Source organism: Indicator indicator, chromosome 14, assembly GCF_027791375.1.
Source record: "Indicator indicator isolate 239-I01 chromosome 14, UM_Iind_1.1, whole genome shotgun sequence".
Lineage (NCBI taxonomy): Eukaryota > Metazoa > Chordata > Aves > Piciformes > Indicatoridae > Indicator > Indicator indicator.
The window spans coordinates 23,803,119-24,074,481 of record NC_072023.1 but is presented as its reverse complement, the minus strand read 5'-3'; the positions used below and the strand labels follow the sequence as shown (position 1 = coordinate 24,074,481).

Genomic DNA, 271,363 nt, shown 5'->3' with positions numbered 1-271,363 from the left:
TTCTTTAGCATGGAAACACATAGCTAGTAATACAGCAATATAGAAGAAGTTTCTGTAATACAGAGGCTATTTCTGTAATACACAGTCAGTAGCATAGTAATAAATGCAAATGTAGTCATTCCTAACTGTTACACTGAACTTTATATGCTTATACTTTATGACCAGTAGTGAGCTAGAGCAAAGTACTCTGTCATACAAAGCACTACAAAACTGCAGTCTCTGGACCACCAATACTCCAGGTATCAGTTCAGACTAGGACATTTAGGGGGGAAATGTTTTTTGGTTAAATCAAGTAAAGCCACATTTTTGCCCATGTTTTGCTGATGTCTTGAGTTGGAGGATCCATAGACTCATAGAATGGTTTTGGTTGGAATGGCCCTCAAAGATCATCCAGTTCCAAACCCTCTGCAATGTCATGGGCTGAGTTGAACCTGCTGCTGTTATCCAACCATGCTGCAGTCATGCTAACTTCAAAAATGAAAGTGCAGTCTGGAGCAAAGTGTGATGGGGCTTGAAGTGCAGATTGCAACATGGGAGGCTTCCTTTTCTGTCTGCTGCTTCTGGGTTCCGGGTTCTTGGGTGCTGGCTCTTTCCTGCAAGCATGGCAGTGGAATGGGTTGGGAGCTGGGTAGCTCTGGGTTTGGGTTTCTGTTTTATGCTGTTTGTTTTTTCCATGTATTTCACTGTGCTGCTTCTGCAAAAGACTGAGCTAAGGTAATCAGGCATTGCATTATTAGATGAATTAGGTTATTAGCTAAGGTCATTGTGCATTGTGCTTCTGATATGTTACATTAAACTCTTACCTATCTCAGCCCTGAGCTGAGTGTGTCACTCTTCCCCTCACTTTTGTGTTAGGGGAGCAGGCAGGTTAGCCCTTGTGCTAAATGTTTACAGACACCTCCCACCAGCCCAGCTTGCTCAAGGCCTCATCCAGCCTGTCCCTGAGCACCTCCATGGAGTGGGTATCCGCAACCCCCCTGGGCAACCCATCCCAGCATCTCACCTGTCAAGAATTTCTTCCTAATCTCCAGGCTAAATTTGCCCTCCTCAAGCTTCAGTTGCCTCCATTCCCTCTTGTCCTGTCACTCCCAGCCCTTGTCAAAAGTCCTTCCCCAGCTCTCCTGTAGCCATCGTCGGGTGCTGAAAGGCTGCTCTAAGGTCTCCCCAGAGCCGCCTTTTCTCCAGGCTGAACAACCCCAACTCTCTCAGCCTGTCCCCACAGATGTTTCAAACCAGCAAGGACAAGTTTGGGACAAGCTGACACAGACTAGTAATGGGCAGCATTCCCACTGGAAATGCCTGTGCTTCCACGTTTTCTGGGAATAAGCAGAGCATTACTCAGCTATCATGTCTCTCAGGCTTTGCATGCAGAGCCAGGAATTTATTGTCCCCTTTGAGATTTGGAAAAGAGCAAGAAAATACAAATAGATTCAAGTCCAGCTCCAAACTCTTAGACTTGAAAGATTTGTAAGCATCTTGTGAAACACTGAATAAACTTACTGCATTCATGAAAAATAAGAGAAAGTAATACAAAGAGTTCCTTAGACTACTACAGTGTCTAACAAGACAAAGTTTTGAGTCAGAACCAACCTGGAACTTTTTATTTTGACCTTACCTTTAGTTGTGAAGTTCTTTTATAAGCCTCATTCTCTGAGTTGTTATTCTACCACATACCCACAATCCTCAATTCACACAGAAACTGGTGTATGTTCCTCAGGCTTTCAGCACACTTCCTAAACCCTCAGAACTCGGCTTAGGCTCAGCTCCCTGTTTCCAGATCTCCTCATGGTTTTTTGTGCCAATGGGGTTAAGCACCCAGCGCTGACACTAGAGTTTCCAGTCAGTCTTTTCCCACCATAGTTCTCATCACTCACTTTTTCCAGGTACCCCTAAGCACTGCTTCTGTTTCCTGCTGCGAACACCTGCTCCAGCCCTATGGCAGCAGTGAGAGGGAGCTGAGCGTTCTCACCACAGCACATCTGTAGTGCTGCTTGGCCGCATGGATTTTCAGATGCACCATGAGCGTCGAGCTCTTACGGAAGCACTTCCCACACTCACTGCAATCATAGGGCTTGGCTCCTGCATGGATCCTTAGGTGGGCACCAAGGGCTGAGCTGTGCCTGAATGTTTTCCCACACTCCTCACACTTGTAGGGTCTCTCCCTGCGGTGGATCCTGAGGTGCATGCTGAGCGCCGAACTCCGTTGGAAGCTGTCCCCACACTCCACACAGATGTGAGGCTGCTCCTCAGCATGCAGGCTCTGGTGCTTGGCCAGTGTGGAGTGGTCACTGCACCTCCGGCCATGCTCAGCACCCTGGTAGTGGCTGGGCAGGAGGCCACCATGGTAGGCAGGCAAGGTCTTTGCGCCGTGGGTCCGGCAATGCGTGGTGAGTGCCGAGCTCTGGCTGAAGCCCTTCCCGCAGACAGGGCACTTGTAGGGCTTCTCACCTGTGTGTGTCCGCATGTGGGTCACCAGCGAGGAGCTCTGCCGGAAGCGCTTCCCACATCGGCTGCAGGTGTAGGGCTTCTCTCCCGTGTGGATCCGCTGGTGCCGAATGATGGCGGAGCTGTCACGGAAACGCTTCCCACACTCCTGGCACTTGTAGGGCTTCTCTCCAGTGTGAACTCTCCGATGTATGATCAGGGATGAGTGGTCGCTGAAGCTTTTCTTACACCTAGGACAGCTGAAGGGCTTCTCCCCCTTGTGGCTTCGCTGGTGGACAATGAGATGAGAGTTCTGGCTGAAGCTCTTTCCACACTCACTGCAGTGGTAGTGTCTCTCTCCTGTATGGGTCCGCTGGTGCCTGATCACGTTGGACCTCTGGCTGAAGGTCTTCTGGCACTCGTTGCACTGGTAGGGCTTCTCACCTCTGTGGATCCGCTGGTGTTTGATGAGGTCTGAGTTGCGAGTGAAACTCTTCCCACACTCGGAGCAGTTGAAGGGCTTCTCTGCCAAGTGGATCCTCTGGTGCTGGCTCAGATATGAGCTCTGGCTGAAGCTCTTCCTGCACTTGGGACACTCGTAGGTTTTCTCTCCCATCTGCTGAATCCAAATGGCACTGTCCCTGTACACGGGTGGGTCTGGCTTATCTCCAGCAAAGAGAACCTTGCTGATGTGAGCTCTACCACTCTCCTCACACTCCCACACTTCCATCTCACAGGGAGTTACCATTCCCTGACTCTTTCCAAAAGATGTCTCCACTTCACTTTCTGTCTCCAGCTCCTGCTTGCAGTCCTGTCTTTGATCAGTGTCCTGGAGGGTGCTTCCTATGAGCTTTCCGGAGGGGAATAGATGCAGCTCAGCTCTCACAGGGCTTCCCTTTGTGTCACCCATGGTCCTGTCACCTTCCAGAGTGAACAGAAGAACTAACAATGAGCATGAGGTGAAGGCAGCATGATTAACCCCTCAGGTTTAGTTTCAGGTGATTGCAGGTTTCAGCAGAAACCACCACACCAAGTCCCAAAGTCACTGGTTTTTTTCCAAAACTCAGGGCTGAAAAACATTTGCAATATGTTTACAAATAAAGGTATAGCACTGGCCCAAGGCATGCACCTCAAGGCAGTGAAATAACCAATAAAACACTAGAAATAGTGTCAGGGTGAAAGGAACAAAAAGCCACACTTTGGCTGGTTATGCCTCCTAACCTTCTAAGTATAGTCTCTGTTGAAAAGTACAGAGGATTTGGTTTTCTTTTGGATAGGGTCTTTTGGAAAGGGTATTAGATACACTAGGAGTGTTTTTAATCTTTATAATACCCTGCATATGAATATTCCTGAAAGCAGAATCCATACAGAATGGGAACAGGAGGAAGGATGAGTGCAGGGGGTACAGCACAGTACACACCACATTTTCAGCATTCAGCTCTTCCCTTCCCAGACAGGCTCTACTAATTCTCTCACCCTGTGAGCAATCTTTCTACTGTCTTGCTGTTTAGCTGCTTCTGGACATAAAACTCTTTCTCTTCAACCAGGAGGTTAAAACCAAGTCAGGGACTGCAGCTCCTGATCAGAGGAAAGAAAACAGATGTAGTAAATACCCGTCGCAGTAGCAGTGCAACAGAGTGAGATTACAGGAGAATTATTTAGGACACAACCAAAACCTAGACCAAAGGAAAATGACACCCAGCAGCATGAGTCAGGCTCAGTCTGTTCTGACACACACACCGTGATACCACTGTTTGGCTTCAGCAATCATGGCCAGCTCATGGCGCAAAGGCAGGGTCAGCTGCATATGTGGTGGAGAGTATATCCCTCCTGCTGCACGCCCACACCAAAAATGATTTTTGTGTAAGAAAAATATCAATTCCTCAAACCATTTTCTCTCCCTCACCCCTCTTCCTATTGAACTAAATGGGAAAATGATGCAGTTAATGCAGTTCTGTTCTGCAGTCAGAGGAAAAATGCTACCTTCACAACTGGGCTGCTCTCTGCCTCTGTCTGGAGTCCTGTTTCTTGCCTTTACCAAAGGAGTATTGTGCTTGGTTGCTCTCAGTGACTCAGCCAGCCATGCATAGGTCTGGGTGAAAGAAGAGATTTTGGTCTGCTCATATACTGTTGACAGGAGCAGCCCAAGGAATTTCCTATCCTGTGTTCCAGATGGGTGTTTACAGGTGAGCAGCAGAAGCCAGCCATACAGACCTGTTTATGCATGAACACCAAGATGATTTAGCTTGGCCAATTCTGACAGCCAACGTGCAGTCCCCTTTCTCAAGGATCTCTTTTCAGAGCAGAAGTGTGCTGTGCAGGAGTGGGGATGAAAAACTAGGTCAGCCAGTTAGCTTTAGCACTGCGTTTGTGCAGTGGTATTTGTACAGAGGCTGAGATGCTGAATGCCTAGAAATGTACAGGTTACAGAAAGAAAAAGCTTAAGGCCTGCAGATGTGATGCCAGCTCTGCAGTTTACGGTGCTGCACTGTTTTGGTCAGATGGATTCCCACTGTGAGGGTAGGAACAACTGTACAACCACTCATGACTGGCTGTTCATAAGAAAAACAAATGTTAAGCCACTATCTCTTTCTTTCAAAATGAGAAACAAGCTGAGCTGGCTACTCAGTGGCACACCAGAGGAGAGTATCACAACAGAACTGGGTTACCAGGCCTTCCTGAGTGTAGAGGGAGAGGAAGATCTCCCCACCTGCCTAACACTATGGTGGTAAAAGAAGGCCCCTGATAAAATGGAGAGCTACGGTTTTGTTGGCTTTGACTCAGCCTAGAGTCAGGCTCCTTCCTGCTCCCCACCGCCTCCTCCACAGTGAATTCAGTGGGCATCCCCCCTGGGGAAAAGGCTGTTTCCACTCCTCAGGCAGCAGCTGCAGGCTCTGATCCCATGTAAGAGGCAGGAAGGCTGAGGTCTCAGTTCCAGTAAGGACCTCTCCTCCATCTATGAGGCAGGGCCACTCTGCAGGCAAGCCTGACCCTGCTGAACCACCCCTGCTGATTTTAGGAGGACACAAACCTTCTCTTGGCTCGGTCGCTTCCTGCTGTCATTCGAGAGGTGCTGCAAACAACACATACCATAAAATGGTGAGGGAGCACCAAGAGAAGGCAGAGAGCAGATGAGGAAGGCACCTGGAGCTGTGCAGAGCCACAGGCAGGTTGTGCAATATGGCAGAAAGACAGGGTGTGTGCTGGGTGGGCAACAGCTTTGCCTAAGCAAGATGGGAAAGCTGATCCCCCCTGAGCACCAAACAGGGATGAGACACTGGTTTCCAGAGCAGCCATGTGGACAAAGCCAAATCTTCAGGCAGTGTCCTGGCTGATGAGCTAACCCAGTCCTTACAAGGCCAAATGAGGAATGAAGGAAGTGACTTGTAGCATGGAAAAGCCACAGGCCACACCAAGCTCCTGTGACAACACAGACAGCAGCCCCAAGCAGACAACACAGATAGCAGCCCCAAAGGAGCTGCCCAGGAGCAGCTGAGCCATCACTGACACCACAGGTCTTGGGGAGACATGAGAGGCATGGAGAACAGAAAGCTCCCAAAACCAAACATCTTCCATGGAAGCTTTCTCTGAATTTGACCTGGTGGCACAGCAAGGAGGGCAGATGCCACCACCATAGGAAGTGAGCCATGGCCAAACTCAGGATCAGGAAGTTGGTTGCCACTGCTTTTCCCACCACAAAGCCAGTACCAGGGAGCATGTGGCCCAGTAGTGGGCAGGATGGGAGGCAGATGGAGGGATGGGTGCGAGGAAGAAAGAGGGGTGTCTGTGATACCACCAGCCATGTCACTTCTCCCAGCTATCCTGCATAGAGGGCCAAGAGGAAGAGACAAATAGATGGACAAAGCAGTGCAGGGGACACCCCTGGCAGCACAGGGGCTCAGGCTATCCCAGTTCCAGATTTGAATCTCCAGAGCTTTGGTGAAGGTCCTTCAGTCACATAGTCCCCAGCATGCTGCACACCTTGCAACATGGGCAGAGCAGGTTTTCCCCAGGTCTACATCCCCCCATCTTGAGACTGTTCCTGCATTTCCTATGGCAACAAAGATCTGGCTTCATCCCTCCAGCTTTTCTGAGTGTGATATCGTTAGCATTTCCTTCTTGCTTTGACTCCCTGCTTTTATTTTTCACCAGTGTTCCTCAGCTGGGGGTGCACAGCTGGCCTCAGAGCAGGAAGACACAGCAGCTGGGAATGCCACTCTCTGACCAGAGTCCCACCAGTTCCTCAAGTCCCTCTGAGCTGCCCACCCTGCCAGCACTGCCTGCCTGCCTGCCTTGGACCCTGTGTGGATGCCAGAACCCCCTGGTCCAGAGATTGGATGAGTATGAAAATCAAAGATTTATCCCTGAGGATAAAGCTGACCATGATTCCCAAAGGCAGGCTGATAGATGAGGTCCTGCACAGCTAGCTCTGGACCTGATCACTATGAGGAGACAGAGACTTAGGAGCTTGTAGGGAAGAGGAGGCCTAGTAGTCCCATGCTGAGAAGACACCGGCTCATGAGCATCCTCTCCAACACTTAGTTGTATCCAGATGTGTTCCTGGGACCAGCCTCCTCTCACGGCTTGGGTCATGGAGATAACCAAAAAGCAGTGGAGTTTCTCACTGCGGTTCTAGGAGGCACACAAGTAGCATGGAGGGATGTCAACTGACAGTGAGGTTATCGCTGAGGGCTAGTGGGACCCCAGCACTGGAGTTTATCACTGAGTCTGTGTCTTTATTTGCCTTTTCCTAGATCACATATGCTCTGCACTGCCAGGAACTCCATTATTCCCCAACTTCTGCACCTTTCCGTCATGGTACTAGGAAAAAGTGCTTCTTGAAGACCATGATGTACTCTGGGCAACAAGCACAAGGGAGACTCCTGAAAATGAGGAAGTGGGAAAACAGGAGGTCAAAACACAAGGAAGATAGTAAAGAGCCATGGGCAGCCCACCTTCCAGGGGCATTCAAACCACACTGACTAGGTTACATAGATCCACTTGGAAAAAAAGAGATTTAGTAAAAGGTATTCTTCAAGAAAATGAACCCTTGAGAACCACCTCAGCTCTTATCTCCAGCTTCCATTCCCAACCAAGTTGAGACAAGGTTACAGGAGGAGAAAGGATGATTCATGCAGGCTAGAAGAGAAGGAAAGTAAAGAGAAAGACAACTGTGAGTAACAAGAGACTTATTGGGAGACTTGATAAGGAAAGGAGAAGGCAGCTCCTGATGCCCACTGCCTCTACAGAAGGACATTTTCACTACAGAGGACTGCATGCTCAGGAGAGAGAAAAGTCAAGCTGAGCAGCAAAGAAGCCTTCAATGATGTGACCATGGGCAGTGATGGTGTGTTGTCCAACATCTTCAGTCTCCAGCCCCTTTTCCTCATGTCTCCCACAACTGCCCAGTCAGGCCACTCCAGCCCTGAAGTGGAAGTATCTGTGATAGCAACAGAGGTGACAGCCAGTGGCCAACAGCAAGGACAGCTGCCCATCAGTGACATCCAGGATCTCCTCTTGAGGCTACAAGATACTCCTGTGCAAAGTTTCCTGCAGACACTTCAGCAATTGTTGACAAAAGGTATGGCAGTAGGTGAGAAGACTTGCTGAAGCTGCTCTGAAGAATACAAGTGTGTCTCAGCAGGCAAGCAGCACTGATCCAGGGCACTGAAATGTGAGCAGCAATGGAGGATCAGCCATTGTGACTCTTCTACATGGTGCTGAGTCAGATACACTGTCTGAGAGGGGACACAGAAAGAGATGGGACAGAAAGAGAAGGGAACCTCCTTCCTAGGCCTGAGGCTTCAGCAAGGCTGGAAATGCTTTGCTAGGCCAGCAGTGTGAGAAACAAGGGGGAAACACATCTTTTCCAAGTGCATGGTAAAACCCAGGCATCTGAAATGGTAGTGCTCAGGATTCAAAGAGAAAGGTTTATCGTTTTGGAAAGATCTGTATCAAACAGCTACTGTCCTCTCCCAAGCACATTGTTCACCCACTGGTGTTTAGTCTGGGAGGTGGCTATTCGTAAACAAGGCAAGATGGGCAATCATCTTTCCATCTTGGAGCTGTGCTACCTCCACCACTTGTGTCCCCCTGGCAGAGAGATGGAGTCTGCCATGTCAGTAAATGAGTGTCAACATGAGAGCACTGGCCTTTCTTCATCAAATACTGGTGTTTCCACTCAGGAGCATTAAAGGAAAAGTCTTCTTTGGAAGTATGTGTGTGAATATACATACACACATATACCAGGGCTGCTCTCTAAATGCAGGAGGGCCTTACCCTGCTCTGCAGTTCTCCTTGTATTAGTGTTCACACAGTTGTCATCTACTTCTGAAATGATGGTGTGAAACATACAGGATATGAAGAACCTCATATTAAGAACCTCCTCGTCTCTCAGAAAATCAGAGACTCTGAAGTGCTGTTCCTTTTTTACTGGACTGCAAGCCCTGGAACAAGAGTGGTGGCTTGCTTTCATGAAGGACTGTCCAGTGCATAGTCCTTACTGAGTGGGATCCCTAACCAGACGCAACCTGCCCTGGCCTCACCCTTGCACACCATATCTCTCTCTTCTCCCTAGACAGCCCAAAGCTGCCAGATCCCTTCCGGTGGCACCAGGGCTTCAGGTCCCTCGCCGCTGCCTGGGCAATGACAGCTTATCCAGCCCCAGCGACAAGGCACCGCCAGGGCAGCTCTTGGGGCAGCTCTGCTTGTCGCGACTGCCCACCTGTGTCGGTACACGCCGGGGGCTGCCAGATTTGGCCTCAGCACATCAAACGGTTTTCCTCATCAGATCGCTCAGATCGGGCCCTCCACGATGCAACACCACCGTGCCGCGGCCCCTGGGCCATTCGTCGGCTGCTCTCCCTCCCACCGGATGGGTGGGGGCCGCGGGGACCGAAGGCGGCGGAGCCGCTCCCTCTCGCAGTGCCCGTTCGCTCCTCACTGGCTAGGCCCGCGTCCTAGGGCCGCAGTACGGAGGGCCGCAGTACGGACGGATGCCCAGCCCCTTTACTCCCCCAGCCCTACTCCGTCGGGCGCCTCAGCCATGCCGCTTGTGGCTCAGCAGAGCCCCGCACCACCAGCCCCTTACTTCGCGGAGCTCCGCTCGCCCGCCCCGGCCGCCTCCGCCCCGGCGCCGCCTCGCTGTTGTTGCGGCGGCCGCCAAGGAGCCGCGCTCTCCCCGGCCGACTTACCGGGCATGTGCGTGGCGGCGGGCAGAGGCCGAGGAGGGGGCAGCGGCGGCAGCGGCAGAGGGAGGCCGAGGCGGGGGCAGCTCTGGCGGCCGAGGGGAAGGGGTTGAGGGGCGGCGGTGCCATGGGGCTTGCTGTGCGGGGGCGGTGCGGAGCGCTCCGCTCGCTGCTGTTAACTCTTGGCTGCGCCTCTGCCGCAGCTGCGAGTGAGGTGGCTCCGCGCAGGGCCGCCCCCAGGAGGGAGAATTCACCGCCGGGCTTGAGGGCATCAGGGGAGCGGAGGAGATCTTCCTAAGCCAGGGGGTTTAGGGTCCCTGGCTGGGTAACCAGGTCACTGTCATCCGGGACGCCCCAGAGTCCTCCAGGAGGACCTAGGAAGACCTGCGAAGGGAGGTGGCTGAGCACAAGTGAAAAAGGGGCCACAGCGTAGCGGGTTTGAATCCTGTCAGGTGCAAGGGATGCAGTGAGAGCATCGAGAGCACCCGCGCTGAGAGCTCTGTTCACGTCTCGTACCGGTCTGGGCATTTCTCTCTAAGTCCTTCCCCTGCACTGTGAGTCACCTGTGGAAAAAAAATAAAGTGGAGTTTACCATCAGACAACAGAACGTGGCTTTTTTGAGCTGTATTAATTTCCCACTGCCATTATAACAAATAAAGTCTTACGATATTTTCTCTGAAACTGAGGGCAAGGGCAATTAACACCAGTTAAAGGTGTGTCACACATTGGCCTTCACTGATTATCTGTCTGCCTGAAGGTTAGTAGCAACAGCAACTGAATACATTATATAGCAAGGGGGAAAAAAGAGAAACATTACCCATTCAAATTTAAATGCCAAAGAAAGGATGAGAAACCTTTATTTTGCTCCTTTGTGATTGTACAAAAATGGCTGGATCGGTCTCCTCAGATCTAGCCGTAACAAGTCCTCACATTTCCTTTTTAATCTCAGTGGTAACAGGGTCACTACTTTCTAATTTCCTTGATGGCTGTGATCTTTGTCTTACATATCTTGAAGCATGTTCCTTCAAGTACTTAAAAATACCTTAGTTGTTAATTAAGAGGTGAAAAAGCCAAACCTACTGTATATTAGAAAAGAATAAATAACTCTGAAAACTCAAACATGAAACCAAAATCAACAATTCCCAATTTAGTGAATTCAATTAAATTTTCTTTCTTTGCCAGTATTCTGAAACAGCTGTTTGAGTTTTTCAAAGCAGACTAAAGCTGAGTCAATTATTCCATCTCTCTCTGAAATTACCTTTTTGGTTTTTTTTGGCTAAAGTTGTCTACTGTTGGATGGAAATCTAAGTTATTTGCTTGCCCATTAGGCACAGCCTTTCAGAGCAAACAAGATATGTTACTCAAATGATTTTCAGAAAACCAACAGATATGTGGAAGAAGCAACAAGAAACTTTTTTTTTGCAAGTAAATTTTGAAGCAAACAAAGCATTAAAACATCCTGAAATACACAGTAAAAAGGTTGCCAGAACAATGCTTTGAGGCCTGGAAGAAAGTCAGATTAATTTTCCCACAACCTTAAGCAAGCTTGTTTTTCCTGACTTGCAGTTGTATAACTGAGCAATCTCATTACTTTCACTAGCAATAGAATAGTAACTCCCTGACTTCTCCTATGAGGTGTTCATATTCCACTGCTCAGTGGCTGTGGATCCGTGATCATACAGGTTTCAGCAGCCAACTAGACAATAGTTCCTCTTAGCGAACACCTACACACATGGCTCTATTTGTCCCTCTAGTGCTGTGGTACAACACAGTGGCCACGGAGTTCATCTCTCAGGATTAGGAAAGGTACCTTTGAATGTATATCCCCAGAATACAGTGTGGTACAAATGGACGTAGTTCTTTTTTTTCTGTAGAGGTTCTGCAAAGTTAAGATCAGCCTCGCACTTTCTTGCCTCAACATCGCGTGAGCTGCTTTAGTGGTACGTGAAAACAGGTGCTAAAAACAAAGCCATCATTCAGACACGGCCAAAGAGAGACAGTGAAGTTAAGCTACGTTTAAATCTGCTCCCGGTGTGATAGTAAGCAGACTGTTTATTAGGACTTTTTTTACCTTACCACATAATTCAGTCCTTTTATTTTGCCAAGATGACAGACTTGCACTGGACACAATTCAGGCTCAGCTTCTACCTGCTCCTTCCAGAGCTTGACTATTCTCACTTGCTTCAGCACCGCCACTGCCGCCTCCTGACCACCCCCCCCCCCCCCCTGCAGGTGTCTTCTCTTCATGGGAGAGCTGCATTGGTCCTTTTAGATGCATAGGCAGAGAGATGGGAGTCTAGGGGAAGAAAGAGAAGCCACAGGAAGTGACATGGTTGATGACCTTCTGTGAGAAGATGAGCTGACTATTGGGTGAGAGAAAGGCTGTGGATATTGTCTACCTAGACTTTCCAAAAGCCTCCATACCAGAAGAATCTTTTTTAGATCCGGTGGCTTTTTAAACAAATCTCAGATATCTTAATAGCATTTTTCAGTAGACTTTGCAATACAGGATATCTGTGACTAGATGTTACCTGATGGATTCTCACCCATTAGCCCTTGAAAATGGTTGAAACTCCTATTCTTTGATCTACAGCTCAGTACTCAGCCCCCTTCTGTGGTTCTCTGCCTAGCAAATGCAGACACAAGGGGCATTACAAGATGCTCAATGTTAGATTCCCTAGAGCACAACCACAGGGAAATTCAGACAGTGATCCAACACTGCACTGTAACCTCTGCCAGAAAAGCAAAGCATGACTGTATATACTTACTTCAGATTATGGCTGCAGTGTGCATGAGTTCTATTCTTTACTAGGTTAATATTTTTAAGAAATAGTTCATTTAATGTTTTTTTTTCTTTATCTCTGAGTTCTTATGAAGCTGCTCCATGTACATAGCTTATGCTTGCCATTTACATTTTTCTATACCCATGTTGCTGAATTCTCCTAACGGTATCAGGTTTCAGTACACTTTGCACTGCTGTTGTTACCTCTCAAGACCAGGCCATTCTTTACTCCAGTTTGAATTGCTAATGTGAGCTTTGCTGTGTGATTCCCTGACTCCTTTACAGTGACAGCCCTAATGCCTCTCTATAATCTCTCAGCCTTTACTATGCCTCTGTAAATTTATTCCACATTTCTCATATTTATGTGCATTGTATTTCTGGCTTCCTTTATCTTATAGAAGTCATTATTTCAAACCTAATATTGGGTCTTTGTTTTCAGCAGCTATAAGAAACACAAAGAGTGTAAGACCAGGGCAAATATATATCTTTGTGCCTGTTGCTTGGACTTGCTCTCACAGTTCCTCTGAAAGAGGCAATGTCATCTTCTTTACAACCCTTCAGTTTCTTAGTCCCTGGAATGGGCAGGAAATTAAAGACCTTCAAAACTTCTTCCTCAGGCCCTCTGTATGCATATACATAAGTACAAATATAATTTTCATTTTTTTCCTGAAGATTCTTGTGTAAAACCACAGGATTTTAGACATAGAGGACCAAAGGAAAACATAAGGTCACACAAGAAAAAAAAAAAAAAAGGCATAAGCACTGCTTCTCTATCCCATCCCACCCCTGGACTCCCATCCCATCCCACCAGCTGATAATGCTGCCCCTTCCTTCAGGCAGGTCCTTCTGCAGCACATTACTTGACACAGGGAAAGGCTGGTCCCATCAGAGGCTTACCATGACTACATGGGCTGAAGAAGACCAATATGGGAACATGCAGGACAGGGGAGGTGCAGAGGCTGGATCTAGGTTATTTCATATAAACAACAGCTGTGAGTAGGGATTTATAACTGCACATTCAGATACTCCTTGTTTCATTATTACAATGTAGTAAGACATGAGGCAGGCACCTATGGTACCTTTCTATAAAGCAGCAGTATGAATGCTATGGAGGTCACCAGAGGCTGAGAGAAGCTCAGTCCTTGACTTGGCTGATGGAGAATGTGCTGTTCTCAAGACTGAAGCCACAGGGTTACATATCTTACATATTCTCATGTGGACTGCTTATAACACGGAAGACACCACACCACAGGGTTACAGGAAAATCTGTTTGAAAGGCCAGTGAAAATCCTTGACTTTGGGGTCATAGAATCACAGAATCATGGAATCATCCATCTGATCTCATCTGAGATCATCAAGTGCAGCCATTTCACCACTCCAAGTCCGTCACTGCAACATGTCCCCAGGCACCAGATCTAGATGGCTTTCAAACACGGCCAGGGGTGGTGATTTCACCACCTCCCTGGGCAGCTGTGCCTCACAACCCCTTCTGTGAATAAAATTTCCTAATGTCCATCCTAAACCTCCCCTGGCACAGCTTGAGGCCATTCCCTCTCCTTCTGTCATTAGTTACTTGCGAGAAGAGTCCAGAGCCTACCTCTCTGCAGCCTCCTTTCAGGTAGCTGTAGAGAGCAATGAGGTCTCCCTTCAGCCTCCCTTTTTGCAGACTAACCATCCCCAGCTCCCTCAGCCTCTCCTCTCAGACCTTGTTCTCCAGTCCCTCACCTTCTCTGCCCTTCTCTGTCCCAGCTCCAGCCCCTCGATGTCCTTCCTGTGCTAGCAGATCAACGCTCCCACCAAATTGCGTGTCATCAGCAAACTTACTGAGGGTGCCTTGATCCCCTCATCCAAGTCATTGATAAAGAAATTGACCAGGACTGGTGTCAATACTGAGCCATGGGGAATGCCACTTGAGAATGGCCTGCAGGTGGATTTAACTCCAGTGACCACTACTCTCTGGGCCTGGCCATCCAGCCAGTGCTTTACCCATCAGATCTGTGCCCATCTAAGCCATGAGCAGCCAGTTCTTTCATGAGGATGCCATAAGAAATCATGGCAAAGGCCTTATGGAAGTCATCTGTGGCTCCTTCCTCTTAGGTCACTGTCTAACCAGCCAGGGTCCAAGCTGAGCCATACCCACTGCTTGGGGTTGGGAGGCAGTATCCCAAGAATTGGTTTTCCTCAACCTTTATCTCAAAACCCCCAGTCATTCTATATAGCATTGCAGGTCTGATAGATATTTCACCTGTGCAACAAGTGACATTTGCAGCATAGGTATTATTACAGTTGGGTGCAAGATAGACTTAATGTCCTGGTTGTTACAAGGACTATACTAAAAGCACTTCCCATCCATCAGGATTTCTGTCAATGATATTTAAGATGATGCATGGTATTCTAAACCTGAACTCTCAGCAAGCTGAATGGTTGAACCACCAGTTAGGCTCTTACTCTTAAAATATTTAATTAAGTCTCATATAGAGCTTGGTGAGACATAAATTATTTCACTAGCCCACAAGTATAAGGAGTCCACAGTTATATTTGCTAAGACAACCTCTGTAAATTCCCAAGGAAAATTAACATGTTACATGTGTCTTATACACAGCATTGAGTCTGGACTGAACAGAGAACTAGAGGTGGAAATGCCCAGAGCACAGCACTAAATGTGCAAAGTCCACTGCACAAATGGAGTCAAAATCTGTGCTACAGTTTGATGTCTGTGATGCAGCCACTCCCTGGGAAACTGATGTCCCAGCTGTGTAATTAAAACCACTGCCACAGATTTTGCAAGTTTACAGCCAGCTTTTCCTTTCCATGCCAGCATCAGTTATGAAATCAGTCTTTTGTCCTTTGGTTTGGTATCTGGGATGCAATTTGACACACAAGCCCTGCTGGCACCCTGGTCCCACAATACATCCCCATTGCTGCATCTTTAGGATAAACTTTGGTGTTGTCGAACGCGAGGGAGACAGGCAGAAATCAATATGATTTACTGGTGAAACGCGAGGGAAGACGAGCGGCAATCAGTGTGATTGATAAGCAAGCTTCAACTTTATTGTTCAAATACACAGCTTATATAGAATCTCAGCAAAAATATGCACAGATGTCATTATTCTATTGGTACAGCTAAGGTGAATATGCACAAGTGTCATAAGATAATTGGTTTCAGGTTAAGAACTACATTATAATATCCAGCCTACTTGCAGTTAGGTCTACGTGCTATTTCACAGACTTCTTTCTAACTAGTTCTTTGTTTTGTAACCTTGCAAGACAGCTGCAAGCATAGTGACCTTGCAGCTTCAGCATATCTACTAACTGTGAGCAGTAAACAACAAGATGGAGTGCGGCCTACACATTTTGCTAAATTAATTGTTCAATAGACTCATTTGAATCAGACTGTGATTTGATTTAAGCCATTCTCCAACAATTTCCCCCTTTTTCTGTTGAACAATAAGGATTCTCTTAAGAGAACGATTGATTACGCCTAATAAACATTACAATATATAGGATAACAAAAGCGATAAAAAAAAGCAAAACAGCAAAAGCATAAATGATAGTTTTAGCAAGACTACGAAGCCAGACAGAAATGATTAAATGACCAAGACTGCAAAGTCCTCCTCTGATTCATGAGGGCAGAGCTGGCCAGGCTCTATCCCCACAAATAAGGAATATACCTGCAGGCAGACGATGAGGATGCAAATGCCTCTTCACTTCTATGAATTCAGTTCGATTGCACCATGCAGTATAATTTCTGTACCTCTTCCCTGCTGGAGTAACATCCTGAATATCTGTGGCCTTGTCTGATGTAGAATTAAACACAACACAGTAATCCATTCTTACCAATCCTAACATACTTATCTCTTGAAGCTAGTCAGATTTGTCTTTTAAAATCCTTTACACCCAAAACTATGAAAGCTTTTAAGTGTGCCAGGAAGCACATATAGAATGATCTTTTCAAGTTCAGTGGTTCAATTTTTTCAATGATGTCTTTTTACCCATTCACTGATATGCCCACCAGACAGGTGCTGAAGGGATTGGCAGGCGTTGATATGGAGAGGCAAAGCATGTCTCGTTCTGTGGCTTGGCAAGCGTGACCCACACATCCTGCTGTGGCCACCTCAGGATCTGCAAGGCTGCTGCTGCTGTCAGCATCCAAAGGATGATGAGAGCACTGGGACCCAATATGGCCCAAAACCTGTTGAGACACAAGCATATCCTCCACCCAAGGTTATTAATGCACTGGTGGTAGTCAAAGAATTGAAATGATGTATCATTGGGGTTTCCTGGGAATCATTAGGAAGCTGCAAAAATTTTGAATTTTACAAAAAATTTAAATTTTACAAAAAATTTAAATTTTAACAAGAGGCCCCTGCCATGCCATTCCCCCTCTTTAGTTTTTGCAAAAGTCACTTCAGTGTACTGTGTGAGGGAATAAACTTTCCAGTTGTGGGGTTCCGCCCAATAGTATCATTCATTCCACAATAATTGCCATACACCCAAAATTGCTCTCCTAAAGGACTATAGTCCAACTATCCAACTCAGCAGGAAGACTATGCCAGTCAGGTATGATCCCATCCTTAGAACTATGATACCCATTTCCAAACACAAAACATGTTTGAGTCCAGTTCCGTGATATATTTCCAACACTTGCTGAGCCCAAAAGTTGCAACTCTTGAGGATCCCAGGGTAAGGTAACATTCAAACCTTCGATAAGACCTGCGGCACAAACTGAAGTACTACTTGCCTCTAAACAATCATCATACGTGCTATAATTCCAAAACACTTGATCATCAAAATCAACAATTGCAAAACCAAATCAATTCCACTAGATAGGCAGGCTGGGCTAATTGTCTATTCCTGGGTAACTACTGTTTAACTATAACATTCTGGTGAGTTAACATATAAATCTACATAAACATATTCCCTAATTACATGACATTAAGGCATTGAAACATTCAGTCCTAAATGAGAGGTTTCCTCAGGGCACACTGATGTGATCAGCTTCAAATCTGTTGATTTTCAGATTAATGGGCATTGCTGTTTGTCCCATCCTTTGAGTCTGGGGTTCTGCCATGCTGGCATCAGAAATATAATCCTTATCTTAAAACCTTTATAAACACAAAGACCAAAACAGCATTCTATAACATTTCTAAAATAAAGTCTTAATAAACTGCTAATACCAAAAAAGACCTAAAAACTTAAAGAACTATGTGAAAATTAAATCCTCAAAGTAATGTGAAAGAAAACAACAAAAAGATGTTATATTTTGTAAAGTGCGCTTTTCAAAATGAAAACTTATTTGCCATATGTATATAGAGCTCTTTTTGAAATTGCCGGCACACTCAAAAAAAAAGAGATGTTCAAACCAGAAAAAAGGAAGGAAAAGCCTTAATCTATAAACTTATAAAACCAGTAGCACTTACACGGTGTATATGCTTAATGATTAGGAAAAATACTTTAACACAATGACTAAAAACTTACAAGCAAAAGTAATTTCTATAACACTCAATATACCTAATTACAAGTGCCAAATTTGTTTTTGGGTAGTCAATAATCATCACGCTTATTGTAAAAAATGCAACAATTGCAAACACTAAAATAATAAATTCCCAAATGCCTTAAAATCAGAAATAATGATAAAAGCAATATATAAATATCAGTTGCATTCATGAAATAGTAAAATACCTTTCTTAACAAAACTTAACACTGATACTTTAAAATCAGAACTCAGGTTTCTGCAGACCTTCAACAGCTGCGAAACAAGGGAGTGAGATAAAGAGGGAGTAGGAGGGGGGGGAGAGACAGAGGGAGGTGACAAACGGCAGTAGAGAAGACACTTTTTTCTTTCTTGTTTTTCATTGTTCACACGCTGTTGTCTTCAGAAATGTGCAGATTTTCAAGCTTTGAAGTGAAAGTTCTGACTGCATGAGCACTGCCTTCAGCTCCAAAGTTGCTTTTTCACTGATTTCTTGATGAAAAAACAGTGACATTTCTTTAAAGAATCAAGGGCTATAAATGCTACTGCTGATACACGAGAGCGATGGGAGCCGCAGCCGCGGCCTCCTCCACGGGACAAGCCAGAGCCAGCGCGGAGGTCGCTGCTTGGCTCCCTGCTGTGGCTGGCACCACCGCTCTGAGACTCGTGATGACCCAGCCAGGGGCCATCTCCTCCCGCTGCCCCATACTGCTGTCCGTGCTGTAACTGTCGGGATTTTTTCTTGCACCCACTCCAGTATTACTTTAAGATCATGGCCAGGAATAACTTTGCCATGCTTTTTGAGGAGTGCATTCATTAGTTCATATATGTCTCTCTCTGGGGACGACTCTTGATTCCCCATTTCAGTTTCCCACAGCTCACCTTGCTTCCTGGAGGGATGAGTTCTGCGCTGCAAGCCCTCAGAAGTCCATTGTGCTCCATACGCACCCAAAGAAATAGGTACCAAATATGTTTTAAAAGGTTCCACAGCAGACTGCAGACTTAAACAGAAATCCAAATTACTGGTTTGGTTAGCCCACGGGATCCACATATTAGTCCTTGGATCTATCGATGTAATTGTCAAACCCATCAGGGGCATCATCAAAAGCAAAGGAATCATCATTGTCCTGTGTCACTTGAGTAGGCAGACGCACCGGTCGAGTCCATTTGCTTGTAACCCACAAAGGACCAAACTGTATCAAACGTTCAGGATACTTCTTTAAATCCACATCCTCTGCTTTTCGTTTCTCAAGGAAACTTCTAAGTCTTTTTGTTTCTAAAGTTTCTCAAGGAAACTGCTGAGTAAACTAAGGGCTACTTTGCTCTCGAAAACCTATCTGACCAGATATATTACCTAGATATCAGTTCCTTAAGCAGCCTAAGACCTGCGGATATCTTTACCTTAGTGCAGCCTTGAACCTGAGAGCCGCAGCCCTTACCCGGATGGCGAGCCTTTCCCGAAAGTCTGGCCCAGGCACGGTACAAACTCCCTTCGCCAGCGATGAGTCGCACTTCTGCCCCTCAACCTCTGCTAATCGACACCTCCTTCCCGGGACTCACAGTGTCACCGGAACAGCCTGAAGGTCTCCGAGGGCCCCACGTTGGGTGCCATTTGTTGTCAAATGCAAGGGAGACAGGCAGAAATCAATATGATTTACTGGTGAAATGCGAGGGAAGACGAGCGGCAATCAGTGTGATTGATAAGCAAGCTTCAACTTTATTGTTCAAATACACAGCTTATATAGAATCTCAGCAAAAATATGCACAGATGTCATTATTCTACTGGTACATCTAAGGTAAATATGCACAAGTGTCATAAAATAATTGGTTTCAGGTTAAAAACTACATTATAATATCCAGCCTACTTGCAGATAGGCCTACGTGCTATTTCACAGACTTCTTTCTAACTAGCTCTTTGTTTTGTAACCTTGCAAGACAGCTGCAAGCATAGTGACCTTGCAGCTTCAGCATATCTACTAACTGTGAGCAGTAAACAACAAGATGGAGTGCGGCCTACACATTTTGCTAAATTAATTGTTCAATAGACTCATATCCCTGTGATTTGATTTAAGCCATTCTCCAACACTTTGGTATAAATGCCTCTGATAGTTACCAATCCTGACCCAGAGACCTTTCCAACTTATTGGGCACATCTCTGGTTTCTCACAGCAGTTTCTCATTTTAAACCACAAAACAGTGAGACATGGACTGAACAATAAACAATGCTGCAGAAGTGCAATGTTTCCATTCTTTGTGTACACCAGAGCATTCTTATTTTGTATTTGTAGTTTACTGCCTGCTGTGTAAAGGCTCCTTTCTAACCAATTTTACATTATTTTTCTCCATATTTACTCCTATCTTCCTTTACAGCCCTCTTAAACCAAACCCACTTTCACTCTGGCCTCAAATAGCCCTAATGGCTGTGCAAGGACAGATTCCTGAATTTCCTTCCTGGAATCCAAATTAGACTCTGCACTGTGTTAATTCTGGTTTCAAACAGGATAAGCCTACCCCCAGGTCCTCTTCCAATGCTAACAGCAGCTCTGTGCCCTGTGTTCTGTGTCATGCAAAGCACCGTTTTCCAGCAATGTCTTACCATGCTCAACACACACATCCCTACCCTGCCTTTGCACTGCACTGCACAAGAGTTGAAGACATCCATTTTAACCACTAAAAGGGACCATTGACAAGGGCCCAGACTGCTCTCATAAGAAGAAATCCCAGCTCTGAAAGAAATTCAGGCTCCTTTGTGCCAGATACTGTACAATGCTCATAAGGCTGCAAGTTCTCTGGGGAACAGATCATGGAACTGAGACCTAGCAATGAGGAAGCCAAATGCTTTAAACATTCAGCTTTCAAGCCTATGCTTTCCTTTCAATATACAGAAGATACTTGCACAGCCTTACTTCCCCAGCAATATCCTACATAACCAAGCTCCTTAGTCAAGGTGGGTAGGTACCTCCTTTTGCTCAACAGTGCATTGAGAAGCTTCCCTAACCTGGGCCCCATTACTCTGACCTGCTGCCTTGTCTTTGGCACACAAATTCAGACACACAAAGCAAGTTGTCATGCTGCAAGATCAGGCCTGGGACAGGCCAGACAGACCTAGACAGTCTCACATTGTTTTGAGGTGCAGCCATTATCAGCTCCTCATATCCAATATGTTTGATTGTAAAAGTATTTCTAGGAAGGGAAAGATACTGAGCTATCTGAAGTAGCTCCAACTACTATCAAAAATCCCTCCTGGATCATGGCAGTGTGCCATGGAAAACTCTCTTGTCTGTCTGCCAAAGAAACTTAGTTTAGCACCTTTGTTTCTCTGCCCCAGCACTAAGGTGTGCTCTCTCACCGGGTAACATTTTGGTTATCCAGATCCTTCATATGCCATTGGGTGGCCGTGACAGTTAGAAAGAGTCTTTTCAGACCAGAAGGCCAGGACTTCAAGGCAAATAATGGGTTTCAAGGGGCTAGAGTCTTCCAGTGGCAGCTGCAGCACAAAGAAAACAGCAAAGCTAATGGCAGCATATTTTACAATTGGTTTTTAATTCCTAGGGATAGCTTCCAAATGGTGAGCAAAGGCAAGAGGGATTGTAACACTCATTAAAAAGAGGAAAGAAAAAAAGTCAAAGATGGGACACTGGTGCAAATACATTTTGGTCATATTACTCACTACCTCTGGGGTTAAGTTTTCAAACAGTTTAGAAGTCTGTGCTATTGCTCTGTGAATTAAAAGTACTCTCTTACCCTATGCACGATAAGGGAGGAAGAAAAGGAAGCAGATGCAAGTGCCAAAGGATTTTCAGGGACATGATTGAGCATTGCCATTGTTAACCCCTCAGTTACACCACTCTCATGTCTCTGGTATGCTTCACAATGAAAGCTTTGCCCAGTGGTGTCAGATTTGTTTTCTGTTGGCTGGAAAGAAGGTGCCAGCACCCTCCATCTTTCTTAACTCTCTTTGAGGAACTTGCCCATTTTTCTAACATCCACTGAAGTGGATTGATGAAAAATAACATCACGGAGACTTGCAAACTTTGTGTGGGAGCTACAGAAGCCAGAATAACTCAGGTGCTCAACTGGTACCTCATGGAGTACCCCAGTGACTGCATGGAGTACCCCAGTGACTGCATCACCACTTTCTGACTGTAAGGATGACATCTGTGCATCACAGCTACTCCAAGATCACCTCCTTGGAATTTTCTGGGGGCACTGCCAATATTTTGCCCTGGGAAGAATAAGAGGGAAAATCAGTAATTTCAGCTTTAGTATTAAGTTTTAAGTGGATTTTCCCCAAGGACTAGGGCAATTTCCACATGACATGTCACCCCCATGGATAGCATCATGGGTGAGAGCCTTTCTGAAGAGCAGAACCTTGGGATACTAATTGTAGAAGTTCATCTGGAAAAAAGATGTCTTCAATTAGACAACAAATCAATTAGGAAAGATACTACATTCCTATTCTACTAGGCCAGACCTTGTTCATCATAACCCTACAAAACCCAAGCTCACTTTAGTTGTGTTTCAAGTTTCAACACTTTGCCTATCAGTCAGCTTTGCCCAGGCTAGAGCTTCAGACAGCTCTGTTTTTCATGTACTTGGAGAATAACTGTCTGTAAGGTGCCTAGAAAGCCCACAAAGGCATTGTGAACACAAGTGCATCCTTGAAGATTCAGTCAGCCAGGTCTGTTCATCTCTACAGAGAAGCAGTTGTATGCTTGACTATACAGTGAGCACTAGGTGCCAAATATTCAACGATGAGGGCAGCAGGGCCAGTGGAGCAGAGCACCATTATCACTGCATGTCTAGGTCTATGGAGAGCCACAGGCGACTGCACAATACCACACAGCACAGCTAGAACCAAAATTGGGGTAAAAAAATAGTTTGAGAAATGTAAGCAGAATCGTAGAGTGTTTTGGGTTGGAAAGGACCTTAAAGATCATAGAATCATAGGTTGGGGTTGGAAGGGACCTTTGAAGATCATCCAGTCCAACTGTCCTGCCAAAGCAAGATCACCCAGGGCAGGCCACAGGGGAACACATCCAGGAAGATTTTGGAAGGAGACTCCACAACTTCTCTGGGAAGCCTGTTCCAAGGCTCTGTCACCCTCACAGTAAAGAGGTTTTTCCTGAAAGATCATCTAGTTCCAACTCCCCAGCCTTGGCCAAGGGAGACCTTCCACTACATCAGGTTGCTGAAAGCTCCATCCAGCCTGGCCCTGAACAATTCCAGTGAGGGGGCATCCACAATTTCTCTGGGCAGCTTTTTCAGTGTCTCACCACCCTCATGGTTGAGAAACAAAAAATGATCATACAAGTTACCATTTGGAAAGGCAGAAAAATGAGAAACTATTCACATTTGAGAGGTACTCAGCACCAGTTATGTGGTTGTTAGGCAGTCACCTCCTGATGAAGTGGCAGAGAGCACCTCCAGTTCCTGCTCTGAAAGAAGTGCCTACTGCTAGCCAGCAAGGATTTGTTCAGTTCCTTGCCTTGTATCGGCTGTCCCAAGCTCACTTATGAGGCCAGGCACTTTGTTTGCTTTGTGTGTCCTGGCAGCTGCTGGACTGCTTAAGGGTTCATTGATGGGATGTAATTTTTGCCAATACTCCGTCTCCACTGATAGCTGTTAGGCGTGCTGAATTGTTTTGGCTTATTTTCTGCCTCTCTGAATTTTCCATTCTCTTTCTTGCCTGCCACACCATCATGAAAGAAAAGAAGGTTATCAGGAGTAGCCAACATGGATTTACTAAGGGGAAATCCTGCTGGACTAACCTGATATCCTTCTAGGAAGGTGTGACCAAAGGGGTAGATGCGGGGGGAGCAATGGATGGCACATGACTCCAGGAAGGCTTTTGACACAGTCTCTATAACATAACTCAGAAAGTGTGGGCTAGATGCTTGGGCTGTGATGTGGATTGCAAACTGGCTCGACAGCAGAGTTCAGAGGGTTGTGATCAGTGGCAGAGAGCCAGGTTGCAGGCCTGTGGCCAGCAGTGTATCCCAGGGATCAGTACTGGCTCCAGTTCTGTTCAGTATCTTCATTAATGACCTCGGTGAGGGGACAGAGTGGACCCTCAGCACGTTTCTGGGAGGGGTGGCTGACAGCCCTGGAGGTTGTGCTGCTATCCAATGAGACCTGGACAGGCTGAGAGCTGGGGGGAGGTGAACCTCATGAAGTTCAGCAGGGACGAGTGTAGAGTCCTGCACCCAGGAAGGAATAACAGCAGGCACCAGGGCAGGTATGGGCTTGTCCTGCTGAAAGCAGCTCCATGGAGAAAGACCTTGGAGTCCTAGTGGACAATAGGTTCTGCATGGGACAGCAAAATGCCCTTCTGACCAAGAGAGCCAATGGGATCCTGGGGTGCAGCAAGAACAGTGTGGCCAGCAGGACTAGGGAGGTTTTTCTCCTCCTCTGCTCTGCCCTGCTGAGGCCACACCTGCAATACTGTGTCCAGTTTGGGACTCCCCAGTTCAAGAGAGACAGAGACCTGCTGGAGAGAGTCCAATGGAGAACCATGAGGATGATTAGGGAACTTGAGCATCTCCCCTGTGAAGAGAGACTGAGAGCCCTGGGGCTGTTTTGTGTGGAGAAGAGAAGGCTGAGAGGGGATCTGATCAATGTCTGTGAATATCTGAGGGGGAGTTGTCAAGTAGAGGGGGCCAGGCTCTTTTCAGTGGTACCCAGTAATAGGACAAGGAATAATAGATACAAGCTGGAACCCAGGAAGTTCCACCTCAACATGAGGAGAAACTTCTTTGCTGTGAGGGTGACAGAGCCCTGGAACAGGCTGCCCAGAGAGGTGGTGGAGTCTCCTTCTCTGGAGACTTTCAGGGCCAGCCAGGATGTGCTCCTGTGTAACTTGCCCCAGGTGATCCTGCTTTGGCAGGGGGTTGGGATCCCATGATTCTGGAGGTTCTTTCCAACCCCTAACATTCTGTGATTCTGTGATCCTAAAGTTCTAGCTTATGCTGACACTAAAGCCCAAGTCAAAGTTTTAGGTTCATCAGTTAAAAATAATTTGGTTTAGTCAGGCAGCCGCTGACTTGTCGCTGAAAGACAAAGTGGCTGTTTCAATATGTTGGCTTACAAATAGACACAGGAATCCAGCTCAATATACACAGCCTTGAAAACCTGCCAGCCGTAACTGCTATTGCATAGCAGTGAGCCTGTGCTGGAGGATTCTCCAGGGAGCTATTGATTAGCCTCCTGTTCAGGGAAAATTTTGACTGATGGCCCATTTCTGACAGTATTTTCCTCTCCCCTGAATGTAAATAGTTATAACAGCTAAACTGTTATTCTCAGCTGTAATATGCAGACTTAGCTTTTTTTGGTGTGCTTTTATAAATAAGTTCTTGGAGGAAGATTGCTGTGGAATGCTCTAAGAGCTCCTTAGCACATCCTCTCTCTCTTCTCCTGTCTTTTCACTCCAAACTCAGAGCTGTCTGTTAAACTTTAGATTTGGTAGGTGGATGGTTTTGGTATTTACTTTTTGTTTATTTTTTAATGAAAAAAATATTCCTAGCATGTCACATTAACCTTAAAGTCTTTGTCTGGAAACATTACTTCTGTATTTGGTAACTGAAGGGTATTCTTGTTCAAGAGTTGGGGTAAAAATAGCTTATTTCCCTCTTAGGAGAGCTACAATGATCATGCACAGAGCCCTCATCTACACCCAGACAGAAGTTACATTGGACCTCTTCTCTCCAGCATTAGCTCTCACCACTGGTGTGATACAAGAGGATGAGGGTCTACACAGAACACCTCTTACTGAAAAACTTCCTTCAGAGCCATCACTCAACTGTGAAAATATTTGGAGCATACATACACCAGAATCACCCACAGGATTTCCAAAGCCTGTGGTGAATTTCCCCACCATACTTTGGCTACCAAGATACCTACCCAGGAGAAACGTATCTGTGTAACTAGTTTATAAGTTCTGTAATCACAGTAAATTAAACCTCAGTGGAGGCAGAATAAAGTGGGGTGAGGGAGGAAAAATAAAAAAAGCCCACATTGAAGATCTGGAAGAGAATGCTGAGAAGTAAAATCTTCCCAAGTCTGAGCTCCTTCAGCACACCCAATAAACCCTCTGCAAACCCTAGCTTTCAGGAGCTTTCCCCTGCTCCTTTCCTATTAATTCCCATTTACATTTTGGGCCAACAAGCTCCAGTTAATTCCTTTAGCTTTCAAGCTGCTGTCTGACACTTCCCTTTGATGTCCCTACTAGCCCCTTGCAAGACCTAGTGACAAAGCATTCCTTAGTCACCTTTCCCTGCTCTTCATAGCAGTTTATGAAGACATTGCACTTCTTGATTATCTTTTCCAACCTGTTTAGTCTGTTTGTTTTTTGCCTGTCGAGAGCTAGACCAACCTCTGGATGCCTTCTAAGCCTTTTTTTTCAGAATAACCATGTCCAGAAGGAAGAATAAATAAATCAAACACCCACACCACATAAAAACAACAAATGGGTTCCTCAGGTTTCTACAGCAAAGCATGTTTGCTTCTTCACCCTGTGCTGGTTTGGGGCCAGCCAGAACATCTCTTGCCCCGAAAGGGACAAAAGAATGACACACGCAAACGGATTGGAGAGTGATGGAAAGTTTAAATGGAAAAAGCAAATTGGTGAAGCTACAGAAAACTACAAACTACACAGCATAGTGGCAGAGAACATCCCAAAGCGTACAGAGCCCGTTACATAATTCCCAAAGCTTCCCAGTTCTTCCCTTCTTCCCACCTGAGGGTCTACCCAAACCCCCAGGGCTCTTCCTTCCCCCTCCCACTGCTAGGCAAGTCTCAGGCTGGCCAGGTCTGAGACTGCCCCCCCCCCCTCCATTCTCCTCCTGGCATTAGGCCTAGACAGGCCTAAGAGGCCTGAGATACCCCCCCCGGCATTACCCGATAAGAGAGGACATCTCCCATGGGAGCAGAGAGGGAAGAAAGAGGAAGAGAATGACTCTGCAGATGGCTTTATAGGGCGCAGGATTTATGGGTAGAAATACGCCGTTTCCTGTGTCCACCCCTGTGGGTGGGCACCCAGGACACCAGAGGTGTAATTTATGTGGCAGTAGGAGGGGGCACCCAGCCTAAACTGCCACACACCCCTTCAGACACTGGCACGTTAGTTTGTAGTTTTCATGGCTACAAATCTGCTCCAGTGACCCCACAATATTTCAGTGACAGTAGCTAAATTAAAGCCCATTACTTGTGTACATAAAGGCATAGGTGTTCTCCCTTCTGTCCCAAGACTTTGACACAGTGAAGGCAGAAACTGATTTTCTTTCTATATAAAAATGTTTATATACTATACATCTTGTACAGCAGCCAAGAAAGTTGGCACTTGACTTGCCATTTTAAACAGGTGCAGAAGTTACTTCCCTGCATCTTATCTCTGCTTCCTTTTCCCCTTTTCTCCCTTTCCCCTGCTATGTGAGGATATTACGGAGAGCTGCTTTACTGTAATCTTTACCGTGCCCTTCAGAGACAGAGAATCCAAGAGCACTCTTTGCTGCCCATGAATCCTGACTAGGAAGGAGCAGAGATAAACCCCCAAGGCTCTTCCACCTCCACTTCTGATGCACTTTCTGTGGATAAATGTGCACTTCAGTGATAAAAGCATTAAAAAAGAGAGACAGAGCTTTCTACACAGCCAGCCAGTTCTGCCCACGATTGAAGTCAGGTCAATGAAGTTAGTGGGAAATGGTTTTCCATCATTTAGTTGTGCTTTTATGGGTTTGGGTGGGGGTTTTGTTGGCACTTTGGGATTTTTTGGTTTTAGTTTTGTTTGGCTTTGGGGTTGGTTTGGATTTAGTTTTGTTTTTTACTGTTTCTGCCATTTCCCCAGTGTTGCTGGGCTTGTTGGAAGTTGGAATGACCTGATATCATTAGCAAGAGCAGTGGAAAGACATATATTTATCTGGCCAAAATGATTTGATCTCTTAAAAGCTTAACCTACATAGGCCAGATTTAAATATATATGTATTATTTAGAACCTGTTCCCATCAGCTGCATCCTTTATTCAGGCCCAGCACACAGGCTGTGACAAGCCTGCAGCAATTCTCAAAGTGTACTGGGTCACAAGCCAGTCCTGCCAGTTTAGTCTCAGAGACACAGCAGACTCAAGCTAGGCAGCATAGAAGAGTGAGCTGCCAGACCTTAGAGGAAAACAGACTTGTTTGCAAATCTGCTCTGAGCTGTGCCTTGAATCAATGCTTACAAAACAGATATACAGGTGGGTCAAGCACCTGAGCCAGCAGGCCTACCAACCTCAAATGCTCACTCATTAGTGGTGAAGAAACACACATATTTTTTTTTATTATGCTTAACCTTGTGCTCTTGGCAAGCATTATGAATCACTGTGCTTTTGTCTGCCAACTCTCTGGTTCTCCAGAAGCACAGAAGAGCAGACTTAGCCTGCAGTTGCATGCACACAGTGCAGTCAGATTCAACACTTGTTGCATTAATAGACCAAATCATCTTCCAACAATACTTGGAAGCATCTGAGTGGTTGTAGCATAGCAACACCCTGCAGAGCTGGTGGCACATCCCCTCCAGAACAGATTGCTTTTTAAAGCCATGAGCATCTTCCAATTGTCTGCCAGAGCCAGTGTCAGCTAGTAACTCAGGGGTACTGAAGCCTTTGCATCACTCTTCCTCCAACACACTCACAGGATCAGATGTGGAGAACTCTGTAAATGGTTAATAGGCAGAAGTAGGCACATCAGTAGGACAGGGCTGATTGCTGTGCTTTAAAAGCAGTTGACAGACTGCCTCACCTGAACCCACAGCTCTGGCTATGCTATGTGTGTGTGTAAGTGCTATGAGTTTAAGAACTACAGAGTACAGTCCTCCAGGGACTAGATAGCCCAGGAGGTGGACCAGAAAGTGTAATCTATGTTATTTCATTCCCAAAAGCCTGCAACCCCTTTATAAATGGTCATTTCTGAAAATTAAAAAAAAAAATTAAAAGGCAAGCCAATATCTCATTGAAGGATAGTAAAGGAGAGAGAGAACAGGTTAAGCAGCATACCCAAAAGATCAGGAAACCTGCAGCAGCAGTGTTAACAGACATCTGGCAACTCCACACAAGCCCACTGCTTCCAGATACAGCAGAGTCTTTCCTCTCTTGGCTCTGTGCACCAGCCTCCCTCACTGCCCCCTCCCTCTGCATGCACTTTCTTCCCAGGACAATATGCAGAGAGCTGTGTCCATTCGTACCAAGATGTTAGGAGAATCAAACTTGTTACCAGGCTCTATCCAGAGTTGCTCCTAAATTGAACCAGCTCCACCATCTTCTGCAAGCCACTCACTGCAGCCTCTGGCACACAACAGCACCACACAGTTCTGCACCACCCTGCATGCACCACCATGCATGCACACCTCAGCCATTAGCTGTGAGGGCAGCTTCAGTGGCTTCTCTGGGCTGAGGTCTGCAGTGCACTGCCACTTCTCTGCAGCATGCTCTGTTCAGCATCTGAGGCCAGGCACAGCATGCTCAGAGACTCAGGACCAGTCAGCATGGCCAAGCCCTTCCCACAATACAAAGGCAATCCTATGAGGGTCAGATACAGGAACTAATGACCACTGGTTCAGAGGCTCAGGACTTTGAACCTTTTGTACAAAGCCATGTGGAAAAGCTGTCTGCCATGCTAGAGCTTCCACCACAGGGTATGATTTATAGCTACAGAGCTGAACAATGCCCTACATGAACTGCCTGCCCTACAGGAAATCCATGAAAGCCATTACAGCCTTCAGTGGGTCAGTGGTCAGCAGCCAGCCACATCAGATCCAAGGATATGGATCTCCAGCCAGATCCCAGCTTGTATGTGAGGATGGCCTGGCCACCACACAAGTGATGACTTGTTTGGTTAACTGGCTTTAGTTTAGAAGAAAATTCTCCCTTAGTCAGCACCTGTACTAACATTTCTGTTAGGTCAGTGTGGAACTATGAATGACACAAGGGAGAAAGACCAGCAGCTGCAGCACAAAGTAGGAGAGTCCAAGTGGAGCATTATACAGAGCATAACAAGAAGTCTGATATCCAGGTTGGAGTCTGTTATAGACTACCTAATCAGGAAGAAGAGGTTGATTTAATTTTCTTCAAGCAGCTGGAGGCTGTCTCAAGATTGCTTCCCCTTGTTCTTGTGGGCGACTTCAACCTGCCAGACATCTGCTGGGAATTGAACACTGCAGAGAAGAGGCAGTCTAGAAGGTTCCTGGAGTGTATGGAGGATAGCTTCTTATCCCAGCTGGTACGTGAGCCTACCAGGGGTGCAGCCCTGCTCGACTTGCTGTTTACAACTAGAGAAGGGCTGGTGGGAGATGTGGTGGTGGGAGGCTGCCTGGGGTCCAGTGACCATGCGATAATTGAGTTTTCAATATATGGTGAAACCAGGAGGGGCAGCACCAAAACCTCCACCCTGGACTTCCGAAGGGCAGACTTTGGCTTATTCAAGGAACTAACTCGGAAAGTTCCTTGGGAAACAGCCCTTAAAAACAAAGGGGTCCAGGAGGGCTGCACCTACTTCAAGAAAGAACTCCTGAAGGCACAGGAACAGGCTGTGCCCATGTGCCCAAAGAAGAGCTGACGAGGGAGACAGCCTGGATGGGCAAGGAGTTTCTGAAGGGATTAAGGGAAAAAAAGAAGGGGTATCACCTTTGGAAAAAAGGGGAGGGATCCCAGGATGAGTTTAAGGATATTGCTAAGTCTTGTAGGAAAAAAATTAGAGAGGCAAAAGCCCATTTAGAACTTAGACTGGTCACAGCTGTAAAGGAGAATAAAAAATATTTCTACAAATATATTAATGGCAAAAGAAGAGGCAAGGACAACCTCCACTCCTTATTGGATGTGGGGGGAATATAGTAACAAAAGATGAGGATAAGGCAGAAGTACTTAACACCTTTGCCTCAGTCTTCAATAGTGGGACAGGCTGTCTGCTGGACAAGTGGCCTCCTGAACTGGCAGACGGAGTCAGGGACCAGTATAGTCCCCCTGTAATCCAGGAGGAAGCAGTAAGGAACCTGCTGACCCACCTGTATCCTCACAAGTCCATGGGACCTGATGGGATCCATCCTAGGGTGCTGAGAGAGCTGGCAGAGGAGCTGGCCAAGCCACTCTCCATCATTTATCAGCAGTCCTGGCTAACAGGTGAGGTCCCTGATGACTGGAAGCTGGCCAATGTGATGCCCATCCACAAAAAGGGCCTGAAGGAAGAACCAGGAAATTCCAGACCTGTCAGCCTGACCTCGGTGCCAGGCAAGGCTATGGAACAGGTCATCCTGAGTGCAATCACACAGAACCTACAGGATGGTCAGGGGATCAGGCCCAGCCAGCATGGATTCAGGAGGGGCAGGTCCTGCCTGACCAACCTGATCTACTTTTATGATCGGGTTACTGCCTGGTGAATGCAGGGCAGGCTGTGGATGTAGTCTGCCTGGACTTCAGCAAAGCCTTTGACACTGTCTGCCACAACAAGCTCCTGGCAAAGCTGGCAGCTCGTGGTTTGGACAGATTCACTCTGAAATGGGTCAAGAACTGGCTGGAGGACCAGGCCCAGATAGTGGTGGTGAATGGTGAATGGTGCCACATCCAGTTGGCAGCCAGTCACTAGTGGTGTCTCCCAGGGATCAGTGCTGGGCCCCATCCTATTCAATATCTTTATTGATGATCTGGATGAAGGAATTGAGTCCATCATCAGTAAGTTTGCAGATGACACCAAGTTAGGAGCAGGTGTTGATCTGTTGGAGGGTAGAAGGGCCCTGCAGAGGGACCTGGACAGGCTGGATGGGTGGGCAGAGGCCAATGGGATGAGATTGAACAAGGCTAAGTGCAGGGTTCTACACTTTGGCCACAACAACTCCAAGCAGCACTACAGGCTGGGGACAGAGTGGCTGGAGAGCAGCCAGGCAGAGAGGGACCTGGGGGTGCTGGTTGATAGTAGGCTGAACATGAGCCAGCAGTGTGCCCAGGTGGCCAGAGAGCCAATGGCATCCTGGCCTGGATCAGGAATAGTGTAGCCAGCAGGACAAGGGAGGTTATTCTTCCCTTGTACTCAGCACTGGTCAGGCCACACCTTGAGTCCTGTGTCCATTTCTGGGCTCCTCAATTCAAGAGAGATGTTGAGGTACTGGAATGTGTTCAGAGAAGGGCAACGAAGCTGGGGAGGGGCCTGGGACACAAATCCTATGAGGAGAGGCTGAGGGAGCTGGGGGTATTTAGCCTGGGGAAGAGGAGGCTCAAGGGTGACCTCATTGCTGTCTACAACTACCTGAGGGGAGGTTGTAGGCAGGTGGGGGTTGGTCTCTTCTCCCAGGCAACCAGCAGCAGAACAAGAGGACACAGTCTCAAGTTGTGCCAGGGGAGGTCTAGGCTGGATGTTGGGGGAAGTTCTTCACAGAGGGGGTGATTGCCCATTGGAATGTGCTGCCCAGGGAGGTGGTGGAGTCGCCATCGCTGGAGACATTCAAGAGGAGACTGGATGAGGCACTTAGTGCCATGGTCTGGTTGATTGCTTAGGGCTGGGTGATCGGTTGGACTGGATGATCTTGGAGGTCTCTTCCAACCTGGATGATTCTATGATTCTATGTATTTTAATTTCCTGCTCATAACTGCAGCACACTTTATTCAGAATACAGAAAACAGAATTAGATTTGTTCCTGCTAGCAGAAGCCCACCATTTTCTGCTGGCGGCAGCCAAGTAAGGTACAGGATGGGCAGAAACATAAAAACTCTGTTCAGGATTAGCTGTTTCCTCTTCCTCAAGGAATGCTGTGGGACAATCTGTGTTCACTAAACGGAGATTGACCTACTTGACGGTATGTGTGCACAGGCAGGGAAGGAGGAGGAATAAAGCTCTGGAAGACAAATGTTTTGCATCAGCAGTTTCCCAGTGCAACTATTTCTTTAGAATGACAAAGTAGTTTATTGAATGTGGAAAAGAGAGTTGAAGCTATCTGATGGCTCTTTGAAATCCCTCAAATCCCACCAGATTAAATAAACTGAAGAGGCAAATTTCTCCAATTGACAATGAAACTATGAAGACAAATTCGCCTTGACCTGAAGATCCTCAGTGGGAAATGGAGAGAGAGAGCTGGAGCAGGGAAGCAGTATGACAGTGCTGGGTTCATGTGAAACACCTCAAACAGCTTTATTCCCTTCATTTTTCTGCATTTTAAGAACAGAGGTCTCTTCTTTTGTAAGATACCCATCCCTTCCAGGTGATCAGTCCTTAGTGATGAGTAGATGTTACTCTCTAGCACTTCCTATGGAGAAATGTATCCTGCAGGCGTCTGGATGCTGTGGTCACTGTATTCACACACACACACTCAAGTTCAGTTCACAGCATTGCCTCAAACTATCCTGCCTGTCAAAATGTGGGGTTGTTAGGCATTTTCATAAGCAGGTGATTTTTACTAAGCATCTGTCCAAAGATTGTATTGAATTTGAGAGCCAGAAATATTTTTTCTGAGATTTGAGATTTCATTCTCAAGTGTCTGCTGAACCACCTAGCTGGGCTCCCATCTGCTTGGGAAATAAATTCAAAGCCAGGTCTGGGCAGAAGAATGAAATGTAAGATGGAAAAGTAATAGGCAAACAAGAAAAATCAGAAAAGTCACCTGCTTTTGTGATTCCCCAAGCAGACCCAGTGCACAGGGAAGAGGAAGGTGAGGTCTCTGTGCTGCTAGGCAGACAGTGGCCTCACAGCAGCCTCCTACCCCAGGAGGATGTCTCGCTGCGTAATGGCAGTGTTGGAGTCACAGCTCAGCATATTGAGATGGGGATGCGCTGCACTGGTTCTCATCCATCTCACCAGTGACCAGGACAAAGAAGGAACAAGCTGGCCTCTAAGTGCATCCTGAAAGTATATTGTAAAGGAGAGGGCAAAAATCCCAGGAGCAACGACCAAGCTCAAAATTGGTCATCAAAGGAAACAAATCATGAGGATCAAATTTCACCTCTATGCTTTCCAGCTGAGGGGATTGCTAGCATGGATGTAGACCTCCTGAGCCTAGAGTGAAGGCTAACTGCTTCATTGTGCAAACAACCCATTAAGGGTTTGCAGAAGAGTAGTGAGTCGCTTGTGCTTCCTTTTCCTTCTCTCCAGTAGGAGGAAGAGTCAGTGTGCTTTTTATAGACAGATCTATTGCTCAGCACCAAGAGAATAATAGGCTGAGGAGACTCAGTCATCTCTGTGGGTTTTTCAGACTTTTTACTTCTAGTAAGAAGAACCAGATATAAAACATCTATAAATCGAAAGTTATCTGAGTAAGCCCAGAGTTACTGATTTTCTTGCTCATTCCCCAACCTGTGCTACATACTGTTCATTTGACTTGCTGTCAGCAGTGTTTTAACTGTGCACATAGATCAGTTTTGAGAAACACTGTAGGGGCAAACGCACCAAAGCCAGCATTTCTGGTGGTATTGCTTGCTTTTTGCCTGTTCTTTTGACTCTCTCCGGGCTCTTTCATGGTCTCCTACTGTCACAGTCTAGGGTGAGGGTTTATTGGATCTGTATAATGACAGCAAACATATTGGAGCTACTTAGAGCCAGCCATACAGCTTCCTTATTCAGCAGTCACACTTCCCTTCGGGCTCCTCTCTAATTAGCCACTTAGTCCCAGGACTGCTGAGCAAGATCTTTGTTGTGGAGAGGGGGATTAGGGATGGAGGATGGTGATTATTAATTATGAATTATGAAAATATGAGTTATGAAAATTATCATTAATTATTATTATGAATATTTGATTAATCACTTTATATATATTGTTTTGGGTGCATGGTTGTAATAATATAGACCATAACTGATTTAGTATTTACAATTATAGCCAATTATAATATTTACAATCAATTTCTAATTAAGGGAACAAAAGGGTGCAGTTCTGCTGCTTGTCCACTAGATGGAGACTCGACAAGATGCTTGGCGGCTGCTAGCTAGGTATAGAGATATTTATGATGTTATCACGAGGCAGGTTAAGCTGGAAATATCACACGGCTATGTGTGGGCGCTTTGAATAGTAGGTTACTGAATGTTATACACATGAAAGATGCATTCCATCTTTCTTTCTAGTGAGGCAAGTTGCTGGGTTATGCTGGCTCACTGGTTATCTGTTTTCTGCCCGGGGCTGCTCATATCCAGGCGGTGACTTTCTTTCTCCCCCCAGCTCTGCGGGTATGGGCGGTTGGCTTTCTTTGTCCTCCCACGGTCTGTGGGGTCGGAGCGGCTCCTGGAATGGAGGATCGGCTCTCTGTGCGGTGGGGCCGGTTTCTCAGGGGTCGGCCCTCGCAATCGAGTGGTGGCTCCTGGTAGGCGGGTTTCAATGGGGGTGCAGCGAAGCTATGCTTTCGCCCTCAGCTTGGCTGGAAGTGAGCTGTCACTGCCGATTCTCTCGGTGACTGCTTTCCATTTAAATTATAATGCTGCAGTCGTTGCCTTTGACTTCAATGGAGAGGCTATCTTTTGCTCTCTCTTTCCTTCGGGGAAATCCCGGGTTCTTTGTCTTGACACAGGGCTGTGGAGCGGCTACAGTGGGTGGCTCCCTTTCTCTCCCGCAAAAGGTGGGGGCTACGCAAGATGCGTTTCTGCTTATTTGGCTGCTTATTGCTGCAGCAGATTCTGGACCGCCAGGCTTGGGCTTGGTCCTTCCCCTTCTGGATTTATGCTTACCCTCTCTTGGGGCTTCCCTCAGTCCTTTCAACTGGGGTTAAAGCTTGCCCTCTCTCGGGGCTTCCTCAGTCCTTTTGACCGGGTTTGATCTCACCCTCTCTTGGGCGTATGACGCTGAGATTCTGCTATCAGCGAAGGGGTCATCCTTTGCGGGTCCTTGAGTGTCTCGGTGGGCTGGCTTCCGTATTTGCAGAGGCTTCTGGTATGCTTGCATGTGAGAAGACTTACAGCTTACGCAGCACGAGTTACATAGCAAGTGAAGGCAAAAGGAGAGAGCAAAGTGGTAAACAAATGGAGTAATACTTATAGATTCTCGAGGCTGGAGCTGGCAAATGGGCACACTCGCCAACAACCTGCTTCCACCTATAGAAAAGGTGAAGCTAGAATTATGCCTTTAGATGGCAAGAGCATAGGGTGCATGCAGTTGTTTACCCCTTTAGGAGACAGGCTGGCGCCTGAGCCTTTTGTCCTCCTCTCCTGAAAGGAGGGTGGAAGGGGGGACTTAGCTGAACATGTTGGGACAATTTAGCTGGTATCTGGGGGCATGATTCTGGGCATGTGATGCCTTCACTACAATCTTCAAAACAAATGTGTTGCATCAGTTCTGGCCTTGCTTCAGCTCTTATGGCAGGTAGTCCAATTAACTTTAATGGATCTCCTACAAGCAAGACCAAACTGTTTCTGCCTCTGAAGTCAGTGATCATGGAGGAAGGGAGAAGGAAGGTTCAGCAGAGTACATGAAGATGTGAATATGATTTACAGGGCTCCAGAATGCCTGTGCCCCAGCCTGGAGGAGCGGGGGAGCACACAGCATGGAGGGAGGAGGATAAGTGGACAGGGGATGTGCTGGTCACACTCAGAGCTGCACTTAGTGGGTGGCTCTCAGCAGCCATGTGAAGTTGATGGAGGCCCTATCACACTGATATAGTCTTCAAGAAGCTTCAGACAGCAGTGGGGACAGGCATCCTCAGGCATCCCACAACATTTGAGCAGCCATTGGGGAGTAACTGGTGGAGGGCCACAGGTGTCTGCAAGGGAGCCAGTCAAACCTTCATCCCCCCACTTAAATACTCCTTCCCAATGGAAAGCATATTTCTTTTCAAGGGATTTAGTAAACATGCAACTAAATTGCCACCACAAAGCAGGGGAAAAAATGGAAGCAGTTTGCAAAGATCATGTATCAATGGCAAACCCAGGACAGTTCAAGCCTCTTATTTGATGTAAGACAAAGAGCACCAGCCCTTCATCACTTGACTCTGTTGTTTGGTTCACCCAGAAGCCTGTAAAGAGGCAGCCAAAATGCAGTTCAAATATCTTCACTTCTGAGCATCAGATTTCTTCTCACCATAAGATCAGGTACCAGGCTCTGCTAAAGTGACTCTGGTGTCTGGAAGCTGTTTGTTTAAAAAAAAAAAAAAAAAAAAAGGCTGGGGTATTACAAAATTATTTCATTTGGTCCAAGCAGGAGGAACATCTGGAAATACAGATTTGAAAAACAACAACAAACCAGAAGTTCTAACATTTATATCACTAAAGTTAAAAAATGTTATATTGATAAAACTGAAGAAGATTTAAAGGAATTTTTAAAAAATGGGAAAGCAATGCCTCGGGTTAGCAATTTTTCATTAATTAAATTCCATCAGAGTTAGTTCAGTTCATAAAGAATTCATATCCATTTCAGAATCAGGCACCCATCAACAACCACTCTTTCCCTCTGCCTTACTTTGAACAGTTGTCATCTTCAGTGACAGAGCAAAGCTGCTCTCGCTCTCACCCTTGGCAATGAGATGCAAACTGGAGGCCTAATTCAGCATCACAGGCTCGTGTACTCTGCTGGCTCTGCAGCAGGTCATGAGCCATGGCCCTCTGTCCAGCCCTGCACTATTAACTGGCTCTCTGTGAGAGAGCCTGGCCTTGGACCAGGACATGAGATCTGTGCCAAGGAGATGCACACTGAGTGCATCATGACAGGCAAGCCTTAAGGCTTCTGCAGAAGCCTTTACACTGCCCTTGCAGTGGTAGTGAGCATCATGTTACCAGACAGAACACATTTGAGCTATAAAAAATGCCTGTTTCTTCAGGGAATTCTAATTTCTGTTTGAAACAATTAGTGCAATTGTTTTGCTTCTTCTTCATCACCATAAACAGTAACAGTACAAGTGCAGCCCAGGTTAAATTCCACAGCAAAGTCTTCAAGCTACACCTGCAGAAGACAATTCACCAGGACTGAAAAACTTAACTATGGGCTGAAGAAAAGCCACATTTGGGCAGGTCTTCCCTTAGAGAGTGTGTCACATTTTGCTTCAAAAGAGTCTTTTGGCAATTTTGGCTCTCCTGTGCAGGGCTTCAGACAGGGTTGTAGAAGATGAAGCTGGCTTGAACTTTGCCTTAAGGCATTTCAATTGACATCTGGACTGCAAACCTCAATGCCTTGTACTTCTGAAGGGCCAATGTCCCATAGGAAGTGAGTTTCCAAGAGCTTCTGCAAGCAAGGAGACTTTCCATTTGTGGGTGTTGCTGTTAATCTGGACCACAAGTTCTCACACCAACAGAGCAGTGGCAACCCCAGGGACAGGTTTTCAGGAACCCCAGGGACAGGTCTGCAAGAACCCCAGGGATAGGTCTGCAGCAACCCCAGGGACAGGTCTGTAGGAACCCCAGGGACAGGTCTGTGTACCCTCCAGCAGCCCTAGCTTTCACACCAGCTTTCAATGTTGTAGCTAAGGCAGCAGGGGAGATGCTGCTGCTGCTCTGAACAGTGTAAATGGCAGCATGAGTGATCATGGGCTGGGGTGAGGTCTGCAGGATGCTTGCTGCACACAAGTTGCAAGGGGCAACAAAAATAAAGAGAGCTATTGGCATTGTACGTGGAAGCTGTTATCAGACAGCCCATGCACAATGAGAAGCAAATGCCTTCATATTGGGATAAGGAGTAGCTTGGAAAGGTTTGGCACTGCCTTGAGGGCAAGGCTAAGTGTAATGTTTACAGCATGCTCTCCACCTTCCTTTTACCCTCAGATCTGTGCTACTTTGAAAGGAGATCATTGCTGACAGACACCAAGCATTTCAGCAGTCACAGGCGCTTCACACAGGAGTTGGGGGTTGCTGTCTAGTTCATAATATACGCCCTTGTGCTGGTTTGAGGCCAGCCAGAACATCTCTTGCCCTGAAAGGGACAAAAGAATGACACACACAAACGGATTGGAGAGTGATGGAAAGTTTAAGTGGAAAAGTGATTGGTGAAACTACAGAAAAACTACAAAGCATAGTGGCAAAGAACATCCTAAAGCATACAGAGTCCCTTACATAATTCCCAGAGGCTTCCAATACTTCCCTCCTCCCACCTGAGAGTCTACCCAAACCCCCAGGGCTCTTTCTTCCCCCTCCTGCTGCTAGGCAAGTCTCAGGCTGGCCAGGTCTGAGATGCCCCCCCCCCCCCCCCCCTCCATTCTCCTCCTGGCTTTAGGCCTAGTCAGGCCTAAGGGGCCTAAGATACTCCCCCACCATTACCCGATAAGAGAGAGCATCTCCCATGGGGGCAGAGAGGGAAGAAAAAGAAAGATAATGGCTTTGCAGATGGATTTATAGGGAGCAGGATTTATGGGTAGAAATACGCCGTGTCCTGTGTCCACCCCTATTGGGTGGGCACCCAGGACACCAGAGGTGTATCTCATGCAGCAGTGGCAGGGGGCACCCAGCCTAAACTGCCACAGCCCTGAAAAGAACTAGTGACCTGGAAACCTTACAATTTACTGTCTTGCATGTCACAGATGTTTCTGGCAGGATCTTATTGAATTGTTCCCCTGAACACTTCTCAGTGCAGAAGTCTAAGTGCAGTTTCTCCTTTTATTGCCTTTACGACACACTTTGCTGGAGCTTTCAATGAGCCAGTGGCACTTGGGGTTCCGGGGATGCAAGCCAGGGTAATTAGCAGCATCAGCCTTCCCATCTTCCACCAATGCTGTGGCACTCCCACAGCTGAAGCTGGCAATAGTATATGAGAAAGGAGCCAGTTTAACAGATTCAATTCCACAGTAGTTTTAATAAAATCAAATCAACAACTTGATTTTTAAGGAAGCCAGGAACAATAAAGGTAATTGCTGTTTTAAGGGGGTCAGGAGGGGCCTTTCCACAGCATCAGTGAGGTTTCCTGCTTCAGAGTCCTTATGGACAGCCACAGAGGTGAGCTCACAGCCATGGTTAGCTTTGCTTGCATCAGAAATAAATGTAACAGTAACCCGGTCCAGCTGCTAGCACAGGGGCTGGGAGGACTTCCCTGTAGGATTTGGCTGAGGGAGACCAGGAGTTGGTGCCAAGGGTGGGCTGAGCATACATTTATTCAGGCAGATCTCACAGAGGCTCATGGGGCTAGATCCCATCAGGAAGGTCTTGTCTCACTCTGAGTGAAAGCCAAATGTTTTTCAGCACCTACCAAATATTTAGAGGCAGCACAGAGAAACTGTGGAGATGGGACTTCATCCAAAATAACTACATGAACAACCAAGTACTCCTAGAGGAGTACCTGCACGATGGAGGACTGACATTGCTACCGATACATTGCCATCACTCCAAATCTGGAGTGCAGAGGCAGCCACTGTCTGCAGGAGATATTTGTTCTCTGTGGTTCAGTACTAAGTGTGCCTTACAGAGGGACAACAGGCCACATCTCTTGGTCTCATCTGCACAGTTACCTAGAAACCTGAGTGTTTGTTGCACAATATAGCTAATTTTGAACCAAGGAAGAGCAAACTTTTTTGTCTCCAACTCATGTGACAGTTGCTGGCTATGCTCACACACTGGGAAGCTGCTGAGACATGCATCAGCTAAGCCAGGCTGAGCAGTTTGCTCTGCTGCCCAGAGCCTGCAGGAGTGAAATGTGGGAGATAAGGCAGAGGGGACAGAGAATTATTACAGTTGAAAGATATTTGTAAGACACACGTCACACTGCATTAGATGCCAGCACAAATATGAATGTGTGTCTCAGTCCCTCCTGCCCCACTCCATTCAGGTGCTCTCTCCAGCTCTTTAAATTCATAGTGCAAAATGTAAAAGGCTTCTCAAAAGCAGCTGTGTTTACTGCTCTTCTTGACAATCATGATAAGAAATTATATCCAGTAACTCTCACTCCTCCAAGGTACCCAGACTTACCAGTCAGCCTCCTTCCACTCAAACAGAGGGACAGATAGTCCTGGTTGCATCCAACTGGGTACTCTACCTCTAACTTGGCGAAGTGTATTAAGAGGATTTGGCCTTCAGCACTCTTATATTCCAGGTGCACAGACTAGAAGCAAGCAATAGTCAAGGTGAGGAGTCACCAGTGACTGCTTTCCTGCAGGCATGCACTGGAAGCTGACAACTGATGTCACCAGATCCATCCCTTAACTTTTATCACTTCCCATTTAATTTATCATTTCCTGTGCAGACTGTCCTGGGTGATCCTGCCTTTGGCAGGGGTTTGGACTTGATGATCTCTGGAGGTCCTTTCCAACCTCTAGTATTCTGTGATTCTGGGGAGAAAGTCACCAATAGCAGAGGATTGCTGTGAATTTGCTCAGCACTAGGTGAGGACTGATACTTCCTTACAGCAACTCTAGTTTTGTGTGGTGCAACAGACACACCAACAGCCCACTCCATCTCATTCCCCTGCCTCCCACAGGAGCTGAGAGGTCAGACCTAAGGATAACAGGGACAACAGGTCTCTAGCCAGCCACAGCCACTGTGGGAACATGGCTTATACAGAATCTCCACTACAAACAGATTTGTGCCTTCAGCCTTCCCTTGCAGTGTTATCCTGCCCAGCAAGTGTAGCTGGGGATTTGCATTGCAGGGAACACACAGCCAGTGCCATCTGGATACTGCTGAGAGTGGTGCCCAGGCCAGTGGTGGTCAGGGCTTCCAAGCCCTGGCAAACACTTCAGTGGGTACTCTGAGGAAAATTCAATGTTTGGGCTCCTACAGCCACAGTACAGTTATCTGTTGCCAGGGTAATGATCCTCTAGAGCTTAGCATCTAGAGGATCCTAATGCAACATGTGACAAATGCAGCCACTCTTGCCAAAGAGTGGGACACCTTCAGAACTGCACTCCCCTGGCACAGGGAGGGCTTGGCACGATAGCTCAGGAGAAAAAGGATTGTATGGGGTGTTGCAGTACAGGCATTGCTGGTCAAAGCACAGGCTATGGCACTCCAGTTGTTTCAGCCAGAAAGTGCTCGACATGCAGTTGAGAGAAGCCTCAGAGGGCAGCACACAATTTCTTTCCTAAAGCCATATTTAAAATCTCCAAATTTCCAGGAGCTCTCCCACCAGTGCAGTAGGCATTCATGCAGCTTGGCCACTCCAGGCTCTTTTTTAATGAAGCACCACTTTTATGTTGGGTCTCCCTTCATCTTCCACAGGCATTTACTCTGTGAGAATTCTGACAGCTCTCCTTAGCACAGGATAATGCATCCACTCTGCAGCCACATGGCTTCTCCTCTTTGGAGTCACTGCTCCCAGTTAAGAGACACCTTCTCGGCTGTAGACAGCCCTCCTTTGAAAGCATAATCATTAAGGATTCCTAGCAAAACCATGGCAGGTTGGGTATTAATACCAACACCTTGCCTTTGATGGCTATGACAGAAATAAACCCATCTCTTTAATAACTTCTATTATCCCTGCAATCATCTGTACAGAAAAATACAATTGCCCAACAGGGAGTCACCAGACCTGTGCCTAGTTAGAAAAAGCACATCTGATAAGCCAGTTAAACTATGGCATGCATACAGTGCCCCTCTCCCCGTGTGCAGCCAGAGCTGTGCTGCATGAGATCACCCCTGAGGAGATGATGCCATTTCAGGAGCACAACAGCAGCTCCCATCTCAAGCTTGCAAGCACTCAAAGCAGACATTTATTAGAGCAGGGCTGGTAAGCATTGCTCAAGGGACACGTTACCTGGCTGGAAGGGCTGCATTCAACCAGAAAGAGGGCATGCTCTGCTTTTCCTTCAGGGGCTGCAGGGGTCAGCCCTCCTGTTTTAACAGGGTTTCTAAAGTGGGTCTTATCTGTTTAGACCTTAGGGTTTGCCATTGCAGACTAAAAGATAATGTACTGTTGCTGCAGCACCTGGGAATTAAACAGAACTGCTGTAGGTGTGGAAGGGCAGCAACAGCAGGGCAGTTTGGATCCCTGTGCAGCTAAAAACATAGGAGAGGAAAAAAACATCCAGTACTCACAGCTACCTGGTGTCATGTGGTCATGTGCTGGACAATGAAGTCTATAAATGCAGCCCAGCAAAAGATGCCTGGTGAGCCCTGGGCCCTAAGTGCTTCTCTTGTGGGTATGCCACCCTCTGGCACAGCTGCCCCTTCAGACACCAGACTGGTCAGAGTCCAGATGCCACCAGTTCTCAGGCACTCAGGGAGGCCTCCAGGCTCTCCCTGTCCACACACTGTTGGAGAGGAAAGGTTCCATTTACTGCTGTGCCAGCAGTGCCAGTCTTCGACTGGTGCTGCATGACAATGGCAAGCCAGCCTCACTGCAGAAGCCCCCAGTCCCAGGGGCCTGGCAGCATCCATGCTCATTCAGCTGCTCTTGTTTAATACAGAATGCACCAAACTCAGCTCTGTTGTTTCACGCCCCCTGAGCTAGCCTGCAGTTTGGCAGCCCACCCTTCCCTGTACATAGACCCCTTTTGTCATGAAGCATGTAAAAATGGAAGCCACTGCACTGACTTTGGCTGCAGCACTACTTCCAAGATGTTCGCACAAAGGATAACAGAGGGCAGGGAGATCACCAAGCTACTGCTTGGGCAAAATAAATAAATAAAATCCATGCAAGTATACTCCAAGGAGACTAGTGATAGTCTGGTCAGCAGCCTTCCCTCAAAACCAGGGCAAGAGTAAATCCTTCAGACTATTACCCACTTCTGTTTTTTCAGGTGGGTAGTGATGATGCAGCAGCAAGAGACTCACAATCAATTAAAAGAGACTTCAGGACCCTGGGGCAACTGCTAAAGGGATCAGCAGCTCAAGTTGTGTTCTCCTCCATCCCTCTGACATTAGTGATGGATGAGGGAACATTTAGGAAGAGCTCCAGGACTGGTGTCATCGACAGGGGTTTGGATTTTATGATCACAGCACAGTTTACAGGGCACCAGAGCTGCAAGCAACCAATGGGATGCACCTGTCCCAGAGGGGGAAAAGGATTCTAGGGCAGGAGTTGGCAGGGCTCACTGATAGGGCTTTAAACTAGATTGGAAGGAGGAAGGGGCTGTTCATCTCATGCTTGCCTGTGACAAACATTGGGGCAGCTCACCAGAGGCAGAGGGATGAATGCTAGCAAGGACTCTCAACTTGTTGCCCTGAGGCAAGCCAAGGATGAGACACTGGGACACCCCAAGGGAGTCAAGGGGGATTCACCTCAGAGGGTGCCAGGGCCAGCCCAGCTGAAGTGCCTCTGTGCTAATGCACACAGCTTGGGCAGCAGACAGGACGAGTTAAGGGCACTGTGCTGCTGGGATGCCATGACATAGTGGCTATCACTGAAACTTGGTGGGATGATTCCCATGACTGGAATGTAGGGATAGATAGGTTTGTACCCATCAAGGACAGGCAGGGTAGGAGGGGAGGAGGTGTTGCTCTCTACATCAGTGAGCAGCTGGAATCAGTGGAGCTCCACCTGGTGAAGGTTGAGAGCATATGGGTGAAGATTAAAGGGAAGACAGGTGAAGCAGATGTTACTGTACACCTTCAGACACCTTGCCCCAGCCACCAGCCACACAGCATTCCAGCCTGGAAGTCTTCTTCCTTGGCAGATCGGCTGAACCTTGTTCCCTGCAGAGGAAAGGGTACACAGACAAGCACACGAGCCCTGTGTTTTCAGGAGCATCTCTGTCCTAGAGAATTGCCTTTGAAAAGCCCAGGAAGTCAGAGACCCATGCCACTGCCCTCACACCCACACTAACATTGCCTCCAGAGGCTTTACCTTTGCCTGCAGAAGTGCTTTGAGCAAGCAGGTTTTACTCTAGCCTGCTTCTCAGTGGGTAGGACCCTTGCAGCCCACTGCTAGCTACTAGCCCAAGTCTACTAGCCCAGGGCTTCCAAGAGGAAGCTGATGGCTTTCCAGCAGCTAGCTGGGGCTGAGGGAAACCATTCCAGTACAGCCGGTACAAGGGGAACAGAAGGACACACAGGAACCTGGCATATGACTACAGCATGGGCATAGTCAGAGCACAGTCTGTGACCAGGTGGTAAACTTCTGGGTACAATTAATCAAACTCTGGGCCAAGAATAACCCAATTGTGTGTTACTGTGATAAGAATGAAAGGCATCAGTGAGGGGACACTAGGGAAGGGAAGGGAAGGGAAGGGAAGGGAAGGGAAGGGAAGGGAAGGGAAGGGAAGGGAAGGGAAGGGAAGGGAAGGGAAGGGAAGGGAAGGGAAGGGAAGGGAAGGGAAGGGAAGGGAAGGGAAGGGAAGGGAAGGGAAGGGAAGTGTTTTTCTGGTTTTCTGACACATCAGATAAGGACTTTGCTGACATCAAGCACTGCCTCCTGCAGTGGTGCCTCATCTCCCTGGACTTCTACGTGCTGTACTGGGCTTGGTGCTATAGGCACAGCAGGGTCACCTTGCAATCATGCAGTGCAGCTAGCTGGACAAGGGTGGATGATGACATGCAAGTTCTGCTTTTGCCTGTCCTCTGGAGATGACACTACCCCACTGTCACCACTAGGCTTTTCAGGAGTTTGCTGGTGGCAAGAAAAACAGTGCCAGGGTGATGAAGAAGGAAGGGACTGCCACCACAAAGCAAACCCTGACACTCAGCTTACAACACAGCAGTGTGCTCCTGCCCTGGGAACTGGATCTTGTCTTCAGTATCCGGTCTTCAGTAACAGCATTTTCAGCCAGGCTGATTTCACATTAGCAGCAATGCAGAGGATTCTCTGACTTTTTTCATCTGCTATCCATCAAGCCACTGTTCATACCTGAGCAGCACAGAGCTGCCAGGAGAGGTGCCGTCAGACTTTGTTTTTGCCACCTTGCAACAGGGAAAAGGAGAGTTTATCTTTCACCTTGGCACTGGTTTTGGCCTTGAAATATCAAGCTGAGCCCTTGTTACCTGCAGTCTGAGATCCTGAAAAGCACACTCGAAGTCTTAAAAGCAATAGAAACTAATTGCAAAGCCATTTTGGCCCCATAAATCCTCCTTTCTAATTTTATTATCAGGTATTTAGGAGATAAGCAGAGGCCTGCATCTGAGAGTTTTACAATTATTTTAGACAGCTGCATAGAATCACAGAATCATAGAACCATAGTATGGTAGGGGTAGGAAGGCAGCACTGCAGATCATGGAGTCCAATCCCCATGCCAGAGAAGGGGCAGGTCACACAGGATTGCATCAAGAGAGGTCTTGAAAGTCCCTAGAGAGGGAGACTCCACAGCCTCTCTGGAAAGCCTGTTCCAATGCTCCATTACCCTTACAGGTAGTTTAAATGAACACAAGAGTATATCCAAAATGGGTTTTCTGCATATTCTACATGCAATATAATGTCACAGCTGAACCAGCCACCTCCATTTGAGTCAAAACACCACTCAGTATTTCTGTTTAGCAGCTGGGCAGGGAGCTGTACTATCAGAGCAGAGTTGCCCAGTAAATAGATGAGCACTGGGTCCCATCGTTGGCAAACCAGAGGTCTAGCAAAGGAACTTACTCTGCTCCAAGGACCCAGCAAGTGCTCAAGAGTACAGGGTGGGACAGTTTTGTGCTCATTGGGAGACAGGAACTGGGTTCATTTATCTGTCATACTGGGCACTGTGAGAGAAACCCTGAGGAGCCACACAGTTGGCTCCTGGTTCCTTTACCAGCTCTCACAGCACAGGATACAACAGCAGCGAGATCTTTGCAATTAGGGTTGATTAAACGTCTGCCTGAACTGTTACCAAAATGAGACAGAACCCAGAACTGAAGCAACTGCCTCTTCCTCCTGGACTATGTTCACTTGAGAGTCCAAGAAATGGCAGTGTGCAGACAAGAGCTTTGAAGCCTATTTTTCACTGGTTTCTAGTAGCTTTAGAGATGTTTCTTTTTTAAACCACTGTCCCCAGTCTATTTTCTGATCCCCATGGGACTCTGCCCCTTCATCACAGCCCAGCTGTGGCAAATTGCCGCCATGATACTTCGCCTTTGCAGCCTTTTGAGGTGGTAAGCCCAGGCAGCCTGGCCTGAGCGGGCTGCAAGGCACTCACTTTATTATGGCTGCCTGCCTGAAGTGTGGCCCTCAGCATTTGGAATCCAGGTATGAGGGATTCAGCCTGAGCCTTGGCTTCAGTGCTTTCTGTAAAGTAAGATTTGTAACTTTCTTTGATATTGTCTTTCCACTCTGGGAAGCCCTTCCTTTCATTTTCTAATCACCTCCAGCCATATGTAACAGACCTGCTGATGGCACAGCTCATCTTTAATCTCAGGAGGCTGTTTACTGGGACTGGAAAGCTCCCACAGTTCCCAGCAATGTCTGCCCCCGAGGCTGCCTGGCAATGCAAACGCTGTAGTAACAGGAGCACAGGAGCAGCACTGGCAGAGTGGCAGGGGGGAGCAGGCAGCCTGGCTAGTTTTGCATGGAGGAAAGGACCAAAGAGGTGACTCATCAGGAACGTTAATCTGAACACTGAAATCTTTATGCTACAGGAACTTTCTCATTATTCAACGTCAGCCCTGAAAAACGGTGCTCAAGTTGAGCAAGAAGCAGATGTGGAGCAGATAATGGATTACAGAAGGGCTGGCAATGAGGCAGGCAATCACTGTCCCTGCCCATCAGAGGATTTCAGTATGGCTTATGAAGCCCTGCACAAAAGTACTGGAGCCAATGTGACTGCTAATGGGACAGTGCCAGGGCTGCTTTTAACAGGAAGCTGCAGTTCTTCTGCTTCAGAAATGCCTCTCTAGATGATTGCTAGCAGGGTCCTTTAAAGACAGAGATCTTTTAAATCAGATTTTGAGATTCAGAAGAACTGTGGCAGCACGGATATTTCCACACCTGGGCCCAAGAGCTCCCTATGCTCTAACGGGAACTTTTGCTGCAAGAGGTTTAAGAGCAAGTGAGGAGGTGAGGCTCTTACTGCTCCAGGTTGACCATGTGGTAGGCAGAGAGATCAGCCCAGACTGCTACCACAGAAATGGAAATGGCCCAGTTTGAGGAACACTCCAATAAAGACTCAGGTACATTTTGAGATGAGGTGATTCCTGTTTACCCCCAAAATGTGAAATAATAAAGATCAGCCCAGCGCAAATCCCATTTTTTTTCTTCCAGTGTCAGTGTGGGACACCGAGCTGCCTGGAGCCCATTTCCAAACTGTGGCTGAACCTGGCAGCCACCTGCAGCCCCAGTGGTGCATGAGAGGAATGACAACCTGCAGCATCCCAAAACAGAGGAACCAGACATCTCACTCTTCTTTCTTACTGCTACAAGTCCCTTCCCTAGGGCTTGATGCTTGCCAGGGGTCAAGAGGATACCTCCCCCTAACCTCAGCACCCTACCCTACCCCACCCCCTTCTGTGTCTTCCTGCACATCATGCTACTACCTGCATACATCTTCCAGTTGCTCTGTGTGCAAGGTCTGGGCTCTGGTGGGAGAGAAGTGGCAAAGACTTTTGTCACAAAGCATTTGCTCCAACAATGTGCAAACAAGCAGCACTTTTCTGAACAAACCTGGGCCCTGCTCACTTACTCGTGAGGCATCATCCCAGTCACTGCTCAGGACTTCTCCTAATGGGAACACAAGCCACTAGGCAAGGTGACTTTCCACTGCATCAAGGGATGAGGGAAGCAACCCTCTGCAATCTCTTTCTGTGCCATAAACCAAATTAAATCCTCAGCTTGTGCATGCCACAGATGCTCCACAGATGCTCCACAGATGCCTTAGCTCTAATCAGCCAGAGATCTTGTCTCAACCATTAGGTCAGTTCATGCCCTCACACTTTGGGAGGAGGGTAAGCCAAGGAAGTTGGGCAAGAGGTGAGATATTTTCATGATGTGTGTACACAGTCAGAAAAACATAACTTTAGATTCCATCCAGTAGGCTCATTATTCGTAATGAAATACAACTGGGAGTCACAAAATGAAGTAACAAGTACAACAGTTTGGAATGTCGCCAGCTGACTTTATCCAAAGTTTATTACTTCAAAGATCTCATACCTAAATGTCCTGAGCCACATAGTCTGACCAGTAAAAACCACCATGAAAGATCGTGTCTCTGAAGTGAGCTGGCCCAGCATGCAGTCTTGGCTTTGATCTGAAACACACTGAGAGGAGACAGAGCTCTCTCATGTGGCTTTTGGCACTAACTATTCCTTAGAAATACAGACAAGGAGCAGAGGGAAAGTTTGAGAGGGATGGCTGGGGATGGTTAAGTTTTAGATGCTTCACTGAGCCATGCAGTTTGAGATTGAGTCATGGCAATCCCATTTATATTTTCTAGAGAAACCTCACCAGTCCTGGCCCAGCAGGGGATCTCAAAGACTTGGGACACATGAAAAAAAGAAACCAGCTGCAGCTACTCATACCAGTGGTCTGCTTCTCCAGGCTAGGCGGTTGTGGGAGAGCAGTAGCATCAAGCTTCTGGCTCCTTTGCTGAGGACAGTAGCACTTCATTCCCTCCAGCCGGCCCTGTGCTAAAAATCATGATAAGTACAAGCTAAAAATCATGATAATAATCACTCCTGTACAAGGTGTTTCTTGTACCACATTGGACAAGAGTGTTTCTCCCAAGCCAAGACTGGGATAAGAGTTCAACTCCCAGCCAGGCAATGTAATGGTCATGATTTAAGAGGTTCTTGCATGGTGTTTGCCCTGGTAAGAACCTGGAATGACTCACTGGAGTCACCAGGAGACTGAATCTGGATACAAAAAAGCCCAGTTAAAACTCAAACTGGCCACTTCTGTGAAAGACAATAAAAAGCATTTTTATAAATACATTAATGCCAAAAAGAGGGGCAAGAAGAACCTCCACTCTTTATTGGACTTGGAAGGGAATATTGTAACTAAAGATGAGGAAAAGGCTGAGGTACTAAATACCTTTTTTGCCTCCATTTTCAACAGCAAGGTAGGAGGACTTCAGGACAACTGGCCTCCAGAACTGGTAGATAGGGTCAGGGGGCAGTATAATCCCCCTGAAATCCAGGAGGAAGTAGTGAGGGACTTGCTGAGCCACTTGGATCCTCACAAGTCCATGGGACCAGATGGGTTCCATCCTAGGGTGCTGAGAGAGCTGGCAGATGAACTGGACAAGCCACTGATTACCACCAGTCCTGGCTCACTGGAGAGATCCCAGAAGACTGGAAACTGGTCAAGGTGATGCCTATCCACAAGAAGGGCTGGATGGAGGAACCTGGAAGCTCCAGGCCTGTCAGCCTGACCTCAGTGCCAGGCAAGATTATAGAGCAGATCATCTTGGGGGCAATTACAGCACACCCGCAGGATGGCCAAGGGATCAGGTCCAGCCAACATGGATTTAGGAAGGGCAGGTCCTGCCTCACCAACCTGATCTCATTCTATGCTCAGGTGACCACCTGGTGGATGTGGGGCAGGCTGTGGATGTAGTCTGCCTGGACTTCAGCAAGGCCTTTGACACTGTCCCCCACAGCAAACTCCTGGCCAAGCTGGCAGCCTGTGGCTTGGACAGCAGCACTGTGCTGGGTTAGGAACTGGCTGGAGGGCAGAGCCCAGAGAGTGGTGGTGAATGGTGCCACATCCAGCTGGAGGCCAGGCACTAGTGGTGTCCCCCAGGGATCAGTGCTGGGCCCCATCCTGTTCAATATCTTTACTGATGACCTGGATGAGGGGATTGAGTCCATCATTAGTAAATCTGCAGACAACACCAAGTTGGGAGCAGGTGTTGAGCTGTTAGATGGTAGGAGGCTCTGCAGAGGGACCTTGCCAGGCTGGACAGATGGGCAGAGTCCAACAGGATGGCATTTAACATGTCCAAGTGCCAGGTGCTGCACTTTGGCTGCAACAACCCCAGGCAGTGCTACAGGCTGGGGTTGGAGTGGCTGGAGAGCAGCCAGGCAGAGAGGGACCTGGGGATACTGGTGGACAGCAGCTGAACATGAGCCAGCAGTGTGCCCAGGTGGCCAAGAGAGCCAATGGCATCCTGGCCTGCATCAGGAATAGTGTGGCCAGCAGGAGCAGGGAAGTCATTCTGCCCTGTACTCAGCTCTGCTTAGGTCACACCTTGAGTGCTGTGTCCAGTTCTGGGCTCCTCAATTTAAGAAGGACATTGAGACACTTGAATGTGTCCAGAGAAGGGCAACGAGGCTGGGGAGAGGTCTCAAGCACAGCCCTGTGAGGAGAGGCTGAGGGAGCTGGGGGTGTTTAGCCTGGAGAAGAGGAGGCTCAGGGCAGACCTCATTACTCTCTACAATTACCTGAAAGGAGGTTGCAGACAGCTGGGGGTTGGTCTCTTCTCCCAAGCAGCCAGCACCAGAACAAGAGGACACAGTCTCAAGCTGCGCCAGGGGCAGTTTAGGCTGGAGGTGAGGAGAAAGTTCTTCACAGAAAGAGTAATTGGCCATGGAATGTGCTGCCCAGGGAGGTGGTGGAGTCACCATCCCTGGTGGTGTTCAAAAAAGGATTGGATGTGGCACTTGAAGCCATGGTTTAGTTAGTCATGAGGTTCTGGGTGATAGATTGGACTTGATGATCTCTGAGGTGTTTTCCAACCTTGTTGATTCTATGATTCTATGAAAATGTTACCAACTCCAGCTTTGCACAACTCCTGAGCGCTCCTGGCTGTAGGGAGGCTAATTGAGCTGATCCATTCAGCCCAGCCTCTCTCTCTTTCTCTCCCATTTTGCCATATTCCCAGGGTACTCTCCAACCTCAGAGCATTTGACTACTACAGGAAGCTCAGTCACAAAATCAGGCACAATTTTCTAAGCCATTGACCTGGATTAAGTTCTCCCTAGCCCTTGATGCTGAGTAGCTTTTCCACAGAGAGACTGTGGTGATTACCAGTGAAGCAGAAAATAAATAGACTTCATCAGGGAGGTAAATGATGGAGAAAGCATCATTCCTTTAGATGGGGAAAGAAATAACATTAGCAACAGCAGAAGGACCAGCATCATACTGGAGCAGAGTGGGATGGATGGCAATCCCACCTGGACAGATATTTTTAGCACTCGTTTCCTTAGCAGGAGAAAATCACTCTGAAGATCACTGCTTTTCTGCCCAATTTGGCCCCTTTCTAGCCTGCCCTGTGCTGATTTCTCTTTATGGCCTATAAGCATCCCTAGGAAAGAAATTTTTACATGGATATTTTACAGGCCAGACAAGGATTTATAAATGCATTTGCCATTGCAAGAGGATGTGCAAGAAGGATTTGAGAATGTGCTGTCATTCATCAGTCTCATAGACACACATGCCCAAGGGTCCCAGAGGGACCAAGGTATTGTTCTTTCTTGCACTCCAAGAGACCACACTACAGCTGAGCAGCCCACACAGGGAACAGGTCACTTGCCACAGCAGCCATGGAGAGAGCCATGGTGAGCAGTACCTGCATGGAGAGGGCAAGAAAGGTTTCCTGTCTCAGCAGAGCTACAGCAAGGAGAGTGGAAACTTACTACCCAGGGGCAAGCACACCAAGCCCTGGCAGGATCTGTGAAAACTGACTGGCTATGTTCACTCGTTTGGGATGTTACCAGAGTAGGTAACAGCAGCACTTGCCTCTGCAGCTGCCTGCCTGGGGCAGGTCTCCCCACAGCCCACACAAAAGTCTCACCACATGGAGCAAGAAGGGATACCAGCTACAAGATGAGCCCTGCTTCCACCAGGACTCAGGCAAAGGACTCAGTGCTGGAACCTCGGCTGTGCTGTGTTCTCTTGCACACTTTCCTCTTCTCCCCAGCTAAAAAGCTTCTCTCACAGATGCAGGTGAGGTTTCAGCTCAGGTGGATTCAGAGGCTCTCAGTCTACATCTTGCTGTAGGTCATTGGCTCCATGATCCTTCAGGGACAATGTCAGGACCTGTTTAACATCTTCATCAGTGACACAGACAGTGGCATTGAGCGCACCTTCAGCAAGCCCGCAGATGACACCAAGCTGTGTGGTCCATTTGACACACTGCAGGGAGGGGATCCACCCAGAGGGACTTGGACAGGTTAAGGCCCATGCCAGCCTCATGAAGTTCAACAAAGTCAAGTGCAAAGTCCTACACCTGGGTTAGGGGCAATCCCAAGCACAAATCCAGGCTGGCAAGGAGTGGTTGGAGAGCAGCTGGGAGGAGAAGGCCTTGGGGGTGTCACTTGGTGACAAACTCCCCAGGAGCCAGCAATGTAGGCTTCCAGTCCAGCAGGCAGATGTGTACTGGGCTGCATCAAGTGTGACAAGCAGGACAGGGAGGTGATTCTCCCTCTTTATTCTGCTCTTGCAAGACCCTACCTGCACCACTGCATCCATCTCTGGTGCCCCCTACATAAGAGGTACATGGAGCTGCTGGAGAGGGTCCAGAGGAGGCCACAAAGATGATCAGAAGGCTGGAAAACCTCCCCTATGGGGACAGGCTGGGAGAACTGGAGCTGTTTAGCCTGAAAAAGAGAAGGCTCCAGGGAGACCTTAGAGCAGCCTTCCAGTACCTGAAGGGGGCCTGCAAGAAAGCCAGGAAGGAACCTTTTACAAGGGTTTGTAATGATAGGATGAGAGGGAATGGGTTTAAGCTTGAGGAGGGGAGTTTGAGACTGGAGATTAAGAAGAAATTCTTTGGAGTGAGGATGGGAAGACACTGGCACAGGTTGCCCAGGGAGGCTGTGGATGTCCCCTCCCTGGAGGTATTCAAGGCCAGGCTGGATAAGGCCTTGAGCAGCCTGGGCTGGTAGGAGGTGACCCTGCCCATGGCAGGGGGCTTGAAACTAGATGATCTTCAAGGTCACTTCCAACTCAAACCATGCTATGAATCCATGAATCCAATGCCCTCCCTCACCATTGTCATCAGCCATGAACTGCCTCAGCCCTTTCAGTTTGACACAAATCGCATTGCTTTTGCAATGGAGGGTTAGCACAGGCAGCCAAATCCAGCTAAGTTCCTTGCCCTGCGGTCCCTCCTCATCCAAGCTGGCCATGGGCCATGGCCTTTATGAGGTCTGGTAAGGTTCTTCTTGCTTCTCAGAGAACACCAAGTGCGCTGTGTGAAACCTCCCCCAGTTTCTCACCTGTGAAGTAATACATGGAGCTTATGGAAAGCCTTAAGTAGCTGCCATGGAGATGGAAATTGCTTGACCTCTTTTACAGAGAGAGTTATCCATGATTAGGGGACTTGAACATCTCCCCTGTGAAGAGAGACTGAGAGACCTGGGGCTGTTTAGTCTGGAGAAGACTGAGAGGGGATCAATGTCTATAAATATCTGAAGGGTGGCTGTCAGGTGGAGGGGGCCAGGCTCTTTTTGGTGGAGCACAGTAATAAGACAAGGACCAATGGATACAAACTGGAACACAGAAGGTTTCAGCTCAACATGAGGAGAAACTTCTTTACTGTGAGGGTGCTGGAGCCCTGGAGCAGGCTGCCCAGAGAGGTTGTGGAGTCTCCTTCTCTGGAGACTTTCCAAACCCACCTGGATGCATTCCTGTGCATACTGTCTTGGGTGATCCTGCTCTGGCAGGGGGTTGGACTGGATGATCTCTGGAGGTCCTTTCTAACCTCTAATATTCTGTGATTATGTGATCAATGTAACAAGCTCCATTAAGAAATCCTGCACTGCTGGGATCCAGAAGAACTTCAGTATGGGCTGACTTCAAAGCAAGCATGCAATTCCCTTACAGGCTGCAGAAGTTTTTAGGCACACCAAGATGGCAGAAAAGTGCCATGGCTTCCATTCAGGGCTTTCAATTCCCATTCAGATCCACTTTCAGAGGAGGTGTTTGTCACCATCACAATCTCCTGAGTGAACCCAAGCCACAAGAGCACGCAGGAGCATCTGTGAACATCTGCCAGGAAGAATGGAATTAGAACAAAATGAGTCCTTTTCCTTTATGTGCTGCTTTACTCTTTGCACTCTGCAGACTTGTCACATTTCCCAGAGATATATAAAGCCTGCCATGAAAAGCTTGTGCCAGTGTAACATGTACAATCATCAAGACCCTTTAAGCACCAGTCCTCATCCTTTCTAATGATCAGACTCAAAAAAATGCCTGTTGCAATCTATTTATGTCACCAGACTCAAATTGTGCTGTATTGTTGCTCCTACATGAGCCATCACTGGGACGCTTTGGGCAGTGAAATATAAATCAAGTGGAGTAAGAAACTTTGGCACTTCCACCTCCAGAAGAATTTGCTCACAGTTGGTGCTAAGGAAGGAGCTGAGACCATAGCCAAGAGAACACAAGCAGACACAGCACTTTCCTTACTTTTTATATAAAATAGACATACATTTTCTCTTGCAAAGACTTTGAGCATAACTCCTGTATGTGAAATCTAAACCCCACAGAGAAAAAAGCAAATTCCTGTAGCACTGACATACATCCAGCTGCTGCAAAGTGTGAAGTGACTGGTAAGATCCATGGGCTGTTTTCTTATTGTCTTTTTTTTTTTTTTTTGTTCCTTTAAAGATATGCACAACTAATTAAAAACAAAAATTAAACAGAGATAAGAACCATATCAACCAAATGCAATGCAAACCAACTCCTGCACGAGAGGAACATGCAGCATGACATCCACGTCAGGCAGAGATTTCTACAGTAGTGCAGTTGTAGAAGCCATAACTTTTACAGAGGATACCACTGGGGGTATTTTCCAGAAGAAAATGTTTTCAGCAAGTCAGTACAAATACGGCAATCAACTTTTCCACACAGTCACTGAGGTTACCTGAAGCAGCTGTGCCACATGGAAATACCAGGGAGTGCCAAGTGCCTTTTTTCCTTTTTTTTTTTTTTTTTTGGTGCCGGGTTTAAATGTACACAAAAGCAAAATGGTGCATCTTGAAACTGCTGCAAGAAGCTCGAGGTTGAGGGAAAAAGCTCTTTAAGGGCTAATAATTTCCAAAGATTCTGCATAGAAATTGAGCACTTGGTCAACTTAATCACATACAAGTTGAGAAGACATATCCCAACCACTTCACTGAGTTGGTGGAAGACTGGAGCCAAGGATCATACAACTGGATTCTAAATAGTCCAACTATTAACATTGGAATTACAACACCTTCCTTGACCAAATATTGCATGCCAACTGTTGGCCTGGTTTCTCTAACTGTTGAGAAGATTTTATAGCTTTTAGATAGTTTTAGGAGTGTACAGCCTCCCCTGAAAGTTAGGCTCTTTAATTTTGTTTTTTGCTTTTTACTTATACTTCTTCCATTCATGTGCATTCATGCCCACACACCCCTGTCCTCATCCAGGGCTCTGGAATTAAGGCCATTTGCACTGCTGCATTCACTTACTTTTGGGCCAAAACAAGTTACCTACACACTTGTAGGAAAATCTATTCCAAGGAGGCTATGAGAGAGGGAAAACGCCCCCCACTGATTTACCTGGAAGGATGGAAAAGGAATGGAAGTGATGACTGCTGGACTTTAAGAAATAAACCAAAATTAATAATCTGAAAATATTATTCATGGAGAAAGGGAAAAGCAACACAACAATGTTTTCCATTCAGAATTAAAATGAATAGCGAGTACACAGGAGTCCTGTCTAACCAGCTCACCTTTAATGTTCCACTCTAGTCCTTGAGAGCAGTGAGGTTTAGCCAAGGCAGCTTGCAGAGAGAGTGCACTTGCTCCACGCCCAACAGAACTTCAGTCATTTATTAATTTGTAATCATGCTGAGCGCTGGAGTTGGCAGAAAACAATGTATTTATAGCTCATTATTTTAGAAGCTGTGCAATGCTAGAGGATTCTAATCATCTCCTATGATTAATTAAGATAATATCCAGTTTACCAGCCGGTAAGTCACTCGATTTATCTTCTACACTGCATTTCATTTTGGTGGAGGTAACTCATTTCATATCATGCTCCATTTTTCCTCTTCATCTGCAATAAACCTTTCACAAGATTATTGCCCTGAACAAACACAGTGTTTCAGCACGGCTGCCAGTGAGACATGGAGTCAGCTTCAAACTTCACAAGGGTTGAACTGCTTTGGCAGCTTATGGTCTGAGCCATTCCCCAAACATACTGGGGACTGCATTGCTAGGGAAAGTGCTAGCTCAGGAAACAGGGTTCCTTGCTGAGCCCTCCTCTCTCCACTACTACAATAAACCCAGCTGCAAAATGCAGACTCAGCCCTTCAGCATACAATTGTTATCCAGTTCAACTGAGGCTAAACTCCATGGATATGTTACCTGCTGAATTCAAGAGAGTGGCTGAACATACTCCATGGCTTCCAGCCAAACCACCTCCCTCACCAGGAGGATAATCTAATTTTTCTAGGTTATTCTGCAAGAAAGACAGTTTTGCAAAAATGCTAATCCTTCTCCAGGACCTGGAAGGGGAGGAAACCAAAGCTATACTATACTTTAAGGTGTTCCCTGGTTTTAGGTGGTCAGGATGGCTTTGATAGGCTTGTAGGATGAGAATGAGACAATAATTTCTACCAGGTCTCTCAGGAATGACAAACTAAGATTTAAGCCAAAGCTAAAAACACAAACCTAAGTCTTCCCCCTCACAAAGCATTGCTATAAAAAATACAACTTCTGTATCTGAAAAAAAAAAAATGTTTTGTTTGCCACAATTTAAAGCTGTGGGGCTTGTAGAATGTATAATATTTATTTAATATATCTTTCTGAGGCAAAGTTTATAGCTGATACATATTTTTAAATGAGATGTTTCTCCTCCCACCCATGCTTCAGCCACACTCTTCAGATGCCTCCTCTGCAGGGGGCTTTGCATGGCACTGCTGTCAGGGGCAACACCAAACACCGCTCTGCCAGCCACAAAACTTGCCTCCATGCAATGGTGCTGCAGGCAGCCTGCCAGCCTGGGCACACGAGGCTCTGGTGAAGCTGCCCCAAAGGCAGGCTCACCTTGGAGAAAGGCAGACAGCTTTATGGTCCAGATACCTCTGAACACCCTAGCAATGAACCATCTACAACTTTGCAGTGCATGGTGGGAAACTGACTGCTCTCAGAAGCCTTTTTAAGATTTGTTTTCCCCACCCCATGGGACTCTGCTGGCACCACCTGATCTCATCCCAGCCACCTTGGCAGTGCCCAGCCTGTGCAAAACTGCTCGATGCACAGTAGGGCTGCTTGGGCTGGGAGGAGAATGGAAACCTCACCAACAAGACTTGCTTCTTTTGGTCCTAGACGCTCTCCTAGGGAGCCGGTTCCAAGGGAGAAAGCTCAGAACTGTGTCACCACCTTCTTCCCACAATGGTCTTTCCCTCCAACCTCTGCACAGGTATAGGCACTGGCCAGTGGCCAGTGGGGAGCAGTGCCTCTCAGGTCCATTCTCTTCTTGGTGGATGCACAGCCATGGCTCTAGCAGGTCCACAAGTCCTGGCAAGGCAGACATCTGCACCGGTCTCCAAATGAGACTGAAGTCATGTCAATAATTTGTCAGTAACTTGATCACTAGTAGCAGCCAGACACCAAGCTTTTTAAACTAAGTGCATGGCTGTCCCATCATACTCATGGGGGTGCCATGGCCAGCACCAACTAACCCAGGTGACACATATGTCACTGCCACAGAGGCTTTTCCTGCCATGCTATCAAGGCATCACATTCCTCATCTGAACTGTCCCTTGCTCATAATGGCAAACCCTGTGCCGCTCTCTGGCAGGGACTGTCCACAACCAAGCTCACATAGAACAACTCTCACAGCAGCTTCCCACTGCAAAGAGGAACAATCTGCTGACCTACTCTGATGTCTAAACCATGGCACCGAGCATGCTGGCACCGGCACCCTCTGTGAACTGGTACAAACCCTGGTGTAGGCAGCAGCAGTGCTGGTTTTGCAGGGACCAGTACGTTCCAGTGTGCTCTGAAGCCATCTCCTTTAGAAACAACATTGGGGAAGTTTCTAAAACACACCTTGGTGGTACTGTGTTTTTTTAATTTCAGATACCACAAGTCACAATGCCCAGCCACAGCCCAATGGCCAGCTGCGAAGCATACCACCCAATTTGTATAAAACAGAGAAAATATAAAAAATTATTATTATAAGTTAAATAAATAAAGCTCAAAAATAAAAGCCCCAACTCTGAAGAGAATTTGTTTTCCCACTTCAGTATTTAAAAATAGAGATTTATAACTGATTAGCTATAGTTAATTTTCTGTATCTTTCTGGGGAAGGCATGAGAACACTTTACAAAGTGTTTTGTCATCACCATGGTACATGGGCTTTGGCCCTGCACACACACACACAAAAGCCTCCTTAGTACTTTTCCGAACTAGGAATCTTCCCTAATCTCTCTGTGGCTCTACTTTGCCTCCTATATTGACCAGATCCATTGTTTGGTTGCTTATGGGGACTGGACAGGAGGGACAAGCAATCCCAGAGCTTCCCAATCCCAGAGCTTTCCATTGCCTTACGATGCTTCCCTTTTCTATTTCTCTTTTTTTCCAGAGTAGTCATTATTTGGCCTGCAGGCAAAGGGCAAAGGGTAAAGCCTGACCCTGAATTACTGCTGTCTTACAAGTAAAACATTCAGGTTAGGTTTTCCTGCAAGGTATCATTTGTTCTACGTGTAGAATTATCCTTCCAGGGTGATATTCAGATACTATTTTCCCTTTCTTTAGAATCATTTCCAAGTCACATTTAGAGTTGTAAAAGTGGCCACCACTTCCTCAACGTTAACCCCTTGAAACCTTTTTATATGACCATTTCCTGGCTCATATGCACCTGTCAGCACTTCAACAAAGCCCATCAGTGGTACTTAATGTGAATGAGGTGAGCTCGTGCTGGGTAACAGGAGGTACTACTTCAGCCCTGCCACAATGGATGAGTGCTTTGTTTCCATGGTTTCCCCAGTGATAACCAAGATATTGAAGGTACATGTCCCACCCATAGTTCTGGTGTGATTAAAATGGGTTCAGCCTAAACATAAATCTTGATTAAAGAGAAGTTTTCCTTCATTCTCCAGCATGTGCTACAGGCACTGAGTATCTCCTGTAACTTCAGTCAAACATAAGCATGCATTCAAATATTGCCTCCTGTAGTCAAGTCCTATCAAAGTTCTTTCAACATCACTTGGAGCAATAGGCTTCCACCATGCTTTTCTCCAAGGGACATGGGTTTCTTTCCACTGGTGACTGAATGCTATGTTTGGTCTTTCTCCTGGACTTCCTGAAATCGTTTCTCCAAGCGATCCAGTTTGGCCAGATTCTCCTTCAGCAGCTTGCTGTTTGGAACCAGCTGTAAAGCTTTCTCATAGTAGCCACGGGCAGTGACATAGCTCCCCTGCAAAAAATATGAGTGATAGACCTCATTCACATTCTTTGACATAGAAAGTTCTTTCCTTGGGACTGGTGAAGACCAACACACAAAGGAAAAAGTCTTTATAAAGCTTGATGTTGTTAGGTGATGAAAATACTTCATTATGAAACAGAACACCAAGTGCCATCAGCCCAAATTGGACCAAACACACATGGCAAGAAGTAGACTTACAGTTTTCTCTTATGCTGTACCACAAGAGTTGATTTCAGTCAGAAACAGGAGCACTTGAGGATAGCACACAATGTGACTCCTTAAGGCCCAAATCATAATGATATGCTGAAGTATTCAAGAAGATAAGCGACCACAGGGCAAGCTGTTTCCATAGAGTGCATAAAGATGTCTAATGCAGCACTCCGCATCTTTATTAAATTAATTAGCTAGAGAGGAATCTTAAAAGTTTACTGGCAGTGACATTTGTCTAAGGTAGGTCAACAACTGAAACAGAAAAACTTTTATTAATTTTTTTGTTGTTAATAACCTTTGTTGAAGGTTGTTCCCTGCAGCCTGCCCTCAAGATGAGATTTCTATTACAGGATACATATTTCCCAGCAACCTGTTTGGGAAATTCTAATTGGGGTGGAGAGATTTTCCTCCCTTTTGGATAAAATATGTTGACCACACTCACTACTCACAAACATGCAGTTCTTAGCAGTCTCTTAGCATTTAACAGCCTAAGGAAAAGCAAACTGTCCTACCTTGATGTGTTCAATGCCTCCCATGTTCATCCAAGCCTGTGCTTGGTCTGGGTTGAGCTCCACAGCCCGTTTATAGCTCTACAGAAAGAAGAAGCATTTTTAGGTTGTCTGACTCTTTAGACAAAAATAGTGCTGGAGAGGAAAGACAAATAAAAGTTTTCTTTCCTTCTGAATCTATTTAAAATATAATTTCACATTCCTCTCATACACAGTGCATGTGATGAATTTCAGTTTCTTTACAGCAGAGGCAACACAACGAACTGCTACACTGTGGAGCACAGATGAGGTTTTTTCTTCCCACAGCACCATATAAGAAGTGGCACCAATCCCTGCAACCCTCTCCCTGCTACCCTGCACCACTGGGGACTCCTGCACATCAGGGTAATTTCCTTGGGTAAGTGCCTGCCTACCAGAAGCCATGTGTGGGCTGCAATGCTCCTTTTCTACAAGGCTTTGATTGGGAGGTGCAGCACACTACAGCACAGCCACTTGCTTGGAGGTTTCACAGAGGCCTGAGGGCAATGCTATCCCTCCCCACCACTTCTGCCGCTCTGCATGGGAGAAGAAGCAACAAGGACCTTCTGAACTCTATCAAACAGCACTGGTTTTATTACGTCACAAGAGGAAAGGATTCAAATAATCTCTAGGGATATGAGAATATTCAGAACAGTGCCAATAATATTCTGTGCTATTATTTAATGACAACATAATTTCTGAGCTAAAGAGCCTCCTGCTCCACAAGATAAGCCAATCTGTCAGCTGTTAGGTAATGAAGTGAGATGTAACAACACAGCGGGCTCTCACAGGTCCCCAGGCTTCCAGCTGCCACTTAGAGGTGGCCATCACCAGCAAGAGGGACTGGGGCTGGAGGACCGTTGGTCTGGTCAATGAGAAAAAGCCTAGGCTCCTCCACAATCTCACCACAACTCTGCACTTAACCTCTCAGATCAGGCATCTTTATTTCCACACAGAAATGAGGAAAGAAGTTGCAACTTAGTCTGGCAAAGTTAGGTGCCCCATAACTTTAACTGTACCACTGGTGAACTACTAAGGTCCCAAGGTCAACAGCTGGAGTGCATACACCAGAGGGTATTAGATGCATTCAGTCAACTCTATCTTTTAACCTATAAAACTATCCATAGGGCTTTGAGAAATCATACCTCAAAAGCCTTGTCAAGGAGATTCTGTTCTCTTAGCTGGTTTCCTTTAGTGAAAAAGAGCTCTGATATGACTTTGGGATCCTTTGGTTTCAGCTGAAGAGCTTTCTCTGTAGCTTCAAGTGCCTGTGAAAAGCAAGAGGACACTGTGTTACTGTGTTACTGTATTCTGTGCCTTTCCACTTCTCACATTTTCCTCCCACCACAAGAGTCATCTTCCTTCTTCCCTTGTTTGTCCTACGTCATTAACACATGTGGAAATGAGGTTTTTAGATGCCTGTGGCTGATGGGTAGTGGAGCTGCCTAGGTTCAGTCCCAGTACTTAGACAAACAAACGTGTGTGAGTGGAAAAAAATAAATCTCCCGGATGTGTGCTAAGGCATGTGATGTGTCTCTTCAGAGAGGGAGTGTAAAATCCAGTCCAAGCTCTGTGTGTGAGCCCACAGGACAAGGGTACCCCATGAGCACAGTACCTTGGCATAGTGCTCCTCCTTGCTGTAGATGGCTGACAGGAGGCGGTAACACTCCAGACACTCCAGATCCTTGCTGAGGACACGGTTTGTCATCTGCTCAGCCTCCTTCGTCCGCCCCATCACTGCTAAAACCTGCGCCTGTGGAGCCACATTATCAAGGGTTATGACATTAGAGAGCTCAGCCCCCCTACATGCACAGTGCTGCACCCTGGGGCTGCTGCTGCTCTTTCATGGCCTTGCCCTGGCCATGCTGCCCCACACTCACCAGAGCCAGTCGGATCTCTCTGTTGGAAGGCTGCAGGGCTGCTGCCTCTCTGTAAACCTGCAGGGCTTCTTCATAGCGTGCAGTGTTGTAATACAGAGCCCCCAGCGGGGACAGGATCTCAGCCTTCCGTGACACCTTCAGCGCCCTGCAGTTTAGGAATGAGAGATGCTTCCAGGTAGTGTGGCCAGGAAAGCAGGAGAGTGAGCTGTGTCTTGTGCTAAGATGGAGCAGTGAAGCTCCGCACTCTGCGCATTCCACACTGGGCAGTACTCATATAAGGTGTCAGCGAGGGCTGAACATGCCCACAGCAGCAATCCCTCTGGCCACCTAAGGACTGGGTTGTCTGCAAAGTGCACATCAACATGCAGCAGGGCTGGGGATGGCTGATCGCAAGGAACTGGATGTCAAAAAGGAAGCAAAAAACCCCACCCAGCCCACCCTGCTGCATACTAGGAGTCAGATGTTGCCTGCTGGCACTTTCTGGGAAGGGCCAGAGTTCCAGAGGGTTCCAGAGGGTGTTGGGTTGTGCAGCATTCATGGACCAGCTTCAGTCAAGGTGGATGTCATGCTAACAACCTGTTAATGCCACAAAATAACCTCTGACTTTATCATTAGGTCATCATCCCCAGCCAAAAGCATCAATCTGTCCATCCTGGGGGCTTGGGAATGCTCTAGGGAAGTCAACACTGCCTGAGTCTGTGCTGCCTCTCCAAGCACCCCCCAACCCCAGCCAAACAAGCAAAGACAAAGCCGGTTTTGAATCGTTGGAGAAGAAAGGAAGAAAAACCCAAACATGCACCTTAGCAGAGTACAAGGGGGAGGAGGGAAATTTCTGTCTTCCATCCTAAATTCTTACCTCTTATACCATGCTTCAGCCTCCTTGTTCTGCCCCAGGGAGCGGTGAAGTCTGCCCAGGTTCATCATGGCCACGTGGTGAGCAGGGCTTAGGCGGATGGCCTGCTTGTAGTGAGACATGGCTTGCTCAGGAGCCCCTGCAGAGGAGAGCAGTTGTTGAACTGGTGCCTCAGAAAAACTTTGTCATGAATTCAGCACACAGCAGTGCTCTTGATTTCTTTCAGCTATGTGTGTGTGTGAGCCATTTTGATAAAGAACTCCTGTCTCAGCCTTTCTAGAGATTAAAAACTTGCTGTCTAAATGAAGATTTAAGCTCCAGTATCTGGAGATGATCTGGAGGAGTAGATTTTCCTAGAGGTGAGTTTTTGCAAGCCAGGGGTAGGGTCACCAGAAGGAGAATGCTGACTGAAAGCACTCTCCTATCATGCTGCCAGGGGAAAGCAGCCCTTGTGCTGAGGACAAAGTCAACCCCAGAAAGGCATGTGTCCCATCTCCTGGTAGGGCTTCCATCCTTCTACCTTGGCCCACTGGAGAGATGGGCAATGAAGACACAGAGAACAAGCCATCCTGTATTCCCTACAGCCCCACAAAATTTGCAGATTGTTTCAGTTCTTTGCAAACAGAAGCTACTCCTTCCCCTCTGCTGTGCTGCCCTACTCAGTCTCTGTGCATTGCTCAACAGAAGGGGGAGCAGATGCTAGCGACCTTGGGTCAATAAATCCCAAAGCAGAGGTGCCCAGGTGCCTGTTTCGGAGTGCTCAGGCACCGTATCTGTGCTGCAGAGAAGCCATTGGGTGGCACTGCTCCACTGTGTGAAAACATCTGCCAGTGCCAGGCCTGCAGCCCTGACTTAACCGAGCACCACAGTGTGGTGAATGATGCCTGTGCCCAAGACTACATCCCAAATAGTGGCAGGACATGTCCCTACATGTTCAGCTTGAACCACCTCTTCCCTCTCCCTTCTGGAGTGGGGAGGAAAGTCTTGGGGCCACTCCGTCTGGGTAAACAACCTCCCTGGGCCAGTTAGGGTAAACAAAGCTCAGGCGACATGCTCATGGTGGCTTTGTTTAAGGGTTATACTCACACTACATCTGGTAAACCATCATTGCATTGGTTGATTACTCTGTTTACCAAGGATGCTCACTGGACCAGTGTTTGTGTGGCAAGTGTTAAATAGGGTTGTTTTGGTAAACCAGTGCTCCATGCTCCATACTCCTTGCTGTGTGCTTGTACCTGTGCTTGTTCCCATGTGCGTGCCCGTGTTTGCCTCGCACCTTGCGCTGCTGAGAGATCCACTTTTGTCCAGGACTTGAACCGGTGTGTCCGAGTGCATCGCTGCAGATTGCCACCGTTGCCCGACTGACCCCTGAGTGAAGGGACCGATCGCTGAGCGAGGGAACCGTGGTAACCTGTGTGCACCACCTGTCCTGGACCGCTACAGCTGCCCTGAAGTGAGGACATCGCTTCGGCAGGACCAGCACCTTCCTGGCTGATCCCCGCAGATCGCAGAAAAGGTTGCCCCTGCCTCGCAGAGAAGCTGTGCCCTGCGACCCCGGTGACAAGGCTTTTCCCCCAGAGCAGCAAGCTCGTTTTACACAGTGCACTCCACAAACTGAGTTGCAAAAGCCTCCAAGACTCATCGGCAAACTCCCAGGACCCTTTTGTTCCGAGAGAAGCTGCAACCACGCAGCATGGCACCACGAGGTTGGCATCATTTCAATTTCTTTATTATGGTACAATTTCCGGAAATACAAAACAGTATTAAGAAAAGACCTTGCAAAGTTCTTCAGTTAGTGACTAAGCTAAATATTTCTTCATAGAGTTTCTGTAGTGGTTTGTGCCAAACTGCCTGTTTGTGGGCTTACTGATCCCTGACAAGCACTCACTCCCCCCCCTCTACCTCTTTCCAAACTAGTTTCACTTTCTAGACTTCCAGATTTCCTCAAACTGTTTACAAGTGCCCGTATATATATACATTCTATGAATTGATTCTTTCCAACTGAATACTAGGACCTGTAAATATCAATTGTAAATAACTTGTAATATAGTGTAAATAAATATTTAGAAAACCTCTATAAATATCTCCGCCGCTTATTTTCGGCGACAATTTACATTTCACATCACACAGAACCCAGCAGCAGGCAAAAGCAAGGTGCCAGGAACTGCCCCCAAAGCCTAAGCTTCTGTCGCTGTCTGTTCTCATGATGGTTCTCCTCAGGAAGGATCTTGCACTGCTTTCCTCAGGCTTTCCTTTCCTCCTGACTTTCTGCTGAACACATGAAGGGGCAGAGGAAGCTGCAGTGCCTCGGCAGTGTGAGTGCTGGATTTGTAACCTCAGTGCTTGGTTAATGGCTTTGGACACTCCAGACCAGACACTCTCATGAAAACCAGTACACAGCTGTGTCCATCTAGCTTGGTTTTCCAGAGACTGTCTATACAACATCACAGTAACACTGACACTTGTCAGGGTCTCCTTTAGAGGAGAGCACAGGGACCTCTGCACGGAGATTTAGAAGCACTTAAGATACATCCAAGGTCAACAATGTATCTTTCAGGGGAGGACTTTTCAAAACACCAGCAGAAGCCTCACCTTCTCCCACCAGAGGCAGATGTTTTTGAGAATCAGATCTACAAAACATCTTGGGAAGTAGCTGTGCATGCAGCTCAGTCTGTCAGTCAGCCAATGCCTCCCGTACCCAGTACAAAGGGGTAAGGCACATGTCGTGAATAAGGAGGAGGATGGTTATTAATTTATGAATTACAAAATATGAATTATGAAAATGATTGGTTATTATTAAAATTATTAATAACCTATTAATCACTTTTATATATTGATTCTAATGCATGGTTGTGAAAATATATCCCATAACTGGTTTATTATATACAATTTGATGCGATTAGAATATTTACAGAATCAATTTCTAGTTAAGGGAACGAAGGGTGCAGTTCTGCCACTCGTCCACCAGATGGTGACTCGACAAGATGCTTGGCGGCTGTAACTATGTGCAGAGAGATTTACAATGTCAAGAGGCAATTCAAGCTGGAGTATCACTTGGCTAGGCACAGGTGCTTTGAATTGAATGTTACTGAATGTTGCACACGTGAAAAGATACACTGCGTCTTTCTTTGTAGCGAAGCAAGTTGCTGGATCATGCTAGGTGCTTGCTGCTGCTTGTTTGCCCAGGGCTAGTCCATCTGGGTGGTGACATTCTTTCTCCTCCCACGGCCGTGGGAGGGGTGACTTTCCGCTGATTGGCAGCTTCCCTTGGCAGAGTGGTCCCACGGCACAACTGCGGCAGCCAGGGGCTGGCAGGACCAGCATTGGGAGTGGTCCTGCATGGTGGAGCCGGGTCCTTTGGGGTCGGCCCTTGCGGTCGGGGTGACGGTTCCTGGTGGGTGGGGTCAGCCATCTCCGATCCTGGAGACGGGCTTTGGGGAAGGGGTGCAGTGCTTCCCCTCAGCTCAAAGTGGAGTTGACAATGCCGAATCTCTCGTCGACTGCTTCCCATTAAGGTGACAATGCAGTCCTTGACTTGACTCAAAGGAGAGGATGTCTTTCTCTCTCTCTCTTGGGAAATCCTGGGTTACATTATCCTGATGGCACAGGGTCATGGAGTGGTGAAGCTCCGTTTATCTCCTGCGAACAGCGGGGGTCATGCAGAGCGCATTGCTGCTTGGTCAGCTGCTTATAGCTGCAGCAGATGTTGGACTGCCGGGCTTGGGCTAGTCCTTCCCCCTCTGGGCTAAAGCTTATCCTTGGGGTGTCCAGTCTTCTGGAAGACGTGACTGGACTTACGATGCTGGCTTTCGTAGCTTCAGCGAAGGGATCTCCTTTGCTGGTTCTTCAAGCAGCTCGGGGAGCTGGCTTCTTTCTGTATTGCAGAGGCCTCTAGTATGCTTGCATGTGGGAGTGAGAAGACTTAGGGGCTCTGCGAGCTTACGTAGCTCACGCAAAGTGAGAGCAAAAGGAGAGAGCAAATTGGTAAACAAGAGGGGTAATACTTATGGATTTCTAGAGGCTGGATCTGGCCAATGGGCACATTTGTCAACAACCTGCTTTACCCTATAGAAAGGATGAAGCTAGAATTATGCCCTTAGATGGAAAGAGCATGAGTATGCCATGCAATGGGTGCATGTAGCTGTTTACCCCTTAAGGAGACATGTTGGTGCCTGGGCCTTTGTCCCCCTCTCCAGGAGGGAGGGTGGAAGGGGGGACTTACCAAAACATGTTGGGACAAGTTGACTGGTATTTGGGGGCATCATTCTGGACATAGGGTGCCTTCACCACAGCACACTGCTAAAGGAGACACACTGAGCAGATACTGTGACCATTGTAGAGCTGCCTAGGCCATGGTTCCTCAGAGCTGATGACTGCTGGAGCCTTGTTGCACAAAATCCTGCAAGTAATTGGCATAGCACTTCAGAGCATCACCTCCTGCCTGCAGGAGAGCAGCGCAGCCTGGGACATGCTCACTATCAGCCAGCTCTTTCACACCCTGGCAGGCCTCCAGGAAGGTTATTTACACATCATGCCTGAAGTATGAAACCTCAGTGATTTCTTTTTCTTGTTGTTTGTGTGTAGGGAAGTGTAAGAGTAAACCAGTGTGATAGTTTTAAGACTGTCTTTAATTTTTCTTCACAAAGTTCAAGCAGAAAAGTGAAAGAATGCAAATAAATCACAATTGGGCGTAAGAAAGCAAAATAATGACTATTCTAAACACTTCCATTGGAGAGAGAGAAACATTTAAGAGTCAGTCAGTACTCAAAACAAGTTACGGGCAGTCAGGCAGTCCGTCTTCTCTCAGTCTGTCTGCTCCGTTCTTCTTCTGGCTGGATATAACACACACTCGCATACTGACTCTGACAAGCTAAGTTTAACAAAACTCTTGGCTTCTTGGCTTTCTTCCCTTTTGCCTGCTTGGGGGGAACGGGGTGGGGGGGAAGAAGCACAGCCACTCTCGGGGCCAGAGAGCTTGGTTGTGTTTTTCTGTTGATTGTACATATTTGCAAATGTTGTTAATAGTGTATGTTTGTGCATATTCATTACATTTCATTATAGATTGTGGTTTTGCTTGTAAATACAGCTTCATTTGCTTCTGGACTGAGCTAGCCTGATTATTGTCGGGGGGTGGGAGATTTCAGCTTTTCAATGTAACAACCACGAACAGTTAGTTTTGGCTTTGGCAGGATACCCAAGTGTGCTGCAGTAGGATCGAATCCCAGTTTCTGGCAGGAATGAGGCAGTTTATCTGGGTTGGGAAGCAAAGATGAGTGCAACATCAGGGTGAAAGTGCTGAGGTATTTTTATTATTTACAAGCTTGAATTTTGCCAGGGCATAAATTCAGAACCTCAGCTTCTGTCACTCAAGCCACGATGTCTTTGATTATGAGTACTCAGTTTTGGCTTTATATTTATTTCAGGCTGGCACTACATAAGAGTGATGGCTGAGCATCAGCTCAGATGCTGGATGGCCAGCTGCAGACTAAGGACCACTGGAGCTGGGCACAGTGTGAAAGGGGTAGAATGGGTAGCATCTATATACTTTTAGCCTATATTTAATCACTGAGTCTCAGTTCTGTTCTGGAGGGACTGGAGCAAGACAGAAATTTGATTTCCACTTGTCGTCTACCAAACTTGGTCTTGCTTATAAAGCTGTCAATAAAAGGCAGCAGTTACAATGGCATTTTTTGTTGTATTTGTTATGTGGATGCCAGGAAGTGCCTGGGTCCAGGGAAGTTATATGGAAACTAGGAGCCCAGAAAGAACGGCATTGGATGCCAATAAAGAGCTCCTGAAAAATCAATTCTCATCACAGAATCTTAGGTTTTGTTTCCACAGATGATTGACTACAAAGGCTGAGTGTCACTGCTATAAAAACAAACATGGCTTTTAAACCACAAAGTGCAGCTTTGTCACAGAGCAGAGCTGCAAGTGCTCCAAAGACCATAATGATCCACTTATGTGCCTGGGATTTGGTTTAATGTGGCCATAGTTTGCTGGAGAACCAGCAGTATTGTCAGGGTGCTGCCCAGTTCAAATTGAAGAGGACAACTGCCTGTGCAAAGATGGGAAGAAAGAGTGAAGTGAGCCTCTGGGCTGAGTGCCACCACCGCACAGTGCCCATATTGATCACACAGCTCCATGCACTCTGCTGTCTCAGCAGCTCAGGGATATTTATTGCCAAGCTACGGTGGAGGCACACCTATTGCTCTGGAAGCTTTTGACACCCTTTTAGACGTGTAGTGCTGAATGAAACAAATCAAAGCAAGTAAGCAGAGAGCAAAGTCCCTTGTGCTTTCTCACTTACCAATATCAACCAAGAAAACGCCATAGTTGTTACGCAGATCGGAGCTCTCTGGACAGTTCTCTATGCCAGCCTTGTAGACCTGCTCTGCTTCCTTCAGGTGTTCCTTAAAAGAGACAGATTGCTTATCCATGACAGAAAGGGTGTCAGCAGCCCTTGATGCACACACACATTTTGTGACTGTTTCCTGGCTGCATGGGGAGCTCAGGGACCCAGCCTACCCCACCCTCAAGGACACCAAAACTTTACCCCCATGACATGGACACCATATAGCTGCTGTCTGGCACCCCAGAGGAATTTAAACAGCTTTCCTCTGCATAGGGGGATGCATTGCTGTGTATCTGCAACTGGAGCTACCTGTGAAACAAAAATAACAGCTGGAAAAGGCAGCCCCTGTGCAATATCAACAAGCCACAGCTGGGCACGCACCCAGCTGGGAAACACATAGTGACTGGGGCAGAATTGCTTCTTGTTGAGAAATAGCTGTTAGCTGGGAGCTCATCTATTTTAAGTTACTGTTTTAATGAGCATCTCACTAGCTAACATTTCCCTTCTGGAGCTCTACTATTCATTCCCTAAGCAGTGGGGAAAATGTAAAGAAGGAAAGCTTGGTGTGTGTGTGATGGCTGGGGGGTGGGGAGCTTGTGCAGGGGGTGAGGGAAGTTGGAGGAGGCTGGGGGGCAATGACAAAGTGGCACCACGCCACTCAACCTTTTTGCATAGGTTTCAAGGCTTGTTGCTCTGAGCATTTCTAGAAAATGCTGGCTCCACTTAGCCTGAGCTCTAGGCAGCCTGGTCCTGAAACAAACATGAGGTGTCTTGTTTGAATGAAATGGCAACATCGTAAGGTTTTCATTTCCCTCCAGTCAGCTAGTGCACTACTGCCTGCATGCTCACTAGCAAGAATTATCAGAGTTTTCCTCACTCCCTAACTTCAGAGCTTTGCTGCTGGGTGTATTTATGGAAGGAAGCCCTGACTGGCAGAAACAAGTATGGTGCAGAGGGGTGTCAGGCAAGCCTGAAGCATCAAAAAAGCTTTTTTCATTTCTTTCCCTTCCATGGAGTGGCGCAGCCCTATAGAGACAAGCTCCACAACATCTAATGATGCTCCTATGTGAAAACAGTCACCCAGGTCTCTGCCAAGGAAGACCTGGAGCTAGCAAGGCAAATCTCCTGCTTGGGAGCTGAATCCATGTTGAAATAAGAGGTTGTGTCCATTCCCAGCTACAGATTCTTCACTTCTCAAGTCCTGCAAATTCCAGAGCCTCCGAGGCTCTGCAGCTGCTTAGATGTGTGAACTCTGTTCTCACCTGTTTCAGCTCTAGAGAGCTGGAATCAATCACACTAGGTGAGCCTAGCTTGCTGAAAGCACAGGGTTTGCCCTGGGTAAATGCTTTCACATTTATTTGATGAAGGTCAGCCAGCAGAAAAGATAGGGTGTGATTAAACAGAAACATGCTTTTCAAATGTGCTTAAGTTTGGACATTTTTGATCATTTCATTGGAATTTGATACCATTATCAAATGGTGGGAAAAGTGTAGTGATCATCAGAATGCCTAAAATGAAGAGCAGTTTCTTGAGAGAGCATCTGTGTTCCTGAGATGACGTAAACAAGCATATCTTCAAGCTTTTCTGTATTAACTTCTTTTCCTCTGATTTTAATTTTCAGTCAAGGAATGTGGTTTTTTGTGCACATATGTCTGTTTCCTTCATTTTATTTACTGATCATAAACCTGATCGCTCACCAATATCCAGCACTTACAGCATTTTTATCATGGTTTCATCGCTTTGTCGGCACCTAACGTCCTGACCCTGCGTGCCTCAGGCTCAGCATAGTCTGGGATGATTTCCCTAACAAAATATTTGCATTAAGCACAATCAGAAGTTGGGAAGCGGGGGACCAGCTTTTTGTGCAAGAGCTTTCTCTCTCACAGCCTCTCCTCTTCTTGGGATAAATGCTACGATTTCACCAAGACTCGATCCTCATTAACACTTAGTAACGCCACTCCCAGACCTTCATGGAACGTTCATCAGCCTCACAAAATTCAGAAGATAGGCTTAAAAATGTGTGAGATTTTTTTGTGATATTGAAGAAAAAAAAAATCTAAGGATCTCTCAGCTGAATTCCTGGGGTTTTAAATCTGCCTTTTTTATGGCTTGGTTTTCCAGTCTGGTTATGCCTGAGCAGGCTCTTCTCTGCAGATAAGTACATTAAAGATTTCTTTTTTGTAGTGTAGGCTCATACTGCTACACACACACAAAAATCACTTGAAGCCAGAAACTCGGGCCTCGAAAGAGCTATCAAGTAGAACAAGATGGCTGATGCATTCCCAAGAGCTGAGAAGGTGCAGCAGAGTAATTCCTGAGGAGCCAGTGTTACAGGAGTGCTGTGGAAGTGGTGAACAAACACAACTGATTCCTGGCATTTGCACCAGTGCAGTGATTATAGAAAACAAGGAAAAAAAGAATATACTGCCAGCAAGCTACAACGCCAAGCAGTCAGAGCAGTGAAGAAGGGCAAGCATTTGTGAAAGGCTCAAACAAGCCAAACTATTTTATACAATGTGGTAGGGTTTTCCCACATCAGCCTTGCCTTCAGAGTAGCTATCAGTGAGAGAAAAGGGCAGTTACATGAGTTAGGGGCCAGTTCCTGGTGCATTAGTCCTCTTAGGAGCAGGTTTTTTTACAGGTATATGAGGAAAGGACCTGCAAGCTCCATTTCAGAATCATTGCCTTCAAGGTAGGGGGGAACACCCTGTGCAGGACCGACCAAGGCAATCCAAGCACTGTTTCACTGAGCCATGTCCACCTGTCTTACCTGCTTTCTTAGTGCAAATTGGGAGAAGCAGTAATTTGTTACGGGCACACTCACCTCACATGAGCTATTCTAACGTGCCACTCATGCCACTTCAGCCCCTTTCTGTCCCCTGCCAGCAAGAGGAAACCATTTGTACTAACTTCCCCAAAGCTCCCCAGTGATGCTGTCCATGCAGACTGCATATTGTCAATCATTCACAGATGCCCCTGCAGCTGTGAGACAGACTCTGGGCCACAAGGAGACAGAAAAAACATTTTGTAACTTTTAGCCATTTGTGATGCTATTGGTTGAACAAAGAGGAGAACTGTGCTGTGTAGCAGTGGCAGAGGGCACCCAGCCTAAACTGCCACAAGAACCCAAAACCAAAACATGGAGTCTTGTCATCATCCCTTGGGAAGATGTCAAAACTTCTGTTTTGTACCCCTCTGGGAAGCATACATTAGTGTGCTTCTGCATCCCACATCCCAGGACAGCCCCTGCTGCTATCACTAGGATTGGTATGAGAGGCAGGAGCTGCACAGTTAAGCAATCATCTGTGTGATGGTTTGAAACTGTCTTTTTAGTTTTTCCTTGCAAAGTTCAGAACAGAGAAAGTGAAAGAGTGTAAATAAGTCACTATTGGTTGTAAGAAAGCAAAATACTGATTGTTCTAAACACTTCCATTGGATAGATAGAAATGTTTAAGAACTATTACCCAAAACAAAGTAGGCATTCTGCACATTCTGCGTTCTGCAGTCGGGGTGGTTGCTGGGCTGTCTGGCTGCTGTTTTCTTCTTCTTCTCTTCTGGCTGAAGATAACATGTACTGACCTTGGCAGCTAAGTTAACAACTTTCTGCTCTAACTAACTCTGCTTTCTGTACAAGGAGGGTCTGGGGGGGAAGCACCTGGGAGAGGGAGGCCCCTTTGGGAAGGGTCCCCTTTGGGGGGAAGCAAAGAGAGATCAGTTGTGCTTTTTCTGCGGATTGTATATATTTGTAAATGTTGTGAATTTTGTATATTTGTACGTATTCATTGCATTTCACCATAAATTGTAGATTCTGCTTTGTAAATACAGCTTTAATTTGCTTCCAGACTGGGCTAGCCTGGTTATTGTCAGTGGGGGGGGGAATTTCAGCTCACACCGACACACTTTTTATTTTTGGCGCTCCAACTCGGGGCTTGATTGCTTGTATGATTTATTTCTGCTCAGATTAGGAAGCAAAATGAAGCTGTTTTGGATTCTGAGTCATTCTATTTCCTCTGTTATCAGTGTGATTATCTACAGATGGGCCATTTCCTGCATGATAGACAAGATTGTGAGATATGTGGCATATAAGTCGTTTCTTTGGGTTAAGAACAAGTTACTGAATGCTGTTGAATTCTGTTGTGGTCTTATTGGGCTTAGAAGATATGGTAACTCAACTATGAATCTGCTAGCAGACACATTTGAGTTTGTTACTCCTCTTACAACTACAGAGGGTCTTTGGAACCAGTGGTACCCTAGATATCTTGTGCTAGCCTTAATTTTGTTGTTTCTTGGAATAATCATATGGCTACTGATAGCACTGTGTCAGGAAAGACATAAGGCTACTTGCTCTTCTGACCTGAGTAGATGTAAGAGGAAATATAGAAAAGCTCAGAGAGGTTCGGAATTGGTTTCTGATTCTGATTACGGTGACCAGGAAATCACAGTTCAGGTTTGTGAGAAAGCTGCCGATAGTTTTGACTCAGAGCCAGCAGCAGTAGCTGCGGGACCTTTGCCTGAATCTGAGATAACAGACTCGGGTACACAGGCAGACATAGTTACACAGACAGACTCGGCGACACAGACAGACTCGATTACACAGGCAGAGAGGGGTACACGGGCAGACAGGGGTACAGAAACAGACACAGTTGCGCAGAGAGAAATGGCTGTGCAGGCAGACATAGTTACACAGAGAGAAATGGTTGTGCAGGCAGACATAGTTACACAGACAGACTCGGCGACACAGACAGACTCGATTACACAGGCAGAGAGGGGTGCACGGGCAGACAGGGGTACACAAACAGACACAGTTGCGCAGAGAGAAATGGATGCGCAGGCAGACATAGTCACACAGAGAGAAAAGGTTGTGCAGGCAGACATAGTTACACAGAGAGAAATGGCTGTGCAGGCAGATATAGTTACACAGAGAGAAATGGCTGTGCAGACAGACATAGTTACACAGAGAGAAATGGTTGTGCAGACAGACATGGTTACACAGAGAGAAATGGCTGCGCAGACAGACATAGTTACACAGAGAGAAATGGCTGCGCAGACAGACATAGTTACACAGAGAGAAATGGCTGTGCAGGCAGACATAGTTACACAGAGAGAAATGGTTGTGCAGGCAGACATAGTTACACAGAGAGAAATGGCTGTGCAGGCAGACATAGTTACACAGAGAGAAATGGCTGCGCAGACAGACATAGCTGTGCAGGCAGACGCCATTAACGAGGCACAGTCTCCTCCTCCTCCCTCTGCTGCCCAGACGGATGCAGCAGTGGCTGCAGGATCTCAAAGCACACCTCCTGCTAACCCTGCACAGACCCCCTCTGCTCCTGCCTACCCTGCACAAAATTCCTCTACTCCTTCCAACTCTGCTGTGAATGTGAAAGCCAATCCAGTAAAGTTGGTGGCCACTGTCAGCACAAAGCGCAAAGGAGCTGCAGGAGGAGATGCAGATGCTGCAGGAGATGGTGCAGATGGAGATGAGGGTCCTTCTACTCAGGGTCCCTCTGTTAAGAAAGATCCTTCTGATGAGGAAGAGAGGGTTAGCCTTAAAACTCTGGCAGACCTCTTGAGACCCCACATGGATGATGGAGATGTAGGTCAGGATGTAGACCCTGCTAAATTAGCAACTGCTGGCAGTGCCTCTGAACTCAAGGAAATTGCATGGAGGATTACAATAGGAATATGGGGACAGCGGCCTCAGGATGATAAGGATGATAATGATGATGATGATGATGAGGATGACATACAGTCAGCTAATGCACCCAGACAGGAAATTAGACATGTGAGGAAGGATTACATCAGAGGAGATAATGAGCCAGTCCTGTCTTGGCTAGCCAGGTGTTTTGATAGGGGAGCCCCAGCATTGGTGGTAGGCGACAAGTCGGCCTCTCAGTTGGGGATGCTCTCAAAGGATACAGGCATAGACAGGCATCTAGGCAAGTGCATTGGTAAAGTTTCTCTGTGGGCACGCCTCCTACTGGCAGTCTCGCTGAGGTACCCCAGCAGAGATGATTTACCATGGAACCCTAAGCCTTGGACCACAATAGCTGAGGGAATCAAGCATCTGAGAGAGTTTGCTGTGAGAGAAGTGGTGTATGGAGATCATAAGACTCTGAATCCTGATGAAATTCCTGTTGGAACAGGCCTTGCCAAAAAGCTCATTAAGCTTGCTCCTCCTAATTATGCTACTATTCTGGCAAGCAGGATTGTGGCAAGAAATTATGGTGGAGTGCCTCCCACTGTTGGCCATTTCACTGACCAAATGAGGGAGTTGGAGGATAGTCTCGCACGTACTTCTTTGGTTTCAGCCATTGAAACTCTGTCTGGAGAAATAAAGAATTGCATGAAAGAGCTGAAGGAGGAACTTAAAACCTCCATATCCAACTTGATGAAGGGGGATGATTCTGATTCCTCTTCCTCCAGATGGATACAAGTTCAGATGGATACAATTTCAGCTCATACTGACACAATCTGCTTTGTCTGAGCCCTGAGAAGATGTTAAAAACCTGCAAGTAATCCCTGTTTTCTGAGGAAAGTGGTACCATCTTTTTTCCCTACCACTTACTCAAGTCACTGGAGGATGAACAATCTATATAGAAGAGCAGACAAATTATTGATTGACTTACCAACAACACTTTCTATAGGCAGAAGGCCTCATGAGTCTGTAATGGTTCTATAGCTCTGTTGACCTTACAATCAATGGTTCTAATTAATAATTTCATATAATATTAAAAAGCAGGTGTTACTGCAGAGAACTCATTTGCTGTACTTGCAGGAGACTCTTCACTGACAGGCTTACTCAAAATGCAGTTCATTCAACTAATGGGAACTTCCACTTCACACACTCAGTCTCTAGGTCTGTGCAGCTGATACCGGTAACATTAAAATATCTGAAAGTCACTTAAGAGGAAAACAAAACAACAGATCTTTCAGTAGGCCACATACACTAGAGGGGAGTTTTGCCTACATCATTAAAAAGCATAAAGCACAACAAGAGCTCTCCTTACAGCTTTGCTGAAATGTATCCATTTCCTTTACAGAGAGATTTCACTAAACAGATTCACGGAGGACAGTGGAAGGTGATTCTCTTTTGTGTATTTGCATTTGGCAACCTTTTAAGAAAACTTTAGCACCCCATGTTATGAAACAGAGCTGAAACTTAGGGGAGAAGAAAAAAATCAACTTTCCAAATATTTATGGAGGTGTGCTGGAGCGGTGTAGTTATGATGACCTGGTCATCCACCCCTGTAGCCCCCGGCTGAGGCCACTGGTTGTGGCTGGAATTCATGCCAGCAGCATCCCTCGTCTGCTGCTGCAGGTGTGAAGAAAAGCAGGGCTTGGTGGTCTTGATATGGGCACCCACACTTCATGGCTTGTTCTGAACTCAAGCATTCTGTGCCTCAATTTCCCTTTTCCTCTGCTGGGACAATGTATCACTTCACAGGGATCTTGTGGAAATAACTAGAGAGAGTAGGAGAGGTCTGAGTAATGAGCACAGGGAATAAGACTGAGAGGAAATGAGTAATGCTGCCTTCAGAGCACAGCCTGGGCCATGTGCAGTAAATAAGGCCTGGGGGCACATCATGAACACTGAGGATGAATAAAATATGGAACAGCTGCTCACTAAAAGCAACATAAAGCCAGGGAGCCTTCCCACCTCCCGTACGCCATCATCTGCCATGGTAATTAAGGGTTCATATTCTGATGTGTGCATGCAAGGGGCTGGATTCACGTTGCAGAGGCCACCTGGCTTCTGACATTGCCTGGCCTTGGAGTGATTTATTCTGCAGTCTCAAGGTTATCTAGGTAGGTGTGTGCCTGAGGGGGTAGTGCCTGCCTGTTCTGCTGTCACAACATTCAAGATGCGATGGATTCTGACTTTGCTGTGGATGCATGGAGCTGCAGAGAGGGTATTTACTCACAGCTCCAGCAGTGGTTTAATTCAGAGCTACATCACATGGGATCAATTACTCACTGTCAATGAGTTGTCTCCAACCCTGAAAAAGTCATCTCTAAAGCAGCCTGAGAGCTCTCTGCAGACAGCCATAGACCCACGTCTGCCACTGCATGTGTGCAAGGCAAGGGCACTCCGCTGGGATGCTGGGGGTGGGAACACCTCCATGGGGCACTGCTGCATGGCTGCAGCAGCAGGGCATAAACTGTGTGAAAGGATGAGAGCTTTTGCTGTGGGATGAGAGCTTCTGATGTGGGAGGAGAGCTCCTGATGTGGGAGGAGAGTTCCAGCTGTGGGATGAGAGTTCCTGCCATGAGATGAGAGTTCTTGCCATGGGATGAGAGCTCCTGCCATGCCCATTACCTGTTCAGCCAGCAGTGAGGCCAGGCTTGAGTAAGCATCTGCAAACTCTGGGCCATATTTAATGGAGTCTCGCAGTAAGATGATAGCTTCCTCCTTTTTCCCTTGGGATCTGCAGGACAAAGAAGGAGGAGAAAAAAAGAAATGTTCCTGTAAACAATATTTAGGTCATGCCACTGATTAACTACTTTAAAGAGACCTGAATGTCCCTGGCCTGACCTTTTCACACAGACTTAATGATCCCCTCATGCCTTTCCTCTCCACAGCACCTCCTCGGTCCACTGCTGTTTCCATTCCTTGTTCTCAGGAGCTGGGAGGACATAGGCTGTAATGAATCTGCTGTTTGCACGCTCCTGTGGTGACTGTCATACTGAGCACTATGCAATGATCCCAGGGAAGACAGAACACATCCAACACAGTGCATCCTTCAATTCCACATACTGAAGAGCAAAAAGGATTTTATTTTGTTTGTCAGGCAAGCAGTACAGGCCACATGCTCTGTCTGCTGAGTCACAACCACCGGATTGGATAAATCTCTCCTGTCCCACTGTCCATCTCTCAATATATCTCTTTACATCAAATATGTCAAGTTCTGCCTCATCAATACCATAAGGAGTTAAAGATACAAAGAAGAGTGAAGAACAAGAGAGCAAAACTGCCTCCAGGCATAATATACTGTGATACTGTGATGAAGAATGGCACAAGACCCTCCCAGAAATATCCTTAGGAAGTGGCATGCAGGGATGCTGGCAGGGTTACACCAGGTTTGCAGTCAGCTTCTGGAGGTCTGGCCCCAGTCAAGTCACTGAGTAACCTAAGAACAGGACATCTGCTCTCACATCAGCAGGTTGGAGACACCAAAACATTTGAATTTCCTTAAAAATCACAAAATCACAGAATGTTAGGGGCTGGAAGGGATCTTGAAAGATCAAGTCCAACTCCCCTGCCAGAGCAGGGTCACACAGGAGTGGGTCACACAGGAGTAAGTCACACACGAATGCATACAGATGGGTTTGGAAACTCTCCAGAGAAGGTGACACCACAGTCTCTCTGAGCAGCCTGTTGCAGTGTTCTGTTGTCCTCACAGTGACATCTTCAACTAGATCAGTTTGCTGTTGGGTTCTTCTAAAAACCCATGCATTCACTGCTTGAAAGTGTAATTAGTATCACCTTTGTTTGATTAAATAGTGCAAATATTCCTAATCAGAACATAGAACCACAGAATGGTCTGTGCTGGAAGGGACCTCCAGAAAGGTCATCCAGTCCAACCTCCTCTGCAGTAAGCAGGGGCATCCTCAAGACCGGGCTGCCCAGAGCCCTGTCCAGCCTCACAGCCCCCCACAGTCTTTGCATGTTCCTTGACAGTGAGTGCTGTTATAGCTCCACTGATAACTTAGTTAAATTAATACTTTGAAATTATGGTATTGCTAAAATCAATCTGCCTGGAATCTCTGAATAATTCCTGATGAAGTCGTTCATTAGGCTAGAGTAGTCTGTTCTGCAGATCCTAAGAATGATGAACACTGACAGCTAAGAGAAGGCTGTGCTGAACAAGTCAGTTTCTTTTCCCAGCTAGTTCCTTTTGACTTTGCTGTGCATTTATTGATATGGCTGAAAACTTAAGGATGTAGATTTATTTGAGCTACAGTTTCACCAGGTTCACTCTGTATTTCTTTCCTTGGAAAAACGAGAAGGTTTCATGAACATACATCTAAGGATGTTTGGCTGGACAGGAACAACATTCTCCTTGTGTTGAGGGTATGAAGAATATGAACAGCACGACATGCAAAAAGGAGCAAAGGGCTCTGGCATACAGAAAGGATGTTTACACCTTGGTGCTTTGGCCTTAGATTTCATCTGAGTGACATGGTCAAGTAACCAGATCTTGTTTATAAGGTGTGAACTTCAGCTGATAATATATGTGGCTTTGCAGACTTTTTCCCTCTCTAGTTGTGTAACTGGGAGAATATTTTGTCCTTGCATTAAGCTAAGTAAAAGCAGTTGAGGCAGTCTCTTTTTCTTCTTCTGGTGGTGTTCTCCATATATTAGATGAATGAAGGAAAAACAAATAAAGAACTACTTTGCTCCTACAGTAATAAAAGATTAGCTAGCTTGACAGTTTACAAAAAATCTGGATCTCTTGGCTGGAGTTTCATGACACATTTTTATAAATCAAAACCAGATGATCACTTCATAAAGGTATTGCTGTTTGGCAAAAAGAAAAAAAAAGAAAAAAAAGAAGTAGGAAGTGGCAGCTACAGAAATAAAAGGATTAAGTGATCCACTCAGCAGCAGTATAGGCTTCCATTAATCACAAGCATGCACTCTGACCATGGGCAGCCCTCTTAATTATTCTTTATTTCCAAAATGGTCTCTTTTTAAAAAAAAATCATCCAAGAACAATGGTTGTCTCCTGAAAGTGGGGGTAGAGAGGAAGAGATTATGGCATCTTTTTATGTGACAGAATTATATCAAAAAAAAGCAGATCCAGTCAGAGAACTCGGGTCTGCAAGACACCAAGTGCTCTGGCCAAGCACTTGGAGGCAATACTTAGCTTTTATGTATGCAAGTTGAAAATTAATTACTGGCTGAAGTGCTTTTCTGGATCAAGGCCAATGCTTTGCATCATGAAGGATGTTGCTTATGTAAATCCCATGCAATCTGGGAGAGCACAGAGCACTGGCAGAGCAGCCTGATACAGCAATTTACTATGAACTGGGGTTCTGCAGCAGGAAAGGCCAGGTCATGTGTACCTTTGCTATGAGAGAGGGGAGCAAATTCAACTGGTGTGTGTAGTCTGTGAACACTTCATCCAAGTTTTCCTCAAATTACCTTTGCCTTACAATGACCTCTCCTGACCCCCTCTTCCACTGGAGACCCCAGTCTCCCCTCCACAATGGTGTGCCTGAGCTGAGAGCAAGCTCTTTCCCTCGGAGGCATCTCTTCCATAGTTTTGCAAGTGCCTCACTGTCGGAAAAGCATCAGGTTAAACTAATCTGCAGAAATCTGGTGGTGCACAGAGCTCTATGTGGACTGTCAGCACTGGAGCAAACTTTAATTTCAAAAGAAAGAGTAGCCTAGGAATTAGTGCCATAAAAGACCATTAAACTGTTAATGTAAGTTTTATTTTGTGAAATTAGTCTGCACTAAAGCCAGAAACACAAAACTCTACAATGGCTCCACAACTGCTCCGAACGTCTCATCTTGGTTTCACGCTGGAATCAAAGGGGACTTGCAGTGTCTAACTCTGCCTGTCTGAAAGTAAGCCTTCAAGCCTGTTCAACTCCCTGGTTTAAAACTGATGCAGCTAATTTAGATGCCTCATTTGCCATTCATCTATACTATGTAGATGACGCCAAAGAGGAAGAGTATGCAATAACTTGCAAGGGGTGGGGTAAGGGGGGTGCTGCTTTTCAGAGGCACCAGGTCTGATAGGAACCTCATGAAGTTCAACAAAAGAAAATACAAATCCTGCACCCAGATGGGATAACCCCATGCACAAGCACAGGTTGGGGGAGGACTGGGGTCCTGGTGCAGAGCAAGTTGGACAAGGGCCAGCAATGTACTCCACATTGCAAAGAAGGCCAACACTGGATCCAGAGAAGTGATCCTTCCCTTTTATGATACTTCTGAGCCCACATCTGGAGCAACATCTGACTATGGTTCTTAGTGCAAGAAAAGCACGGACTTAGTGGAGGAAGCCCAGCAGAAGATCTTAAATTTTATTACCCATAACATCTATCTGATGTTTTTCAACATTTTCAGGCAGTTCCACAGGCCTGTGGGGGCATGTTCACAGGCAGATGTACACAGAAGCTCATGTTAGAGAGGGCAGACAGTCCTCCTTCCTAGCTGGGCTTGCTCAACTTAGACTAAATCATGGCAACAAACCCACAGGATGTGTTGTTCTGCATCCAGAAGCGAATCATCTCTAGAATAAACTCAAGATGTCAGTGGACATTATTTCTAGGTATTTCCCCTTGAAACTGAAGCTGAAACATTCTCAGAGCATGTAAGGGTTATTCACAAGAGGCAGTGCACTGAATCTGGAGTTGCTTTAGCATCACAAATGAGTTCTCTTCCATTCTTCCTGCAACAGAAAGTCAACATAAATATTGACTCTGAGTGTTCCTAGCTCATTTGTTTCTTGTCTCTTTATGGAACTTCCCACAATCTACACTTCTGTCAGGTATTCTGGACCTTACTTACCTCCTTTTTTCAAGATCAGTCTATACAGAAGAGTTAAATATTTATATAATGGGAAGCTTCAAAACAAAACACAATAAAGCAGTAGCAGGCTGCTCCATGTCACTGATCACAGACCACAAGGGCAGAGAAAGAAATTTCTTACTCTTAGGTAGGCCATCTTTTGGGTCTATTTTATACAAGAAATCTGTTGGCATGGGTTAATTATCCACTCTCCAATATTTACATTAGGCAAGAGAATGATGACATACAACTTTATTTTAGGATATATAAACAAACCCAGAGGCTTATTCAGCCATTACCCTGCAATGTTTCCTGAGAACATTCATCCTCTGGCACATAGCTGTCTTCATTGTGTGCAAACAGAAATCAAAACATCGTTTTTCATCAAGGACTTCCTCAGAAAAACCATAAAAAATTCCACCCTCTGGTCCTCAAAACAGACTTTTACTCAAGCTTAAATCACAAGCAAAGGATGCTTAAATAGAGAGCTTATTTACAGGCAATAACGAGAGGCAGATTCTCACATGGGTATAGCCAACCCATCCTTCAAAAATCCTGGAGTTTCCCTCTCTCAGCACTCCAGAGAAGGTGAAATCTAATATCCACCATCAGATTTCCATGTTATGAGCAGAAATTGGTATAAGGAATTCAGAACAATTCAGCTGGGAATTCCCCATGCCAAGTGGTTTGTTTATGTGTCTCAGTGCAAGCAGTGCTGTTCCTGGACATGCTGTGTTGCTGATCTGGCTCTTCCTTCTCTGTGCACTGAAGCCTCTGCATAGAGGACAGAAAATGTTTCTATGGCTGGACAATTTATCCTCTCTCTGCTATATGTTTAAAACTCAAAACACTCTTTATAATATCTCATAGCACAGCCAGAAATAATATCTGCCTCTAACATTCTGTGGATTTTCATTTATTACCTAGATCATGCTAGCACTGTAGAACACTGGGTGCCCTATATACACATCTGTGAAAGGATAATTTGGAGATCCAGGCAGAAAACATAAATAAAGGAAAAGCTGTAGGAAGGAGGAGCTTGAAATCTCTGCCTTGTTCCTGTCTGATCATCTCAGAAGACACCTCATGATCCACCATGGCTGATAACCTCTGCCAAATTTATGGATAATCCAGGGAAGGTCATGGCAAAGGGGTGTGGACTAGTGCTTTACAAATGTGCTAACTCTCCACCATGAACTCCACCTTTTTTTCAGCAGGTTTCTGAAAGATGAATAGGGAGATAAGGAACCCCAGATCCCATTATAATTAATATTATTGGTCTGTGAAGATGCACTAGGCTGGTTTGAAAATCCTAAAAGAAAAAGTCTAGAAAATGGTAGCAAAAGGTGCGGAAAAAGGGAAGATGGAACCTGAGCAGTTCCTTTTAATGACCTAGCACAAGAAGGACATCTTTAACATACTGAAATAGATGGGCCCACAGAAGGATGCAGAGCACACACAGACCAACAGGACACACAAGCATGACATACTGCACACAAAGCAAGCAGCAGTTCTGAGAGGTTTTTCCATGTCTGCTTTGTGCTTTCCCAGTGCAACAAATCCAGTTTCTCTCCATATGCTGGGTCACAAGAGCCCATCAACAAGCCAGATTTAAGCATGCTGGTGCTGCTTCTGGGTCATGTCCTTTTGTATTAATATATTTGGGGCTTTGGTTTGGTTTGGTTTGATTGGTTGTTTTTAAATCACAGAGAATAATAACTAAGGCTATTAAAAAGACTATATGTATTTTTTAACATCATTGTCACTGAAGATTAATTTCAACCAACCAACCTTCAATTTATCCTGTAAGAAGACTGTCCTTACCATTTTCTGTTCTTCTGAATATTTCCAGTAAAGCACTCACCTAGTGTCTACTTAAGAATTTCTCAGCTGCCATCAGGTTTACTTGTAATACTATTCTGATAACTTCACTACTACCGAAAAGGACTAGGCAAAGCTTCTGTAATACACTTAACATCTGTCATACAAACTCACACTGGAAATAATATTTCAGAACCAGAGGGATCAGGTATGTTCTGATCAGATAGTGCCACTTGAAAACCAGCCTGACACAGAAGCCTGATTTGCTATAAAAGACTTAGCAGAGACCTGTTCCAAACAAAACAGGCAAAGTTCCTATCAGTTAAGATGTATTCTTATTGCTGTAGTTTATGCAGTTCTGTCAGCAAATAACACACTATTCTCACAAAAACAAGGAGCTTTGCTGCTGCAAAATAGAGATTTATTTATTTTCAATTGTACTCCTAGCAGATCTTACCATACTGGCAAAGCTTCTTGACTAAGTTCAGTATTGAGATATGGCTAGCCAAGTTAATTTGCATGATTATGATTGTCTGCTATTCTCCTTGCTGAAGGCTGGCATTCTAAATAACAGTAAGTGAAATTATGCACTGATGAACTTGTTTTCCTGCTCAGAGAACAGCTGTATAGGGATGCAAGCCAGCTTCTCCTTCAAATCCAGACCCATCCCCCCAGTGGGATGAACCTTCTGTTGCTCTGAGCATCTCAGAGTTAGGTGCTTATTCCTACACTATGCAGCAACCTTCCATACAGCCAGTGAGAAGTGGGAACTTGCAGAGAGGGATTTCTTGGATTCATGTGATCTACTAGATCTGCATCAGATGCCTGTCTTTGAACAACATGGCTTGCTCTGCTGGAGACCTCTGAGATGGGAGTCTTAGGTGACTGGTTTGGTTTAGGCATCTCATTTTTTGGTGCCTGTTTTGGACCAAGTTAATTCCCTCCAGCTGAAACAACTGTAAATAGTGTCTGAAGTGACGTGGTAGATAGAATAAGGCTATCCAAAGTAAGGCTCACCTCTGTGGCAGCACGCCTGGCCATTCGTAAGAAGTAACGGTATTGTTTCATCAATTGGCAGAAAAGAACCTAACTTGTTGATGTGTGCAGAGAGAACAGGAATTCCCTTGGTGCCAGTTCTACACTCAACTTACTTGAGCAGATTGCCGAGGTTGAAGAGTGCGCGGTTGTGCTGAGGGTTTAACTGCAGGGCCTGTCTGTAGTAGTCCTTTGCCTCCACCATGTCTTTGGTCAACGTCCCCAGGTTGTTGAGAGCACTTGCGTGACGAGGGTAGAGCCTAGGAAAAATGAAATATCAAGCCACAGACACTCATTAACTGACAAAGCTGAGGTCACTGGTGCTGCTGTCTGGTACTCCAAAAAGGGAAGCAGTCAGCTAGGAAATGCTGTTTGCCCTTCATTTGCTGCAGGTTCTGATGGGATCCTGAGGAACCTTTTCAATTCCCAAAGAGATTGCAAATCTGACCTTCTCCTACAGCCCCTGTATACCTTCAGGGCAAAAGGGAACACTGAATATCTTTCAAAGCCTATTTTACCCTCCAAGCAAAAGGCAAAGTGACTAAAACAGCTTGAATGTCTTTATTCAAAATGTTTTTCAAACAAGCAAGAATTGCTTTGTCACTCTGCTCAAACTGCAAGGGAAGCAGACACCACTGGTAACTAATCCAAAACGCTTCATGCAACTAAGCAAAAGACCCAGACTCAACACCAAGCCTAGCAGACAAGGATGGCAAAGCCAGATAGATTGGGACAGATCATTCAAGCATGCAGCCACATGGTAGTGGCCACCACTCATAGTGACTACTGACCGCAGACTCTGTCAACATGCCTGCCATGGACATAAGCATGCTGTATGTCAGAGGTAACCACTGCTCCTGCTGCAAGCCCTCAGGTGCATTGCCCAGTGTCTCCACCCACACCACTGCATTCCCTCCTCAAGGGATTTTTGAAGAGTTCCCTAACAGATCTTTTTGCAGAGTAGCAAAGAGTAGGGAATTTATGGTGAGATTGCAGTTGGCATAGAAATGGTATCACTTTCCATCACTGAAGCTATCCAGTGAGTCTGAAGCATTTTGAGATGTGAGAGGCTGCCTGTGTTTGAAGAAGCATCAGTAAAAACTAGACAGTGATGAGAGGATACTGTTCAGTCTTGACCTTGGCCCTAAAATCCACTCGGAATCAAGGCTAAGCTTTCCTAGCTGAAGCAGGCTGGGAGGAATGCTTTCCACAGCAGGGGAAGGACAGTCCCTCAGGGGAGGACAATCAGTGGGAGCAACACTAATGGAAAAGACAAAGCATGCTTGCGTTTCAGCACCTGGGACGCAGTTCTGTGTGATACCTTGACCAGGATCTTGAGTGCAAACCGACCTGTCTAACTTAGGGCAAATGACTGAGCACTCAGTCTTGTTTCCCATTTCTGCTAAGGGATTTTCATACTATTTTGGACCAAAAAATGGTCTGGGAGTTAAATTTTTGAGGCTATTTTTCCCCCAGTTGGCTATGATAAAAGCTGCTCACTACTTCTGTCAGTACTCACACATAAAACCATCTCTAGTATCTGACATGAAGTTGCTCGAGTTATGAGTGGGCAAAAGTATCTCAGACAATTCTTGGGGAAGTCAGAAACAGATGAATGTTTTAAAACCATGAGCCTGATGATGGCTTTGCTCTCAAACTTTCAGAAATTAATTCTGTTCTTGGCGTCTAGTGCCCCCAGGATATTTTGGGCCCAGGAGATTTGTTTGCACCAGTTTGGAGAGGAATGAAAACCCAAGATTAAAAAGAAAACCGATTTCACCTTTAAATTGTACAGTTCAGACTGGCAGCTCCATAAATACACTTCTGAGCTCAGCACTAAAACCTCTCAACATCAAATCAATGGATGCAAGCACATCTTCCATGGGCTCTACTTGTGTTTTACGTTTATTCATTACATCTCATTGCCCTTTCCAAGAAACACAAATGGAATACCAGAAACTCAGCTAGCATTGTGTGTTCTGCTCAAACGTGCTTAGCATCTGGCCTAAAGAACTTCCAACATTTGTAGTTTTATGTACCTGAACAAACATTAAGGGAAAAATCTGAGCACAGTCAGATAGGGTACTACTGGTGTTGGGCTTTGCCATTAGGGTTCAGTTTGTTACAGTTTTATTTTGAATATCACTTTATTATGATGGTAGAGCAAGAAGTCACTCAACTGAGTTCAGCAGAGAACATTACCAAGCCCTAAGAGAGCACCACCTTTAGTAACTATCAGAGCTTGAGCTTGAGCTCAAGACCATCCACACTATTAACATGATATCTAACAGTTCCATACCACCCTCAAATAGTACCCCAAGTGGTCCAGAGCTAAGCCCAACCAGGCTCAGCCACTGCCTCTCAGAGGATACAAATACCAAAACTTGCAGGTCAGTTTATGGCAGTTGACCTCAGGGCTAGAGAATGGGACCCAGGCTGGTTTTTTTTATTAACATGGATGATAAGTAAAGGACTAATGGTCTTACACTACTCTCTGTTCATGCACACCCACTGCTGCTAGTAACAGTTTCCTGGGGATAAAAGCACAGATCAAAGCCTCATAGATAGATTTACAAAGCAGTGCAAAACTTGACTGCAGGTAACTGGAGCAACCTTTACTCAAGAACTCTCAAAACGTTTATGCGAAACTTGCAGATCCAGCATTTGCAAATTGCGTTGTTTTTTGCTCTATATGATCTATTATTTTAATGAATGATCACATGTATACATTGGTTATTTTTCCATTTTTACATTATCACAGTAGGTTTGTGCTGGTTTTCACAACTTTTGGAGTTGGTCCCAATGATTCCTCATTTAATACCTTGCTTATTTTGACCATAAGCTCTCTGATGCAAAAATTGTCTCCTCCTCACATGTATTTATTTATTCGAAGGGTCAAAAAAACCATCACCAGGATGAGGAGGTCTCCAGTTAACTTGAAGTCTCTTCATGAGAATACTCAGAAATCAGATCTTGTTTTACAAATAGCCAGGACACTGAAAGCATGACAAAGCAGTCAGACTGCTGGCCCAGCACTGGCTGTTATGTCACACTCACTTCCACATACTCAGCTATGAGATGGTCCAGCTCAGGGCTCAACACAATGCTAGGAATAAGGCAGGGAACTCATGCCAGCATGGTGCCAGGGATCTCAGAGTATTCCTCAGCAGCTCTGTAGGTCCCATTAGGGTCTTCACTGGTGTTATATGGACCTCCTCAGGTCTTGATAGAGGTCCTGCTCAAGAAGTCAGTGGAGGTGCCTACAACTATTTCAGACAAGTACCCAGGGTGTCCTACCCCTTCTGCTGCAAGAGGTGTGTGCATGGAGGGGGTCAGATGCCTTGGATATCCTCAGCCCACCTCAAATGCCTTCTAGCCTTCTACCTTCTAGCACACAGAAGTCATCCACATTTTGGTACTGAGCACCTACAACATGGACCCTGACAGACAGTGCTCTCTCTGCCATGCTTCCCAGAACGACTGTCTGTCAGGGTCTCCACCCCCAATGACAAAGCTTTCCTGCACCATGCCACTGCATCTCCATTCCTAGCACAAGGTCTCTGCTGCAATTACAACCTCCAGCCACAGTCAGTGACCAGCAGAGCATGAGCTTCATCTGGAACCTCCAGAGGCCTATTCAATATAAACAGTAAGTGCTGAATTGCAGCCAGGGATCAGTGGAAGGAAGAGAAGTCCTGGCTATCCGGCTCCCCCCTGACCCAGCAGACCAGCTGGCAGGAACAACAGCCCACGTGCGCCCTGCCACCAGCAAACCCTTTCACTAACGTGAGCATCCAAGGCTGATGGGTAGAAAGCAGGGGACAGCAGCCATGCTGTACCCTAGTATCAAAGGAAACCTCTCCATGACAAACACATGAAAAAAAGAGAAGCTGAATAGTTTTAAAGTGTAAACTGACAAGTTTCCTGAATCCTTTGAGTATGGCATCCATGAAGAAAAAATACAAAACAAAAAGCACGGCACATCAAGAAGCACATCATTTAAAAAATAAACCTATAGCACATCAAACAATACAACAATTTATGAATTTTCATTACATTTTCAACTTTGGGCATGGGCAGGGATTTAAAGTCAAAACAATGCCACGGCTAAATGTAAATAAACAAAAGCTTTCCTGCTAAACTCCCATGCTCCCTGCAGCACTGAGGTAACATGAGATTATCAAACTGGGCTGCCTGCTTATGCTGTCACCTAAAGAATTCATGCAGAATCCATCTAAGTCCTGAAAATACCAGGCACCACTCAGGCCCAGCACAGGACTCTTAATTCACAACACATCCAGCTCACAGGCAGTGAGAACAGTGCAGGCGCCCTTGCAGACCCTGCAGAAACTAGAGAGCACCACTGCCAGCAGGAGACTGTTGGGCAAGTTCCTCAGCATGAAGGGATGAAATAACCACATCAGCCTCTCATAAGCAGATGGGCTGAAAGCACGCCTGCCATCTGCCCAACTTCACAGAGCCTTGAGGAAGCTCTACAGCCTCACACTGCCATTCACAACCACAGCTGTTTCTGCGATGCCTGGGGCTTGCCTCAGCTTCAGCGCATGTCAGAGTAGCCTCATTCCAGCAACACCCAAGTTGCTCAAAGGGGCCATTCATATGTCTGGGGATGAGCAGAGTGCCTCAACTACTCTTGTCAAGCCTTCACAAAAAGCCTCAAGGTTATCCTTGACAGATGTGAGCTGGGGAACAATTTTTCTGCTGACCCTTGGTAAGGAGCAGAGAAGGCAAGTCTCTGATGATTTAACACAATAATAATCAGTGCTAGCTGGTCATTCTTTGAGCAAAGTTTTCATAAAGACAAGGACAGCAGGCTAGGGAAAAGGAAATGCCTCGAGTCTGTAACATTCACTAACACAGGGTGTCATATGAAGTCTCTATGAAGATGTTTCATCAAATGCTTAACCAGAAGGCTTGCTCCAAGGGCCTGACCTAAGCAACATTTAAGTGTCGGAAAGGACACTCATGGTTTCAGGAGCAAATGCAGCCTTGGCAGTCACAGCAAAGTAGTGTGTACATTTTTTGATTCACTGTAAAAACAGGCTAACGAATGGTGCTGGTATTTTAATTCTTTCCAGAAATAAATCACAGATGGTATCCAAGGCCACCTGCAGTTGATGCTGAGAGGCATTTTCAAGGCACACACACAGACACACACACATATAAAGGGATGTATGAATACAATTTTTTTACTGCATGTAGAGTGCAATTTAACTTAATTTAAACAACCCCAGGTACTGCTGATTTAAGATACATAAAAACTCAGGAGGAAGGTGTGTGGGGAAGCTTAGCACTCAGGGGGGACCTGAGTGTCCCTTACAGCATGAAGGTTTTCTTTCTAAAGTGGAGTGAGCAACCTTGCTTACTCCTTCTCTAGCCACTGCAGTCATGTTATAAACCAATTTTATTCTCTCAGTGAGGGACATGGATACAGGTCCCTCACTGCTTCCTCCTGCCTTCCCCTCCATCTGGCCCGCATTCGAGTTCCAAGTATACAGAAGCATGGCCTTGTGAAGCTTCTTGCTGCCACACACCAGCATTCCCAGTTTCCATGCCACGAGCAATGCCCTAAGTTCTATTACTTGCAAGCTCTACAGGAGCCAGACCACACATGGCACAGCACTGAGTGTTTTCATAGTCGTTCATCTGCCAACTCCTGCTTCTTTTTCAAGGTTGAGCACCAGAGCAGCTCCCTCAGCTGCAAAGAATGCCAGACAAAGGGTTCCTCCTTGATGCCAAAGGCTCCCTTCTCTGCAAGATGCCACAAGGGATAACGGAGGTTTCTGCACAGCAGGCTGGTACCCCTCCCGCTCTGTTCAGTCACCAGGGTTTGGCAGGGAAAATCCAATGGAAGCTGGTGGCTGTGAACATGTTGATGGACATGTACAGACACACTGCAGACCTGTGTGCATGCCATGTACACACCAGTGCATGGATGTACAGAAACTCAGTGTTCCCCACATGCTGGATGGATGCTTCCCGAAGGACTCTACTGTCAGGTGTTAGACCTGTCAGTTCAGACAATTGCCCATTCCTCCCTTAGGAAAGAGCAGTTCCACGGAGAGCAGCTCTGGGTTGCTCCAAGGCCCCTGATGCTTGCAGGGACACCCTGAGTCTGTCTCTCCTCCTCCAGCCTTACCGTTTATATTTCTTTCTTTCCAGTACTTTTCTTTTTTTCAGTTTGCCAATCTCAGTTAATTCCTGTGACTTTCACCCAGCAAAAATCAGTTATGAAGAAATAATTCAGCTATGATTTGACCATTTTGTATCATTTGATGGTCACATTATCTGCCTTCACATAAAGATAACTCTTTATCCACCACTATTAACTTAAAATACTCTGGTTACATCTTTTTAATTAAGGGCAAAACTATCTGTGTTTATATTTGAAAGTACAAGTGAGTTTTCAGATGCTGACTTTTTGCCAGACAGAAATGTAGCTTGAATAGCACAGAACTGTTATTAGCACCCACCTCTAGCAAGAACCCTGGGACCTCCTTCAGCCCCACCTGATGCTGCTCACACTGACCTGCCATCCATGGGAAGCATGGGGCTGGCAACAACAATGGAGATAGGGAGTGCAATTGTAGCAGGGAAGGTGATTTCCCTGCCCCCCCTCCACTATTAAAAGGGTTATTAAAGACTTAACAAATCTTCATCAAATGGGCATTATGGCTCTGCTGATTTTCTCTCTGTGGCAGCTCATGTGTGCTCCTGAGGAGTGATAAAACAGTCTTAACAGCAATGTCATGCAAAGAAGGCTGGCGAGAAGCAGGATAAAAGCTTGGTGACTATCAACAACAGCAAAAATGCACATTGGAGTTGTTCTTCATATTTGCATGAGGTGGGACAGCCTCATACCCTCACACACAGGAGAATGGTGAGACAAGTCTTATTTCAGAGAAGCCCAGCACTCTGAAATTCCTAGCAACAGCCACCAATCTGCAACAGAAGCAAGAATGTTAACGCCAGCATTCAGAGTAGCCATGGTCAGCTCACATCTCAGATGGAGTATTTCTGGCCTTTTTGCAGGTAACAAAACCCAAGTATCTCCTGGGGTCACTACCATGGGTCAGGCAAAGCAGCAAAGCAGCCTAACCCAGCACTGTGTTTTTCTTGCTTCCCTGAAGGTAAGCTGAAAGGTTTATATCCCATTGCTACAACTGCAGAACATCAGCTCTTCATCAGGTAACTCATCTTGCATCTCCAAAGCTTCCCTTCCCCTTTTAGGAACCTAACATACTGGAGGAGATTTTCCTATGTACATGGAACATTTTTCCTTTTCATTCTCCCCCTCTCCCATTCTAATGCTGTTCTCAGTTTTTGCATTTCATTTCAGTTTTAATTTCTCCTGCTCTTGGACAGCATTTATTATATTCCACTCATTACCTAAGCCTAAGTCAGGGTGTTGTGTCACTGGCCCCTGAGCTGAGGAATGAGTTTTTTGACAGGCCACCTGCAACAGCATCAACAGGTGGCTGTTGGGATGAGTTGCCGAGTTAGCCTTGGAATTCTGCCCTGTGGTTTTCTGTCAGAGAAAGCATGTTCTTCTCTTCCATCATTTACCTGCCCTCAAGCTAACAGAGATACACCAACATGTGCCAGCAGAGGATCCTGCCTGTCTGCCTTTGGAAGGAGGAACGGGAACAGCCATTAAAGCCTCAGGGATCAGCTTTCCCAGGATTCGGTCTCAATTGGTATTATTTCACTACGTAACCTGTGTGCATTTCAACATCCTTTCCCACAGCTATAGCTACAACATCTCCTGCCTACCTCACAGGAGCAAGGGCTTGCTTCACTGAACAGCTACATGGCAACTGACCCTTCTGGCAGAGCAGCAGTGCATGGGAAGGCATCATGATGCTGGTGGGGTGGTAACTGCCAGCAGGCCAAGCAGCCAAATGTGGGCTGACAGCACTGCTGTTTAGCAAACAGTTAGGCTCACTTACCAGAGATCAAGCAGACTTAAATTGCAATTTGGCACAAGCGTTAGAAGCGAGTTGGAATGATAGATGAGCCATCATCCATGTGCCCCAGATGAAGCTGCTACAGGATGATGATACTCTCCCTCTACTACCTCCCAGCAGCTCTCTCCTGGGCGGCAGCAGTCCATGTCCTTATCGATTTGATTTCCTTATTAAAATTCTTATTGATCTGCTCATTGTGCACTAGGCAGATACAACATTTTGACCTCCTGTCCTTCTGACAGCACTGCTGTTGGACTGCAAAGCCTCTTGAGTTGCTTGTGTTTTCTGTGATCTGGAGAGTGTGGATCTACCTAGGCTCACCTGGAGAGCAGATACCTGGGGTGAGGGATACCTGGGGGAGATCAGGTAAGCTTGTTGTACCCGCAGCTGAGCTGGTCTGCCCACTCCCTGATAAGGAGATGAATGGAGTGAAGGGTGCATCAGCTTCCCAGTTCTTCCATTTTCAGGTCAAGCCAGTATCCAAAAATACCCTGGACCATCCAAATCCGATTAGGATATTACAGCTACTACTTTCTTCTCTTTCATTGTAGAGTCTACAATCTGAGCAGAGATTGCACAGTTGGAGTCTGTGAGGATGGGTAAACAACTTGGACATGAAATCTATTCTCATCTGCAATACCTGTCTAGGGTCTTGCACTGTATTGATCACCACACTGCCTGTCCCACATCCATCACCTTTTCCTTCTTCAATGCAGCCATCACACACAGGCACCTAGTGGAGGCTGCAAGGCCTACACACAACCCCAGGCACTGCAGAAGGGGTATATCTGAGGGTAAAACATGGGGAGTAATTCTCAACAGGAGCACACACTGCACTTCTTACACTGGTTTATTGCAAGGCCCCGAGTAATATCCCTATGATGGGATGGGTGGGAAGAAGGGTTGAAAAATAAGAAAAGCAGAAGTGCAGAGAGACAAGGTGGTTGGACAGAGCCAACAGGTATGGACAGAGCCAACAGGTGGTTGGACAGAGCCAACTCCTAGTCTGTGCTGCCAGGTCAGATTGCAAAGGTGCATGATGGGGACAGAGGGTCCCTTTGCAGAAGTGCCAGCTAATCCTGAAATTACTGAAGCAAGCGGAGCACTAGTGCCACTGAGACACCAAGCACAGCTGGGGCAGTGTGGTTCCAAGCCCAAATATGGCTTTGGATGCTCTATAAACAATACCAGCAGCACAAACCATGCTAGCTAATAAAGCTAAGGAAATGTTTGCAGTCATTTCTCAGGAAAGACCCCTTCACAATTTAAACAGTGCAGAGCAGAAGACAGCATCATAGTTATAAAAAATGAGTGCTGCTGAGTTAGAAGAGCAGAATCTTTTCTCAGCGAATCCCATTTACATCAGCAGAGGCAATGTCAGGAGGAGCAGCTATGTTACTCTGTGTAGTAGCACAGAAAATTTTTGTTAGTCCCCCTTTTTGTTAGTGGTAAGCTGGAGAAAGCTCAGAGACTAGGTATAGGAACAACTGGAGGACTGCAAAAACTCAGGTACTCTGAAACCACCAACAGCTACATGAGGGGGTTGTGTCAAGCAGCAGGTTAAGAGATGAGTTGATTGCTCTCTGGAAAATGGATTTTTGATAATGGGATCTTCAGTGCAGCATTTGAGGGTGTAAACAAACCCAGCAACTGGAAATTGATGTTAAACAAATCAGACTAAAAATAAAGGAGGACATTTTCAAAAGCCAAGGCAATTAACTTTCAATATAATTTACTGATGGTTGTGCCAGGTTTGCCATTCCTGGAAACATTAAAAAACAGGATGAAGGTTTTTCTAAATGCTCAGCACAGTAAAATAGAATGAGATGCTGCTCAGAAAAGCTGAAAATCACCTTTAACCAGGTTCAGTGACAATGAACTCCTGTCCTCCCAGCTTAACCTGTGTAGGTTAGGAGCCCTTGGGGAGCCTTTGTGATAACCCTGTCAGCTGGCCAAAAGACAAAACACAGATGTCGTTTCTGGAGCTTCCCACTATACCACATGCTAGGAGAGACCATTTCTTGCACCTCCTGAAGTGCACTGTGGACCTCAGCTCTGTCTTTTTTGTCCATCAGAGCCACTCCTCGCCTTGTCTGTCCTTCCCATGCATACTTTTATTCCCAAAGACATTATCTGCACCCTCTATCTTTGCTTTCCCCTGACAGCCCCTCACACTCTTTTCCCTGCAATCACTCCCCTGAGACGCTTGTCGCTTCTCCCAGTCCTCCAGGACCAGAAGAGAGAGGCTTGAGGAACTGGGGAGACCTGCTGGCTGCACCAAGTGCTGACCAGGCAGTGGATAACAGCAGGGGCCTCAGCTGAGCTACAATAACAGCACTGGCAGGAACAGCAAGCAAAGGGATGCTGCTCGCAGGGCATGACCCCATCCACATGTGACACACAGTCAGGAAGGTCCATAGAAGATGTCCCATATTACAGATCAATCCTGAGCCCAGATTTACTATGCATCTACAGGCCAGGTAATTCATCCTTTTGCTCAGCTTTCCCCTGTTTAGAAGCACAATAGTGACATTTACCCTGTTACTGCACGAGAGTATTTTCAGAATCAATTAGTTTAGTGTTCATGCAAAGTTCTGTGGACAGAAGTCTCAATACAAGTAGCAAGTACTAGTATTATTACTGAGCTTCAGATGGCTACAGCAGAGGCATTTTCCAGCCATGCACCATTAACAATTTACTAAGATAAATGGCCCAGGAACCAGAAAATGCATTTATGACAACTACCTCCTGCTTACCAGCATACATTCAGCTGCATAAATCACACCTCATTGCTCTCTGTGTAGCTATGGTAACATTTCTATTTCTTATCTCAAAGTGTGCATACACACATGCCACAGACACATGGATCTGGAGGGAAATGAGGCAATCTCATTTAAAGACACAGCAACATCAAGCCAGCAAACTTTTCCCAGCCTCTAAAAGCAAAGCTGCCTACTCCCCCACCCCTGGGAGCCACTGTGATAGTTTTAGGGCTATACCTTTAATTTCTATCTCTCCAATGAAAGTGTTTAGAATAATCATTATTTTGCTTTCTTATACCCAGTTGTGATTTATTTACATTCTTTTACCTTTCTGCTCGAACTCCATGAGAAGAAATTAAAGGTGGAGCCCCACCAGGCCCTCAAGAAACTTACTTGAGAGCAGTTTTGTAGTGGTAGATTGCTTCAACATTACGGCCCTGGTCCTTCAGAAAATTGGCATAGTTGTAGTGCACCTTGGCGTTTTGGGGCAGAGTCTTCACTCCTGAGCTGTGAAAAGGAACAGAAGCAGGATGGTGTTAGTGGCCAGGTTACTCTCCCTTCCCTAAGGTCCACCTTCTTCTCATGGTCCCCTTTTTCTGAGAAGTTTGCTTGGATTTTGAGCACCTTGTCACCTCCTGAGCCCTTATCCAACACAACTCGTGTTGCAATGCCAAGCTTGCCCCATGCATTGGCACCTCCTGTGCCCCAGGCAGACATAAATAAGAGGCAGCAATTCAGCTCATCCTGGTCACTATCACAGCAAGTACCCCTTGCACAAACACCCCAACGCTCCCTGTGGCCCGATGCTGTTGCATTTAAAAAGTTGAATTATAAAATTGAAAGGCTAATATTTAGATGGAAAGCATCTTAGTACTCTCTACAACACAGACATAACAGACTCCTGCTTAAAGTTGTTTCACAAAGCACCTTTTGAAAACTTTGATTTAAATCTGTCAGCTCCAGATACCAGACAGAAGGTATTGCTCCCATAGGCAGCAGCCACCAGAGGGGATGCAGAGCATGCTCCTAGTCCTGATCCAGCACCTATACACTGCTGAGTGCTGAGCAGAGTGTGGCCAGGAGGGGAGGGCTAATGGGACTCTGGCCCTTAGCTGGTGAGTAGCAGTCTCTGGTGTTACAACACACCACTGACACATGTGGCTGCCCAGCCACACCACCCCTCCCCTCTGCCTCCCCTGCCATTTGTATATTGGACTCAACATCCATAATGAGGGCACAAAACGTGAAGAGTAAGCATATGTAAAAAGAAAGCAAGGTACACCTTGCACAGACAGAGGAAATGCCATTTTAAGGTTAAAGAAAGAAAGAAAAAGAACAGGAGCACATCATAGAAACATTTCCCTTGCAAGACTCCAGAGAAGTCAACACTCTCTTTAAGGTGAGAATCCCTTCCAGCACATAAACAGGGGCTCTCTGAGGGAATGGAAAACAAGGACAGATGAATCTGTTTATGTAGAAGCAGCAAAGCACTGTTTCTTGCTCACAAGTAGATTCCTGCCAGCTATCTCTTTTCTCTGCCATCATCTCTGACCCTGCTCCCTCCAGGTGGGAAAAGTGAAGATTAGGAAATTCCCAGATCTTGTTGCTTTGCCTTGTGTGTTTCTCCTGTTTAACTTTGGGGGTCATGGAAGTTAATCATAACAAGGTGGGACTGCACACAGCCTCTACAGTAGGGTGCACTGCCTCTCCCCATGAGGAAAATGCAGCCACAGCTGCACAAACCCTTTGCTGAGAATTGTAAAACATTGCTGAAGAACTGTAGTGGTAAATAGGATTCTTTTTGGTTCTCTGCAGCCAAGTGGTACCAAGCATTGCTAATGCCTGCTTGAGAAAGCTTTGCCCACAGCTGCCTTACAGAGTTCTGCACAACACAGCCATGGTTTGCCTACTGACATGAAAAATAGACCTCACATCTGGACTCCTCATCATCAGGTACTTCCACTTTGCTTACTGGGAGAACTACAGGAATAAGACATTTTGTGACTAATTGCTGAATTAATTCAGTTAATTGATGCTATTCTTAAGAGAATGATTTTCTGTATTAGTTTTCACAAAGATACGCTGCAGCAGCAGCGAGTAATGTGGGACTGCTGTAGTTGTGTTCATTTCCATTGGCCTTGGGAGCTATTAACTACACACAACCTCTGGGCATTACTGGAATATTAATTCTTACACAGGGAGGGTTTCATTACATTGGTGCCACTGTTATAGGCAGAGACAAGGATAGGCACTCAAAACTGCCGCTCTCTGAGCTCCATGCAGAGAGTTGCTGGCTCTGCTACAGTCCCTGCTTAAACACAGCAAACTGAGTTAAGGGTGAGGAGCACATCACACACACACACATACACACACAGAGCTCTCAGGGACACGGTTAGAACAGAGAGATGCATATGCTTAAATATTTTAACTCTGGGCCGTTTCCCTTTAAGCAGAATTTAATATGAATCCTGCTGGTCCCATTTATTTCACCATCACTAATAAAGCTTCTTTCATCTGTGTGCTCCTGCTGGAGGTGGATGCCATAGGGCAGGCAGAAATCAGTTGGAATTCTTACGCTGCTCTCTTCTGCATCCCACTGCTGGCACTCTCTGACCTATTTATTTCCCTGGAACGGGTGGGGGCTGTTTCACTTTGCAAATGCACACAGTGATGTCCCAGGCTCGTTGCAGTCTCTGTGCTGTGGGAGGCAGCAGCAAACACAGCTATGGATGGGGAGGGATTTTTTTTAGGCGAGTTTAGGCAAACACTCCTGCTAATTGATTCTTGACCAGCCAGAACACTCTGCTTGTTGACCAAGGAAATAACGTTCATAATGAAAGCCAAGCAGGAAAGGGTGGAGTATAAATAACAAAGTGGAACACAATGTTTTTCCATTTCTGCTTTCTGCAAGCCCCCAGTCTCTCACAATTTCGATCTGATTTTCCAGTGTGCTTTTCCAAACTCTCCTATTTCCCTCTTCCCCAGCACACACTTGCCCTTCTGAAAACCTATGGCACTGACCTGGCTCTAGTCAGAAGCAAGCCCACCAAGATTGGACATCACCTTTCCAAAGGATTTCCCTCCTCTGTGACTTCTATGACAGCAATAAGCAACATAAACAGAAAACATGCAATAGGCAAAGCCTTTCACGTAACAATTCCTCTCCATGGCGACAAGAGGCCTATTAGCCATAAATCTGATAAATGAAATGCCAGTGCTATTTTCCAACCTCAAATATCAGCATTACTCAACTCCCACTTCATTTGGGAAAAGTCTCCTGTGGTCCCCTCTACCGTTTTCCTAAGTGCATATTCTGCTCTGTAGAGGAGCTGGGTGCAGGGCAGAGGCTTCCCTGATTTTCTGTGATTTCCATATGAAAAGTGCTCAGTTCAGAAGGAAAGGAGGCCACTCCCATCTCAACGGGTGCCCTGGGAGACGAGTGGGGTCTCCTCTGCGTTGGGAATCGTTAGTATTCACAAAACCTCACACCAGCAAATGCCACCTTGGGGGCTGAGCTGCCTTTTGCAAATGGCTGAAGTCAGTAGACGTGGCTTGGGAAACAGCACTGCTGGCTAAGAAGGAAGTGCTACTTTTATACTGTTCCTTTGCTGGGTACCACTGCGTTTGCAGGTACTGTCACAAACGTGGGCAGTGCTGCAGATGCTTTCCAGGAACAGCAGCAAATGTGGCAGCTTGACAAACCTTGGACAGGTCAGTACAGAGGATGCATAGGTTAGCCCACAGCCCTCACCTCCTTCCTCCTTCTTCCTTCTGGGTTCAGTCATTAAACTGCAGCTGGAGCCCATGGAGACTGACCTCCTGATGTGTGCATTCGCTCTGTGGGGCAGTCCTTAAATATTTAACAACAAAGCCCTCCCAGCCCACTTGCAGAAAAAGTGTGTGGGGCTTCTCTTGGAACACTATACCTCAAATATTTAGATCTCTGTATTCTTGGCCATTTTTTGTGGTTCATTTGCTTTTCCTGTAGCCCTTGCACATATGTTTGTGCATTTATGAGAGATGCATCAGATCTTCAGATGGCAGCATTTGCTGCCACACTGCTTCTTTCAGCCAGGACCCTGGTGGGATTGCTGAAAAACTGCCCCCTGGGCTGGAGACTAAGACTCAGAATGGCCCAAAGATGGCAACAGTGATATCAAAGCAGGGTAAGGCCTGAGAAGGGGTCAAAATGTGGTACAAGCACAGAACTGATAACAGGCTGAGTATACAAACATCTCACTGACCAGCACAGAAAGTGTGTATAACAGAATGGGTCTCGGCCAAGGGAACCAAGACAGATTAACCCTGAAAAAATACTTTCAAGAAAAGTGGATGAATGGAAAGTTGAGGTAAAGTGAAAAGAAGTAAAAGGAGGGGAAAAGCAGTAATTTATTAAAGCAGCAGCTGGAAGAGGAAGAATGAAGAACTAGGAAGAGGAGTGAAGACTCTCTCAGCACACACTGGTTAAAATGAAAATCCAACAAACACAGACACTACTGAGTAGGTTGACTTATGTCCCCTTTCCCACATCTATAGATTTGCTCTGTTTCCTTATTATTTTCCCTCACACTTCTTTAGTGTTCCTCCTCTTCCTCCTGCTCAGTCCTTTCTGATTTATTGTTGTTGCACATGCCTTCATCCTCTTCTCCCTCCTCTCACTATCAGCCTGTATACAGCCTCCTCCTCTTGCTCCAGAACGATCTCCCAGTCATGGTATGACATTATCCTCTTGCTATACTATTTTTCTTTTGCATTGCCTTCCCATCAACAAGAAGAGTCCTATCATATCACAGACTCACATGAGATATATACCATCTATCAAAGAAGATCTTGAAAGGACAACAGAAAGGCAAATGGCATAGTAAAGAAGGTTATGAGAAATGAAAAGCACCTTTTATAAAGTAAATGTCACAGCTACAGAAGGAAAAATTAAAAAGAGCATAAACTTCAGCAAGTTAAACATAAACCCTAATTAGGCAGACCAAAAGAGATTTAAGGAAAAACTTACCAAAGCCATCAATGGAATACATCAGATATAGGAAATCTGCCAAATATCCCCTCAGGCAAATAGACGATAGAAGTCTAAAAGTAGTGCTGGAAGAAGAAAAGGCCACTGCAGAAAAGCTAAATGGATTATCTGCACCAGTGCTCACTGCAGGGGAACTGAAGAGGCTGCCACACAGGAGCCTCTCCTTACAGGGGCAAGTCTAAAACACTGCCTCAAACTGAAGTGGCAGTAAATGAAGCTTTAAAATAAATCAACATGAAGAACAGCAGTAAATCCATTGCACCTGGTAGTATGCATCCAAAGAAAATGAAGCTGCTATTAGCTGCAGTTTGTACTCTGTCATTTAACTGAGGCTGCCACTAGAGAAATGAGCAGTCAGAGTCACATACATCAATGGTGTGCACTTCAAGGTTCAAAAGGCTCTGGATAAAATCCTTCACTAAAGTCTTCCATTTCTTAAATGGAGCAAGTGGGAAGGTCCTGTCCTGAATCAATACTCAGCTGAAAGGTAGCAAGCAAAGAGCATGATTATGTGGACAGTTTTTACAATCAGAGAAGACTGCAAGCAGGGTTCCCAAGAGACATGCAGTGGTATTCAAGCTGCTTCACATGTTCACAAAGGATCTTGAAAAGGCAGCAAACAGGGAGGCAACACATTTGCTGATGACGTCAACATGAATCACATTGCAGGAATTAAAGCAGACTGCAAATGACTGCAGAAGGATCTCACGGTATTGAAGGCAGGGCAAGAAGATGGCAGATGAAATGCAGTTCTGGTACAGGCACAAGTATCCGAGAGTGTGTACACATAATCTAAGTCTGCATAAATCTGCACCCAGAGTGAAGTCTGTAATCAGACGTTTCCACTCAAGTAAGTATCCTCTCACAACAGGTGGCCAAGAAGGAAAATAGAAGATGGCTTGCATTAGAAACAGCATGGCCAGCAGAACTAGGGAAGTGATTACCCTCCTGTACTCAGCACCTCGAATACTGTGTTCAGTTTTGGGCTCCTCACTACAAGGACAGGGAGGTGCTGGAGTGTGTCCAAAGGAGGGCAGCAAAGCTGATGTAAAGGGTCTTATTGTGAAATTCCTACAAGGAGTACCTGAGAGAATTTGGGTTCTTCAGCCTGCAGAAAAGGAGGCTGGAGCAAGGTGGGTGTTAGTCTCTTCTCCCATGTAACAAGCAACAAAGACAGAGGAAAATGGCTTCAAGTTGAGCCAGGTGAGGTTTAAATTGGGTATCAGGAAAAAATTCCTTTAGCAACCAGTTGCAAAGCATTGGAACAGGCTGCTCAGAGAAGTGGTTGAGTAATCATTCCTGGAGGTACTTAAAAGACCTGTAGTTGTAGTGCTTAGTGACACGTTTTAGCAGTGGACTTGGCAGTGCTAGGTTAACAGTTGGACTCTGTAATCTTAAAGGTCTTTTCCAACCTAAACAATTCTAAGACTATGTCTTTGAGTCTGTGTGGATAGTGCTTATCAGAGGTCAGAAAAGGCAAGTGGAAGATCAGGAATTAGTAGAAGAGAACAAAAACCAGAAACCCATCCTGCTTTGCTGTAGGTCTTGAAAGGTGATTCTGGTCTCCTCAAAGTGAAAGATTAGACTTTGAGAGTATCCAGCAAAGACTGACAAGCAAGATCAGAAATGCAGAACAGCTTCTATGTGAGAAGAGTTCAAAGCCAGCAGACTCCAGCATAAAAACAACTACCTTGGGTAAGGGTACAGGGTAAAGGCATGGAAGGCAGAGGATAAACGATGAGCTGATGGTTACTGCTACTCATTCAGCACACCAGAACTAGGGGACACCAGAAAAGGTGATCAGGCAGAAGGCTCACAGCACACAGAAGGGAAGACTTAGCATGCATGCTGTGTAATTTAACAGCAGAGCCCAGTGCACAGGATGCTGTAGAAGCCAAAACTACAAATAGATTTGAAAAAGCAGTTAGAGACATTAACAGAAGAAAAGTCCATCACTGGCTATTAAAACTAAAAACTCCCAAGTAACTTCTGACTCAGGAATCTTTAAACTGCAGATTACTGCAAGCTGGGAAAGAACTGGGGAGAAGTATCACTGCTGCTGTGCTTGTTTTTACACTGCTTTTCTAGGCACCTGCTGCTAATTGCTTCCAGAGGCAGGCTGTGATACGAAGCGACACCAGTAGGAGCATACCTACACTCTTGCCTTCTCAAAATCAGATCACTTTCCTGATTTGTTAACAAAAGGTCTGAGCTGCAGGGTCAGTCAGCTCAACCCAAGACACCAAATCCTGCATAATTCCCTGGGCAACACTAAATCCCTACCTTGAGGCAAGGTGTGCTAGTTCCATCTCAGTGCCACACTGAGGCAGTGGCATGGTTTCTGAATTTGAGCTGGCTTGTAGATGGTCACCTCACATTCAATAGATGTAGGATGGACAGAAGCCCATTTGTGCCCAACCAAGCAGACATAACCTTATCCTTCTGTTCTGCAACGGACCTCGTGGCAACTCGTATCACCCCAAGAGCGCTCCTTAGGAGAAGGAAATGTCCTCCCAACATCCACTCCAGCTAGACTGCATCATTCTTAAACACAGGTGACCAGAGCTGTGGAGGTGTGCTGCCTACCTGGGGCCTGGGTGAGGGAGATCACCCAAAGGTTACCTAAACTAATCCAGCCCTCTGACTATTACCCATTGCTGGTAATCCAGGCTGGAAGTGAAGAAATTGAAAAGAGCAGCACCAGGAAGATTAAAAAGGAAATTAAGGCCCTTGGGAAATCAATTGACGGGGCAGGAGCTCAAGTGGTGTTCTGCTCAGTTCCCTCAGCAGCAGTGGTGTACACTGAGAGGAACAGGAAAACCCACACCATCAACAGTTGGCTTAGGAGATGGTGCCAGCAGCGGAATTTTGGCTTCTTTGATCACGGGGCAACTCTTACTGCACCTGACCTGCTGGACCAAGTTGGGTTGAATTTATCTAGAAAGGGTAAGAGGGTGCTGGCACTGGGGTTGGCAGGACTCATTGGGAGGGCTTTAAACTAGGTCTGAAGGGGGTGGGTGAGGAAACCAGTCTCCCTGGAGAGGAGGGAGGACCACATAAACTGGTGAAATCAGCAGCCCAGCTGAAGTGCATGTACACCAATGCACGCAGTATGGGCAACAAACAAGAGGAACTGGAACTCTTGGTTCACCAGGAAGACTATGATTTAGTTGCCATTACAGAAACGTGGTGGGACGATTCTCACAATTGGAGTACTGCACTGGGGGGTTATAAGCTCTTTAGGAGAGACAGGCAAGGGAGAAGAGGAGGAGGGGTGGCCCTGTGTATTAGGGAATCTTTTGATGCCTCAGAACTCGAGGTTGCAGATGAAAGGATTGAATGCTTGTGGGTTAAAATCAGAGGGAGGCCACACAAAACTGACATCCTGGTTGGAGTCTGTTATAGACCACCCAACCAGGACGAGGAGGCTGATGAGATATTCTATAAGCAGCTGGAAGCTGTCTCAAGATCATCAGACCTTGTCCTTGTGGGGGACTTTAACCTACCAGACATCTGCTGGGAACTTAATTCAGCAGAGAGGAGACAGTCCAGAAGGTTCCTAGAGTGCATGGATGACAACTTCCTGATGCAGCTCTTAGGTGAACCTACCAGGGGCAAGGCTCTGCTTGATCTGCTGTTCTCAAATAGAGAAGGGCTGGTGGGAGATGTGATGGTCGGAGGCTGTCCAGGGTGCAGTGACCATGAGATAGTGGAGTTTTCAATATGCAGGGAAATAGGGAGGAGCAGTAACAGAACCCTCACTTTGGACTTTCGGAGGGCAAACTTCAGGTTGTTCAGGTAAATTATTTGGAAAGTTCCCTGGGTAACAGCCCCTAAGAACAAAGGGGTCCAGGATGGTTGGACCTACTTCCAACAGGAGCTCCTAAAGGCACAGGAACTGGCAGTTCCCACATGCTGTAAGACGAGCCGGCGGGGAAGACGACCCGCCTGGATGAGCAAGGAGCTCCTGAAGGATTTAAGGGAAAAAAAGAGGGTTTATCGCCTTTGGAAAGGGGGGGAGGCAACTAGTGATATGTTTAAGGATGTTGTTAGATCATGTAGAAGAAAAATTAGAGAGGCAAAAGCACAGTTAGAAATTAAACTGGCCGCTTCCGTGAAGGACAACAAAAAGCTTTTTTATAAATATATTAATGCTAAAAAGAGGGGCAAGAGGAGCCTCCACTCTTTATTGGACATGGAGGGTAACATTGTAACTAAGGATGAGGAGAAGGCTGAGATTCTAAATACCTTCTTTGCCTCCATTTTCAACAGTAAGGCAGGAGGACTTCAGGATAACTGGCCTCCTGAGCTGGTTGATGGGGTCAAGGAGCAGTGTTGTACTCCTGAAATCCATGTGGAATTAGTTCGAGACTTGTTGAGTCACTTGGATATTCACAAGTCCATGGGACATGATGGGATTCATCCTAGGGTGCTGAAAGAGCTGGCAGATGAGCTGGCCAAGCCTCTCTCCATCATTTTCCACCAGTCCTGGCTCACTGGAGAGGTCCCAGAAGACTGGAAACTGGCCAATGTGACACCCATCCACAAGAAGGGATGGACAGAAGAACCTGGGAACTACAGGCCTGTCAGCCTGACCTCAGTGCCAGGGAAAATCATGGAGCAGATTGTCTTGGGGGCAATCACTGCATACCTGAAGGATAGCCAAGGAATCAGGCCCAGCCAACATGGATTTAGGAAGGGCAGGTTCTGCCTCACCAACCTGATCTCCTTCTATGATCAGGTGACCAGCCTGGTGGACGTGGGAAAGGCTGTGGATGTAGTCTACCTGGACTTCAGCAAGGCCTTTGACACTGTCCCCCACAGCAAACTCCTGGCCAAGCTGTCAGCCTGTGGCTTGGACAGCAGCACTGTGCTGGGTTAGGAACTGGCTGGAGGGCCGAGCCCAGAGAGTGGTGGTGAATGGTGCCACATCCAGCTGGCAGCCTGTCACTAGTGGTGTCCCCCAGGGATCAGTGCTGGGCCCCATCCTGTTCAATGTCTTTATTGATGATCTGGATGAGGGGATTGAGTCCATCATCAGTAAATTTGCAGATGACACCAAGCTGGGAGCAGGTGTTGATCTGTTAGAAGGTAGAAGGGCTCTGCAGAGGGACCTTGCCAGGCTGGACAGATGAGCAGAGTCCAACAGGATGGCATTCAACAAGTCCAAATGCCAGGTGCTGCACTTTGGCCACAACAACCCCATGCAGAGCTACAGGCTGGGGTCAGAGTGGCTGGAGAGCAGCCAGGCAGAAAGGGACCTGGGGGTACTGGTTGACAGCAGCTGAACATGAGCCAGCAGTGTGCCCAGGTGGCCAAGAGAGCCAATGGCAACCTGGCCTGCATCAGGCATAGTGTGGCCAGCAGGAGCAGGGAGGTCATTGTACCCCTGTACACAGCACTGGTTAGGCCACACCTTGAGTACTGTGTCCAGTTCTGGGCCCCTCAGTTTAGGAAAGATGTTGAATTGCTGGAGCATGTCCAGAGAAGGGCAACGAGGCTGGGGAGAGGCCTTGAGCACAAGCCCTATGAGGAGAGGCTGAGGGAGCTGGGACCTGTTTAGCCTGGAGAAGAGGAGGCTCAGGGCAGACCTCATTGCTGTCTACAACTACCTGAAGGGAGGTTGCAGCCAGGAGGGGTTTGGTCTCTTCTCCCAGGCAACCAGCACCAGAACAAGAGGACACAGTCTCAAGCTGCGCCAGGGGAGGTTTAGGCTGGAGGTGAGGAGAAAGTTCTTCACAGAGAGAGTGGTTGGCCATTGGAATGTGCTGCCCAGGGAGGTGGTGGAGTCACCATCCCTGGAGGTGTTCAAGAGGGGATTGGACGTGGCACTTGGTGCCATGGTTTAGATAGTCATGAGGTTTAGGGTGACAGGTTGGACTCAATGATCTTTGAGGTCTCTTCCAGCCTTCTTGATTCTATGATTCTATAATGAGATAGCAGATGATGTCTGCAGTGCAGCATATGGAATTGCCATCTTTCCACTCCCCTATCATCCAGAGAATCATCTAAGTTAGAAACACATCCAGCTTTTCTCTGACTGGTCTCAATTAGACAGAAGGATTTGGACTGGAGGTGTACTTCATGGGGATTGCTGTGCAAGCCCAGAGCAGTCACCATGGTTGCTATTGTTTGAACAACAAACACCTTTTCAGGGAGATGGATAAGGAAAGGAATCATCTCAGAGTGAAGAAACTCATTCCAGATTTAAAAAATAAAATAAAATCCCACTAACAGAGCTCCAGCCACTTCAGTAGCTTTTCCTGAAGTCCAGAGGATACACACAAAACCCATTTTCATACTCTTCAGTGCTGTGTAAATTAAAATTTGCTCTGGCCAAGAAGTTAGAAAACAAAGCTAAGCAACCCGTGTGCCCATCACCTGCCTTTCTGCAATTACTTCACAACTAGACAACTGCTGAAAGCAGCTGGAGGCAAATGCAGAACATTTGCTAGCAAAACAGAAAATGAAACAGTCTGCTTCAATGCAAAAAATACATAAACGAGGTTGTAAAGAGAGCCATTTGGCAAAGAGTAATCAAATAAAATGAAACACAGTGCATGCACTTCATGGCATCTCAGTTTTGTCATCAAGGACATCGATAAAGAAAATTCAATATATATTGAACAGCATTCCTCTGGTGTTCTGGAGGGTTGCACAGGGAACCTTTGCTATGCCTTTCAGAAGGAAAGTGTTACCTTATTGGTAAATCTACAGAACTGAAGTTATTTAAAACTAGTGTGTCTTAAAAATGCAATTGCCTGAACCAAAGTTTGTGCATAAGCACATAAAGTGCTGACACCAGCTTTTACATTGTTGCCAGGCAACAGAAAGTAGGTGTTTATCATAATAATCAAAATGGAAGGACTTGTGCTAAAGAAAACTATGGCATGGAACCATTTTAAAAAACAAAAACATGCAAGGATTCTCCTGTGGTCACTCATACCTGAAAAGGGACTCTCTTGACAGCCAGATTTCGTTCTGTTTCACGGTCTTCCAAGAAAAGAGCAGCAGCAGTAAAGCAAAGAGGGTCAGGACAGTAATTCTCCATTTATTGAACCATGTAGACAGCTTTTTGAGACCGTGGACAAAAAGAATGCAGTACCCCATACTGGAGAAAAACAAGCAGAAAAGGAAAAGGTACCAAAAGTTATATTCCAGTACTCTGGTTTATGTGTAAGACCATTCAGTATTGCATTTATTACATAGCTATAGGGGTTTTGGATTAATTATATTTTCCAGGCTACCAAACACCAATTCCACAGCAGTTTTCCTCAAGTCACTACATAATTTACAAATTAATCTAAATGACAGAGCCAGATGCCAGCAATACAGTAGCATACACAATACCACCCTGCATAATATTAGCTTACACCAGCACGCAGAAGGCAGCTGCTATGCTGCACAGCAAGTTAAAAAAGCACTGTGTAATAACAGTACTACTGAGCAGAACTGTAGCAGCCTGGCTGTGAAAACCATTGTAACAGAGGGAAATCTCTGAACAGCCCCAGGGGTGGCTGCTGTTAATTCTAGTTTACAAATTCTGAAGCCAAAGGGGAGAGCAAGTGTTGTATCTGGTGCTTGCAGCAGGAGTTGGTGGCAGAGAACATGTCAAAAGGCAGAAGTCCCTGCCTGGGTCTTCCACATGTACATCAAGGCCAGCCTGTCCCTTCTAATGCCTGGTCCAGAACAGCTGAGATGTGCAAGCAGAACTTCCTTGCTGCCCTTCATGAAACCACATATGGCCTTCTCCAGCTCTCAACTTCTTGGCACTTTCATGGCTCTCTGCAGCACATAACTACTGAGGCATCTTCTGTGAAGAAAAGCACATTCTTAAGTCTTACTCCTGTATAACTTTAAATCACTTCAGTAATTATCTACCTTAATTCAAGTGTTAATTCTTCCAGTGATGTCCCTCTGCACTAGAAATAAAGTGCTTTCAGTTGCTGTACATAGTATATCACTAATTCTACTTGCCATCTTGAAAAATGAACTTCACTTCCTACTGCTCAAGGAATTTCATTAGCTTCTCTCTAACTCTCCAGTGCAGTCACTTAGCACTAATTTAGTCATAGGCTTAAAAGCTATCTTAGTCCAGGGGGTTACCTGTGAAGAAAAAAAGGGAGCAGAAGGATCTGGAATAAGGCTTTGGGAATACCAGTACATGGGGACAAACAGGGAACAAAGGGCAGCCCTCCCCAGTCACCAGCACAGGTTGCCTGTGTCAAGAATAGCATGACACACAGGACCAGGGCAGTGATTGTCCCACTGTACTCAACACTGGTGAGACCACACCTTGAACTCTGGGGTCAGTTTTGGTGTCCTCACTCCAAGAAGGACATTAAGGTGCCAGAGGGGGTCCAGAGAAGAGCAACAAAGCTGGTCTGGAGAACAGGGCCAGTGAGGAGCAGCTTGAGGGAGCTGGGGGTGTTTAGTCTAGAGGAAAAGAGGCTGAGGGGAGACCTCATTGCTCTTTACAACTCCTTGGAAGGGACAAAAGGAAATGGCCTCAAGTTGCAGCAGGGGAGGTTTAGATTGCATATGGAATAGGTTGCCCAGAGAAGTGATTGAATCCCCATCTCTGGAGATGTTTAAAATGATGTGCTAAGAGACATGGTTTTGCACCAGACTTGGTAGAGTTAAGTAATGGTTGGACCTGATGATGTTAAAGGTCTTTTCCACCTGAAACCATTCTATGCTTGCAGGCTGGCTAGAGGTAGACAGCTCACTACATGTGCCCACACTCCAGCTGGAGATCTACAGGCTCTTCTGGTTTGTGCTGAGACATCTGAGCAACCTCCTCGTGAGACTACTATGAGGTAGGAAAAACCAAGCATGCAATTCCCTTGTCAGAGATGACCTTGCAAGCAAGCATGCGACATGGCAAAAGACAGTGTGGAAACGGAAAAAAGGAAACTGTCCTGTCCTTGAGGAACTGTGAGTGTGCTTCTCAGCACCAGTTTCTGTCATATTGGAGGGATGGGCACATTGCCCTTGCCTGAGCCTCCTAAGGATGGAGAGCACCAATAATTACTGCTTGTGTGCTTCTGCAACTTTCCTCTTACCTGACACATGGCAATAAAGCGATTTGCTCTGCTGACAGGGGACAGGCAAATGAGGTACCTAAGCTGTAGTACAGGACTCTACCCAAAACAAGTATACAATGGAAACCAAGATATCTTGCTGCAAAGTGCACAGGACTCCCTGAGAGACAGACAGATGAGTAACCAAAAGGCAGGCTTCACAGCCACACCCAGCAAGGCTACAGGATTCAGCAGCAGGTATGAACACAGAGGGGAATGGGCTCCCAGATGGCTGCTGGAAGGGGATCACGCATCTGATGTACCAGAATCATAAACCACAGAGCTGCAAAGCGTGAGCTTTTAAAGGAGGGATGCTAAAGAGGGCAGGGCTGAAGCACAAGTTACACTTTAATAAGAGATAATTGTGACAGCATTAGGACTGAGTTGTACCACAGTTACAGCCAACCAGCCTACAGTCAATGTACCTGCACTATAAAGTGTGAAAGAACCCAAAAGGAGAGGATTGAGAAGCACAAAGAAGATAAACGCTTTTATTTTCAAGGGCCTGGTAAGTTGGCTCAAAACTCCTGACCATTTCCTGCCACAGATCATCAAAGAGTGGAGGAAACACACTGTGGTTATCGTGTCAGGGACCTTTTAGTGCAGGTGCCAGGTGGAGCCACATCTTTTTGCATGGATTTTTTTTATGCCATGGTGATTTCAAGCCCATGCCCTGGCTGAGCGTGGATGTCACATTCCTGGTGCAGTTCTTTTGCAGGCCAAGGACTCCCAAAGCACAGAAAGCCCTCCCATCTTATTTGCCATCAGGAAAGCAGTTGCTTTTGTGATTTCATGCCATGAATTCTTTGTGAAACAACTCCCTGAAGCATCTCCAAAGCTATTATCCTTTGTAATTTTTGCATCTCTCTTTACATTTCTACCTTAAAGCCAAATAAGTATGGTGAAATCAGGGCAAATATCAACCCCTCCTCCAGATTCTGTGGTCTGCTCTAAAGAAAACCAGTAAATGTCCACACCAATGCATTCATTATCTGTCAAAATAATGTAATTGCTATTGTTTCCTAGTCTCCAAACCACATATCCCTCACACCTTACAACACACTTGTTTTGCCCTAGACTCAACAGTCCCACTATAGAGATTAGCTTTAGTGCTGAGACCATGAAGTTCTGAATGTGGTAGTTTTAGGCTATGCCTTTAAAATTTTCCACAGATCTTGAACAGAAAGTGGTAGAGTGTAAATAAATCACTATTGAGTGTAAAAAGGAAAATAACAGTAAGTTCTAAACAATCCAATTGGAGACATAACTACAAGAAGATTTGGTTCCCAAAACAATCTCTCTTGCTCTTCTCACTTCCTCAGATTGGGAGATACTAACTTGCTTCTGCTTGACCTTGGCTGCATTGTTTTGACTGGTATTAACTTCTCTGCATCTGTCTCTTGTCCCTTTTGTACAGGGGGGCAAGAAAGAGGCAGGGAGGGAGCAGCTGTTGCAGCTCCCCTGGTCATTAATTGTAAATACCTGTAAATATTGTATATTTGTACATATTCATTGCATTCCATTGTAGATTGTAGTTTTGCTTGTAAATACAGCTTCATTTGCTTCTAACTGAGCTAGTCTGGCAAATTTAATGTTGGGGGGGAATTTTCAACCCACCACACTAAACCAGTAAGCACCAAGCTTGCTAGGATGGAGTTACTGTAGCAGCAAAATGCCCCAACCTGGAGAGCCTCCCTACAGTGTTTCACCCCCGAGATGCACATTCTTCCTGTTTCCCTTGATCTTGACTTCACCAGGCTTCAGATAAACTGTTGGAAGCTGCCCTGAGTTGTAGTGAGTCAGTAGCAGCCCAAGCAGTGCTTCTATGGTGGGAAGAGCTCATACAGGTGAGACTACACCTCTCTGGTGAAAGTAGCTTACCAGGTGACTCTAAGACATTTTCACTGGTGTCAGCTCTGCCATGACCCTGCCATCACCTGCAAACACATAGAACAGTTCAAGTACATTAGCTTTTCTTCTTCTTCTTGACTGTCAGGAGTTCCATAGGGAACATACGCACTCTCACGCATTTGCAGACAAGAAATGAAAATGCCTCAAAAGCACCTTTCATCATTTGCCACTGGAAAAAATCATCTTAGCTACTATATTCCAGGTATCTCCACAGCTGTCTGCTTATGCATGGAGGCTGCAGGATTGTGGAATATCTTCCTTACAAGGAGAGACTGAGGGAGCTGAAGGCTCTTTAGCCTGGAGAGGAGGAGCCTGAGGGGTGACCTCATTGCTGCTGATAAAGATGTGCAGGGTAAGTCCCAAGAGGATGGAGCCAGGCTCTGTTTGGTGATGCACAAGGGGCAGTGGTGGAAGCTGAGGCAGAGGAAGTTCCATGGAAACAGGAGGAAAATGTTTTCCCAGTGAGGGTGACAGAACTCTGGAACAGGCTGCCCAGGGGAGTTGTGGAGTCTCCCTCTCTGGAGATATTTCAAAACCTGCCTGGATGTGTTCTTGCGTGACCCTGCTCTAGGTGACCCTGTGTAGTGAAGGCACTCTGTGCCCAGAATTATACCCCCAAATACCAGCAAACTTGTCCCAACATGTTTGGGACAAGTTTGCCCTTCCATCCTCCTTTCTGGAGTGGGGAACAAAGGCCTAGGCACCAACCTGTCTCCTAAGGGGTGAACAACTAAATGCACCCATTGCATGGCATGTTCATGCTCCTTCCACTTAAGGGCATAATTCTAGCTTCACACTTTCTATAGGCTAAAACAGGTTGTTGACAAGTGTGCCCATTGGCGAGATCCAGCCTCAAGAAACTTACAAGTATTACCTCACTTGTTTACAGTTTGCTCTCAACTTTTGCTCCCTTTCTTTGCCCGAGCCTTGTAAGCTCGCAGCGCTTAAGCCATTGTCTGTAAGTCTTCTCACTCCCACATGCAAGCATACTAGTGGCCTCTGCGACACAAAGAAGCCAGCACCCTGAGCTGTCTGAGGAACCTGCAAAGGAGATCCCTTCGCTGAAGATACGAAAGCCAGCGTAGTAAGCCCATTCGCATCTTAAAGAGGGCTGGACTCCTCAGGGTAAGCTTTAGCCCGAGGGGGAGGGACTAGCCCAAGCCCAGCAGTCCAATATCTACTACAGCTATAAGCAGCAGACCGAACAGTCACAACTTCATGTGTACTGGTTCAGAAAGCAGGACAGCTTTCAGACGTGCCCTGCGTGACCCTGTTGTTTGTGGGAAACAAACAGAGCCACTCATTTCACCGCTTCACAGCCCTGTGCCGTCAGGGTGATATAACTCGGGACTCCCCAAGAGAGAGAGTTCCACCCTCTCCTTTGAATTTAAGCCAAGGACTGCATCGTAACCTCAGACGGGAAGCAGTCTCCAAGAAAGATTAGGCATTATCAGCTCCACTTTGAGCCAAGGGGAATGGCCACTCCGCGTTGTGCTGGTAGGGCCATGACATCGACCAGTGCAAACCCAGACAGGCCTTAAGATGTCTAGACAAGGTCCCTTTCTCTCCCCTCAGCTGCAGCCTCAGCCTCAGCCCTGGGGGCCTACCCCTGCCCAGCCCTGGGCCAGCTCTAGGCAGACAGTAAGGAAGCGAGCAGCCAGCGCAATCCGGTAACTTGCTTCGCTACAAACAAAAACACAGTGTATCTTTTCACGTGTGCAACTGTGGCAATTTAGGCTGGGTGCCTCCTGTCACTGCCATATAAGCTACACCTCTGGTGTTGCCTGGAGTGGTGGAAGGAGTCAAGTCAGTGAGCCTGATTGTTCTGACTCAATTGCCCCAAGGGCTGGAAACATGCTGCTTGAGTGGATGGAGATAAATGTTTGGTTGAGAAGTTATGAGGTTGTTTCCAGATGCCAGGATGTCCATTGGATCCATGAAGAGTTCACCATGCAGAAGAATGAACTCTGCATTGCTAGGAGGTTCCACCAGATGAGGGAGAAGAACTGGAATGAACTGTTACCTGAGCCTGAGTGAGAGACTCTTCGGAAGGACACCCAGAATGGAGACTTGGACTTTGCCAGACATGTCATCTGAAGATTGTGTCTAATTTGATGATATGTTTTGGGTGCAGGAATTATGGGTATGAAATAAGAGGTGGAATGTGGCAGTTTAGGCTGGGTGCCTCCTGTCACTGCCACATAAGCTACACCTTTGGTGTTCTGAGTGTCCAACCCAATAAGGTGGACACAGAAAACAGCGTATTTCTACCCATAAATCCTGCACCCCTTAAATCCATCTGCAAAGTCATTCTCTTCCTCCTTCTTTCCTTTCTGCTCCCGTGGGAGATGCTCTCTTATCGGGTAACGGTGGGGGAGTATCTCAAGGCCTCATAGGCCTGTCTAGGCCTAATGCCAGGAGCAAAAAGGGGGGGGGCAGTCTCAGACCTGGCCAGCCTGAGACAAGCCTAGCAGTGGGAGGGGGAAGAAAGAGCCCTGGGAGTTTTGGGTATACCCTCAGATGGGGAGAAGGGAAGAGATGGGAAGCCTTTGGGTGTTGTATAAGCGATTCTGTATGCTTTGGGTTATTCTTGGCACTATGCTTTGTAGTTTTCTGTAGTTTCACCAATTGCTTTTCCATTTAAACTTTCCATCACTCTCCAATCCATTTCTGTGAGTGTCATTCTTTTGTCCCTCTCAGGGCAAGAGAGGATCTGTCTGGCCTCAAACCAGCACAGCAACACTTGCTAACATTCAGTTCAAAGCACCCATGCCTAGCCACGTGATATTCCAGATTGAATTGCCTTGATAACATTGTAAATTTCTGTGTATATAGCTAAAGCAGCCAAGCGTCTTGTGGAGTCGCCATCCGGTGGACAAGTGGTGGAACTGCACCTTTCATTCCCTTAATTAGAAATTAATTCTTTAAATATTCTAATTGGGTCAAATTGTACATATTAAACCAGTTATGGGATGTTTTCACAACCATGCACTAGAATCAATATATATAAAAAATAGTGATGAATCAGTTATTAATTTTAAATTATTAATACAAATTAATTTCCATCATTAATATTTCATAATTCATACATTAATAACCTCTTCATCATCACGCCCTACTCTGGCAGAGGGGTTCGAGATCCCTTCCAGATCCTGGCATTCTGTGATTCTGTGACTGTGGGTTTGGTTTTGTTCAGGGATTTTTTGTTTGTTTGGGGTTTTGGTGTGATTTTTATGTTTGTTTTTTGTTATTTTTTGGTAATTCCAGCACTTCATAGAGAGGGGAATGCAAGGAACTATTTCTCCTGAAGGATTTTTCTCTTGGCACTGTCATCCCCTGTCACACAAGCACTTTTCTAAAATACTCTGTAGACAAAACAAAACAATGAGAAACAAGCAAAATCCCAAATTCACTACTATTTTTAATCTATTTCCTACTGGATTACTGTAAAACTGCTAAGTTTTTTTTCCCTTCTTTTCTTCTTTTTTTTTTTCTTTTTTCTTTCTGTAGGAGAAGCAGCAGTTTGCTGCCAAAAGGCTTCCCCACTGTGAAAAATCCATGCCAACTTTGTTCCTAAAGCCGTGTGCAAAGCTGGACCTAAGGAACAGCCCAAGAGGTTAACATGGCTTTTTTTGCAAGCATTTTCCCATGCTTACAGTGAGCACGTTTACAACTTTCCTTTGGTCATTATGGCTCCTTTCCCAAGACAAGGTTGCTATTGACAATGCTTACATGCAGCTCCTCTCTGCCTCTATGGACTAGGATTCCCACTTGTAACTAAAATTCAGGAATGATCTAATTATAGACACATGTGGTTAGTACAGCACAAGATTACCAGAACATTCTTCTATAGCAGTCTGCCTGCATCAGAAACCATCTCCTCTCCTCCAGAAATTTCTTGGCGACCTACTGCTCCAGAAAGCTCCTGAAAACCAAGGAATATTCTCATCACAGACCTTACTGCATTTCCCCAGTTGCACCTTTGCACAGAACAGGTTTCCACTCCAATCATGGAGCAAGTGGACAGAGCAGGCTGTGTGCTACATTTGAGGCACCAAGTCACATGCCAGTGCTGCAGCCCCAGCCTGTTCTAATTCAACCAGGCAGGGCTGTAAGCTCAGGAGTTAAAAAGCGTGGGAGAAACTGTGCAGAAAAGACACCTTCCTCACACTTTGTAATGGTCATTTTGGGGATGTCAAATCTTGTGAAGTAGAGGGGGTTGTTTGTTACTTTGTTTTGTTTGCTTAATCTCACCTAAATTCATCTCAGAACTCAGCCAAGATAAGAATCCAGATGCATAAAAACATATCAGTTAGGAAAGGAGTTGCCTATAAGCAGCCTGCATAGGTATGGAATAAATAATACCCTATTCAAGGGCTGATAATGCAACAGAAGGGATTATCTCAAAACTATACTGAGACCAGAAAAAGTGCTTGGCTATTGTGTCAGTGTGAGCTGAAATTCCCCCCACACCAACAATAACCAGGCTAGCTCAGTCTGGAAGCGAATGAAAGCTGTATTTACAAGCAGATCTACAATCTATGATGAAATGCAATGAATATGTACAAATATACAAAATTCACAACATTTACAAATATATACAATCAACAGAAAAATACAACCAAGCTCCTTTTGCTTCCCCCCAAAGGGGACCTTTCCCAAGGGCCTCTCTCCCAGGGGCCTCCTCCCCCAGACCCCCCTGGCAGAAAGCAGAGTTAGATAAAGCAGAAAAGTTGTTAACTTAGCTCGCCAAGGTCAGGGTGTTATCTTCAGCCAAAAGAGAAGAAATAGCAGCTAGACAGCCCAGCAAGTTGCCCCAACTGCAGTATGCAGACTCCCCACTTTGTTTTGAGTAGTAGTTCTTACATTTCTATCTATCCAACAGAAGTGTTTAGAACAATCAGTATTTTGCTTTCTTACACCCAATAGTGACTTATTTACACTCTTTCGCTTTCTCTGCTTGAACTTTGAGAAGAAAAATTAAAGAGACAGTTTCAAACCATCACAGTCCACCCCTTCTAAACAATTCCATTGGCTGCTACTAGTATTTGTCTAATCTAAAACAATATTTACAAGAATGAGTGAATGAAGATCATAGTCCATTCCGGCTATCTCAGATGTAGATGATTCAAAAGAGTCAAATCACAGGAAAAACAGCAAACAGCTTGTTTCCTCACAGATGGAGCAAAGAAAGGAACAGGGACTCTCAGGTGACTCAGGGCTCTCAGGGTTCGTGCACCGTAGATCTCATGAACTCTCCTCTTGGGCGCGATGCTGTATCTGCACAACACTCTGAATTTAACCTCTCTCAGCCAAAGTTAGATTTCTTTGCAGAATACACTGAATTTCACCATTTTCTTGCATCACCCAATAGGTGTGACCAGGACCTTCAGCAGAAACCACCCCTTGGACAGGTTTGGCCTCTCCTGAAGGAGAAAATGCCCAAACAGTTTTACCTAACAGGTTCTTTTTTCTAATAAGAGGAACTCTATCACCGTCCTCCTTTTGCAACAAATCTGATTGGGCAGGTCCAGCTCGATTCACTGAACCTCTACTATTCACTAACCAGGTTGCTTGTGCTAAATGCTTCTCCCAGTTTTTCAAAGATCCAACCCCTTGGCTTTGAGAGTGGTTTTCAGCAAACCGTTGTAGCGTTCGATCTTCCCTGCAGCTGGTGCATAGTAGGGAATGTGGAATATCCACTCGATGCTGTGCTCTTTGGACCAGTTTTCCACAAGATTGTTCTTGAAATGAGTTCCATTGTCCGACTCAATCCTCTCTGGAGTTCCGTGTCTCCACAGGATTTGTCTTTCCAGACCAAGAATGGTGTTACGTGCAGTTGCATGAGGAACTGGATAAGTTTCCAGCCATCCAGTGCTTGCCTCTACCATAGTCAGCACATACTGCTTACCAGATCGAGAACGAGGTAGAGTGATGGAGTCAATCTGCCAGGCTTCACCATACTTGTACTTGGACCATCGGTCACCGTACCACAAGGGCTTGATCCGCTTTGCCTGCTTAATAGCAGCACAAATGTCACAGTCATGGATGACTTGTGTGATAGCATCCATGGAAATGTCAATGGATCTGTCACGAGCCCATCGGTAGGTTGCATCTCTGCCTTGATGTCCTGACGAGTCATGGGCCCACCGAGCTAAGAACAGCTCACCTCGGTGTCTCCAGTCAAGATCAGGATCAGGATCAGAGTTTGTGTCCACCTGGGAAACTCTTGCAGCTAGATCTGCCTGATGGTTGTGGTGTTGTTCCTCAGTAGCTTTGCTCTTAGGAATGTGAGCATCGATGTGTCTCACTTTCACTGGGATTCTCTCAATGCGAGCAGCAATGTCTTGCCACAGATCTGCAGCCCAGATTGGCTTTCCTTTCCTCTGCCAGCCATTCTTCTTCCAGTCTTTCAGCCAACCCCACAAGGCATTGGCTACCATCCACGAGTCGGTGTAGAGATAAAGCTTTGGCCATCTCTCACGTTCAGCTATGTTAAGAGCTAGCTGGACAGCTTTTACCTCTGCAAATTGACTGGATTCTCCTTCTCCATCTCTCGCTTCTGCAACTCTGTGTGTTGGACTCCACACTGCAGATTTCCATCTCTGCTTGTTCCCAACCAGACGACAGGAACCGTCTGTGAACAAAGCATATCTCTTGTCATCATCAGACAGATCACTGTAAGGAGGAGCTTCCTCAGCGTGAGTTACTCTCTCCTCTGGAGGTTTTGCACAGCTTGTGCCTTCTGGCCAGTTTGTGATCACCTCCACCAAACCAGGCCTTTTGAGATTTCCCATTCGAGCTCTCTGTGTTATCAGAGCCATCCACTTAGACCAGGTAGCATCTGTTGCATGATGTGGTGAAGAACCTTTGCCTTTGAACATCCAATTCAGAACTGGCAATCTAGGAGGTAGACGAAGTTGTGACTGAGTTCCAATCACCTCAGAGGCAGCTTTTACTCCTTCATAAGCAGCTAAAATCTCTTTCTCTGTTGGAGTGTAGTTTGCCTCTGAGCCTCTGTAGCCACGACCCCAGAAACCAAGAGGACATGCTCGTGTCTCTCCTGGAGCTCTCTGCCATAAGCACCAGGTCGGACCATTGTCACTCGCGGCCGTGTACAGGATGTTCTTAATGTCTGGACCAGTTCGGACAGGTCCCAGACCCATCGCTTGGACTACCTCTCGCTTGATCTGGTCAAAGGCTGCTTGTTGCTCAGGACCCCATTGGAAACTGTTTCTCTTTCGAGTCACATCATATAGAGGTTTCACAATCTGACTGTATCCAGGAATGTGCAGTCTCCAAAATCCCACTATGCCTAAGAAACGCAGAGTTTCTTTCTTGTTGATGGGATTTGCCATGGTGGAGACTCTGTTTATCACATCCATTGGGATGTGGCGGCGACCATCTTGCCACCGCACTCCCAGAAACTGGATTTCTCTGGCAGGTCCTTTCACCTTGTCTCGCTTGATAGCCAAACCGGCTTGCAAGAGAATGTCAATGATTTTATTACCTTTCTCGAAGACTTCTTCAGCAGTCTCACCCCAGACGATGATGTCATCGATGAACTGAATGTGTTCTGGAGCTCCACCTTTCTCCAGAGCATCATGGATCGCTGCATGACAGATGGTTGAACTGTGAATCCACCCCTGGGGCAAACGGTTGAATGAGTACTGAATGCCTCTCCAGGTGAAAGCAAACTGAGGCCTGCATTCCTCTGCTATGGGAATAGAGAAGAAAGCATTAGCAATGTCTATGGTAGCATACCGTTTGGCCTGCTTGGATTCCAGCTCATATTGGAGTTCCATCATGTCTGGTACAGCTGCACTCATGGGTGGAGTTACTTCATTCAACTGTCAGACGCCACTCTCCATTCTGCTTTCTCACAGGCCAGACTGGACTGTTGAAAAGTGAATGAGTTTTGCTGATGACCTTCTGACTCTCCAACTGACGAATCAAGTTTTGAATGGGCACCAAAGAGTCACGGTTAGTTCTGTATTGTCTGTGATGCACAGTTTGAGAAGCAACTGGCAACTTTACATCCTCTATCTCATGTTGTCCTATAACTGCAGATTCATCTGAAAGCTCAGGTCTAATAGACAACTTCAATTTTCCTCCATCAATTTCTACAGTTGCTATTCCAAAAGCCCATTTGTAACCCTTAGGGTCTTTAAAACGCCCTTCTCTCAGAAAGTCAATTCCCAAAATACAAGGTGCATTAGGACCTGTTACAATAGTATGTTTCTTCCACTGTTTCCTAGTTAAACTTATATCAACTTTTATCTTAAACAACTCTTGAGATCCACCAGTGACTCCCTGAATAGTTATAGATTCTCCCCCTTGATACTTTGATGGTATTATGGTGCACTGAGCTCCTGTGTCAACCAAGGCCCTGTACTTCTGAAATTTTGAAGTGCCAGGCCACTGGATGTACACATCCCAATAGATTCTGTTATCTCCATTATCCCTTACCTCCCCCTGGTGGAAGGCAGGGCACCCCTAATTTTGGGGATTACATCCACATGTACAGATGGCACAATGTCCAGCACTAGAATTAGAATCACTGTTGGAGCTATGAGAGTTGTTCTGGGAAACTGAGGAAGTGACAGCTACCCTCCTGGTATTGTTACCTCGGGATCTGCCCCTCTGCAGCTCCCGTAACCTCTTGAAAAGATCAGAAGTTGGTTGACCATCCCATCTGTTCATGTTCTCACCAAACTGATCACGCAGAGTTATCCAGATACTGCCACGTGATTGCCTCTGCTGTCTGTTTTGGTTTGACCTATTCTGGAATGGCCTTCTTGGAGCACGTCTGTTCCTAACAGCTGAAACTTGTATCCATCTGGAGGAAGAGGAATCTGAATCATCCCCCTTCATCAAGTTGGATATGGAGGTTTGAAATTCCTCCTTCAGCTCTTTCATGCAATTCTTTATTTCTCCAGACAGAGTTTCAATGGCTGAAACCAAAGAAGTACGTGCAAGACTATCCTCCAATTGCCTCATTTGGTCAGTGAAAGGGCCAACAGTGGGAGGTGCTCCACCATAATTTCTTGCCACAATCCTGCTTGCCAGAATAGTAGCATAATTAGGAGGAGCAAGCTTAATGAGCTTTTTGGCAAGGCCTGTTCCAACAGGAATTTCGTCAGGATTCAGAGTCTTATGATCTCCATACATTACTTCTCTCACAGCAAACTCTCTCAGACGCTTGATTCCCTCAGCTATTGTGGTCCAAGGCTTAGGGTTCCATGGTAAATCATCTCTGCTGGGGTACCTCAGCGAGACTGCCAGTAGGAGGCGTGCCCACAGAGAAACTTTACCAATGCACTTGCCTAGGTGCCTGTCTATGCCTGTATCCTTTGAGAGCATTCCCAACTGGGAGGCCGACTTGTCGCCTACCACCAACGCTGGGGCTCCCATATCAAAACACCTGGCTAGCCAAGATAGGACTGGCTCAGTGTCTCCTCTGATGTAATCCTTCCTCACATGTCTAATTTCCTGTCTGGGTGCACTAGCTGACTGTATGTCATCCTCATCCTCATCATCATCCTGAGGTTGCTGTCCCCATACTCCTACTGTAATCCTCCATGCAATTTCCTGGAGTTCAGAGGCACTTCCAGCAGTTGCTCATTTACCAGGGTCCACATCCTGACCTACATCTCCATCATCCATGTGTGGTCTCAAGAGGTCTGCCAGAGTTTTAAGGCTAACCCTCTCTTCCTCACCAGAATGATCTTTCTTAACAGAGAGACCCTGAGTAGAAGGACCTTCACCTCCTTCTGCACCATCTCCTGCACCATCTGCACCTTCTCCTGCAGCTCCTTTGCACTTTCTGGTGATAGTAGCAACCAAAATCACTGGGTTGGCTTTCACTTTCACAGTAGAGTTGGCAGGAGCAGAGGAATTCTGTGCAGGGTTAGCAGGTGCAGAGGGATTCTGTGCAGGGTTAGCAGGTGCAGAGGGATCCTGTGCAGGGTCAGCAGGTGCAGAGGGATTCTGTGCAGAGTCGGCAGGTACGCTTTGAGACCCTGCAGCTGCTGCTGCGTCCATCTCGGCAGCAGAGGGAGATGGAGACTGTGCCTCGTTAATGGCGCCAGCCTTCGCAGCCGTGTCTGCCTGTGCAGCCATGTCTGCCTGTGCCTCGTTAATGGCTTCTGCCTGAGTAGTCACAGCTGTTATCTCAGATTCTGGCACATTTCCCGGACCTTCTGGCACAGGTCCTGCAGCTACTGCTGTTGGCTCTGAGTCAAGGCTATCAGCAGCTTTCTCACAAGCCTCTTCTCCGCACTTGACTGCGATCTCCTGGACACGGTAATCAGAATCAGAACCTAATTCCGAATCTCTCTGAGCTTTTCTGTGTTTCCTCTTACGTCTACGCAGGCTGCAAGAGCAAGTAGCCTTAGGTGTTTCCTTATGTATTTCTCAATACAGTGATACCAGTATCCATATGCTTATTCCAAGAAACACCAAATTCAAGGTTAGCATAAGATATCTAGGGTACTATTGATTCCAAAGACCCTTGGTAGTTGTAAGAGGAGTGACAAACTCATATGTGTCTGCTAGCAGATTCATAGTTGAGTTACCATATCTTCTTAGCCCAATAAGACCATAACTGAAATCAACCACATTCAGTAACTTGTTCTTAACCCAAAGAAATTACTTATATGCCATGTATCTCACGATCTTGTCTATCGTGCCCGAAATGGCCCATCTGTAGATAATCGCACCAATAACAGAGGAAGTAGAATGACTCAGAATCTGAAACAGCTTCCAGACCCCCCTGGCAGAAAGCAGAGTTAGATAAAGCAGAAAAGTTGTTAACTTAGCTCGCCAAGGTCAGGGTGTTATCTTCAGCCAAAAGAATAGAAGAAACAGCAGCTAGACAGCCCAGCAAGTTGCCCCAACTGCAGACTCCCCACTTTGTTTTGAGTAGTAGTTCTTAAACATTTCTATCTATCCGATGGAAGTGTTTAGAACAATCATTATTTTGCTTTCTTACACCCAATAGTGACTTATTTACACTCTTTCGCTTTCTCTGCTTGAACTTCGAGAAGAAAAATTAAAGAGACAGTTTCAAACCATCACAGCTTTGACATTTCACCCTGGAGGATTTTTCTGGGCTGCAAACCTCCTTTTTGATTTCCAGCACTTACTTAAGATGACTCTCTTTCCCTCCATAAAAACCAACCCTCACTTTCAGGCTGGTCCCAAGCAAGTTTAACCCCTGCCTGCAGGACCTTAGTGCATACTCTACCACTGCCTTTCAGAGCTCGGCCTTAAGAAAAACGGTGTCTGCTGCCAGGTCCAAATGCTGAATACAAACATTTGATTCTCTCTGTTTTAGTTCCCCACAGTCTCCCTAGCTCAAATGCCCTACATCTGTTACCTGGCATGATATGCCCACTCATGTTTCCTGACCAAGCCACTCCAGCTCTGCAGCCTGGGCTGAGGAAACACAGAGAGGGAAAGTCAACATCAGCTGAAATGCAGCTTGCAGGCAGAGCTGTTGCTGCCGGGGACAAAAGGCACTCCATCCCCACTACACTCATCGGCTATGCTCTCACTTCTCTAATGGGGAGTAATTGATTGCAAAAAGCATTCTCAGCATGCCATGTAGGTGGCTTCTGCCTCACTACACAGCAATCAGATATGGAAGAGAGCACTGGAAAAACAAAAAGCATGGCCAGAGTGGCTCTTTCTACTCCAAAAAAGCACTCTCAGGCATGGAGCTTCAGCCATGAGCAGTGATGGCAGGGTAGCAAAGATGCTGTTTTAGGAAAAATACCAAGTTTTCCAAGTCTGGGCCTGTTTTGGGCCAGGATAAAATCTGGGCTTAAAAAAAGCCATATTTTCATCTGGAAAGAAATTATATTTGTAGTGTTAGCTTGCACCCAGGTCACCCATAACAGCCAGACTCTCAGAAGTGACCTGGATTCAAGCTTCTGCACCAGGTCAGGCTGAGAGCTGAGTATGCTGTAGATGCAAGCACTTGTAAGGCTTCGAGTTCGGGGTCCTCAAAATTCTTTTGCTATCAAAGCCCCAGTGTTGATCTGAAACAGCCACACTTCCAACTAGTCCAAATTTATTTTCAGAAGTTTTGAGAAGTTTACTTTGTCCTGCCAAGCTCACTGATGGATGAAGGATTTTTTTCTCGCAGCTGGTGCAAGGCTAGCCTAAATTCATCAAGTTACAGGATGGCTCATTTGACAGGAATGCAGACATGGACCTAGACCGTGTCGGATGAAACTGCCAACTGAATGATGCAGCAGGATGTAGATCCAGCACCACACATCTGGGAAAAATGTTGTTGTGTGGCAGGTGGAACTTTATGTTCCAATTCTCAGACAATTTGCCCTCAAAGAGGCAGTTCTGGGACACAGAACTAAAATAGGTAAACTGTCGTATTTTCCATGGGGGAATGTTGTAACGAAACCTTCGCAACTAGGTAGGACTATGAGGTAAATCCCTGCTGAAACAGTTATGGTTTTGCACTAAATGTCCAAAAGAAAAGAAGATGTGGGATGTTTTCTGGGCTGTGTCACACACAGCCAGCCGGTAGCATTCACTATGCAGCTCTGCTTCTTTACTGGTACTGAGCTGGGGGACAAAGGGAAAAGTGTTGTTCAAATTGCCTCTCCTCAGTAAGATGACATGGATTTAGTTACTGGAGATTTTTAAAGACTTCAAGAAAACCATCAACATGTAATATTAAAAAATAAATGTCACTGGAAAAAAAGGAGCCTCGTAGCTCAGAAATATCAGTGTGACAGTCAAGTAACTGGCAGCATACTTGTTACTGAGTCTGCTGAATAAAATCTGACATTTTCACAGCATTAAGAGGTCTTTTCCTGAAATAAAGTGCAAGTTGCAATACAGTGAGAAAGACAGCCAGAAACACTGGCAGAATACATATAATTTGGAAAGGTACCTTATGAGTTAGTGTTAGGCTTTGTCCTTGGCTGTAAATGAAAACTATGCAGGCCTATAATAAAAACACTTAAACATGATCAGCTAAGTCATCAAAATCATTTACTGCCACTAGGAATGTGGTCTTTTAGGCAAAACATTAGAGATAATGCAGGAAGTCTTATTTTCCTGATTAGAAATGAGTGATTTTTCTAACTTCTGAATGGCTATTTAACATTTGGACACATTTCTCCTCCTTCCAATAAGTCACGTGATAAACAAATTCACTTCATTACAGTGTCTGAGTCCAAGATTTCACTTCCAACAAATTCCTGTCTGAAATATTTACAGGTAATATAGAAACTTTTCAGGCTCTGGATTAGGATATGCACTATGGAAAGAAACATTTTCTAAATGAAAAATCCAATGTAATTCCCTAAATCTTTTATACTTTACTGGGGAAAGTTCTACATACTACAATTTTAAGTAAAGTAATTTAATTGAAGTGCTGTAATAATTTATGAAATTCTGGAATAGGGACACAATTTCCAATTCTATTCCATTACAAGTCTCCAAAAACTTCATATAGGAAACTATTTTCTATGAAATTTCACAAGGCATCTTCTTAAGGTCACCATATTCCCTTGTAAGTAAGAATTCTCCTTTTAATCAACATAACCAAGTAGATTATTCCACAAGATTACATCAATTTAAGTTTTTTATACTTCTTACAAGCAGTATCTTTGCAAATCTGTATTATTTTAAAAGCAGGACAAATGCATTTGAAGGCTTTCCCTTAACCTAAAAAAATCCCAACAACCCTTAATATCTTTCCAGCAAATCCATTAATGTTGATACTCCACCCAAAGGTGGCTATTTCCTGAATCTCTCACATGTGGCCAAAACACAAAGTGTTTCTCAAATGCACATTTTAAAGGTAGCTAAAATAACATAAGGCTGCACTCCAGCCCAAATGCACCATGAGCTAATCTTTTTCAGCTTTGCAGAACCATTTCAGGTCTTATTCCTATGCATTTACTGCTTCGTGTCAAAATATACAGCATTAGCATCTCAGCCCTCCCTGCCTGCGTTAATGAGAATGGATGCTTTGATTTATCCTTAAAGCATTTAACAGGGGTGGACATGCCTTCAGAAGCTCTGAGCTTGTCTGGACATGCATCTGGAAGATGGCTACATTAAGTTATTAGCCCTTCCACAAGCAGTTAATTCTCATTGCTGAAGGAGAACTCTCTCTGTCCCCTTCCTAATGGCAGAGTGGAGTGATCTCTACTGAAGAGATGAGGAAACTGAACAGGAGTTACTTGCCTCATCTGAGGTCCCCACCTTCTCACCTTCATTCTGCAGACCACTGCTCAAATTGACCTCCTGAAGTATGTTCCTCATGGTAAAAAGGAACCAGGCTGGGGCTGGGGTCTGGCCCACTGCCATCACACAATGTCCTCCCAGGGCCCTCAGGTCTGTTGCTGAATGACAAGGAATATAATCTGTTCACTCCTGACCTTCAGCTTCTTCATGGCCTTCACGAAAACAACAGTGATTGAGTAAGGTATTGAAATCACAGGGCTTTTAAGGAAAAGGAACATGTGTAACTTGTATTCCATATCCAAATCCAAAGTGAATTGTGGATTTAATGTGAAAGTAGAGAAAAAGCTTAGTTATGGTGTTGAATTGAGATTGCAGAGCTGATAAACTGGCTCCATGGGGTCAAAAGGACTTTCACTGCTGACTTCACTGGGGTCAGGGTTTGACTCCAACTGAAAAGAGAAGCTTCTTCTGTAAATCATATGATCCTTTATGGGATCTGATCTAATACTGAAGGAATTCTGAGTAGGAACTCAGCCCCTGGTGAAACTGACTTCAAATACTGTTAAAGAAAGAGGCAGCAAAGGAACTGAAAACACACCACCACAACTGGTCTTTAGGAAATCAAGATAATGTGGAAAGTATAACATTCTCCCAGAAAACAGAAGCACCAGTAAGTAACATCCTCAAGTGGCTGCCTTGTAAGCAAACGGGACTTCTGCTTAGGGATACTGAGGTTCATAACAATTACAGAAGATTCAACTAGGTAACAGGTGGGGTTTGTGTGTTTTGTTTTTTTTCCAGAGCAAAAATGTGCTCTGTGCAAAGGCAAAACTTTACACGGTCCCTGCTCTGTTGCAGCACAGGGAAAGCTTTACCATGGTGTGCTAAGCTCCTGAAATGTACAAGTGCACTTTTTTCATGGCTGGTGGCCTTCTGGTAGATTTGGAGATAAAAAGAGGATGCAAATGACATCCTTTATATGCAAGTGATCTTCTAGTATTGACAATTGGGGTTGCAACATCAGCTCCTTATATAGTGAGGATCTGGCAAAAAAAAATGACAGCAACCCATAACTGCCTGTGCTGCTGGGCAACAGTAACTGTGCACTCTGCCACACTGCAATAGCCACCACAAATAAGTTATCATAAAAATGGTGCAGGTACCACTGGTCTACCTATTGCTTTCAGCATATTCGAAATATGCCATGTAGCAATATTTTGGCTGATCTGTTGGTTCATGAGAGGTTGTGAAAGCAGCTTAAGATGTCCAGCCACAATGCAGCAGTCCAGCACAGATAGCAAGGTAGCAGCGAAAGATGAGGAAAACACAGAGATTGTTCGGGTAGAAAAGGTCTGATCCCATGAGGAGAGAGCAACCCCAGTTCTTCTGGTATATCAGTAAGGCAGCTGCATGGCCCAGGAGTCTGCATTGCCACTCAAGCTTCTGCACGGTGAAGGGCAACACAGAGGAAGCACTCCTGCTGAAGTACAGGCAAATTGCTCATGGCTCAGAGTAACACCATATAGCTGGTCTAGATTTTCAAACAATTAGGCTGTCTGTAGTGTTCTAAGCAGCATTAGCATACAGGCAGTGAGCACAATAACATTTATATTTTGAAGAGAGAAAAACCCACAGTGATTTAAGTCTTTCACTGAACTGGTAACTCAGAGCCAAGAGCTCATCTCTTCCCAGATCCGTTGGCTGGAAAATGCCTAACTCTCCCTCAAACTGCCAGAGTTTGCCTTCCCTTTTTATGCCAGCTGCCCGCCAGCCTGGGGCAAGAGCAAAAAACCAAATATTGCAAAACAGAACATGAGTGATCTGAGCAAAGGAGGAGATCCAGGGACTCAAGCACAGACTTACTCCTTTTAATACTTCTGCCTCAGTTTTCACGTCTGAAAAAAAGCAGTGACAATCAATTACTTACTTTGTAGGTTATATATTTGCGAAGCCCTCAGGATATAAAAAGCATCATACAAACTATATGCACACATTAAGGCTGATTAATTGTCACTGCACTTATGTTTTGGTTTTCTTCATTGCCCCTCCTCTCATTTTATCAGCAGTGTCATCTGGAGGACTAGGAGCTGCTGATGGATGAAGTATTTTCTGCAGTAGCTCTTTTGAGATTCAGAAACACGACCACACAATGCAGCCCCGTGTTCAGCCGACTTTTCTTAACAGCTTTGCTCTTTCACATGTTTCTTCATTTTCTGTTACACAAATTTAAAGCAATCTGACTTCCAAGTTAATTTGAAATGATGCAAGATCAAGGGTATCATTTGCAAAATAACTCCAAGAGACAACTTTCTATACACTCACTATACCTTCAGGTATACACTCAGCAAACAAAAGCAGGGCTAATGGTGTGAACATATCAGCAGCATGTCAGTTCATAGCCTGTGTTAGAAGCTTGTAACAAATATAGCAGCTCTGCAGAGCCTGGGTTTTACATCCGTGGGCAGCCCTTTTGTGACAGTGCTTATACAAATGATCAGAACACGCACACAGCTTTGCGAAAGACCATGCATATGTTTTTCTCAGGATCTTTTGATCCACATTTTCTGAGGAATATAATTGAAATATTTTGTGGAATACAACTATTGTTTCAGTTCTCATAGAGTAATCCAGAGAGAAACTGAGAAGCTCTGTTTTGTCAAGAGCTTCACAATGGCAGATGCCAACCCTCCGCACCCAAGGGTAGAATTGGGCTTTCCAAACTTGCAGCACCCAAGAACAAACGTTTATGCTCATGGATGGAGCAAACTACACTGGTTCCAGTTGTCCAAGAAGGTTGTAGAGTCTTCCTCCTTGGAGATATTCAAAAGCTGTCTGTATATGGTCCCAGGCAACTGGCTGTATGTGGCAGAGGGTTCTGACCAGATGATCTCCAGAGGTCCTTTCCAACCTTAACCATCCTGTGATTCTGTGAAATGGTTTGGTGCACCTTGGGTAAAGGTCCTCTGATTGCAGCTTCTGGTCTGGATACTGTGGAGATGTCAGAAGAAACATCTGAAAGTTCTCCTTGAGCTAATGTAATTGGAAGCATTCAGACTGCTGAAGTGACAATTGTTAAGAGTATGAAAGCTGATGAAAATCCTAGGGCAAAGGCTGGGGGATGCAGAAGTGGCTGGATTTTCCTCATCCTCTTCACAATGGCAAATCCTCTACTTTTGAATGTGTATGCAGTCAATCAGCTAATGGGACATGCACACATTTCACAACTGAATCCAGCAGCTGTTTAAGACAGCAGTAGTCACCTCTGTTTTTACTGACCAGCTAATGCAGTGGGAAAGCTGAGTATTACCACAAAAAACCCACAGCAAGTTAACTCTTCAGTTGCTGTCCTTAAGGTAAAGACAGGAGAATTTAAGCTGACAATGTGCTACCAAGAGTCTTAGAGAACGCTCTTCAAGAAACAACAGCTCACCTCTGTATTGATCTGTTTCAAGCATACCAAAAAAAAAAAGTCTGTGTAAAATATCAGGACTTTGGGTAGCTTGGCTTCTACAAGCAATCTGCTTTCAACTACCTATTAAATCCCTCATGCTACTGTAATGAAGGCACCATATGCCCAGAATTATGCCCCCAAATACCAGCAAACTTGTCCCAACATGTTTTGGTAAGTCACCCCTTCCACCCTCCTTTCGGGAGAAGAGGACAAAGGCCCAGGTGCCAACCTGCCTCCTAAGGGGTAAACAATTCCATGCATCCATTGCATGGCATGCTCATGCTCTTTCCTTCTAAGGGCATAATTCTAGCTTCATCCTTTCTATAGGCTGAAGTAGGTTGTTGATAAGTGTGCCCATTGGCCAGATCCAGCCTCAAGAAATCTATAAGTACTACTCCATTTGTTTACTACTTTGTGCTCTCCTTTTGCTTTCTCTCACTTCGGCCGAGCTACAGAAGCTCACAACCCCTTAGTCTTCTCAATCCCACATGCAAGCGCACTAGAGGCCTCTGAATATGGACAGAAGCCAGATCACCGAGCTGCTCAAGGAACCAGCAAAGGATGATCCCTTTGCTGATGCAGAAAGCCAGCGTCATAAGCCGAGTCGAAAGGACTGAGGAAGCCCCGAGAGAGGGTAAGCTCTAGCCCAGAAAGGGGAAGGACTAGGCCAAGCCTGGCAGTCCAGATCTGCTGCAAGCTAATTAAGCAGCTAATTAAGCATGTTGCGTCACCCCCGCCATTTGCAGGAGAGAAAAGGAGCTGCCCACTGTCACCGCTCCAAAGCTCTGTGTCATCACAGCAAAGCACCCGGGATTTCCCCTAGGGAAAGAGAGAGCAAAGATAGCCTCTCCTTTGAAGTCAAAGCCCAAGACTGCAGCATCGTAATTTAAATGGAAAACAGTCGCCGATATCCAGCATAGTCAGCTCACTTCGAGCCTAGCCGAGGGGGAAAGCGTTGCTTCACTGCGCCCCCCATTGAAACCCGCCTACTGGGAACCGTCACCTCGATCACGAGTGCCGACCCCACCTACCCGGAACCGTCACCTGACCCGGCCCCATCGCGGAAGTTACCACTCCCCAGACCGGCCCTGCCAAGCTGATCCTCCATCCAGGGAGTCGCTCCAACCCCGCTAAGGGAAACCGCAGGTCGGCAGAAGGCAAGCCGCCCCTCCCCACAGACCGCGGGAGGAGAAAGAAAGCCTTGCCCCCACCCACGGAGGTGGGAGGAGAAAGAAAGTCGCTGCCCGAATGGGACCAGCCATGGGCAGAAAGCCGGCAGCAGCGGCGAGCCAGCGTAACCTAGCAACTTGCCTCGCTACAAAGAAAGAAATAATGTATCTTTCCATGTGTCCAACATTCAGTAACATTCTATTCAAAGCGCCCGCAGGTAGCCGCGTGATATTTCTAGATTAATTTGCCTCGTGATAACATTATAAATATCTCTGTACATAGCCACAGCTGCAAAACGTCTTGTTGAGTCTCCATCTAGTGGACAAGTGGTGGAACTGCGCCTTTCGTTCCCTTAATTAGAAATTGACTGCAAATATTATAATTGGGTATAATTGTAAATACTGAACGAGTTATGGACTATATTGTTACAACCATGCATTCGAATCAATATATATACAGTGATTAATAGTTATTCATAATTTTAATAATTAATAAATAATAATGCCAGTAATTCATATTTTGTAATTCATAACCATCATCCTCCATCCCTTATAATCCCCTCTCCACGACAGCTATCACACTAAAACTCAAAGGCAGAGAACACACTGCAAAATAATGTTTGAAGTATTGCAAAAGGGAAGAAGCAATCATGCTTGCTTGTAGAAAAGAGGATGGTGGTCTCATCAGGAAGGAATTCAGTCGATTGCAGTGGTTTGGATTGCAATAGTTACCTCGGCATGTAAAGGACTCGCTCTGCCACCACAAATCCCACCCTGAAGAACAGGTTGCTGGCTGGGATGAATGGGAAAACCAGGAACAACAAGCCAACCAAAACTTCTTTGTGTTCCAGTTTCTGCAATAACACAAGATTAAACAATATCAACTAAAAAGTCCAACTTAACACACTACTAACTTTCCCCTTTCAAGATTCTTATTCATAAAATCAGCAACTTAGATTAACACTTGATATGCTTTGCACTGAAAAGTAATTATTGCAAGGCACTGTTCTTCAATATTTACACAGTTTGTGCTACTGATACACACATGAAACACAGTGTGTGTTATTACCCTTGCGATCTTTCCCTAAGTCAGCCCTACTGTATGCAGCTCTCTTGAGATGACATATGTAGTGCTTACAAGGATGCCCTGTATTGGTAATACAGAAGTAAAGAACAGAGTGAATGTAGACATTAGCATGTCTGCCACAGCCTGGCTGTATGTAAACAAACAAATGCATATCACACACACAGACTGAATGTTTAGAATTGCAAAAAAGCTGTTCAGTCACATTTTGTGTAAAGAAAACTAGCCCCAAAGGGCAAACAAATGCAGTCATTTTATCCCTATTGAGATAGTATTAATGTTGAAATGATCCTTCTGCACAAGGTCTCCATGCTTACACAGAGTTAGAAAATGCAGACATGCTGTATGTTAAAATTAATGTCTTTTACTTGAGCTCAGTTAATGTCCCTTCACTTATCTCCCTTTAGTGATGGTTGCTCTTTGAGGAGCAATGGAATTGCCAGACGCAATTCCAAACAGATGTGATCTGCAGAATTGGCACAAGCATCTCAAGGTGCTGCCATCAGCAGCCACCATTCAAGCCACAGAGAGGCTCAAGCCTTCCTGGACAAGACAAGTCTCAGATTCAGTTCCACCCTAAAAGGGTAAATTGCTTTCTGTTGATGATCTCAAAGAATGACATCAGGCTACATAGCATCAGCCCCGTTACACCACCCAGGCAGACATCTGTGCTTTCCTGCCCTGTGATACTGTTGCCTCATCTCCTCCGAAAGCCATGGGGAGAAGATTGTCATGCTTTGAAATAGATGCAACAAGAATCACTTAATGGATGCAGCACTTCTGAATCGTTGCAGGCAGTTTCTCAGCTTTGGAGAGCAAATGGACTTCTCCTTACTGGGCTGATCGAAATTTAGAAATGTTGAACAAGAATTTCAGTAGAGGAATGGAGCTCAGTCATTGATATGAGGCCAAGCGGTTCAACCTGTCATGCATTTGCAACACCAGCTGCCACTGGCCCAGTTAGAGGCTGAAATTTAAAAGTCTCAGTATAAAAATATATTAATCCTATTCTGTGGGAAAGACAGGGAATATTTTCTATGGGTACCAAATGGGACATGCCAGGAGGCTCTGAAGTCACTTCAGAGGAGCTAAGCCACAGGACCACAAAGAAGTATACCAGCTTACCCTGGCGCAAAGAAGAACATGAAGCATACAGAGGAGTAGACTCTGGAGACATCTCCAGACTTCTTTATTGACAACAGCTTTAAACATCACCTCCGTTAACTGCCTCTATTAGCCGTTTTTTAGTGTCTTGGAATCACAGTTACCAGTTATTTCTCCAGTTGCTGTTCATTAAATCCCTAATTGGGAAATGAAGCTCTACTTAACATCTCTAAGAACAACACAGTGTTGTTAAAGGCTGCAGCACTGCAGATAAGCAAAGGAAACCAAATTCTGTATAAAAACAAATAAAACCTGTACATCAAATGGAAAAGAGGAAAGTGTGGCAGTTAGCTGAGCTGAAGGATGAAATGGTATCGTGTCCTTACTCCTTCCACAGTAAGTCACAGCTCTTGCTTAATGACACTAAGGGCTGTCAACTCAGCCCCTTGGGCAGGAGTTGGAGATAGGAATCTAGCACTCACAAACCAGCCTCATGAAGCAGAACAGCTCTCTGTGGCACTACTTATTTTGAAATGAGAAAGGTTTTGCAGCTGGCAGTGCCCTTTTTAAAGAAGGCAGAAGATTTTATGAAGAGCTGGTTCTGGAAAGCTAGGCTTGGGCTGATGTGCTACATGTGGTCCTGTCTGTGAGCTGGCAGGTCAAACTGCTGAGTTTATGATGCAGTTGCTCCAGAACTCACTTTGGGTTTCTCTTCTCTACCCAGTCATTAACTTTTTCAAAATTTTTACTGGCACTTGTATATTTGAAACCTTGGCTGGGTCCTGCCCAGAAGGAAAGCCTGGGGAGAGGGCCTGGGCAGGAAGTGCAGGTGGGGTTTCTGGGCATCTGAAACTCATCTGTGCCATTAACAGTAGGGTCTGGAGGCAGCCTCTGCTGCAAGGAATTCCTAAATCACTGACTGCCCATAGTTTGGAATTTATACTGGAGGAAAAAAAAATAGCCTCTTCATAACCACATAGTATTTCATAGAATCAAGAAGGCTGGAAGAGACCTCAAAGATCATTGAGTCCAACCTGTCACCCTAAACCTCATGACTATCTAAACCATGGCACCAAGTGCCACGTCCAATCCCCTCTTGAACACCTCCAGGGATGGTGACTCCACCACCTCCCTGGGCAGCACATTCCAATGGCCAACCACTCTCTCTGTGAAGAACTTTCTCCTCACCTCCAGCCTAAACCTCCCCTGGCGCAGCTTGAGACTGTGTCCTCTTGTTCTGGTGCTGGTTGCCTGGGAGAAGAGACCAAACCCCTCCTGGCTGCAACCTCCCTTCAGGTAGTTGTAGACAGCAATGAGGTCTCCCCTGAGCCTTCTCTTCTCCAGGCTAAACAGTCCCAGCTCCCTCAGCCTCTCCTCACAGGGCTTGTGCTCAAGGCCTCTCACCAGCCTCGTTGCCCTTCTCTGGACATGCTCCAGCAATTCAACATCTTTCCTAAACTGAGGGGCCCAGAACTGGACACACTACTCAAGGTGTGGCCTGACCAGAGCTGTGTACAGGGGTACAATGACCTCCCTGCTCCTGCTGGCCACACTATGCCTGATGCAGGCCAGGATGCCATTGGCTCTCTTGGCCACCTGGGCACACTGCTGGCTCATGTTCAGCTGCTGTCAATCAGTACCCCCAGGTCCCTTTCCACCTGGCTGCTCTCCAGCCACTCTGACCCCAGCCTGTAGCTCTGCATGGGGTTGTTGTGGCCAAAGTGGAGCACCTAGCACTTGGACTTGTTGAATGCCATCCTGTTGGACTCTGCCCATCTGTCCAGCCTGTCAAGGTCCCTCTGCAGAGCCCTTCTACCTTCTAACAGATCAACACCTGCTCCCAGCTTGGTGTCATCTGCAAATTTACTGATGATGGACTCAATCCCCTCATCCAGATCATCAATAAAGATATTGAACAGGATGGGGCCCAGCACTGATCCCTGGGGGACACCACTAGTGACAGGCTGCCAGCTGGATGTGGCACCATTCACCACCACTCTCTGGGCTCGGCCCTCCTATTTCTCACTTCCTTAAATAGTTTCTACTGACCAATTAAATACTGAGCAAAACCAGCCTTTGCCCTGACCCAAGAGTTGCACGTTCTTGATTTCAACCCAGGTGAGGGCTGGAGGCACAGCAGGGCTATCTGTCTCTGACTTCCCAGCAAGTGACATCTGCTCACCTAGGCAGCTTAGAGAAAACGGAAAACCAGACAGAAATCCAGCCACAGTGTGTTGAAAAGATTGTGTGTGCCACAGGTGATAACTGCAGATGCCTAAAAGGAAACAGCAGCAGTCCCACAACACATTATACTGTTCTATGGCTTTATCCTTATCAAAATTTCATTAGTAGGTTCATCTTTTAGTCCCCTTCCCATGGAAGCACTAATAGATTTATAAATCAGTAGACAAGCAAGACAGAATGGTGCAAGAACACCAGGGACTGGGACTGTAGAGCTGCAGAAAGAGAGTGCAGCAGGATCTTCATAGGATCACAGGCTTACAGGATATCGGGGGTTGGAAGGGACCTTCTAAAATCATTGAGTCCAACCCCCCTGCCAGAGCAGGACCACAGAATCCAGCACAAGTCACACAGGAACACATCCAGATGGGTCTTAAAAGTCTCCAGAGGAGATGCCACAACCTCTCTGGGGAGCCTCTTCCAGTGCTCTGAGACCCTCACAATGAAGAAGTTCCTCCTCATGTTGAGGTGGAACCTCCTGTGTTGTAGTTTCCATCCATTGCCCTTTGTCCTATCCCAGGGTGCAAATGAGCAGAGCCTGTCCCCTCCCTCTTGACCCCCAGCCCTCAGATATTTACATACATTTATTAAATCCCCTCTCAGTCTTCTCCAGACTAAAAAGCCTCAGGGCTCTCAGCCTCTCCACATAGGGCACATGCTCCAGTCCCTTAATCATCCTGGTAGCTCTCTGTTGGACTCTCTCCAGCAGACCCCTGTCCCTCTTGAACTGGCATGCCCCAAACTGGATGCAATAGTCCAGGTGGGGCCTCAGCAGGGCAGAGTAGAGGGGGAAGAGAACCTCCCTGGATCTGCTGGACACACTCCTCTTGATGCACCCCAGGATACCATTGACCTTCTTGACCATTGCTGGCTAATGGAGAACAACAGGTCCACCAGGACTCCCAGGTCCTTCTCCACAGGGCTGCTCTCCAGCAGATCACCTCCTAACCTGTACTGCTGCAGTTTATTCTTCCTTCCCAGATGCAGGACTCTGCACTTCTCCTTGTTGAACCTCATTAGGTTCCTCTCTGCCCAGCTCTCAGTCTTTCCAGGTCTTGCTGAATGGCCACACAGCCTTCAGTTGTGTCAGCCAAGCCTCCCAGCTTGGTATCATCAGCAGATTTGCTGAACAGACACTGTCACCTCATCTCCCATCCAGGCAAGGCACAAGAGATGCCCTTCACCAGTTTTTTAAATTAAAAACCCAATCATTTTTCAGGAGAGAAAAAAAATAAGAAAGGAAAAGAAATATTGGGATAATTTCTTTCATTAACTGCTCTGGTCATATCAGCCCATTTTAGAAATGTCTGAGCTAAAGGTGGCAGAACCAGCATCTTCCAGGTGCCTGGAGTAGTAGTAAAAGCTTTTAAAAAAGATTTAAAAGCTTTTGGATTCCACTCTGGTAAGAACCCACCTGGAGTCCTACGCTAACTCTGGAGTCTTCAACACAAGAAGGACATGGAACTGTTAGAGCGGATCCAGAGGATACAAGAAAAATGATCAGAGGGCTGGAGAACCTCCGCTGTGAAGACAGGCCAAGATAGTTGGTGCTGATCAGCCTGGAGAAGAGAAGGGTCCAGGAAGACTTTATTGTAGCCTTCCAGTACCTGAAGGGGGCTACGGGAAGGCTGCAGAGGAACTTTTTACAAGGGCTGGTAGTAACAGGACAAGATAAATTGGCTTCAAACTGGAAGAAACTGGATTTAGGTAAGATATTAGGAAGAAATTCTTCTCCATGAGGGTGGTGAGGCACTGAAACAGGTTGCCCAGAGAAGGCTTCAAGCCTGGAAGTGCTGAATACCAGACTGCATGGGGCCTTGAGCAACCTGGTCTAATAGGAGCTGTCCCTGCTCATGGCAGGGGGTTGGAACTAGATGATTTTTAAGGTCCCTTCCAATCCAAACCATTCTATGATTCTACACAGTAATAGGCAATTGTCTTCCCTTTTTCTTAAAATAAAAAAGCTAGGACTAGAAATTTTAGATCCCTTTGTTCTTTCTACAGAGAAAGGCCTTTGCTGCTATAGACAGTGCTTTCTTTGGGAAACACAGCACTTAGCTTCACATCTCTCACAGGAGTCAGAGTGGGGGAAGTACCTTTGAACTACTCTTAGAATGATTCCTTTTAAAGGCAAGTTGATTCCCTATAGCTGATAGTTTGGGGGTGAATGGTGCAAATTAATCTGCCTCTCCTTACAGTTAGGCCATCATTACACTGTAATAAAGCCCAAACCAAAACGAAAAAAAACCAACAAGCCAAACTAACAAATGGAACCAATAAAGATGTCTTTGTTTTTTTAATCTATCTTTCATACACTTAGCAAAGAACTAAAGAACACTACTTCTTCTCCCAAAGGCAAGGCAAAAAATTATCACAATACCTCCAATAAAATAGCAAAGAATCAGTCCAAGGACAAATACTATCAACACAGCAATAAATCTCAAAAAATGGTTCCTAGTCAATGTGGGGGAAAAGGAAGAAACTCTTGAGTTTACAACTGAAAAAGATCTTCCCATATTGCACTTAATACGTATTCCTGAGCCACAAATAAATGCTTCCTGACTATTGTGAAATCACAAGGCTTCTACGAGCGAGAGCTCACTAAGTACGAACAGAGGAGGTGTGCAGATTTTTTCTATGTATATGCAACGAACTTGCATAAGCCCACTGTAAATTCTCTGTTTTTCCCATTAAGAAAGCATTATCTGAGGTACCAGATCCTTTAAGTCTCACATTGTGATGGCAGGACTTATGTTCACATTCCCTGGCACCTCCAATGCTGAGGCATTAGAAAATGGAGCCAAGAGGACGACAACCTTCATTGCAGCTGGACAAAGTCACACCTCAGGGTAGACAGCAACTTGGGAAACAAGTCCAAACAAATTGTACCTTGAAATGTTTCTGAAAGTGTTTACATGGGCTTGCCTATTTCCTGGGAAGGTGGCAATCAAATGTTTGTTTTTTATTTCCATTACCTGCTTATTTTGAGGACGAGGCAAGTGTCACCTCTCCACCAATAGCTCCACGGAGTAAAGACTTCCTTCCTACCTCAAGCATAAATTACCCTCTGTCAACTAGCTCTGGATAGTCCACTGCAGCCAGTGAGATGTTATGCTTCGAACATCCGACTGCAAGCACAGAAAAGCTGGCATCCAGGAAAGTTACTAGTGCACAGCTGTATAGAAGTAATGACTGCTGTCACACATTCTCAGATGCATGCAGGCCTAGGAGGTAAGTGCATCACCCATCAAAGAGACACAGAGTTCAAAGGAGCTACATTACTGTGTGTAGACGACAGAGAATGACACTTGTTTACTCCTAACATCCATTTGTGCAGACTCCCAGTGCAGACTGCACACAAACTTAATCCAGGTGTTCCTCTTGCACCAGTCACTCATGAAGCCACAAGCAGCTCAGCAGCATGACTCCTCACCAGCCTGCATCAAGTCACTGGTAGCATCTCACCTGGCAAAAGCTCAGGATCTGCAAACATCAGCTCTTGAATTTTCCACATATATGGCATTAAAGGTAAAAGGGACGATGTTGGAGCATGTCAAATTCACTCTACGTTCATGCATAAGGTGATAAAAAGCAAACTTACACAAGAATCAACCCTAGGAATTCATTCCTTCACAGGAGAAAAAACACGTATCTGCTGATGTAAAGCTTACAGAATCAAGCAAGCACTGAGTGCTCCCAAGTCCCAGTCTCACTGGAGCAAGCACAGACACATCGTGGCAGAGCTGTACCATGCTCCATGGACCTTCTGCACAGTCTTCTTTAGATCATCAGCAGAAATCAGGACGGGACATGTACACCTTTGTCTTCTGTGGCCAAACAGGAGGGCACTGTGGAGTTGTGGCTATTTCACTCTGCTGCCTATGCCACCACTTCTGAGTGAACAGTGCAAAAAGTCAGGTGTCAACAGATGGTCTGAAAACCTCAAACACTTGGTACAGAAAAGGTAACTGCCTAGCTTCAAATCTGGCTCAAACATCCAGCTTAATTCTCTTGCTGCTACAAAAAGAGCCACAAATTCCATAACCACTATGATTTATCAAGAGATTTATTATTGCATCTCATAAAACCCCCCACAAAACTAAAACAAACATAAAACAACTTAAAATCCAGCATCTTCAATAGCACCAGCTGCTTGAATGCCAGGCTTAGCAACTCACTGTCTTCCTAAAATAAATGTTTTCCTTGGTGATCAGCTGGTCTATGGAGATTTCCAAAACTATTTTGACCCTCACTTATGACTGCTTCTTAACTACTTGACACGTTGCACCTACTTCCAGCATTTGAAAGCAGCAGAAACTACTTTCCAGTTCACTGGCAGCAGCACCTACTCACAATCTGGTGGACAGTGAAATATGCATGTCAGAAACTGAATAAACTCTCTTGAAAGTATCACTGACTTCCTAACCTAGGATTATCTCAGAGCACCCTGACTTGCCATTTCCAAGCAAGACCACAAGGTAAAGCAGCCTGTTTTTCAGAAATGCTGTTAAGTGCCTACAGAATTTTATTTACATCAATGAATGCTCAACAGCTCTGGATATGAGGCTTCCAACCACAGAATAAAAGAGAAAGTAGTTAGTTCTCAATCCTGTAACACACAGCAGGGCTCAGAAGTATATTCCACTGATATTTCATGTTTTATTTTAGTGTCCTAAAGTAAAATTTTGATATCTACTACTTTCTTTTCCCCTGTAGACCTGTTACCCATCCATTCAGCTGTGTGTTTATGGTCTTTCTTAACCAAGTTTCTAAAACACCCTGAAGACATAAACTCATTTTCCCAGTCCTTAATCTCTGTAAACTCTTAATTCCACTTGACAAGCTGATTGAGTAGGAAGCAAGAGCACATGCATCTTTGAAAGAAATGTGGAATTAGAATAACACTTTTGACCTTGTGGCTCTTCTCCCCTCTTCTCTTTCATTCTGTGACTGCAGGCTGATACACTACGCAAGAGAAAAAGGTAAAACCAGAATGAAACAAACCAAAATCCAAAGAAACAACCCAAAATGTAAATTTTAAATACATGTGCACTGCTTGCAGTATGTAAAAGCATGATCTTTGGAAAAGCAACTCTGTTGATGCTGAATTTGCTGCGAAGAGACAACATGGAACAAGAGAGTCCTAACAAAAATATTTCAAGAGCTGGGCAGCCCAATGTTTAACTAAGACCAAGCAGACACGAGCATCATTATCTCCCCCAGCTGTAAATTTCTTGGTTCTCATTCCACCTACCCTTTCTTACTCTCCCACTTTAAAACCTTTCAGCTCTGAGTGTGCCATGAATGATTAGTTCCAATAGAAAGAAGAAAATACCAGAAACAAAGAGAATATCTTTGAAAAGGCAGCAATACAGTGTGAGTACCCTGAAAATGGCAGAACTCTGCCCCTAAAAAGATGAACTTCCTAGGGTGACAAACTCCTGCAGGAGTGAAAAGACAATCAATGAAATCTTTGTGGTAAGCCAAATCAGAACTACTGCAGCTGAGGCTGTATTTGCTCAGAGTACCACACTCCAACCTTATTAGTTAAAAAAAAAAAAAAACAAAACTTAGGCAAAAGGTATTTTGACAGGTTTTGTGTTTGCTTTGTAATTCAGGTCAGCGATCACAATCAGACAGACTGAGGAAGGTTAGGAAGGTTTCTTCTTCTGCTTGTTTGTCAGCTGGCACAGCAAATACCCTGGGGAGGCTTTCATGTTTCTTCCAGTCCACCAGGGACCTGCAGCTGATCTGCTTGCTGCACTCCACAGAGTAGAAACATGGCTGGCAAGGCACACAGGGCCCTGCATGGGTTCCCCTCCTTCCTCCAGCCTTCACTAAACAGAGTCTTTTCTGGCTTATTACTCTCTCCCTACAGCAAACATTGACAACTGAAGCAGCACAGAAAAACCTCAGTGCAAAGAAATAAGAATATCAGTCCTGACCTTCTCTCTGTGTGGAAGGAATTTGAAAGGGCCCTCAGGAAAATGAAAGCAGGATTTATTTTAAATGGACCTTTATGAAAATAACTCTGACTTCCAGCTCATCAGATAGACTGTCGATAAATAGCCTTATTCACCTTTGAAGCAGGTATTGTTTTGCAAACGTTGGGGCATATGAATGTTGATAGGCATACTTTCAAAGTGTACTGATACTAATGTAGAATATTATAAAAGCCATTTGTTCCCCAGAAAGGTCCATAAGATGCAATTTATTAATGAAATGCCAAACCTGAGAAGAGAGGCGAAGGTCTCAGCAGGCAGGGTAAAGTACATGGCATGCCAGGATACACATAATGAGTGCCAGCAAAGCCAAGAGAAACACGCACACAAAGATTATACACAAGTTCCTTTCCTTGGTGGTATTAAACATTGTCAACTAAGACATATACTCTGTGAGTGACTGAGGAGTATGCCCTAGATGATATTCTCACATAAAATCCACCAGATAAATGGCAATATGATGCCAATTACAGCACAAATTTAAAGTCATCATTATTTGTTATGAATAAGAAGCAGCATGCAGAGAAATGTAGAGACAGCAGTACATTAAAATTAGACCTGAAGTAAAAAAAAAAAAAACCACAACAGCAAAACAGACTGTGGAATAGGAAAGAACAGGATAAAAATATACATCTCAGTTGCATGTAACAAACAATATCTCAAAATCATCACAATTTCCTGTGCCATATGTAACCATGTCACATGCAGCAGCAGCAAAGCATGTTCTTTAAAATTATATATCCTAAAAGACACTAGAGATTGATTTTTCATTATTTGATTTTGTTAGTTGTGTGTAGAATCCCTCCTCAGACATGAGCAAACTTGCAAATCATTACATGTTCCAGCTGAAAAAGAATGACCCTTAGGTACCCCCCAGTGTTGCTCCTGAGTATAAATGCAAGATGAGGGCCAAGCATTATGGGGTGCAATAAGTTCCCTCAGATTAGTCAGGTACAAACGCTACTGTTTCAAATTAACTTTCCAGATCACTTTGGTCTGAGTTACCACATCACATACAGATGAGTTTTCCCACTATCAGTCCTCCAAGTATTAGGTTCCACACAGAAAGTGGGATCTAATCCATCCTGTGCTCTGAACATAGGTTCACAGCTGCAACTACAGGATAAGCTGCATTTTAATCATGCTGCTAATTAAGCAGAGACACAAAAATGCCGTGCAGAGTGGTGCTTCAAACATCCAAAGGGTTTTCCCTTCTTGCTCATTGAAACACTATGGTATGTCACAGAAAAAAATAACTGTTGTCCTGACGATGTGCCAAGAATTGTTGTCCTCTCTCTAGTTCGCCAGGTGCTCACCATTTCTTCCAGCACTAGAAGGCAGTGCTACAGGCCCTTGTTGGGTAGGCTACTGGACATTTGAAGCATTACACAGATTATTTCTCTGGCCTAGGCACTAGCATGCCTGGCAACCCAAAAGACAGCACTTCATCTGTTTCACTGGTGCCTTTGTAATCTATCTAGCCTCAAAGCTGGAAGGCAGGCCATGTCCGTTCCCTTGCAGCTGAGGCCGTCTTTGAAAACAAACAAATCTCATCCTTTTTTCCCAACTACTACTATTTCTCTGGGATGCAAGCATTTGAAACAGGATCCCCAGCCTTTGTCACATCCTCAGTGATTCTCAAAGTCTGACCAGATTGGGTGAGGAAGCTCATCACAGAGAGCTGAGCAGAGCTTGAGGATTTTGAGACAAACTGGTAACTCCTGGTGTGGTGGTATGGCCCAGTACAAATCCAGACAGGCCTCAAGATGCCTAGATAGGTCCTTTCTCTCCCCTCCTTCCTGCCACAGTAACAGGCCAAGGCGGGAAAAGGAACAAAGGGGACAGGACCCTGCCTTTCTGATTAACAAGATGCCTATCTGGGGTCAGAGCATGAAAGCTGCCCCAGATACGAGGTCCTGGCCTCTGCCTATTATGGTCATAGCCTGGCAGAAGGCTTTCCATTGGGTGGCTACATGTTAGCTTCAGTGCCCCATTGGACCAAGTGACCTCTGCCATTTTGTATATATACAAGCGGCTAGGTAGCCTAGGGGCCCTGCTCAGATCTGCCTTGCTCAAGCCTTGCTCACATCTGCTGAAGCCTCTCCTCACTTCAAGCCTTGTCGTCTCGAGTGTCCTGCCTTGCTTCGAGTGCCTGGTCCAGAGCCCTGGGATAAAGTCTGAGCTTCAAATTGGATTACAAACCAACAGTTTCTGGAGCCTGTCAGCAGAGAGAGTGAGCTAGGGACCGTCTCCAAATTCCTACTCTAATCCTTGTGAGTAAACCCTGGCCTGCTCATATCTTCCTAAGGGTTATTGGTTGGCCTTTGGTTTGTAAGTGGGTGAAGCTATTGGTGTCATAGCTTTTTCCAGTCTCTGAACTCTCTAAATTGTATCAAAATTGCCATAATCATCCTGGAAGAATCCATGACCAAATAGAACTTGTAAATAATTTTATCAGTTTTGTACATAGTTTTGGGGTGGGGTTTTTTTGGAAAATAAAAATAACTGTATTTTATAATTCCTGCCTTGTTAATTTAACCCAAACTAACATACCTGGTGCCTTGGCTGAAACAGCTCAAGAGAGGCCAACTCGCAGAGCATGCTGGACCATAGTGGTGAAATACCAAGTCTGAAAAGGTTTCAAAGAGCTGCTTAATGATGGACTACACGTTTGCCACATTAGTCACTATGAAAAAAAGTCTTGGCCAGAGATGACAGCAAGGTCCTTTACTCCCTGTCATGGATTGAATTGAACCTGCTGCTGTTACTCACACCATGCTGCAGTCATGCCAGCTTAAAAAATGGAAGTGCTGGCTGGGACTTGAAGTTCAGACTGCAACATGGGAGGTTTCCTGTTCTGGTTGCTGTTTCTGGGTTCCAGCTTCTTGGGTGTTGTCTTTCCGCTGGGATGGCAGCAGGGCAAGGAGGGATGGGGGAGCAGAAAACTTGGGCTTGGGCTTTTGGCTCTTCTCTGTAGCATGGCAGTGAGAGAGGTGGGATTGCGGTAGCCTCACTGGGTTTGGTTTTCTGTTTTATGCTGTTTTTTCCCTGTATTTCCTGTGCTGCTTCTGCTAATAGGTTAAGGGAATTGTGCATTTTGTACCATGTTTATCTGATTTTGCCCAGTGAATCTATTATTTTCTCACTTTTTTTTTGGTGTTTCAATCCCAAGTTTTTATGTGTTACTTTTCCCTCACTCATGTGTTGGGTTAACCTGCTGGTTCAGTTTGACCCAGTTTGTCTGATTTAAACCATCACATTCCCACAGTGGGAGGGACACCAAGAAGAGCCTTTTCTTTACTCCTGTCCGTCCTCCTGAGGATGGATATTAATTGTCACATGTGATAAGGATGGCTGCAGCAAATGAGTATAGCTGTGTACCTAAACACTGCAGAGCAACAAGTCCTTCCTGGGGATCTGCTCACTGGGAGATCACTCTTTCACTGATAAGCAAGAGGGATTAGGACTACGAATGGAAGGAATTAACAAAGCAATTTTTCAAGTTGCTTTCTTATTAAGTAAGACAGAGAACAGTGAAAGTGCATGAGAAGGATGAGGATGGAGGCTTCTTTCTCCAAACGCTGATGAATTGGAAAGCTGCCTCCTCTGTTTCTGCAGTTTTCAGCATAAAACTGCTGAACATCTAGTAAAAGACATGCTCCAAGCAAAGCACTGTTTCTTTTTCTTCTGAGATAGAGTAACCTTCACAAAATGAAACAGAACGAGAAAGCTTCATGCCTTAGATGTCCTTTATCAGCACTACACATACATGCCAACAGGGTTCTTACTCTAATCACACACGGCAACAAAAAATTAACTTTTTTTAAAATTCAGTGACAACAAAGGCAGAAATCTGATCCCTGCATTCTCTAATTACAGGCCATGTAATATATTCTCTGAGTCTCTTATGAGCTTATTTGGTGGAGGCACATACACATCATGCCACTGAAAATCAGTGCAGTGTTCACTGCACAAATGTCTTCACTTCTGCCAAAATAATTTCTAGTGTTTCCATTCTCCATGCCACAGAAAGGAAAAGTGTCAGTGCCAATGAAGATGAACTCTTAAGAGGTTTTGTCCTCTCCTAACCATGCACACTCTCAAACAGAAGGCACACAATCTGCATGCTTCTTCGCTCTAAAACCATTCGTTAGGAAATTGCAAGCTGTTGTTCCTGCTTAGACTCTGCAATGAAAAAAGGAGAGGAAAACGGCTGCTAAGACAGTTTGTTGTCCACTTCAAAAAGAAAGCAGAACATTTTACACTTCATTAAGTGTGAAAAATCAACTGATGCATCTCATGCTGCCTGCAAGGTGCAAAATATGAGAAACAGCCTGTCTGGGGCTTCACTGAAAGAAGGTACTTCTTGGGGTGAGCAATATCATGTGAAAGGCCACTGCTGTTGCATTTGGAAAGAAGCTTTTTTAAGAGCTTATACTGTGCCTGCAGTTCACATGTCCCAAACTGCCCTCTCCTTGCTGTAGGAGGACATTCTTGTCAGTGTCCAAAGCCAGACAGGATAATATATTTCCAGAAAATGTGCCTCTTCCTACTGTTTGATCTCCTCAGTAGTTCACATTACTCAGCAAAACACAGCCATCTTCATACCACTTAAGAGCAGTGCCACGACTGTTACAGGAGTAATTAAAAACTAAACAGATAATAGCTTCAGAAATTTAGAATCATAGAATCAAGAAGGTTGGAAGAGACCTCAAGGATCATCGAGTCCAACCTGTCACCCTACACCTCATTACTATCTAAACCATGGCACCAAGTGCCACGTCCAATCCCCCCTTGAACACCTCCAGGGATGGTGACTCCACCACCTCCCTGGGCAGCCCATTCCAATGGCCAACCACTCTCTCTGTGAAGAACTTTCTCCTCACCTCCAGCCTAAACCTCCCCTGGTGCAGCTTGAGACTGTGTCCTCTTGTTCTGGTGCTGGTTACCTGGGAGAAGAGACCAAACCCCACCTGGCTACAACCTCCCTTCAGGTAGTTGTAGACAGCAATGAGGTCACCCCTGAGCCTTCTCTTCTCCAGGCTAAACAGGTCCCAGCTCCCTCAGCCTCTCCTCATAGGGCTTGTGCTCAAGGCCTCTCCCCAGCCTCGTTGCCCTTCTCTGGACATGCTCCAGCAATTCAACATCTTTCCTAAACTGAGGGGCCCAGAACTGGAGCAAGCCCAGAAGTGGAGCATTTCAGCTACCTCTAGGTATACCTAGGGCTGGAGCAAGCATGGCCAAGTTGACTCCCAGGAATCATTACCAGTTCCACATTCACACTGGTTTTGCTGGGATGCTGCAAGCAGAGTCTGATTAGAACACATCAGAAACAGGTGATGGATCTGGCTTTTCCTGAGTTAGATGCAAAAGCAGATCACTTCAGATTCAATTCATTCCATGTTTGGAGTTAAAGGAAAAACACAAAGGAATCTACAAGATTAATTTCAAAGCACCCAGTAAGTAAATTCCAGGAGAGTGAAATTCATATTGCTTAATGCAACATTAACAGTGGTTGAGAGCAAAGTAGTGAACTTAATTGTCACAAAAAACTTAGAAGTTGCAGTTTCACATCAAACAGTGGAACGCAAAAATCCAGACTGAATTGGTCTGCCTTTAAAGTAAAAAAAAAACCCAAACCAAAACAAAACCACAAAAAAAAACAACAAAAAAACCCAACCCTGAACCAGAAGGAATAAAAAGATGATAAAATCTAGACATTTAATGCATGAGGTGTTTTGAAATATTTCCTTTTGCAGTTTGACAAACAATTCAGTTACTCCAAGGAATCTTTCTGGATTATAATTTTTCCAGACTAAAATAACACAAAATTACTTTGGATAATCGTGAAAGATTTTTTTCCCAGCAAATCAACAACATTAATCTTACACAGGACCAAATGTGACAACAGAAGAAGAAATGAAAAACAACTGAAATGTCAAAGAACACAGGATGTTTCCTAAGGGTTTGGTACTGGGTTAATGAGAATTTTATCACTAACTGCACTGTAAACAGGGTTAGGGCTAATACAAACCCTTCTGAATATTTCTAGTAGTAAGTAATGAAATCAAAAGGAATGTACATGATGTACAACCTGCAGGTAGAACAAGTGAATACCTAACAGGGTGCTTTCCCACCTTCACCATATAGCATCTGTCAATGTATAATCTAAATTAATGACTCTGCACTCTCAAACCATTTGGTTAATTTTCTGTCTCTTAGCAGGAAATACAGGGAAGAGTACCAGGGCAGACCGATGCATAGACGTGACCTGCACATTTTGGCTTAACATAGGTATTAAAAACCTGTCACTCCCTTACTATGCTATTTAGTGATAGGTATATATAAGAAAGAGAATCTTCTGTGCTACTCAAAAAATTATTGGCAACAGCTTTCCTAAACAGCTTCCGCAATACAAGTGAAGGAGAATCCCTCATGTGGATCCTAGGATCATCCCTATGATCTACAAAAAAATCTCTTCCACCTAAGTGCATAGCTGATGTTTGGACAAGTCTAGTACATCTCTTTTTTTCTGCAACAAGAGTGGCTCTGAAATGCTGAATTATGAAGCACTGTATTAGTTACACCAAATAACCATTTCAAGAACATTTCAGATTTTCAACATTCCATTATTTTGCTGATGGGATATCTTCTCATCACGAGGTAGCCAATGCTCAGATTTCAGATGCATAACAAAGATATGAATATAATAATTGATTTCAATTTGAAATGGCAGGTTCATTTTGAGTTGCACGTGACAGTTCCCAGTCCTGTTTGAAGAAAGTCACAAAGAGCCTAATGACTATGGGAGAGGCAGAGATGCTAAACAACTTCAGTGGGGTTTGGATCATAAACAGTAATTGAATGCAGGACTACAGGGCAAGTTTTGCCCTCAAATCAGACCCATTAGAGCCTGAGACATTCAACCAGAGGGGTATTTTCACCTGCAAAGCTCGCCTGTATTTGTTATGTATGGTATGGTGCTTCTGAGAGGAAACCTCGTGCTTGCTGACCATTTCATCTGAAGACTGGGAAACCAAACATTTCAAACAAAATGTTGTATTGCATATCTTCTGCTGTTACCTTGAATGCAGCTATGCAGTGTAGGCTGAGTAATGTCATCACCAGCACCAGGGACACTGTGGCTAAGTTCCTCACATCCCAGATGGACTCGATCAAAGGGATGCTGCCAACCTGCCAGTCATAGCACAAAGTGATTGGTGCCAGCAGAAGCCACGCATTGAAGGCCAGAAGATAGGAATAAGTTAGAAACCTGCAAAAAGAAAACAGGTAACATAATCCATGGAGTGACTGCCAACACAGTCCTCTGGCAATTACCACACGCTACATGGGAAGACAGCAGACAGAGGCAATAGCCTCTGTCAACAAAGAGATGCTAACATAGGTAAGGGGCACTTCAACAGATCATTTAAAGAAACACCATAAGATCAACAATATTTGTGTGTATTCTGTGCACCAGCCTTTGGAAAAACAATAAACCTTGTTCAGCTTCCTTTTGAACAGCAGATTTTGGAAACAACTTTCTACCAGCTTCAAATACAAAATATGCCTCCTCTATCTGGGTTTAATTCACAATTTAGGATTTCTCCTGTGTGTACAATATCAAGCAATTAGGTGGGTTTTGAAAGTCTCCAGAGAAGGAGACTCCACAGCCTTCCTGAGCAGCCTGTTCCAGTGCTCAGCCACCCTCACTGTAAAGAAGTGTCTGCTCGTGTTGAGGTGGAACCTCCTGTGTTCTAGATTGTATTTGTTGTTCCTTGTCTTATCACTGGGCACGACTTAAAAGAGCCTGGCCCCTTCCTCTTGACACCTAACCTACAGATATTGATAGACATTGATCAGATCCCCTCTCAGCCTTGTCTCCTCCAGACTAAACAGCCCCAGGGCTCTCAGTCTTTCTTCATAGCAGAGGTGTTCAAGTCTTGCAATCATGTGCAGCCTGCCCTAGGTGATTCTGCTTTGGCAGGGATGTTGGACTCCATCTCTGGAGGTCCCTTCCAACACCTAACATTCTGTGGTTCTGTGATCTTACTGTCTTTTGTCTTTGTATCCCAGCAGACGGTACACATCTTACTAGGTCTGGAGACGGCTTATATGAGATGTGCCACAGAAGTGATGGAGAAGTAGAAAGCTTTTCAAATTGTTGTAATCTTCATTAATTGGTATTCTCAATAGAAAGAAGATATAAGGGGAAATGGAAATGGGGAACACGCTGCCCTCTGGGAAGCATGTGGGGCTTTCAGAAGGCTAAACAAGAACAGCATGTATACAACTGGGATAAAGAAAATAAGAAAAAAAAGGAAAAAAGAAAATCAAATTAACATGCCCTCTTTCCCCTAGCCTTTTGCGGCTTGGCACTTACTTGCCCCAAAATGAATGCCTCTCAAACCACATTTACAAAGTTCAAATACTTCTGCATGCAAGAGGCTAGAGACTATTGCAGCAAACATTGAACAAGCAAAATAGTGGCAGCCTTAGTACAGACAAACCCTTTGTTTGGTCACAATTGGAAAAATCCACATTGTACAGATCGGCAGACAGAAAATACTCAGCAAGAAATACAACTCTACTCTGTACTGTATAGGATTTCTTCCACCTAAGCCTGCTTTGGCTGCTGTTATCACACCCAGTTGCCATGGCAGCATAGCAGATTTATTAAAATGGTAACAAAGGATGCCCAAGAGATGACAAGACATGTAGACAGAGGATTGTTTCACTCACCACTTACAAACATACATCTTTGGGGGCAAAATGCAGCCCCTTACAGCAGTATTCACAATGTCACATTATATTTGTGGCAGAAGGGGGAAGACACTGAGGCTAAATGGGACTTCGGCCACATTTTTTAAGTTTTCAGCTATTTGCTTCCATCCTTCCATTTTCTTCCCCCTTCTCCATCCTCAGGTAGTAAACAAGGGGAAAAATGAGAGAAAATGTACCTTTATACTTAACAGAGACGGTGATTAAAAAGCCAGTTTCTATTTAAGAAAGCATCCCTCAAACCCAATCTAATTTTACTTAGTCTTACAAGTTTGATTGTTCACTATTTCTACAGAAACAAACACATCTCTTCTAGTCATTAAGCCAATTTTTTCTGTCCCACGTTACAGAGAAACACAGTAAAACTAAACCAAGTGGGCGTTCATCATACCAAGGCAGTCATTTGTGATGGGTGTGTGGCATTTATTTACAACTACTTACTTAAAATCCACGCATGGAGTACTGCTACAAATACCTACATTAGACAGAATTTTCACAAGTGTTAAGTTTTGCACTTGATGCCTTAGGAAAGCCTAGTTTTTTAGAGGGAGTGTGCCTTTATTCCCTGGCAGATGAACATTTTCAACAAGCACTGCAATATTTGGGGAAGTTTGTATACAAGCCACAACACACAGCAGAAACCCTCCTCTACTTAACTCAGACTTAGGCTTCCTACCTAGTGCCAAGTAGAAAGGAATTAGACAACATCTAGGATCTTTGCAAACTGCAGCATTGCAGTTAAAAACAGACTAGCTGCTTTCCTGCTTCGCTGATAAGGCAGGAACTGCTAAATCCTGACGCAGTGCAGAATACATAAATGCAGTCTGCTGCCATTAACAAATCACATCAGTGTAGCAGATCTACAGAAATGTTGGGTAGTCAGCCAGTATGCCTTAATGCATGTCTGCTGGAAGGTTAGGAGGAAATGCTGTTGCAGATGATAAGACATGCTCCAGGACACGTCCTGTTCAGGTTTGTAAACAAGTCTCTCCTTCTACGTGCTTGAGTCATTTCTTTCTTCCTTAGGAGCCGTGTGTACAAGTTGCTGCCAGAGGCAGGTCCCAGAGGAGATGGACAGTCACTCTGCTGCATTACCACAATAATTAAGTGCCTTAAATATGTTCTGCCAACAGAGTAAACAATTATTTTAAAGCCTGTGACAATCATTATCATCTATGTACAGTCAACTGGTTTGTCTCTCCAGACATCCTACTGGAGAACCCTTGCCCATGTCTCTTGTTGTCAAGCCTGAATACCCTCACTGAACAGGTATGTGCCATTAGCAGGCATGGCGACAAGATCCAGGAAGATGTTGCCTGATATTAGGAGGCATTGTTAAACTACACAAAAGTCTTGAGCAAGCTCTGAGCAAGCAGAAATGAAAGTCTGGATATGCTTTCATCATTAGTAACCTCTCCTAGAATGTGATGGGATGGCTGAACTACACTACAAACTATCATTATTGGAGGTACTAGGAAGGGAAAAATAACAGGATGCCAATAATAGTCTGAAAATTCAGTGTTGCTTTTTACGCATGGCACTCGAACACATGTGATACTCCTTGACATCCATGCAGTTCTCCTAAGCTGTTCACCAAGGAGAAAGTGGAATGCAGAAGAAAATTCGAAAGAACCCTCTCAAAGCTGACAATGCATGGAAATAATCTGCAAATTCTGAAAAGGCTTGAAGATTCACTGAAGCATTGCAGGAGTGACATGGGGTGAGCTTAATCCGCTGCTGATGTTCAATGCTGTGTTGCAGTCATGCCAGCTTCAAAATGAAAATGCTGTCTGGAGCAAAGCATCTTGGGGCTGGAAGTTAACATGAGAGGCTTTCTTTTTCCAGCTGCTGCTTCTGGTTCCTGGGTTTGGGGTGTTGGTCTTTTCTGCTGGGCTGACTGCAGGTCAGGGGGTGGGGGGAGGTCGTTGGCTTCTGCTGCTGCTTCTTCTGCTTTTTGCTGCCTTTATCTGAGGCAATTGTGCATCTTATCATCTCAGTCAAGTCTCTTTATCTCAGCCCAGAGGGGTTTTGGTGTTGCTTTCCCTCCTGCCTGTATGGGCAGAGAGGGGGCTGTGTTATCCCAGGAGCTTATCAGATTTCAGAAGCCTACCTGCAAATGGCGACAAAAGCATTTTCTTTTAATTAGCTGACTAGGTGAACCACATTTCAAATTCTTCTCTATATTGCTGTTCATGTCTGCTGGAATTCTGAGGGAGAAAAATCGCAGCCTGTAACATCTCCTGCTCTATCAGTTAATCCCATACAAGACAGAGTGAGGTGACTGAAAGTTTTCTCTTAATTGGCAATCATTTCTGTCCCAGGCTGAGTAACAACATTTGCATCACAGCAGATTTTTTTTTTTTTAATTTGCAGATTGAACACGGAAATCCAACTTTCAGTGGTGATGTATCAAGGATTTCTTTTCGCTTAGCATCTCTGGCTTGTTCAGAAACACACAGCTCCTCTTGCAGGCAGCAGGTATCGCCACAGTAGTACAGTTTGTTTAATTTCAAATTTTTTAGTTCAAATGTACTGCTATGTGCTTTGTTTGAGATAGAGGATGATTCATATCTAGACCCTGATGCAGAAAACAAGTATCTCAACTTACTGCTTCTGCAGCAAAAGTTAAAGTGGAGGGTACTACCTAAGTGAACAACAGAAGAACACATGAGAGATTGGCCTTTACTTTTTGCTGTAATAGAGACTAATAAGATCGGAACAGCCTTAGTCTCAGCTCTGCCAAACCCAGGCAATCAGAACCCTAGAAGAACGAGAGACTAGCTAAAACGCCACAAGATTTATAGATGTTTATGAGGAATTTCCTTAGGTCTCTGATTTTGGAACATTCATAGCATTTTTCCCCAGTTCATTGGCGTTCAGATAACAGATTTTTTCTAAAACTGAGTGATCACAAGACTCAGATCATGTTCCACCTAAGCTGCAGGGAGCAGTGACCCTCTTCCTTCTAGGTGCATACAATGGTACAACCAACCACCCACCCAGTTCTGGGAAAACTCACCCCATTCTTGACAAACAACTTTATCCCCAAAGACACAGTGAGGTATCCAACTGCAACTAAAAGATTTTCATGCAGTGGGAATTTTAGCAAGGCCAAGGCAAAATATCCTCATGGCTGGGAAAAAAATGGTCTTACTGGTAAGACAGGCAACAGTGCACTTGACTGGTATGTGGGAAAAAGGAAGGGATGTACAGAGAAGAGGGGAGGAATCTGAAACAAGCAGGATGATAGTAGATGCCGCATCAGAAATCACAGATCTTGTTAATGCTCTTCTGAGAAGATGACCTTCACACTGACCTTACCCAGAAGAGAGGTTTTGATTCACTGTAAGAGTAAGAAGAGCTTCTTTATTAAGGAAAACTCAGTGGATAAAGAACTGGCTTGATGCCTGCACCCAAAGAGGGGCTGTCCATGGGTCCATGTCCAAGTGGGGTCCAGCAACAAGTGGAGACCTTCAAGGGATCAGTACTGGGACCAGTCTTATTTAACATCTTCATTGGCGACATGGACAGGGGCACTGAGGCTCCTTCAGCACCAAGCTGTATCCTGGGCTTCAGCAAGAGAAATGTGGTCAGCAGGTCAAGGGAGCTCCTCTCCTATGAGGACAGACTGAGAGAGTTGGGGTTGTTCAGTCTGGAGAAGAGAAGGCTCCAAGGAGACCTTCTTGTGTCCTTCCAGTATCTGAAGGGGCCTACAAGAAAGCTGGTGAGGGACTTTTTAGAGTATCAGGTAGTGATAGGACTGGGGAGAATGGAGCAAAAATAGAAATGGGTAGATTCAGATTGGATATTAGGAAAAAGTTCTTCACAATGAGGGTGGTGAGACACTGTCCTGAAGGTATAAGCCCTAAAACCCAGACAATGGGCTTAGCACATGTGAACTTGCAAACCTGGACAGTTCCTGGGGGCCAGATGGTCCAATAAATGTGTTTCATGTGATGCATGTGGACTGAGTATGCCTCTGGCCAAGTTTGAAGTGGCTTTATTCCATACATTAAGGCATCGTGCTACCAATGGACATTGTCTTCAGACAGTATTCAATATTATGCTCAGGAATTTTTCTTATTGTGAGGATGATATGGATTTGTGGAACAAAGGACAAATAGTAGTTCACTCAGTTAAATATAATGAGTTGCTGGTTAGCAAAACAAAGCAATCTTACATCAGAGATAATAAATGATTTAGCTACTGAACAGCAATCTATTAGACATGCTATGTTACAGAATAGGGCTGTTTCTTGTTACTTGTCTGTGGATATGGGTTTGAAGATTTTGATGGGATAAGTTGTTACCAGGATGGATGCCTATTGATTGTTTTTGTTATATTGTTAATTTTGCCTTTCTTGCTTTTATGTATACAAAAAATGTTAGTGATCAATACTGTGCTTTTTAGAAAAAGAAAAAAAAGGGGTAGATGTAGGAAAATAGCAAACCTTTTAGAAGGCTATGTTTTGTCTTTGAGTTGGAAAGAATGTAAACACCTTGGAACTGAAAAGAAAGACTAAGCAGAAGTTGACTGGATATGTTGAGAAGCTTGTTTGTCAATATTAACCTATTGTAATGCTTTTCTTGGACCCGTGTCAGTGAAAGGATAGCCAATTGGGATGTGACAGCTCTGTATTAAAAAAGTATATAACTTGACTATGTAACAGAGTAGTAGGCTTTAGGCTTTGGCTTAGGGCTTATGCTTAAGCACTTGCTTTGTTTAGGCTTTTGCTTGTGTTTAGTGTTTCCCTTAGTTACATAGGCAATAAATGCTTTTGCCTTTCACAATAAGAGCCGCCTTCTCTTGGCATCACCTGGAAACACCGTAACCTGCAGCCTATGAGAAGAACACTACTGCTACAATTATAACCAGCCAAGATGATAAGCAATTCGCCTTGTTCTTACCCAGAAAGCAGCAAGAGCTGACATGCTGCCAAAGCTGCAGCTGAAAAGCTTGTCCGATCAGGCAAGCTACATTATGGCTGAGCCAAGAGCTGCAAGGGGACAAGCTTCTCCCAGTGCCCAGAAGCCACCATTTAAACTGTCTTCATATTGCTTGCATATGTAGTATGTTACCCACAACCAAGTATCGGTACCTGTAAATATACTTTGTTATGGTGTCTGAAGATACCACTGCCTGAAATATCAAATACAAAATATATTTATATTTTATAACAGACAATGGAACAGGTTGCCCAGGGAGGTGATAGAAGCCCTATCCCTGGAATTTTTTAAGGCCAGGCTGGATGGGGCTCTGGACAACCTAATCTACTGTGAGGTGTTCTTGCACCATGGCTGGGGATTGGAACTGGATGATCTTTGAGGTCCTTCCAACACTGACAATTCTGTGAAAAGAGCTTCTCACTTGAACAGCTGAAATTATTTCACCTCAAGACTCTCTTTGTCCTCTAAAAAGCCCTAAAACCAAGTGTGTTTGATGAGTTGCTTCACAATAATGTCCTCCTAGGACACATGTGGCTACAGTTATAACCAGGTGGTGATATTTAAGCATATTGTCTTTAAATTGTATATATTTGCACTTCCCCCCCAGGAACTGCCAGTCCAGTCATACCTTCCCACATGAGTTTATTTTCCACTCTGTATAATGTCAGCCTAAACATTTTCTTTTCATAGCCTTAGAAGAAAAATCACCCACTGTCTATCCAGCACATTCTGGAGTGACTGTGGAGTAAGACTACACAAGCATGCAACAGAGACAGAACTCCAACTGGACATCCAAATGCAAGTATCAGCTAGACAGACAATGCTCATAACTGGGAAAGGTGCTGGTGCATTGCTTTTCATCAAAACCTTTGCAGATAGGGGAGAAGAGCTGCCAGTCAGAAGACAGCACTAAGTAAGACAATGGCATGGATAAACAGACAGCTGCAGCCTGATGAACAGCAAGGTAACTACTCTGCAAGGTGGCTTTGTGTGGATCAGGGGCACAGGGGCAATAGCAGACTATGTTGTCCCCTACAGCTTCACAGTCTGAACAGCTTTGATTTGGTGAACAGCTCTCTCTCTTATTTCAGCTCTGCGGCTAAGAATCTGAAAAAAGTCAAATTGTGGAAGAGTAAAGACTTTCAGAAAGCCTGTGAATTTCCAGTGAAACCCAAGCCTGCTGTCGTATTCTCAGTGCTGGAAAACGTGGGATTGATCTCATACTGTTTCCCCTCTGCAAACCCACATGTACTGTGGGTGAGAGCATGCCTTGTGGTCAAATTTGATCCTCAGCTCATCACCAGCAGCATACTCCAGAAGTCATGCAGCCAAAGCCCCCTAGCCACCTTCAGAAGTGGTTCATTGAGGCAGCAGGGGATGGAGGGTGCTCTGGATAGCTGCCAAGATACTGGTGGCCAATCTTCAGGAAAATAAAATCAGAGCTCATAAAACCACTGTGATAACGTTTCTGGAAACAGTCCACTGTACCCCAGTGCTCTTACCACTGCATCCCAATGCCATTACCACTCCATCTCAGTACCCTTGCCACTGCATCCCAGTACCCCTGCCACTGTACCCCAGTACCCTTACAACTGCATCCCAGTACCCTTACCACTGCACCTGGTAAGGTAGGAAGCCAAAGGGATTTTGTGGGAATACTGCTTTGCCTCAGAGACTGGCTGTGGTGTAGCTCTCATGCATGGAATTATTTTGAAAGCCAAAATACACTTCCATTAAGAGTCAATGGCCTCTACTTCGGCTGCACTGCCTCCACACCATATGCAGGGATTTTGGCAGGGAAGGCTTTTTGTAGAATCAGCACTTGCAGCAAGTGCCATGATCCATTAAAAATGCATACCAGGCCGAGGTCCAGAGAAGCACTACATATGTTGGTTTGTTCAATAAATCAAGACAGCTAAGAGAGACACTGAAATCTTTCATGTGGCTCTGTGAAAGATTTCAGAGTAGGTTCCAGAAGAACCTGCTTCTGTAGGATAGTCTTTGCTTTGTAGCATCATCTTCCTTATAGGCATCCCCACAATCCCCAGCCCTTGTGGAATATAAAATACATTTTTACACTTAATATATGGACTGTTTGGTCCCTAGGTAGGCATGTGTGGCAGTTTAGGCTGGATGCCCCCTGCCACTGCTACATGAGATACACCTCTGGTGTCCTGGGTGCCCACCCAGAGGGGTGGACACAGGAAATGGCGTATTTCTACCCAAATTTTTACTGATGCTGTCGTCCTCCTTTTTGTCTAGAAGTGAGTCCTGATCGCTGGGTGCTTGCAGAGATTACCTACAGGGCTGACGTTAAGCACCTTCGGGCACACAATAAAAAGTACTAATAAAACAGGCAGAATTTTTCCACTCTGGAAGCACGTGCAAGCCTGACTAATTAAGAACTGGTATGTCGCCATATGAGTCTTTTTTAATGCCAGTTCCTAGCCTAACGTCAGTGAAAATCCCATACCAGAGCAGTTGCTGCACTTAACTTCTATTGCCTTGGCAGAAGCAGCTGGCACAGGCACACACTTCTCCAGCACAGGTCCACTATGTGCCTCTCAGTAGTTCATTCCCTTTGAAGTTACAACTGGGATGATTAAATGCATTGCTCAGAAACCAGTCACAAATCTCTATGAAAAGGCTGATGTGCCAGGTTTTATGTATAAGCACTTCTTCAGCTTTCTGCAGCATGGAATTCCCATTTTCCTGATTGAAACAGCAAAAAAATACAGAAAGCCAGCTTACAGAGAGAGGAGTTCAACCATAGGACAATATTATCTCAAGGTAGTCTAAGTAGAAATGCATTAACTATTTAAAGAATCACCACAAATAAGAGTTCCTTCAGAGTGATCAGTCAAGGAAGGCTGCAAGGCAAATGCTAGCAGAAATTAATAATTTGACTGCTAAAGATGTAGTTTAAAACCCCCTTGAAACATGCTTTACAATGGACTTTTACATTGTCTTACCACAGTGTTAGTAATACAATCTCTTTAGTCAGAGGCCTCCTACTTCCCTTCAAGAACAGCAGAAGAAAGAAACATTGTGCAAAATGCCAGAAGCATGATAGCCCACCTCTCAATGCCCTGCACTTCAGCACACTGTTTACTGAAAGCTGGATAGCTCTCGAAACCTGTCTAATTGCATTCTTCCTCAGCTTTCATTTAATACAAGCAAGAATGTTTTAGCAGAGTTTTGGGATTGTTTTTCCTATTGCAACAGTTTACCTGTAACGGATTTCAGGATGGCCCAGAGAACCAACCAGAGCCTGGGCTGCAAGCAGGAGAAGTGTGGCCAGCAGGGCCAGGGAGGGGATTCTCCCCCTCTGCTCAGCTCTGGTGAGACCCCACCTGGAGTACTGTGTCCGGTTCTGGAGCCTCTGTTACAGGAAAGATCTGGAGGTGCTGGAATGTGTCCAGAGAAGGGTCATGAGGAAGAACAGAGGGCTGGAGCTCCTCTCCTATGAGGACAGACTGAGAAAGTTGGGGTTCAGTCTGGAGAGGAGAAGGCTCCAAGGAGATCTTCTTGTGTCCTTCCAGTATCTGAAGGGGGCTACATGAAAGCTGGTGAGGGACTTTCTAGAGTGTTACATAGGGATAGGACTGGGGGAGAATGGAGCAAAAATAGAAATGGGTAGACTCAGATTGGATGTCAGGAAGTTTTTCACCACAAGGGTGGTGGAAGCCTCATCCCTGGAGGTTTTTAAGGCCAGGCTGGATGTGGCTTTGAGCAGCCTGTTCTAGTGTGAGGTGTCCCTGCCCATGGCAGGGGGTTGGAACTGGATGATCCTTGAGGTCCCCTCCAACCCTGACAATTCTATGGCAAGCCACCATGACTGGAAATCTGTGACCTTCAGTGTAGATTACTGCAGCTTACTAATGGCAAGGCTTATGAACAGCAGGATTCACAACACATTCATTTCTGCCTCTGCTAAGAACGAGAATGATGGACAGATTTCATCTTCTCAGATCACCCTTGCCAAGCAAAACACTTGAAGGATATGATAAATGTGGGTTTCTTTTGTTGCTTGTCATCATGTTTTAAGGCATTTTGGAATGTCACTTGTAATTTTAAGGTCTGCATAAACTTTCAGCATACCCACAGTACCATGCAGGAGGGGGCCTTCCAGCTCAGCTACCTGTTGAAAGCCACTTGCTTTGAACCTCTGTCCTCTTAGATTCATTTAATGCATCTTAATTTCCATATACTCCCCTCCTCCGCACAATCATGGATGTATAGACCTGTCACAACTGCAAGACATTTAATTTACACCACCAACATCATGTCCAGAGGAGAGCTACAAAGATGATCCAGGGGCTGGAACACCTCTGCTATGAGAACAGGCTGAGGGAGCTGGGATTGTTCAGCCTGGAGGAGAAGACTCTGGGAAAACCTTAGAGCTGCCTTCCAATAGCTGAAGGGATCCTACAGGAAGGCTGCAGAGGGATTTTTTACAAGAGTGTCCATCCATAGGACAAGGGGAATGGATTGAAATTAAAGGAGAATAGGTTTAGATTGGATCTTAGGAAGAAATTCTTTACTACAAGGGTGGCAAGGCTCTGGAATGGATTGTCCAGAGAGGCTGTGGATGCCCCCTCCCTGGAGATGTTCAAGGCCAGGTTAGATGGGGCCTTGAGTAACCTGGGCTGGTTGAGAGGTGTCCCTTCCCATGGCAGGGAGGTTGGATTAGATGATTTCTAAGGTCTCTTCCAGCCTGGGCTGTTCTATCATTCTATGACTCTATCAGTGCTCACAAAATCTGACCTCATTGCTCAATATTTTTTCAAACCTGTATCTTACATCTACCTCTAATCTTGGCTCCAATAACCCCTTGCAGCTTTGGGATGAACTGCACCTATACAGTTTGCCAGCTGATAAAGAAACCTTGCAAGAATTAAGAACAGTCCCTTGGGTTCATCCTATGACCCTAACTCCAGATCTAATTTTATGCATTTCATGAAGACTGCTACAAATTTCCTAACTTGTATTTTCCTTTTTTATTCCACTTGTTTCCTCCGAGCTTCAAAGAGCTGGCCAATTCTTGTAATAATTTTCACCTTTGCTGAAAACCATCACATTTACCCTGGTGAGACATGCACCATAACTACACTTCTAGCTCAGTGCAAATCAACATGACTGCTTGCAAACAGCAACTCCCATTTGGATCCCACATGTTCTTCTGAGAGTTACAGAACAATTTGCCTGCTGCTCAAGAACTAAACCTTGCTTCAGACATAGTTAAGGTGTTGGTAACCACCCCAAGACCACTAGTCAGCACTGGCCTTACTTCTAGTTTCATGAGGCTTCTCCCTTCTGGTCTTAACACCCAGCTTAGCTTTTCCCATCTCTTTCTTCTAACACAACCCAAACACCAAATAACATCCTGGCTTTAAATTCAGAGCTTTGACTTAATTACTGCCTCCCAAACTTGTTAAAAGCTTCTCACACCCGCTCTTCACATGCTGCTGCTGTAAAGTGTCCACAGCTGCAGCACACACACTGCTTAGCAGCTCCTTCCAGTCACAGGCTCACAGGATGTCAGGGGTTGGAAGGGACCTTCTAAAATCATTGAGTCCAACCCCCCTGCCAGAGCAGGACCATAGAATCCAGCACAAGTCACACAGGAACACATCCAGATGGGTCTTAAAAGTCTCCAGAGAAGGAGACGCCACAACCTCTCTGGGCAACCTGTTCCAGTGCTCTGAGACCCTCACAGTGAAGAAGTTCCTCCTCATGTTGAAGTGGAACCTCCTGTGTTGTAGTTTATATCCATTGCCCCTTGTCCTATCCCAGGGTGCAAATGAGCAGAGCCTGTCCCCTCCCTCTTGACCCCCAGCCCTCAGATATTTACATACATTTATTAAATCCCCTCTCAGTCTTCTCCAGACTAAAAAGCCTCAGGGCTCTCAGCCTCTCCACATAGGGCACATGCTCCAGTCCCTTAATCATCCTGGTAGCTCTCTGTTGGACTCTCTCCAGCAGACCCCTGTCCCTCTTGAACTGGCATGCCCCAAACTGGATGCAATAGTCCAGGTGGGGCCTCAGCAGGGCAGAGTAGAGGGGGAAGAGAACCTCCCTGGATCTGCTGGACACACTCCTCTTGATGCACCCCAGGATCCCATTGGCCTTCTTGGCCACCAGGGCACATTGCTGTCCCATGCAGAACTTGTTGTCCACCAGCACTCCCAGGTCCTTCTCCACAGGGCTGCTCTCCAGCAGATCACCTCCTAACCTGTACTGCTGTAGTTTATTCTTCCTTCCCAGATGCAGGACTCTGCACTTATCCTTATTGAACCTCATTAGGTTCCTCTCTGCCCAGCTCTCAGTCTCTGAATGGCTGCACAGCCTTCAGGTCTATCAGCCAAGCCTCCCAGCTCGTTATTGTCAGCAAACTTGCTGAGCAGACTCTTGCCTGTCTGTCTGTCCCCTCATCAATGTCACTGATGAAAATGTTGAGCAGGACCAGACCCAGTACTGATCTCTGGGGAACTCCACTGGTTACAGCTCTCCAGCTGGACTTGGCACCATTATTCACCACTCTGCACTCTATTGTGTGACCAGTTCCTAATCCATCTCATTGTCTGTTCTTCTGTCCCACACTTCCTGAACTTACTCACAAGGATGTTATGGGAGATGGTGCCAAAAGCCTTACTAAGGTCAAGGTAGACTACACCCCCTGGTTCCCCTGCATCTACCCATTCAATTACATCACAGAATGCTATCAGATTAGTCAAGCCTGATTTCCCCTTGGTGAATCCATGCTGACTACTCCTGATCATCATCTTCTCTTCCAAGTGTCTAGAGATGACCTCCAAAATAGGCTGCTCCATCATTTTTCCAGGGATGCAGGTGAGGCTCACTTCTCTAGTTTCCTAGAACCTCTTTCTTGCCCTTTTTGAAGACTGGCATGACAGTGGCTCTCCTCCAGTCCTGTCTGCCATGATTTTGCAATAATGATGGAGAGTGGTAGAGCAACAACATCAGGCAGCTCTTTCAACACTCTTGGGTGCATCTCATCAGGGCCCATGGACCTGAGTATATTCAATTTGTGTCCTCATCACCAGTGGAGAGTTTTCCCTTCTCTGGGCTTTTTCTCCTTCATCCAGGAGCTGGAGTTCCCAGGGGCTGGTCCTAGGAGTAAAAACTGAAGAAAGCAAGGCATTCAGCAACTTCCCGGCCCTCAGCTCTCAGGGCTGCCTCCTCATTCAGCAGTGGGCCCACACCTTCCCTATTCTTCCTTCTACTACTGATACATTTGAAGAAGTCCTTCTTGTTCTCTTTTACTTCCTTTGCCAGTTCTCGTTCTAAGAGGGCTTTGGCTTTCCTTGTTGCCTTCCTACATGCCCTAGCAACTACTCTATAGTTCTCCCATGTGACAAGTCCTTTCTTCCACAAGATTTCCTTCAGAAGCTCTTTGCTCATCCATGCAGGTCTCCTGGCACCTCTACCTGATTTTCTCCTCAGAGGAATGTACCCATATTGGGCTTAGAGGAAGAGGTATTTAAAAATTGACCAACTTTCTTGGGCTCCTTTACCCTCCAGAGTCTTAGCCCATGGGATTCCTGCAAGTATATCTCTCAAGAGTACAAAGTTGCCCCTGCAGAAGGGTTGTAATCCTACTTACTGCCCTGCTTCTACCTTGTATAACAGTGAACTCCACCATGCCATGGTTACTGTTGCCAAGGCCGTTCCTGACCTTAATGTCCCCAACCAGTCCTTCTCTATTAGTTAACACAAGGTCCACCAGTTCACCTCTCCTTGTTGGTTCCTCAGTCATAACAAATTTTCCCATGTGACTGGACATTGACCAGTCAGACATCCAACCAGTGTAATACCAGCACCTACTGAATATCCTCAAGCCTTGATGTCCTACATTCTAACCTAACTCCAGCAAATTGTAGCGCTTCCAAATCCACCCTCAAACAATTTACTCAGCTGACACCTCTCCTTATTTCCACCTTCTGGAAATACCAGGTTTTAAAAACTTGGTATCTTGCCTCTTCTGTCTCCCTCTTCTTTGGGCCCAAGCTGAGCACCCAGCCTTGCACCTCAGTGTAAGCTTCCTGCTGGCCCAGCACAGATCACCTTGGTGGCTCCATCTGTCATGCCAATTCTGCACTCATCATGACTAGCACATTGTCAATTCTGCAGCAATAGCCTCAACTCTAACCATGGTAAAATAAAGTCTCAGGTGAGAGTTATGGTCTGAGTCTGACAGAGGATATGAGGAGGGGGTGTGGCCAAGATAAGGACCCTGACCAGGATTCAGCAACAAATGTGCTTTTCAGCTTCTGTTGTCAGGGTCTGTGTCTGAGCATCAGCCATGGAAGGAACCGACCAGGTAAGTTTAACTCTGCATCTTAGAAAGCCATGGCTGGCACCTGGGCTTGCTGAAAGGATGGGTTTTCTGGATGGAAGACAGAGGCTTCTTGGTAAATTGTGTAAGGTAAGGATTTAGATCAAACTCAGTAGAAGGGGAAGAGCTGTTTCACACCCCAAGAATGACTTAGATTTTGGATTTAAAAAAAACTTTCTCCTATCATTACAAGATATAAAAAGACAAACACTCAGAAGACGTTTGCAGGACAGAATACAAAACTGGAATCAGGCCAGGGTCATTTATGGCTTGATGATCCCCATCTCATCATAAACATATCAAAGAGGGCCAGCAGCAAATCCTTCATGCTGTGGCGCACAGAATCTGGTACTAATGACTCTGCCAAAAATGCTGTGAACAGATGAGAGCTTTCCAAATCAGACAATGTTATTTGTGGAAGCACTTTTAGCTTCGATGGCAACAGGAGCTGTTGTCCCATTACCATAAAAGTCTCCCAAAAGAGATCCAGTCCATTTATGCAGCAGATGTGGAATAAAGATTGCTTGATCTCAACTTGTGTCTCAGCTTAAATTCTACTGTTGGAATGCAAAGCCAGAAAGTAACACAGAGGGCTGTTCCCCTTTTTATTTGAAACATCAAGAAATTCCTCCAAAGCATCTTTCCCCAGTTCAGTAGATAACCAGAGCAAGCAGTTATGCTTTAAGAGGAAATCAACTTCCTACCACCTTCTGGTAGCATCAATTTGGTTAAATTTGGAGGGAAGAATCACAGAATTGTTAGGGTTGGAAGGGACCTCAAGGATCATCCAGTTCCAACACCCCTCCCATGGGCAGGGACACCTCACACTACATCAGGTTGCTTAGAGCCACATCCAGCCTGGCCTTAAAAACCTCCAGGGATGAGGCTTCTACCACCTCCTCGGGCAACCTGTTCCAGTATCTCACCACTCTCATGGTGAAAAGCTTCTTCCTAACATTCAATCTGAATCCACCCATTTCTATTTTTGCTCCATTCTCCCCCAGTCCTATCACTACCTGACACTCTAAAAAGTCCCTCACCAGCTTTTTTGTAGGCCCCCTTCAGATACTGGAAGGACACAAGAAGGTCTCCTTGGAGTTTTCTCTTTTCCAGACTGAACAACCCCAACTCTCTCAGTCTGTCCTCATAGGAGAGGAGCTCCAGCCCTCTGTTCTTCCTCATGACCCTTCTCTGGACACCTTCCAGCACCTCCAGATCTTTCCTGTAATAGGGCTCCAGAACCAGACACAGTACTCCAGGTGGGGTCTCACCAGAGTGGAGCAGAGGGGGAGAATCCCCTCCCTGGCCCTGCTGGCCACACTTCTCTTGCTGCAGCCCAGGCTCTGGCTGGCTCTCTGGGCTGCAAGTGCACACTGCTGGCTCATGTTGAGTTCCTCATCCACCACTACCCCGAAGGCCTTTTCTCCAGGGCTTCTCTCAAGCCAGACCCTGCCCAGCCTATATCAGTGCTTGGGATTACCCTGACCCAGCTGCAGGACCTCATGCGGTTGGCTTTGGTCCAGCTCTGCAGCCCATCCATGTCCCTCTGGATGGATCCCTTCCCTCCAGCTGTCAGCTAGGCTACACAGCTTGGTGCTGAGGGAGCCTCAGTGCTACTGTCCATGTCGCCAATGAAGATGTTAAACAAGACTGGTTCCAGTACTGATCCCTTGAGGGACTCTGGAGCGGTAATGGAGTGACCCTTGAGGGTCACTGGACCCCACTTGGACATGGACCCATGGACAGCCCCTCTTTGGGTGCAGCAATCAAGCCAGTTCTTTATCCACTGAGTTTTCCCTAATAAAGAAGCTCTTCTCACCCTTACAGTGCCCCGACCCAGCTGCAGGACCTTGCATTTGGTCTTGTTGAACCTCATGAGGCTGGTTTGGGCTCAGCTCTGCAGCCTGTACAGGTCCCTCTGGATGGATCCCTTCCCTCCAGCGTGTCTGCTGCACCACACAGCTTGGTGTCTGTCATTAGCAAACTTACTGAGGGTGCACTCAATGCAGCTGTCCATGTCACCAACAAAGATGGTGAATAAGACTGGTCCCAACACTGATCCCTGACAACCTAGCACGTGGCTGCGAGGAGAGGAGGCAGTGGCGACCAGCTCAGCTCTGGGCGCTGTTTTTGGTTTTCCTTTCCTTTCCTTTCTTTTCAGGAGAAAACTCCCGAAGAGGGGAGGAGGGGTAGCAGGCTCGGGTTGCCTACGTGCCTGAGCGCAGTGACGTCGCAGGGGGAGGTGTTGCCATGGAAACCGTGCGACAACCACACAGAACCCAGCTCGTGGCTGCAAGGAGAGGAGGCAACGGCGACCAGCTCAGCTCGGCCTTCTCACTGATGGGGGGAAAAAAAAAAAAAAAAAAAAAGGAAAAGGGTGGGGTGGTGAGGGTGGTTACTGAAAGATGGTTACTACCCGAACAAAGGCTAGTAGAAAAACAGTGGGCACCCAAACACAAGCATGCAGGTGTTCAGGCAGGTGGCTGCAGTGAGTACTGGAGCCTGGCACTTAATACGGAGGATGTCAGGAACAACACCTGTGTTAGGTGTGAGCAGATCAGGGATCTGATGAACATGGTGGCTGAACTAAAAGAAGAGGTGGAAAGGCTAAGAACTATAAGAGACTGCGAAAGGGAAATTTACTATTTCCATAATCTAACCTCTACAAAATCAGAACAGGGGGTAACTCTTAGTGGAGCAGGGAGTTTGATACCCTCCCATCAGCAAGCCTCTCAGCCTCCATGCAGTAACCCACATGAGCAGCGCCAATGGGAACAGGTCTCTGCCAGAAGGAAGAAATGCAAACGGAGCAAGCGTGCTGCTTTAAGCAGCACACTGCCTACAGTGCACTTACAGAATAGGTATGAGGCTCTGTAGGAGCAATATGCAGACCAAACCCATTTCATAGAGAGGTCTGCTGCCTCCCTGGTGCCCAGGTAAGGGACACTGTAGGTAAAGTTCCCAACCTTGTGAGTCCTTCAGACTACGACCCACTTCTGGTCTTTCAGGTGGGTAGTGACAATGTAACAATGAGAAGCTCACAATCAATTAAAAGAGACTTCAGAACCTTAGGGCAACTGCTTAAAGGATCAGGAGCTGAAGTTGCGTTCTCCTCTATCCTTCTAATGTCAGTGATGGACAAGGGAATATATAGGGAAGAGCCAAGAGGTCAATTCATGGCTCCGGGGCTGGTGTCATCGACAGGGCTTTGGGTTCTACAATCACAGCTCGGTTTACAAGGCACCAGAGCTGCAAACAGCTAATGGGATGCACTTGTCCCAGAGGGGGAAAAGGATCCTGGGGCAGGAATTGGCAGGGCTCATTGATAGGGCTTTAAACTAGATTTGAAGGGGGAAGGGATTAATAGTCTTCTCCTGGACAGTGACAGAGGGGCAGCTCACCAGAGGCAGAGGGATGGAGAGCTAGTGAGGGCTCTCAACTTGCTGCCCTGAGGCAAGCCACGAATGATGCACCAGGACACTCTGTGGAAATCAAGGGGAATTGGCACAAGAGGACAACAAGGCCAGCCCAGCTGAAGTGCCTCTATGCAAATGCATGCAGCTTGGGCAACAAACAGGATGAATTAAGAGCCACTGTGATGCTGGGATGCCATGACATAGTGGCTATCACTGAAACTTGGTGGTATGATACCCATGACTGGAATGCAGGGATAGACAGGTACAAGCTCTTTAGGAAGGACAGGCAGGGAAGGAGAGGAGGAGGTGTTGCCCTCTATGTCAGTGACCAGCTGGAATCAGTGGAGCTCCACCTGGGGAAGGATGATGAGCTGGTTGAGAGTGTATGGGTTAAAATTAAAGGCAAGACAGGGGAAGGAGATGTTACTGTAGGGGTCTGCTACAGGCCACCTGACCAGCAGAACCAAGCAGATGAGGCCCTCCACAGGCAAACAGAAGTGGCTTCGAGGTCACAAGCCCTGGGCCTCATGGGTGATTTCAACCACCCTGACATTTGCTGGAGGGACAACACAGCAAGGCACCAGCAATCCAGTATGTCCCTGGATTGCATAGATGACAACTTCCTCCTCCAAATGGTAGAGGAACCAACAAGAAAAGGAGCTATGCTGGACCTTGTTCTCACCAACAGGGAAGGGCTGGTAACCAATGTGAGGCTCAGAGACAGCCTTGGCTGCAGTGACCATGAAGCAGTTGAATTTAAGATCCTCAGGGCAACCAGGAGGACATATTCTAAGCTTATGACCCTAGACTTTAGGCATGCAGACTTTGATCACTTCAGGGATCTGCTGGCCAAAGTGTCGTGGGACAAAGCCCTAGAGGGAAGAGGGGCCCAGGACAGCTATGTCCAGGAGCAACGTATACCAACAAAGAGAAAAGCAGGGAAGAATGCTAGGAGGCCTGCCTGGATGAGCAAGGAGCTGCTGGACATGCTATCACTTAAAAGGAAACTCTACAAGAAGTGGAGGAAAGGACAGCTAGAATGGGGGGTATATAAGGAAGCTGCCCGAGCAGCAAGAGACCTGGTTAGGAAAGCCAAAGCACAGTTTGAATTGAATCTAGCCAGTGATCAAAGTCTGCATGCCTAAAGTCCAGGGTTGTAAGCTTGGGATATGTTCTCCTAGTTGCCCTGAGGATCTCAAAATCTATTGCTTCATGGTCACTGCAGCCAAGGTTATCCCTGAGCCTCACATTGATCAACAGCCCTTCTCTACTGGTGAGAACAAGGTCCAGTACAACACCTTTGAGAGCTAAGTGCCAGCTGCCACTGCCTTGCTGGTCTGGCCTAGCAGAGCCAGAGAGATGTCATATCAACCCACCTGAAAACATACTAGGTTCCAGGCAAGGAAAAACAATATTTTACCAAATGTAACCACTTATGTATCTTGTAAGAAAAACGTAGTGATTAAATAATAAAAAAAACTGTTAATATACATTTTGGGTTCATTGTTTTTAATTAATCCACAGCAACTCATCCTATGCTGAACCAGTGCTGCTCAGCCCTCTGAGCCACCAGAGTCCTGCCTCCCACCATCACTAATCAGCCACTGACATTCCACCAACAGGCATGGTCATCCTCTTTTCACATAAACTTCAGGTGAAGCTGACACTCTGAATGCTTTCATCCCATACCTTAGGAGCAGCTAGTTTTAAGGTTTAAGATTAGGCTGCAGTCTCTGTACTTTCCAGTCCTGTGCTCAGGCAATTAAACTATTATTTGGGCTTTGCATTAACATAAGCCTACATATTTCAGTAAGAAAGCATCTGTAACATAACTCAGAGAATGCTTTGGGGTTCAAACAATGCTGTAGCTTTCTATTCTAGGCAGAGCAATAAGGAGAAGTAGTAAGTTAAGACAATCAAACAAGTCTTCTCATTTGCCATCTGTAAAACATTTTCATGCAAGCAAAACATGATACCAAAATGACTGTCAAAGCTTTTGTAAACTTCTGTTGCCTTTGTACCTCGTCAGGAAGTACGGTGAGAATGAGGCTGGGTTGTCCTGTTCTGAAAACATTGGCATGGATCCTCCCATTATCCACAGGCGGAAATACAACACAAGAATCACCTTCAAAGAGAGCATCTTAGTTAGCAATATGCTACTAAGAAGTAAGACCTCCAGCAAATGTTTTTGTTGTGATAGCTCTCTGCTCTGTACCTAGAAGTGAACCAGCTCAGCAGGTTTTACAAAATTCAATTTTGCCACCCTACACAGAATGACCAGTGTGCCAACCCTCAGCACAGGCAGCACCCTATGTTGTTTTGTACATTACTGTATGTGCATTAATGACAGTAACTGGCATATCTGGGCTACCCACAACAAAGGCAGCATTTTGAAGGACAAATCCATTACCCTACTGTGGCTCAGACTTTGCTATTGACATCTACCTAAATCCAGAAGGGAAAGAGCATGGCTGATATCTTAACAGCTATTATGGTTCACTCATGGTGGCACAGGTGCCAGGACAAGCTCCATCACTGTTTCTCATGCTGTGTAATCTTAATATCTGGAAGGACTTCTGCAGGCTGGCACTCCTCCACCTTACTGGGAGCTACTTGTCACGGAACAAGCAAGATCTGGCTCCTCGAGCAGTATAGCAAACTGCAGACCCAGCACACCCCCACGGATGTGTTTATTTTTCCCCTGTAATGTGTCAAGTCCTGCTTGGAGCACACCAAGCAACAAGTATTTGCAGACTGAGCTTTTCTTATGACCCTTGTTGCGTCCTGCAGTGAAACTAAACCAGCATGCCACTAAAAAGTCAGCCCAGCACCAGCCAGTCCCCTTGTATTTACGGCAGGAAACACAAATGATTACATGGTTGTGTGAGCAACCACTATAAACAAAAATTTGAACTGAAAACACAGCTATGTTATTGTCTCTGCCCAGCTTAAGTTTTCTAGACTATTTTTCAAGACCATTTTATATTAAGATCTCCCATCTAAGCTTTTTAAGTCTCTTGGTATACCATCACATAATGTTAATTCTTGCCACATACACAGACATGGTCAAGTCCACTGGTACTTACATAGCTTATCACCAAAGCAGCTCTCTTCAAAAAAGGCCTTGCAATATATAAGAAATCCTGGTTGTTTTTTTCACTCAGGTAGCTGAAATAAAAGCAAAGAAATATTTGTTGAAATACTTTGAAACAGTAACTCATTTTTCAAATTGGGAAAAAACCCTGTACAGTTTCAACCATCCGAAGCCAAGGTGCAGAAATAACATCACTCTTACTCCTCAAAGTTCTTTCCACATGACTGAAGTAAAATACAGAGACCACTTCAAAATAATACACACTATCATACATTGCAGTTTCCCCACCAAAATCTAGTTTTGCTCTGGTTTGTTAGTTTTTGTTTGGTTTGATTGTTGTGGGGTTTTTAAAAGGATCAATTAACCCCTTAATCGTCAGAAAATCAATGGGTGTCTCGCTAGGATTGCTGTCTTCAGGCTACTAGAAGATTACCACCAAGCCACATTTTTAAAAGGTCACCCTAACAGGGCAATTCAATTTTCGGCCACAATTATAACACAAAAACTCCTTGTTCCCAGCCCTCTGGTCAGTCTCTGGGGATGGTAATAACTGTTTCACGAAGCTGAAGTTCTTTCATGTTTTACTTTTAAGTGTATTCTGTACACTTTAGTTGCATTTCAAGTCTGCTGACCGGTGTTATAACAATTAACTGCACAGAGACAAACACACAGGTGGCTTACTGTTGTAAGAGTGTTCATAAAAATCTTCCTGTTTCTCAATCAGTAAAATTAAGCTGTACCTGGAGCTATAGCTACACATTTATTTTAATATAGAGTAGAAGCACATGCCAAATTCCAAGCAGCTTACTTAACATAACAAATGGTGCCATACCTATGGACATTATTTCAACGATAATTCTATTCCTATTGAACCTTACAGAGGCTTGATCATCGTAATAAAGTGATAAGAAACAAAAAGAAAATATAGAAGAGACAACAGGAATATTTTAAGCATGTAGGAGCTAGAAAATGATTGAAAAAAAAGACAATTTAAAGAAGCTATAAGTATCAAGTCAACAAATTCAAAAGGAAAAACATCCGCAGGTTTCTCTGTGTAGCATACAATCTGTATCAGGATACTCTATATTTACAAAACCGCAACATTAATCACACCACTTGCATGCAAGTTACCTTTACAAGCAAGAAAGCATTATATATTTCTCCTGTGAACATCTAGCATCTTATTTCTTCTCCAGTCCTCAAGATAAGTCTATCTGATTGCTTCCACCCTTCAAGTCTTAAAAAAAAATCAAGACTGCAGCACTTCCTAATGCTGCCAAGAGTCTTTAATATCTTAATTTTTGTTCAAATTTTCTGTAGTAGGAAGTTTGCAAGCCTGGTCACCACGGCAAGATAGAGAAAAGGTTACACTGCAGACAAAAGCACTAGGGGAAAAGCCAGCCAAGAAACAGAAGCAGAGCTTAACATGAGGAAGTAAGTACATCTAGAATCACAGAATCAGGGTATCATTCATGCAGGAAGGACGCTCTGAAATCTTCAAGCACAGCCATTTCACCACTCCAAGTCCGTTACTGCACCATGTCCCCAGGCATCAGATATCAATGGCTTTTAAACACATCCAGAGATGGTGAATCCATTACCTTCCTGTGCTAGTGCCACACAAACTTTTCCAAGAAAAATTTTCCTAATGTCCAGTGTAACCCTTCCCTGGCACAGCTTGAGGCCATTCCCTCTCCTTCTGTCATTAGTTACTTGTGAGAAGAGCCCTGAGCCTACCTCTCTGCAGCCTCATTTCAGGTAGCTGTAGAGAGCAATGAGATCTCCCTTCAGCCTCCTTTTTTGCAGACTAACCAGCCCCAGATCCCTTAGCCTCCCCTCACAGGCCTTGTTCTTCAGCCCCTCACCAGCTCAGTGCCCTTCTCTGTCCCAGCTCCTGCCCCTCGGTGTCCTTCCTGTGCTGCAGTGCCCAGAGCTGAGCACAGCACAGGAGGTGCAGCCTCACCCGTGCCGAGTACAGAGGGACAATCACTTCCCTGCTCCTGCTGTACAGACTACTGCTAATGCAGGCCAGGATGTCAGTGGCTTTCTTGGCCACCTGGGCACACTGCTGGCTCATTAAATATCTAGGTGCTCTCCACTAAATTACTGTTCTTCAGAAAACTTTACCTGTGCTGTGATTAAAACTTTGGAACCAAACCACACATTGTAAAGCAAGCCAGATGACTTTCAGTCTTTGGTGTCTACTTACTTAGAAAAGTTAATATTTAAGCACCAAGTCTGACTTAAATGTCAGACCAGTCTTCAAGGACTGAACTCTGGAAAGTGCAAAGTTTTTTCAGCTCCTACTGACTTTCACCAGGCTCCAGAAAGTACAAGTGAGATGAAACTAAGCTTTCACCTTTCTCTTTCTATGAAAGGTCAGGCTGGCCTTCAAGTGTTCACCGTGGCACAGCTCCAAAACTCAGCAGAGCCCAAAGGAAAGGCTCTCAGTGACTTTAATAGCGTTTAGATCCAACCCCAGCCATTTCTTCCCTACTGTTATTTTTTTGGGAACTCACTCACCTTGTGACTTGCAACAGGAACAGAATAATGGGTGGAGGAAGGAGAGTCTTCTGTTAATCACATTGCCTGACTTTTCAGGAGCCTGTTGTCACTTGCTTGTAGTTTTAACTAGCTACAACACTTCGGGCACAAAATTTCCATGGTAAATATCTGCTTTAGGTCAAATTATTCTGGTAAAGGACCAACCAGAACAGTTCATCTTTTTCTTCAAGACTTGATTAAGAAGAGCACTTTTATCAGTGTCAAGAAGTCTGCCAACTTCATCCTTGAGAAACTGCATCACTTCTTATACCATCTAAGACTCACGAGGTGGCTGTCATCTCCATACTATCTGTTTGCCACCCTCCAGAACAGCCACCCGTGATCAGACAAGCTACATGAACCGGTGGCAGTGCCTGTGGGGAGGTGGGGACATGCAGTCCCCACTATTTTGCCATGCTCAGCAGGAATATGGCTTTTAACAGAAGAAGTTTCCACCAAATTGTTCCAGCTGGAACAACTGCTAGGGCTGTTTGTAAAAGCAGCCCTTCAGCAAGAAGGGTAAACTTCATTTTAGGCTGCTGAGAGCCAGAAAAAAGTGCATCTGTATTTTGGGGTCTTGCAAATACTGATCTAGGTCTGAACACCACCATAGCACATAGAGGAACCCTCATTATTACCATCCCTCTGGTCTCTCAAGCCTGGCCTGAGGAGAAAAAAGCCAGAAAATTAATGTAAACGGAAGGCAGCAGTTGCTCTTTCATCCTTGACAATCCAGTGCAGGAACACTTAGTCTTTAAACACCTTGAATTTCACTTTTTTTTTGTTTGCCTATGAGTAATTAAAATGCTGTCCACATCTTGCACCTTCCTTGCAGCAAGTATAATACCATGTAAGCTACTCAAGGCATGAGTTCATCTGCAAGTCAAAGTTAATGTGAAGTGCTCCACTAAATTGCAGGTTAGCTCCGGCCACTGCAGAGCTGGCCTTTGAAAGCATTTCAGAACATTCTGAGAGGCCCCTCAAGGTTTATCTTGGAGCAGTTACATCTCCAGGAAAACAAACAGACAAAAAAATCCCCAAATGAACAAAAAACCCAAACCAACAAGCCACAAACAACCAAACCCACACTGACATCAACTGCAGCAAACAGGAATGAAAGCAACAAGTAATTGCAAATGAATGAAGCCAGAAGTTCAGACAGCCCTGAGCTTTCTGATACTTTCCTCAATTGCTCTTGCTACTTTGCAGCTGCAGTTGTTAATGAACTGTCGTGGAAAGTACCAATTAAAAAGCAACTCCCTTTCCATTTTGAGAAAGCTGCTGTCCTGCTAACATGATTCCTCGTTTGGTAATCTAGCTATCTACTCATCTGTCTTGGGTTAAGCAGACAAAAAGCTATTTTACTGTGCCCCACAAAGTAGTAAAATATAAATGCTCTCACAGAATTGGAAGCTTAAATGGAAATACTATTCACAAATATACACAAAACACACAAATTCATATTCAGCCTCGGCCCAGTTCTCCACCTGGTCTTTTCCAAAACTTCACTAGGCCAAAACCTTCCAAAACTTTCCCCCCGACCAGGCCAAAAGCCAGGCCCTAAATCCCTGCCCTGCTTCCCCCATTCCTCCTTGCCCTCCCCCTGCCCAACCTAGGCCAAATTGTATAGCATGAAATTCGCTACACAGCCAAGGCTGCAGAAAGGCCCCAAAATACCAAACCAGATAAAATGGCCAATGCAGTGGGAGCAGACAGTGGGAGAAATGGGCAGAGTAGACAGTAATGTCTGTTTATATAGGTGGGTGCAGGCTGATGAGAATGAAATAATCAAGATGACACTTTCCTGTGCCCACCCCTTTGTACCCTCTGGTACTCCTGGAGGACTTTTTTTTTCCTCTATGGTTTTTAAATCCATAACAGCATCAGATCAACCTGTAGCAATGGAATAAATGTATGGGTTACGCTCCACACATCAAAGTTTTTCAAGAACCTCATGGCTTCCAGTGTAACTCACTGAGGCTACTGCTTGTTTCAGGGAAGGTAACTAGTAAAACACCTCATGTCTGGTGCAGGTGAAAAAAAATCCACAGTTTATGTATTAAAATCAAAATGAACTGCAAATGGGAGCTGGGTAAGGAAGTTTGCTGAATGTCAGTGACACACAGCATATAAAATGCAGCAGCATTTTACAGGTAAAACTGGAGCTTGCAAATACATCTAAAGTTACACTGAGCTTTGCTCAGACAACCTTAAGATCAGCCAAAGCTTTTCACTTGTTTTCTAGCTAGGACAACCAAAGAAGCTACTATTACAACAGTTTAACTGTTTTGTACATGTTTTAAACATCTGCCTTGAATAAAGTTATTTACAGGTCAGATTTCCATGCATTTGTGAACTACACCAGGCTGCCAAACATCCTCCTGTTCATGGCAGCCACACCCTATCATCTTGAGCAGTGTAATGTGGCTCCCCAAGCCAAAACACACATACACATGCATTCATTCCCACATGACAGCAGGCTTGGGATGTATGTAGAAAAATTGTATTGATGGTACTGCAGCAAAATACTACCTCCAGAGCAAGCAAACATTTCAAGGTGTGGGTCTCCCATTCACAATGAAATGGTAAAATTAAGGGAAGGATATCCACATCACTAGTTTTGCTAAATGAGTGTGAAAAGAGCCCATTTGGGCTGAAGTTCTGCCTCTGCTTTGTGCCAGCTTTCCCATAAATTGCCTATTTACTATCTTTTAAAGGCCTTTCAGGAACATTCTCTGAAGCAACCAGAATCACAACAAATAGTAAATCCAAGAAATGCTTAATAATGCAGGGACTTCTCTCCCACAGTTCAAAGGGAGGCCAAGACAGATATTTGGCAGCTCCAGCTTCCTGGAAAGCACAGCTCATCCTGAAATCAATTACATCATCAGGGCCCTCAGAGATTTTATAATTGAAGCCAGCAGCATAGGTGGCCTAGTAAAACTCAATACCATGCAGTTTACAGGAATGTAAACTTTTCTGGTACCAGATGGACTCTGTGTTAATCAAAACAAACCTAAGAAGCAAGCAGCTTTTTAAATTTGCCTGTACCACTGGAGGCATCACAGAATGGAGCAGGGCAGCTGCTCAGCTGCTGTTCCTTGCCACAGCTGTTTGAGCTACTGCAAACCAGTATTGGAACACACTGACCCCACACTGCAGCTGACTCAGCTTTCGTATAAAACATGAACTTCCTCTCTGAAAGCTTTCTCAAGGGACAAACAAACAGTTAAGATGTATTATGGATGCTCACCATCAGAGACATCTAAAAGACTGTTGTAGGTTAGGAGAAATTAATAGTTAACTGGTATAACCATAAAGGAAAGTCCTCCAAAGGTCAGAGTGTCCCAAGGGGATGGACAGTTTGTCCCAGGATATTGTAATCTGTTATTCTATTCCATTTCCTGTATCTCACTATTTAAGGCAGCTGTGGCAGTTTAGGCTGGGTGCGCCCTGCCACTGCTGCATGAGACACACCTCTGGTGTCCTGGGTGCCCACCCAATAGGGGTGGACACAGGAAACGACGTATTTCTACCCATAAATCCTGCGCCCTATAAATCCATCTGCAAAGCCATTATCTTTCTTTTTCTTCCCTCTCTGCTCCCGTGGGAGATGCTCTCTCATCGGGTAACGGCCACTTAGGCCTGTCTAGGCGTAATGCCAGGAGGAGAATGGAGGTGGGGGGGGGGGGCAGTCTCAGACCTGGCCAGCCTGAGACTTGCCTAGCAGTGGGAGGGGGAAGAAAGAGCCCTGGGGGTTTTGGGTAGACCCTCAGGTGGGAAGAAGGGAAGGACTGGGAAGCCTTTGGGAATTCTGTGAGGGGTTCTGTATGCTTTGGGATACTCTTTGACGCTATGCTTTGTAGTTTTCTGTAGTTTCACTAATCGCTTTTCCATTTAAACTTTCCATCACTCTCCAATCCCTTTGTGTGAGTCTCATTCTTTTGTCCCTTCTTGGGGCAAAAGAGGATCTGTCTGGCCCCAAACCAGTACAGGAGCGTACAGCTAATCTCTTTCTCTTCTCTCCCTGTTTCAGGAAGAGCACATGCCTTATGGCTTGTGGGGCAGTGGCTTTCTCCTGGCCTTGGCCAGCAGGGAATTTCCAGCTATGCCACAGGGCATGTCAAAGCCTGTGGTAGGCCTAGGTGTAGTCTTGGGGGGTGAGGGGGGGAGGGCAGTGTGGCTGCTCTTGGGCCTGCTGAGGCTCAGGGGGTGGAGGTTTCTGGAAGGCTCTGGAAGGTTTTGGCCTGGTAGGCCCAGGTGAAGGATTGAGCCTCGTTTGTGAATGTAATCCTTCTACACGAATATCTTTTGTATATATTTGTAAATAGAATTTCCCTTTAAACATCCAATCAGTATGGAGCCTTTTTATCTTACTCCTTGGGGAGCAGTAAACATCTTTTCTGTTCTTTTGCCCTGCGCAGCTCTTGGCTCATAAACCAGGACAGCGACCAAGGTAAATATGCTGTAGAACAAGCTTTGGTGTTTCAAGAGCTTGTTATGGCTGTGAGAAGATCATTGCTCCCATGTGTATTCTTCTCAGGAAGCAGATCCAACTTCCAGCAACCAGGAGTTTGAACTAGCACTTTCAAAACCCTAATATTAAAGGAAGATGTTAGAAGGATGAGTATAAAAGCAAGAATATTAACTTAATTATTCATAATAAGGCATCTCTAGCCCATTTTTAAACTTAGAGGCAGCTATTTTAAGTGAATGTCAAAGCCAGATGGACACACACTTCCAAACCACTCTGACAGACTCCTCTACTGAGAATGTACAAGTTTTAGAGGAGCCACAGGAGTCAATGTTCTTAAAAGTCCTTTCCAAACAAAATAATTCTATGATTCTATAACTTCCTTATAATCTGTCCAATCTTATATTGGAGAAGTAACATTTCAACCTCCTTGAGGACAACCATTGAAGGACAAGAGTATGTGATATCTCAGGGAGAAAATCCATCACGGGGCAAAAAAAACTGAATAAAAGAAAGAAAGAAAACAACACATTGCAGGCATATCCGAATTTTCAACTTGCTTTAAATACCTGTCAATGCAGAGAAGAAAACACCTGGCATAGTCATAGGTTTTGCAAGGGAAAAGAAAGTAAACCCCTCCTACTTCCTTCTTTAGGAGCAGTCTTGGCATTCTCTGCCACATACGTGTGGCATCCTTGCTCATTATCACCCCGGAGAGCCTTAAGCCGCAGCCACCAGTGCCCACACAGACCCTCATGCATAAACACACACAAGCAGAAGCTGGATCACCAATTCTTTAGGCAGCCACGGGGAGATTTTATGAAAGGCACAACTGTTTGAACTCACTTCCACTGATAATGTCACATATTCTTCATGTACATTTTCAGTTGTGGCCACATTTGAAGTTCTTCCTGTTTATTGGATTTTTGGGGAAAGCAGAGCAGGGCATAACTACATTGGCACACACAGCAGAGAAGGTGATCCCCGTTGTGGCTTTTCCTTGTTCTTTTTAGGCAAGACAAACCTTATTCTGTGTGGACACCCTGATCTAGTTGAGGATGCCCCTGCTTATTGCAGAAGGGCTTGCACTAGATGACCTTTGGAGGTCCCTTCTAACCCAGGCCATTCTGTGTTTCTAGGATGAAAGTAGAGGAAGAAAACTGGAAGGAACAGGGAATGGAGGAGAGAGACACAGTTAAGTTATCACAAATATAAAGAGAAAAAAAAGAAAGCAGCAAAATGGAGTTAACAGGTAAAAGATGTGACCAGGAAGATGAAATAGGGCTTCCCTTCTTAGGAGACATTCTACCAATGCAAGGAGAAGACAAGGTAGAGGAAGGCTAACAGGGAAAATAAGACCTCATCAAAGCACGGCCACCTTCCACCAGATCTCAGGAAACCAAAGCACCATGCCTGCAATTTATAGCTTCCATTGATCTAAGCCATTATATTTTCTCTGCACACCCGAGGCACTGAAATTCACCATCAGGCTCATTTTTCCCTGTCCGAGACCAGTTAAGGGCTGGTATAGGGGTAGGTATTTTAAGCAACTGCAGCTTTGGCTACTCCACACAATCAACTGCAAACCCCTGTTTTCAGCTGCTTGTTTTGACAAGCTTTATTCAGTCAGGCTGAAACTTGTGTCAAGCTGAAACTGTTTTCTTCCTGAAAAGTTTTAGGTAAAACAGTTAGGCTGTTCCTGAAAAAGCAATTAGCAAGATTTGCCTGCATCAACTAAATTGTACAACTACTTCACTTAGAAAATCTACTGTGGAGCAGGGCTTTGATAGTTAGTGGAGGAACTGCAAAGTGCTCCTGTTCTTGCTTTCAGTGACAACTCACTCTGCTTCTCAGTACAACCACTAGGTGGAGGGACAAAATCTCCGTTCACAATGCTTACTACAGGTTTATATCAATTCCCCAGGGTCTCTAGCCCTACCAAACACCACCTAGCAGGACCCTACAGGAACAGCATCACTCTCCTTGCATTGCTCCTATACAGCCACTGAAATGGGAGACTCTCTCTTGGGCAATGCCTGCATCCAAACCAGAAGAGGCTACTTGCTTGGACTGCAGAGGTCTGAAAATTTGTGTCTGAAGAAAACGCTATGTGAGGAAGAGAAGTAAAAAAGGAGACAGAAGAGGAAGGCACAAAAAGGAAAAGGAGGGGAAGAAAGAGAAGTCAGGAAGGAGAGAATGGAAGCAAAAGATGGAGATACATGGAAATATTTAGACTTCTGCTGATGTCAGAGATCCAGTGGCAGTATCCAAGAAATCTGGCACCGCTGAAGCTCAATTCAGTTCCATCCCCAGCAAGCACTCAAGAGCTAGACTGCAGCACTAAAGACAGGAAAGAGCCTGCCTTCCCCAGGGCAGCTCTACTTAAGAAAGCAGCTTTCAATGAACCAATCTAGCATGAGCAGATGGACCCAAAAACACAGGGGATTCCTACTGCTGCCTTTGTGTGTTTGCATGGAACAGAGCTGGCTGCCCTCAAATACAGCCTGCCCCAAATCACAGCATGGCATCCACCAGCCACACTTGCTCTGCAGGTCCAGCCTTGGTAAAGCAGCCGCTTGCAAACCCACTACACACAGACATGGAGTGTTGGGGTCTGCAAGGTATCTAAAACATGCTCATTTCACCACAAAAATCTAGCTGATTCACCAACTTTTATGTGAAAAGGGAAGGAGGTTATCCTGCAGTCATGCACAAGACTCCATTACAGTGAATGGGAATTATTGAGGTGGGAATCCAGTGTCAGAATAAAAACTGTCAAGTGTGCCACAACAAAGGCAGAGGCCTGCTGTGTTGCTTTGAGGGTCTCCATAATGCTTTTCATGTCAGCAAACACACACTGGTCCAACTTGTCTGCTAATACACAGAAGGAACCACAGTGGCCTATACATAATGGCTTTTTGCCATTGTCTTTGCCTAAGATCCTAAGAAAACTTCTAAAGACATTTAAAAATTGGATAAAATTAACACAGGACAGAAGAAGACAAATAAATCCATTCAGGTCAGAGAAAGCACACAGGAATCAATGTCTGTTTCTGGCAAGCTCCTGCCCTCCACACAGAAGAAAGATACATACCTAAAAGTAGAAAATAATACATACCACTGCCAGCAACAGCAAACCACCCTGGATTCAGAAACAGTGGCAAGAAAAGATCAAATAAGGAATGGGGGGGGGGGGAAAAAAGCCTCCAAAGGTAAGAGGACAAAACAGAAACCATCATGTTCAGGCAGTCTATCTACTACAAACACACAGCACCAGCCCCCAAAAAGTGCAGTGACAACTCTGAGCAGCACAGTCCAGTGGCAAATATGCTAACCAGAGGCAGGAGCCGAAGCACCCAGTCCTGAAGCAGGGATGGATGCATTTGTCCCTGCCACTACATGGTATGGAACATGGAGGACATGCTGGGAATAGAAAAGAGCTCCCCTAGAGAAAAGGACCATCAAGTCCTCCCTCCTCCATGCAACAGCCCTTAAAAAAAAAGTGACAGGCAGTGATGTGAAGCATAAGGACAGTGAAGGGTCAAGCTGGTCCAAATCCCAGCTCCTGAAACAACACTCTAATGAATTGAACTAACTTACTGATACATACTTTAACTTGAAGAATTTGGGGGGAAAAGCACACTTGTACAGTGGAGCCTGCTCTCAATCAGGGCAAAGGCTGTTGTATTACTCCTTAAATCTGTTTGCTGGACTGAATCGTATTAAGTCATTATTTGGAATCAACACTAACAGAAACTTTTTACATTGCTTAGAGAGGTCCATCATGTTTTAGTAATGAGCATTTCTGGTAGATCCAGCTGGCAGGGGAAAGTGGTAAGTTAAAAGTCTGGTTTCAGAAGGAAATGTGAGAACTACTGGTAAAGAAATGTGGGGACAAAGTAAGTGCCTCAAACTGCCTGCAAATGAAGCCTGAAGAGTACTGCTTTACTTCAAAATCTGCTTGGTTTTGAATTTTTTTTAATTTGTCCCTAATTTACTTGCAATTTGAAACTATTTGTCAAATTCAATTTAAAATGCCATTTTCCACCTAATTGGAGAGTAGGGAAGAATCATGCAGCCACAGTTTGAGTCCTTGACTTTGAAACAAGACAGAAATAGGAGCAGTTATCACACCACTATGATGGGGCAGTGGGACCGTGGACCTTCAGCAGAATACAGCAGAGTGTGTATGAGGAGCCCTAATGTCAAGAACCACTAATTTATTAATTTCTAGAAAGAAACAGTAAGTGATAATGAGAAAGTAAGTTAAAACAAGGGATAGGTAAAATTTGAGTCGGGTTGTCATGGGCTGAGTTGAACCTGCTGCTGTTATTCATACCATGCTACAGTCATGCCAGCTTCAAAAATGGAAGTGCTGGCTGGAGCAAAGTGTGATGAGGCTTGAAGTTCAGATTGCAACGTGGGAGGCTTCCTGTTGTGGTCGCTGCTTCTTGGATGTTGTCTTTCTGCCGGGATGGCAGTGGGGCAAGGAAAGATGGGGGAGCATTTTTCTGGCTTGGGGTTTTGGCTTGCTTGCTTCTGCTTGCTGATGCTTTGTGCTGTGCTTGTTCTGCCAACAGGCTAAGGAAATTGCACATTTTGTACCCTGTTTATCTGATTTTGTTCAGTAAATCTCACTTTTTTGTCTTAATCCCAAGCTTTTCTGTGTTACTTTTCCCTCACTTCTGTGTTGGGCAAACAGACAGACTAACACACTGGTTAGGTTTGACCCATTTTTTCCTGATTTAAACCTTTACAGGGGTACGTTCATGCATTTGATAAACTTCCCTTCTCCTCCTCCTCTGGCTGCTTCTGCTTTAGGACAGCAAGCTCTGAGGGCTGGGTTAAAGGGGCACGTTAGCACAGACGTTTTGGGAGCAGGTAGTGTGCAAGGAGAAAGCAAGAGCTAGTGTATGAGGCATTACTGCTGAGTTTGCTTGGTGTTAATGAAGACCGAAAAGCTTGAAGATGCCCTCTAAATCGAGAAGGGTTATAAACCTATTCATTTACACTGAAAATTTGGCCAAGTTCACAAAGTAGAAAGCGATGGTCCTAGTTTGGACACACAGGCTGTGTGTCAAAAGCCATATCGTCCTCAAACCAAAGCTTGGTCTGTTTTCCACAAACTTTTCCTTCAAAATAAAATCTATGCATCAGCTGCTTAAAAAACAGTTTACTGGATGTCAATGCTAAATATTTCAGGAAGAAGCTATTTCCTTTCCCGAAAATTCTTAATCTGACATTTGATCTGGCATGTGCCTTTGCTTCTGTGAGACTAAATAAAGCAACCTATAAATATGTCACAGCCAGCTCCAAATAATAAGTAAATAAATAAACCCCAAAAAAACACACAAAATCAAACCAACCAAACAATTCACCATTTTCTTCTTCACTATTTTCTTATTCGGAAATGGTCTGCTGTTTTTAACCTCCTCTAAAATAGCTTGTTCTTTTTAAACAGGAATGGCACCTGTCTGCTGGCAATGTAGTAAAAAAGCAAAGTAACATCCTGCAGAGCTGGGATCCCTTCAGAGAAACTTCTTCATGTTTGCAATCAAATGACACTCAGTGCCAAAGTCACAGAGCAACACAGAAAGAATCTGAAAGAAGACAATTCCAAAATTGGCAACAAGTTACTTCTTTTGTCAGGAGCCCTGTAAGTCAACTGCGTCTGTGCTGTTACTGTTAACATGAAATACCAAACACTGTGCATCCAACAACGTTTCTCTCTGTTGCTTTTCCACACAATCATCTACACACAAATCCTTAAATTCTTCAAATCAAAATTGAACCTATTCTTTCATCACAGGGCACTCATGGTTGGTTATGGCAGGGTTCATCTGTGAAAAATAAAAATTAAAAATCCAAGATAGCCAGTAAAAATTAATGGCTTTCTTTAAATGGATTTCCTCCATAAAGCTATTCTTTATATCTCATCCAGCCAGAAAATAAATGGTAAAAGCCAAAAGCACATCAATAAAAGAATAATTCTGACACTTGGCAGAAGTAGAAAAAATAATTGCATTTTATCCTATTTTGACCACAACTCAGTATCATCTATTGCCAGAAAAATAAGACCACAAATATTCCAGTCTTCTTTAAGACACTAGGATGTTTGCTTTGAATTGCACTGGCAACTTCCAAAAATAAGCAATAGCAAGACACCTACATGGTTTTGTAGCCTCCATCTCCACAGAACAGGATTTAAATTCTGATATTTAAAAGCTTGGCAAGCATGAAGTTCCTGCATAGTGAAGCTTATGGGATGTTGCACTCAGCCAAAAATACAAGCAGCTTTCCCCTGGGGATTTTTCAGGAGGCTGTGACACATCCCCCAACCACAAATTTTAACAAGATGAGGCTGGAGCTGACACCCAGTAATGCTAAGATTTGCAGGAACAACCAAACCTTCCCATACAAAGAATAGCCTCTCTTCCCCATACAACCCACAACAGAGGGCACTTGTTTGGCTTGACGGAAACCCACAAAAATGTCTCATGAAGTTCATACAAGGCTCTGGCCATAGTTTGGATTGTTCTGGCAAGCTGCTATCAAAAACACTTTAACAAGGTCCTCTCATCACCTCCACAGCCCCACCATGCAATGCATCTCCACATGTCAAAGGCACAATCTCTCTGGCTACCATGTGGGGTATTCTCTAGCATCACACATGTTCCATAAGCCAGCCAAAAGGAAGCGTGGGCAGACAGGACCTAGTGTGCAAGAGAAAGAGCCACACATTGTGGGAAAGGTAGGTCCCTCAGAGGATGCTTGTCTGGACTCCAAACAGCAACAGGATCTGATCAAAAATGATCCAGATGTCCAGACAAGAAGATGCAAGAGATGGAGGAGAGAAAAGGGGAGAAGGTGTATCTGAGCTACCACAAACACAGCTGTTCATTCTTAAAGGATTTGCAGGACATCACTGCTGCACAGGTGCATGGACACATCCAGGACCTTGGTCTCGAAGGACATCAAAAGAATTGCTATGGAAGAACAGCAGCGCAGCCTCTGTTCGTAGCATGGCAGCAGTCCCATAGCAGCTGAAGCAGGAGAACCAATTCCAAATTCACTCATAAAGAACGCCTAGGACAAGCAGTGCTGCAGCAAAAATGATCTACAGACTCTTGCACAGATTTACTTGCAGGAAGCAGGTATTTTCATTAAACTAACACTTTTCCTGTTCCTCTTTCATATTTACACTGCTTATGTTTGATCCTATCATCAACCATAATAAAGAGGCCCTTGCTGAAAAATTAAGTACCTAACTATGGGTAGTATTGCCAGTGAAGACTGAAGATAGACAGCTGCCATTATTTCTGTATTTGAGCTACTGATTATTGTACCAACTGTGAAGCAGCAATCAGAATTGCTATGTCACAAACATTCCCAAAGAAATAAAGGGTTGTTGAAAGTGTCAATCACATGTACTCCTGTGGTTAAAATACAATTAAACCAGTAAAGCATCCAATAGACCCAACAAGCCAAAAAACCCAAATCACAGAAACCTGAACTGTGGAACAAAAACAAAGGCAAGACTTTTAAAACACAATTAAAAACTGAGATGTGTCAATAGAAGCTGTTGTTTGTCAGTCATTGTAAAGCATTACTAGTCTGTGTATTATTTATAAGGGAAAGGGTGATCTTCTTATTCCTTTTATATGCTTCCTGGTTTACTTTTGAAAGTTTCAAGTGGTGAAATGGATGGGAAGAAAAACATTCCTGAATTAACTATGTAAAACTCTTGCCCTCAGATCCTGAAGAAAGAAGGTTATTCTGGGAAAAACAAGAGAATAAGAATAATAACTAACAAATGTACTGATTCAGCGCTCTTGGTTTGATTGCTAGGAACTAATGCAGCAGCAGCAGAGGAGGTATACAGATAGGCTAACTTTTGCCAAGAGAAATGAGCCTCCTTATGCACCCTTTTTGATCAGTACTGAACAGGGAGAAACAGAGACATCCTTCCCTCTGGATCACCTTCTTGGACCCTCTTTCTCTCCATCAGCTACAGAGGGAGATCACCTCCCCTCACATTCAGCTCCCTCAAAATGAACAGTGTTCAGACACAGCTCAGGATATGGCAAAAATAATTAGAATTACTGATGGAGAAAAAACACCTTTGGGGGCTGGTATTTCTTGAGCAAAAGAGTACAGAATCCTTTCACCTTGTTGGCAACCTTGCCTTTGAATTCCAAGCAACTGATGACAGCTTTGATAGAAAAATACATTGCTGACCTTGAAAAAGCATGAGGCTAGCTCTTCCTTTGATGCTTTTTCAGTCAAAGAGAGAGATCCATAAGTGGAAAAGCTTTTGTCACCTCACAATAGCAGTACACAGACAGGCTGCCTCTTGACAGGAAAAAAAAAAAAAAAAGACTACAAATAACATTGATATGGTAACATGCTTACAATCAGTAATGAGGAGGCCAGAGGAGAGCTTATCCAAAGCTCCAGGTGCCAAGCAGTCTTACACCACTTTGGCAGAGGCAACTCTGGAAAAACAAGGTGGGGATATTGCTTTATGGCTTGCAGATTGTCTGTGTCAGTCACTCACTTCAGCCAAGACCCAGAGACGAAAGTTTCTGAGAAACTCAACCTGGACAGGCTCTTTGGGACCATGCATCTCCAGTCTGAGAGGGGAGTACTTGGCTGCCCCACAGCTGCTGCATCTCACCAGACAATCTCCCCACAAGCTGTGCTGCTGGATTTCTCCTCAGAGACAAATTTTGGTAATTATTACCCATGTCTGTGTGTCTCAGCAAGCTGCCCATTCTACAGTCTCCAGCAGTACCTATTAGGCAGATACACAGAAACGTATAATCCATGGTCATCAGAAGTTTCAAGGATGGCAGACTGAATTAAACCACAGGGAAGCTGGTGACCATTTCACCAGTTTTGCCCTGCTGATGACTTTATGAGTCAGCACCATAGTAATAGCCTAAAATGGTGACCTGTTTCAAAGCACTAATATCAGAGTGAGCAAGAAGGCTCCTTAGACAGCCAGCCCTGACATAGTTTATACAGGATATGCTCAGGATCTTTACCACACTGTGGACTAACAGCAACCCAGAGAGTTTTGTGGTTTTCATTCTTTGACTGCTCAAAAAGGATGTGCTCCAGTTTTTCTAAAGACAACAGCTGACACATTTCAAAGTTTCCTTTTCACTTCTATCATAAAAACAGCAATGAAAAGCCTAAGGCTGCATAAGAAAATACTGGTTTGGAGCTAAACCAGTGCAAAATAAACATTGTTCCTAAGATTTCAATAGGGATGACTCCCAACTCCACAAAGAAAGACACTCCATATACTAAGCAATATGCTGTATTGAGACCAGATCATCAGATTACAGGAGTCAAAACCAATTTTTGTAACTCCACTAATCTTTCTTTTTTTTCTTTTTTAAAAAACTATTTCTAACCCTAAAAACATGAGATTTTTAGTTTTCCCTAGACTCTAAGGCATGCACTTTTCCCTAGGAGACTGAATTACTGCCAGAATCACACTGCTACCCATGGATCTTAATACACTTAACAAAACCATTAATTAAAACCCACAGAGCAAGAAGAGCGGAGCAAGTCTGGATCTTTTGCTTTACAACAAGGAAAATGCCACCACTGAAAACTAAGGACAAAAAGCTTTGACAACAGACCAACCACCTCAAAAAAGCATGCTGCAGAAGAGGTGATGCTGGGAGGGCAGAGAGGTGTGAAAGGAAGAGCAAAATCCAGTGGTTCATCTCTCAGCAGTGTATTAGGCTGGTTGAGATTAAAAAAAAAAAATATGGATATTTCAGAGCCAGTTTACTTAATTCTGGCCCTCTTCTGCTTTCTCACCACACCAACACAACTGCCGCATCCAAATACACCAAAAGAAGGCAGTTGCTAAACATCATATCTCATTGTAAAGATGACTCATCTGGACTTCTTGCAAGATTCAGCACAGAAACATTCTTTCTCTCTGCAGCATGATTTTTCTGAGTGTGGAAAAATGAGGGTGATAGCTATTTAAATGTCATTTGCAGCACGGTATGGATGTAGTAATTTCTTACTGCCTTCTGGGAACACTTTCCTACATCAGGTACCTAATCCATAAATAAATATCCACTTGCTCAACAGATTTGTGGATGAAAAAAAGCAGAACTAAAGAAACAATTTATTTTTTACTGAACGTTTATTACTTCAATATGTAAACACTATTCCATCGAAGTGAGCAAAGGTTCTGAAAGCCATTAACATACCCTCACTGACATGGCAAGGCTAGAAAGTGAAACAAAGGGGACTCCTTCAGCTTGTTGGACAACTGACTAAGATGCTTCACAAAATAAAGCCCTAAAGAAGCTTAAAAGGAGGCAGAGTCTTGTGAACAGAAGAGATAACATCAAGATTGATAAAACGGTGCCTTTTTGTCTCAGGAATCACAATGTGCATACCCTGCCCCTTGGATGGCCCCAACATATTGCCAAGAGGAAAGCATCTAACAAAGGTATCCCAGCTTGGGTTGGTGAGTGGGAGGTGATTATCACATCTGGGTAGTGCTGGATTGAGTGGTAGATTTCTATATTCACTTGTGAAGTTGGAGGCAAGGAAGTGACTTCTTTGCTTTGTTCCTATTTTGTACAGAAGATGCAGCTCATGTCGTGGTAGCTGTGTTAGCTTCTTAACATCATCCTCCTAGCACCTCATCCTGCACAGGATCATCTTAAACTTGCTATCTCATCTCTTGTGTGTGGATTGAGCTTTGCACAGCACATGAAGAATCCATTTTGGGGACAACAGCAACAGCTGTAATTTTCTGGGTTCATGTTGTAGTTTAAGGGTTAACAGATGGGCAGGTGGAGCCTAGGACCCCAGTGGGGTCATCAGGTCATGTTATTCCCTCCTCTTTCCTGCCTATCCTCTATTTAAGGGGACAGGAAGGTCCTTCACTCTCTCTTCCCTTTCAGCTTCCTGCCTAGGTGGGAGCTATTGCTGGAATCCGTGGCATGGTCAGGCATACATCCATGTGTGTGAATTCCATTGCCATCCAAGATTAGGTTTTGTATATATCTGTATATATTCCTTCCCTCAATCTCTCTGTACATCCCTTTTCCCTCAATACCTTTTATTATCTGTTAAAATTACTTTCTTAACTTCCAATTGTTTACCCCTTACCTCCTCTGCCTATCTTTTCCCTGAGGGGGGAGAGGGAGGGTAACCCAGCTTTTGTCTTGTGAGGGTTTTGCCCTGAAGACCTTAAACAGTGACAGTTTATAGTTGTCTGCCGCCCCCCCTCCCCCCCCACCTTAAAAAATAACAATGAAAAGCAGTCTCTCAGGGAGCAGCAACAGATTGGTAGTTTTGCAGACAGGATAAACAACCTGAAAAGCTGTGAGTTCAGCAGCAAAACAGTGATGCTTTCCTGAAGGCCCCAGGGTGCAGGACATTGCAATTCACCACACACTATGGCAGGTTGCTATCCAAAAGGCTGCCCCCGTGATCCGATTCTTCTCCATTTGGTCTACAAAAAGCTAGGGAGGCACAGGCAAAGGAAGAAGGGTGGAATTGGAGGCAACGGAGGAGCAGAGATGTTAGGCTTTGAAAATTTCACTGTACAAAAAAAACAAACAAACAAACAAACAAACCAAAAAACAACCAAACCCTGAAGACTAAATGGAAACCTGAAACCACTCACACTCATCCACTTTCAGCTCTTTGGACCCCATTACCTAACTGATACCACAGCTGCTACTCAGAGAAGGTACTGTGAGGCCATTCAGCTGTGAAGTTTTCTACTGCCTGACACCAAAGGCACCTCCTCACAACAGAAACATTCAGTTTTCACATCCGGTACAGAGACTGTACTACACAGTCTATTTCTATTATGGAAAAGAATGTTTTCATATTGAATTTGTTTCCAAAGCACAAAGGAATTCACCTCCTATAGCCTGCCAGCGAGAGGGGAGGACAATATTCCTCCCTCTGCTCTAAGGAAATTAAAGTTACCCGACTGCTGGGAGATGTTAAGGAGCCTCAGTCTCTTCCTGATGCCAATACTGAAAGGTGTCAAATGCCTTCACCTCATATTGCCATCAGAGGATGGGGAGGGACAGAGTATCATGCATCCAAGCTCAAACAGAAAGTTTGTCTCTTCTGAACCAGAAACACTTCAGACCACTAATATATGCAGCTCCATGTTATTTCCTCTTTTTTTCCACTTTAGTATCATTGCTGACTGGTGGTTGCTGCTTAGTGAAGAGCTGGAGAGCCATGCCTCTGAAGCTGTTGCTCCACAGCTGACAGACAGAACAACCCAGCCCACAGAGGACTTCCCTTACTCAGCAGCAACCTCAACTACAACCCAAACAGCAGCCAAAAGCTCACATGTCCATACAGGCCAGCTATAGCCAAGGAAGGTCCCCAGCTTCAGCTAATGGCTGATGAAAGGTTAGTCAGCCCTGCAGTTGTGCCAGGCATGGTGGATGACCATGCCTACACATCTTCTAAGGGAGACAGAGGTTATAGAAGTGCACACCCTTCCCCTAGAGATCCAGCAGCCCTTTTAGATTGTCAAGCTTTCAAAAAGGACTAAGTCACTCCTACTCATTGAAGGCAGTCTTTCTACAGGACTTCATGGATGGAAATCCACAGCAAACAGTAAAAAGACAAACATCCCATTTATCCTTTTCTTACACTATCATTCATATTATCTTTGCTTACAGGCTACATCATTTTGACACAATTACTCAGACTGACGGTCCATGAGCATGGCAAAGGAAGCCCATCTGACACGCTCATTCATTAAAAGGTAGCTGAGGTCTCCAAAAGGCCTGATATAATGGCAACTAATGCCTCTTGGAGTCTAAAGGAATGCAAGAAGCAGCAAGTTTCTTGACTAACATGATGGAAACATATTGATATTTAAGTTTTAAGTCCAAGTTTCACCTCATTTAAGCTCGTTTTGCACAGGACACAAGCACAAGCCACTGTCCAAAATAATTCACCTTTATTTCTTCCTGTCCTTCAGTTGCCAAGGTAAAGCAGAAGGTTCTACAGTGCTTCATCCTCCCAGAAAGGAACCCTGAACATATTTGGTAGAACTTTTTATGCTACATGCTTGCAGTTGCTGATGCTTTTTGTTCTACACTGTCTCAAAATGGCTATAAGAACGAAAAACACAATTTTCTGAAGCACCTGACCAAAGGAAATAACAAAAGAAACAAACACTCCAAATACACTGTTCTCCTTTGAAAAAGCAAAGGCAGGCTCTCTGGAGAGTCTCAGCCTTTGTCACTACACAAAACTTGCCTAGACATCACCAGTAAGAGGGTCATTACATTATTTAGTAACAACCCATGACAATCTTTTGTGTCCCCTCCCCAGAAACACTTAGGGAAATAGCTGCTGCTGGATTCTCACACTTTAACACCACTTTTGTACCTCACTTGACAGTCTCTTCATGTTTGTGTGCCCACACATTAAACACAGGAGGAAAGACAAAAGAGATGCACATATGGCAAAAGAAAATGTCAATACAAGAGTTAAGCAGGCATAAATTTGTTATTGGGACATTTAGGCTGTGAAAAGAAAGCTTTCCAAGCAAACTTGCCAGACAGCAGAGCAGCCTTCCAAGGGGAGCCAGGGAGAGGATGCAGCTGGACACAAGGCCAAACTGAGCCAGTCTATAAAAAGAATCAGGTAACTGGCTGTGTGTGGTAACAGAGGTCTATACCTGATGAGCCAAGTAGTCCATTACCATCTGATGTCCCTTTGACAGAAGTGCTGCTGTGAAATCAAACAGTCAAGATGACTACTAAACAGGTATTCTTTACTTCAGCACTGGGATACAGGAATATTTTCCAGATTTCTATCACCTGAACCTCAAAGGAATAAAGTTCCTATAACCCCAAAACATACATGTTCATGACATTCCCAAGAAAGCACAAGGTGACTGTCCCTCTGTCCTCAGCACTGGTGAGGCTGCACCTTCTGTACTGTGCTCGGTTTGAGCACCACGGCACAGGAAGGACATTGAGGGGCTTGGAGCAGGGACAGAGAAAGGCACTGAGCTGGTGAGGGGCTAGAGAACAAGGCCTGAGAGGAGAGGCTGAGAGAGCTGGGGCTGGTTAGTCTGCAAAAAAGGAGGCTGAGGGGAGACTTCATTGCTCTCTACAGCTACCTGAAAAGGAACAAGAGGGAAAAGCCTCAAGCTGCACCAGGGGAGGGTTAGGCTGGACATAAGGAAATTTTTTCCACAGAAAGCGTTGTGAGGCACTGACACAGCTGTCCAGGGAGGTTGTGGAGTTGTAATCCCTAGATGTGTTTAAAAGCCATCTAGATCTGGTGCTTGAGGACACTGTGCAGTGACAGACTTGGTGGAGTGGAAGAAGTGTCTGAGCTTGATCATCTCAGAGGGGCTTCCCTGCCTGGATGATTCTCTGAGTCTGTTATTATTCTTCTAACAACTCCTTATCATAGGTTAACAACCTTTTTCTACAATCTTTAGGTGGTAAGTTAGTTCCTTTACTCTTCTTCATTGCTGTTTCTTCTGGTTCTTCTTGTGACCTGTGCTCTTGGAATTCTTTGCACCAGTTGTTCGAAAGCACAATATCGACTGCAGCAAAGTTCAGCCTTAAGCTCTTGTAGATAAAACTCCTCTCAAAAAGATTACCAAATGCTTACATTACACAGTACAGTAATTGAGAGTGGTGGTACTTGTCCCATGACTGGTGATCTTTCACCAAGCTGAAGTCAAAATATTGCATCAGAAGGCAGATCATTACTTTAAGAAGTGACAATCTGCAAACTATCTTCCGGGTGGTGCTGGTTAGTCTAGGTTTTGGGTTGAGGTTTTTTGCTTTGAGTCAGAGTAGCTACTGAATCACCAGCTTTTCCTGCTAAAGTCACAGCAACTCCCATCAGAGAAACCATTTAAGAAAACAAACATTAGCAGACTTCCAAAATTAATGGTCTAAAACTCACCAAGCCTAGTTTAAGAAGGTGAAGAGAATCACACAGGCAGACCTAGCAAGCAGGTCAGATCTGTACTTTTAGCCCCACTCGCTAGGTTTGCAGGGGCCTGAGTCTTGTCATGAGGATACCCAAGAGGTGGTCACAGCAACCAACAGCAGCTGCTTGGCTGCAATGACCCAGTAATCACCATAATTGTCCCAGTTACTCGGGCACTTCGCTGGCAAGATAAGCAGGCTGTGATCATCACACTAGGCTCTACTCACAAAAGCATTAAACACGAAGACTAAACATTCAAAACAATTTCCTGCTCAAGTGCCTCGATGTCTGAGAGCCCTAATTGGCAGAAAGCATTACCACTCCAAGTGATGGCACCAGGAATCCCACCTCTCAAAAGCAGGCCCTGTGAGCACCATCTGGACTCTCCCAAGAGTCCTGCTACTCTATCCAGGTGAAAACTAGTCTTCAATGTAACATGGGGCGATTGTCACATCATACTGGACTCCCACGACTCCTGCTTCTCTAGAATCCTCCACCATGTCCTGGCAGTATAACCAGAGGGCCAATAACACACCAAACCACAACACTAACTGCAAATCAACAACCCTAAACTCTGGACCATGGCAGGGAAGCATCTTTAGTGGCAATGCAAAACAGTTCCCTTGACTTCCATATGGAAGCTCCCTTTTTCAAGTTCTCGCATGTTTTTTCTCCTTTAATAGTTTTTGGAAGAAGATACTGAACATAAGATCTGCCACCTATTGAAATTTTTAAAGTAAGAAACACTTCCAGAAATTATCTTGGGAATCAAGATATCTTTTATTTGGAGTCATCGTTTTCACCACACAAGTGTGCACTTCATTACTTGGTAACAGAATAATAATTGCTTTTCAGTTATGCAAGATGCACCTTGCACCCCTAATGTGTAAGGGATTTCTGAAGAGGTAACAACAGATGCTTAAAAAATGAAATGGGGAATTATGAAACTTGTTATGTAAAAGGTAACGAAGTACTCTGCCAGCTGGGTCACAGCCTCAGCTGATATAAAGGAATGATGATGATGTTCCATCTTACATATTCTTAAATACTGAACCTGGGGCAAAATTAACCACATTACTTTGTGCATTCATCTGACTAAATCTCACAAATGAATCATCATCAGTGTAGGTCAACAACTGACATCCCTGCTTTCCTGAGACCTTCCTGCATGCTCAAGGTAAGGCTGCCAGCAATTCAGCAGAAGGCATGTTTCCCCTCTGAAATTATACCTCCCAATGATAAAACATACTGAGTGGGAAATAAAGATATCAAGCTACGTCTTTTCTCATTTCTAAAATTAGGTTCAATATAAAACCTGCTATGAACTCTATTATGAGGGATGATCTTGTATTAAAAAGTCTGATTTGTCCAAAATTTCACCATCTCCTTTCCCTCAGTTTTGCTGCCATGAACAAGGGCTCGGTGTAGCATTTCAAAGACCACAGGTTCACCAACAGCTCTTCCAGACAAAATGTCAACTCCAGACTCCAAGCACTTGCATTTGCTAAGGATTCCATGGCAAGGCTCGTTAAGATCAAGAGCAGCACACTATCCAAATGTCACTGGTGTGTGCAGATGCACTATCAAGTGCACCTTCTCATATGACTAATTTTCCAATTAAGACTGAAACACTGCTGTGCCAGAAGCACAACAAACACATGCTCTACAAACATACATTAATTTTACTCTAATCTACTTGGCTTTACTTAGCAAAGTACTCACGTTTACAATATACAATTTTGTGCTGCAAAAAATTAACTGCCTTTTATTCTTTTGAAACAGTTAACATGGCATCTACAGGGAAAAAAAGTTACAAAAATAAGATACGCAAGCACTTTGAAAGCTTCTTCAACCTGCCTGGATCTCCATGCCATTGCAAACATACTAGCAGCAAGACCCAAGATACCTAATATGAGACTTGTTCAGATCTGTGTACATAAACTACATTGCAACAGTGACTGCTGGGTAGACATACACTGAGGAAGTCCAACCCTTCCCTCTGTCTGGAGGAATGATAAAACAACTCATCCCAGACTATAAAACTTTCAGCTAGGAGAGCCCTGTTTAATCTAGTGGAAAGACATAATAAAATGCAGTGCCTGGAAATTGAGATTAGATGAATCAGACTAGAAATAGGCAGACATTGTTAACAGCAAGAACAGCATACCACTGCAACCATTCACCTAGGGATATTTCAAATACTCCATCACATCCAGTCTTTAAAGCCAGAGCTGCTGACAGATGTTCCACACAGCTCAGAGAAACACAGGCTCCATGCACCAAGTCTTAGACAAAGCTCTGTCTCTAAACTATGCTCCAGCTCAGATTAGATGATCATAAACATCTACAATGACACTCCTACTAATGGTAAAAATATCTTCAAGGAGTTATAGCTCTGCACACCCCAAGAGATCACAAACTGTATGACAATTGTGCTCCAGCATGTGGGGGTAAGCTATGACACATGGCCAGTACAAATCCAGACAGGCCTTAAGATGTCTAGACAGGTCCTTTCTCTCCCCTCCTTCCTGCCACAACAACAGGGCAAGGCAGGAAAAGGAACAAAAGGGACAGGCCCTTGCCTGTCTGGTAAACAAGATGCCCATCTGGGGTCAGAGCATGAAAGCTGCCCCAGATACGAGGTCCTGGCCTCTGCCTATTATGGTCATAGCCTGGCAGAAGGCTTTCCATTGGGTGGCTACATGTTAGCTTTAGTGCCCACTGGACCAAGTGACCTCTGGCATTTTGTATATATACAAGTGTCTGGGGAGTCTGGGGGCTCCTGCTCAGATCCCCTTGCTCAGATCCACCTTGCTCAGATCCTCCTCACTCAAATCTGCCTTGCTCAAGCCTTGCTCACATCTGCTGAAGCCTCTCCTCACTTCAAGCCTTGTCGTCTCGACTGTCCTGCCTTGCTTCCAGTGCCTGGTCCAGAGCCCTGGGATAAAGCCTGAGCCTCCAACTGGATTACAAACCGACAGTTTCTGGAGCCTGTCAGCAGAGAGAGTGAGCTAGGGACCATCTCCAAATTCCCACTTTAATCCTCGTGAGTAAACCCTGGCCTGCTCATATCTTCCTAAGGGTTATTGGTTGGCCTTTGGTTTGTAAGTGGGTGAAGCTATTGGTGTCATAGCTTCTTCCAGTCTCTGAACCCTCTAAATGGTCTCAAAATTGCCATTAAGCATCCTGGAAGAATTCATGACCGAATAGAAACTGCAAATAATTCTATCAATTTTGTACATAGTTTTGGGAAAATAAAATAACTATATTTTATAATTCCCACCTCATTAATTTAACTCAAAACTAATACACAGCAACCCATGTCTTTTCCATCCCATACAAATTGTCTGAGGGCCAGGGACACAGCTGGCATTCTGGAACCAAATTCAGTCCCTCAGTCCCAGGCTGGCAGCTGCTGAAAGAATTCTGAAAAACTGCCATGCACCTTGATGAAACAGCTTCCCCCCAAAATGTCAGTTGCCTGACAACACCAGGGACTCCAAAAAGAAAGACACACAGGCATAAAGAACAGGTCTAATTTGCATTTCCCAACAGGGAATTGTTATAGAGGAAGCTTTACAAAAGTGGCACCAGAGGAAAGACAAAAAAAAAAATTCTCTCCTCCCCAGATAACTAAAATTTTGAAAGAGTTAATCCTGAAAACACTCTCAAAAGTTTAGCTGTGGCTCAACCAACTTTAAAGATTATAATTTTTAATTTAATTTAAAGTCAAACATCCTTATGTAATAACGGCAGAGCTGAAGAACTATTAGGTAATAATCTTGTTTACGGATCAGTGAAGTCAGAAAATTGCCAAGGCACTGTGAAACACATTCCTTATTCACACCTCATAATTAACTGAGTGCTCTGCAGAGACAGGATGCTGCATTATTAAAGTAATCTTCCTTTCTAGAAAGCTGTTCATTTGGGCTGTGATGCTACTGAAGGTGTCTTGAGTTCTGGCATTTCTGAAGTCCCAGGAGACAGCACTTACAATCCATCAAAATGGCAGTGCCTCAAAATGTATCAGAGAGCAGAGAATGCTTTTTGTCTACAACAAACCATAGCTTGTGAGGAGGGAAAACCACCTCCCACCTTCCCTATTGTCATCTGGGAGCATTTATCTTTTAACAGCAATTCAAAGAAGAATTAATTCACATTGAAAGGTGTTTTTGATGGAGTCAGAAGGCCAAATCAGATCAAAGTAAATAATACAACAAACAGTGACATGAAAGCCCTGGGATAGCAGCTATCATGGCTTGCACCATGATAGCTTTTTTTTTTTTCAGACTTGAAAACAAAAAATGCTGCTGAAGCTTTCAGCTTGCAGGAAAGGGGAACGGGGTGTAAGACTGTATTTTCAGCACATCTTCAGAGAGAAAAGATCAATTTACTGGCAAAAATAAGAAGACTTTTGCTTAAGATGTGGGAAACCCTGGATTAAGTCTCTGCTTGGTAAGATTGAATCAAGGCATATCCTCCAACTTTCTGCCTTTTGGTTTAGAGAGGTACCGCTGCCTCCTGGCTGCTGGAGCCTGGACACTTGGACAGAGGACATGTACATCTTGGTTCCTGGGCAGCTAAGGCAGCGGCTGCAGCTCTTCTGCACTGTAACTACATTACAAAGGAGAAAATAAAACTGTTGAACCTGAGAAAAAGCAATGAGGACTCAGTCGCACAAGTGGATGTCTGAGGAAGCTCATGAATGTTGCCCAAGCCAGGTTAACCTGAGTTATTCTCATCCCCAAATAGCAGTCAAGAAAGGAAGAATATACTGCAAAGCCATATCTAAGTAACTGAGGCCCAGCCAGAGCAGCTATAGAATTTGATGGTGTCATCTCTGGCCCTGAAATCAGACAGCCCTACGTTACGTCAGTTCAACCTCTTGCTCCAACCTTTCCCTGGTAATGGGGAACACGCCAGGTAGTTGCATGATATTCTCCAGCCCAAGCCAGCACACAGAACTCAAAACCACAGAAGATACTCCATTTTTCTGTACATTTACCTACAAGACTGAAATCAGTACAAAAGAATAAAGAAAGAGAGTGGTGCCTGCAAATAGCATTAAGCATGTCTAGCAAGAAGTGTCACAGAAACAAGCAATAGAAACACTGAATAGAAATCCAAGGTGTCTCTGCATGTGCAATATTGCACGTGATTCCAAGATCTCCTTTTCCTGAGCCCAGTTTTCAAAGGATCTAAAAGAGATCCAAGAGGTGCAAGAAAGGACAATAAGGCTCATCAGATACACAGAATGGCTTTTGCATAAGGAGACACTCAACAGAACAGGGCTGCCCACCCTGGAAAGGGAGTACACAAAGATACTGTAACATTACAAAGGGCTTGGGGAAGCAACCAGAGAAACCACTTTGCACTTCTTGTCACAAAGGGCTCAATAGAATTATCAATTTTCAAGTAAAGTCAAAAATTTCTTCGTATTGTGTGCAAGAACTCATTGCAACAGAGTCAGAGCAGAGTTCTAAAAAGGGAATTAGGTAAACAGTGTTCCACATAACGCATCCAGATCCATAGACTAAATCACTGCTTGGCACAAGTTCAGCATGCATGGTGATGGAAGAAAATCCTGTACTGGTCCCATTCCCATTCTTTTCTTCTCTGTAAGCATTGAGTAATGACCACAGTCAGAAAAACAGATACTAGAGATAGATGGGCCACTGGTTTGATATACTGCTCCCGTACTATTCTCCTATTATGTTGGATACACTGACATGAGTTCAAAAGACAAATCCTAATGGAAGTTGAAGTTCTGTTTGTGTTTTTTTTCTTAAGAAATAGCATGCACAAAATTCCTCTATTCATATTCATGTGTGGCACTAGGCCAAATGCATAAACAAGTGCCATCTAGGTGGAAAGTTATCCATGTCCCAAAGCAAAAAATTAAGGAATTTGGTTTTCCATGTTGAGTAATTCTATAATGGAGATACCACTCAGGATCATAAACAGGGTCATGCTAGTGAATCTACGATACCCATCCAAGATCAGCAGAGGAAAGCTGATCCGTAATGGGCAGATTAGATAGAGCAGCATTAGCAGCCGTTTAGACCACAGACCAGGTGACAGCTTTCTAAAAATGAAAACTACTGATGATTGTACCAAAAAACATTTATACTCTAAGCAATTCATCTTCTAAAATAAATGCATGCCACAATTAACAATGGAGCAGAAGAGGGAGAGGAACAGTAACAGATTAATTGATCTTACTATCAAAATACAAGGAAATCATCTTCAGACATTCACAGGTAAGTCACAGGCACAACAATGACACAAGCCACTGGCACTAGGCAGAGATGATGATACATGCAATTAAACCATGGCAAAATATTGCAAGAGAACTCAAGGTCATCATTTTACAGCAGCTTTGTCTCTGCAGCAATTCCTAACACAGACTTGCAAGAATGCTATGTGCTGTGGTGTCTTATGATGTTTAAAAATTAAAATGTAGTTACAGAAATAACTGAATTTCTAACACTGAAATGGTTTGATTATGGATCTCTCTGAGAAGTTACAGTTACTAAACCCCCACATTAACCAAAAAAAAATTTCAGCATAAGAGTAGTATTTATTGCTTGGAAAAATACTAATTATACCCTAAATACATTTAGTATGTCTGGTAATATTTCAGGGGTAAGAAAACCCAATTTTCTAGTATAATCTGTTTGCTGGATTTTCTATTGGTAATGAGTCATATACTCATGGAAATATTGCAAGGAAATACTGGAAAATTAGTCCAATTCACCCTTCAAATTGGGATTATCATCTTAGATTGTTTGAATTTTCCATGTAATATAAATGCTAAGTGAGACTTGAGATGTGGTAGACCTCACAGTCCTTTAAGTAGAAAGGTGGTTTACTGGTTTTGTTTCTTTGTTTTTATTATGCTTTCTCACTCTAGTTTTCCACTTCCACATTTGATGCTCTCCATTAAGGCTTGATCCTTAGCACTGAAGACAACTTCAGCTGAGGACTGCAATACCTTGTTAAACTCAGTGCTACGTTTCATGGGAAGGGCTCTGTAAAGAGAATCACAGAATGTTAGGGGTTGGAGGGAACCTCCAGTGATCAGAGTCCAACCCTACTGCCAAGGCAGAATCACCTGGGGCAGGCCATGTAAGAGCACACCCAGGCTGGTTTTGGGTGTCTCCAGAGAAGGAGACTCCAGGGGTTCTCTGGCCAGCCTGCTCCAGGGCTCCAGCACCTTCACCACAAAGAGTCTTTGTGTTCAGGTGGAGCCTCCTGTGTTGCAGCCTGTACCCATTGTTCCTTGGTGGCTGGGGACTCATCTCTAGAGATACTCACAGTGAGACTGAACAGGGCTCTGGGCAGCCTGGTCTAGTTGAGGATGCCCAGGATCACTGCAGAGGGGGTTGGACTGGATGACCTTTGGACATCCCTTCCAACCCAGACCATTCTATGATCATATAAAACTGCATTTTATTGGAAGGCAATAAAGGTAATGTTCCTTCTGTCTTCCATCCCTAACTGATAATTACCCTTTCCCTGAATTTTAGTTTGAAGTTCTTCTCTCTGTGGAAAATAGGTAAGAGTTTTTCCTCCTAAATTTCCTCTTCCAAAATGAACGCTATCAGATTTGTTGGCATCTTTGAGATTAAAAAGGAACTAAATTTTATTCCATAGGGTTTTTTTCCAACAAAAAAAAAATCTGCATTTCAAAGATCTGCAGTTGAGAGAAAAATGTACATTCCAGCATTTCCAAGACAAGTAGAGGATTAAGCTCTCTAAAGCACCAGTTGGGAAAGAGTATTGGGGTAGCTGACTTAGAAATGTGAAAGTGGATTTACTACTGTTCTTAAGATTAAGTTTCTCATCAGGGAAGGATCTATTCATCTTAGGAAGCACTAGACATCTCAACAGCTACTACACATGAAAAAGCAACTCAAAGAAACACTTATCACACAACTGGAACCATCCACCCAAAGTCAGATTTTGTAAGATTGGCATCCTCATGGTTTTGAACAAATGTTTGATTGTATCAGCCTGTGAAAACCTAAAGTAATGTGTGCTGGTTTGAGGCCAGCCAAAACATCTCTTGCCCCGAAAGGGACAAAAGAATGACACACACAAACGGATTGGAGAGTGATGGAAAAGTTTAAGTGGAAAAGCGAATTGGTGAAGCTACAGAAAAACTACAAACTACAAAGCATAGTGGAAAAGAACATCCTAAAGCATACAGAATCCCCTCACAGAATTCCCAAAGCTTCCCAGTCCTCCCTCCTCCCACCTGAGGGTCTACCCAATCCCTCAGGGCTCTTCCTTCCCCCCCCCCCTCCCACTGCTAGGCAAGTCTCCGGCTGGCCAGGTCTGAGACTGCCCCCCCCCTCCATTCTCCTCCTGGCATTAGGCCTAGTCAGGCCTAAGAGGCCTGAGATACCCCCCCCGGCATTACCCGATAAGAGAGGACATCTCCCATGGGAGCAGAGAGGGAAGAAAGAGGAAGAGGATGACTCTGCAGATGGCTTTATAGGGCGCAGGATTTATGGGTAGAAATACGTCGTTTCCTGTGTCCACCCCTGTGGGTGGGCACCCAGGACACCAGAGGTGTATCTCATGCGGCAGCGGCAGGGGGCACCCAGCCTAAACTGCCACATCATGTAACTTCATCCTGAGAGTCTGCTGTCCTTCACTTAATACAGGCTATCAGGTTTACAGGGCAAACCTGGACCAGCTCAGAAAGCATCAGTCATTAATGAGGTAGGTAGTTACTGCTGAATCCTTCACTCCCAAGAACAGCCTATGTGTTTTCACCAGAAGTCCAAAATTGTGCCTAGGAAATCAAAGATGTACAAGAGACAATGTTCAGTCAGATTAGCTCCTGTATTAACCTGGATATCATCTACCTCCAGGTGTTGTGGACTGGGCTTTTTATTTCCTTAGCAACTGAAACACCATTCTGTATCAAACTAATCCAGATCTACTGCAAGGAAAGCCATAGCAAGCCGTTTCCAGTTTCTCAGACGCTGTTAATTCCTTGGTGCTAGTTCACAGGGTTGTCAGAAACACAGGCCTGCTGCTGCTTCAGGCACTGGTTTAACAAGACTGCCATGAATTGTGAATAGAAAGACAGTCCTGTGAATTAAAGGTGATGAACAGAATCTCCTGTGAGCCAGCTCTGGAACACAGACTGCACCTACAAATTGGGGATTTCCAATTAGCAACACAGCAAACAGAAGAGACTGATGTATAATGAAGTGACTGCAACTGCAGGGCTCAAATGCAGTTCCCATTAATGAGCAAAAAGCCCTGCCCCCTCTGCACATGAATGAACCAGTGATCAGCATCTTTCAGAAGATGGGGGAAAAACATCACAACAGCCATTAACTTCTCCTCTTGATTTGCTTTGCGCAGTGTGGTTCTTTGTCCCAAGCAGAATTTCCACTTACGAATTCATAAAAACAGACTTTCACAGACTAAATGAAATTCTAAAGGATCTTAGGAGACTAAAAGCTCTTCCCTTAAAAAAAAGAAAAAAGCTAAAACATGCTGTCATCATCAGCTAAGAAAAAAGACACAGTCTATCCCTTTTTTCCAACATCTAAAATACATTAAACCAAAGTTAAGTTTATTTGCTGCTTACTGAAATAGGGCCTCTTGATACTGTCATATATTAGTGGTCTAGGGGATATTATTTACTTTTCATTTCCTCTCAAGAGGTATTTAAGGAGACAGAGAGAGGTTTTCTGTGCTGCAAGACAAAAAACACTGTCCAGAATAGCATCTAAACAATGCAACAAAGAAAGTCAAGTTTAAAACAGCTTCTTCTATTCATGAGCGCATGGACAAGTGCTTGCATTTCCATACACACATAAGCCAAGAGTGCAAGAAACTGTGGCTCTATGCCACACTGAGCACCACAGCAGAGGAGGCTCCTGGCTTTTGCCACACTCTCTCCTCTGCAAACCCAGGTTGTTTTCCCTAAACTCAGGGAAAACTCTTGAGTTAGGTACAAGGCAGAGAGCTGAACTGCCCAAACTGGAGAAAAGAGGTTAGAAAGAAACTGGGCTCCACAGCCCACAGAGCATTAAGTCATGAAGAAGGGATGAGAAGATAAGAGACAGCATCTGCTGATAGTTGGAAAACCTTGCTACCTGGCTGCGCAAAGCTCCCACAGCAGAGAAAGGAACCAGAAAGGCAGAAGTGGGGAGCACATAGAGGATGCAATATAACCAGTACAAAGACATGGGCAAGGGCCCTGGAACTGGCTGTACCAGGATATTGTAGCTAGGAGTATAGGAAGGACCCCATGAGAGAGGGAGTTTGCCACAGTAGTTTTTGAGGAAAGCAGCAAGATCCACAGGACAAAGCCTGTGTTCCGAGCAAGGACTGGAAGCAATTAAATGATAAAGGAGAAGGAAGCACGGGAAGAGAGGAGAGCTGACTGGAGTAAACAAGCAGGACAATGAACTAGAGAGAAGGTAAGGAAGGGGCTGCCAGAAGCAGCTGTACATGTCAAGTTTTACTCCTGAGTCTGGAAGGGAACATCATGTCATTGCGCCTCCTCTGTCAGCAAATACCTAATGGGAGAAGTCCTCTGTCTCTTAATATTGACTCTTACAGAGCACTGCTACCACCAGCTAGTCTGCTTGCTTAAGCAGCATATGTTGATGAGGTGGTTCCTATCCAACTGTCTACACCCATGTGGCTCCCCAATGCAAGATTTCTGGCTATTCACTTTACTGTTTTGAAAGAACAAGGAAATCACACATCCAGAAACTATGCCAAAAGTACTTTAAATGATTACGGACTGAAGCAACAATCTGCAAGGAAATACCAGCACTTGGTCATTTGTACACAAAAATTACCAAGAAGTTGTTAATCCATCTCAGAGCAGGACTTGAATAACATGAAGTAAATAGGGCACGGGGCCATGCTCTGGACAAGACAGAAACAAAATACTGCATAGCTGCTCATTAAGTGAGCACCATCTATTCTGGGCAATGAATAGAGCAGAGGTCATGTAGAAAAAAATGGCATGCAATAGTGTAATTAAAATCTGTTATAATATAAACACACAAGGACAAAATTAAATCAGGGCTTTTTCTGGTAAGCACTAAATTTTGCAGCCTAATGATGTCTAAACAAGTCTTTTGGCATGTATATTCAATGTTAGTAAACAGCACACCAAAGCAGAGCTGTTTTTAAATAAACTGTAGTTAGCAAGCAATGAGTTCTGTTATTTGTGTTGAAACAGCACTTGCAGATTTCAGATATTAAGACATTTTAAAGCAGAATAAGCTACAAACTAAGCCCCAAGGGAGCAGCAGGTAGCCAGCAAGTACCTCCAAATGGCCCACGGAGCTTTGCTGGGCACAGAAAGGTCACCGCTCTGCTGCTCCTCGGGCGGTGTTGGGTGGCAGGAGCTCCAGGGGCCCCGGTGAGCAAAGCAATGCTTCCTGTTCTCCCAGCCAGCCAGAGAGACCTGCAGCGAGGCAGAGGAAGAAGCCACAGGCTGCCAGGCAGGTTTCTGGTGGATGCCCTCATTTCTCCTGATTACACATGCAGAGAAGGAGGAAGGGGGGGCAGGGGAGGGAAGGGGGAATTAAGGGAAAAGAAAAGGATTTAAGGAATTTAATTTTCATATTTACTTATCAAAAGGCTGAACATCATGAAAACAGCACAACGTGGTATATCTAAAACAGACAACATTGTATTTAATCTAAGATATAAAGCCTTTGCATGCTGGGAGGACAGGATTTATTAATTCCTAACTGTATCTAGAGGAAGAGACCCAAAAGCAACAGAAAAGGATCACTCCCCTATCAAGCTGATCTATGGTAAGACAGGAAGCACCAAAAGGAAGAATATGGTGCCATCCCTGTTTTTTTCTGCAAAAAATCATTGGTGTTCTGCTTCATTTAAACATCTGTACAGGCTGGAGAAAGGAGCAAGAAAGAGGTAAGTTTCAGCTACATGATGAAAGCTGCTGGTTTTCTGCTGCCCCCTAAGAAAGCCAAATGTAGTCACAAAATCCTGATTACCACAAAGCAGCACACAATAGATGCAGCATGCATAGAAAAATGTAGCTTTTCTGGACTATACAGATTTATTCCTACAAGCTAAAGAACTACAATTTCTGGGCAATTGGATGGCACTGATGTGAAGAAATAACCTGAAGAAGCCACTGTAAGGTGAACCTACAGGATGGAGAATATTGACCAGAGGGGGAAGGGCACAGATCTTCCTCCAATTCTGATTTGTGTTACCTTTAGCCAGGCAGCTCCTTGCACACTCCTGGTGGAGAGGAGCACTCTAGCACTGTAAATCCAAGTGCTAACAAGGATGCCGGTGGCCAGTCTCCAGCAGACTCCACACTGGCTATCTGCCCACTGGTTATGCCATTGCGAATTACTTATCCTGTCAGTGTAGAAGAAATCCTCTGTCAATCCATCAATGCTGCTTGAGGGGTCAGAAGTGGGGCAGGTGTGCTCGAAATGTGGTCATCCCCCAACTAGTACCTAGAGGAAGGGCTAACATGGGAAGGAAGCCAGGATGTTCTGAAAAGAGGAGACTCTCCTCCCTGCATTTGCTGTTCTCATTCTGGCATCCCTCAAACCCTTTTGGGAGCTGATTTAATTCACTACTGCAGAAACACAAACTCAACGTCCTTTTTTATAATCTGCATGCACTAGCTCATGCAAGGGCAAGACAGGCTCCAAAGCCTGCAGGGCGGCACTGGGGAAATGCAAGCAGCAATGACAGGGCTGAGATATCCCATTGTCAGTGGCAGTAAGCTCTTGCATTCACTCAGAGGCAGATCTGCACCAGAAATGGTTTGGGAGAAAAGAGGATAACCCCCCCCCCCCCCCCCCCTTCCACCAAACAGAAAGACGTCTGACTTTTAATGGAGATACATAGTAGCATCATTATTTGCTACACTAGGTGGGTGAGGGATGCAAAACAAAGTATTTGATTTTAATTCCACCACTGCTGAGAGCTGCTAATTATTCCAATCTTTCCAGAACAGAACTGGCTGAGTATTTTCCCTTTTTTTCCATTCTGCAAGGACAGAAAGGATCAAAACCACTTTTACTAATAAACATCACATGGGGATTTCTACAACTATGACATTGTGACTGAATAATCAAGCAGATGTTGCAAATCGAAGGAGGTAAGCCAGAGGAATTTTAAAGTGTTGATGCTCCAGTCAGAACTCCCAAAAAAAGTTAGTCTCGCTAGAGTCAGCTGAGCATTTTAGAACTCAGTTCTTCACATCCGGCCTATCTAACAAGCAGAGTTTAAAAAAAAAAAAATAACCAAACCTCAAATAAACAAACAACACCCAGGAAAACACCTTGGTGCCCTCCACATTGTCAAACATGTTCAGGGTAAATCCAGATCCTACAGTGCTGTATATAATAATGTTTTGCACACACAAGTGGCAACACTTCACAGAATCAACCAGGTTGGAAGAGACCTCCAAGATCATCAAACCCAACTGATCACCCAACCCTATCTAATCAACCAGACCATGGCATCAAGTGCCTCATCCAGGCTTTTCTTAAACACTTCCAGGGATGCCAACCCCCCCAGGCACCCCATTCCAACGGGCAATCTCTTTTTGTGAAGAACTTCTTTAAGATCAAGCCCTTGCACAGCTGGAGAGTGTGTCCTCTTGTTCTGTCGCTGGTTGCCTGGGAGAAGAGACCAACCCCCACCTGCCTACAACCTCCATTCAGGTAGTTGTAGATGGCAACAAGGTCTCCCCTGAGCCTCCTCTTCTCCAGGCTGAACACCCCCAGCTCCCTCAGCCTCTCCTCACGGGGCTTGTGCTCCGGACCCCTCAGCAGCTTTGTTGCACTTGAAAACCATAGCAAGTTACTTACAGTTTGATTCCATTGCAGGAGAGGGAAAAGATGTCATAAACCAAGCAAACACCAAACACAGTGACTCCAGTTTCTTTCACCAGCATTGCACATGTCCCAAGGAATAAACTAAGCAGCAAAAAGAATGGGGAGGCAGTGGGAGGGAAATGTTCCCCAACATAAAGCTGATCCACACTCCTGAAAATTAGATTTGACATAAATATTTAAGTTTCTGTTATTTTCATGTTTGATATATTCACACAAATACTGAGACACTTTCTGTTAATTTCTTAAGATGCTGGTATTAAGTGACATAAACAATCTACACTGTTCACTGAAAGGTGACTGATGAAAGGTCTAGACACAGAACAGGAAGGGAAAGTGCAAATACTAAGTAGTTCAAATATTTGAGGAGGGGAAAAGACAAGCAGACACAAAGTGGAGCCAAAATGTTCTGAGACAAACACAGCAAGAGCAACAAAGCAGCTGCTTTCCCTCATCTACAGACATGCTTAATTCTCCTGGTATGACACAATGCAAGCAAAAATTCCTTGACACATCCCATCCCCTCCCCCCCAAGTCAAAAATGTGTCCTAATCATTAACAGTCTGGGCAGCAAGCCCACATGAGTGAGAAGCAGGAAGCAAAAGCAAACCAAGGGATTCCTGCAGGGTCACTGTCAGTTTTATGCCTTGTAAACCTTCTGACAAAGGATTGTTGATCCTTTCGCACAGATTTGTAGCAAAGAGCCCAGGAGGGATGCAAGCAGTTTTCCCACATGGCCATGACAACATGGTGCCATTCCTAAATGAAACAGGGGCAGAAACCCCATCCAAATAAAGCTATTTCTTTATCTATACTTGTTTAGGCCCAGTTTTAGGACACAGACAAGCAAATATTGCAAAGTTTTCATATGCAAAGGATTACTTAATGTTCTAGACACAGTCCTTAACTCTTCCAGACCAGATATTTCAGAGTCCTATACACACAGCACATGTTTCAAAAGCAGGCAAAAGTCTGTGCATACTTCGCTCTATATGCAGACAATCTGCCTTCAGTTTAAGGCCTCCTCTAGTGTATGGTCAGCTGTAACAGCAATGGAAGAGGGGATCTTAAATGTTGGCTTCTCTTGTTGTGTTTATTTGTTCTTGTAAGTGTCACTTATTTGGCACTGTGATTGGGGCCAATGCACTTCCACACAGCAGTGCTGGGGGAAGTACCCATGCAAAAACTAACAGGTTCCCCCTTTGTCCCCTCCTCAGACTAGAGCACCTCATGGAACTATCACAAAATCAAGGATCCATACCTATTATAGGAGAGAAAAGCCAACAGAAAGAGTAGACAGGCTAGGACATCTGCTCTGCCTACTATGCCTGTAACCTAAAAGAAAAAAAAGACAGCAACGTGTAGTAGCACATATATAAAAGGCATGCTTCTTCAGTGACTGTCCCAACATCCATGCTAAGTGCTATTACTTAAAGCTTTTTACCTTTCAGTGTTACTCTCCCTCAATATAGCGACATGTTCCTTGGTCAGTATAGGATATGCTCAGTTCTGTCTCCTCATTCAGCAGAGCAAATGAGTAAGCCAACAGTTAAGTCATTCTTTATTTTCTTATTAAATAATTTTGCACAGAATAGTGCCAGTCTTGAGGATCTTTTTTAAATTTTGTGTAATAAGGCTCAAATAAGCATTTCATCCAAACCCCAAAACAGATTTCTTAGCAACAGATTCTAATGAAAGAGCTGCTCTTTGGAGCAGACACATAATATAGGGATGAGTTAATTACTTAAATGAACTTTATCACCAAAAAGTGACAGAGCAGTACATAATTTATTCTTTCTGAATAATCTGAGTTTATTTTTTCTATGTATTAATTAACCAAATCTTTTTATAAGGCAGGGAACACTGAAAAGTATAAAGACTCTTTTTACAAAACATTTACTCATAAAGACCTAAAATCTGTCCATAAAGCAAATAAAAGGCCCTTTGAAATGTCTCCTCTTTCAAGATTACATATTTAAGTCATATTGAGCACTTCAACATTTATTTTAACCTCTTTAAAGTCCTGACTCAGACAAAAATAGATTCAAAGAGTCCCTCTTCTAAAACCTCCCTTATAATATAAATCTGTATTATCAAAAGGAGCCTGGCTAGTTAGTTCACACAAGACAACACAGGGAGTAACCCTAAAGCTGGTGACTTTTTGCTAAGGTAATCTCTCCTCAAAGTTCTCAGCCAGCATTGCCCTTTCCCTTGCTCATTTGCAGATGCTCATAATGAAAACAGAATGTCAGCAGTATCTCAGTTAACCAGTGCATTTCTTTTTTGAAGTAGAGGTGGCTAGACATTCCCTTTCCTTCTTAAAGACAGCAAAACTAATTTCATCTACAGAAGTACCTCCCCATGCTAACAGGCTACAGTTCTAGCACAACTATGTCTTTAAGTGTTTCTTTAAAATGAACAGAAAGATGTCCACTATGTGCTGTTGCTGTAAATTTACCCTGATATTTATTAAGCCAACAAGTTATTTCTGAAGATGATTCTCCTACATTTTGATTGAAATCACTATTAATCCATCCATGGGTCATATCACCTCTGAGCACTCTCCTTCAAAACACAAACGCTCCCTTCACTTCTTCTGCCTTAAACTGATGACAACAGGAGATGCCTGAAGGCATGCAACAATGTTCCAGCAGGAAAGAGAGCTTCATTGACCTCTTTGGCTTCAGAAGACTCAACATTCTCAGACTGTCCACTTCTTCTGGCATCACTGATTAGTACCATCGATTAAAATTTAATGCCAGAGCAGAAAGATGACAAGTATTGAATTCACTTTTTTCTTAATGACTCCTGCAAATTCTTTGAAATACAGTGTTGCTCTGAGGGCAGCTGCTGGATGCATGCAAGAGTGCAGGATTCCTTAGCTGCATAGAGCAAAACAATCACATTCTATGTGTGCCAAGAACAACATCCTCACCTTGGCACCCTTGGATTGGAACATACAGCAGAAGCCACCTCCTTGATATGCTGGCACCTCTTACTGGGAAAAGATTTTAGCTTATAGATGTGGTTGGATTTTACTGGTTAAGTGACTGATAACAAAGAGTATAAAACAGCCACTCTGAGCAACCTGAGTCCCTTTCGTTAGGGACTTCGGTTAGGAACAGCTTGGGGGGTTAGGGCTGCTAGGGACTTTTACTTTGGCTAGTTAGCTACTTCTAGTTAGGGCTTCGGTGAGGGATGCTGCTAGGGATATGCTCAGGACTTCTGTTAGCTGCTTCGTCTGTTAAGGGCTTCCAGGACTACTTCTGTTAAGTACAGTCTGAGACTCTGTAATGCTGGGGATTCTACAACTCTGTAATAAAGGACTTCTGAGACTCTCTGCCCTCTGCATTTCTGAAATCTCGTTGCATACAGCAATGGGATTCATGCCTTCATTCATCATCCAATGGCTCCCAAATCAGAGAGCAATAATACAGCACATTGTCATCTTTGCTCAGATATTTCTTTAGAAAAAAAACAAACCTTTAAGTATGCATTATTCTTAGCTTTTGCGTCACCCTGTTTTAATTTTTGATGTCTCATACTTACAGCCTCAGTGTGAATGGGATGCACAGCAAAGAAGAGCGCTGTGACAAAAGCGAGTCGATAGTCCTTGAAGACAGCTTTGTCACAAGTGTACATCAGCACAAGAGTCACTAGGCAGTGTAAAATTATGTTCACTGCATGGAAATAGAAGGGGTTCATACCAGCCAGCAATATGTTTAACCTGCAAGGAAACAAAATAGAACAATTACCAGACTGAAGAGGTCTTGCAACAGCAGGAGAGCTTTCAAATACTCTAAATAAGGCTTTTTGGCCCATTTGCAGTCTTCTAATAGGCACTATTAAACTAATGAACAGAAATTGCCCTGAACTTCTGGTTTATCTGATTAAACAGAAACCAATTCCCCAGTTTTCAAAATATGCAGTTGCATCTGGCAGCCTTCTTGACACCGAGATAGGAGAGGTTTGTACCCTTCCAGTACAATTCACTGCACCAAAATGATGTCTGTGCTTCCATAGCAGCAAACAGCACTGACCAGCGCCAGAAGCACAGCACTTGTCCTACTTCCTTCCTGGCACCTTCTGTGGTTGTCTCAGCCACACAGCAGCTTCACCACACAGGTGGTGATTTGCTGCTAGAGTATAGATGCCTTTGCTTGGGAACAGCCAAGACAAGGAGTTGGTAAGGCTCTAGAGCATCTGTTTGGTGTTACAGGTGCGTTTGTTCCCATTTCACTTGCAAATATTTTCACATACCAAAGGCTAAGCTTTACTGACATTAGGAGTACACTAAGAAGCTGGTCTAACATTTAGTTTTATAAGGACATCAATGGTAAAGGCAAGTTACCTAATATCAGCCTAGACTGAATGAGACAATTAAGGTTCATTATTTGCCTCAGTCATTAAAAAAAGCTGTGGCTTTTTACTTCCACCCCCTGGTTCCCCTGTAAACCATTTCAGGGCAGCAGCATACATCACTTTCCTTCACTTCTGCCAGCACAGAATGACAAATCACAGCAAATGGCAGTAACACACACACAGCCAGAGTTTCAGCTGTAAATACACCACAGCAGCAGGAACCCCTAGGCCTAAACCTTGTTTTCAGAGCATTGCAGAGAACAAGGAATAGCACAGGACCACCTTACCCCAAAGGAACCAAAGCTCCCACTCTGAGACACCTGCACATGTGTGAAATGGCAGGGACCACCTTCAGAACCTGTTCTTCATACAGCTGAATCATTTCTGGGTGCAAACTAGCTGCATGGAGCACAGCTGTCACCTCTACTCCCCCTCAAATTCCAAAGCTGCTCTAGCAATTTGATTACTGGAGAAAGCAGATGTGGTAGGTGAGGACTATTAGGTAGTGCTCAGGCTATTAAATGAGATGAAGCCACGCACCAAAACCTGAGTGATGCTAATTTATTTATGTATTTGGCCAAGTCGTAAGAATCAATTTGCTAAAATTACAACATCTGAAAACACTCTTGGAAAATCTCTTATTAGTCTCCAGGGATCATATCTGATCACTTCCAATCCTGCAAAATAGGTCGAGAGGCAAGAGCAGCAGAATCTTATACAGGAGGAATCTTCCTACCCCCATCAGGTCACCTATCCTACGGGTAGAGTGTGCTCTTCATGCCCTATCTTGGGGCAAACATCAAGTCAACAAGGCTTGTAAACTATGAGTTACCTCATGTAAGTCTAAGAACAGCTATGGAAAAGCACCAGAACTATGCAAAAACATCCAACTCACAGCTTGGCTATTCCCCTGTGTATTCTTACAAAAGTAAAGCCAAAACTCCACCAACCAACCACCAAAACAAAAAACAAAAAAAACCTCACAAAGATACAAAAAAAAAACAACCTAGCCATCTATTAAACAGCAAAATCTGACAGCAAGCATGCCTCACCATGTGCTTTACATACCATCTTTGCAGGCCCATGAACACTGAATGTGAAATGTGTGCAGGTGCTACATTCACACCAGTGTTTCTTATTGCTAAAGCTCTTTTTCATAAGAAATGAGGCCACAGGGCAATAAAGGAAATATTATTTTGTCCTGAAACAATCCCAGCAGAATGACTTTGAAACCTTAGCAGTGGTTGCATTTATTGCACATCACACAGATAAGCAATTCTGGGTCCCCACAGAGTTCTAATCCAAGTCACAAGAACTCTACAAAGCTCTGCAGCACCCTCACACACCCATGGGGGAAAAACAGTACAGCCTACCACGAAGAGCCAAATTCACTCCACTGCAGAACAACTTCTGAGCACAGAAGCAGGAAGGGATAGGTAAATTAAAAAAATTACTTCTCCCTTCTTAAGATTCAGTCTTGTCTTTGTTTACTGATTAGCATTATTAGAGTCATGTAGTAATAAATATACAGTATACAGCTCAGCAAAGAAAGGAAGTAAAGCAGAGATAGGAATCTCAGAACAAAGTAAGAAGTGGTGTTTCTCCAACAGTGTTTTTCAACAGAAGCTCTGGCAGGCAGCAACCGTATTCTGGTGGGGCAGGGTATGTTTAGGTATTTCCATATGTAATCTGGCCTACAAATGGGGAAAATATTTAATTTTTTTATGTTGCCAGCCCCAAAGACACCAATACTACCATCACTTCTAATTTGCAGCATCACATGGGATGAAAAAAAAAAAACCTTAGCTACTTCTGCATGAAGGTTGTAACACACCTGAGACGTGTTATGGACTTGGCAGCACACATCTAGAAGAACAGATGCTTTGGGCTGGCCAGGCTTTTGTGAAGTGACTGCTCACCAAACTGGTGAGGTTTGTAAATACTTTTCTAAAGGTTTGGTGTGACAGGGAGTGACAACAGTCCTAGGAATGGAGACACTTGAAAGAGGAGACTCTATCATTTCAGACAAGGTCCTTCCTCAGGGAAACCCTCTGCAAAACACCAGACGAGGCTTTTGCACTACTTCAACACCTCTGCTGGAAATCTTAGCATTGATCATTTGCCTCGTTAGGGCAGAGAAGGTTGCACTAAAACAAAGACAGACTCTTGAGCCAACAGCAATCTTTGCATTCAAGCATTGCAGCATGTGTGTGGTCTAGCATATGCCCCAATACAGAAATTCCTTGATTTTGCTTAGGCTATTGAATGTTTTCCAGGCACAGCAGTGGAGTTTTCCTTGCCACCTAAAGCAGCATTTCCATTTCAAACTGTCCACTCTAGGAAAAGCAATTACACAGCTAGACTTTCAGAGGCACCAGTTATTGAGGATCCACTGAGCAGAGCTTGTAAAAGAGCTCTCCTGAAGAAAACAAATCACTTTCACTTTTAAAAGAATAAGCAACGTCTATCACTCAGTACCCTCAGTTGACCAGTTGCCTTACCTCCCTTCAACACAGCCACCTTGTTTTAAGAATGGCATTTGTAGAGCATGGACTGTGCACCATGCTATCCTGAAGCTATAGACACTCGCTCTTCCTCTGGATAAGTAATCACACAGGAACACACCTCCTTGGGTATGAAATTCCCCCTAAGAGGGCCTAGAAATAAAGCGGTATATTCGGTGACTCTGTCCTCACAGGCCCAGAGAATGAAGGTCTACACCACTGAAGCATGAGCTCACAGACAAATCCCACATATCAAGTTACAGTGTATAATCAGTAGCACCCCCAGGCCTTTTACCACCTGTATGCACAAAGACTCATTCAAGCTTTTTTAAAAGGTCTCTCATGATTTAATAATATTGTAAACCCTAATCAGAGAGTTTCTCTCTTAATAAACTTTGTTATTGTCCCTGGACAGCTCTTGTCTAGTTTAATCTGTTTTATATTTTCAAAAGACTAACAAAACCTACAACATGTTATGAAATAGAAAATGCACAGGATAATAATGGTAATCAGTCATAACAAGTAAGCTTAAAGGAAAGTCTCAGAGCATCCCTCAACCCATACACCCCCCCCCCCCCCCCAGTTTTTATACAGAAAGGCTCATGTGAAGATTTATAGAACTTAATCTAACACAGAAGGATGGGTTAAGTTTCCTAAGATCTTCCCTTCCTTTTGGAATTATGCAATAAATACAGCAAACTTTATGCAAACTAGTGCCTGATTTCAGTGAGCAGTAGAATCTCCTTATAAGCTCCACAGATGCACCTACAGCATATCAAGAAAATGAGCGTTTGCACTCCTAAAATGCTGCAGCTTCATCAGTGGCAGTAGTGGCGAAAGCTGTGTGGAAACAGCTGAAAGATTAATGAAAAAGCTGCAGTAGTAAAAAAAAGTCCCTTTCGCAGCACTGTTCATGCAATGGCCAGTACAAGCAGGGTAGAGTTTCCACCACAGTGCAGGAGCACTTGCTGCTGGTTTGTGCTGAAAACCTTTCCATAGTACAGTAAAACGCCTCTGAATTAAATGGACAATAGAACTGAAATGGTTTGTTACTTGAATTACTGTAATAGGGAGAGGTAAGAAGAGAGAGGCCATGTCAATTACCAAGCTATAGCAATTCCTTCAGAGCACAAGTTATCAGAAGAGCACTAGTTAAATGCTGGCATTCAAAGCAGGTCATTGCTTTCCAGCATGGTTAGGAAAAGAAAACAGAAATCACAATTAGACTGCAAAGCAACAGCACTTTGGAAGCAAATACACCAGGGCAGAAATTTCTAGTGAAACCTTAGAAACCATGGTTAGATGATCATTCCTGTGTTTAGAATACCAAACGCACCATTCATACACATTTAGAGCTGTCTCCAAAAACAGCCCTGGAAAACAAATTTTAAAAGTGCTAGATCACAGCAATTCACAAGCTGACAAACCAGATGTCTTTTTACCTAGATTTTAAAACAAAAGAGTTTGCCTTAAAATAATTTCAGTAATATCTCAGCAAGAGCACTGAAGGAAACAAACATCTCACAAAACTGGTCAGCAGCCATCAAGCAGTCCTCTTCAGAGTGCATAGAAATGGATAAATGTGATCAAGAACCAAGCTAGGACAGTCATTAGACTCATCAGGAACTGGAAACAATGCTAACAAATCTAGCCTGAAGTTACCAGGAAAGCAGTATTTCAAACTGAGTAAAAGAGTTTTCCACCAAATTTGAAATGTTGGGTAATCTTTTTGCTCAAGTTGCAGACCATGAAGGCAGTGACATTTTAATTTATACAGAAGCAAGGGAAAAACAAGTCAAGTGAGTGACAAAAGAACAGCCTTTTTTTTCCCCTCCCATCCCCTTTCTGTCTTTAAACTCTGAGGGAAAACAAATGAGAAAGCCCACAAAAGCAGTCAGAAACAGAGGAAGTAAATACAGAGAAACGCCTTTGGCAAACCAGCAGCAGGCAGAGCATTTTATTTTCATGGACAGAGATGCTCCTATGGGGAAGAAGCTTGGTGGGAAGCTGAGCCTTTTAGGTAAAAGATGACTAAAGAAAATTGAGTGACATTGGTACAAGAGGAATAGGATGCTGAAAGAGAAGAAATCCATAGGAATTGGTAGGTGTTAAAAAGAGACAAAAGACAACTGAAGCAAGGAATGATTGGATTTATCTCATCCAAATCTTTAAGGGCACTCTGCCTGGAACTTTCAGTGAACTCTTCCTCTCATAATAAAAGGCTTTTAATTCAAGAGACAGATTTTACTGAGTATTAAGCACTGAGAAACTGTTGTGATTAGGCAGAAGTCCTACATGTTTTATACAAACCTCTCCACCTGAGGAAGATCCCCACCTCCAGGCTTGTCTGCGTGGCGGCACAGAGCCCAGCCAGGTCTGTGCCCTCCTCCTCCCTAGCCCTCCCTAGGAGTCCTGTCTTTCTTCCAGTGACTGCAAGCAACCCTGACAATCTCTCTAGAGAAACACAGCTGAAACCTACAGCCAGAACCATCAGATACCTGCTATGAAAATTATGTTCCAGACAGGGAGGGGAGAGGACTTTTGTGCACCTGGAATAAACTTGAGACACATACCTTCTCCTAGACCTGAATTGGCAGCAAGGCACTCTGCTCTCATAAGAAATGCCTATATGACCATAAATGGGTCCATATAGTCTAACTACTCCAGTAAAAGCAACTGCTTCTCTTCACAGCCTCTACCTCACTCAATATGGCCACACCAGAAAGACATCAATTTCATGGCAGGTCTCACAATACCAGTTTTGAGACTGATTGCTATAGCTAGGGTAAAATAGACTAAGCTGTACAGAAGAAATAGTGACACAGTCTTAACCACTGTGATACTGCCCTAACACAGATATACAGAGTGAAGAAAATACTTGTGCATTGTGTATTTAACCTGACACATCATAGCTCCACTATATTACCCTGCGATGCCAAATTGCAACATAGCATTAAAATCAAGAACAAATAAAATCTATGGTCTTTTTTACTTCCCAGGGTTGTCTTGTGTTTTTAAGCTCCCTATCCTTGAAACTCAAGCCACTGGTACAGCTGAAAACAGAAAGATCATCTGGAAGCAACTAGATAGATCAGAAAGCTGGCAATGAATTACTGAATTAATTCTCCCTTTGACTAGGTATTTACATCTAACCCAAGCTCACCGTCACTTAAGGCTTTAATCTGAAATCATGAGTAGTCTTACATTAGGCTCTCAGTGCCCACACATAATACTGAACCAAGGGTCCCATTTACTTCCTAGACACATATGTACATAAGCCATCACTGGTTAGAAGCCTCAGTAAGCAGACCTGGAGGGTCATTTGATGTGCAGTGTTGCTGAGCAAAGGCCTGGACTTTTTAATTTACCTCCGTCTCTATTTTTTCCAGCCAGATGACCAGCAGGATGGCTCTGCATGCAAATTCTGTTTATGACTCTTCTGGTGGGAGAATTGCAATCCTCATTACAGCTTGTCTGCCTCAGCTCCCCTCCTCCTGGCCCACCAGAGTCACCCAGGAGCAGCTGGAGGGGACACTCTTACACCCTTTCCACAAAGCCAAGCACATTCCCAGTGAACTTCCACCTCCTTTGAAGAACGCCATGTATCTCCTGTGCTTCTCTGCCCAGCATCATCCTCCTGTTGTAGGGTGCTCCAAAGCCTCTTCCCCCACCTCTACCTGTGGAGGTTTGAATGGGAGAAGGCAAAGACTTGAAATTCCTTTCCCCTCCCCCTGCAGGCTTGAGCGGGGAAAGGTCAAAGGTCTTTTCCTCCCACCAGTAGCTAAAGTCCATCACCTCTATTCAATCGTGGGGAAGCCCGCACTGGGATCTGGAATTGTGATCGGCTGGGTTCTTCACACCCAGGATATACTGGCACTGGACACATTGTCTGGTCTCGGACTCCTTTTGGACGAGTTTGGAATTCACCAGATTTGTGGCGAAATTGGAAAGCTTTGCCTGCAGCACCCGGACCTCGCTACTCGCTGGACCTGCGTCCCCCTGGGTTCCTGCTCCCTACCTCCTGCTGGAGCAGCCCTGCCTGCTGCAACCTGCGCCTGTTCGCTGGGAACACGCCAGCAGTGCGGCTGCTCTTGCGCTGCTAAGGCAGCACTGCCCAACGGCATTTGCCTCGTGGGAGCCATGTCTGGAGACACTAACTTGGGCAGTCCCTCTTCTTTGGATTTATGCCGCAGGATCCACAGCTTGGATTATAAAAGCTTGCAGTTCTGAAGGCTGCCGCCAAGGAGAGATTCAGGGACCATCTCCAAATTCCTACTCCACCCTCGTGAGCCAAACCCAGCACCCTCGGCTTTTCCCTAGGGTCCTGGCTTGCCTCTGATTTTACAAGTGGGGTAAAGCTATTTTGTGGCTTAGCCTTTTCCATTTTCTGAATTCCCTAAATTGAACTAAAGTTGCCCATAAACATTCTTGTAGAATTCCCAGCTGAATAGAACCTACATAACTTTGGGGTAGGGTTTTCAGGAAAATAAAGATAACTATATTTTTATAATTCCCACCTCATTAAGTTATTCCCAGTCAAAACACCTCCTGAGTCTCTCTCACAGCTACATGGCTTGGACTTGTCACTGCCTTTTACTTTTCACCCAGACTTATGTTCCTGGTGAGCTGTCACTTGAAGCGTGTCCCTCACAAACCTTAGCAGTGTCCTGCATCCCACTACCAAAGTGACTAAGCAGACAGGGCTTTCACTTCTTGGACACCCATAACACCAGATGACTGACTCCTAATTAACAGTCTTTGGATCTGGGCCTCAGGGGTTTTCAGCTAACACCTTCAGGCTATGTCTGCCATTTGCACAAATCTCCATCACCTGTTTGCTTCTGGGCTGAAAAAAAAAAAAAAAAATCACCTCAATGAGAACATGGCAGACAAGAGGAGAAAGAGGGAAGGAGACAGCACTGAGGTTTTGCAAAACCACCAGAACCAAGGAATAACAAATGCTACTGAGGGAATGATTCACCGACCTGTTAGTGGAGACAGGTGTAACACAGAAAGCACCCAGTTTAAATGTAAAATTGAGTGAACTAGCAGGATTTTTTTCTTTTCTTCCTCCCTTCAGCTCTCCCTGCATCTTAATATTTTATAAGGAAGATGCCAAGAAATAGTATATCCTGAGTCCAAAAAGCCACATTCTTTAGAAAGAAGTATAATGCATCACTTCTTGGAGAGGTGAGCAACCTGAGCAACACCAACTGGAGGAAAAGAGTGCAAAGACTTTTTTCCTAAGGACTAAGCAAAACCATTGCCTAACATCTCAGTTCCTGGGCAGATGAGAAGTTGTGCTAGATCTGTCACCTAACAGTTACGCATGTGTAAGAGGAACATCTCTGAACCAACTAGTTACAACACTCCTTTACTGAAAAGTAAATCTGCATGCAGGCTTTTCTTTCCCTCCTTCTGATGTTAACCAACACAAAACAACACAGCAGTTCTTTGGATATTTTAAGATTTGCTTGATGGTTTTAGCAACACATTCCACTCACATTTTCCTCTAATCATTCATACTGACAGATCCATTGTGAATAATGTCAAATGCTTGAGCTCTTTTCACTGTTTGGCTCCAGAGCATTAGTCTACTGGAACAGGGAATATAACTTAGGATTTCCAATTTGTCAGGGACAGGGAACTACTGTTACAAAATTTCAGCAATTTCTGCTTAAGATCTGACAGGTAGGTGACAATTTTTTTTAACTGAGAATTTCAGGAATATGTAGCACCTATGAAGGTTACGTTCAACCATGTGATCATGAGTCCTTCCTCTCAGTTTCAAAGCCAAAAAGGACAGAAAAGAGACTGAGACAAAGTTTCTGTAGATTGATGGATCTGTAGATAAAATTTTCAGCCCATATCTGTTCCGTTCATGCAGTTCAGAGATCTACCAGATTTTTAACTTCAGGACTTGTAAAAATTTGCACAACAAGAAATAAAATAAGCAAATAAAAAGATTAAGGATACCAGAATACTTTGGTCCCCCCTTTCCTTTCTCAGCAAGATCCTGCAAAGGACATCCAATTTTCAAACACATCCTAATTGGACACAGTTAATTGTAATTAAAGTATTAAACAACATTAATTTCTATTCTCATAAAAGTCCATTTCTGCAGAGCATTTTATATGCATGAGGGTAAATCCTTTTTCCATCTGCTGGAGGACAGAGCACAACCAGCTCCTGCTGCGGAAGGCAGGGGCAGGGGACTCAAATAGGCAGAGCATGGCTCAAACACAGGCTCAGTGTCACTTGACAGAAGCACCCTGCAGCCTCTTTGGAAGTGCCACGCCTGAAGGACTCACTCTACCCAGATCTTAACATCTTCCTCTGACACTTGACTGGCAGCAACAAAGTAGGAAGAATATGGAAACTGGAGGGCAGGAAGGATATCTTGGTGGTCATGGCAGGAAGGGTCATGGTGGAAAATAATCCTCATCTGCAACCAGGTAAGATAAATGATTCCTTCCCTATTCCAAATGCAATGCTAAGTGGTGACTCCGCCTTTGACTTTTAGCTATACGGTTACTACATGCCCTCCAGGACAAAATGATGTTCAAGTAATTTACAAAAAGAACTAGATGGAGGCTTTTTTTGTTTTAAACACACACATCCTTTAAAGAGCAAAGGCAAAACCAGTTCAGAGTCAAGACATTAATAACAGAATGGAAACTAAACGCATTTAAGTTTAACATTCTTTTGCTAATTAGCATAACGTAACATCAGGCCTACAACTTGGTCTCTAGGAGGCAATGTCCAGCACCAGTACCACACACACAGTGTCAGTGGCCACACATGCAGGTTTGCTTACCTCTCAAATGACCTCTCAGATGTACTGCTGGAAGAATGGATTCATCAGATTGCTCCCCAAACTGCAATAGTTTGGCTGGACACCTGATGGAGAAAGCACTCCGTACACACAAAGTCAGCTCAACCCATGACTGCCTACATCCCCCTTCACACTACAGAAGCCTGCCAAGAGACCCCTCAAGGAGAGGGAGAATGCTGTCCTAAATGGTTTACTTTACAAGGGGCTTGGGCTGTTCAGCTTTGCTTTACCAGGCAGACGTCACCCTATGCTCATCCAGCCCTACTTCTCCAGCTAGCTGATGCCGATGGCTTTCAGGTCCAAGCCCACCCTTACAATCCAAGGATGGCAAGTGCTCCACACCAGTGCCAAAGTGATGCTGCAAAACTGCTCCTGCCTCACAAAAGCATGCAATGGTCACATAGTTCATCAAATGTTATTTATAAATCAGGTGTTTTAATGAATGATTAGCTAGCAGTCAACTAGGCTCCAGTAACACCTCCTCTTGGCATACTTACCACTGTCTATATTGTTTGCTTCTTATCCCTGTCATGCATTTGCAATGAGCATCTACTGATGACCTACAAACAAGATTCTAGCACTGAACAACACTCAGCTACACCAGCTCTTCAGCAGAGCTCCCTGCAAACACCCATATAATTTGTAAATACTAAAATATTCATCATGATTTATATTTCATCAGAATAAATTTAAAAGAGAAAAAGCTAAGAGAAAGTATGACAAACTGTACAAATTGTAACTCAGATGATCTGCTACAAATTATTCTCCTTGATGAATGAGAGAGGTGTCTGGGTTTTCCTTCCAGAATTTACCAATGGTAACTCAGTTACTTTGCAACTGCTCAACTTCTCTTTATTCCTGTAAAACCGAAACAACTCCTCAACAACTCTGCCGGGTACACAGGGAACATGTGAAGCAGGCGAAGCCGGCAGGGAACTCTGTGACTGACATGAGAGGCTGGGAGCAAGCAGCGGCTTGGTACATTTGAGGGAGACCCCTTTGCTCAGCGGGAAAAAGAAAGGCAGGGATGACTACGGGGCTGCTTCAAAACAGCACCGAGGAAGTTTCCGGCATGATCACTCAATTGCGGAGAAAAATCACTGGAAATAAAAAGGAGGAACCCAAGGAGAATCCAATCGGAGTCAGAAGAGCTTCCCAAAACGCTCCCTTTTACCCCCCGGCAGCTCGAGGAAGCGACACCACCTGTTCCCAAACGGCGAAGAAAGCGGGTTCCTGCCGGGAGAGCGGCAGACACCCCCGGCAGCGGCTTCTCCACCTGATTTCCACCCAGCCGTGGGGCCACCCCGGCGGCAACAAGCGGCTAGAGTCTCCCAGCCCGCCCCGGGGCGCACCCCGTCCCATACAGCCGCGGGCAGAAATGCTGAATCACGAAGACGTGGGACCGGAGGCGTCAGTACCAGGAGGACTGTCCTGACCTCCCAACTCGGGGCTGGACGCCTCCCTCAGCCTGGCTGGCCCGGGCAACGGCTCCAGGAGAGCAGCGCAAGCGACGCCACCAGGTCCGCCGCGGCGCCGGCCACTTACTTGAAGGTGAGGACGCAGAGAGGCCGGTAGGACTTGTGGCTGGTGTTCTCGGCCATCCGCTTGCCCCAGAAGTCGTTGGCGAAGGCGGCGGCCACTGGAGCGGCTGCCCGCACATCGGGGTTGTTCACGATGGCCCAGACGTCGTCGTGCACGAACTCGCCCCACAAGGAGTTGCCGTAGCAGAGGGCGGACAGTACCGCCAGCGCCAGCACCGCCGCCCCGCCACGCCGCCCGCCCGCCGCCGGGTAGGGGGGCGTCGCGGCTCGGTCCCGGCTGCGGGAGCGCAGCGCAGAGCCTGTCACCATGGCGCGGGGCGCCTCGCCGGCTGCCCCGGCTCCGCCGCCGGGGCGGCGTGGGAAGGCAGCGGCGCCCCCATGGTGCGGGGCGGGCAGCGGAACCGCCGCCGGCCACTCACGCTCTGCTGAAATGAAGCTTGCCCGGTTGCAAATAAACTGCGACCGCCTCCCCGCGCCATCCCTCCTCCCCCTCTTCTTCCCCCCCCCGCCCCCCCCGCCTCACCCCGCACACGCATGCGCCTTGCCGCGCTGTCAGCCTGCCGCCACCTCAGCCTGCCGCCACCTCAGCCTGCTAGCGGGGTGAGCTCTGCTCGGGGTGGCCCCCGCACCGCAGGGAGGGAGTCGCGCACCGTACGGCAGCAACCACTTGAGCCCGTATTGCCCGCAGGCGGGATGCACTGCGCGGCTGAGGTCGGAACCCTGGTGCGGTGGGTCGCCCTTGTCACTCGCAGGAGAGATGTGAGAGGCTGCCCTAGTGCCGGGGCCTTCTCATCCGTTCCCCCGCGGGCATCCCCCTCCAGAGCTAGTCATGCCAGTCATAGCCTGCCCTTGGGCGATCCTCACCGCGGGGGTAGGAATGTCCCAGCCGATTCCACCCCACCCACCCTATTCCATAGCACCCCCACCGCACCTGCCGATCCAAGGTATCAATGCTGCTGCACCTCATCCTCACTGCTTCAACAGTGGTCCACAACATTCTCTGCAGCACCGTCTGTACCAAACAATCCTGCATCCTGCCCTGTTGGCAGTTGTGTCAGTGTGAGCTGAAATTCCCCCCCTCCCCCCAACAATAACCAGGCTAGCCCAGTCTGGAAGCAAATGAAGGCTGTATTTACAAAGCAGAATCTACAATCTATGATGAAATGAAATGAATATGTACAAATATACAAAATTCACAACATTTACAAATATATACAATCAACAGAAAAGCACAACAATCTCCCTTTGCTTCCCCCCAAAGGGGACCCTTCCCAAAGGGGCCTCCCTCTCCCAGGAGCTTCCCCCCAGACCCCCCTTGGACAGAAAGCAGAGTTAGTTAGAGCAGAAAGTTAACTTAGCTGCCAAGGTCAGTGTGTTATCTTCAGCCAGAAGAGAAGAAGAAACAGCAGCCAGACAGCCCAGCAACTGCCCCCACTGCCGAACGCAGAATGTGCAGAGTGCCTACTTTGTTTTGGGTAATAGTTCTTAAACATTTCTATCTATCCAATGGAAGTGTTTAGAACAATCGTTATTTTGCTTTCTTACACCCAATAGTGACTTATTTACACTCTTTCACTTTCTCTGTTCTGAACTTTGCAAGGAAAAATTAAAAAGACAGTTTCAAACCATCACAGTCCACCCCTTCTAAACAATTCCATTGGCTGCTACTATCATTTATCTAATCTAAAATAATATCTACAACAATAGGTGAATAAAGACCATAGTCCATTCCGGCTATCTCAGATGTAGATGATTCAAAAGAGTCAAATCACAGGAAAAACAGCAAACAGCTTGTTTCCTTGCAGATGGAGCGAAAGAAAGGAACAGGGACTCTCAGGTGACTCAGGGCTCTCAGGGTTCGTGCACCGTAGATCTCATGGACTCTCCTCTTGGGCGCGATGCTGTATCTGTGCAACACTCTGAATTTAACCTCTCTCAGCCAAAGTTAGATTTCTTTGTGGAATACACTGAATTTCACCATTTTCTTGCATCACCCAATAGGTGTGACCAGGACCTTCAGCAGAAACCACCCCTCGGACAGGTTTGGCCTCTCCTGAAGGAGAAAATACCCAAACAGTTTTGCCTAACAGATTCTTTTCTCTGATAACAGGAACTCTATCACCTTCCTCCTTTCGCAACAAATCTGATTGGGCAGGTCCAGCTCGATTCACTGAACCTCTACTATTCACCAACCAGGTTGCTTGTGCTAAATGTTTCTCCCAGTTTTTCAAAGATCCACCCCCCATGGCTTTGAGAGTGGTTTTCAGCAAACCGTTGTAGCGTTCGATCTTCCCTGCAGCTGGTGCATAGTAGGGAATGTGGAATATCCACTCGATGCCGTGCTCTTTGGCCCAGTTTTTTACAAGATTGTTCTTGAAATGAGTTCCATTGTCCGACTCAATCCTCTCTGGAGTTCCGTGTCTCCACAGGATTTGTCTCTCCAGACCAAGAATGGTGTTACGTGCAGTTGCATGAGGAACTGGATAAGTTTCCAGCCATCCAGTGCTTGCCTCTACCATAGTCAGCACATACTGCTTACCAGATGGAGAACGAGGTAGAGTGATGGAGTCAATCTGCCAGGCTTCACCATACTTGTACTTGGACCATCGGTCACCGTACCACAAGGGCTTGATCCGCTTTGCCTGCTTAATAGCAGCACAAATGTCACAGTCATGGATGACTTGTGTGATAGCATCCATGGAAATGTCAATGGATCTGTCACGAGCCCATCGGTAGGTTGCATCTCTGCCTTGATGTCCTGACGAGTCATGGGCCCACCGAGCTAAGAACAGCTCACCTCGGTGTCTCCAGTCAAGATCAGGATCAGGATCAGAGTTTGTGTCCACTTGGGAAACTCTTGCAGCTAGATCTGCCTAATGGTTGTGTTGTTGTTCCTCAGTAGCTTTGCTCTTAGGAATGTGAGCATCGATGTGTCTCACTTTCCCTGGGATTCTCTCAATGCGAGCAGCAATGTCTTGCCACAGATCTGCAGCCCAGATTGGCTTTCCTTTCCTCTGCCAGCCATTCTTCTTCCAGTCTTTCAGCCAACCCCACAAGGCATTGGCTACCATCCACGAGTCAGTGTAGAGATAAAGCTTTGGTCATCTCTCATGTTCAGCTACATTAAGAGCTAGCTGGACAGCTTTTACCTCTGCAAATTGACTGGATTCTCCTTCTCCATCTCTCGCTTCTGCAACTCTGCGCGTTGGACTCCACACTGCAGATTTCCATCTCCGCTTGTTCCCAACAAGACGACAGGAATCGTCTGTGAACAAAGCATATCTCTTGTCATCATCAGACAGATCACTGTAAGGAGGAGCTTCCTCAGCGTGAGTTACTCTCTCCTCTGGAGGTTTTGCACAGCTTGTGCCTTCTGGCCAGTTTGTGATCACCTCCACCAAACCAGGCCTTTCGAGATTTCCCATTCGAGCTCTCTGTGTTATCAGAGCCATCCACTTAGACCAGGTAGCATCTGTTGCATGATGTGGTGAAGAACCTTTGCCTTTGAACATCCAATTCAGAACTGGCAATCTAGGAGCTAGAAGAAGTTGTGACTCAGTTCCAATCACTTCAGAAGCAGCTTTCACTCCTTCATAAGCAGCTAAAATCTCTTTCTCTGTTGGAGTGTAGTTTGCCTCTGAGCCTCTGTAGCCACGACCCCAGAAACCAAGAGGACGTCCTCGTGTCTCCCCTGGAGCTCTTTGCCATAAGCACCAGGTTGGACCATTGTCACTCGCGGCTGTGTACAGAATGTTCTTAATGTCTGGACCAGTTCGGACAGGTCCCAGACCCATCGCTTGGACTACCTCTCGCTTGATCTGGTCAAAGGCTGCTTGTTGCTCAGGACCCCATTGGAAACTGTTTCTCTTTCGAGTCACATCATAGAGAGGTTTCACAATCTGACTGTATCCAGGAATGTGCAGTCTCCAAAATCCCACTATGCCTAAGAAACGCAGAGTTTCTTTCTTGTTGATGGGATTTGCCATGGTGGAGACTCTGTTTATCACATCCATTGGGATGTGACGGCGACCATCTTGCCACCGCACTCCCAGAAACTGGATTTCTCTGGCAGGTCCTTTCACCTTGTCTCGCTTGATAGCGAAACCAGCTTGCAAGAGAATGTCAAGGATTTTGTTACCTTTCTCGAAGACTTCTTCAGCAGTCTCACCCCAGACGATGATGTCATCGATGAACTGAATGTGTTCTGGAGCTCCACCTTTCTCCAAAGCATCATGGATCACTGCATGGCAGATGGTTGAACTGTGAATCCACCCCTGGGGCAAACGATTGAATGTGTACTGAATGCCTCTCCAGGTGAAAGCAAACTGAGGCCTGCATTCCTCTGCTATGGGAATAGAGAAGAAAGCATTAGCAATGTCTATGGTAGCATACCATTTGGCCTGCTTGGATTCCAGCTCATATTGGAGTTCCATCATGTCTGGTACAGCTGCACTCATGGGTGGAGTTACTTCATTCAAGGCACGGAAATCAACTGTCAGACGCCACTCTCCATTCTGCTTTCTCACAGGCCAGATTGGACTGTTGAAAGGTGAATGAGTTTTGCTGATGACCTTCTGACTCTCCAACTGACGAATCAAGTTTTGAATGGGCACCAAAGAGTCACGGTTAGTTCTGTATTGTCTGTGATGCACAGTTTGAGAAGCAACCGGCAGCTTTACATCCTCTATCTCATGTTGTCCCACAACTGCAGATTCATCTGAAAGCTCAGGTCTAATGGACAACTTCAATTTTCCTCCATCAATTTCTACAGTTGCTATTCCAAAAGCCCATTTGTAACCCTTAGGGTCTTTAAAACGCCCTTCTCTCAGAAAGTCAATTCCCAAAATACAAGGTGCATTAGGACCTGTTACAATAGTATGTTTCTTCCACTGCTTCCCAGTTAAACTTATATCAACTTCTATCTTAAACAACTCTTGAGATCCACCAGTGACTCCCTGAATAGTTATAGATTCTCCCCCTTGATAATTTGATGGTATTATGGTGCACTGAGCTCCTGTGTCAACCAAGGCCCTGTACTTCTGAAATTTTGAAGTGCCAGGCCACTGGATGTACACATCCCAATAGATTCTGTTATCTCCATTATCCCTTACCTCCCCCTGGCGGAAGGCAGGGCACCCCTAATGGTGGGGATTACATCCACATGTACAGCTGGCACAACGTCCAGCACCAGAATTAGGATCACTGTTGGAGCTATCAGAGTTGTTCTGGGAAACTGAGGAAGCGACAGCTACCCTCCTGGTATTGCTACCTCGGGATCTGCCCCTCTGCAGCTCCCGTAACCTCTTGAAAAGATCAGAAGTTGGTTGACCATCCCATCTGTTCATGTTCTCACCAAACTGATCACGCAGAGTTATCCAGATACTGCCACGTGATTGCCTCTGCTGTCTGTTTTGGTTTGACCTATTCTGGAATGGCCTTCTTGGAGCACGTCTGTTCCTAACAGCTGAAACTTGTATCCATCTGGAGGAAGAGGAATCAGAATCATCCCCCTTCATCAAGTTGGATATGGAGGTTTTAAATTCCTCCTTCAGCTCTTTCATGCAATTCTTTATTTCTCCAGACAAAGTTTCAATGGCTGAAACCAAAGAAGTACGTGCAAGACTATCCTCCAACTGCCTCATTTGGTCAGTGAAATGGCCAACAGTGGGAGGCACTCCACCATAATTTCTTGCCACAATCCTGCTTGCCAGAATAGTAGCATAATTAGGAGGTGCAAGCTTAATGAGCTTTTTGGCAAGGCCTGTTCCAACAGGAATTTCATCAGGATTCAGAGTCTTATGATCTCCATACATTACTTCTCTCACAGCAAACTCTCTCAGACGCTTGATTCCCTCAGCTATTGTGGTCCAAGGCTTAGGGTTCCATGGTAAATCATCTCTGCTGGGGTACCTCAGCGAGACTGCCAGTAGGAGGCGTGCCCACAGAGAAACTTTACCAATGCACTTGCCTAGGTGCCTGTCTATGCCTGTATCCTTTGAGAGCATCCCCAACTGAGAGGCCGACTTGTCGCCTACCACCAATGCTGGGGCTCCCATATCAAAACACCTGGCTAGCCAAGACAGGACTGGCTCATTATCTCCTCTGATGTAATCCTTCCTCACATGTCTAATTTCCTGTCTGGGTGCATTAGCTGACTGTATGTCATCCTCATCATCATCATCATCATCATCCTGAGGTCGCTGTCCCCATATTCCTATTGTAATCCTCTGTTGAATTTCCTTGAGTTCAGAGGCACTTCCAGCAGTTGCTAATTTAGCAGGGTCTACATCTCCATCATCCATGTGGGGTCTCAAGAGGTCTGCCAGAGTTTTAAGGCTAACCTTCTCTTCCTCACCAGAAGGATCTTTAACAGAGGGACCCTGAGTAGAAGGACTCTCATCTCCATCTGCACCATCTCCTGCAGCATCTGCATCTCCTCCTGCAGCTCCTTTGCACTTTCTGGTGATAGTGGCAACCAAATTCACTGGTTGAGCTTTCACATTCACAGCAGAGTTGGAAGGAGTAGAGGAGTTTTGTGCAGGATTAGCAGGAGCAGAGGGGGTCTGTGCAGGGTTGGCAGGAGGTGTGCTTTGAGATCCTGCAGCCACTGCTGCGTCCGTCTGGGCAGCAGAGGGAGGAGGAGGAGACTGTGCCTCGTTAATGGCGTCTGCCTGCACAGCTATGTCTGTCTGAGCAGCCATTTCTCTCTGTGTAACTATGTCTGCCTGCACAACCATTTCTCTCTGTGTAACTATGTCTGCCTGCACAACCATTTCTCTCTGTGTAACTATGTCTGCCTGCACAACCATTTCTCTCTGTGTAACCATGTCTGCCTGCACAACCATTTCTCTCTGTGTAACTATGTCTGCCTGCACAGCCATTTCTCTCTGTGTAACTATGTCTGCCTGCACAACCATTTCTCTCTGTGTAACTATGTCTGCCTGCACAACCATTTCTCTCTGTGTAACCATGTCTGTCTGCACAACCGTTTCTCTCTGTGTAACTATGTCTGTCTGCACAACCATTTCTCTCTGTGTAACCATGTCTGCCTGCACAGCCATTTCTCTCTGCGCAACTGTGTCTGTTTGTGTACCCCTGTCTGCCCGTGTACCCCTCTCTGCCTGTGTAATCGAGTCTGTCTGTGTCGCTGAGTCTGTCTGTGTAACTATGTCTGCCTGCGCAGCCATTTCTGTTATCTCAGATTCTGGCAAAGGTCCTGCAGCTACTGCTGCTGGCTCTGAGTCAAAACTATCGGCAGCTTTCTCACAAACCTGAACTGTGATTTCCTGGTCACCGTAATCAGAATCAGAAACCAATTCCGAACCTCTCTGAGCTTTTCTATGTTTCCTCTTACATCTATGCAGGTCGGAAGAGCAAGTAGCCTTATGTCTTTCTTGACACAGTGCTATCAGTAGCCATATGATTATTCCAAGAAACAACAAAATTAAGGCAAGCACAAGATATCTAGGGTACCACTGGTTCCAAAGACCCTCTGTAGTTGTAAGAGGAGTAACAAACTCAAATGTGTCTGCTAGCAGATCCATAGTTGAGTTACCATATCTTCTAAGCCCAATAAGACCACAACAGAATTCAACAACATTTAGTAACTTGTTCTTAACCCAAAGAAACGACTTATATGCCACATATCTCACAATCTTGTCTATCATGCAGGAAACGGCCCATCTGTAGATAATCACACCGATAACAGATGAAATAAAATTACTCGAAATCCAAAACAGCTTCATTTTGCTTCCTAATCTGAGCAGGAATAAATCATACAAGCAATCAAGCCCCGAATTGGAGCGCCAAAAATAAAAAGTGTGTCAGTGTGAGCTGAAATTCCCCCCCCCACCAACAATAACCAGGCTAGCCCAGTCTGTAAGCGAATGAAGGCTGTATTTACAAAGCAGAATCTACAATTTATGGTGAAATGCAATGAATATGTACAAATATACAAAATTCACAACATTTACAAATATATACAATCAACAGAAAAGCACAACCAATCTCCCTTTGCTTCCCCCCAAAGGGGCCTCCCTCTCCCAGGAGCTTCCCCCCAGACCCCCCTTGGACAGAAAGCAGAGTTAGAGCAGAAAGTTGTTAACTTAGCTGCCAAGGTCAGTGTATTATCTTCAGCCAGAAGAGAAGAAGAAACAGCAGCCAGACAGCCCAGCAACTGCCCCCACTGCCGAATGCAGAATGTGCAGAGTGCCCACTTTGTTTTGGGTAATAGTTCTTAAACATTTCTATCTGTCCAATGGAAGTGTTTAGAACAATCGTTATTTTGCTTTCTTACACCCAATAGTGACTTATTTACACTCTTTCACTTTCTCTGTTCTGAACTTTGCAAGGAAAAATTAAAAAGACAGTTCAAACCATCACAGCAGTGAAGGCGTTTTGGTGCCAGGGAACTTGCTTTCTCTACTGTGGTCCATCCCATGTCCCTCTTCCAAAATCACCTGGGAACTAACTGCCTTCTCCAAAGCATTATTCCAATGACCACAGTATGTCCATCCCTCCCATATGCAATCTTTCTTGTGTTGTTCACAACTCCTAATAACTTTCACATAAGGAAAGGCCATGTTCAACATCACCTGCTCAGCCACATTTAAAAGGTATGCAGCCAGGACTTTTTCAGATAACAGGAAAACAAGGACTCTGTTAATGCTTTTTACCATTTAAATAAAACCTCCTTCTTACAACAGAACAAAGAAATGACACTTCATTACAAAGAAGCGTAGATTCAGTTAGGTGAATGAACAAACTGGACACACTCTAAATTTGTTCTTGAAAAAGAAATACACTGAGCATGCTTTGCCACCACCAACCAGCTTGTGCAGTTCCAAGCTGCTCTGTCTGCATGCCTGCCTGTGTGTGGGAAAAAGAGGGCAGAGGAAGCCATGAAGAGTTCATGCAGACCATCCAGCGTAAGCCTTCTCCAGGAATGTTTTTTCCCCTCCACGCATCTGGCACTTTGAGTGATCTAAAGGAAACAAAACAGGCTTTTCAGATGCACTTTTGTCATAGCTAAAAACACCGGTTAACTCCAACTAGGACACTGTGTTTACATCTGGGACAGAAGGAAACTCCACCAGAAGCAAGGCTATCACTCAAACTTTTCCTTTAAGTGGCTGATGATATTTTGTCAGTCAGCTCCTTGGACCTTTCCCCAGCATGGCAGGCTGTTTGTTTTGGCACGTTGCTATTTATTTGCACCAAAGTTTTGAAGCTTAGGCACATAAAGCTAGACTCCAACATCTGTGCCTAGGTACATAAACAGCCTGGTATTCAGAGGCACTGAAGTACCAAATCCCACAAGTGCCCAGCAGATCTGGGAACAAAATCAATATTGCAGACATGCCTAAAAGGTGGAATCAGGACTTTTTATGATGCAAATTAAAATGGTGACAGTTACTGGGAGGTGGGATGAAGGGAATGATGCACTGGAATACTGCTGAAAGCTGTGTAAGATTTAAAAGTTGAAATTGTCTTACAGTAGATGCCAGTTAATATTTTAAATCCTAAATTACTTCACCAAACAAAATACACAATCCCCTGTGGTTCTGTAACAGGCAGCTTAAAGGTCTAGCTCTCCTTGGTGGTAGATGTACCACATGTGAGTGAGCTAGGCAGCCTAAAGAGGGGATCAACAGCACTGCTGATGTGACCCAAACAAATTCAACTCACCCAGCAGCCCAGATGGGCCTTGACAGGCTGCTCCTCCCAACAATATCCCCTGGATCTGTGGTACAACCATGAACTAGGGGCCACACAGCCCTTTTTGCTGATGTCTTTCAGCCTTCTTATCCTCTTCCAGCACAGGTAAGAGGGCAGCCTGCTGATAGCTCACTCCTGCCACAAATCAGGACCTAGGAAATCTGATCTTGTGGCAGGGGACAGGTGTCTCTATTTGTTTTCCAGGATACATGTCTAGTTCCCCACATAAAGCTCATCAAAAAAAGAGCAGAGTTCTAAAATGGTAAGTTGTGAAAAGGAGATAAAATACCATTTTCTAATCAAGGGTTTTACTGTCAGTATCTTATGACAGTAACATACACAGCCATATAACATCACATAATAAAAAAATGTGCTCTACAGAATAAATGTCACTGCATCTATGATTTCCCATTCACTTGCATAATCTGCTAGCTGCCATGGAGGAAGACCTGTTCTTCTACTAAGATGTGCTGAAATAATAAGCATGTAGTCTTCTCCTTTCAGTCCACAAATGGAAACTTGTCAGGCAGCAGCCACTGTCATAGACTGAATTCAATGTGTTGTCTATTGCTAGAAATCCTGACAACCTATAAAGAAAGTAATTGCAGAAAGGCAGTCAGAGAGCAGAACACACATTGAGCACTCTGGCTCTGAATTCTGTACAGAAATAAGCAGGCATATATAGAGAGGGACAGGAAAGAGAGGGAAAGAAGCAAATCCAGCTGTAGGATGGTTTGATCCAAAGCTGCTTTGTCACTTCCAAAAATATCTCGTCTAATAAGATGTATTTCCTCCTTTTGCAAGCCTTGATTTTTTTCTCTGCCTAAACAGGCCATGTCATCACTTCTGAAATGTGAAGGAAAACTGCTTCTCAGAAAAGCCTAGCTGAGTTCTGGAATCATGTGTGTGGTTGAAGCACTCCAGTTGTTTGGCTGCCTACTTGTGTTTGAATTACAAGCTTCATGCCAGCTGTGTAAAAAAATTGCTAACAAATGGCTGTTAAAACTAGAGACCTTGAAGCTAGTTACCTACCATGCTCAAAAAAAAGCCTAACTCTGCTAATTGAGCAGAGCTCATTACTTCTGAAGAAGGAAAGCTCAGCCTCCACTCAGAATAAACCATATGGTAGGGTTTACAAGACAGTAGATACATTTGAACTGTTACACTTCAAAGGCTTGAGCAGTGATTGATCTGTTGCTATCTGAAGAAAATGGCAAGTACTCAAAGGCAGGGAGAAATTGCAAAAGTTTTGGCTTTCAAGCCTAATGGTGGAGTTCTGAAGAGCTTAGCTTCACACCGACTGTAAGAATGCAGCAAATAAAATTTAAAAGTTAAATTACCATATGATCATAGCTATAGGTAAATTTCAAAAGTAGCACATGTAAATAGTTTCTTGCTGTCTGAACAAATAATTTTACATTTAAATTAAGTCATTTGGTAACTAGTATAATTGATTACTGCTTGTAGTCAATTGATGGATTATTTTACAATTCATTTCAGGCCCCAGGATGAAACTCTGTCTCTACCATGCATAAAATCCTTGGTTGATACAGATGATGTTCATACAGTTAATAAATAAATAAATGATCATTTACCAGGTTGTGGTAGCTATTAAAGGAAATTGTCACTCTGAAGGAATGTTGCGAAACTGGGAAACAAGTCTGGTGTATTTAATCCAGTGTGCTGTCTGGAATGTTGGAATAGTTTGGAGAGATACAGAGCAATTCATGTGGTCCAGAACCCCTCTGAAGAGTTCAGTGCAGGCATCATCCTGTTTAGCCAAGTAGGATTTTGGAGTTACCAGGAGCACTGCAATGATCCATTGAAAGACTGAACTAATCTGGAAAAATCCTAGTTATGATGTTTTTAGGTCTTTGCAGACTACAGAAAGTTTTTCTTTGGTGAATTCTTCCTAAAGCCCAGTGAAAGTTCTCATGGTTTTGGTTTCACTTTCAGCTATGGCCAAGAGCCAAGAAGTAGTATGATCGTGAGAAGTAAGCTTCTTGCTCTTAGCACCCCCTGGTCCTGTGATCCTTGGAATATAAAGCAATCTAGTATCCTCAGGATGATCTCTCTTTTTTCAAGTTCAGCTCACAAGTGCTTAATAAATCTTTTCCCTGTGGCACTCATGGTGTATGCTGAATATTAGCCGTGAAAATTCAAACCCCCTAGTTTTCACAAAGCAGTATAAACAAGAAGACATCACATGGTAAAACACTGCTTGATGGCTCCCCATGGACAAACATTTCCCATCCATGACACTGAATCCTCCATGACCCATTTGTCACCTGTTTCAAATGTCTGTGTAAAATTACAGGTTTCAAGCTGAAAAAAATCTTGTTCTGGATAAGAGGGAATCTTTTTTTCAGCTCATACAACAAATACATTTTCTGCTTTTGAACAGACCCAGGGTAAGCCTCAGTCTATGGGCAGAATTGCACAAGGGTCTTTGAATCCCCATGGCAGGCGGGACATCCACAATTTGACAACAGAGTCTTCCAGCACACAGCACAGCATGCCTTGGGTTTGGTAGTTTAAAGGTCAGGGACAATACAAAGGTGAGACAAGTCCCTCTAATGAGAACGATAGATTCTTCACCTACAGAGTGGAGGCAGAATACGGCCTAGGTTGCCAAAGTTGACCATTCCAGTGGACTCACTCATCAGCTGAGGGCATTAGTACTTTCCATTTTTGTGTGCATGATTTGGGTGTGCAGCAGGCAAAGCATTTTTCTTTCAGCATTGAGCATGTATCTGCATTTTTACTCATCTAGAAGCACTGCATAATTTTCCCAAAGCCAAAGACAGGTCTCAGTCTTGCTCATACCTGAAAGAAGTCTTTTATTTATTGCAGCAGAGCAAGGAAACAGTGCAGTCTACAGGACTTGAATCATAAGAGTAACGTTCATCTATTCAATGCTGATTAAGCACAAGACATCTTAAACTGGATTTATATGTGTAGTGAAGGCACCACCTGCCCAGAATTATGCGCCCTGATACCAGCTAATTTGTCCCAACATGTTCTGGTATGTCCCCCCTTCCACCCTCCTTTCAGGAGAGGCGGACAAAAGCTCAGTCGCCAACCTGTATTCTAAGGGGTAAACAAATGCATGCACCCATCGCATGGCATGCTCATGCTTTTTCCATCTAAGGGCATAATTCTAGCTTCACCTTTTCTACAGGTGGAAGCAGGTTGTTGACAAGTGTGTCCATTGGCCAGATCCAGCCTCGAGAATCTATAAGTACTGCTCCATTTGTTTACTACTTTGCTCTCTCCTTTTGCATTCGCTTGCTATAAGAACACGCAAGCATACTGGAAGCCTCTGCGAATATGGAAGCCAGCCCACCAAGCCGCTCAAGGAACACGCAAAGGATGATCCCTTTGCTGAACCAGTGTCATAAACCCAGTCAAAAGGAATGAGGGAAGCCCTGAGAGAGGGTAAGCGTAGGCCCAGTCGAAAGGACTGAGGAAAGCCCCGAGAGAGGGTAAGCTTTAACCCAAAAGGGGAAGGACTAAGCCCGAGTCAGGCAGTCCAGATCTGCTGCAAGCTAATTAAGCAGCCATAAGCAGCCAAAGCAGAAACGTATCTTGCGTAACCCCTGCCGTTTGCGGGACAGAAAAGGAGCCACAGCTGCTCCAAGGCCCTAAGTTGTCAGGGCAAAGCACCCGGGATTTCCCCGAGGGAAAGAGAGAGCAAAAGATAGCCTCTCCATTGAGAGCAAGGCAAGACTGCAGCATTGTAACCTTAATGGAAAGCAGTTGCCGATACTCAGCAGAGCCAGCTCACTTCGAGCCGTGCTGAGGGGGGAGCATCTCTTCACCGCTCCCCCAAGGACCTGGCCCCATTGCGGAGGCCCACCCATCCGGAATGGCCCTGCCAGCTGACCGTTCAGGAAGCCTCTCCAACCCCGCTAATGGAAACTGCTGATAGGTGGAAAGTAAGCCACCCCTCCCCGCAGACCGCGGGAGGAGAAAGCAAGCCTAGCCCCCACCCATGGAGCCGCGGGGGGGAGAAAGAGGTCGCCCCCTGAATAGGACCAGCCCTGGGCAGAAAGCTGGCAGCAGCAAGCAGCCAGCGTGACCCAGCAACTTGTCTCGCTACACAGAAAGACAAAACGTATCTTTCCATGTGTGCAACATTCTGTAACATTCTATTCAAAGCATCCATGGGTAGCCGCGTGATATTTCTAGATTAACTTGCCTCGTGATAACATCATAAATATTTCTGTACATAGCCGCAGCCACAAGTGTCTTGTCGAGTCTCCATCTAGTGGACAAGCAGCGGAACTGCACTTTTCATTCCCTTAATTAGAAATTGTCTGTAAATATTATAATTGGGTATATTCGTAAATACTGCACCAGTTATGGACTATATTGTTACAACCGTGCATCGAATATTAATTATTTTATTAATTAATAATTATTCATTTTCATAATTCATATTTCATAATTAATAATTAATAATAATCACCCTCCATCCCTAATCCCCTCACCACGACAATATGTACTTCATGGAAATCAGCTAATGGTTCAGAACCATAGAAATTAAAAAGAGAAAACCCGACTCAGGACAGACCCATTCCTAAATGAGCTAATGAAGTGATTCTTCAATGACCCAACATGTTTTTCACGTACAGTACATAGCTCTGGACTACTTTTTTACTCTACCTGAAACATTGTTTATGAATTCAAGCAGTTCAGGAGGAGAGTGAGGCTGTTTAAAGCAGGGATCTTGATAAAGAGAAGATGTTTTCAAAGGACAGCTTTCCTGAGAAATGGACATTAGTAAGTCAGACACCACATGCTTCCTAAAAGGCACTGCTAGGGGCCATATCTTTGTCACACGGCTGTAAAGCTGGACGCTGAGCTGTTGGGGCAGCATAAGAAAGAGATTTGAGCATAGAAGTCTTATCACTATTGGACCCTCCCCCATGACCTTTGCTCTTCAGCACTTGAGGAAATTTTCATAAAACTATTAAGCCTATTCTGAATGAAACTGATCATGTGTGTGTGGAAACACTGGAAGGACCAGTAGAAGTGCTGTGAGAATAGTAGGTGCAGATGGCACCTAGGTCATTACGCAGACCTTAGCAAGACCTCGCTACCTAGACTGAAGAAAAGACTACATGCAGAGTAAAAGAGAGGACAGACTATAAACCAAAACCTTGAAGACGTTATACAAGGAAGAACAGGTTTGGAGCCATCAAACACCCAGAAAAAACGTGCACTTTTTGTCCACATGAATGCAAACTGTTTGCTTGCCTGAAACGCTCCGGGGTGACAAATGTGTGATTTTTCTCAGTTTTCCCCAAGATAAGTGCACACTCAGAGGACTTTCATCACCTGCTAATGGGGACACACAGAGTCACTCTTTTCAGAACCTGGAAACACAGTCCCCCTCCACGGAGATGAGTCTCTCTGGCTTTCTTGCATCCACCCAACACTCCCTTCATGGGTTTCAGCTGATGTCTCCTGCCTGATTCCACTGTGGCTTTAGTCTCAGATAGTAAGAACTTGTAACCTTTGAATTTCAATTGCTAAACAATTTCAAAACCAAATTACTGAGCTATACTGAGTTTGGAGCTTAGAAAACTTCCCATGGCTTCAACCCAAAACCAAAAATTCTTCCACAGTTCAGCTGCAGCACTCCTAGGATCCTTGCAATAGGAGTCTGGAAGCTTTCTGGGCAACATTTGGAGCCTGGAACATGTAGAAATCAAAACCAGCCACAGCTAGAGAGCAAGTCTAGTCTGCTCACTGTCACTATTCAGCTACACCTCTCTATAGGGCTTTCTGTCACCTCTAGTAGACCAGTCCCAGAACCTGCCCTTTTCATCCATCTGTGGGACATCACATGAAATTCAGGTACCTAGTTTGAGGCTCATCTGACCTCACTGACACATCCTAGGTCTTGTTTTCATTCTGAAGGCTGTTTAGAGGCTTTCAGAGATGTTTCACAGCACTGCATGTCTAAACTATAATCATGTTCACTCCATAGCTCTGTTCCTCAGGCACAACACAACCTTTTACTGTATAGATTAAAGGTCATGTATGCTGGGACAGAGCTTCAAGAATAATGTGTGATTCTCTGCAAGACACAAAGATTTTTGTGACAATTATCATCATCTTCTATGTACAAAATTCCCAAGCTCTGCAGTATAAAACCCCCAGTAATAATAGTAAACACAACATGACTGTACTCTTAATACTTCCTTGGGAAAAGATGGAGGGGAAAAAATATTAATTACCTGAGAGTCAACATAATTGTATCACTACTGCTTAAAGAGACCTGTTGATAAAAAAGGTAAAAACATACCAAGCTTACCCTGAATAGTTTTCTAAGAGAAAGGACTGGAGAGGAACCTAAAGGAAAACTCAGGCATAGCCCAACTTCAAAGAAGTGCTGCAGAGATCCATAGTTTGTAATTTGGGTCTGCTTCTTGTTATGCCTGATTTTCACAGAGATTGACTGTTGTGAAGAAGAGACAAATCATAAAGACAGGGTTAGTCTTTTTTAGCATGAGGTTGACATTTGCCATGAGAAATTAATCCATGCTAAGCTGCAGTCAGATGAGCTTCTGAGTTTGTATTCATGTCACTGAGACTGCTTATACTCACTGTGGGTCTATAAACTCTTATTAGTCCAACTTGACAGTGGGTGACATCTTGATGAAAAGAATAGCAAATGGATCATGATCCATTCAATAACTGTTTATAAAAATTACATTTAATGAGCCACTTTTCCTAAGATCACATACCAAAATATTTTTGGGAGATGAATAAAGCAATAATCAGGGATTTTTTAATTCTTTTTTTTTTTGAGGACGGGATTATAAGGTCCCAGAGTGCTTTGTCACTGAAATAACTACAACTGTCAGCTACATTGGCAGAGCTATTATATTTAGTTTCTAGAGAAAGTTCCTCATAGTCTGCAATCTTGGATACCTCCCAAAAGATTTGCTTTTTACACAGCTGAAGCAAAATAAAGTTTGGATGGAGAAGCAGCTCACAGCCACACTAGGGCTTTCATTTTTTTCTAAATATCACATGGTCCAAAATGTTGCTAAGAAAAGACATGTTCATGATGGGTGACTTGACAAGAATCACGTTTCAATCTCCTTCATAAAACTTCACAAGCTTCTCTCCCTCCAGTGGTTGCCTTGCTGATGTTGTGTTTTCGGGGCCCACATGATCCAAAACAACCCAAGGCATTTCCTCTTTTCTTTTACAAGGCACAGTCAGAGGATCCTTTTTGTTATTATTATTTGCTTAACCGTTTTCTAAATTTTCAGTTGTTTGTCATTCCATAAACTGACTGATGAATGACAGGGCCTTGGCTAGAGTGTAATGTAGGCTCCCAGGGCTGGAAACAATGAAGCAAAAATTTCTGAGAAATGGGATTATGCAAGGGACGTCTTAGCCCTGACTTCTCCACACACTTTCATTTTGTTAGTTGCAGTTCAGCAAGTCACAGCTGGATTTTGTTATATTTTCTAGCATTACAAGTCCTCTTTTCTAAAAGGTAGGAAAAGATTCTCTGGGTAGCTCAACAAGATTTTGGACGTGAGTTGATGATTGCCATGCTAGGGACTTGCTCTGCATGAATGGGAGCAAGTGTATGGGTTGCTTAATGACATGGCCTGAGCAGTTCAGTAGAGAGAAGAATTTCAGATGAAGCTTCCTGTTATAGTGCGAGAGTTGAAATCCCCCTCCCACACCCACAATAATCAGGCTAGCTCTGTCTGGAAGAAAATGAAGCTGTATCTTACAGGCAAAACTACAAGCTGCGATGCAGATTTGTCACCTACCACCAGGGCTGGGGCTCCCATATCAAAGCAACTTCCTAGCCAAGACAGAATTGGCTCAGTATCTCCTCTGATGTAATCTTCCCTTACATGCCTAATTTCCTATTTGGGTGCATTATCTGACTGTATATCATCATCATCCTCCTCCTCATCTTCTTCTTGAGTTTGCTTTCCCCATGCTCCTGCTGCAATCCTCCATGCAATTTCCTGGAATTCAGAGGCACTTCCAGCAGTTCCTAATTTACCAGGGTTCATATTCTGTCCTACATCTCCATCATCCATGGGTGGTGTCATGGTAGGGCCATGACATGGCCCAGTACAAACACAGATAGGCCTTAAGATGTCTAAACAGGATCCCTTTCTCTCCCCTCCCTCCTGCAGAAAAACAGGGCAACAAGGGAAAAGGAACAAAGGGGACAGGACTCCTGCCTGTCTGGTAAACAGGATGTTTATCTGGGGTGAGAGCATGTAATCTGACCACTTCTCCCCCAGATACAAGGTCCTTGCTTCTGCCTTTTATGGTTACAGCCTGGCAGAACGCCGTTCCACTGGGCAGCTACGCGTTGACTTCAGTGCCCCACTGGATCAATTGATCTCTGGCATTTTGTATATATACAAGTGGCTAGGTAGTCACCCTTGCCTTGCCTTGCTTTGCCTTGCCTTGCTTCAAGCCTTGTCGCCTCAAGTTGCCCTGCCCTGCCTCAAGTGCCTGGTCCAGAGCCTGGGATAAAGCCACGAGCCATACACATGCAAGCCGAAGAAGCCACAAGCCTAGAAGCCAAAGTCGTCTTAGCCTGCTTCCCCTTGCCACCAGACTCGTGCTGTGCCTCAGTTTCCCCAGAAACCAAGCCAGCGCCCGGCACCAAGAGCGTCGTTAACTGCCTGCCGTCTGCTGCAGCCAGACCAGCCTGGGACCAGGCAGGGAACCTTTCCTGCCAGCAATCTGCTGTGCTGTGCCCTACGAGAGCCCCCCAAAGCTAACACAGCAGCAGCAGCAGCATCCCTGTATGGGTAAAACCAGCTGTGAGTAACTAATTCACTGCCCTTTGAGTTTAACGGTTCTTATAGAGCCTCCCCCCCGCTTGTAACTGAGCTCTCAGGGACTTTCTCTTTCCAAGTTGTTGCCTCCTAATTTGCATAGAATAGTTTGTATTTGCCCTAAGACTTGCATATTTCCATTGTAAATATATCTTCCAACCGTACAATGATCCTTTTAAGGAGTTTTGGCATATTTTATTAATAAAGACTTAATATTTTTGTTAGTATCCATTTGCCATATCATTTATTATTTATTGTTGTGAGGGTGATTAATTTATTCTTCCCCTCAATGACAACAGGTGGTCTCAAGAAATCTGACAGACTTTTAAGGCTAACCTTCTCTTCTTAATCAGAAGCATCTTTCTTAACAGAGGGTCCCTGAACAGAAGGATCCTGACCTCTTTCTGCACCTTCTGCAGCCTCTGCACCTCCCCCTGCAGCATCTGCACCTCCTCCTGCAGCTCCTTTGCACTTTCTGGTGAGAGCGGCAATCAAATCCGCTGGCTTTCACAGTCACAGCAGAGTCAGCAGGAACAAAGAGATTCTGTACAGAGACAGCAGGTACTCTTTGGGACCCTGTAGTTGCTGCTGCTTCCATTTCAGCAGCAGAGGGTGGAAACGACTGTGCCTCGTTAATGGCGGCTGCCTGTGTAACCATGTTAGCTATTTCAGGTTCTGGCAGAGTTCCTGAAGCTACTGGCTCATAGCCTTCTCTTCCCTGCACTTAATTGTGATCTCCTGGATGCTGTAATCAGAATCTGAACCTAATTCCAGATCTCTCTGAGCTCTTCTGTGTTTTCTTTTATGTTTGTGCAAACTGCCAGAATGTCTTTCTCGACATAGTGCTACCAGCAGCCATATGATTATTACAGCAAACACTAGATTCAAGCTTAGCATAAAAATCAATTTAGGGTTCCATTTTTTCACATAACCTTCTGCAATAGGAATAGCAAATTCATATGCTTCTGCTGGCAGATTTGCAGTTGAGTTGCCATAACTCCCTATTCCGATAAAACCAGAACAGTACTCAACAACTTTCTGCAACTTGTTCTTACCCCAAAGAAACAGTTTATATGCCACATATCTTACAGTTTTATCTATCATAGCAGAAACAGCCCATTTATAAATCACCACAGTGAAAATAGAATATATTTGCTTCCTAGGAAGCAAAATGAAGCTGCTTTGGATCCTCTGGCATATTATATATAAATCTTTCAAGAAACTGCCTCGTGTTGGAGCGCCAAAATATTGAGTTGTTACAGTGTGAGAGTTGAAATCCCACTCCCACATCGACAATAACCAGGCTAACTCAGTTTGGAAGCAAATGAAGCTGTATTTTACAGGCAAAACTACAAGCTGTAATGAAATGCAATGAATATGTACAAATATACACTATTCACAACATATACAAATATGTACAATCAACAGAAAACTCAGCAAAGTCCCTTGAGGGGCTGTGCTTCTTCCCCAACAGGCCTTTCCCAAGGGGCCTCCCCCCCCAAGAAGGACTCCCCTCAGGCCCCCCTGGCAGAAGGCAAAGAGTCAAGAAGCAGGGAGGCTGTCAGAATTAGCTTGCCAAGGTCAGTATGCGGGGGTGAGTGTTATCTTCCGAACGCAGAAGGAGAAGGAGAAGAAGAAAGAAGCAGAGCAAGTTGAGACTGCCCGACTGCCCCACTTTGTTTTGAGTAGTGATCCTTAAACATGTCTATCTCTCCAATGGAAATGTTTAGAATAATCATTATTTGCTTTCTTACACCCAACAGTGATCTATTTACGTTCTTTCACTATTCTGCTTGAACTTTGTGAGAAGAAAAATTAAAGACAATCTTAAAACCATCACACTCCCACACTGACCTTCTTTGGAGCTGCCCTACACTGAAAATGCTCTCTCCACCTATCCATACATTTTCAGTGGACTGTGGGTTGAAAAGAACAGAGAAACATTCAATCTTTTAGCTATCACTGTCTCGTGCTAGTTTTGGAAACTAAGTGACTAGATAGCCATGCCAAATTTCAGCTTACTGTCACTAACAGTCAGGCCATCCTGGAAGAGAAGCTTCCTCAAAATTCAAGACTGTTTCCTTGGCTTTCTAGGTAAAACTGATTAGATCTAACTCCTTCCCAAACAATATCCTCCTCAACATCCAGGCAAAGACAACAATAAACATTTTTATCTTGTCAGGCTGCCTGCAAGTAATCAGATCTGGAGCTTTTTAATTCATAAAGAATTGGTCCATATAGCTGAAGGTGTCACTAAACAACTGTAATAGTGAGCCTCTAACTTTGTGGACCACCCTCCCAGCTGTGCCAGCCTCATCTCCCAGCTGTGCTATCAGCTGTATATCATCTGACCTCCCACCAGGATGTAAGAGGCATAAATCCCCAGGTTTGGCCTTCATTACCACCACCCACAGTGCTGCAGTGCCTCATATCTGCCTAGTGAAATCCTCCTGATCCTGGCAAGGGAACAAGGCAAAGAAATGGTGGAAAAAAGCAAGCCTTGGCTTCATTATTGAAGCAACATAGGTAAAGGAAGGCCAAAAGATATGCCCAAAACTAGAAAGCATCTCCTACAGAAAATAAAGGCAGGAGGTGAAAACACACCTTCTGACTGCAAGGCCATCTTCTGTCCCTGAGACCACACATGGATTGGAAAGAGAAAGACCTGCTTACAGCAAGAAAGGCTCTCCCTTTGGGATTTCACTGGCTCATGTGTTCTGGTTCACACTGGGAGGAGGTGGGAGAGAGGAAAGTGGGCATTATTGTGTCAGTGCTTCTAGCAAAAGCTTCAGCAGTAGCTGTTGTTAGAAGTCTTAATAGAACCAGCTGGCCTAGCCAAGGATCACTACGCTATACAAGAGAAGTTCGAACAAGTCTTTCAGACTTTTTTTCAGTCTTTGTACTCCAGGATTTTGAGAGGGACAGGGCTATTTTTAGGAGACAAAAATCCCATGTCCTCCCACTGCTGAGCTCAGGACACAGTTATCTGTAAATCAAGCCTACAGCAAAATCCCTAACAGGGAATATGAGAGGATGTCACATCGCCACAGCATCTTGCAGCAGCCTGTGCTTGTGTCAGAGTCTGACAAGCAGGAATGCATGTACTCTTACAGTGACAGCATAGGAGGTTTTGTTTTGCTTTTAAATAAATGATTACTAGGCTAAAGGCAACTAGGGGAGGAAAGGTCATATACAACTAACAAAAAAAGTAAATCCAGTCATCATCATGTGATATATTGCTTGCTAATAGTGTTTAGCAAAGCTTGTGTGTTGTAAGGCATATCAGCAGAGTGACTGTAGAGCTAGTTGGAATTCCTGCATCTGTGGCTGTAATCCAGAAATTTAGATGAAACATACTCTGCATAGGTGCATTGCATAGACTATTACTATTATTAATACAGTAATAGACATTATAAATCACATATTCAGTGTATTTGTTATTCTGAGAAAAAGTTAATTACCATTTCTAAGCTGGCAGCATGTGATTTACTTTTTACTGTCGCTGAAATTGTGTAATTAGTTCCCAAGTTAGAACTCCTGTGGAAATCTCTCCCATGTTAAGAGTAGATGTGGAGTTGCAGCTGCAGCTATCGCTTTGGCAAAGAGAGCTTTCCCTTGGGAATATCATTTTTTAACATAAAAATGAAAAACGAGTAAAAATTCGCTAAAAAGGGGAGGGGGATCGGGGGATGCTAGGAAGGTGCCAATCAAGGAGCCTCCCTTCACATTGCTGGACTGAGCTACCTTTGGTAAAAGGAGCCCTTTAGTGGTCAGTTGTAATTCTGCAGCTCAGGCAGAAGGTAACTGAGCACACAACTTCATCCAAGAGATGTGCAAACAGAAGACTTCCAGGTCCCTTCTTTTAGGTATTCAGTGCTAATGTGTAAAGTGCAAAGTGCTACTTAAACCACACTGTCACCCAAACCTCCCCATGGCACCTTGTTCAAGAAAGGCCAAGAAGTGAAAAAATATTGGAAAATAGTTTTTCTCATCATTCACTCTTTCTTTTCTTGGCCTTTCTTGCTCAAGATAGGCTAAGAAGAGGGGGAAAAAAGAAGAATATATTTCTTCTCCCCCTTATCTCTTTCTTTTTCCTAATTGCCCTTTTTTTTTTTTTTTTTTTTTTTGTTAAAGAAAGGCCAGGAAGATAGAAGAAATCAGAAGTTATTTCTTCTACCTCTTTGCTCTGTCTTTTTCTACTTTTCTACTTGCCCTAACCCTTTTTCAAGAAAACCCAAGAAGAGAAAATTGGACAATGTTTCTTCTCTTCCTTTTCTTTCTTTTCTCTATTTGGCCATTCTTGTTCAAAAATGGCCAAGAAGAGAAAATAAATTGAAATATAATTGTTCTTCTCATTCTCTCTTTCATGTACGTGGCCATGCTTGAACAAGAAAGGCCAAAAAAGAGAAAAGAAACTGGAAAAATACTTCTTGTCTTCCTTCTCTCTTTTTCTCTACTTGGCCTTTCTTGTTCTCTTGTTGGTGTTTGAAAAGTCCTGGCAATCAGGTGCAGTCTGTAGGGACTGGAAGAAATGAAACTTCACACCCATTGTTATAAAAGGTAGAAAGGAGGACCCTGGGAACTACCAACCTGTCAGCCTCACCTCTGTTCCTGGGAATATCATGGAATAGATCCTCCTAGATGCCATGCAGAGGCCATGAAGGACAGGGAGGTTCTTCAAGACAACCAGCAGGGCTTTACTAGGGCCAAATCCTCCCTGACCAACCTAGTGGCTTTCCAAGGAGAGCCACAAAAATGATCAGGGGCTGGAGCACCTCTGCTATGAGAACAGGCTGAGGGAGCTGGGGGTATTCAGCCTGGAAAAGGCAAGGATCCAGGGAGATCTAACAGCAACCTTCCAGTACCTGAAGGGGGCTACAAGAAGGATGGAGAGAGACTGTTTGCAAAGGCCTGCAGTGATAGGATGAGAGTCAATGGCTTCAAACTGGAGCAGAGCAGATTGAGATTGGGTGTGAGGAACCAGTTCTGCACCATGAGGGTGGTGGAACACTGGAACAGGTTGCCCAGAGAGGTGGTTGGGGCCCCATCCCTGGAGATACACAAGGTAAGGCTGGACAGGGCTCTGGCCAACCTGATCTAGTTGAGGATGTCCCTGCTGCCTGCAGAGGGGGTTGGACTGGATGAGCTTTGGAGGTTCCTTCCAACCCAAACCATTCTGTGGCTCTATGTCTTCCTGTGGCTTGGCTTTTACCCATGCAGGTGACAGTCATTTGTAGCTGTAAGCACCAGAAATGCATTCTCAACATTTTTCTTGGTTTTCATACTGTGAGTCAAGCAGAAGCTAGACCTGAAATGTTAGAATCCAGGGAAGCATTCAGACACTCCCAACAGCATGGGATCTTCATGAAGCAGTTACAGTCCACGCAAGGACCAGCGACACTTGCTCTGCAGTAAGGGCAAAATGTTGGACTTTTTCACGTGGTTCAAATTGAAAGTAGGGATAGTAGACTGTGTTAGCTGAGTTTCAAGTAAATGTTATACCTGGTGTTCATGGTATCCTCAAGGATACCTGGGAGGCCACACCTTGAATCTTGGGTTCAGTTTTGGGCCCCTCACTCCAAGAAGGATATTGAGGTGCTGAAGCAGGTTCAGAGAAGGGCAACAAAGCTAGGGAAAGGTCTGGAGAACTGGGCAGGGGAGGACCAGCTGAGGGACCTGGGGTTGTTTCGTCTGGAGAAAGGGAGGCTTGAGGAGAGACCTTCTGGCTCTCTAGAACTCCCTGAAAGGAGGCTGGAGCCACATGGGAGTTAGTCTCTTCTCCCTAGGAACAAGTGATAGGATGAGAGGAAATGGTCTCACGTTGCACTAGGGTGTGGGGGAGTGCCCCAAACCCCCTGAAGCTTCCCCCATCCCCCTTAGGGGTATGAATGGGGAAAAGCGGAAAGGCGTGAAAGGAGCCTTTGGGGGCCAAGGGCTTCTTCTTGCCATGGGCAGGGGACTGCACATGTAGCTTACCCCCATGCCATGGGAAGTTCCCACGCTCTGAATCCCACGCTGGGTCACTCACAGTTGGCCGAGTGATTCCTGCTCGGTATTTATGCCAATGGACACAGTTGTCTAGTGAGTTAATAACTCGGAGTGATCTGAGAGCGGGAGGGTGCTGCCCCATGATTGCTGCTCCCTGCATCCTGTCTCTTCCGTGCTGGACGAGCGGCCATGGTGTGAGCTGTGAGCTGCCACTGCCTGATGCAGGCAGTGCTGTGCTCAGCTGGGAGCATCCCTGCACTGCCAGCCTGCAGTGCCCTTGGGGCCAGAGAGCTGCGGCACTCACTGAAAGCCACGGCAGCGGTTTTGTGGGTAGGTTCAGTTCTTTCAGCCTCACTTGCCTAAACTGTCTGGGACTCAGCTGGCTGTTTAGTAAGTGGGGAAAAGCTGTCTTGTGGGCTTATCCTTCCCAACTTTTCTGAACTTTCCAAATTGTTTGTAAATGTTAATAATCCCTTATTGTGATAGTATCTCCCTACCAAATATCCGAACTTGTAAATAAATCTTTAAATTCTGTATATATTTTGGGGCAGGATCTTTCATGTATTAATAAACATTTTTATAATCCCATCTTGGATATTGATTATTAATAACCATAGCACAGAGGAGGTTCAGGCTGACTATCAGAAGAAACTTTTTCCCTGAAAGGCTTCTCAAGCCCTGGAAAAGGATCCCAGTTTCTGGAGATGTTTCAGAGATTAAGATATGTGGTGCTGAGGGCCATGGAGAATGGTTGACTGGATGAAATGACTTTAGGATTCTCTGATCACTATAGTATAGATCTTGCTATAATGCTGAGGATACAAATGATGCACCTCTTGTTCTTGAGTGTGTATTGATTGTATCTGAACACTTAAATACCAGAAACTACTCAATAACATCTGAGAAATATCAAAATCCATCTTGGATGCAAATGTGGAAGAATGGATAATAATCCAGTTGTTTGGCCTTGACATAAACAAATCAGGTCTGGATGTGATTCCATTTAGACTGAAATTTCCACCTTCCTATTGACTATCAAAGTCAGGATTGCAAGTTGTTTTGCCAGGAAGAGTCAAGTATGGACATGTCAGCAGCAGACAGGGTCCGACCTATTCCAGAGGCATGCAGGCCTTTCTGTTCCAAGTGTGAGTGGCAGCTGGCTCACTACTCATGGAGCAAGCTGCAAACCCATGTCTGGGGCAGGGACTTTGTCAGTAGTCAGCAGTTTGGACTGATTTGTGTACAAGACTTAGACTTTGCTGAATCCTTTCATCTAAAAGAGAAGAAATCTTTCCCTGAGACTTGATCAGATCAGAAGATACAATTTGTGTATTTGTGATATGAGTCTCAAAGAGAAAACCAGATCCAGACATAATTGTTGAGAAGTATGCTCAACAATTGGACAGGGACACCTTCTACTAGATCAGGTTGCTCAAGGCTCCATCCAGCCTGGCTAACTTACCCTAAACACCCTATAAGAAACACGGCAGTACCGAAGATCACACAATGGCAGTGCTGACCGTCTCCCATCCAGGCAGGCTTCCTTGCGAAACCAAATCTTGTCTTGTTGGATCAGAGAAGCAGCCACAACCCATTAGCGATCCTCAGGGTTTTTTAAAGCTCCTGCATCCTGTGACGTATGGCCAGGGCATCACAGGAGGCTGGGGCTTGGAGGCAAAGCCCCACGCATATTTCACAATCATGTTATGCAACTTCTCACCGTACTGCTCATGCACACCGCCTGCTCAGGTGGTTGCACGCCCCCTGACAAGCAATAGCCTTCTTCATCTTAATCTCCCTCAGGTCCATTAGGGGTCAAACGAAAGTGCAAAGGTATTTTTCAGTCAGCCCAAGATGTCAACACATCTGGTTCATTCCTGTCCCTGCTCAGTTCTGTAAACAAAGGGGCCTACAGATCCATGTTATCTGTTACTCTTATTGTGCACCTTGGAGCTTCTGACCAAACACCAAGTGTTCCCAGACACTCCTGGGCAGCTGGGCACCAACACCAATTATCCCCAGGCAGGCCTTGGCTGCTAGGGTATTTCTAATCAAAACTCCAATTAACTCTCCTCTGCTACATTCACCTAAATCCATCTTCTTCCAGTTTGAAGCCATTGCCCCTCATCCTGTCACTGCATGCCTTTGTCAAAAGTCCCTCTCCAGCTGGGAGAGAGCTGCTTTGTGATTATTTGCATTATCTGAGTCCAACCCCCTGGTCAGAGCAGGACCATATAATCCAGTACAGGTCGCACAGGAACACATCCAGACAAGGCTGGAAAGTTTCCAGAGAAGGAGATGCCACAACTACTCTGGGGAGCCTGTTCCAGTGCTCTGGGACCCTTCAGTAAAGAAGTTCCTTCTCATGTTGAGGTGGTGTCATGGAGAGAGGGAATAGGGATGGAGGACGGTGATTATTAATTATGAATTATGAAAATTATTATTTATTATTATTATGAATATTCAATTAATTTATATATATTGATTCAGATGCACGGTTGTAATAATTTAGACCATAACTGATTTAGTATTTACAATTATACCCAATTATAATATTTACAGTCAACTTCTAATTCAGGGAACGAAAGGATGCAGTTCTGACCCTTGCCCATAAGATGGAGACTCGACAAGATGCTTGCGGCTGCTAGCTAGGTATAGAGATATTTATAATGTTGTCACGAGGCAGGTTAAGCTGGAAATATCACGCGGCTACGCGCGGGCACTTTGAATAGAATGTTACTAAATGTTATACACGTGAAAGATACATTCTGTCTTTCTATGCAGCGAGAAAAGTTGCTGGATCACATGGGCTCGCTGCGTATCTGCTTTCTGCCCGAGGCTGGCCCTGTTCGGGCGGTGACTTTCTTTCTCCCTCCCGGCTCTGGGGGGTAAGGGTTGCTTTGCCTTCCGCGGTCTGCGGGAAGGGGTAGCTGGCTTCTTTGTCCTCCTGTGGTCTGCGGGGAGGGCCTGGCTCCCTGACTGGAGGATCGGCTCAGCAGGGCCAGGTCCTTTCGGTGGTCGGCCCTTGCAGCCACGGGCAGTTCCCATAGGCGGGTTTCGGTGGGGGTGCGGTGACGCGATGCTTCCCCCTTGGCTCGGCTCCAGCTGTGAGATGACTGCTTTCCATTTAAATTACAATACTGCAGTCGTTGCCTTGACTTCAATGGAGAGGCTATCTTTTGCTTTCTCTTTCCCCTGGGGAAATCCCGGGTGCTTCGCCCTGGGACGGGCTGCGGAGTGGCTACCGTGGGCAGCTCCCTTTCTCTCCCACAGATGGCAGGGGCTACGCAAGATGCGTTTCTGCTTACTTGGCTGCTTATTGCTGCAGCCAAGATTTTGGACCACTTGGTTCGGGCTAGGTCCTTCCCCTTATGGGTTTTAGTTTACGCATTCTCTTGGGGCTTACTTCAGTCCTTTTGACCAGGTCTGATTTCACCCTCTCTTGGGCATACGACGCTGACGCAAAGGGGTCATCCTATTTGCTGATTCCTCAAAGCAAGGTCGGTGGGCTGGCTCCCATGTTCGCAGAGGCTTCCAGTATTCTTGCGTGAGGAGACTTACAGCGGACGCATCGCAAGTTGCATAACGAGTGAAAGCAAAAGGAGAGAGCAACGAAGTAACAAATGGAGCAATACTTATAGATACTCGAGGCTGGAGCTAGCCAATGGGCACACTTGCCAACAACCTGCTTCCACCTATAGAAAAGGTGAAGCTAGAATTATGCCCTTAGATGGACAGAGCATAGGTATGCCATTGAGATGGGTGCCTGCAGTTATTTATTCCCTTAGGAGACAGGCTGGCGCCTGAGCCTTTAGTCCTCTTCTCCTGAAAGGAGGGTGGAAGGGGGGGACTTCCCAGAACATACTGGGACATGTTAGCTGGTATCTGGGGGCATAATTCTGGGCATGTGATGCCTTCACTACTGGTGGACCCTGCTGTGTTGTAGTTTCCATCCATTGCCCCTTGTCCTATCCCAGGGTGCAAATGAGCAGAGCCTGTCCCCTCCCTCTTGACCCCCAGCCCTCAGATATTTATAAACATTTATTAAATCCCCTCTCAGTCTTCTCCAGACTAAAAAGCCCCAGGGCTCTCAGCCTCTCCACACAGGGCACATGCTCCAGTCCCTTAATCATCCTGGTAGCTCTCTGTTGGACTCTCTCCAGCAGACCCCTGTCCCTCTTGAACTGGCATGCCCCAAACTGGATGCAATAGTCCAGGTGGGGCCTCAGCAGGGCAGAGTAGAGGGGGAAGAGAACCTCCCTGGATCTGCTGGACACACTCCTCTTAATGCACCCCAGGATACCATTGACCTTCTTGACCATTGCTGGCTAATGGAGAACAACAGGTCCACCAGGACTCCCAGGTCCTTCTCCACAGGGCTGCTCTCCAGCAGATCACCTCCTAACCTGTACTGCTGTGATTTATTCTTCCTTCCCAGATGCAGGACTCTGCACTTATCCTTATTGAACCTCATTAGGTTCCTCTCTGCCCAGCTCTCAGTCTCTGAATGGCTGCACAGCCTTCAGGTCTATCAGCCAAGCCTCCCAGCTCGATATTGTCAGCAAACTTGCTGAGCAGACTCTTGCCTGTCTGTCTGTCCCCTCATCAATGTCATTGATGAAGATGTTGAGCAGGACCAGACCCAGTACTGATCTCTGGGGGACTCCACTGATTACAGCTCTCCAGCTGGACTTGGCACCATTGATCACCACTCTGCACTCTATTGTGTGACCAGTTCCTAATCCATCTCATTGTCTGTTCTTCTGTCCCACACTTCCTGAACTTACTCACAAGGATGTTATGGGAGATGGTGCCAAAAGCCTTACTAAGGTCAAGGTAGACTACACCCCCTGGTCCCTCTGCATCTAACCATTCAGTTACATCACAGAATGCTATCAGATTAGTCAAGCCTGATTTCCCCTTGGTGAATCCATGCTGACTACTCCTGATCATCATCTTCTCTTCCAAGTGCCTAGAGATGACCTCCAAAATAGGCTGCTCCATCATTTTTCCAGGGATGGAGGTGAGGCTCACTTCTCTATAGTTTCCTTGAACCTCTTTCATGCCCTTTTTGAAGACTGGCATGACAGTGGCTCTCCTCCATTCCTCAGGCACCTCTCCTGTCTGCCATGATTTTGCAATAATGGTGGAGAGTGGCCTTCTTTGTTGCCTTCCAACATGCCCTAGCAAGTACTCTATAGTTCTCCCATGTGACAAGTCCCTTCTTCCATGAACTGTAAGTATCTTTCTTCCATGAGATTTCCTTCAGAAGCTCCTTGGTCATCCATGTAGGTCTCCTGGCACCTCTACCCCATTTTTTACTCAAGGGAAGTCCACCTATCTTGGGCTTGAAGGATGAGGCATTTAAAAATTGTCCAACTTTCTTAGGCTCCTTTACCCTCCAGAGTCTTAGCCCATGGGATTCCTGCAAGTATATCTCTCAAGAGTACAAAGTTGCCCCTGCAGAAGTCCAGGGTTGTAATCCTACTTACTGCCCTGCTTCTACCTTGTATAATACTAAACTTCACCATGCCATGATCACTGTTGCCAAGGCTGTTCCTGACCTTAATGTCCCTAACCAGTCCTTCTCTATTAGTTAATGCAAGGTCTAGCAGTGCCTCGCCCTGTTTGCTCCTCCGCTACCTGGCAGGGGTGCCAGTTAATGGATGGAAGGTGCCACACTGACCTTTATCAGCCCCTAACAAGCCTTCACCCTTTGTCAGGTCTTTGTCAGGCTTTTGTGTTTCTGTCAGGGTGGTTGTACCTGCCACATTTCCCAACAGTAGTGTGGTGTTTTGAGCTCTGACTGGAGTTTAGGAGCTCGAATGATAATAGATTGAGATTCCTCCCCCTGCCCCTCTCCCAAGGGTGGAGAGAGAGAAGAAAGAAAAAAAAAGGGTAGGGGAAAGAGGAAGTAAATTCATGAAAGAAATAGTCTGAAGTAGATTTGGAAGTAGGAGAAGTAAATTTTTCTTTTTTACAAAAGGAAAAAAGAATAATTTTGTATGTGTATATATATATATATATATATCAGTAACAGGGGGGTTCACAGAGGTGAGGGATGAGGGTAAGTGGGAAAAAATATACAAAACCAAGCCTGGATGGCCTTGTGTTCCCTTGGATGTCAGTGGATTCAGCTGGGAGAAAGGAGGCCCCAGCCACATGGTCAAGTGCAGGAGGCAGTGGCAGCAGCAGTGATCTTTTCGAGCGGACGAGGCAGGAAAGAGAGCGAGCAGCGAGACGTCCGCCGTTTTTACAGGCCTGCTGGACAGGAAGGGGGAGTGGAATAGACCGCTTTCGAGTCAGGGGACCCCCCCTTCTCCCAGCAGGGGAGGGGCCAAGTACCCCCCTGGATTAAGTTTCTTTTCTCCACCTGGGGCTGGGTTCTTTCAGCCCCACCCAGGATGGGTGTACCCCAGCACAAGTAGATACACAACTTCTGAATTTTTAAGAAAATATCATTCCCAGGTCAGACTGAAAAATCTCAAGCTTTAAACTCTCTGAAAAAGCCTGAACCTTATCCAGGAATTTATTCCCTATTTCTTCTGCTGGGTAACCTGAGCATCACCTGAAGATGTTAACGGCCCTGATATTCTTTGGCTCACTATTTCTTACCTGTTTATAGTCAGAATAAACAGCTTCTGAAAATGAGCTTCCTTCTTGCTTTAACTCTAATGGGCATTGCAAAATCTTTTAACTAGCCCTGCTAGTCTCACTCTGCCAGTCCCTGCTTTCCAAGCTCCGGGAATGGAGCAATCCTGGGGCTTAGTGCATCCCCGGTAAGACAAGTACCTCCAAAGCATATCCCTCACTTTGGATGCCTAGGGAGTTTGCCAAAACTCCACATTTTGCAATGGCCTCAAGTGAGCCCATTTTAGGGCAATCTGAGGTTTCTCCTTTACTTCAGCTTCCTTTTTCAAATCTCATGCACTGTTAGTGTGGGTCTGACACTTTTGAAAAGCAGGAACTGCTTCTGAATGAGTTTCTTGCAGCAAAGACAGAGGAAAAAATTGACAAGGGGTGTTCTACTTATCCTGGCACTAACTGGGAACTGCTCCATGGCAAAAATGCTGAGACTGACAAAATGAGGCAGCTAGAATAAGGCCTCAAGAAGAGAAAATGCAAGAGTGCAAAGCCTGGGCCTGAAAGAAAAGTCTGCAAAGGTGGGAGGGCATATAGAGAAAAGTCTCTGCTAGCCCCTGCTGGCTTTCATCTCAGGTGCAGCTGTGGAGCCAGAGGAACAGTGCCAACTTCAAATTGCACCAAGCTTAACCTGATGGAGACAAAGATGCAGATTCTGACCAGACATGCAGTTCACAACTAAATGAAGGGTGGCACCAGCAACCTTACCAGTGCAAAGGAGCACCAGGAATCACTGTTTACCTCACAAAATGGAGCTATCAACCAGGTGATGGGGACTGCTGCAACTGGTTTGCCCTTTGTAAAGTGCTATATGCAGTCTCCACTCATGATGTGAGGGGTCTTTTACTTTGAAGAGAAAAAAATACTAGCATACAGTAAAATGCTCTTATGAATTTGCCCTCACTGCAATAAGGATATTGAGGTGCTGGAGCATGTCCAGAGAAGGACAATGAAGTTGGTGAAGGGTCTGGAGAGCAGATCTGGTGAAGAGCAGCTGAGTGAACTGGGGTTATTTAGCCTGGAGAATTCAGGGCCTCCACTTTCTCTGTAGCAGCTGAAAAAAAAAGGCTAATGCAATTCTGAACTAGAGCCATTTCTGTGCTGAGTAACAAAAAATGTGCAGCATTCAAGGCTAGAAGTTAAAAGAAAGAGCCTAGCCCAAAATTCATTTGTTGTATGGGTGAGTTTCAAGAGGACTGTCAGAATGGAAGAGAAAGTTCAGAGCTACCACTTTCTCTGCAGGAGCTGGAGCAAGATATATGCATGTGTAAACCAGAGCCATTTCTTGGCTGAACTGCACATCAAGTACAACATTCAATGTTACAAGCTAAAGTAAAGAGCCCAGCCCCAAGTTGTTCTATGGGTGAGTTGCAATAAGACTGTCAAAATTCAGGGGTACCACTCTCTATGCTTGAGCTGGAGCAAGACACATGAACCAGAGCCATTTCTTGTCTGAACAGCACAGACAATGCAACATTCCATGTTATAAGCTAAAAGAAAGAGCCTAGTCCCAAACTCCTTTGTTCTATAGGTGAGTTGCAAGGAGAATGTCTGAACAGAACAGAGAATTCAGGGTGACTACTTTCCCTGCAGGAGCTATAACAAGACATAGGAACTTTTCAATCAAAGACATGTCTTGGCCAACTAACAGACAAAGTGCAACATTCACTGTTACAAGCTGAAGTAAAGAGAATAATCCCAAATTCCTTTCTTCTATGGGTGAGTTGCAAGGAGACTGACAGACTGGAAAAGAGAATTCATAGCTAATACTTTCTACACAGGAGCCAGAGCTCGACACTGAATGCTGTTTGACTGAGAATCACAGAATGTTAGGAGTTGGAAGGGACATAAAAAATTCATCCAGTGCAACCCCCCCTGCCAGAGCAGGATCACCTGGAGTAGATCACACAGGAACGCATCCAGGTGGGTTTTTAATATCTCCAGTGAAAGATTCCACAACCCCCCTGGGCAGACTGTTCCAATGCTCCATCACCCTCACAGTGAAAAAAATTTTCCTCATGTTTACATGGAACTTCTGCAAATCAGCTTTCACCCATTGCCCATTGTCCTGCAGCATTGGAGGGTAAAACCTAAAGGAAACAGCCTACACCCAAATTTCTCTTTCCTATTGGTGTGTTTCCAAAGGAAATTCAGAATGATGCTTAGAATTCTGGGCTAGCACTTTCCTGTCAGGAGCTGCAGCCATTCCTAAGCATCTTGAAACAGGACACTTTCTGAGACTAACAGAGGCAAAGTAAAACACTGGGGGGTAAAATCCAAAGGGAACAGTCTATCACCAAATTTCTTTTTCCTTTTGGTGTATTACCAGGAAAGAGTCACAATGATGCTTGTAATTCTCTGCTAGCACTTCCCTGGCAGGAGCTGCAGACATTCCTAAGCCTCTTGAAACAGAAGGCTTTCAAGGCTGAATAGACATGAAGCAAAACATTGGGGGGGTAAAAATCTATAGGGAACAACCTAACCCCAAATTTATTAGTGTATTTTCAGGAGAGAGTAAAAACAATGCTTGTAATTCTGGCATAGCACTTTCACAGCCATTGCTAAGCAGCTTGAAGCAAACAGCAAATTGGGGCAGAGGGCTGAAAACTGCCCAGCAAAGTCCTGGGGGTGTTGATGTACAGGGGAGGTTTAGGTTGGAGATTAGGAAAAATTTCTTTACTGATGAGTGGTCAAAATGATGTTTGTGAACTCTGGAGCAAAGGCCCCTTGAGATCTATGAAGGAGACAGGAGTTTGGAACTGAAGGACCTCTTCTGCCAGAGAGCACCAAGTGGGTATTTCTCAGCAGCACTTGCTGATAAGGGTCTGCTGTCATGGGAAAGGCCCTGGCCTGCCACTTCTTTGGGTCTGACCGACTGCCAGCTGCTCCGGGTTTGCACAGATTGTGCCAAAGCAGCCCTGAAACCACTGTGCCTAAAAGGGAAGGGAATTTAAATGTGGCAGCTAAAAGGGCCTGTGAAATTTGAGGGTAGGGGAGTGCTGAGGGCTGACAACTCCAGGGGTACATCAGGGACATAGAGGGGTGGTGGGAAGTGACTGGTGGGGGGCCTGGCTTGCTGCCTGCTTCCCACCAGGATTCAGTTGCTAAGGGGTAAAAAGTTGGTTGCCTGTATTGGAGCAGCAGTGGATGAGTTGTTTCTTGCCTACTTTTGTTCCTCCTTTAGTGCAGAGATGTCAAAGCAGGCACAGCTGATGGAGATGCTGAAGAAGGACCTGAGGTCACTGCTGATAGCTGCCTGAGGGGTCTTAACCCCAGCAGAGCTGGAGCAGGAGTACCTGGCCATGACTGGCAAACCTCTCCCTCTCTATGACCTGGGCTTCCAATCTACGTTAGAGTTGGTGGCAGATATGCCTGAAGTTGTCAGAGTCTGGCCTTACAAAGACGCTTTCATCCTCAGAAGTGAGGGGGTTTTCCTTATGAAAGGAGAAGTTGTTTGGAACCAGGTACTGGTATTAAGTCATGCTCCCAAAGGGCAGTGTGCAAGACTTCAGAGCTTTAGGTCACATCTCTCTTGTTCTTTCTTATGTAGCTCTGTTTCATATCTTAGATATATTTTTTTCCCTGCATTTTGCTCTCCCTTTAATGCCTTTCCAGTCTTCCCCCCTGAAAAATGACCAAAGTTTCCAGTGTTGTTTTTGTAAATTCTGTATTCTGCACTGAGTTGAGAAACTGCAGTTATACTTCCTACAGTGCACCAGAGCATTTCCTGTCACTGCAGACTACAGCAGGAGCCGAAGCCAGGGACACAGGAATGGGGCCTCTCAGGAAAAACTGTAAATATTTCCCATTTCCCTGACCCCATGGGAAGTTGAGTGTGCATCAAAGAGCTTTTTCATTTTCCTTTTCTTTGGGGAAGAGCTGTGGAAACAAATGGTGGGTATTGAGAGCTGGCTGGAAGGCTGCAGTGGTGCTTATTTAGAGTGCTTTAGTGAAAGCAGAAGCAATTGGTTATGGCAGGAAGAGCCCCAGGACAGCAGCTGCCCAGTGGCAGGGTCACTGTGCTGCTTTCTGAGGGGAGCGGTGAGCCCTTTGGTGTTTTCCCAACCAAACTGGCAGCAGCTGAGGGTCCTGCTGTGATCATGTTGTGTCCAAGAACTGGACCTGCTTTCATATCTGGATTGATAGGGATGAGGGTGCAGGTTGATCGTTGGCTGTTAGAAATGGTTCACTCCAGTTTGGAAAGGGAGAGGCAGAGCAGTTGCCCTGCTGGAAATCTGCCACAATATAGTGTGGTTGCTTTGGAGGGAGAGACCTGCTTCTGAAAAGGGTGGAGGGAAAAGGAAAGAAGGAAAGAGGAGGACATTTTCCGGTGTAGAGCTTTTAATGACTCACTGTTTTGGTGGTCTAATAATTTATTTTTCCCTATTGTAGCCATTACAGATGAGACCACCCAGGGGATTTCCAAACTGGTTGCCAACCAGAGAAGTTCCAGAGCCTGGAGGAGTTGTGCTGCAGGCGCAGATGCTGCTATTCCCTCTTGCAGTCCCCAGAGGGGCAGGGTTTGCATGCTGCTGCAACAGCTGTTGCAGGTGAAAATACTGAAACAGCTCTGATTCAGCAGCAATTTAAGATGTATTGGTAGTGAGAGGTGGATCAAGGGGTTGATTTTTACAGCATCTAATCATTACCCAATTGAAAATGACCACGGTGATTTGATAGAATATATTATAGTCAAACCAGCAACTTAATTACAGCCTTGGTAATGATAAGATTCACACTTAACTTGCTGCAGGGGATCCTTGATGGATCTGTGTACATGCAGACGTATAGAGCACAGAGACACAGAGCAGTTTGGAGCCAGTGGGATACACAGACACCCACAGGGTGACAGCAAGGGTGTCTGTGCAAACCGAGAGGTGGAGAGGTGGCTGGCAGAGAGAGTGGCCTGGAGTTACATTTATTTATGGTTGAGTTCAGAGCAAACACTTGCAAAGCTTTGGCATTCTCAGGGAATGAGAACTGAGACTGGAAAATGACTTGGTCCTGCCTGAGAGATGTTGCACTGTGATCCAGGAGAGCTCTAAGGGTCTGGTTTCAGGGTCACTGTTCATAGGGGCTCAGTAATTGACTTTTGTCAGGGATTTTCCATTCTACCTCCTCGCAGATGCTGAAGTGTTGTGATGTTTTGTGCCAGTTACACAGCCCCAGAACTTGCTGGCTTTTGAAGTTTGATACTGCTCCCCTGTTGGCCATGACTCAGGTACAGAGGTACAGAGCTATCACAACCCAAATGCAGAGGCACTAGCCCCCAAGTGATAGGGGGAGCAGTGCAGTGCTTGGGAAAGTGGGGGCCCAGCACAGCAAGGAGACCTTTTAGCATCCTGGTTCTTTCCCCACTTTGGTTTGAGGCATAGGAAAAGGGCATGGGGGGCACAGAGTGGAATTGCATCAGGTGGGCTTCAAGTGACAGGAGGACTGTGTCACAACAGTGCTGGGTTATCTTTCTGCCACTGTGTTTCTTCAAGCACAGCAGCCACACCTCAAAGGAATGGCTTTGCTGCTACCCGTGTGTGAGCTGGGTTGTGGGGATCATATCAGAATATGAAGGAAGAGCATTCCTGGAGCAAACCAGTCCCCTTGGAAAGGCCACTGGTCACAGGCACTCCTTAAAGGGAACCCACAGATTATCAGGGTTTGCTGCTGCTGCTGCTGAGTTGCTCTCAAAAGTCAAACTCAATGGTTTAGTCAAAAGTCCAAGTCACCTGCAGAGCCTTAGCCCTTGCTCAGGCTGCAGAAGCAGAGGCTCTTGCCTGCAGCTTTAAAAAATGGTTCTAGGAGTCAGTGTTGCAGCCTCCACTGTCTGCAGTTGGACTCAGGCATAGAAGCAATGGGTGGATGCTGGAAGACAACTTCCCCACACATTGCCTTCTGTGCAATGTGATGACTTTCACCATCTGTAAAACTGAAATCCTTTTGACCTCTGATCCTTGGAGCAGTGCTATCTGTTAGCACAAGAGAAAGCTCTCGAGGCAGGGAAGCTGGTAGCTGATGAAGGTTCCCATCCACATTGGTTCAAGTGAGATAATGCTTTCAGCATTTAAAGTATAACACAAGATTGTAAGCTGTGGTAACAGGGGAGACCTCATTGCTCTCTACAGCAACCTGAGGGAGTTGGAGTGAGGAGGGGGCAGCCTCTCCTCCTTGGTGACAAGAGACAGGAGCAGAGGAAATGGTTTCAAGCTGCAGCAGGGGAGGTTCAGGCTGGATGCTAGGAAATATTTCTTCCCAGAGAGGGTTCTCAGTCATTGGAATGGTCTGCCTATGGCAGTGCTGGAGTCATTGTCCCTAGAGGTGTTCCAGCAGCCTGTGGACCTGGTGCTTAGGTACATGATTTGGTGTTGACCCTGCAGTGCTGGGTCAAGGGTTGGACTGGATGAGCTTGGAGGTCTCTTCCAATAGGATGTTTTCTGTGATTCTGTGAGCAGCTCACATCCAGATTTGTCTAAAGCGAGAAAAGAAAGTTTAGATTCTGTTTGGCTTTCTCTTTGGGAATAGCTCTGATGCGAATGGGGGATACATATTTATGTCTCTTGTCACTTGAATCATTCACAGAGTTTTGCTGGTTCAGTCACAGACACTTTAATGGTCAGGGAACATAAGACAGAACATCTTTTCGGTAAAATCCAGCAACCATATAGAATGTGTCTGGTTTGGGGTTTTTTATCAATAGCCATTAAATACTTCAGTCCGAATAGACGATAAAAATATCAGCTCCTTGCAGGAATAAGAAAGGTGTTTTTCTTGCACCTGTCTTTAGCTGGAGGGAAGAAGGAAGGAAGGAAGAAAGGGTGCAGAAATGTGGGAAAGTTTTAATCCAAGCAGGCCAGTGGCAGCCTGGGCTGCATCCAAAGCAGTGTGACCAGCAGATTGAGAGAGGGGATTCTGCCCCTCTGCTCTGCTGAAACCTTACCTGCAGCGCTGTGGCCCTCATCACAAGAGAGACATGGACCTGATGGAGAGGGTCCAGAGGAGGCCAGGAAGATGATCAAAGGACTGGAGAAACTCTGCTGTGGGGACAGTTCGGAGAGTTGGGACTGTTCACCCTGGAGAAGAGAAGGCTCCAGTGAGTCCATAGAGCTGCATTACACTATCTGAAAGGGACCTACAAGAAGACTGGGGAGGGACTATTCAAAAGGGACTGTGGGGGTAGGACGAGGGGCAGTGGTTTGAAACTGGAGCAGGGCATCAATAAGATCTGGCAAAAAGACGCTTTCTAAGCCGTAGAGAGACAAGGTAAAACATTGGAGGCTAACACAGAAAGGGAACCACCTAGCACCAAATTTCTTGTTCCATTTGGTCTCTTTTGAGGAAAGAGTCTAAATGAGGCTTGAAATTCTGGGCTACCTCTTTTCTGTCAGCAGTTAACAGCCATCCCTAAGCATCCGGGAAAAGGTTGCGTTCTAAGCCACAGAGAGACAAAGCAAAATACTGGGGCCCTAAAATCTGAAGGGAACCACCTAGGACCAAATTTCCTTTTCCATTTGATCTCTTTTGAGGAGAGAGTGTAAATGGGGCTTGAAATTCTGGGCTAGCTCTTTCCTGTCAGCAGTTACAACCATAGGTAAGCCTTATGAAAAAGTTGCTTTCTAAGCTGCAGAGCAACAAAGCAAAACATTGGAGGCTAACACATGAAAGGAAGCTCCTAGCACCAAATTTCTTTTTCAATTTGGTCTCTTTTGAGGAGAAAGTGTAAATGGAGATTGAAATTCTGGGCTAGCTATTTCCTGTCAGTAGTTGCAGCCATGTCTAAGCATCTGGGAAAAAGTTGCTATCTAATCTTCACAGATATAAAGCAAAACATTGGAGGGTAACACATGAAGTGAACCACCTACCACCAAATTTATTTCTCCATTTGGGCTCTTTTTAGGAGTGTCTGTAAATCGGGATTGAAATTCTGGGCTAGCTCTTTCCTGTCACCACTTACAGCCATGTCTAAGCAGGTAGAAAAAAGTTGCTTTACAAGCTGCACAGAGACAAAGAAAAGCATGGGGGGCTAACACATCAAGGGAACATCCTAGCACCAAATTTCTTTTGCCAATTAGTGTATTTTGAGGAGAGAGACTAAATGGAGCTTGCAATTCTGGCCTAGCTCTTTCCTGTCACCAGTTACAGCCTAGTCTAAGCAGGTGGAAAAAAGCTGCTTTACAAGCCGCACAGAGACAAAGAAAAGCATGGGGGCTAACACATCAAGGGAACATCCTAGCACCAAATTTCTTTTGCCATTTAGTGTATTTTGAGGAGAGAGACTAAATGGAGCTTGCAATTCTGGCCTAGCTCTTTCCTGTCACCAGTTACAGCCATGTCTAAGCATGTGTAAAAAATTTGCTTTACAAGCGGTAGAGAGCGAGAGAAAATCATTGGGTCCTATCACATGAAGTGAACGTCCTAGCACCAAATTTGTTTTTCCATTTGCTCTCTTTTGAGGAGAGAGACTAAATGGAGCTTGCAGTTCTAGGCTAGCTCTTTCCTGTCACCACTTACAGCCATGTCTAAGCAGGTGGAAAAAAGTTGCTTTACAAGCCGCACAGAGACTAACAAAATCATTGGGAGCTAACTCATGAAGGGAACCACCTAGCACCAAATTTCTTTTGCCATTTGGTGTATTTTGAGGAGAGAGAGTAAATGGAGCTTGCAATTCTGGCCTAGCTCTTTCCTGTCACCAGTTACAGCCATGTCTAAGCAGGTGGAAAAAACTTGCTTTACAAGCCGCACAGAGACAAAGAAAAGCATGGGGGCTAACACATGAAGGGAACCTCCTAGCACCAAATTTCTTTTTCCGTTTGCTCTCTTTTGAGGAGAGAGACTAAATGGAGCTTGCAATTCTTGGCTCGCTCTTTCCTGTCAGCAGTCATAGCCATGGGTACATCATTGGGGGCTAACACATGAATGGAACCACCTCTCTCAAAAAATAATGGGGTTTTCAAATCAGATCGGAGGAACTGAAAATACCTTCCAGCTTAAAAGGCACATTTTGTACACACTGTGCTCAGAATGCCATCTACTGACAGAACTGGCTTTGGGAGCAGGCGAAAAACCCAGACCTAGTAGTTTGCAGAATCTTTCATTCTAGGAAAGCCAAGAGCTCAGAGACACACCCTCCTTCCTCCAGGAAGTAACCCTACCTGATTACTGCTGCTGACGCACCTTGAGGAGTAGCTATCGTATCATCAGCAATTAAACAGTGTGCAGATAAGGCTCCAGTTTGGTGTGTCTGAGGAGGGAAAGGGGGGACGATTCCTGCCAAGGAAATATCCTTAGCCAGCAATTTGAGTAAAGGTTAGGGTAGATGAAACACGCTGAAGTTTCTTGAGGAAAAGCAGCCTGCTTCCCAGCTTCATATGGAAAAGAGACTATGGAGAACATTTATAATTTGTTGACTTCGTATTAAGAAGAGATGTATGTCAGCAAAGCCACTCTATGTTTTGTCTTTTCAAGTTTCAAATTCCAGGTATCACAACTATGACGACACACAGAGCTGAAAGCACAGAGCAGACACTTAACTGTGTATTTGAATTATGCAAAGTGTCTTTGAAAAGTATTTTATATTGATGATTATTTGTCACTAGTAGCAGACCATCATAGTTACAGTGCAGCCTCGCCCTGCAGCCTCGCAGGGGGATCTCCCTTTGCCTGGCTTGTGTGGGATCCAGGCAGGGTTTTATCTATGTCTGTCAGAAGGGAAAGCTTGAAAAGGAAATTGTTCAGCCAAAGCTTTTCCCTAGTAGCTGAAGTTTCTCTCAAGTGTAGACTCTAATAGAGCAGTTAGATAAGCAGAGAGCCTCTAATGAAAATAATGGAGGTGGCAAAAACAGTTCCCTTGTTTCCTTTGTGTAATGCTTTTGTTTGTTGCCTGACACTGGGAGGTTCTGACAGAGGCTGTGTTCCTTTTGCACAGGCTGAAGGCGACGCTGCACTCAGCACCTTGGGATGTCGCAGCTGGAGTAGAGAAGCTGTATTCCTGGCTGTTCTCTCTCCATCTGGATCGGGACAAAGGTACAGGCCCTTCCTCTGCATTTGGGCACTACTGATAGCTGCAGCTGGTGCCAAGATCAAAGAATGCTTTGTCTCTAAGGTCAGCACACCTAACAGAGGAATGAATGTTTTTCTGCAGGTGTTACTCAGGGTTCCTCAGCTGCTCTGAACACCCAGCTCCAGTGCCAGGCTGATGTCACCTCACGGCTGCCATCCCAATGGTGCCTGCCTAAGAATGCCAGGACTCTTACTAGAACTATTTGACAGAATTAACATTTGTCTCTCTTTTCTTCTAGTGCCCCTATAAGCACTTGTACTGACACAGGTTCAGAAAGCTGAATTCATCACATGATTCAATTTATTAGAGCAACAGAGAGAAGAGATTGGTGATTGCCACCAAGAAGTGCACCGACTGCAAGGTGATCTCAGAGAAGTATATCCTGGGGACCATGTAACATGCTTGGAAATGCAGACCTGTGAAACAGCTCTCACAGAGAAGAGAAATGTAGCAAAACCTCAGCTGTATGCTGAAGGTGCAAATCTTAAAAACAAGGGTGTGCCTAGCTTGGGTGGAGAAAAAGGAGGACAGCCCCCCAGCTCTGTCTCTGTCTCTGTCTCTGTCTCTGTCTCTGTCTCTGTCTCTGTCTCTGTCTCTGTCTTTCCTTCCATGATGCCGCATGGGGGTGGGCAGGGATGCAGCAGAGGAGCAGGTGAGTGAGGGATGGGGGTAGCCTCCCAAAAAGGGTGCTTGCAGCCCTGAAAGTTTGAAATGCCTGAGCATTTGTGGAGGGGATTAATAAACATGAAAAACAATAAATATTAGTGTGAGGTGCTCCAGTAGAGAAAAAGCTCTGCTGCTTATCAAGATAGTGCAGAAAGGTATTAATTTGTATACAAAAAGGCTTTGAAACGACCCCCACTGTATCTCCTCTAATACATAAAAGAAGGGCTTCTAGAATGTAGAAGCAAATCCTAAGTAGAGTCACATGGGGTTTTGAAATGTAAATATAAAACTTGTATCTATAAATTAAAAATAGTGGATTTTCTTTTGTGGGTGTTTGTGGTGTGTTTTTTTTTTTGTCTTGCTTTCTTTTGTTTGAATGCTTGGTTTTGGTTTTTTTTTGATTGAATGGAAAAACCTCTGAACGGAGCCCAGTTGATCTGCTCCCCATGCACAGGGGCAAGAGAAGCCCTGGAACTGCTCAGTGTTGCCACCCCTCTTAAGTGGGTCAGTTGGCATCTCAGGTGGGTTTGGGGGCATAGAAGGGGAATTGAGGGACATCTAGAGGGTTCTGGGGGCTTCTACAGGCATCTGGGGGCCTCCTGAGGGCCTTCTGGAGGCTCCTGGGGAGGTCTAAGGAGGGTCTCGAAGGACTTGGGGTGTGTGGGTATGAGTCAGTATGGTTTTGGGGTCTCTGTGTCAGGTCCCTACAGTGTCTGGGTTGTTCCGTGGCACTGCTAGGGTCTGGGCATCCCTAGTGCCACGGACTCTCACGCTCACTGCTAGCGCCTTGTGGGCACAGCCAGGTACAGCTTGCTGCCGCCTGTTGCTAAGGGGTCTGAGTGGCCTCTGAAGGGGGGTCGGAGGCAGGTAAAGGGGCTTGGAGGGCATCTAAAGGGGTTTTGTGGGCATCTAAAGTGGTCTGGGGGCCTCTGGAGGGTCCCTTGGTGGCTCCCGGGGGCTCCCAAATGAAGTGGTTGTGGGGTGCCAGTGAAGTTTAGGGGTCTCTGTGGAGTTCCAGATTTTGGGGTCCCGCAGGATTTGGGGAAGACTCACTCTGGTTTTCGGTGTCCCTGCAGTCCCGGGACCGCCCAGCCACGTCTCTTCCAGCATCTAAAGGTGAGCTAGGGGCATCTAAAGAAATTTAGAGACTGACAAAGGGGGCCTAGGGGCATCTAAACAGGTCTGGGGCCACCAACATGCTGCCGCCCTCACCAAGATGGCGCCAGCTGCAGGAAGAGGGCATTGCCCTCACCACGATGGTGCCGGCCGCACCAAGATGGCGCCGGCCTCACCAAAACGGCGCCGGCCTCACCAGGATGGCACCGCCCTCACCAAGATGGCACCAGCCGCAGGAAGATGGCGTCGCCCTCACCATGATGGTGCCGGCCTCACCGAGATGGCGCCGGCCTCACCGAGATGGTGCCGGCCTCACCAAGATGGTGCCGGACTCACCAAGATGGCGCGCACCGCCTTCACCAACATGGCACCAGCCGCAGGAAGAGGGCGTTGCCCTCACCACAATGGTGCCGGCCTCACCAAGATGGCGCTGACCACACCAAGATGGTGCCGGCCTCAACAAGATGGCGCTGGCCTCACCACAATGGTGCCGGCCTCACCAAGATGGCGCCGGCCTCACCAAAACGGCGCCGGCCTCACCAATATGGTGCCGGCCACACAAAGATCACGCCGGCCTCACCAAGATGGCGCCGGCCTCACCAATATGGTGCCGGCCTCACCAAGATGGCACCAGCCTCACCGAGATGGTGCCGGCCTCAGCAAGATGGTGCCAGCCTCACCGAGATGGTGCCAGCCTCACCAAGATGGCGCTGGCCTCATCAAGATGGTGCTGGCCTCACCAAAATGGTGCTGGCCACACAAAGATCGCGCCAGCCCTCACCAAGATGGCCGCTTTAAAATGGCGAGAGCTGCGCCACCCCAGCCTCCAGGTTTCCTGGCTCCTCTGCTCTGCGCCAGGTCAGTGCCAGCCTCTGCTCTTCTCTGGGGTTCTTCTGTGCCAGCTCCCGGTCTCGGGACGGTGTAGAGCCGCCAGTGGCCTGGGACGGCAGCGTGTAAGCGGGGGCGGCGGTGGCGGTGGCCGGCTAACAGCGGCGGCAGCGGGGAGGGGGTTGGGTAGGGTGTCGGTCTGCAGCGGTCTGGAGGGGTCTGCTCCTAGTACACTGTTTTCCTGGGTTGTCCCGGTGCTCTCAGTATGGGTCCAGTCTTCTCCTAGTCCTGCCAGTAACTCCATATTCTGTTCCTAGTGCTCCCAGAGCCCTCCGAATTCCTCAGTGCTCCCAGTTTGGGTCCAGGGTTTCCAATCCATGCCAATGCTCCTAGAAACCCCAAATTCCATCCCCAGTCCTCCCAGTGCCCTCACAGTTCTCTTAGTGCTTCCAGTAACCCTCAAGTCTCCTTCCCAGTGCTCCCAGTAGCGACCCCAGTGTCCCAGTATTCCAAACTCTCTTCCCGGTGCTCCCAGTAACACCAAGTGCTGCCCAGTGTCTCCCCCTGCTCCCAGTAATACCCGGTATGTACCCAGTGTCCTCCTAGTGTGACCAGTGCTCACAGTGTGACCAAAATGTCCTCCAGATTCTCCTAGTGCTCCCAGTAATTCTAAAATCCTTTTCCTGGGCTCCTAGTAACACCCAGTGGCCTCCCAGTTGGTCCCAGTGCTCCCATTAAAGCCTAGATCCCCTTTCCAGTGTCCTCTCAGACCCCCATTGCTCCCAGTAATATCCAGTGTCCTCCCAATCTCTTCCAGTGCTTCCAGTAACACCCAATGCCTCCCAGTGCTCACAGTGTGACTCCAATGCCCACCAGTCTCTCCCAGTGCTCCAAATAATTCCAAAATCCATTTCCAGGGCTTCCGGTAACACCCATTGATCTCCCAATTCCTCCCGGTGCTCCCATTAAAGCCCAAATCCCCTTTCCAGTGCCATTCCAGACCCCTCAGTGCTCCCAGTAACACCCAATGCCTTCCAGTGCTCACAGTGTGATCTTAATGCCCACCAGTCTCTCCCAGTAACACTATGTGCCCTCCCAGTCCCTCCTAGTGCTCTCAATATGGTCCTAGTGTTCTCCCAGTGTTTCCAGTATGGCCCCAGTGCTCCCAGCTCCTCCCAGTGATGGCAGTACAGCTTCCAGTAGCCCCCATATCCACTTCCTAGTGCTACCAGTGATCCCGGAGTCCTCCCTGTCCTTCCCAGTACTCTTAGTATCTCAAAATTGCTCTCAGTAAGACCCTGGTGTCCTCGCAGCATTCCCAGTAATACCCAGTGACCCCCACTCCCAGTATGTGGCTCTAGTGTCCTGCCAGTCCCTTGCAGTGCTCCCAGTGCCCTCCCAGAAGCCCAGTGATCCCAGTAATTGCAAAATCCCATTCAAGTGCTCCCAGTATGGCCCCTGTGTTCTTCCTGTCCCTCTCAGTGCTCCCAGTAAGTCCAAATTCCCTTCCTAATGCTTCCCAAGTCTCCTAGTGCTCCCAGTAGCCCCCCAAATCTCCTTCCCAGTGCTCCTGTTGTTCCTATTGTGGCCCCAGTATCCTCCCAGTATTCCAAACGGTTGTCTTGGTCTGTTGGTGTCTTAGGTGGGTCTGGGAGTGTCAAAGAAGAACATGGAGCCCTCTGGAGGGTCTCCTGGAGGATTTTTATTTGGATTTTTAGGGTTAGGGTGAGTTGGAGTTTTGCAGCTCTTTCCTCCCCCCTGAAAGGACAGTGGCTCTGCCAAACTGGGCTTCCCTTGGCTCCTTTCAGACCCCCAGCACTTTTGCTCTGTCTGCACCAGGTTAGGGCCAGCCTCTGCTGTTCTTTGGGCTTCCTCTGTATGAGCTGCAGAGCTCTGCCCTGGCCCTGCTAATGATGGGGTTCCTGGACCTGGCTGGGGGGCAGTGGCAGGGGGCAGCAAGAAGCAGAGCAGGGTGGGGGGGCTGCAGGCAAGTGACAATGGGGATAGGGAAGTGTTGGTCTGCAGTGCTCTGGAAGAGTCAAGAGGGGTCTGCTCCAAATAACTCTTAAGTGCTCTCCCAGTAAGGCCCCTGTGTTCTTCCTGTCCCTCCCAGTGCTCCCAGTAACTTCAAATTCTCCTCGTAGTGCTCTTAGTGCCCTCCCAAGTCTCCTGGTTCTCAGGTACTCAGAATGCCCAGCTCCAGTGCTGGGCTGATGTCACCTCACAGGTGCCATCCCGATGACTGCCTGCCCGAGTGCCAGGGCTCTTACTGGAACAATTTGACCAGATGAAGGTTTGTCTCTCTTGGCTTCCAGCGCCCCAATAAGGACTTGTCCTGACACAGTTTCAGAAAGCTGAAACCGTCCAAGGTTTAATTTATTAGAATAACAGACAGAAGAGATTGGTGATTGTCAGCGAGGAATGCATCGACTGCAAGGTGGTCTCGGGGTAGTAAATCCCAGGGAGCAGGCGACACTCTCAGAAATGCAGAGCCATGCAGCAGCTCTCCCAGAGAACAGAAAGGCAGCAAAGCCCAGTCGTGTGCTTGAAGGCACAAATCTCACTGAAAATGGCATCTCTGGCTTGGGGTGAGAAAAAGGAGGGCAGCCCCTCAGATGTCTGTCTTTCCTTCCAGGATTCCAAATGGGGATGGGTGAGGATGCAGCAGAGGGGCAGGTGAGTGAGGGATGGGGGCAGACTCACCAAAAGGCTGCTTGTACCTCTGAAAGTTTGAAATGCCTGAACATTCTTGGAGGGGATTAAAAACCCTGGAAAATGGTAAGTATGAGGTATTCAAACTAAAAACAAAGAAACCAACCTCCCAACTAAACAAAAAAAAAAACCCTAAAGAAATAAACCACAAAAAGAACCTGAACACAGACAAGGAGCAATCTGCTGTTTTTAATGTATAGTGGAGGATGGATACAGGTCCCTGTCAGGGGAAGCAAAGGGAATGCACCCCGACCCTCTTCCCCTCCCCCGCTGCCCTTGAGCAATAACTATGAGACTCTGCAGGCTGAGGGCAATGTGGATGAGAGTATTGTAGAGGAACCGATCAAGGAGATGCCAAAGACGAAGCAGCCCCCCCAAACCTTAGGGACCAGTGCTACAAAGAAAAAGAGAAAGGCTATAGTTATTGGAGACTCTCTCCTGAGGGGAACAGAGGGACCCATATGTCATCCCGACCCATCCCATAGGGAGGTGTGCTGCCTACCTGGGGCCCGGGTGAGGGACATCACCCAGAGGTTACCTAAACTAATCCAGCCCTCTGACTATTACCCATTGCTGGTAATCCAGGCTGGAAGTGAAGAAATTGAAAAGAGCAGCACCAGGAAGATTAAAAAGGAAATTTAAGGCCCTTGGGAAATCGATTGACGGGGCAGGAGCTCAAGTGGTGTTCTGCTCAGTTCCCTCAGCAGCAGTGGTGTACACTGAGAGGAACAGGAAAACCCACACCATCAACAGTTGGCTTAGGAGATGGTGCCAGCAGCGGAATTTTGGCTTCTTTGATCACGGGGCAACTCTTACTGCACCTGACCTGCTGGACCAAGATGGGTTGAATTTATCTAGAAAGGGTAAGAGGGTGCTGGCACTGGGGTTGGCAGGACTCATTGGGAGGGCTTTAAACTAGGTCTGAAGGGGGTGGGTGTGGAAACCAGTCTCCCTGGAGAGGAGGGAGGACCACACAAACTGGTGAAATCAGCAGCCCAGCTGAAGTGCATGTACACCAATGCACGCAGTATGGGCAACAAACAAGATGAACTGGAACTCTTGGTTCACCAGGAGAACTATGACGTTGTTGCCATCACAGAAACGTGGTGGGACGATTCTCACAATTGGAGTACTGCACTGGGGGGTTATAAGCTCTTTAGGAGAGACAGGCAAGGGAGAAGAGGAGGAGGAGGGGTGGCCCTGTATATTAGGGAATCCTTTGATGCCTCAGAACTTGAGGTTGCAGAAGAAAGGATTGAATGCTTATGGGTTAAAATCAGAGGGAGGCCACACAAAACTGACATCCTGGTTGGAGTCTGTTATAGACCACCCAACCAGGACGAGGAGGCTGATGAGATATTCTATAAGCAGCTGGAAGCTGTCTCAAGATCATCAGACCTTGTCCTTGTGGGGGACTTTAACCTACCAGACATCTGCTGGGAACTTAATTCAGCAGAGAGGAGACAGTCCAGAAGGTTCCTAGAGTGCATGGATGACAACTTCCTGATGCAGCTCTTAGGTGAACCTACCAGGGGCAAGGCTCTGCTTGATCTGCTGTTCTCAAATAGAGAAGGGCTGGTGGGAGATGTGATGGTTGGAGGCTGTCTAGGGTGCAGCGACCATGAGATAGTGGAGTTTTCAATATGCAGGGAAATAGGGAGGAGCAGTAACAGAACCCTCACTTTGGACTTTCGGAGGGCAAACTTCAGGTTGTTCAGGCAACTTATGTCGGAAAGTTCCCTGGGTAACAGCCCTTAAGAACAAAGGGGTCCAGGATGGTTGGACCTACTTCAAACAGGAGCTCCTAAAGGCACAGGAACTGGCAGTTCCCACATGCCGTAAGACGAGCCGGCGGGGAAGACGACCGGCCTGGATGAGCAAGGAGCTCCTGAAGGATTTAAGGGAAAAAAAGAGGGTTTATCACCTTTGGAAAGGGGGGGAGGCAACTAGTGATATGTTTAAGGATGTTGTTAGATCATGTAGAAGAAAAATTAGAGAGGCAAAAGCACAGTTAGAAATTAAACTGGCCGCTTCTGTGAAAGACAACAAAAAGCATTTTTATAAATATATTAATCCTAAAAAGAGGGGCAAGAGGAGCCTCCACTCTTTATTGGACGTGGAGGGTAACATTGTAACTAAGGATGAGGAGAAGGCTGAGATTCTAAATTCCTTCTTTGCCTCCATTTTCAACAGTAAGGCAGGAGGACTTCAGGATAACTGGCCTCCTGAGCTGGTTGATGGGGTCAAGGAGCAGTGTTGTACTCCTGAAATCCGTGTGGAATTAGTTCGAGACTTGTTGAGTCACTTGGATATTCACAAGTCCATGGGACCTGATGGGATTCATCCTAGGGTGCTGAAAGAGCTGGCAGATGAGCTGGCCAAGCCTCTCTCCATCATTTTCCACCAGTCCTGGCTCACTGGAGAGGTCCCAGAAGACTGGAAACTGGCCAATGTGATGCCCATCCACAAGAAGGGACGGACAGAAGAACCTGGGAACTACAGGCCTGTCAGCCTGACCTCAGTGCCAGGGAAAATCATGGAGCAGATTGTCTTGGGGGCAATCACTGCATACCTGAAGGATGGCCAAGTGTGATGGTTTGAAACTGTCTTTTTAATTTTTCCTTGCAAAGTTCAAAACAGAGAAAGTGAAAGAATGTAAATAAGTCACTATTGGGTGTAAGAAAGCAAAATAACGATTGTTCTAAACACTTCCATTGGATAGATAGAAATGTTTAAGAACTATTACCCAAAACAAAGTAGGCACTCTGCACATTCTGCGTTCGGCAGTGGGGGCAGTTGCTGGGCTGTCTGGCTGCTGTTTCTTCTTCTCTTCTGGCTGAAGATAACACACTGACCTTGGCAGCTAAGTTAACAACTTTCTGCTTAACTAACTCTGCTTCTCTGTCCAGGGGGGTCTGGGGGGGAAGCTCCTGGGAGAGGGAGGCCCCTTTGGGAGGGTCCCCTTGGGGGGAAGCAAAGGGAGATCGGTTGTGCTTTTTCTGTTGATTGTATATATTTGTGAATGTTGTGAATTTTGTATATTTGTACATATTCATTGCATTTCATTGTAGATTTTAGACTCTGCTTGTAAATACAGCTTTTCATTTGCTTCCAGACTGGGCTAGCCTGGTTATTGTTGGTGGGGGGGGAATTTCAGCTCACACCGACACACTTTTTATTTTTGGCGCTCCAACGTGGGGCTCGATTGCTTGTTTGATTTATTTCTGCTCAGATTAGGAAGCAAAATGAAGCTGTTTTGGATTTTGAGTAATTTTATTTCCTCTGTTATCAGTGTGATTGTTTACAGATGGGCTGTTTCCTGCATGATAGACAAGATTGTGAGATATGTGGCATATAAGTCGTTTCTTTGGGTTAAGAACAAGTTACTGAATGTTGGTGAATTCTGTTATGGTCTTATTGGGCTAAGAAGCTATGGTAACTCAACTATGGATCTGCTAGCAGACACATATGAGTTTGTTACTCCTCTTACAACTACAGAGGGTCTTTGTAACCAGTGGTACCCTAGATATCTTGTACTAGCCTTAATCTTAAATTTGTTGCTTCTTGGAATAATCATATGGCTACTGATAGCACTGTGTCAAGAAAGACATAAGGCTACTTGCTCTTCCAACTCTGCTGTGAATGTGAAAACCAAGCCAGTAAATTTGGTGGCCACTGTAACCAGAAAGCGTAAAGGAGATGCAGATGCTGCAGGAGATGGTGCAGATGGAGATGAGGGTCCTTCTACTCAGGGTCCCTCTGTTAAGAAAGATCCTTCTGATGAGGAAGAGAGGGTTAGCCTTAAAACTCTGGTAGACCTCTTGAGACCCCACATGGATGATGGAAATGTAGGTCAGGATGTAGACCCTAGTAGATTAGCAACTGCTGGTAGTGCCTCTGAACTCAAAGAAATTCAACGGAGGATT

At 45.4% G+C, this 271,363-nt stretch overlaps 2 protein-coding genes across 3 annotated transcripts; both read right to left on the bottom strand.

Moving 5' to 3' along the window:
* Positions 1 to 1,933: 1,933 nt before the first annotated feature.
* On the bottom strand, positions 1,934 to 3,154 carry LOC128971526 (zinc finger protein OZF-like). Its single transcript, XM_054387105.1, has one exon. It carries the CDS (start codon positions 3,152 to 3,154, stop codon positions 1,934 to 1,936), a length of 1,221 nt encoding a protein of 406 aa, XP_054243080.1.
* A 51,735-nt stretch (positions 3,155 to 54,889) lies between these two features.
* TMTC1 (transmembrane O-mannosyltransferase targeting cadherins 1) lies at positions 54,890 to 221,183 on the bottom strand. 2 transcript variants are annotated; one of them, XM_054387139.1, is made up of 20 exons: positions 220,879 to 221,183; positions 209,182 to 209,359; positions 206,894 to 206,967; positions 205,609 to 205,785; positions 203,065 to 203,271; positions 169,736 to 169,817; positions 168,671 to 168,774; positions 148,231 to 148,420; positions 131,449 to 131,570; positions 107,823 to 107,987; positions 96,241 to 96,354; positions 85,214 to 85,357; positions 78,036 to 78,144; positions 69,671 to 69,773; positions 63,364 to 63,499; positions 62,508 to 62,652; positions 62,243 to 62,380; positions 61,773 to 61,895; positions 60,613 to 60,690; positions 54,890 to 59,881 (listed from the first exon to the last, which is right to left on the bottom strand). In XM_054387139.1, exons 1-20 carry the CDS (start codon positions 221,181 to 221,183, stop codon positions 59,741 to 59,743), a joined length of 2,835 nt encoding a protein of 944 aa, XP_054243114.1. In that variant the 3' UTR covers positions 54,890 to 59,740. The 2 variants fall into 2 exon arrangements, with proteins under 2 accessions (XP_054243114.1, XP_054243116.1); XM_054387141.1 differs by lacking the exon at positions 203,065 to 203,271 and having other exon boundaries at positions 220,879 to 220,949.
* Positions 221,184 to 271,363: the final 50,180 nt, after the last annotated feature.

Excerpts from the sequence above, each read along its gene's own strand:
- LOC128971526 (XM_054387105.1), bottom strand. The coding sequence starts at position 3,154 with ATGGAAGTGTGGGAGTGTGAGGAGAGTGGTAGAGCTCACATCAGCAAG.
- TMTC1 (XM_054387139.1), bottom strand. The coding sequence starts at position 221,183 with ATGGTGACAGGCTCTGCGCTGCGCTCCCGCAGCCGGGACCGAGCCGCG. Across the intron at positions 131,571-148,230 it reads ACTGCATAGCTGCATTCAAG|AAACTGGAACACAAAGAAGT; the intron begins GTAACAGCAGAA and ends GTGTTATTGCAG. Across the intron at positions 61,896-62,242 it reads AGGAGGAGCACTATGCCAAG|GCACTTGAAGCTACAGAGAA; the intron begins GTACTGTGCTCA and ends TGCTTTTCACAG.